At 38.2% G+C, this 288,358-nt stretch overlaps 3 protein-coding genes across 10 annotated transcripts in view; 2 read left to right on the top strand and 1 right to left on the bottom strand.

The window, feature by feature from the left end:
* Positions 1-10,338: 10,338 nt before the first annotated feature.
* PDGFC (platelet derived growth factor C) lies at positions 10,339-132,385 on the bottom strand. Its single transcript, XM_059844441.1, has 6 exons — positions 131,860-132,385; positions 62,337-62,532; positions 44,082-44,262; positions 18,276-18,483; positions 12,654-12,871; positions 10,339-11,989 (listed from the first exon to the last, which is right to left on the bottom strand). Exons 1-6 carry the CDS (start codon positions 131,975-131,977, stop codon positions 11,873-11,875), a joined length of 1,038 nt encoding a protein of 345 aa, XP_059700424.1. The 5' UTR covers positions 131,978-132,385; the 3' UTR covers positions 10,339-11,872.
* A 43,587-nt stretch (positions 132,386-175,972) lies between these two features.
* On the top strand, positions 175,973-223,274 carry GLRB (glycine receptor beta). Of its 3 annotated transcripts, XM_059844444.1 has the most exons (10): positions 176,071-176,178; positions 177,511-177,664; positions 188,496-188,602; positions 191,144-191,211; positions 197,754-197,983; positions 201,314-201,396; positions 204,081-204,221; positions 207,509-207,661; positions 209,894-210,186; positions 220,597-223,274. In XM_059844444.1, exons 2-10 carry the CDS (start codon positions 177,543-177,545, stop codon positions 220,891-220,893), a joined length of 1,494 nt encoding a protein of 497 aa, XP_059700427.1. In that variant the 5' UTR covers positions 176,071-176,178; positions 177,511-177,542; the 3' UTR covers positions 220,894-223,274. The 3 variants fall into 3 exon arrangements, with proteins under 3 accessions (XP_059700426.1, XP_059700427.1, XP_059700425.1); XM_059844443.1 differs by lacking the exons at positions 176,071-176,178; positions 207,509-207,661 and adding an exon at positions 175,973-176,059; XM_059844442.1 differs by lacking the exon at positions 207,509-207,661.
* Positions 223,275-240,252: 16,978 nt separating this feature from the next.
* The window catches only part of GRIA2 (glutamate ionotropic receptor AMPA type subunit 2), an 88,664-nt gene continuing 40,558 nt past the window's right edge, over positions 240,253-288,358 (top strand). For 2 of the 6 annotated variants that reach the window (XM_059844449.1, XM_059844450.1), the window contains exons 1-4: positions 240,254-240,608; positions 240,947-241,087; positions 280,931-281,170; positions 285,320-285,516. In XM_059844449.1, the coding sequence (XP_059700432.1) occupies positions 240,521-240,608; positions 240,947-241,087; positions 280,931-281,170; positions 285,320-285,516 (666 nt within the window). In that variant the 5' untranslated portion in view covers positions 240,254-240,520. Of the gene's footprint in view, positions 240,609-240,946; positions 241,088-280,930; positions 281,171-285,319; positions 285,517-288,358 lie in introns of all 6 variants that reach the window. The other 4 variants (XR_009486222.1, XM_059844445.1, XM_059844447.1 and 1 more) reach the window with 3 other exon arrangements.

Genomic DNA, 288,358 nt, shown 5'->3' on the forward strand with positions numbered 1-288,358 from the left:
TCTCTGTGACAAATATTCAAACTCATAGCCTTACAGCATTTGTGCATATTTATTCATTTGTGAAGGAGATACACAGGTATATGGTGGGATCTGCTGTACACAACCTGTGTGTTTAGGTATTTACATGCACTCCTGCTTCAAAAAGGCCCTCCTGCTCCATACACTGTGCAGACATTAGACCATGCAGAAAACAGGGCAGACTGTTTGATGGGCCTCCATCCACTTCTTAAAAGGAAGAAAATATGATGGTTTCAATTTCTGCCTATTAGGGGAAATGCCCAATATAAAGAGACAGAAAAAGCATTAAAAAAAATGGAGAAGGGAGGTCTCTAGTCCAGCTCTCCCCAGCTGAAGGAGTGCATGGTAATGGGACAAAAATTTCACTTTGCTTCAGAGGTGTCATGCACCAAAGGTGAGGAGGCATATGGGTCAGGCAGCTCTGTAAAATACACAGCCCTTCCCTCAGATATTCCCCAAGAGCCTTTGTGCCTGTCCAGAAGGAAAGAGGGTCTATTTGTGTTTGTTATTGGGCAAATGAATCCATAGCCAGATGTCTGATACAACTAACTTGACAGTCATTAAACTGACAGGCAACATATTTTGAAATAGTTTTGAGCACTCAGTTTCTTTTGAAAGGACTAAACATGTTAGGGGGGAAAAAAATATACATCAAAAAGTTTTCTAACTTTAGGTAGAAAGCTGAATATCCCACTGCAAGTAACAAAATATTTTTAAAGATCTCTTGTAGAGTGAATGCCTCATGTTATTTTCCCATGCTTCCCACATGAAGCAATTTATTTCACCCACGTGAAACACAAGAAAATATATTTCACAGGACGTACCTCTGGTAAACAATTTTGCTGGAGCTCCGGTAAAAAGAAAAGTTTGAAACAGCAGAAAATTAAACATAATGCCTCCAATTACTGAAAATACTGTACCTACAGTAAAAAAGAAATAAAGCACAATAGACTGAGAGAACACCAAGGAACTTCATACAGCAAACAGAAGACTCAGCTTTCAAAGTAAAGGTATTCTTGATTGCACAGTGGGAGGAAATTTCTAAGAGATGTATCCAAGCTCATTTTTTAAATTGATTTCCCACTTTCTAGATGAGTCTCAAAGTACTCATGTCACTTAAATAGAAATTGCAGCAGCTCATTCCAGATCTAAAGGTTTAGGATTTGCTGAATTAAATGGTAATAGACTGAAGCCAAAGATTACATGCCCCAGTAATTAGGAAATAGCCAACATATTTAAACAGTTCTTTTTTTCTGTTTAGAACTAAATATTAGCCAGTTGCTCAGCCACAGTAAACCTAAATCATAGACCTGATCCTAATTTTTTATGCATATTGAATGCTTTAATCAAATTCTCAGCCTCTTGAAGTCTTCCTCAGCCATGTGCAACCATAACCCAGCTCTTTCCATTACAGTTTTTAATGGCTTTTCAGCAAACAGCAGAAAACCTCTCCAAATCCCTGCTCCTCCTTGCAATGCTTCCCTCTAGGCTTTCCAGAAAATAGGCAAAGCACAACATGAAATAGGAACAACTGAGCATTTGGCTCACCACTGGGAGCTGCAGCTCAAACCAATGATATGATCTTATGGCAGAATGGCAAAGAGAGCAAAGCATCCAATGAGAAGAAGAAAAGGATGGGAAAACATTCTGACAAAAGCTTTGTCTCTTACAACTTGACAAAGTAATGACAATGAGACAGAACCTTGGGAGATGAGCTTCCTTCTACAGCCTGAGAGAAGCCACACCTCACAACACATCCCAAGAAACATCACCCAGAGCAGCACATTTGGTAGCCGGGTGTGAAGGAATGGCAGATCTCCTCCAGTACAGCATGCCTCTGCCTAGATGCTTTCTGCCCCTGATGGCACACCCTTGCAAAGCCAGTCAGGAGTGCTCTTGCCTTTGTGGCCTTGGAGAAGACATTTTCATAGGCACCAGTGACATCCCTTCAGCCTGCTAGAGTCAGGGTGCCCATTAACAGGTCTCTGTCATGCTTGGTTTTGGCATCCTACACTTCCAGGCAGACTCAGAGCAGTGGAAAACACAACTCACCTTCCTGCAATGGAGATAAGATTCACAGCCTATCCCTTCAGAGCTCCTCAAACAATGAACAGCGCCAGTTCCCAAACACAACCAGTTTCCTTTGTAAACACCATCCTTTGCCTTGTGCTTAGTTTCTTCAGCCTTCCTACACCCCAGTCTCTTTTCAAAGATTAGTTTCTGATGCCATTTTTCTTTGCTTGAAGGGGAGATTTTCAAAGGCAGTAATGAAGTCAAATCCTACAGCCCATTGGCTCCCAAGAGATGCCAACCTTATATTTGTCTGTAAGGAGTTCCTCTGACTCTCCCATTTTTCATCTGTAGAGATACCGAGCGGTTTTTAGGGTTTTTTTTTGGCATGGACTAACTGCTCTTCTCCACTTACTAATTCTATTGCTTATCCACACTGATGCTGATCTCAAACATCCAAAAAAGACTGCTTCTACTTTCTGAGGCCCATTAGCACAGCTTGTAGGCAGGAAGAATACGCACAGGCTCAGGCAGTCCTGATGCACTGCTTGAAATGCAGAAGGATGTGCACAAAAAGAATATATGAAAGCAAATAAAGTTAAATATTAGATTACAAGATATCTATATTAATCTTGTTACATTTTCCTATGAGAGGGAATAAAATTTAAGTCTTAAGAGATAAACCAATCCTAGCTCAGGCATCAGAGTCCCCTTTCTGCCAACAGTTATTGGTGTCTCAAGCCATCTTCTTGAAACTTAAAAATAAATCTGTACCTGACTTATTCTCTTCCATTTAAATAAGATTGCTGTCATGACCTCACTGTCCCAAAGGTCACAAAGAAGTTTTCACTCCAGCTGGCAGTCAGAGTGACCTCCAAAGATTCTGCAAGGGCCACCAAAATTCTAAAATCCATTAAGATTCCTTAAAAATGTTGTGAACTGTGCTACCATATTTAAGGCAACAATTTTAACCCACCACACAAAGTGCTTTTACATGGTTGGTTGTGGCTAGTATAGCAGTGATATATTAATTCAGGTACTCTTACAGAGTAAATTATTTATATAGAGAACCTTGTTCACTGTTTTCACACTGGAAAGAATGCTGCCTTCACTGATCTAAATGCCACTTTGAGCATGGACACGGGGAACTGCAGCACTGCTTAAAAGCTCTATTGTTTTTTTCACATTCCCATTGGGCAAAAAGAATTTTTAAGTATTAGGATAGTTTAACTAACTCTTGATATTTTTTCCCCTTCCAGGAAGGCTAGGATGATGTCATTTGCTTTTACATATTCTACCAAAGTAAATAAAGGACAATTCAACTTTGAAGAAGTGCATCCTTTCCACTGTTGACTCCCAGGGGTACTGGTCCCCAGCCCTGCATCCTGTGGGTATTTACATAGTGGCCTATCTGTGAGTTGATGGTTATCATCATCCTGTGTGGCACCATTCCTGGCATTGCTGCCCCTGGACAACATGCCATAAAATTGCTCTGATGTCATTTCCCAAATGACTAGGAGCTCACATTCTCTATTTGCTCCTGTGAGGTACCTTTTGTCAGGGCAAAGTACTGCTAGCAAGTACAAGGGGAAAATGTTTATGTTCTTATGTGCTACATAAAGCAAAACTAAAACACAGAGAAACTGTCAAGTAAGAAATTTGGTAAGAGTTCAAAGGCTATTGCTTATATAAGAAACTTGATCTTACTTGAAAAATAAAGGTGTGATTTCACACAGGATATTGGCCTAGATATAGGCCATTTCCTATCACATAATGTACTATTATTTCACATCCTTATCTTCAGTTTTTATCCTGAAAGCAATGATTAACAAAGCAGATATAAACCCTTAGAAGCTTTTTCTGGGAGAAAATGAAGAATTTATCAGATCATAAACATTACAAGGCAATTTGATGCCTAGGTATATCCTTTACAGTATAAGAAAATACTTGACTCTCGGCTTATTAATTCTTTGTTCTATGATGAGTTGAATATCTCAGAGTTAGGATGAAGATTTAATGTTTCTGGAAATTACATGTGTGCTACTCACAGAAAGGCTAATGTTGGAAGGGACCCCTGGAAATCATGTGGTTCCAGTTCTTTGCTCAAACTGGGCTACCTACAGCCCCTTGGCCACATACAAATCCAGGTGGCTTTTGAATATCTACAAGCAGAGAGACTCCAAAATGTCCTAGTGAAAACTCTCCCAGTGCTGTGTTACCCTCACAGTGAGAAAGTCTTTCCTGATGTCTAGAGGGAAACTCCTGCTTTTCAGTTTGTGTCCATTGCCTCTGGTCCTGTCAATAACTGGGCAACGCTGAAGAGAACCTGGCTCCATCCCTTTGCACTTTCAGTAATTTGTACAAATTGATGAGAACCCCCTCAAGCCTTTTCCTTCTTAGGCTGCATATTCACACCTCTCTGAGCCTTTTTTCATACAGAAAGTTCTCCCGTCCCTTATCATCTTAGTAGACTTCTGCTGCACTCTCCCCAGTACGTCCATGTCCCTCTTGTCCTGGGGAGCCCAGAACTGGACACAGCACTCCAGGTGTGCCCTCAGCAGTGCTGAGTAGAGAGGAAGGTTTGGCTCCCTCGCCCTGCTGGCAACACTCTTCCTAATGCAGCCCAGGACACCATTAGCCTTCTTTGCCACAAGTGCACGTTGCTGGCTCACGTTCAACTTGGTGTCCACCAGGAAGGACCTTCACATCCTTTTGTTCAAAGCAGCTTTCCAGCTGGGTGGCTCCTGGCATATATTATATATTGGTGCCTAGGGCTGCTCCTCTCCAGATGCAGGACTTTGAACTTCACTTTGCTGAACTTCATGAGGTTCCTGTAGTCCCTTTCTGCAGCCTGTCAGAGACCCTCTGCACAGCAGCACAACCCTCTGGTGCATCAGTCACTCTTCCCAGTTAGGAGTCATCTACAAATTTGCTGATAGTGCACTCACTCTGCCCCAACATCCAGAGCATCAATGAAGATGCTGAACAGGACTGGACCCACTACTGACCCTGGGGGCACACATACTGCTCTCCCACTGGAGTTTCTTCTGGCCTGACCACTTGTCCAGTTTTCAATCCACCTCGCTGCCAGCTCATCCAGCCCACACTTCATTAGCTTCTCTAACATAGCTGCCTAATTTAGTTTCATTGATTGAATGGAATAAATCCTTATTTTTACAAGTAGGAAAAAAGCTACATTACTTTGGCATGAACATGCAACACTGATAAACTACTGGAAATGTACATTTGCCACAGTGGCTGAAAGGAATTGCTCAAAGTCACAGATTGTGGTTGGTTTAGGCCATAATTTTGTCTCTTTTGTTTGAGATGTTAACACATCGTCTCTGTTAACCAATGTCTGTGCTTTAAAGGTTGCCTCCAATATTTCTTGAATTATTGCTAGCAGTAGTCAAAATTTCAGCACCAAAAATTGCTAATATTTTAATTTGCCAGAAAGTGATGGAAAAAAAAAAGAATATTCCAAATGTATTAGAAAAGATTGCTCAACCTGAGTGATGCCTTGGGTACAATGAAATGTACAGTAGAACTATATATACTAACAATGCTTTGCAAAAGAACATTTAGTTACCTTTTTCTATCCTTCCTATAATTAATTAGTCTGTATGACACTTTAATTGAACACTTCACAGTGCATGCAAGAAGTGTGTTGCATCTCCTGTGTAAAAGAGTTACTTCAAGATCCCACTGCCTTTTTGGTAGTGAAATAGCTAATCTGCTCCTTTTGAACCTGTTCAGCCCAGGAAATCAAGTTTAAGACACTCATGATAACCATTTCCTGTGAGGCAGAACCGGTGCTGAATTTCAGCACGCTGTGATCACATAATGCAAAAGACACGTTCATTTATTTAAATGGGCTGTGTTTTACAGCTCCTCCTGAGGATGTTATGGGCTGTAATTCAAACTCTGGCTAAAGGAGACCTAAACTGATGATCTATGGAATTTGGAAAACATAGCATGCTTTCAAGTATGCTTTCATCAATGATCACCATGAGCAGAGACAAGAACACTGAACTAGATGACCACCTGGTCTAAGGCAACAAAGGCCTTTCACTTCTTTTCCTATTCATAAGAAAATGAATTCAATCCTAATCCTGCATAACCAACAACCAGTTTTCTAAGTGGAAGGCGCCCTTTTACCGAAGACCACATGCAAACCATATCCCACATACATGTACAGACTGCTTCCCAAAGAGCCAGATGCCATAAAGTTGTCAGGAAAGGATGCCCTCTCATCTGCTCCCCAGCCAGGAGGAGGCTGTTTCTGAGCATACCTAAAATTTGTGCTTAAGCTCCAAGATTTAACTACACAGCATAACACAGAGTAAGATTGTTGTTATAGTTAGTTGCTTAAGGCTATGGATGAAAAAGATTTTATAGCACACATGTGCTTTGTCTTTCAGCACTTACCTTCAACATGAGACATGAAAAGTAACTCAATTGAGTCACAGGTAAACACTTATTTTTGAGTATTTTCATGGTGGGGCATATCCTTTCTGGAGAACAGTGGTGGAATTTTGTTAATTTGAATTCCATACACCCGTCAGCTAGTCTGCTGTGGCTTTTCAATTATGTGAAGGCACCAAAAAAGCCAATTCCTGCCTGACACCTCCTCTCGGCAAGTATACCAAAAGTCTGCTTAGCCTTCAAGCATAAAGATGCTACACGACACCCAGGTCACTGATTTCTCCTCACTGAAAACTGTATTAGTCACAATAAAAGAGATGCCACCCTGAAGGCTGAAAGGATCAGGGGGTCCAGCCTTTTAAAACCTGAGGAAATAGAGACTTATGTGTTTACTATTTTTGAGGGTAATCACTCAATTTATGACAAAATAATACATAATTAAAAAACTATTGAGGGTGAAAAGCAGCCTCTATTCCAAAATGGTGGAAAACCCCTAAAAGAGTGAAATCAAAGTTCAAAACATTTTCTTTTTCTCAGTCTCTAAATGAAGCCTTTTAACAAGGTAGTGAAGTTCATTTTACTACCTTTTGAGTCTTAAAGTTGCTAATTGTTCTGATCACTGTGTGATGCTGTTTTTCAAATAATCCTAAACATTATGGCCCTCACTCTTAAATGAGCTTCAGTTTCATGTCTGAGACAAGACCCACCCAACAGATGTATGAAGCAGGACGAAGACAGATAAATGAGCTTTCTTCCCAATCTTGCTAATTTAATGGGAGTCTGCACAGTGAAAGGAAAGCAAGTTTACTGAGATGTGGTTTATCACCCACCCTAAACAGGAGAGACACCAGATCCAAGCTGGCTTGGATCTGTCTTCATTGAAGCAGAATCTGAAGAACGCAACAAGGGCTTGAGTCATACTGGCACTTCTGTCTTTACTTCATTAGGCAAAAAAAAGCTGCCCGGATCAGCTATATGGAAATCCATTCCAGATTCAGAACTCCTTAAGACTTGTAGAGAAAGCAATGTTTTGTTCAGAAAACAGGCTTGTGTATGAAGTATTCCTGTTGATGCACCTAACAGAGCTGCCTCAGCTGCAAGGGCCAGACTTTGCCTCTGTACTTGATGAAGATAGACCAGCTCAATGAAAGCTGACACAGAGCAAAATTCAGAGCAGGAATATAGCTAATGTACTATCACCACTGCAAAAAAAGCTGTCATCTTTCTCCTATGACTGAGCTGTAAACTTATCCTTATTACTACAGTCTGGAAGAATTCCAGTGAGGCAACAGACAAACTGTTTTTTCCGAAAAGTTTGTCCAATTTATGCTGAATTAAGCAGCCATTTTTTTACAATGTGATTTTGGCAGATAAACAAAACCCCCTGTTCTTTGGCTTAAAAGGTGCATGAAAGGACTTTCAAAGGCAAATTGATAAAGCATCCCACGCAAAAAGTGATAAAAAGAGCAATCTTGCTGAAAGAAATTTAAATAGCATATCACAGAGTCAGAAAAGTTGGTCTACTTAGCTTCAGCACCTGGTTTGAACAAAAATCCTGCAACCATGATTCTTTAGCATTTCTGCATGAGGTTTGGTGAGAAAGCCTTCAACAGTGGCACTATTATTGTATCTTCAGAAGTCAAACAGCAATGTTTACAATGTAAATGCCAATGTAAATGTTTATAATTTTTATTTTCACAAGTTGAGTAATCAAAATGAGACTATTTAAGCAGCTGGCAACTGAATTGAAAATTTTTAAGAGTTTCAACACAGTTCTTTGTTAGAAAGGAATGCTTTATTGCATTAGCTGATGCACTAGCTAATAAAACCAAATCTTTGTGTTTCTATCTTTTTTTCTCCACACACTCTTTTCTATCATCCACATTTTTTTTCTCCTCTTCTGCTGAAAAGGAGCTGTAAGCCTGTTCAACCAGGCAGACACAGAGCAGAAACACTAAAAGTCTTTGAAGAGCCAAGAGATCTGCAGTTAACGCCCTTGGTGAGTAAAGATTTGGTGCTTCTCCACGACTCCCATGCTGGCCACAGCTGACAGGAGGGTTCTAGGAATGTGACTATCTACAGAATCCATAAAAACAAGGCTCAACATCAGTCATCAGCTCCCCCACCTATTCCTCTGGGGGGAACAATTACTTTTGACTGAAGACATTTATTGGGCATAGGATAAAACCTACAAAATCCAGACTGTGCTATTTGGATTTCGTCTGTTTACAGGAGCTACTTTATTCTACTTGGTTGTTTCCACTGTTTAGACTCATTAGAAACAGCCATTATTGCCAAACCCTGATGCTTACATTGATGCAGTTCAGGAATTCAGAGCTTAAAATACACGGCAACATTTGAAAAAAATCTCCACAAAAATGTAACATCAAACTTGCAACTTCTGTTCCAAATTAGAAAAGGCTTACTACCCACTTATGTCAATCTATTTCCACACATCCTTGGCATTCAGCTGCCATTACCTGTAGCTTTGAAAGGCACCGTTAGCTGCTTGTTAGCAATTCATTGTTAGTATCTTCATTTAGTTTTTACCACACCTTTTGCTCAGAAGTCACCCACGGCCAGGAGCATCTGCTCTGCCTGGCAGGACCCGGGATGCAGCACCAAGCAGGAGAACTGCACCCTGCACTGCTCCCCTCAGTTGGTGCCTTTCCCACATCCCCTCCTGAAGGAAAAATGAGTCTCTCCAGACTCTCTCAGCTAGGGAGGAGGTGGAGTGCCAGATCTCCTGAATGTCTGAGGAGAGGTGGAAAAGCGAAGTCCTGGCAGAAGTAGTGAGAAGACAAAGCCTGAGCATGGAGACGAAGGGGGAGGCACAGAGCACAATGATGGGTGGCAAACAGAAATGGTGTGAAGGCAATACAAGGAGCAAAGGGGTATGGAGCTCAAATACAGGTCCAAAGCAAGCAGTTGGGGAGGAAAATGGTTCAAGGAACTGGCAAGGAAGAAAGTAAGCCAGAAGGGGGGCCATAGGAAAAAAACTACTTGTGACATTTGGAAAACATTACTCTCCATATCCCACATGGTTCCAGAAACTCCCCATTACTCTGCTGCCACCAAATACCTACTCCAAAATTCATGACCAGCCTTTTTCTCCTAGCAAGTCTACAGAGAGGATGAGACCTCCTGCATTTCCTACAGTAGAAACTTCTGCAATTGAATTACATTTTTTGATTCTTCTGCTGAATCATTCTGCTGATGCCAGAGGCTATGTTTTCTGTCTTTACCTTGACTTGCTGTTCAAAAACTCTTTAATAAAAAAAAAAAAAAAACAAAAAAACCCAAAAAAGTGGACAATATTAATGCAAAAACATCCCCAACATCCCTGCAAAACACTTCTGGTCAAAGACTCAAAACTCAAGTAAACCAGGTTTCTTTGTGACCATAATTCTGAATTCTGATACAGGGTTAATATTCAGACTGGAAAATTATATGTCACATTTACACCAGAAATTTTTCTTACTGAGTAGGTGTTTGAGGGTGGGGACAAAATTAGAAGCCACCTGAACATTTTCCAAAACTGGTATCAGAACGTCATACTAACTTGTAAAAAACCCAAATTTTCATCAGAATTCATTTTCACTATGGAAACAATAACAGAAGATGTTATTTCAATCTGATGGCTTCACATCCACACAATTTTGAACATTTTGAATGTTTGTACAAATAGCATCACATTAATTCTTTTCCTTTTTCTTCTTGTGTATTTACAGTAACACAGAATTAATAAAACAAGTGGAAGTCTTGGCAACAGAAGACTTTTGTTTTCAGAGCTGACTTTCAAAATGGTAAAGAGAAAATCACCATCCTAACTTTTCCCATTATATTGTATACTGACAGGTACAAATATGCAACCACACTGAAACATTTATTCTCCCAAAATTAGCATTATTACTTTATTTTGTGATTCATTACAATCTGAAAATCCAATAGTCAAAAAAAAAAAATAAACTAGGCATAATGTTAAAGCATTTTACAAGCAAAATACTTTACTGTTTCCATTTCAATTTGCATGGGGTGGGATAAGTGTATGGGTTAAAGAATAAAACATACAGAAGAACGATACCGTAGAGTTCATCAAACTGCTCTGCAGTGTTACCTTCCTGTGAGTGAACAGTACTCAAGCAGCTGCTTCTGTCAATGGAAAACCATACACTTCACCATCGACAAGGCTGCCTTCCCATGACCATGATGCATCATGAAGGCTGCAAGCCACTGGTTTCTTTTCTTACATTGTAGGTCATTCTCCTTTAAAGAAATTAAAGAGTTAAACAAGCCAGAATGCATACATCTATGCTCATTTCTTTTCTACCTGAACAAAGGACAGTATGGAGAGAGGGAATTTTTAAAGTCAACTTTTGAAACTGGTTATAGTAACCTCTGTCTCTCATATTTTTAGTCTCATGGAGCTAGCAAGCTTAGAGCTTCATCCACACATCTCTGTCTACTATTACTGTGCATTCAGTAAAAAAACTGTACTTTTCACTTTGTAGAAACAAACTGCAAGGAGATCATGCTTCTTTCCCACCGTAGTCACATCACTGTTCCTCCAACTGTATAAGTCTGGCTTTAAAGTCTCACAAAACTAAAAAATAGTTGATCTAGGTTGTAATAAAAAAAAAGAATATTAAATACCTTTGGTAAAAATAGATATATTTAACAAGTTTAGAAAAGCAAATAGTTATATCGTCAAAAGGAGAGTATAAAAATGTACACGATAAAAAATAACAAACACACAAAAAAAAAATCATCAGCCATAGTAGTAAGAATAAAGGCACTGATCTTTTCAGTGTTTGCTTCCTTAGCTCACATTATTGTCCAGTCTTCCTTCTAAAAGGCAGGAGCTTTACTAGAGCATATGGAAAAATCCAGTCCTTCCTACCAGCATTAGACAAATTAAATTTAATTCAGAAAAAGACAGTCTGTTTTAACCCAAGTTTATACAACAGAGACGCTTTGATTTAGAGTACGTAGGAGTAGCTGAACACAGAAAGATTTCAGGTGTTTTCAACCAGAGGCCAGATGTACTCGAGCTGTAGAAACGAGACAGCCAGCAGGATCAAGTCTCCATGATGTCAGCCTTCTAAATCTATTTTTTTACTCCTAAATTATAAATCCATGTATTGCCAAGAAAATTGTGGGGAACAACAACAATACATATATTTTAAATCCCTCATTGATGCCTTTCTCCCATCCTTTCACTGGGCCTCCAAACAGAGCTGTCACACAACATATAATCCCAGTTTGGCTTCTCTTTTTAGAGCTCACTTTAAATCTTCGAGACGGAAGATCCCCAAAGCAAACAACTGAGATTACAGAAGGAGATAATGCACAAGCCCCATAATAGAATCAGCCATTGATTGAATGTGCTTTGAAAGAAAACAGCACAATTATATCATGTTTATCCTTCAGTATTCCTTTTGCACACACAGTCACACTCCTCATGGTGTTCCAAGGGTACATCTGTCAATGATTTATGCAATCCCCGGACACCAATCCTCGGCTTCAGCTGAAGAACCTGAAGGAGAAGAAGCCAAACGTCAAGAAAACAGCAAGTGCTTCATCACACACCTAAACTGTGAGCTAAATTGCACTGGAAACCCACTGAATGACAGGAAGCACATTAAAACTGAATTTCTTCGTTAATTCCACCCACTCATTACTATTTTTGCTTTTACCTCAAGCCACTTACAAAATTGATTAAATCATGTTGAACATGATTAAATCATGTTGCTTTACCAAAAAAGAGTTTTGCAATTTCAGATTTCCACCTAATTTTATTTAAGAGCAAACAGTAGAGTTAATCCAATTAGAAAATTCTATAATAAATAATTTTAGCTATATATTTATAGCAATGGAAATGAACAAATATTTGTTTTGTCATCAAGTCAATCTCTACCACTAGAGAAAGAAGAATGAAAGGCATGGTTGTGATGTCTCTGAACTGTACCAGTAAATACCTCAGAAATTATTTAACAGTTACACAGAAAAGTATATTAATAAGAAAGATTTTACCTTTTTCAATGCAATACCTAATTAAAATGTTAAAATATTATTTACTAAAAGTGCAATAAATAAAATATTAAAATATTGATATTGGTGCATTCATTTATTAAAAATAAACACCCTGACTGGCTTTCAGTGTTTCCAAACGTGCAGATGTTTATAAAAATAGTGCATACCTCGTGGTATTTTTTGGTGACTTTTGTTGGCACACACTGGCACTCGTTGCAGCTCTGCTGACAACAGGCACAGTTTCCACCACAGCGTTTCACCAGCAGACACAGCGGCCAGAAGATGGTGTCCGTTCTCTTCAGCTCCTCGCGCAGCGACACCGAGAAGTTGCGCGGGGTGCAACTGTACAGCCGCGCCTCCTCCTTCAGGAGGTTCAGATCCACCACTGCAAAGAGACAGAGAAAACAGCGCTCGCCCCATCTGCAATCCAAGCTCCTTTGTGGCAGATCAGCAGTGCAGAACCCCTGGGGAAGGTTCACTTTTGTGCAGGTTCAGCACTGCAGTTCCAGGAGCACCATGAAACTCAAATGGAATGATCGCTGCACAGTGATATTCACCAATTATTTTATAACTCTGGCAAAGTTGGTTCCATTTAAAGCAAGATTTGGCTGCTATGCTCCAGTACATGTTTTATCAAATCAACCCTAATGGAAGTCACTTTGTTCACATTTATACTCTGAGCTCCAGTGTTGCTGTTCTATGGTCATTTTGGATTTGGAGAAACACACACAGAGCAATTAAGAATCCTGCAAAATTTCAAAGACCTTTTTAGTTCACTTTCAATAAAGCATTCAAACTTCTTCCTTGTTACAGTTTCAACTATTGCTTCTTTGCTAGGGCATTGTAATTATAAGAAAGAAGTAAACCATTCATATCTAAGCAGAAGTCACTTATAGGGACTAAGAACTTCAAGAAGTTGTCATCATCAGGGAATTCTGCACATAAATAACTGCACAAGATTGTACATCTATATAACTATTAGTAGGTTCCATTTTCTCATCCCTCTCCATAGCAGCAGATATAAGAATTTCTGTTGTTCCACTAGGTTTCATTTTCTTTTGATGTGTCTTAAATAAAAGTTCCTCCTTGTAAGCAACTAACTTGAAGTGCAAGTTAAACTTATTAATATTTGGCACCAGTTTCCCTATAAACTGGTTCCACTGTATCATACTAAAGTTTCACTATGCCAGTGATTGAACAGCACATTCATGAAAATATGTGAAAGAGAAAAAGCTCCTTTATGTTCATCTTAGCTGCATAGTCAAGAGCTAACAAGCCTTGAAATGAGCAGTTAAAATTGGGAAAAAAATAATAAAACTGGGGGGAAAAAAAGTGAGAAGCAATGGAAATTGAATTTATTTCAGAAAAGTCAGACTATAATGATCATGATCTAGGATCTTTTGTCTGAATTGTTTTTCTCCACACCCACCATTAAGGAACAGAAGTGATGTCTAATTCACAGGTACACTACTTTCTCTAGCAAAAAAACCAAAAGATAAAGAGAAAATGAAAACCCTATGATAACATGGGTATTGAGATAAGTGAAACAGAGGCCTCAAATAAAGTGACAAAGACATTTAACCAACTGGTTTTAAGCTAAATCAAGAGAAAATTGGGGGGGGAAAGAACCCCAGCGCCTTAATATAGCTTAAAAAATACTTTAATGTCATCTATTAATAAATAGAAATAAAAACAATAAAGCTAAAAAAAGTTTCTGATCTGAATCACCCTCTTGAGAAATATCTTTTTTTCCCTCTCTACTATGTAAAGAGCCTCAAGAGATCATCAAGAAGAACTTCAGCCTACCAAGGCAAGATAATTCCTCCTAATTCTATTTAAACACATGAGACATAAAAAAATTTGGAGGCTGAATTTCTTTAGCAGAAATGCTCACTGGTACTCTCCAAGGAGCAGATCTTTGGGAAGGAATTTCAATCCATGTTCCTTCAAACATTTCTTTTGCAGGCATATCCATATACTGGCATCCCTAAGTAAGGATTTATTGTTGTGAAAGGTCAGTTAAACACACCGAAGCCTTTTCTTTGCTTGCACTCACAGTGAATGCCAAGCTGGGGAACTTCATTCCATCACTATCAGGTTAACATAGGCTCCTAAATAAACAAATGGAATTTTAAGAGGGAGGAGTGTGTAATAACTCCAATAAAGTTACTGATAGGACACCAGCCTGCCTCCCACACTGCAAGAGCATTCCTTGGAGAAAGTTGAGGAGAGAGCAGAGGAAAAGAGAGACAAAACTTCCGGGGGAGAGATTCACAGTGAGAAACCAGGAATTATTTAAGCCCTTCTGATCAGCTAATAGCTCTAGGCTGAGTCACTTAAAAGGTGGATGTGTCTACCTCCATTAATCATGGACTGTGGACAGGAATGGAGTATTTCTTTCTTCCATAATGTTTTCAAACATATAATAAGTGAGCTGTCTGAATGAGGATAAAATGCCCAAAGCACACTGTGAGAAGTGCTAGTTCTGCTAATACTTTCTCCTGGAAGATTGTTTCTGCAGAGACTGATGTTCTTGGTGCAGTAAATTTGAAGGAGCTGATCTTATGTGCTGCTCAGCCCTTCACCATGGGATATTGAAAGTGAAAGTAGGCACTAACACCACTTCCAGCAGACCCTTGGAACAGTGGGAGAGAGATTCTTGTGAGGTGATGTCCTTCTGCATTGCCTCCTGCCTTCTGGCAGCAGCAGAGGAATGCATCAATTTCCATACCTACAGCTAGCTGTACTTATAGAGAAAAGGGCAAAACGCTAAAATAAACAGCATGCTACTCACTTTGTCACTAAAAAGAAATTAATTTGAACTCAACCCCTCAGACCTGCAGACATTAATTTCAAAAGGGTTCTGTTGGAGAAAACACAATCAGCTCTTAGCAGATATCTTTCGGTGTGCTGTCCTGTTACAACAGGCTTCAGGAGAGATGAACAAATGTCATGTTTGATTTCCATACTTTAAAATCTACCAGGGTATAGTGCTATGATACCTCACAATGAACCCTTGCCCTATCTTATGTAATTCAATTTCATGAAAAGGTCTGTGGCAAATTTTTCTAGTGCTTATATAATCACTTCTTTGAAGTGTGTGAATGAAGCTGTTATTTTTTCAAAGAGTAGCTGTCTGTTCAAAATTTATTTTAACACACTGTGGACACGAAACTAGATGAGAGAATGTATATATTCCCTTAAAAGTGTTTACTTAACCACAATAAAAGGTTATGTGGATTTCCCAAGTGCACCGAGTAACAGTACCTGTTATAATGTGAACATTTAAACACTCCTTCAACTTGGCTTCCACTCATGAATCATGTTTGACACAACAGTCAAGGTTCTTTTGCCTAGCACTAGCTCAGGAGGAGTGAAAGGCTCTGCAGCAGCACATAAATGGGAAACACTAAAATAAAAATAAGTGAAGGATAAAAAATCTAGATGCAGGTAGGCCTACAGTAAAGTGTATTTCAAGAGTGTGCCCACACTGGCATACGCAACTGAACTAATCCATGTTCACAGCAGCCTGAAATTAATTGTGTTATGCAACTGGTAATGCAGTTTTCTCACATCTTCTGGATGTGTGTCAAGTACCACAGGGAAACTTCTTTCCCAAAACATTTTTCCAGCTGGATACTGCTCTCAAAGTCAATGAAACAAATTAAATTCCAGTTGGGGCACTTGCGTGTGGGCAGAGATAGCAGCAGAATGGTTTTCATTCCTAAGCACTTTGGAGATGTTCCTGGGAATGTAAGTTTCTTTCTGGCTTCTACAATAGGAGCTGTTACAAAATCTCAAGGAAGAAGTGGGGTATAAATAAAAAAAAAAAAAGGTGACATAACTGTATAAAACCCTCAACTGCTAAGAACTATGGCTTTGACTGGGACTATTTTTTCTCCTACTTAAGGAGATTTCTGAATATGACCTAAAGATCACACATAGATTTCAGTGGGAAGTGATGGGCTAGTTTTTGTTGCACAGCAAAATATATTTTATTTTTAAGCATGTTTAATAGTATCAAAGAAGCTAGGACTATATTTCGACATCAAAGCCTCTGTACTTGGTTGTTCTTCTTTCCTGACTAGAAGATTTTGGAAACATTTTATCCAGAGAAAACACCAGAGAATTTAGGAATTTAGGTTGCCTAAATATAGGTTTTTCATACAAATTTTTATCTAGGACTAGAGGATATTTCCCTACATAAAGTAAGATACACTTTTAATAACTTGTTTATGAAAACAGGACAGTAATTTAGCTTTTACACTGAAACACTGTAAAAATGTAACTAATCTAATAATGAATCAAAGAGTTTGAATAAAACAAAAAATGTTGGGATATGACCTTCTCACAAACATATCTTAAAAAGGTTTTGAAATACAGCAAACATGCTGCTACAGAGAATATCATGGAAAAAAAATAAAAAAGAAGAAAAAGGTTTTGCTTCTCCCATCTATTGAATAGTTCTATGTCATTTCAACTGGACATATTTTCCACCTCAGGCTATTATATTACAGACTCAGTAATGCAGTCTGAGGGTGGTCTCTAAGACAAATGTGGCAATACCATGATATGTTTATTCAGTGAAAAAATCTATTTCAGCATCTAATTAGAAGTCTTTAAAAGATTTACTCTGATAGTTTCCTTCTAAGATATGTCTTGCAGGGAGTTTCTTTTGTCAATATAGATGTTATCCAACACCTGCATTTTGTTTTTCTCCACTTACTGTGTGCTTATGGCATGCATTTGGCAAATACTAAATCTCTTTAATTAAGGAAGTGTTAAATGACTATCTGAGAGCTTTTAAAGATGTTTCCTCCTCTTTGGCTCACAATTAAGCTGCTCTATGCACAGCTGTAGCAATATGGATAGGGTACAAAGGCTGATTTCTGGGCTCTGATCTAAGAATTAACTGCCAAACCCTTAAATTTGAGCTATGCAAGGTTCTACTTCCTCCCTTTTCTTGCTGATCAGATGATAACCTTCTAGTTTACATCCACCAACAGGGAAGTCTGTTCAGTTATGCTCATATGTTTTCATTTTCATGCTGTATGGTGGGCAAGGAAGGTGGTATTGCCTTCACGCTATCCATGTTTACCCATAAACATGAAATAGTGGGTAGCATCTGGATGGGAAGTGGCAGGAAATTCAGGAGTGTCAGATGTAGAAGGAAGAAAATAAGTTGCTGATCAATAGATCTATACATTTTCAAAACACAGTCTACTTTACTTCTGATGAATTTGACAACTGCATGATCAACCCAGACATGGACACATGGTACTTCCTAAGGTGTCATCAAAGAGAAACATTTAGGTATTGCTCTCAATCCATTTCATGTAGAGACTGGAAAAATTTTAAGGAAATAAACAATCATTCACATGATACAGTAAGTGTAAGATATTACCTACCTCAAATTAAAATAAAGTCTTTGCCCTCCAAAAAAAAGAAAATCCACAAATTTTGAATATATTACCCTGTCAAGATGCCCTGCTGCTTTAGAGAAACAAAGATCTCCTAGGTTCTCTATAGGAAGCTACTGTGTTTGCTTATTTTTTGTTTTTAATTCCCCATTGCTCCCCTATCCTGCCAAATTCCTTTATGTTTTGAGTTTAGCTATTGTCCTTTTTCAGATAATACAATGGTGAGGACAGTGAACAACAATGGAACCTGCCCTCTTTCTAACGTATTCCTTTCTTCGAACCAAAACTCAAGGTGAAGAACGCTCCTCGTTCTTTGTCAAGAAATCATACCTGTAGCAAGCTGCAAGGCCAGACAGAAGAGTAAATTACCTCTTGACTTCCTCCCATGAATGTATGCTTTCCCAAGAAGTTGCCACGTTGGCCTGTACAAATCTTCCAAATCCAGCTGCCACCGGTCTGGTTCGAGATAGCGGATAAGGTCTTCTACGGTGCTAAACCCAGCAACGGCGTTGTTTAACACATCCAAGGGCAAGGCTGATGGGGGCAGCAGTGATGGGCTGGGTGCTTCTGTGTGGTGCTGCAATCAAACCCAAGAGAAGAGCACCAGTCAGAGGGTTAATGGATCTGCTCTGACAAAGTGAGGTACTTCACCGAGTTACATAGCTGGGAAAGTTTATAAGTGGACAGCTTGTTTCCAAAGTACAGTTTATCTAATAAGACAAATGATAAGAGTCAAAAAGTACCTAATTACTCTTTAGCAATTATTGTAAACAAACTTCCACTGCAGAGTTTGCCTACTTCTTATATTTCCAGCCTTGCAGCTAGCATGCCACTACACCTGTCCTTTGAACATGTTCACTGAGTGATGAATGGGACTTTAGAAAGAGAAAAAAGGGTGATTTAAAAATATGGCCCCATTTACAGGCATTTCCCAAACTCCTCTAGAAATCTGAAACATTTCACATTCTGCCTCTCCTCAGAAACTTAGCCACAATCTTTGTCTCCTAGTCCTTCAATGCAAATATTAACATACCCCAGGTACAAAGACAACAAATATTCTTGCTCTCATCTATAAATAAAAAAGGAAGCACCAGTCGTGTTTCATACAGTGTTAAGAATTATGTTTCTGGTTAAACAATAATGAACAGTGTAATAACAACATCTGGCATAACTAAAATTATTTCTCCCTTACAAAGAGAAAAAAAGTTCCAAATGAAATCAAAAGTATTTAAACGTTGAAATTGAGTCCTGACAAAGTACTTTACCCCAGCAAAAATCTCACTGACGAGCTCAGTGGACAGGAACTCTTAGTCACAGATAATTCAAGCAAAGTGAGGCATCTGTTTTTGTTCACTCTACAATCTGTTTTAAAATTATGCATTGATTTTTATTTTCAAAACAATAAAAAATGGCAGGAAGGCAAGCCTTAGTAGGAAGCCGCTTCTGAAGCACCTGAAGTTTAGACTTTAGGCTTTTCAGTATGCAGACATTACTACAGACATTATGTCCACAGCAATGCACCAGAGCAATTCATCTGGATCATGTAACAAAGATGAAGAAAAATTTGAACACGCTGCCGATTTAGGGGAAGGAGGGGACAAGAATATGTGTTTATATAGATATCTATATTTAAAATTCCTCATACCACTTACTGTTAAAATGGCACTGTCAGTACTGTAATGTGAACTGTGTATATACTATAATTTTTTCCACCTATAATGTCAGACCAGTAATAGGGTAGTCATTTACCTTTTCAAAATGATCAGGGAAATTGATGAGAAATGCAACAGTTATGCTGGAAAAGAAGATTTAGTGCAATACTCAGCAGAAGTTTTCTAAAATATATACTCCTGTGGTAGCTGCATGCCATACCAATAATAATATTTTATTTTCTGTCCTCTAGATTCTATTAAATATGCAGTTTTGGTTTCAGCTAAATGTGTGGTTGAAAGAGCAGCAAATGGGAGTAACCACCATGGCCTTCCTATTTTTTGCTTGAAGGCTTTCTCTAAACTTCAAGAAATGCAGCCACTAAAAGGATTTGTGCTGCTTTTTAACTGGAAGTCTTGCAAAAATGATACAAAACATAGATTAAGTGTTCTGCTACTGTTAAATTTACAATATTTTCATCTTTCTAATCATTCCCATTAGAGTTGGTGAAACTATTGTTTCCCATCCTGGATGAATGTGGTTTTCAAAATATTAAAATATTTCTTCTTCTCTTTGCTCTGTTGACTGCATTAGAAATAGTAACATGTTGATCCATCTACTCCACTATGAAAATAAAGCAACAGATTCTGGTCCATAATTTAAGTAGCTGCTCTGAGCAAAATATGTTACTTAGCAAGGTTCAGAAGAGTGCTGTGACACTCCAATTCAGATAGTCAAAAATATAAACATTCCAAAATGTTTCTTCCTGTTTTTCTCCACAATGCTCTAACAGCCACATTTCCTGGTTTGAAGGTGCAGGGTTTTATTAACATGAAAAACAAAATCAATGGCAGAACTAATAACTGAAGTAAAAAAAAAAAAATTCTTCTATTTTTTTTTCAGCTAAAGAATTTACTTCAGTGTCTTACTTCTGCTAGGATTTTTGTTGCCAGAGTAACAGGTGAATTCCTGAAGAAAATGTATTGATCTAGAATCTATTTCCATATTTACAACTTACAACGTCCACACTAAACAATATATACACAGAAAGTAATCCATCAGTTTATGGCATTCTGGATTCAATAGGCATTTGCCTGAGTTAAAATGTTGTGAGGATATGGTGAACCACTGCACTTAATGGTAACACAATTAAAATTGCCATCACTTTCTAGTCATTCTCACAGCAGCCCAAAACAGAAGGAAAAAGTATTTGAAACAGCAAAATCATACAGCTTTCAATGTTTTAGAATAAAGTCATTAGGATCTCAGGATTAAGAATGTTTTTTCCAATAATCTTTAATGTAAGCCAATTTATATGACAGTTAAAATGTACCAAAGATTAAAGATGATTGATATCACAGAGCTATAAATGCTGTATATTGAATTCATGACAAAATAACCTTTATGAAATCTCAATTCAATAAACTGTTCAAGACAAATGGAACTTCTAATTATACTTTGTTTTCACTTGGTAGTGGATACTAATTATTTTATAATTTAAATCTTTTGGACAGAACATCCAGGGCAGCATAACTGGTTCCAGTGACTAAAACTACATCTTGGAATTCTATACAATTTGTAATTTCACTTGACTTTCTCAAAGTTTGCCATCTATAGGCAGAGCTTACACAAGCAATAAGGTTTTACTCGCAGAGCGGAAAGCAGAAATTACTCGATGCAAGAAATTAAAACTTGACTTCATGGATGGTACACACCTTTTAGAACAAGCAAATGTGGAACTCCAGTGTAACGCTGAAAAGTAACATCATAGCTGCAACTCAGAAATGCTGAAATGCTTCCTACCTAAAGGTTTCAGTCACTTTATAGTAAGTCTACCACTCCTGTTGCAATTTAACCTGTATTTCTCTAGGCAGTCCTACCTGGATGCCTCACTCCACCTGCATGGCTGACACTCACTGGTGATGTGCCATGACACCAGCAGTCAGAGGGTGTCAGAGAGAGCACTGCCATTTCACAGCAGAATGGGGCTGGGAAAGCCTCCCAGGAGGACCACTGATGATCTCTAGCTGTTTTGCTGCTCAACATTGACGGAAATAATGATCTGATAATGAAGCAACCATCTGTCAAGTGGACATTTATTCTATAGATGGCATCACCTAATTTACTCCACAGAAATTTCTCATGTCTCCCCTAACAGGTCACCTAAAAAATAATCAACATTTGATTTAACATATATTTATTTATCTGACAGGGCAGATACAACCCAAGACTGCAGACACTTCTGCTGTCCAAATATAGCAGGTATCCAAAATATCTTTCCTGATGGAAACCATTTTCTGGGAAGTGATGTTCTCCACACTCTGCTATAATAAATACTAATTGACAGTAAACACTTATTCAGTCGTAGCAACACATTCTCAACTTATGCCAATGTTGTAGGTTTGAGATCACCTTTCTTTTTTTTTTTTCCCTGAGCATGAATAATTTCTGTTAAGATAGATTTGACAAATGCATCAAGTTCTCTATGTGATTCCCCTAGTAAGAAAAAAAAAAAAACCACAGTGTGGTTTGTTTCTATTTTTCTGCCCAGGAAACAATTTCAAATTACTTTAATAAGCATAAATATGCCTAGAACCAAGATAGAGACAAACAGTTGCTTATTTACTCTTAGTTAAAATGATTCAGGATGAAAACCAGAGCATAGAACATTGAACTTCTGCTGGCCTGTACAACAGCCAAGAATGACAATTGGTGTTGGATCAAACAGAATTTTCTTCAGGTTTGTTTATATTGTATTTCTGTACATGCACTTAGCTCTAGCAAAACAAATACCACACAGAAATCCCCTCAGCTGTTTACAAACACACAAGACAGGCCACCAGACCTGTTTAGGCAACAGTTTAAGAGACAGGTTTGGGAAACAGGATGGAAATAATACAGACTAATGTCACAAGACCATCCAGCCCAGAACATCACACATAACAGTGCCCCAGAAAAAAATTTAGGGACTAAAATGCATCTTATGGTGCTCACAATGTTAGTTGTGCCCTATTAAATTAATCAAAATTCCTCTATCTAGTCTCTTTCTCAAAGGGAAAAGAGTAGGACACTACTGTAAGTAGAATAAGTAGTCAACCATCACTGAAGCAGCAGATTTGAACAAAAACTTCAACAAACAAATTTAAAATTATTTAGTTGAAGTTAAAGCCTGAAGTATTATTTAGTATGCAGCCTAACTTGAAGACTTATGATTAATTTCTTGTTCTGACACATATTTCTTGTGTTATCCTGAGCACAGTATTTAGGCCAAGCCTTCGTAAAGCATCTGGAGGTAGTCTCTCCTTGCTATGCCAGCATGACTGTGTATGTGACTGAATAATAAACAAGAGGCAAACTTCTGAAAAAGAAGAATATACCTGCAACAGCAAAACCACCACAACTGAAAGCACAGCAGCTGCCAACACAAATACAGTTTTAGATTCACTCTGGCACCAGGAATTTCATTTATCAAATCTGTAAAATGAACATAAAGGCAATTCCTTGATCTCACAAATTCTGTGAGAGAATGAATACAACCAATTTTTGTTAGATACTCATTATTGGTTTACCTGAAGAATACAGAAGTGTGTTAGACAGACACCAGGCATAAATTTGGATGTGAGACTGGATATTATAACCTTTCTTTGCACTGTACCTGCTCCAAGGATAAACAATCCAGAACAACACAGCACTGACCTACAATCTACACAAGGTCAGCTCTTAATAGCTCTATTATGACCTAAGAAAAGCCTTTATTTTGCTCCTGGTTCTTAGGATTAAACTACTAACACCCTAAAGGTACTAACGCTGCCCTCTTCCAGTTAAAGGGGAGGCAAAAAATAGCAATGTTAGGTTGCTGCTGCCAGGAGAAAGGAATTTCATCTTTAATAATGCAAGCACTAAGTTAGGATTGGAAAAACAAAAACAAGTGAGTCAAATACTTGGCATGACAGGACACTTACAAGTACTGAATACTATGTCTAAAATAATTACCTCCCCACAAAAGAAATCCCCACTTTTTCTTTTTGCTTTCTTGTCTTGAAGAAAATATTGTCAAGCAGTTTCTGAGTTATGACCCGTTCATCAGTTGGCACAGTTCAGAGAAACTAATAAACATCAGAGTAGTAGGGACTCTCTAAAAGCCTCACAGGAACCCTATAGTAGAAGGGACTCTATAAAAGCCTTTCAGGAACCTAGTCTCCCCTGAAAGCCCACTAGGAGCAGTAATTTGAAAGAAATAACATATTTCTCTTCATGAAATATCCTTAGAGTTTGGTGAGTTGTTGTTTTTTTTTTTTTTTAATTATTATAAAGGAGCAGTAATTTGAAAGAAATAACATATTTCTCTTCATGAAATATCCTTAGAGTTTGTTGAGTTGTTGTTTTTTTTTTTTTTTAATTATTATACAGGAACACTCCAAGTCCTGCTCAGATTTAAAGATGTGCTTTTGAAACCTATAGTACATGCACATTCTTGTAAGACGAACTTAAGAGCCTGTTTTCTTCCTTTATAATCACAGGTAACCCTCCTACTAGCATCATTAGAAGCTCTGAGAGAAAGCAGATATCCAACTCTTTCGAGTTTGCCCTGAGGACACAAATTTCTCCACATAACAATAGCTCTTTGTTTTCTCCCAGAAGTACATGCAGTAATAGGTGTGAAGAGCCTCTAGAAATCCTGACCTGCCTGAAAAAGCACACACTTTTACTTGCTTGCACCTATGCAGTACAAAAGAAAAAGCACTTGTGAAAGACTCTCATTTATAAAGCCACTTTCTCTGTGCAACATTAACGTGCACTGCTAAGCAAGTGTTAGTCCTACTCAAGTTGCAAGGCAGGAGGAAGTGAGATAATCTGTAGCTGGGCCTGTGTGCAAACACCCAAGTAGAGGAATAAAGCTCCAGGATCCTCTTATGCCTTATGCAAACAAATGAAAAAAAATAAAAAAAAGAAAAAAAATTAAAATAAAAAAGAAAGAAGCCACAGAGGCAAATAATCAATTTAGGCTGCCAAATAAGGCACAGGGAATAAGGTGAGGATGTTTACTGCACGTGGCAGAGGTGGAAGTCAGGAAGGCTGCCACAGCTCCCATCCACTGCAGCACCTTTTACTGCTTTGGATGAAGTCACTGTCACAGCAGCAAGGATGGCTGCATGAGAGGCACATCACCCTGGGGCTGCTGAGCAGGTAGGTCTGGTGAAACAAGCTCCAGTGGCACTGAGTTAAACATCCTTTTCTTTCAGCTGGCCTCCTTGCAGGGATGCAACCTCTGCCAGTCAAGTGACACACAGCTAAGGGGGTACCAGCCCTCCTCAATTTATTGCTTCTGCAAATGACAACCAGACTGCAGGATGACAGCACCCCACCCCTATTTCCTGGGCCTCCTGCTCTCTGCCTTTCACAGGCTCCCTAAATTTTCTGTTCCTACAGAGTGCTACAACCTCTTATCAAAAGCTTGTTCAGGCTCTCTTCATGTGCATGCAGGGTTTTCCTTTCATCTCACTGAGGACCTCATTTGTTGAGTATCCAGGCATGCCTTTGCACCAACCTATATCTTCAAGCCAGAGATGCTTTCCAAACTCTACATCCATATTTTTGGTACTGCAGTGTGAGGATTGCTTTCCCAATAGTGTGTAACCTCCACTCCCCATAACCACCAACAGGAGAAACATCACAGACACCACAAGGGAAAATGAACACATTTGCTCCTTTCTGGTTTTGCTTGTCACAGGTGGGAATAAAAGAATAAAGATGTGCAAAAGCAGCATTGGATAACAGTCTTATAGCTTAACTAACAACGTTACATTTCCTCAGGCTAAACTTTTGAGATAAAATGTTTTTTGAAAATGTTTAAATATTCCCCTAAATAGAGTTTCTGTGCAGTTCACAGAGAAGGCTTGGAATTCTAATTGTGCTGCAAACAACTGCAAGATGCTCCGGAGGAAGCTAGCAGCATGGAAATAGCCCAGGATGTCACTAATCATCAGTGTTCCTCTGGCAAACTGCAGCTTTTTGCCTGAAGTCTATGCACACTGACACCTTTTGAAATAGACAGTACAGGTGTGAGAGACACTCTCTGAAGGCAGAGCTGACACATTTAGAACTAGCTCATTAACTCTCAGAGCATGCCATCAATTGCAATAATCTCTGGAACCTATTTTCAAAAAACCTTTAGGGATTGGTTAGTTATCAGAAATATCTATAATCATGTATGTGTACATAAATGGTTGTGTTTATATATGCATAAAATACAGTTTGATTTTTTTCTGTGATCACATGTATCAGTAATAAATCACACTAATTCATTTTAAAGGCAAAAAGCAGAAAACTGATGCTTAGCCCTGTATTGTATGGGAGAAGGTATTGTCAATACACTTCATCATGACAGTTTGAGAGGTTTATATTCCTAGGAAATATATACACAAATACAACTATACTTCTGGGATGCAGTTGCATGTAATTGATTTTTCTCAGTGCATCTAGTAAGTCTCATTGAAGCAGCACGTGCTACTTCATGAGTACTTCATAGGCACTACAAAATTACCTGCCTCTCCTTCACTGGAAGTACTTGTTTTTTTTACAAAATGACCCTGTGATTCTTGTTCACTGATTTATTCTTTCAGCTAATTAAGGAGAGAAGACTTGTATAAACAGCTCTGCTTGAAAGCTGTGTTGCCAGCATCTTTGGCAACTGCAGAGATTTCAAGCCATGAAGCATACAACCCCTGCAAGCCCCAGAATCCAGAAAGCTGGCAGACTGAGCCAGATACTGGCAATGGAAGTCAAGTCCTGATGCCTTTTTTTCTACCTTTCTGATTGGTTTTTAATTGCATTTGCCTGCATTAGGAATTTGTGGACATAGTAGTGAACAGGATTCTAGAATAGAATACTCAAAGAAATGTGAGACATCTCCCAACTTGGACACATTTTGACTCTGTAGGCAAAGACCCAGCCTTCCTATTCTGAAAGCAGGACCTGATGAAGTTGAAATTCACTGAGTTGAACAGGAAGCATTTAAAAGCAAACAGCCTGTGATAATCATATGGAACAAGTTATGGCATAGATTATCTCCAAGACAAGAAACTTCAAAGTCAAATCAGCATGTCAGTTTGAATCTTGAGCTGCATCCTGAAATAATTTGTCTTTTTTTATCATTTTCAATTTACTGTAGATATACAAACTAATTTAGGCTTATTATCCCAGAGTCAGGGTTCCTATTAAGCATACTTGTGGCAGAGTAACATTCAAACCATAACTACTTCCAAAATCTTAATTTTTAGTGAGCACTCTCTGCTTTTTTATACATTTCTCTCTTTTAAATGAGACTTTAAAACTTAGAGTGAGCTTAAAATTTAGAGTGAGATTTCCCCATACCATACAACTATATATATGTGCCATAAGAAAAAGTCTACCTTTTTGTATCCTAGTAACAACTGCTAAATGTTTTGATTTCTGAACCTCAGAGTAATTTTCATTTTAACATTTTCAAACCAAATTTATGAAATGCATTCAAAACTATCAGGCTGTTCCTGTCTCAGGCATGAGCACATGGAAGGACTATAACTGCAACTTTAAAAAGCTATAACCAAGTAGATAATGTTATGTCTTGTGCAATTGAAATGTACAATAACAATATTTAGTCCAATTCAGACCATGGGCAATACCAACATTCATATACACATTTTAAAGGGTATGAAGTGTGTTTGTGTGTTTATAAAGTACCTGCTGAAAATGACTGAAAGTAAACTACATATAGGCAAAATGAAGTACCAAAATAATTTACTGAAGTGTAGTTTCTCTCACCACAATCTCATAAAATCTTTCTTTGGAGAAAGATCCTGTCATGCGCTTGCAGCAAGGTGCTAAAACGAGCAAATCCCCCAAGCCTGAGAAATCATAACCCACATGTCTGATAGCATGTTCTTTTTTATATTCACAGGACTGTCCTAAACAAATGAGCAGCTGCAGTCAATCCTTACAATGTGTGGAACGTGAGGGAACGTGCAGGACAGGTGGCCAACTATTCACATCTCATGGGACTGCTGCTGATTGCTGCAGGTTAAGTTTTGCAAACACAAAATATTTTCCTAAGTAGTAACTCTGTCCTCCCTGTCTTAGTGCCTTCCTTTCAACTCTCCCTTATTAACTATTCATCACAGTGTTTACGGACATTTAAAGTTTATTCCCTGCTTAATCTAGCTCATTGTTAAGAGGTCATTGCTGTCTTGTACCCATTTGCAGGGCAGAACTCTCTATTGATTACTTGCTGACTTTTCAAAAAAAATGGGATATTTTCTCCTCATACTGCTCTCACTGAGGAGTTAAAGTAGAACTCTACAGGAACCCCTCAAAAACTACTTCAATATTTCATTGCCTGATGACTTTCTGAATATACCCACAATTACCTTTTTATGTTTCCACCCTACACTCTCAAGGCAGCTTCGTTTTTGTTTTGTGCTTGAACTGACCTTGTGATTAAAGCAGTAGGGTATTTAAAGACTGTTTTAAATAGTAGTGACATCACTTTGCACTGAACTATTCCTCCATGGGCATTCAAATGCATGATTTGACAGCTAAATAAGAAGTGCTTTTTCCAAATGTTGCTATAAATAAACCCTTTACCTTCATTTTATGAATATAAAGTTAAATGTAATTTTCTAGGTTGTCCTATTTTGATGAATGTTGTATTATTCCTGCAATTCCCTTCTAGAAAGGAAACCTTATCAAGATTTATATATCAAATTCTGGGAACAAGAAAGAGAATATCTCTTTTCAATATTCATAATGATATCCTTATATATTTTTTTACAGTTATATTTATTGTACAGAGGCCCTGGTTCCAAGATTTACCTGAACTTTAGCAGAACAGGATTCCACCACAGCTTAGCTTCTTTCCCTGACACTTGGATACTATGCAAGTCCAGTATACACACCTGAAGGCTGAATTGAGGAACACCTTTTACTTCAGTCAGGAGAACATGACAACCTAAATTTTGCTTATGATATGAAATTACCATCAAAAAGGAGGAATAACATTGTAGTTGAACTGGCAGTAAATAAAGTCCCCAAATGAATCAATGCAAAAAGAGATTCCTGCAATCAGGTGGCAGTGGGCATGCAGTCTAATGAATGTTTGCTCAGATCTTATAAATGTTTGCAAATGGGGTTACTGTGACTATTGGTCACTACATTTATAGACACACCTAAAATTCAAGCAGGAGAAAGTTGTGGCTGCTATATTTATAATTTACAGTAGCCATTTTTTAATTTTCTGTACACATAGCTCTAGTTTAGTTGACTGACAGTAGCTGATAAGGAATAAACAGCCAACATAAGTGCAGCTGTTCTGAATAGTATAAAGTTTTTGTACATTCTTCTATGACAGGGCATATGGCCAGCCATAGTTAGAGGACACCATGTCTGCAGCCCTTTTTTAAAAATTACTCATTTTACTCAAAACACATAAAACAGCTTAATCAAATTAAACAACAGTAAGTGTTTGGAGTCAGTGAATGAACTGCTCTTTAAGTTCCCTCTAGGAACTTCCCCACTGGAAATGGGTGGGTGTCCTTAAGAAAATGTTTACTTATCCCAGTATGTTCACAGGAGGTTCATCAAACATTAAACACCAGCAATGAGCATTTGTTACAACTGGAAAGTGTATTTGTGAAAGACAATGAAAATTACTTCTACAGAGAACACTACTTTAATTTCATCCTTCAGTATACATGTTAAATTGCATTCCACAACAGCTTTCTGTTCATTTCATATCACAATAAAATGAACACACCCAACATTCCTGTACAGCAGACATTGCAAATCAGAGCTTGTCCTGCCTTGAAGGTAAAAAGTCCTTGAACAAAGCATTACTTTGCAGGGAAAGAACCTCATTTCTGTCCATTCTTAGTGTACTCAAACCTTTCATGTTACCTCATTATACTCTGATATATATTACACAAGTAATGTGATTGCACAACAAATAAAGTAAAGATTAATGGGGATATTATGCCTAATAAGAGAAATTAAAGAAAAAGTATTTTGAAATCCCTTGTATTTAGGAGTAAAATATTAAAAGCATAAATACAAAATCATAAGTAAAGTCTGAAGCAGAATAAACAGTGTTACAGAGGAGACCTAAACCTGAATAAGAGACGATGGGATCCTGTTCTAAAAAATCAAATCTCATTCAGCTATTTTCAGAACATCATAAAAACAGATGTTGAGCTGCTAGAGAGGTCTCAGCTGGAATACAGTGTTCAGATTTATCTCCAGCACTTGTGAGATACAGGCAGAAACAGGATATTTACATGAAAGAGCAAGATGAAAACAAAAGAATGAGCCATGATAAAAGATTAAGTGATACAACTTTCTTTCATCTTGACAAGACCAAGCTGACAGGAGATAACAAACATGCAGAAGAGCATCAGATGATCAGCTGTTCCCTAGTCCATCAATGACAAGAATTATTTATGTTAAGTGTTTGAAAAAAGTTTTATACAATGTAAAAGTGTGCAACAGATGACACGGGGAATTGCTGAAATCTCCACCCCTGGACTTCAGGAACAGCGCTGGAATCTAGCAAGAACGAGCTTAGTGTTCCTGCTCCCCCTTAGAGCAGGACAATTGCCCAGAAAAGGTCCAGTCCCACTGAGCTCCCTTCCAGCCTTGCATCTCTGGGATGGTATTGCAAAGCTTCTACCTGGTGACCTTGATCTTTCTAGAAGATCTGTGAAATTATGCTGAGGGACATTCTGAATTTTAGAAACTAATTAATCCCAAAAAATTTTAAAATCTGTTTTGACTAACTATGCCAGAAGCTCTTCTGAATACATAGTCAAACACTTTTTTCCCTCAGTTACTCTGTCCATTTGTACATTTTAACCTTTGGATTTAGAAAACTAATGGTGCATATAAAAATAAATAACTGTATGCCAGTACACCTAAATATAGAATATATAGTAGAAAAATGCTTTTTTTTTTTTTTTTTTTTAGCTGAATGTCAATCCACAAACCTTTAACTAAGATGAGAATGAAGCTACTTCAATTTTGGACTTTAGCTACTATCTCTTGAAGAAAATTAGGGAGTCACAGGTTTTTTATTAAAAGTTGGTTCCTTGGGAGAAGCAGAAGTTCCTTTGGCAGGATCATTTACAATTTCTTTGAAACCTCAAAATAGTATGTAATATAACACACTTGAGAAGATGGCTTTAGTATCAGCTGTAAAATAAAAGTAGATGCATTTCTGCCATGCTCTACTTTTTCAAAGCTATTTAAAATTGATCCTTCAGAGATGGTTTGAAAGCAGAGTGCTTCATTCTATTTCTAATAGTCTCCCATGAAATTTGGTGCTGCTTACAGCATGAACAAATCCATTAAAATAGAATGAGGTTGAATTTTAAGGCACCACTATAAACAACTGCCTCCTTCTTGGTGTTATTAAAAATGAAATAAATCTTTGAAACAGTCTAATTACTTTACTATAATGAATAAATATACACTTTCCTTTGTACATGCAATTCCTTTATAGCCATTTCCTTGACAAAAAAAGGAAAGAAGGAAATACGACCTCTGCCAAGTAATAAGCTCATAGTATTAACAAATCAAATATTTTGGAGAGAAAACACCATTCTCCTGAAGACTGCTAGTTAATCAGCTGTCTTCCTTTAAGCCTGATGTCTTCAGTTATAACAATGTCACTGTCCACAGACGTGACCAAATTCTCTCTAATTAATCTGATGGTCAACTAGATCAAGCATCTTGATACAGATGGATAGACAGATAGACAGACATAATTATATCCATTATATTCAGTCCTCAACCAGAGCATTAATCTTCCTTTGCAGCATTTTAAACAAGTCTATTCAGGCACCGATTGTGGCCCCAGTCCTGCCACCAGACTGTTCCTAGCAGTGACACTGACTGAAAGGGATGTCCCCATGTGCACAGACCTTCATCTGGGTTCCTCCTTTCACCCTGCTCTGGTTTTGCATGTACACTCTGCTGCAAAGCTACCAAGTCAAAGCACCTGCACAGGAAAAGAAGTGCTGCACACCAACACTGCACTAACCACAAGCCATTCACAAACTGCTGCTATCTGCTGTGCCTTACTGTCACTTTTGAAAGAGGTGAAGGTTTTCTTCAATTTTGTATTTCAAAAGCATAATTTTAAAAGAGTTGCAAAGCCTGTTTAAAGAGGCACCTTTCATTCTATTCCCCTGATGTACCCTTTTTAACACTCATTTGAAAAATTATTATTTATGCTCTGAACCATACTTTTCTGCTTGTATATATGCTTAAAATATCCCTGTGTCTCTCATTTTTCCATTCACTGATTCAGCGATACTGTCAGTTTCTGATGATTTAATGTAGACTACATGGAGCTAATTACAGAACACAAGACATCAAAAACTGTGGTTTTCTAAACTTTAGTTAATTGTGGTTTCACAAGCTGCCATTCACTGCAATCTAGGAAGTGGTTAGATGTAGGGCTTATTATCAGCCTAAGTAAAAAGCCAAAGTGTGAGGCACTGGTTGCACCTGAATTTTCCAGCTCATGAGAAATAGGATTTTCTGTGAACTGCAGACATTGTGGGGTTCAACAGAGAGAAAACAAAGTGATTTGTTCCCTTAGCCTACTGGACTGAAAGATACTGGCTAACCAAAAGTTTATCTTTTGACCAAGTCAGAAAATCTACTTCACAGCCATATCAGTGAAAATGCTCTTTTGCACCCTCAACAAAGCACCATCTCAGAAACAAGCCAAATGAAAAGATAATTCAAGATGATTTTAAAAGGAATTATCTACAAGCAATGACCACTGAATATATATTCTGGTATAGTTTTTCCAGGGCACGATGGACACTGCAAGAAGAGGGCAAGAAAAAAAATAAATAAATAGGGGGGCAGGGAAGCAACTGCAAGGAAAACACCAGTCAAGAACAGTCATTGAAGGGCTCTGCATGGCAAATTCTGGTGGGATTTCTCCCACCTGCCCTACACAGTGAAGCCCCATAAGATCATCTATTTGTTTAAATAAGGATAAAAACACATTCTTAAGGTTATCAATACCAAAAATGAAACATAATTGAGATGTTCTGCATGAATTACACTTATGAAGCAACGTTCAACAAGTTGACTAAAGTGACTGTGGTGATTGCCATGCTTTGCTGAAGGAAGACTCAATCTTGTATTTGGAGAAAATATTTTTATGTTTTTGTAAATGTTTATACATTTGAGATACCTAATTGCCCAAAAGATAGTACTACCATGTTCTTAGCCTTCTTTCATTATTTACTATTTAATTTGAAGCTACTTTGCATCTTTCAGATTATCTGTGCAGTCCCAGTGGACAAACAATGATTTGAATGAACAAATTAGGATGTCTGAGCACTAACTCCTTGGGGAATGGGAGAGAAGACAAATTGTCATTTCAAGTACATCACCATAAACTTAATGTAAATTGCCTGAATTTAGATGAGCATAAATTCCCTTTCTAAGGCTATATTTCAGTTAAGAAGTCAGAAGAGGACATTTTGCTATTTAACAATTCAGGTTATATTCTCTTCTCAAACAATAGACTAGTATTAGATATGAGTTACCTCAGCAACTGTTATGTTGTCAGAGAATTCTGAGAAACTAGGATGCCTTAGTAAGCAACTAAAACATTGACAACTCTTTTATCTCCTGTAATTCAACTTCTCCCAAAGAAAATTAAACCAATTTTTTTGGGATAACCACTGACTGTAATCTCAGAATGAGAGCATCAATACTGTTTTTAACCTGACTAGCATAAAAGTTTAATTCCTCCAAGCAATCTTTACTTCATTACTGAATCTGGTCCATGGTGTATAAATCACTTAATTAGGAGATTAGAGGAATATATAGATGCTGGGAAGAACATTAATCTCAGTGTAATAAATACGCATAGGGAAACAGATATTGTCAATTAATTAATTAATATATTTTTTAAAAAATAAACACCCCACCAAAATCTATTTAGGATTGAATATTGTGATGGTGTGGCCGTTGTTTTTCAGACTCACAATACCTAATAGTTCCTGTTGAAGGCAACGGGAACTGCATATTTAAAAATCTGTCACCAACTACACTGTAAATAACAAAAAAACTAGAACTAAAACTTCCAAAGATTTCAAGCCTATAAATTGGAAAGTATATGATTCTTATTGAAATTTCAGTAGTGTTGCATATGAATAGAAATAACATTAAAATTGCATGGAATAATAAATTCAAGTTGGTGCTTTGTTAAAATAACTTTAAAATACATTTATTCACCTGATAAAGCCCACAGGAATACAATTTGTAAACACAATGACCTAACCATGACAATTTGGCTCTACAGCAATTGCCAGTTATCACCCCTTGGCTAACTTGACTATTGTTCTCACTTTCTCCTCTGAACCTCAATACTTGGCAGGAACAAGCTGCCATCCTTTTCCTGCAGAAAGAAAAATGGTGGAAATTGCCATCCTGCAAGAAGCCATGGCCCATGGCAGACTGTAACTGGGGACAGAACACTGAGCATGACAAAGTCAGAGCAGGGCATAAAAGGTCTAAACTGAAAAATTCCCATGCTGTACCCCATGCAAGATGTGTTGCTTCCTCGTTCTCCTGGGAGACTCTCTAATTGCTTCATTACTAATTCTCTAATTTCTAGATTAGAAGATTACCTTTTGTAAGTATTTAACTAAGGACAATGGAGAAGTCTTCCAAAAATTATTGTACTCTCATAATTTATTAGGGAATCAAATTCAGAGAAAAATTAAGAAGATAACAGTGTTGATAAATCACCTTTCTCTGGTTTCAGATTTTCATGATGACTGCCCCTTACTATTTTGTTACTCTTTTAAATATGAACCACAAAATTTAGGCCAGTTCTATCTATAAAGTATCCATTAGCATTTTCATATATCATTGGTTCAGTATATTGTGACTTTGTATGGCTTTTTAATGATGCTCCTTAGATGGGCACAAGTGTTTCGAAATTATCAACAACTTATTTGAAATGGCCTGCACAGAAAAACTGATCCTGTCCACACTTTGATACCTTTTAATTGATTAATTTTCTAAATTCCTTTGTGATTTCTAAGTTTCAGGTGATGAAATATCAAACTTTATAATGGAAATTTTAAGATGATTTTCCTCTTTAACAGCAAGTCTCTTTTCCAATTTAAAGAACTGAAAAACTTTCTGAAAATTTTTGGCTGTCTTTGTACTCTTGACCATTTATCTTTGATTTTTGGTGAAAAACTGAGATATATTCTGAGGTTTTTATACCAGCAAACAGTTTCAAAACACTCTTATGAACCTTAATTCCACATTAATTTGGCATTAAAGACATACTGCTGTTTTAAGCACCAAATTGAAAAGGGTTTTTTTTCCCCACATGAATGGTGCCTATGACTTTATTAAGCAGAAAGGCAATTAAATAAAGTAAATACAGTATTCTAAGATATATATATTGACAGAGTACAAACAGGAGCAGATCAATGACAGAACTTAGTTACACTAAAAGACAAGCATTTCAAGCCAAAAAGGCATTACACAGATGAGTTAAGAGCAGGAAGTATTTTATTATTAACTTTTGATTACCCAGAACATGTCACATTGAAAAGCCCAAAGACAAACATGCACACACAAAGCAGAAGAGTTCAGCAGATCAGAATGATTTTAGAAGATAAGCGAGGGCAACCCTATTAACAGCTTATATATTAAAAGCTTACATATATGTGGCTAACTTTCCTTCCAGTTAGAAAGTTAAAAATTATTTTTAATAAGAAATATAGATGATGACCCCTCAAGAAATATAATTGATGACTGAGAGGGTTTGATAATTTGGCTCGACTAAGTTATTTTACTCTCCATGGCTACTTAGTCATTTTGGTTCTGTCAGTCAGAAGGGAAATTCAGGGTTGGTTGCACAGTTAGCAAAAATTACTTTTCAAATATATTTTTAATTTAGGGGGTTTCAAGCTTCAAAGTCAGTGGCCTTTTCAACACTCACATGCAGGCACAGTAAGAAAAATAGTGAAAATAAAACACTTAAAAATTCAAATTCAGGAATTGCATTTACTATGTCAACTATTCACTAAAATAAGAAGATACTGATTTCTAACAAAATTTCCTTAGCACTGCATCTGTCTTTTTGAAGATGGTCATGATTTCTAAAGGGTGCTTGTCATACTATTGGGAGAATATTTAGAATAAGAGATGTCTACTGACAAACTGTAGCTAAGTGCTACCAAAAGACACCAGAGCTAGACACTGAACAATAAATCACCATAATGATTTAATTATTGACACTACACTGAAAATCCCCATCCTCCTGACACACTCAGATGAGACCAAGAAGTGCTGTAAGGCACATCTGGGTGGAGTTATTAGAGAGTTCCCCAAAAAACCCTTTTGCAGCTGAAAGGGAAAGGTTATTAGAATCCACCAACCTCCACAGTGCCTGTAGGATTATACACACAATTTCTTGGGCAGACTGTGGCATCTGCTTTTACACCTCCACCTTTCAAGTGCCTTTAAACCTGGTCTTTCATGCATTAAAACATGCCCTTCAACACGAAACCCAGCATTCTATTTCTCCTCATAAATGACCTTTACTTTTTTTTTCCCCTGTGATTTATTGCTCAGCTCAAAAGCAGAGTGAAATTAATAGTCAGGCCTCTGGAAATGTTTTTGGTCTCATAAACTGCCTTCCATTTCCACATGCTAGGTTCTTTAAATTTTGTTTTGTTTTTAAACAATTACAGTTCTTCAACAACATCAGCCAGCTAGGAGCAAACATGGAAGCAGCCTTCCTGAATTCCTTGTCTACTACCCTAGCCTGAGATAATTGCAAGAACAGATGTGACAGCTTTGTGATTTCCTAGACTTTCCCATGAAAACAAAACTGAAAGCTTTTCAACAACAATCCTGGCTTCTTCAGCCAAACCTTTCATCATCATCATTAAAAAGGTTTTGAGCACTTATAGAAGCTAACAAATGACAGCTCATAATCCCCATCTGTAACACCAGAAGCCAGGTACTGCAAGGAAAAGACAGGTGCAAATTTTGGTATTCCCATAGTGCTTATTAACTACCCCTTCTCAGAAAGAAAAGGATTTGTCTTAACACCACTACCAATATCCCACATTAATCTTCCCACAAGCAAACTCTTACCCTGAAGCTACTACACAGTGTTATTACTCTGTCAAGAATTTTCCTCCTGAATTTAAAGAGGTGCCTCTACCAACCTGTGGACCTAGATTGTGCTGTAAACCATCTACAGAAGCTCCTCCATAGCTGAGTTTATCTCAAATGTCTACAGCCTCTCCCTTCAGAGCTCTAGCATGTGAAAATTAAATGAAATAAAATTAATTGAGAAGTTGCAATCTTCTATGTCAACTTCTTTCATTTCAATTCTGCTTTTGCCTTTTCCTACTAGAATCACAGTAAGAAAATTTAGCATAGTACACACATATCTAGTTACTGCCTGTTTTGCTGGGCTGAGGCGATGGATAGGATTGTGGCATGACTAAGACACCAACAATGAACAGGGACAGAACAGGAATGCACCTAAAAGGCATAACTGGAAACTATGGTGGTGCCTGAAACCTAGTATCAAATGTACATCTGCCTACCTTTTTTTCAGTTAGCAAACATGTCAGACACAATGTCTCAGTGTGATTTGAAAGAAAAAAAAAATCAAGACTGTGCCAGTTACACAGGGGATTACTTTGAGAATAGGATAGAATCAGTTTGCTTTGCAATTTGTAGAGAAGCCATCAGCATGCTTTCTCAAAAATGTTGGTCCTGAAAATTGGAGAAGGGATAGTCAACTAGATGATTCTGTAGTACTTGGAGTATAAAAAATAGGGATTGCTAAAAAAACTTTGTGGAAGAGAAAGGTGGTGTTGGGAGTTTTTTATGGTTTTTGTTTGGGTTTTTTTGTGGGACTTCTTGTGTGCGGACATTCTGTTGCCTTTTTTTGTTCAGAGTTTTAGGAGGAAGGATGGTTTGGGTTTTTTAAACAAGTGAAAAGTACCTTAAAAATATTTAGCAAAGGATTAAATAAAAAATTACAAATTATTGAGACACTGCATTCTTTAGGATAGATATGATCAATTAGATTGAACAAATAAACTTCAATCATGACTACAAAATAATCTTGCAAAACTAAAGGAACATTTGAACATCATTGTGAAATATTTCTGTTGAAGTAGCATCCAAAGCTCCAATTACATGATATCATTGAGTTTACAGCTGAAGAGTGACATTTATATACATATATACAGATTGCTCTTAAGTTACAGGCTTGCTTGAAGTTTTTTTTTTAGTTTGAGGACCCTCAAGGAAAACTTCTAAATTTTTGAAAACAGCAGAGCACACAACATTAAAATTTACACTAGAACACTACAAATAAGTAAATTATAGACCACATAAAACTCATTTCCAAGCTAAATATGCATACATAAACTTCTATGCTGAAATGCTATGAGCCACTAATAAAGTTTTCAAATACTAAAAAAGAGTCCCTGACAATATAAATATTCATTACTAAATGGCAATTTAATAAAAGCCTTTGGGTCACTTACAGAGAATGAAGAAAAGAGACTGTCTTATGTATTTGAAATACTTTTCCAATACATTTGCTAAACTTTTTCACTTTTTAGGGTATTTAATTGTTTCCACTGAATCATTCTATGGTCTGCTTTCTTCTGGGAGGAGAGGGTTAATATGTGATCAAAGACATTATTTGGGACAAGGAGCAATAAAGGTTGCCTGCTTATCCTTGACAGATGCATTACCCCATCTCTTGTAATAATTTCTGCTTGAAACAAGTTGACAGAGAGTGATCTAACTTGGACATAAATGCTCTAGACAACTAAAAGGAGAGTAGTTTTCACAAACTCTTGTCCATGTCACTTGTTGAGATTGCCCCTCATACTTTCTTTCAAAAAATGCCCCCAAACTCAAAAATTAAAGAGTTTTAACTTTTATATTAATGTTCCATTAAAAAACCACTTTGATATTTGCTGAACACTCCTGAATTTTTCAGGAAGAAAACTTGTACAAAAAAAAAAAACCATGACATTTGTTGTAATGCAATTGCATTTAATTTTGAAATTACTGCTAGTTATTTAGAAATAAGAAAATTAGGTGATTTTTCGTCTCTTGCCTCAGTGATACAGGATGTGATATTCAATAAACTTCCCATATCAATGAACTTAAATCCTAGTCAAATATATGATAAATTTGTAAAAAAGTTTAATCCAAGGAAACTATATTACTTTTTTCCCACAAACAATGAAATAATTTGTGATTCTTTTCAGCCTCAGCCACTGTGAGACTAACATCACAGAAAGATATGAAACAAATGGTTTATATTATATGTACTACATGAGAAACTGCATTCAGATTTTGGCCAAAGGGAAAGGAACCTTGTCCTTCAAAGTACAAAAACTTGCTATCAGATAATATACTCATTCCTTTAGAGAACTAAATGTCAACTCCAGAATGGTTCAAAATGTCATTCTTCCTTTTAGAGTCTCACAAAATCCTCACTGACACCACAGGTTGTGAAGGTTAAGGATAAACTTCTCTGGACTTCTGTGCAGGTCCATAATCTTGCTAGATTCCTGTCTAACCTTATCTCTCTGCAAGTCTGCTTCACACACACAGATCTTTAAACTTTTTATGATGTCTGTGGGACAGAATGAAATATGGTCACAGGAAAAAAAGGCATTATGATTTAATTAGACAGTATACTTCAGAGGTTCTTTTGCCTCCAAGTTTTTTTTCCCCCATCACTCATTTTAGTCCCATGGATAATAGCCACTCTCAGATTGTACTTTTTTCTGTTTTTTTTTTTTTTTTTGTTAACTGAAACATTTCACTCCTGTCTATGTATTTTGGGGTAATATTTATTGTCTCATCTCAGAAATTGTCTCATCTAAGACGTTAAGCAAAAATTTAACGCAAAGTGGAATCTCCAAGAAAGAATTCCTTCCAAAACATCTTTGATTTACAATGATTTTTTTTTGCCACAAAAAAGAAAATTAATACATACAATTTGAACACAGAAGCATCTTTAGTAGCCTGTTCAATTATCTAGATTAAGGTTTCACTGTACCTTATCAGTGGAAACTCTGAACACAGAGGTTTATTTTAGAGTCCTCCCCACCACATGAAGCGTTTTCACATTTCTTTTTCACTTCATGTAGAATTGCAAATTGCTACACAACACTCATCCACTCCCCCCATTCTTCCTACTACCTTGGCTTAAACAGCCCTGAAATAATTTTATTTCTAAAACCTTTTGACCACTTCTAAAGAGAGTGTAGAAAAAACCTTGTTTAGGAGATCAGTAGTGTTTTTTATGATGTTTCTGGACGGATTTCCAGTTATTGCAGGCACAGTTAAGCATCTCTTGGGCTTCAGCACAAACACACAAGAAACACACCTGATTGCTGTGAAATCTGTAGACTTGTGATAGAAGTGCAATCAGGGTACAAGCTTTCCTCTCTGTTCTAGTTTTATGCACTTTTTCAATTAGTATTTTAATTTTATTTGCCTGTTTCAATCAACAAGCTAAATTAAAAAGGTTCCACAAAAAATAGTAATATGCTCAATCTTTAAAGAGCAAAGCTTAGCCAACTTGGATGAAATAAAGTAAGTATAATTACACAGTTCTAAAAAGAGTATCTTTTTAACTTTCATTACTGCTAAAAGCAAGAGCAATACTAACAAAATACCTGCATCAAAAGGGGAAAAAAGAAAAGGAATCCAAACCAGACCACTCTCTTGGAGTGACACCCACGTAGCCAAACAGGTACTGCACCAAAATCCCAAACCACCCAAAGTCACTTTTAAATCAAGTCAGGCTTTAGACAGCTTCTTGAAGTTTCATCTTTACTTGCATAAAAGAGGGTTAAGTCTGTTCTTTTCAAAGATCTTTGGCATGATCTTTGATGACAAATGACATGTTACCATATGCCAAAAAAGAAGGGGAATACAGTCACCCCCAGCTTCAACTTTAACTGGAGCTGCTTTGTTCTGAGTGCCCTGAATAATTAATAACTACTTTGGCAATCAGTCATGCATTCCTTAATGGCACCTCAGGCATCAAGTATCCCATGCACCCGCTCCCCAACTAACAATGGACTTTATTACATCAAGTTTTCTCTGCCAAACTTGTAACTGACATCGTTTAAACTAAACAAGTCACTGGGAAGACTGAGGCCCAAATGTATATTATAAGAGTTTGTAAGATTTCCCTCAGTTTCATGTGGCTACTCTAAGGGGCAAGTGAGAAGAAGAGGAAAAGAAATGAAATATGGATTGTTTTTGCAATAACGTTCTAGGAGGGTTTAGTGGCACAGTGCTGCCAAAATCATGACTTTTAATAAATGGAGAGCTGGTCAAAACTGAGAACCATCACTAGGCAGCCCTTACTGAATAAAGCAGCTCACCAGTAAGCACAGAGTAAGTGACAGGGCAAAGCATGAAAGAGTGACTGAGAATAACAGCTGTGCTGAAAGGAGCACAGTAAATTTGGAATAACACAAACTATGTTTGCTTAATAGGAATGAATTTTTTCAACACTTGCTTCCACTTCACGGTATCACAGACAAAATTAACTTGTAACTATAAAATAGAGGAAAGAAAGTGGGAGTAAGACCAGAATTACAGAAATTTCCAGATGCAGCCAGGGTACTCAATTTAAAATGGAAATTCAAATTATTAAGATCTAATCAGTTATAATCTGGAGACAAGAGTCATATTTTTCCAGGGGAACATTCTGCATGTATACAGTACATGCAATGCTTTTATGCAGTGTCTTCCAATCCCATATCAAACCTTTCTAGAGAATGATGTTGGATCCACTGACATTGGAATGGCTGCGAGTCCTTTCTTTAGAGTGACTAAAGCCTAGAAATAAAGTAATCAGATCAATAAGCATTCTCCTACAACTTATCCTGTGAGAAGTTGGTTTGAAATATAATATACAAAGTAAAAAAAAAAAAAAAACTAAAAAAAATTATATATATATATATATATATACACACACACACACATATATATATATACACACACACACACACACACACACATATATATATATACACACAATAAATTACAGCAGATCTAAACAAAGCCATTTCTCTTGCTCTTTAAAAGACCTGAAAATGTGTTCAGTGCCCCTCTCTGTGTGTGGCCTTCAAATACAGAAACAAGCTTGCACTGTTTTATTTCAGTTTTGCTTCATTTCTCCCCAAACAATCTCTCACTTCTAGTCTACCAGGCATCTCCCCCTTCCCACTACTTGTCAAAAAAAAAAAAAAAAAAAAAAAAAAAGAAAAAAAAATTAACTGTTTAGGACCAATTCATTGAAATGAATCTCTTAGTGAGCTGCAAGAATCATTTAAAATTTAGGCTCATTCCAATGGCTGACCTCTTTTTTGTGGGGATGTGGGAGGAGGGCTGTAAATTTTATTTTATCTTGAAAAGCTGGATAAGTTTATATTTGTAAAGCAAGCTACTTTTTTTTTTCAGCATTGGTTTTCAATTGCTTTAGGTACAAGAAGAAGGATTAATCTTGGAACTAAACAGTATCTATTTAATTTACAATCTGCTGTCTGAAATGTGTAATTGTATTCTGCATGCCTGAAATGTGCAATTGCATTTTGCATGCTGCAAAAAAACATATTTTTTGTTGAAAAAGATCACAGCTCTTTTAGTGGCAGATTTAGAAAATAACTGATAAGAAGCAGCTAGACTGCACATTTTGGGACTCATTCCAAATTCTTATGACAGCAAGTGGGCCGCTCTTGCCCCTTGCATGTGTTAGGTGTAACTATTTTGAACATTAAACTATTTTTTTGTGAGTGCAGGTAATTTAAATTTCTAACTAGTTTTCCCCATAAAATATGAAGGAATAAACTCATTCCATTTGTACAGCATGACAGAAAAATCATTATACATAAATTATTTTTTCAGGTGCCTTTGTTTAATCAGTTCCACAGAAATGGGATCACACATGAGTTGGATAGATCCATAGCAGGTAGGGTCTAATACTAGAGCTGTGACAACGGAATTTGGCACCAGCCCCACAAACAGATGTATTTTTTGCCATTTTCTAAAAGTAAACACACTTATTACATTCTGCCCTCGGGTGCACTGATGTTTAAACCTGGCCTTACTTCAAGTTAGGAGACTGACATTTGATTTAATTTTAAAGTTTACCACTATTGGGTCATAACATTCTACTAAAAAAAGTTATTCTAACTCATAAAAGAGTGAAATATGCAGATCAAACCTTTAGTCCCTTCAGAAGTAGTTCCTCCTCAGGCATAAGTAGTTAAAAATATTTATAGGAAAACAACACACACACACACATATGTATATCTATATATCTATATCTATATATATATATATACATATATATATATACAAACACCTCACCCCCACTACACTACTCTGACACCACCAGTATGCTAAATATATTCTTCTCAATAACTCAAATTTTGCCAATGAGGAGAAGGAGCAAAAACAGCAGAAAAATAAAGCCAGCCAAGTGCATTCTGAGTGAAGCACATTTCAGTGGGGTTACAATGTGGATTCTTTTGATCAATTTTTTTTTTTGAGCTTGGAAATATTTTTCACCATCCAAATACCACAAACCACGAGACTACTTAGGAGATTGAAAGTGAATTATGAGGAATTTAACAAAAAATAGTCCTTAGTCTCTTTAAATATGGAATACCTATTTTAAAAAAAGCTCCTGTTTTCCTCTCTTTTAATGTTTCAGGACATTATCTAACCCTTAAAATTCTGTAAACATTTTTTTGCTATCACAGGTCTTTCATTTCATGAAAATAGTAGCAGAAAAGTGTTGACATTGAAATTTGTCACTTTTTCGACAATGACTAGTTTAATATCTGTGACTTACAAGCTTTAAGCGACATTCAAGAGAAGTCCAAAGTACAAGGAAAATGCAGTGAAAAATGAATATTATGGATTGTCTGCTTTGTCTCTATAATAAAACTAGCTAGAACCAAAAGAACTCTTCTGTTTGGGAATTAGGTATAATCATCAGGTTGAGGATGTCTAATAGCAGCTGACTAATAAGAACATTAATCTCCTCAGTTTCTTTTTTGTAACTTCCCTATCCTCTTTCAACATCATACTGCTGATTCATAAATTGATCTGTCTTCTTCTCAAAGCTGGAATTTTCTTTTTTTTCCACATTACAGTATTAGGAATGCAAACATTTTACTGAATTTTCCACACAAACAACCGAGCCCACAACTTCCTAGTCCAAAGCCATCCAAAAAGAACCACAGGAACACCCAGTTAAAAACAGAAACAAAATGTACAATTCAGGAAGACAGATTGCACACTGCTATTATTATTAAGAAATAAACAGTAATTAATCTTACCCTATTAAAATATTCTTTTGAGCTACCACTTCAAAGATTTTGTATCCTGAAATGTTTCGATCTGAAACATGTTACTTACTGGCATAAGAAGTGTATAATGGATGCAGAATCCAGGTTCAGAAGGAAAATATTCATCAGACACAAATCTTATTCTGATCTGGTTTCCTTTGGAGATTTGTCTGCTTGGCACAGTACTGGAACCACACCAGCGTCCTAAAACAGTGCCATCACTAGGCTCTTCAACTTCTACAAAGTCATACCTGAACGGAAAAGAAATTGAAATGTTTATTTACTGACAAAAATACTATAAACTTCCTGATTTAACCAATAAACTGACTCTGCAATTTTTTATTTTTTTAATCGCTAAAAGTATGCAGCCAGCTTTTTTAAACTTAGCTCCCAAGTTGCTACTGACTTACATACATAATAAAATCATGCAGTGAGGTTAAGAAAATAAAAGCAGAGTTAGCATTTTGAAGAGACCCAAGTGTATGGTTTTGCTTCTTGTACAGAAAGCAATTACCACATGTGTGACAGGGCAGAATAAAATCAGAGAAGAAAAAGGCTGTAATTGCCTGAGTGGCACAGTAATTCGTGCTGCAATGTCACCAGCAGTACACTGCATGCCACCAGGGAAAGTTCAGGGGTTTTTTGGTACTGGAAACCTGCTTTTCTGGAATATCAGCGGTGAATAACTTCCTAAAGGTTAGTTAAGGCTTAGAGAAACTTGGAAGGAGTTGATGCATATCCCAAGAAGACATTTGTTGAGCAAAGACATAGACCTCGCTGCATGTGAGAAGGAACCTGGTATTGTGGAAATATTGACAAGAAACATATGGGTAGGGAACATTGGGAGAATGAAACAGATTAATTTTGATTTAGTTTCATTGCTTTCAACATGTGGGCTGGGTATCCCTGGGGATCGGTGAGCAACTTCAACCAGATCCAAGGAAGGTAACTAAGACATGCCAGTCAACCATCAATGAGCTTCAGTGTGCCATACAAAGGTCCTCATTTTCACTGGAAACGTTTAGTGCATTCCCAAGTCATAAAACCATGGAAAGCCACTGCTCTAGAAGGTACATCTGGTTTCAGGGCTTTGACCTGCTTCATGTCAGCTCCCCAGCCGCCCACTGACAGAAGGAACACGGAGCATTCCAGCTGCATTTTCCCTGCTCCAGCTTGAATCCCCTGGTGGCAGCACAGCCCGGTGGGTAGGGAAGGTGAGCGTGTGCTGGTTAAAGCAGGGCAAGCACTCGGCTGTTTTCAGCTCCAGCTTCCCCAGCCAAGCCCTTACTTTTAAACCACAATCTGCATCCTGTGCATGAGCATAACAAACCTCTGAGAAAGTTTTGAGGTTTCTGATATTTTTATGTCCTCTTGCAAGTGCAGTCATATATTAAATACATCTCACATAAATCTAAATTCGTAAATAGCAGAGTCCTTTTCAAGGGTACAAACTGTCCTGCCTCTGATGATAGCAAAGGCTCATATTTTAAAAAACATGCACACAAACGCACTCTACCAAATATGCCAAACTATATTTAATGAGAAAATTATTACCTCATAAACATTTTCTACTAAAGCTTTTTCTGGATTTTTTTTTTCAGTAAATCTAATCTTTATAATGATTCCCAGTTCCCTAGTTAGACAGCAGGCAATAAATTCTTGTGTTGCATGTTTGTGCAAGACTGACTTGCACATTTATTATCTCCATTTAAAGGACCACTATTTTTTCCACTTAATTAAAAATGAATGCAATGAATATGCTCATTAACTGTGTTCAAAATCCATTACTGCCATGTACCACAGTTTTAAATCTTTGTTGAACTTATGATACTAATTACTTTATCATTATCTTTTTCCCCCAAACACAAACTAATTCCTTTAACAGATCCACCAGTGTTTCTACTTTATGATCAAGTATACAACTTATTACAAAGGCAACGTGTACATTAATTGTACTAAGGCCTCAGGGCTCAACACATTCATCAAATTTATTTGGAGTGCTGAACTTTTTTTCTTTTCAAGATCAGCTTTTGAAATTTCTAAAGAAAACCTTTTTATTTTTCAGTGAAGAATATGAAATAATTATCTACCTTTCTGATTTTTAAAGAATAAAATAAGCTAATATTTACATTTATTGACTTAGGTTTAAGATTTTGAGGGGAGTCAGGGGGCTTAGTGCCTCTACCTAACTTTCAGTACTTTTTATTGCACTCTTTGGTCTTCTGGTACACCTAAAGTAAAAGAGAAACTAAAATTCCACAGTTTAAATCCTAGACCCTTCAAATAAAAGCTAATTAATTCCATTAGTAGAGAGGTAAACGTGAGGGAAATAAGTATCCTGAAAAACCAAATAAAATTCAGCTTGGATAATGACATTTTTAGCCAGTAACATTATTCCTGTCAGTTATCTAGGCTAAATGTGCTACAAGAGTCTGCCAAAAAGCCTTCTGTGAGACTAAAATTCCTCTCATCATACATCTGGACTGATGTCTGAACCTTCTGTAAAAATAACAAAACAAAGCTGTTCAGATGCTTTAGCATTTACATTATTGTGCTAGGTAACTTTGCAGCTGATGTCACAGGGCTAAGGAGCAGCAGGGACAATAGCACAACCATGAAAAATTATTTCCCTATCAAGAGAAGCTTGTATTTAAACACAAGAGAACTAGGATAAATAACCAAGAACTGAGATGCCATTTTACAGCTGGGAAGGAGTAAGGAATTATTAAAATGCATGTTGAACTTACCAATGCAGAAACCTTTTCTTTGCAGAGTGCAAAGGAGCAAACACAAGCCTCTTTGAAAATGACTAAAGAAATGCTCTGGTGCTGTACCTGTAATGTTTTTAAAATATTACTAAGTAAAATTTATGCCAAAAAGGCAGTCCAATCTCCTTTCTGGGGACTAAAGATGCTCTGGCCTTTAGGCATGATGCTCACAATGCCTTCTGTTATACCTGTTGCTGAAGATCTACTCCCCTCCCCTAAGGCCTGGGAACATGGATTGAATCAACAACCTGAGCAAAGACAATTTACTGGAAAGGAGCAAGGAAGTAACATAAGCAGCTCAAAGCTTCAACAGCTTTCACACCAGGAAATGTATTTTCCAAGAGTATATGTTTTCCTCTCCTTTCTTGATGTTTTTCTGTGGCTTATACTGTCATTTCCTAAACATATTCTGAAAGGTTGTTTATCTTGGCTTGAAGTTTTTTGACCTTTCTATGGCTTCTCTCTGCCTCCAGAATTCCACAAATATATCAAAAAATGTAGGAAGCAAAAATCCACCAGGCAAAACCATTTGTCATATCAGTGGTGTTGGACCTTTCCATCTGTATAGAGGTGCATGCTAGACAAAACTCTAGAAAGCCCATTAACACAGTTTGTGACAGGTGAAATTTATTTTTCCTTCCCCTTTTGATAAAAACAAGTTTCTTTTTCTTTAGTTAAGAAACAAGAAGTTGTTAACAATCCCTGTTGAATTTTTTTAGAGCATTTTGTGGGGCAATGTAATATTTCTATTCCAGCTTGTTTTAAAGCACATAGAATTCTGAGGTTTTCCTGGCTGGCATAGCACACCCACCTGCAGACCCAAAACATCCAAGGTCCTCTGGCAGCTCACCAGACAAACAGTTGTAAAATAGCCCTGAAATGGTTTGGACCACTTCAATTTTGGAAACACTGGAAATTACTAAAAACTGTCATCATGAAAACATACCTTGATATTTTTACTAATAAGAATTTCTACACCATCATTCTAAAGAAAACTTTACTTCCCTCTTTCACCTCTATTTGAAATAACCTTAATTTCTGCTATAGCAATATTTATATTTCCTATGAAACAAAAGTCTTTGTTTCCATCACTTGACATAACTGTGCTTTTGTACAGACAGAGTGTGAGGTACTGGTGATACCTTACAGTCTTCACTTCTTAGATCACTTTCAAATCACATCTGTAAGTAATAATATTGCTCTTTATAAAATAAACATATTTGCCTATAGAGGAAACCAAGGCCAAACGTTTAGCTCAACAACTTTTTTTTTCAAAGCTTGGCAGATTCACGTTTATCTGAGTGGAAAAGGGAACACTGAAGCATGACAGAGGCACTCAAATCCATGGTACCTAACAGCAGCTTTGTTATTCCCTGCAGGCCAATATACAGCAAAGATGTGTGATAAGACAACAGAAATGCAGAGTTTATGACAAAGGGCAGAGGGAAAATAGGAGGACCTCAAGAAGGAAGAAAAGGACAGAGTGGAATGCTAGATTACAGTAAAAAATTTATTCCAGGTAAGCAACAAGCCTACAGACATAGCAATACAGTTGTAAAAAGAAAAGCATACTCCATCATTCATTCAACAGGTGAAGAATTTTCTTTTTTTTAATACCAATACTATCCCTCTCACTGAGACAAAATTAAGTTTTCCTCAAAGACAAAGGCACAGACCCAAAAGATACATCACGTGAGATTAAAACCAAATGATACAAAACTTAAGTCATCAATAATAATGAAACTGCAGGTATTTGTGCACTACTTTTCAGATTATGTAACATGAAATTTTAACTCAGGTATTATATTTTATTTTACAATGTGACCAGGTCAGGCAGCACAACCACCTATTGCTCAAGTTTGCAAGCTTCAGAGGAGCTAATTAATTCCACTGCCTTTCAAATGCATTAATTTACACCATACTTGTCTGCATTTGCTGCCAGACAGAAATATCTACATTAATGTCAAACTGGCCTGTTCAGTCCAGTCCCCCATTCAGCACAGCAGATACAAGATTCCTGGAATTGAAAACCAGTAGCAGTGCACATCAGTAAAAGTTACCTATGAATAATGTCACTTGCCAGATAGGCAGCAGAGACAAGAACTCAGAAAGCAGATTTCCTGCAGGGACAGAAGGGAGACTGCACCCTGACTTAAATGGTGGCTCTGTGACAGCACCAGAAAACTCCACACAGGGAAAAAGCTCAGTAAAGATTATTCTGCTCAGCATCATCGGAAATATTTAACTGGGGCTGCTTCAAGTGACACTAAAGTCAGGATACTGGAGCAAAACATTTTTCAAAAACTAGCCAATAGAAAATGTTAATTATTTTAAGTATTCCCCCTGTATTTTGTTTTTCCAATATGAATTTCCAAACAAAGTTACCCAGAGCCATTTGACTACAGCTCCTGAGGCTCACAACATGGGTAATTTACCCCCAAGACTCACCCTCTTTAGGAGGACTTGGCAGTATCTTCTCCTGCAAGAGGAAACTCCTTTGGCTATCATTACAGATCATCCAACAATTAAGAAAAGGTTCTATAATTTCTGTCATGAAATCATCATGCTTGATGTTTTAACATATAAACAGAGAAAAGATGATGGAACACCAGTGATTTGATGAGAAATAAATTTCCATAGTAGTTTCTGTATTTGCTGATCTTATACACACTGTGTCATAACAGCCACTGGAAAGAAACAACAAACCCAGATATAATCCAAATAAATAACTGATGAGGTCAGTTTTTGTACTCAGAAAATGATGTTTAATTATATACAAACATCACTTCTAGCAGTAGACAACACTTCCAGGCAACGAATGAGCATAAAACCCCAAGTATCCTGGCATGTCTACATGTTCCATGAAATAAAGATACTCAGGTATAAACAGAGAACATTTCTAACTGCCATTCCCCAAATATGGATTGTAGTTTCTCTGCCAGCCTACTTTGAATACATCTATTTTAGAATACGCAGTACTGCACATTAGGAACTGCCTTATGGAAACACAGATTCATTCACAAATGTTACATGGTTGCCATGGTTCTCCCCGTTTAATCTTTTCTCACACTGATTAATAACAGCCTGAGGCTTCTAACACAACCACACAGCTCTCTCTGTATTTCTACCTTGCTATTTAGAATACATGAAAAAAAAAAATTAATTCTTAGATATAATTTCTCTTCCCTTTCATTCATTGCAAGCCACTTTGATCATAAATATACACTTAACCACACTACAAGTGGAAAGGAAAAGCAAGACAGAGTTAAAACCCCCAAATTTTACTCTTCAAACATCCAAATCCTTTTTATTAAAAGGATGCACTGATTGTTTGATTTGGAGAAATTACCTGCTGCATTTCCACAATCCAGTCTACCAGAAAATATATTTTCCATTTTCTGTGGATCAGTACCATGTGAAGGTGAGAAATACGCATTTTGCAAAGCAGCTTTTGTTCCTTGGTGAATGCATTTTGGCACTGCATGCAAAAATAAAAAGCTCAAAGAAATGTGTCTCTTCCTCGAAACCCCCATTTATATCAAAAGTTCCCTTCAGTGCCAATTAATAAACTGTGTATTGCTGAAAACATTTCCCCAATGACTAGGACATTGGCATACAACTGTATCTAGCAAATAAATCCTCATGACTGATATTTAGGTGCAGTGATAAACACTTATGTTTCTCAACCATAAGCACATGAATACCCCATAGCCTCTGAAAGTGACATCTGCCTTGTGGGGACAAAGGCACAAGAATGAGAAATTGCAAACTAGATACGTTGGTAAATGTACTTCTAGCTCTGAAACAAAACCAATTCTAGCTTGTTCAAACAGCAAGCTTTCAACTATTTAAGCACATATTAAACTACTGATACAGATTAAGCACATAAACAAGTAATTTCAGGAATGCAGAAGCACAGAATTCAGCCTCTGCTACAAACTAATTTACACCCATACAACCTCTATGCATACAGCATTTCAAGCACTTGAATAAATACCTTCTAGAAAGAGACACTATAATCCTGCAGATCAGAACTGGAGGTAAGGAAAGAAGATGGTTTCCCAAACTCTTTCTTTTAAAACACCAATCGTCAAATTTCTTAGAAGCTACTTATACTTATCTTCATTGCATTACAGAATGACAGCATTCCCAATGCCAGTTTGAAATATGTTTGGCTTTTTTAAATACAGATTAAATTTGGTCCAAAAATGGCCTTTTTTGAGTATAACAGAAATACAAACAAAAAAAATGCATGACATTTCATACAATCACTATTACTATATATCAAAGAAGAATTTGGGAAAAAGGTTAAGCTTGGAAAAAATGTACACACACAAATAAGCTTGCAAATGATGCTCAAGTCGATGTACCTACTTTGGCCTTTATCTTTAAATACAAAGAATTAAGTTCTGTGTAGATGAAGATTCCAAGGATTTCCAACACTCACAGTTAATATGCTACACTTACTTTTTTCCTATCTGACTACAGATTATCCTGTAGTCTTATAAAATACAGTAAATAAAAGAGATTTTCCACAAAATTAGAAGTTATTTGGAAAGGTTATTTTTCAAGGACTAAAAATGAGTAACATTTACAAGAAACCCTTTCCTGTACCATTTCACCTCCAACTGTCTACTTTGTGCTATTCACTGGACCTCCTTAGTATTCTGCACCAGTTATGAACTAAATAATAACACACGCAACTAAAAAGGGTAATTGGACAAAGCATTTTACTGTTTTGTACAGCAGTACTTCTATTATTGGCTTTGTCTTCTGCTGTTACAATAAAACATTGTGTGGAAATGAACAACAAAGTTCAGGGTCCTGCTGCACTGGATACTACACTCCCCAAAGCATTTTTGCCTTCATAAAGATGCAGCTGCTGTCTCTCCTCACAGAGTGAATCAGCTTCATAAGTATCCTGCACTGTACAGTACTTCACATTCCAGATTTTGGAGAACTAAATGCTTTACTAATTTTTTCCCAAGACTCCTCTGTAAAGTCTGGTATATTTTATCTTGGGAATTACAGCAATCATAATAAATCACATGTTCCTATTGTACAGATCAACATTTTGTAGGAAAAAAAAAAACTCCTATGGACCTTAGAGTTCACATTTACAGCCAAGGCTGTAAAGCATTATTTCTAAGCCACTATAATATTTCTTCCTCTACCCACACTGTTCACAGTGGTCAATGCATCTGTTCCAGCTTCTGTGAATCCACCAACACATATCATACCATTGTTTTGCAAGCAGCATTAGAAATATTTATTCTAGTATCCCAAAGAGTAATTTCTTCTTTATGCACTCTCCAAGATATTCCAGGATATAAATCCTGGAATGCAGCAATGTCTCCAGTCAATGATGTGCAAACTACTGGCTAAGCAATATTCAAAAGTATAGTTTTTGATGAAAAAAAAACCATAAGGAGCATAAGGGGCATTTTTATCAATGCCAAGACTCTGCCAGGGCAGTGCAGGCTGCTTCCCTTCCCCTCAAGCATCCTCTGATATTAGAGCACCAATACATGCCTGGGTAAGCTCCTCACATTCCCTTCCCCTTCTCCTGCCTACTTCAGGGGAGGCTGGGGCTCTATCTATGCTCATTTAAATGAAAACACCTTTGTTTTCTTTAGCTCACAATAACATATGGCCTCTTGGCAGCTACACCTGCACACAGGATTTACCAATCCAGGACAGAGCAGTTGTCACAAAGTCTGATATTCTGCTTCAGGACAGGCCAGCAATTGCTACTCAAACAGAAGGTGAAAAAACCCTGTAATGTAACAGACCAGTCTGCATGAGCCAGAAAAAAAATGTATTCCCAATCCTAGCAGGAGATCACTTTTCACCTAAGGAGTGTAAGAAGTTTCCTCTCACTTCAGTTTTACTAGTTAGAAATTGATGGTCATAAAATTATGCAAATCTATTTTCAGTCCAGCCACAGTATATGAATCAAAGGCTAGTCTGAAGAGATGTGTCTTAATAATTGGTGCTACACTGCTGGTCTCTCTCTTCACATGCTACTTTCAGAAAATGAGATGATCTAGTAATTTTACCTTATAAAACCCCTATGATGCTCCCACATGACCACCTAATAGTTTTTACAATAATGCATCTTTCTTTCTGCAGTTTCTGATGCACATGCATCTTCTCAGATGTCCTGATGATCAGACTGATGCATTACAATTTACTTCTTTATCCTAATGGAGCAGCATTGAGTGCAAGACTGGATTGTAACTAACTTTTCTGGCTGAAAATATTTGCTGGTAATGCTGTCAGACTACAATTGCATGTGAGAAACATCCTTTGTTAAAATGTCGATGGTACACTTAAAGAAGCAAGGACAGTGTTTAGGAAGAGTGCAAGTGGAGAAAGGTAAAAGGAAAAGCTGCACAACAGGTGAAGAAACACACTGTCCATCTAGGAACAGGACAGTTGGAGTGTCTGTTATTCCTCTTTAATCCTGCTTTTGTACCTGATGGTAAATCCAACATTTTAACTGTACTCAGACTTTCAGCAATCAGAAAACATCAGGAAGGGAGTGTATGCTATGCTTAAACTGACATATTTAGACACTACACGGGGTAACTTTAGATTATGTTGCTGGTCCTGACTGCAGCTTGCAGAGTCTAAACTGTCATCAGGGGCTAAACTGAGTCTCACCAGAAACTACAGGTGGCTACAGGGTCTGTCTGTGTCCCTGAGCTGAGGTGGTGGTGGCTCACAGTATGTTTTTCTGCCCCTGAAAGCAGAGATTTACTTCTATATTCTAATAAGTGGTAGGGTGAGAGCAGGAGAACTCCATCAACAACTGCTGCCAGAACACCTCAGAAAGAAGCAAGACCCATCAGTTCCACATTCACACTCAAAGAAAATAACTTTGGTCTCCACCATTAGAAACACTGCCAACGTAAAACAATTTTAGAAGCAATAAATTAGCATTAGGACTGTTAACAAAAATATTTTGATAGTGGGGACACAGTTTACTTTATTCAAACAGCTTGCTTGAGATTGAGAGGACCAGGAAGAAATTTTAAGAAGACTAATTTTTTTTTAAAGTTAATGACTAGTCTCTGGTGTGAAAAAGGAGCAAGGGATTATGACAACTGCCCACTTATCAGCAATCATTCTCCTACACACTCATCCAGGCTGTGAAAACAGGCATCAAATTACTTCCAAAATAATATCTATTATAGTGTCCTCTAGCAACAGTGGATACTAAAAATGAATGCTGCATTTGCAGAAATTGAGGGAAAAGTGGGTGGGCACGAATGCAGTCTCTAGGTTTGTGCAGTGCCCTTCTGATCACATCACCTGTGCTCTGCTGTCCTCCCACTTCACCCAGAGAAGCATCTCCTTCCCTTTTCCTTTCTTAGGTTTCATTCTGATTTGCTTAGAGAATATAGTTTGCAGCTTTAAGCCCTTTCTGTACAATAGAAGAGTTTACTCTTCTTGAAGCCTTGGAAATGTGTGCTCCAGAGTAGCCTCAGTTATAATCACACTGAGCTTAGCTTTCCTGGTTTGTTTTTATCCTCTTTTATTGCCTGTGATATCTGCTTTGTCACACTTACAAATCTCTTATCATGAGATTGGTATTAAGCAGGTTTTAAGAAAGCAGTAGAGAACCCAAAATAAAGGATGTACTTCTGGATACAGTACACACCTCTGCCACACTGGGAACAGTGGACAGCAGCTAAACCAAAAGGATGGGACCAGCTAAAAGATGACTTAATGTTTGAATTACATGGAATGCTTTTTTCTGGAATCATGCAATATCCAAAAGGAAGATATTTCTTAAAAAAAATCCAAATAAACCAAACGACCAAAACCCAACAACAAAACAAAAAAAAACCCACTACAATTTTGATCAATGAAATCAGAATAGAGAAGAAACAGATCTAGATATTTATTTTTATGCAAAGAATCCACTCATTTTTTCTTTAAAACACTAAGAAAGCAGGAAGCAAAAGTTTGTTGGATTCTTCATTAGAATTCTATTCATTAAATTGAAATAATATTGTTACATTGCAACTCACATGAGAGAAGTCACTTTTGTAGAATAAAACTATTTTCTTTATATATAAAAGAAGAAATTTTAGATAATCAGAGGACTCTGCTCCTAAATCAATATAACTTCTTACAAATTTTGATCCCCATCCTCCACTCTTATCCATTTGGCACCCAAACTTCTCTCGCACTGGCACTACTTTTTAGTAGTCTTGAAAATGGATCAAACAATTAAAAATCAAAACCATAAAAAACCACTCCACAAACATCAGAAAAAATTACTCCATCAGCCTATTGACACAAGTTTTATGTAATTTTCTACACACTGTTCCTAAATGCTACCTTTCTGCCACTGATAAAACATCAATGATGCTACAAAGGATTTCAGATTAAATTAGGTACTTCATACTAATTCTCTGCCATCAGTATTTCAATTAAACCAAGGCACTTGAAGGCTAGAACTCATCCCAACCATTTAAATTATATTTCCCCCTTTAAGACTTTGAATAAAAATGATTAACAAGTTATTTATGTGTTGGGGAAAAAAAATAAATATTTTGTGTTGAGGAATGAGAGTTCATATGCTTTTTATAACCCTGTATATTAATGAATCATTCCTTTCCAAATGGATCTGAGTCCCAGAACAGAACTATAATAAATTTTAACTCAGTTATTTTTGCAGAAGTTACAGCCAATTATGAAACACTTCAGTATGACTGATATGCAGAGTCACCTAAACAGAGCCCAGCCCACCCATGTGTCAAATCTCACAGAATTACAGAATATTCTGAGTTGGAAGAGACTCACAAAGATCATCGAGTCCAACTCCTGGCCCTGCACAGGACCATCCCCAAGAGTCACACCGTGTGCCCAAGAGCATTGTCCAAACCCCTCTTGAACTCTGCCAGGGTGGTGCTGTGACCACTTCCCTGGGGAGCTGTTCCAGTGCCTGATCACCCTCTGGGTGAAGAACCTCTTTCTAATACCCAGCCTAGACCTCCCCTGACAGAGCTTCAGGCCATTCCCTCGGGTCCCATGGTTGGTCACCACAGACAGAGATCAGTATCTGCACCTCTTCTGCTCACAAGGAAGTTGTGACTGCAATGAGGTCTCCTTTCCTCCAGGCTGAACAGACCAAGTGACCTCAGCTGCTCCTCACACAGCTTCCCCTCCAGAGCCTTCCCCATCCTTGTGGCCCTCCTCTGAACGCTCACTAACAGCTTCATTTTTTTTGTTGTTGTTGTTTTTTAATTTTTATATTGTGGCACCCAAAACTGCACACAATGTTCAAGGTGAGGCAGCCCCAGAGCAGAGCAGAGTGGGACAATCCCCTCCCTTGCCCAGCTGGTGATGCTCTGCCTGATGCCTCCCAGGAACACTTTGCCCTCCTGGCTGCCAGAGCACTGCTGACTCATATTCAACTTGCCATTGACCAAGATCCCCAGCTCCCTTTCCATGGCACTGCTCTCCAGCCTCTCAATCCCCAGTCTGTCTGTAACCCAGAGCTGCCCCACCTCAGGTGCAGAATCCAGCACTTGCCCAAGTTGAACATCATATCATTGGAGATTGTCTCATTAAAAAAAAACAGGAGGTTAAAATTGAACAGACTGAAATTCTAAGGCAACAGTGATAAGAAAAGAGTTTTAAGGATTAGTCTTCACTATAACTTTAATCTCTGCTTTCAGGATTCTCTGGGTTTTGGTACTCAATGTTTTGAGGGTTCAACTGGGAACAGTTTGAAGCCTTAAATTTTTCGGGGATTCTTTTCTGAATTCTCAAATAGAGGTGGCAGCAGCAACCCCTTCATCTTCAGAAACATGTGAGGAAGCAGTAAAAATCCCAGCAGCCCAGCTACTTAGCAACATGAGTCACCAGGAATATTGTCTGCACCAATTCCACTTTAAATACAGAGTTCACTTAAAGCTCCTTATCCAGTTATTCAAAGCCCACTTGAACTTTGTACTTACTCAGGAGATAACTTCACCCTCTGTAACCACAGTCAATAAGAAGAATTTAACACTGATAGTAAATTCAGCCCATCAATTGTGTCCAGAAACAATTTTCTTGGGATCTAGACCTTGATAAGGAACTTCTTGCCCTCAAAAGCCCCAGAAGTAATAATTTATGTGAAGAGCTCTTTTCTCTCACAAATCTATGCTTCATATTGGTGTAGTCTTCACACATATACCAAGATTGACTGTTCAATGCACCAAGGTAAAACAAGAAAAGCAAACTTTTTCTTCCCCCTAGGGGGCAGGATGTGGGATGGAATCTCTTCTGAAGAGAAGAAAATGATGCTGACATTATCTTTTCATGCATGCACTCTCTTGATGCTGTAAGATGCTTCCATATAAAGGAGAAAAACAGAAGCAAAATTCCTGTTGTCTTTTTTAGGGAAGCATTAGAGTCACTGTTACGCATCCATATTTTACTCCATATATTAGACTTTGTAACAATAACAAGAAACAAAGTTCCACATGGTGCAAGTAACTCATTGAGTCCTATATTACACAGAAAGGTCTCTTTGGAAAATTACATAAAAAAATGTTTAGTCTTTGTGTTTACTGTAAATTATCACTGCCTAGCATTCATTTGAAACAAATTATGCAAAATAAAAAAAAGACTGCTAAGCAAACATTTTCCTTCTTCACAGCCACAGATGAAAGAGAGTGGCTCTTTAATACACCTTTTTCAGTGTTGTCAGACTAAGTAAAATCTTCTAATTCTTTAATTTTTATAAACAATTTTCTGACAATGCATTCATTAGGAACACATATGACTGGTGAAGCAGTCTGGATTACAGCTTCTACCCCAGAATCTTGATGTTCCATGAATGGAAGGCAACAGCTCAGTCACAACAGATCCAACAGATCTGCAGTGAAGGAAAGTAGCCTAAGGAGACACGGAAAGGAGAGGTAGTGAATTTAATGCATGTGGCACTGAATAATAAAGCATCATCCTAAAAATCCTCAGAGGAAGAATATTCCCAGGATTAAAAAAATAAGTATTGAATTTGACAGGAAGAGGAAAACCAAGTCACATAGATTTCATCCTATGTTAGCACTGATGGCTGCCTCCAGCTTAACTAATTTTCTTCAGGAAAAAGTTCCACAAATTACACATATCAAGCAGACAAGCCTTCAAATCTCCTTCAAAACATTATAGGTTAATACTTTACTTATACATGTAAATGAACAGACTCACATCTGCAGCTGCTAAAAGCCTCTCTCCCCCCTAAACAAAAAAAGCTATAGTTGATAATTTAAATTATTAGAGGGCTAAAGAGAGTTGGAAATTAGTGTAACCATCCTAAAAGATGTTGCTAAAATGGCATTTATTATTCTACTATCAGTTAGTTCCTCAGCCTTTTACTCGAGTATTTTATCCTTATCACCTTATCTACAGTAATTGCACTTTGGATTTGTGACACATTTCTGTGTTTTATTATATATAATAAAATTCAGACTGTAATCATCAGATGATTAGAAAGAACAGCTGCAACCACTACTCAGATGAACAAGTAGAGCCACTTCATGCACAGGGAGAGAGCAAGTTTGATACAAGCTCCTCATGGAAGAAAGATTCTTTCCTCTCCCTTTCCTATTTTTGCTTTGCACTGTAATGCTCCAACCAACTCACATCATCAGGCTTTCCTTCAAGGTCAAGTGTAATATCTATGCTCTTGCTGGAAGAAAGCTAAATCTTCCTGTCAGAGGAGTTAATCATAAAGCTGTTATCACTTCATGTTCTTATTGACAGAAAGTAACAAATCTGAACAACAAGCAACAGCTGAGCAAAAGTCAGATTTTGGTCAAGAAGAGTTATGGCAGCTCCCTGGCAATAGGAGCTGTCTGGCACAGGAGTCTAATGGCTTTATGATTAAAACAGGATTGAGGGGCTAGCATCATGAAAATAATGACCTGTCACATCAGCTCCCATACCAACAGCAGAAGAACTGCATTTTCATTTCATCAGAAAGGGCAGGCGCACGCAATCCAAATTCGCAATGCCTCTGCTAGAAATTCACTGCCACTTTCATCATGTAAGCAGTACTGCACAAAACACCCAAGAGTTACATCCTTCTCCTTTTTGTTTGGTTGGTTTGAAGAGGGATTTTTTTGCTTGTAACATTTTTCTTTTGCAAGTCACAACTGAAATCAAACACAGTGTATGAAACTGAAATTACCATAATATTGCAGAGATTTAAATATCCCAACTGTCAACCAAATGACCTACACCTCTTCTAGACACATGTATGGATCTAGTTTCCAAAATAAGTGGAGTTTGTGTTGACTTTGGAAAGGACACAGTGGGATTCTTAACATTTTCTACACAGGAAGGATGAAGTACAGATGAAGTAGAACTATTGTAAAAAAACCCAAAAAACATTGACTATCTTTGAAGGAATGAAAACATGATGTGCATGAATTTCAAGTACATCACCATTGTAAAACCAGGATAAAAATCACCTGGTTAAATACAGGCAAAATACCAGAATTTTATTCTAAAAACCCTGTAATTTAAATTTACACAGCAATCATTCTTAAGACTGTTGAGAATTAGCAGAATGTGCATGTTAATACAGGTGAGGTTGAGTCAGAAGGGCTGGCCTTAACATAGAATTTTTTATAATGCAAATCTGCTGCATTAGGAAATACTGTAAGTTGAATGGCCAATAAAAACTGAGTGGGGAAAAAAAGCCATGCAGGATCACTTTGATTTGCATTTGGGAAGATATTTGAAGTAGAGCCTAGACTGGTACCTGCAAAATATCTGTAAAATGTGATATTTGCTGTGGATGGAAAGACTTCACTGAACAGCCTGAAATGTCAGAACTGACTTTGAAGAAATCCAAGGTCAGATACAGGAAAAAACTGCCATAGCTTCAGGATACATCTATGACATGCTTTAGTCACCACTACTACTCTGTTTCTGTTAAAGAACTATGTTAAACAAAAAACACTTTTACAACTGTATATATCTGAATTTCATTTTCCTCCAAATTATGAGCAATATTTGAATTACTATGAGATGTAAAAACTGCTAATTATCTTAAGCTGATATATTCCAGAATATTCTCTCATTGGCCCTGTGACCTGACACCACAGGGCACCACAGTCTGCAGAGATGATGGAGAAAGTTCTGGCATTACCCACAATGAGCCGTTTAGGAAACAGGTAGAGAGACTGAAAACTGTGGCAATGACCACAGCAGGTAACTCTTGAGGTTGTCTCATACACTACAGAAGGGAGAAAATGATACCCTGATGCACACTGTACACTGCATAGAAAGTCTAATGTTTCCTGGCTGCAGTTTTTACTTAGTTTCAGTCATATGTCAGAGCTAAAGGTATGGAATAATAACAGATTAAACTTCATGATGTTTCATTCTGTCCTTTGCCATATAAACTTGCTTTTGGAGAAGCGGTTGAGCACTCTACATCAACAGCATTGATTTGTGTGTTTCAAGATGACAGAAGCACAATACAGTAATATATTCCGTGGGATGCAGTCAATTAAGAAAAAACCCTAGTTTTTCTCCTGAAAGTATTGGAAGAAGTATAAATAATTTATTAGGAACTCTAAGGGTAAGAAATGCAAGACACAACTCATAAAAGGATATTACTCAGGTAACTGGTAACTTACTTGACCTGTGAAAAATTATTTTACATATTTTATCTGTCTCTTAGTTATTTCCTCAACTTGTTAGTTATTTATACTCCCTTTACATCAAACAAGGTGCAATTTCACTTCCTTTACTGAACTTGCTATTGAAATTAAAGTTCAGAGAAATCTGAGAGTATAATCAAAAATATAAATCTGTTCCAGAGAGAAATATAACTCTCTTTTTAATTTTCCAAGCCAAAAAGCCCAGTGTTTTTTCAGTAGGACACATATCAGGAATTGCAGTGATACAACTTCCTGGTATCCCTGCACAAATAAGGGCATGATAAGATTCTAACTGAGTGGAGATTATGAGTGACTTGTTACTGTTCCTTTATTCATCAGTCCTTTCATATTTAGCACATTGTTTACTTAAAATAAATCTACTCACAATTAAAATACTATTCTAGTTATAATATTATAAAATATTTTAACTTATCTTACTCCTCTTTTTGTAAGTGGATGAATGAGTCACCCTACCTGGATTTTCTTTCACTTGCCACTTCACTCTGCCATAGGCAAAGAAAAGAAAAAGCAAGCTAAGTTTTTACTTGAGGAAAAGACTTGTTGTGCAAAGGGAGTGCACTCATTCAAGCAAATCTATGTTTATAGTTGTTAGTATAGTACTGATATGGCCTTGGTAATTACTTCTTTAGAATTATGAGAAAAAGATATTTATCTGTTATAAACACCTTCTCCCAAACTAAGGATAAGTGCAAAAATAACCTCTAACAAATTCTAATTTGTTAATAAAAGTTTATACAAGATGTAAAACCAATGGAAAAACAGTTAATTAGAAAAACTGAAAAACGGTTAATTAGAAAAACTGTAAACAAGAATCAAGGTAAATGCGTGTATGATGTACACAAAAATAAAAAACAAACGAGAAAAACAAACAAAAAAAAACCCCAAAAAATTACTTTGTAACAAAAATCTTGTGTGAAGTACTTCTCCAGGAAGGCATCCAAGGAGAAAATGCCATTTAAATGACATATTTTATTTAATTTACTGAAGATTCCAGACAATGTACCACTATTCACACATCAAGACTTTTTATGATGTGTTGCTGAGATGACAGACAGATAGAGGATACAAGAGTTTAGGGTCTCTCCTCTTTCACCCTCCCACAGGAAATGTCAGTCCTACTGCCTCACAAAACATCCAAAATTTTACCAACCACATGGCTTGGTTCAGAACTACATCTGTGCTGAAGCCTGTTATGTCACAACTGTTTCTCTCCCAAATTACAAAGCCTTCAGCTGAGAATCCTGGAAGGAAACAGAGATTGCACAAGTCCTGCAGAAACCTTTGCCAGTGACTGAGAATGCAGATGCTTACTGAAGTCAGGGAAAAACCAGTACCACTGAAGAATGTCAATTAGCACAGTACTTTAAGTGCTGTTCTTCACAGATAACTTGACAACTTAAGGCCATTAAAATATTGTAGAGTACTCTGTGGAGGTGTCTTAAACAGCAGTGTAGTATTTTTGTCATGACCTGAATTCTGCTTCAGGTAACTTACTCACCAAAATTTACTCTGTAAAAATTAGATGGTCATCATTCTAACATTCTGCCAATAGTATTTTCCCAGATATCAAAACTTTTGAGAGGGAGATTAAATACATCACATTTTTGTATTGTAATATATCTATGGCCTAGATACTGAAAGGAGAAGTAAAAATGGGAGCACCCCAGAGCTTCCAAGCCAAAACCTCCCCCAGCACTAAAAAGAAAATCATAAACCAATACTTTAAAATGTGCATTTCATACATAAATTAACATGCAAGTATTGATTTTTGTAAAGCTCAAGCAATACTTTTTTTTTTTTGTTCATCTCCAATCACCTCCTTTCAGAATTTCCTAAGTGAAAGGGAAAGCAACTTACTTGCAAATGTCATCTTCTGGGTCCTCAAGCCCAAATCTTTCATCAAAAGTAAGCTGTATCCATACGTTTTCATCAAGTGCTACCAATCTCCACACTAGCACAGTGTTGCGTGGGTATGTGTGTGGAAACTTGGGGCTGTGAATGCTCCCATTAGTAGTCACAGTAATTATCTTCTCATGGTGAGGGTCCTGCACACCTACAGGAAGGACAGAGAACAGAGGCATCAATACTCATTCCTTCTCCTTTGCCCTAAGTGTCTGTACAGTATGCACAGATAAAGGCGCTTTTGTCTTGTTTGCTTTTCTTCATCTGGCAAGAATTTCTGCTTGAAAAGTCCTTATAATAACAATAAGACAAGAGTTTTTCTAAAACCTGTATATTGTCAGATTGGTATTTCACTCAGTAAATTATAGGAATTCTCAGAGGTAGATATTAATAAATTTTGCAACAAAATAAGGTCGTAGTTTTATACTGGAGATTTTATATTACTTTCTTTTCAGCTATTCATTAGGGTTCTTTCAGTTAGATATTTTACCTTATTTTTCTGACTTTTCTTTATAAACAGCATTCTGATGAACTTCATTTGAATATATAAAAGACATACATACTTCAGTCTACTATGAAAATACACACTGCAATTGTATACCTCAAATAGCCATATATAAAGGTCGACAGCTAAATGAATGCAGTGCAAGAAAAGAAGGCTACAGACACTGCACTGCTATTTTAAAAGAATCAATCTATACTTAAATATAATTTAAAGTCTGACAAACTTTTGCCTTCTATTCTTCTGGACTTGTGCCTTCTACTTTTGGTATGAAAATGGTAAATTTTCTTTTAAGTAGAAGGGCTGCTTATATCGAGCTAATGGAGTGTGGTCTTGCCAGCATCCACACACACTTGCAAAGGACTGTCTGCAGTAAGAGAGGACAGCATGCAGTAATAAGAAAAAAAGGCATGAAACCAGAATTCCTAATTTAGATACTTCATTGGGTTTTTGTTAGCTGAGCCACAAACATTCTTCTATAATGTACAGTCTGTCAGCTGAGAGCTGCTTGCTAAACACAGGAGCCAACAATAATAAAAATTACTTTCCCAGAGATTAGTGCACCAGAGTGCTATTTCCAAAGCATTCAAAGGACCACCATTTCAGATAAACATGTCAAAGTGTGGTATCTGATCACACTATACTTGGTGGTACTTTTTGTCCTTAAAAACACAAGCAGAATTAAAAACCATGGTATATTTCACAACATATTAAAAAGTGTTTTCTTTTGCATCATCAGGGCACTGATAATAACAACACTGCAAGTAAGGACTGTAAATAGTCCGGGCATGTTATGAATGAGAAGTCAATAAAGAAGGGGAAAGGAATGAAGACATATCTATTATTTAGTGAACTGCATCTCCACTACCTTCAAGCTCCCCCATTTTTAATGGAAAAATATCTATTTGCTTTACACACAGCAGTGTTACATGAACATATCAAATTTCAACACACACCACTTGCTCCATTTCAAATATTTGCTTTCGCACAGTGGAATTTCTTCTCTTACAAAATAATTATTTTGTATGACTACAAAGGCAAGTAATTGCTGTTACTGGAGAATGAAGCTTGTTATTTTTCTTCAGATAAGCTGCAATATTCCTTTTTATCTGTTCTACAAAATTTGTACCAGTGAACCTCAAAACTCTAGCTTTTCTCTACTGAGTTCATGCATGGTCTGAAAATTGCTTTTGAGCAGACAGTGAAAAGCACAACTACCTATGCATGGCTAAAATGAGACTATGGTTTTTGATCTTTGTAGAATGACTTTGCAATTCCCGGCTTTATTTTAGGTATAAATCAGTCCAAGTTACACTAAAAAGGCAGTAACAGGCTCACTCAGATTTACAGCAGTCAGCTGTAGAGCTCTAAATCTATATAAATCTAAACTGCTGTTGTGGGCTGTGTGACTTTCTAGGAGCAACCATCCTCCCCATGCTCATCCTGATGTCCCTCCACTGTCCAAAAAAAAAAAAAGAAAAAAAATTGAAAAAAAATTATTACAGTACAGACAGCATTGAAAAACTCTGAAGCATCAGTTTAGGTGAGGACTGAGGTAGACAAGGCACCATGTCAGCCAGAAGACAACTGGGAAAATGGGGAGACACAAGGACCAGAACAATGCATTTGCATCTTCAGTAAAAAGCTTCAGCAGACAATGAGCAACTGAGATTGTCTTCAGGAGAAAGTCCTGGAAATGAGTCAAACTAGACAGGAAAAATCCCTGAGCTGACCTAGAGATACGACACGGTTGCACTTATTAGGAAAGGACGGCACACACTTAACACAGCCTGAAGCTGAAGAATGAGTCGCCGCAGTCGTCTTTGATGTGGTACAAGATGCTATCACCAGATTTATACATCCATCAGGGCAGAAAGTCTGCCCCTGAAAATTACAAGATTCCAGGCATTCTGAAAGCACAGCAGTGCCTAACCCTTCCACCCGTGTAGTAATGCAGATGAAAAACCACAGTATCACCAAACAGATCAGTAGATGCCACTGGAAACTGAAATTAAACCCACCGACTAGACAAGCTCATTCCTGCCTACTTCAAAGTAAGTCTCTTCCCCCATGGGCACAACACATTTCACAAAGATCAGCACTGACACTTTTTAAATATAGCAAATACCTCTTTCTTAGTACATTGTAATCTCTACATTTTAGCAAGGGTCGTGGTTAAAACTCAGACAAATTGCATGCAGTTCAGGAGACAGAAGAGGAACTGCAGAAGAAGAGTGGAGCACCAGCACCAACAATGACCTCAGCACTGATTCATGTAAAAGATCACACAGTACTGGAAAAATTAGTTTTTAAATCCTTTTGTTAAAACTACACTTTTTCCACAACAGAACAACTAATCACAGTTGCTAATCAATAGTACTGCTAATCACGCAGTCTTAATATATAATATTTGGTTAATTTCACCTCATAGCCCTAAATTACAAAAGACAACTTTTAGGCCTTCAGAAAGAACATTAGCTCATGTGTGGCTACCACTGCTTAAAAAAATTAAAGCCAAATCCAAACATAAAAAAGTCTGAACTCCAAATACTTGCCAATGACCATTAGAAATTTTTCAGATATACAGAAATGTTGCAGTTTGTGAATTTTCTGTTTTAAAACTGAGAAACAAAAGGTACCACTAACTATTTGGTCACTACCATAGAACTTGAGAGGGAAACAGGGTTTTTTAATTAATTGAAAAGACTTCCGGACAGCATTCCCATATAATTTTTACAACACACCCATATGTACAGAAACTGAGACTTTGTAAAAGAAATTCTTTAAAATGTAACATAACATGCTATTTCTTCCTCTTTCACCAGAATTTCAAGGAGCACTAAGCCTGCTTTCAAAAGCAGTAACTCAAGCCATGCAGGGGTACCTCTTTCTGTCCTGTCTTTGATTTAGTTGCCTCCAGGCACTTCTTAGCTATTATTTGAATACAACAGTCAAAAGAAATTTAACTCTTTTTGCCAGGCACAAAGAAAAAAAAAAACAGGAAAATCATCTGTTATTGGCAGAAAATTGAGGACAAATACCTCTGTTCTATATTGTTTGCACATAAAAAGGCTATCAGGGCAAAGTCATACAAGTGCTGCTATGCATAGACGTCTGGAGACCCCCAGTCTGGCATTTCTAGACAATGCCCATAGCCCCTCACATATGGAAACTCCACAGGGCCTTGGGATAACTTGTTCCATTACTGCACTGCCTCTCTAGGTAAGGTGTTTTTTCCAAATATTAAATTTGATCCTCTTAAGCTGCAATTTTTTAGTCACAATTCTTTTATTGGTTTTGTGGGGTTTTTTTGAGTTGGTGTTTTTTTTTTTGGTGGGAGGGGGGGTGGTTGATGGGTTTTTGGAGTTTGGGGTTCTTTTTTGTTGCCTTTTTTGTTGTTGAGGTTTTTTTTAAAAAAAAAATCCAAATTTCAATTAATTTTTCTTAATTTTTTTGTTTAGGGTTTTTTGTTATTGCTGGTTTTGGTGAGGGTTTTTATGGTTTTTTTTCAGGATTTGCTCTGGTGTTACCCGGAAGAGTTTAACTTGTCCATCCCTTGCAGCTGCTCTTCAGGCAACTGGAGGCTGGCTATGGCTGCCTCACAACCTTCTCTTCCTCAGACCAAACAAGCCCAAACTCCTCCCTGTCCATCACTACCTGCCACCAGCCAGCTGAGCCTTCAAGCCTGGCTGAATGTACAACCTAACTAAGCAAGCTGTCTACTCATCCCAAACTTTTGCCTCAAGTGGGACAAGAAATGTTTTTGAAGCTCACAGGGTTTGCTTTCATCATCAACTTTTCCAGCTGATGATGACTAAGAAAAAGCAAATGTAATACTGACTTGCTGTATCTCCCTTCCAAGAGAGCTTCCCTAAGCAGTGTGGTCTACAGCTTTTCTGGGATACATTTCCTGAGATGGATCTTCTGTGAATTCTCCATTTTCAGTTGCTTCTATGATACAGCTACCTATTTTAAGTCTTGACATGACTCTTCAAGTATTAGCAAGAAATTAGAAAGAGAGATGAACACTACCCACAGCACACACACACATGCATGATCTGTCAACATCACAGCACGATAAATGTAACTTCTAACTAAAAATCTGATAATTTGCACAGTTACATGCTACCCCAAATTAGAAAATTTAAGAAACACAATTTATAAAGTATCATATGGATATAAAGTAACAAAGTAGGAACATGTAGGATAAATATTATGTTTTGTTTACATTGCTCCTCCCTCTGACATATACTTAACTCACACACCTAGAAAGACCTGAAAACATTCTTGTTCACACAACTCAAGATGAATGTATAGAAGAACTCTATTTGGTTTTTTTAAAATCCTACAATTTAACCTATTCCTTTTTTCTTCAGTTACTATTTTGAGTTCAAACTCATACTGTTACCTTAGACACTGACTAGCATACACTATTTGACTGCTGGCTAAAGCCCTCTCTGCCTTTCACATTATGTTAAAGACTGAACACAGATGAAGTGAGCAGAGAAGAAAAAGTTCTCTAATTGATCTTCAGGAGCCCTCAGTTTTGGCAGCTGGCCCAACAGGGAAGGAAAAAGGAAGAAAAAGAAAGGGAGGACAGAGGGTTGGAGGGGGGAAGACATCAATGGGTGACACAGCATGGAACTGCAGTAACAGATTTAATAAAGTTTCCACACACCTGTGTGATTTAATGTCCTGCAGAAGATGATAATGACTAATCAGAAAGTAAAAAACCTTTTTTTATTCCAAATTGCATCAAGAAACAGAAATTAACTTATACTTTTACTTTACCAGCTCATACTTTATAACCTTCAAGTACTCTGCCAGCACTTTGCCTAGTAGTCTGGCTTCTGCTCAAAGAAGAGAATGGGAATTAAACAGGGGTGGTTTTTGGTGGGGTTTTTTTGGTAGTTTTTTTCGGTTGGTTGGCTGGTTTTTGTTGCGGGTTTTTCTTTTTTCCTGCACAGTAAATCTTCTTGCATTAAAAGTAACCTATTTTGAGATCTGTTTTCAGACCAAATTCTTTTGGAAGGCAGTCTTGGTCCTGAACTTCTCAATATCTTTTAAAACTAGATAAATACTACATTTTAGCCAAGATAAAGAATTCCTACTGCTAAATGTTAGATAAGATAACTTTTTGCTGTTATCACATGCTCAAAGATGCAATTATTTTAGAGTGTTTCAATAAGCATTTATTCCAATGTCCACAGGTAAAGTCTTGGCTACACTGGCATCAATATTAAAGCCCCTGCTGACTTGACTATGAAAGGAATTCCATCTATGCTAAATACATAAACCTGTTCAAATTATTTTATAGTGGACTGATAATAATATGATCTGCCTAAAAATAGGATTATTATGAATTGCATATTCATAAGACAAATACATACACTGGTCATTCAAAAATTAACAAAGTAGTCTGTAATACAAAAATCAGCAGTTAAAATCACTATAAACATCCTTCTTTTCTCTTATGGATAAAATAAATAACAAGCTCATCCTTTTTGATTTTTTTTTTTCTTTTTTTTTTTCTTGTCTCAGTGGGTTTTTTCCTTAGTAAAATTATTGTACAGTAAATAACCATCAGAGAACATACAGTCTCCAGTCAAGGGTTTCTCCCTGTCTCTGCCCTCTAGCTCGAGTGACTGGAGTCACCTTAGACAGAAGAGGCATCACTTAAGGAAAGAAAATTCTGGCCTCTTCCTAAAACCAATGCTATTAATATATTTATCAAAATAATCCACAATTATGATTTTTTTTTCTGGAGGTGCAAAGCTATAAAGAGGAAAGACTATCAAATGTCCAGCAGAAAGCATTTTAGAAGTTTTAAAGGCACTATATTATAGTTACTTCCATTCCTTTTCTTTTTTCTTTGTTTTTACTTTAAATGATTTACAATTCATTTACATTTGTGGTCTCTGAATGTCAAAGCAATACTTGAAAGTGTGATGACAAAAACAAAGCCACAACAAAATAAATGGAGAAAAGGTGGAAAAGAGAGAGAGGAGAGGAAAAGGGAAACAAGGTAAAAACCATCAGAGTAGATCACTCTCCCTACCATGACAAGGACTGGCAGACAGTAAACAGCTCTATGATCCTATTTTCTCTTGAAGGAGGAAGCATTTTATCTAATCTCCACTCAAAAGCCCCTCTCTGAAAAATTATTTCAATTGAAAACTGTTGAAGCTGAAGCAAACTATAACAGTATGTAGTGACAGACCATTTTCCAGCTTCATCTCATGGAAGGCTAGAACATCAGGTTCAGTCTCCTTTAATAATGAACAGGTAAAGTGGGTGATCCTGAGTGGTAGCAAACTCAGGAAGGGAAAGGCTTTTGAAAGCTACTCACTCAGGTTTTAGCAAAAATGGTGTGGGATAGAAGGAACTGCAAGTCTCCTTGGGAAAGTACAACTTGCTCTACATGAAAAATCTCAGTAGAAGAGACCTGCAGGAACATTTAATGCTGAGAGGGACAAGGAAGCAAACACTAACAGCTAACCAGGAAAAGGTTTGCCCAGCTGGAGATATTTATATCTACTAAGAGATAACAAAGTTATTTATTTACTTTATGAAGAAGTGGGAAAAAAAGTATTTTTAAAGTCTTACATGTTTGGGGGGTTTGGGTGAAGAAATATTAGTACTTTCAAATCTGTAATCTTTCCAATTCTGTTACTAAAAATAATTGTTTCTTTTTTCCTATGGGAACTGATTTAGAAAAGTTTTGAAAAACATAATTCTGACATGTAAACATCAACAGGAAGTACAACTATAAATAGTATCTACAGCAACAACAGAAACACAAGTGAATGTAAAAATAATCACATATAAATTCAAGCCCAGTGCTTCCAATTTGTTTTCAATTTTTTTACAACAGTGCTTAGAAGCTACATCCAAAATTAGCTTTGTTAGTACTGGAGACCACACACATGCCCACACAGTATCAGTCAGCCTGTCTTGAAAAGCTGCACATACCAGCCGAGATAGGAAGGGACAGGGAAACAGAGCAGTATTTCCCTCATTTCCCAGACTGTGCATGGCACAGAGTGGTTACAAGTGCAAGAAGATAACTTCAACAAAACCGTGAAATGAACCTGGATTTCCTTTCATCTCTGTTAAAAACATTTGTTTCAATGCCATATATGAAAAGCTACTTGTAGCTCATTTCCTAATACTAGCTATGGCTCATCATGTGCTTTTAAATTCATGTGATTCACATCCTTTATAGAAAAAATTCTTTAAAATCCAAACCATTTGAAACTTGCACTTCTTGATTTTGAGTCAGACTTTACTGAAAAGCAAGGCTTAATTTTATTATGCCCTTTTCTTTATAGTGCCTCCAGTTTATATTGTGCAGCACTTGTTAAGAGAAGATACCAGTAAACATTTGGGAAAAAGATTACCCATGGTCCATGTGGAATTCAGTCTGAATAAATAGACTCTATGGATACGGAATGTGTTAAACAGCTCTCTCTCATTTTAGGTATTATTCAGAATGAAAAAAATAATCCCAGACTGATCATGTTTCAAGAAGTGGAAAGAAGAAAGAAAGCAAAAAAAAGATAAAACTACCACCCTAATCTTTAGAAACACCAGCCCTGAAATGCTTTGGTTTGCTGTTTGCATTGTTTTGCTATTTGTATGGATTTTATTTTTTAATTCTTTACACAGTAGAGTATGTTATAAATATAGCAATTCAAACTGAAGGTCATCAGTAATAGTCTAAGTTCTGAAACAAAAAAAAAAAAAAAAAAAAAATGGGCTGCCCAAGACCATATTGAAAAGCACTACTGCAAATGCTTGTAGTCAGAAAATTACAGTCATGAAGTCCTGTAAGAGGGGACAAAAAAGGAAACCAGAGATTGAAGAGTTTGTGCACGACAACTGAAGGCAGGAATGCAGCACACGTGGGGCTAGTTTTACCTACACAGCAAGAGCAACTATAAGAATGAAGCCCATGATGGCATTCAGTTCACTATCAAAAATGCAGAGGATCCTAAGCAAAACTCTTAGTACAGAAGTGACATTGCTACTGGAAACTCCAAAAACCAGCTGAAAGTTGTCCCAGGCTTACCTCACATACACACAATATATCTCCAGCATATTCTTGTGTTAAAAAGGCAAGAGGAACAAAGAAAACATTATAAAGAAATCATTTGGCATCCCTTTATGTATTTTCTGAACCAGACTACACTATACTTCCAAATCCAGAGACACAAAAATGTTCCATCTTCAATGTCCATTTTAGCAAAAAAATATTTCATCTGGTGTTAGCCGGTTAAAACAAAGCTTTTGGAAAATTACAATGTCTTCACCTTATTAAAATTTGATTCCTAGAAGATGATTTTACAGGGAGCAGTTATGTATTATCAATACAGATCTGCAGAGATGAATGCAATGCAACTGTTATTGAACTGGAAGACCTTCAGGCAGACAGAACCCAGTAAAAATCAAAACTGAAATATTCTATTTCTAATGTCTTTGAATGGAAGTTTAAATCACGCAACACTTAACAGTACTTGCACGTGTAGAAGAAATTTAGAAAGGAAGCACAAATCCAGGTACAGCAGACAGTCTGTTGATCTGCATGGACAAAATGAGAAAGCTCTGTAGAGTATAGAAATACCATATGGAGAACTAATACTTTTTACAACTCTGTTATCATGCATCTCTGATCCTGCTGGCTACTGAACTCATGCATACATGAAAACCAGAGCCTGTTTTTACAGACAGGCCAAAATGACAAGAATCTGATATTTAGACAAATTGATGAGAGTTTTTTTAGGACAGAGAGATTTTCTAGCTTCAGGAAGAGAACTCTTGCCATTCTCTCTAAAGAAGCAAAACACTTTCCATTTTCAGGTAATTGCAAGTGGTGTGAGCCTCACTGGTCATTCAGTCCTTATTCTTCAGGGAAGCCAGATGAACAATAACATCACATTTGCAAACAATTTATCCTTATTTTCCTGTGACCTTTGTACTTTTCTAAAGACCATAAAGGCATAATGGAGCATCCATAAGAGACCTGTATCACATAGGCTAGTGGGTATAAAATACCATAGGCACATGGTATTTTATGTAAAAACACTTCAAAAAGACCCTTTTGATAATCTAGTATAGCAGGTGTCTTTAAGGAGGACTGACAGCTGGGCCCAAGCACCCATCAGTCACAATTTAGGCCATGAAAAGGTTATATGCAGTGCTGCAGTCTTCAGAAACATAGTGATACACTGATTTAGTCTTTACTCCCCAGAGCTGGCAATGTTCACCTTATTTCCCATGTTAACTTTTGATTTTATTTGTTCACAAATAATTTGGGATTTTTTTCACACAATAAGACTTTCTGTACAGACAGCCTCTGACTCCCTGGAAAGCACTGCATTTGACCTGAGGCCGTGGAACAGGCTTCCAAAATTGATTGATAGCACTGGGATTACAGGTGTGTAGTTGGTTAGAAGTGTGTAATATCACAGGGTGGAAACTATCGTCTCAAGTGCCTTCAATCCTGACCTCAACAGAGGTAGAAAAAGGAAACTGAAAACAGGCAGAAACCCATCTGTCCACTAATAAGTAAGACCTGCTTTCCTGATAATTTATCCTAGGTGAACTAGGTTAGGATACTTGATGAAACTAGGTTAGGATACTTGATGAAAACCACTTTCCAGTCTCCTCACTCACATTTGGAAGGGGTTTTGGATGCCAGTTTGTATTGCCATTTGAACTCCATGGGGAGAAAGGTAGAACTATTTATTTCGCAGGAACAGAACTGCACTTTTCAGGAGCAATTTGGACAAGTTGAATTCAAAGTCCACATCACATCACATGAGTCTGAAGACAAGAAGGAAATGAAATGCCAGAACTCTGTTTACCAAAGAGAAGGTAAATGGAAATTTTCCTATAGTTACACCTGGAGTCACTACAGAATGATTCAAGTGTTAATCCCCATGCTGTAATTGTAACAGTTATTTATATTTTAAAACAGAAGAAAACTGTAGTCATTTCAATTAAATGAAATTGTGCCTTATATTAAGGCACTGCATTTTTCCAGGGCATAGCAGCAAGTCACTATATGAAAGAGAACACCTTTTGTAAAGATTCACATCTCAATGCACATTTCATTAACAATTTTATGCCTAAGAATTCCAATGCATCCCCAACAGAAGGTATTTATCAACAGCTTCAACACTAATAGGTGAAGCTAGCAATTCAATTGCAAAACAAACAAGATAGGAATATCAAGCCCTCAAGCTTATGCCTTCACGTAAATGAGAAAGAACAAAACAATTAATACACACTTAATCTAATCCAGCACTGCAATTAAGGGGATGCCTGAATCACTTGGTGATAAATGCTCTGCAATAACTAAATATATATATATTACACATCATGGCTGAAGAAGAAAGTAAATATTTCTCATATCTAATCAGTTTCCCTCTGCAGAATTTTAGCAATATCAGTGTCTACAAGCTTTGATGGTCCATAATGTTGTTTACTCAGTCCACCACAGCATTGCATGAAAAAGAATTCCCTGCATGGAGAATGCTTAAGATGAATCTGAAGATTCTTAATTAATAGCTTACTGAAATTTTCAGCCATGCTTATACTTTTTCTTATTTCTAGGCACCTTAGTAGAAGTCTATTTTATTAAAAACTTGCACAATTAAATAGTACGTGGAAAGGTCCAAAGTGCTATGGCAGATGTTTTGTTTGAAATTGAAATCTTGAAGTTAAGACTATAATATGCCACAGGTAAAGTGTTATCTGCACATCAAAGCATCACTGCTATAAAGAAAAATGAAGCGCCAGATGCCAAATGTTGACTACCTCCACTATGAAGCTGAAAAAGAACCAAAGACTACTGAATGAAAATCAGCTGAGAATGTTTAGGATTTGGGGGAGGTGAGGGTGGCCTTGTTTCAGTTCCTCCTGGTTGTTTTAGAGTTTTTTTGAAACAGCATATTAACATATTTTTAATTTTTCAGGTCTTCGGTAAAAGCAGAAAAGTTACGTTATCACACTACAGATCTGACTTGATGACTGCTGATTTCTTTCTTTTAAGACTCCTTCCTCACTGACTCAATTTGAGGGAAGTAATTGATTTATCTCTGGCTGGTTGCACTTTAAATTACACAATTTGGTTTTTTACTCTCCAAATAAAGAAGTTTGCTTCTGATAATATTATTCCCTCAGATTCTTTTAAAACATGGGCATCATATACAGTTTCCTTTAGGATGCTCAAAAAAGCAAGGGTTAGGAATTATTTCTTTTAATCCAGAGATGTCTTAAGTTGACCTCACCCTAGGTTTAGGTCTTCAGAAGAAGCACAAAGAGGAGGATTGGTATTTCATGGTATCACCTATTTGCATAGAACTGAATGCAACCGAAACAGTTGATTTCACAGGAAGTCTAGGAGATTCTCTGCAATGAAAAAAGTTTTCAAAATAACTTTTTTAAGTTGAGGTGTTACTGTTCAAAGAACAGTGCAGGACCATGAGCACTAAAACACCCACTTTAAAACATGTCTTTTCTTTTAAATCTAACAAATACAGACTTGCTAACAGATATACATTCCTTCATAGGGTACTAACTTTATTCTGGTTTCAAATTCATAATTTTGTATATTTTAAAGAGAATTAAAGCTCGCTCTATTAAAAGTAATAAGACCAATTCTTTTTAGATTATCAGCAGGATACACCCAATACAAAGAACTGATGGTTTTAATGATTATTTTTAAGAAATACCTATGTACAGAACTTTCACTTAAACTATTTAAACATTTTATATGAAGAGCAGGATGACTTAAGAGTTGCATTGTTGCAAAGACAAACCACACGCATCCATATACAGGCATTTACTGAATAACTGGTGAAAAAATATAAATTCTTCCACCATTTATTACTATTTGTTACTTCACAGTTCAGCAAAAGTAGTTCTGTGATGTCTTTTTAGATTTAATGCTGTTGTTTAAAAAAAAGTTTTCTTGGATGGGGATCTCATCTTAATCTTTTAATTTTTTATGGTATGTCTAATTACTGCTAAGTGCACTTCTGGAAGTAACATCAAATCTACTTGTAAGACCCAGGGAGTTCATAGCACAAGGGAAAGTGAGAAAATAATTAAAAGGAGTAAAAACAAAATAAGTCATCATCTCATTTTGAAATAGGCCAAATCTGATGAAGGCTAAAGTGATCACATACTCTCAGCTCATGGGAATGCACATTTGCCTCTGGAAGATTCTTGTTGTATCAAATTGGAAGAGGAGAGCAGAAACTGTTTCTGCTATCTTTGAAGCTGCAGGCCTAAAACTAATAAAGATGAAAGTCTTTGTGCCCACTTCAGAAGGGGTGGATGTGAAATATATCAAATATCAGAGGCATACATGAAGTCAACAGTGCTAACAGCTTTATTAAAACAAGTCCATACCACTAGAATCATTACTAGCAGAAAAAAACATTAAGGGTAGAAATTAAAAATGTGCCAGATTCAGACTAGCACAGTTCCAGGGATTTTTCAAATTACAATCCAAGGTTGTCCTCGGATCAGAACTAACCAGTCTTGGTGTGGAAAGGTCAAAACTATGCTCCAGTCCAGCAGAGACTTTGAGAGATGTTAAACAGACTTTAAGAACAGGGAAAAAAATCTCACCACCCAAGTGATTCAGGAGGACAGAAAGTGCCCCCTTCTCCTCCCAGAAGCTGGATTTCCCATTTGCTCCATTACTCTACCCCAGTTTCCTGCAGCTGTGAGGATCCCCACAGAGGGGCCCTTCCATGGGGCGCAGGAGGCGATGCCAGTCCCGGGACAGCCCCGCTCCTGCTGCTTCCTCTGCCATCCTCACTGCAGTCAAGCCTGGCACCAGCTGCACTCCAGGGCAATTGTGGCTTTAAGGCAGTTCACAGGTCTTAGCAACACCACCTCTGCACACCATCAGAGAGCCACTGATATCTTACAGCCACTGGTCAACACCTTCCTTTCCACACTCTGGCAGAGAGCAATGCCTCTAAGTTGGCTGGCTGGAGCTAACAGAAGCCCTCCTTGATACAGGTATTCATTCTCAGAGTTTCAGCTGTTCTGGGTACAGTTCTCCACACCATAATCATCTCATCTACTAAAAGAATGGTCTCTTCTATCTGTGAGAGAACAGCTAGAAGAATGAAGATGCATTAGGGCATTCCGGACATTTGCAGGACTGATAAGGTTTCCTTTAGGAGACTTCCCACAAGGACTGGGAAGTTTCCACAAGGGTCTGCATTTGCACTTTGTCCACTGTTGCTTATTACCCTCCCTACTTCTAGAGACTGGTCTAGGAAAATGTTAGGCAAAAGTTCAATTGAAACAAAGTAACCTTTGCAAAGTAAAAATAGAATAGATTAATAAGGGCTCTAGAAGCACAGTTTCTTTCTTTATTTTGGCAATTCTTCCTATACATCTCCCTCCAACCCCCAACAGCTGGAAGACTGGGTTTTCTTTCTGTTTTCAGGTATATCCCGCAGACAACAGTAAACCCACTCTATCCATTTGCAAAATCACTTGCTTTCCTTGTGGCTGCTGTTAAAATTCGAGCTGATAACAAAACCATCCTCCTTCTCAAGGAGACAGACAGCATTCCCCAGCACACACCCCTCAAGCACTAACGCCTGGTGCAGAATGGGATTACTAGGGATCAGAAGTTGGCAAATCTGGGTATCTACTCACAGCTAAGCCCAAAGCCATTCACAAAGACAACTTTCTGGGTCTCACTGAAGGCATTTAGTTATAGCTGTTCTCGTCTTCAATTCTAATAATTCCCTTCACAGAACAACATTTTTGTTAGTGCTACTAAAAAAGAGTGCCACATAAATTTTGAACAAAGTCAATACTTATCAGCAATTCCCAATTAAATATCCCAAGGAATTCTTTAATTCACCCCCTAAAGCTTTTACAGTTACTGTATGAAGAGGAAAGCAAAAGCCATTTCCTTTTGTGTTATAAATTTCTATTTAATTATATTTATTATACTTCTGGTTACAAGCCAAAATAATTGTGCATCATTGTGAAAAGGCAGGAGTTAAAATAACAATTATAAATTAACAAAGGCAACTAATGATAAATACTTACTGTGCCTGTCTACTCATGGAGATAAATCCTGAAAGATGGTGAGAACCCCATCCCTTTTTCCAGCAGGGCATGTAATTATCTTTTCACCCAGCTCATATTACCAACCAGTCTGGGCTGGAAGACCAGTCTTATATTGCTAACATAATAAAATCTTACACCTTTAGCACAATGGAATTTATCTTAAGTCAAAGCAAAAAAACCCAAAACCTGAAAACATTTACTGACCCCCAAAGCTAAAGAAAACAGCTTATTTTCCTTAATGGTGCACTAAACAGTTCACCATTAATGTCTAGATTTTATTACTACCTTAACAAGAGAACTTTATCATTGTCATTTTTTTTCTATCATTATTGGGGAGTCAAAGCAGGTAGAAGTTTCCCTTTTTTTTCCTTTAAATTCAGAGTACTGTAACACTATTAATATCTAAATGTTTAAATTAGTCATAGTCATTTGATGACACAGTCTACTGGAATCCTTCACTTCTTCTCTTTCCCTCTTTTATTCCATGTACATTACAGCTGGTAACGTGGATGAAATCCAGATGTTATGTAAAACAGCTGCAAATATGTGCTTCTATTTAAGCCTCCAGTACTTTTACTCATATACAGAAAATGCTTATACACTCAATGTCTGTGAGATCAGTTCCCTGGAAAAAAAATTAAGTCAGCTGCTATGCCTTGTTAACTGAAGTCAAAAAGAACCCTCAGCCAAACTCAGTTCTTAAAGCTGAATACCAGCTGGCTTATCAACTTATTCATTCAATGACAAAACATACTGTTTTGTGTATAATTTTTGTGCTTATTTTCCCCCCTACAAACTCTCTATTCATCCCATTTTATTTTTTTATTTTCACCCACATGTACAAAACAGCACCATATAAAAGCTGATTACCTGTTCTCTTCCAAGGCTTGGCAAAGATTTATCTGAATCTGCAGTCCTAGTTCATTAAGGCAAATGAAGGCTCTTATTTTTCTCCCATTATGTTGCTTTAACACAGAATCATATTGTTTCTATTCATAACACACTTTCTAGGTAAATTAAGTGAGGGATTAAATATTGATTAATCACAGCAGAAAAATCAGACAAAAAACCCACCAATAAAACTCCAGTTCTAATATTTGCATCGAATAACACCATATTAAGGACAGTTTAGAAAAAAATAAAAAAAGGAAAGAAAGGACATTGATGAATTTTATTTTAGTCTCACATAAATATCAGATTTGTGAAATTCAATGTGAAATTATCAAATATCAGTATTTGTATACTCACAAATATATCAGCAACAAAAGAAGGGCTATGGAGAATCTCCATTTTTATGGGTTCATAGGGAAACATAATGAGAAAGGATAAAGAAACTTTAATTGTTAGTTATCATGCCAGACTGTTTCCCAAGACTGGCTTCTTTAACAAGGAAAGGAGAGAAAGCAACCAAGAAACATTTTCTGCCATTTACTATGCAGAACCCAATAAAATACTTGGGCCAAAGTAAGACATATTACTTTTATTTATCCATGTATACACACACAAAAACAGCCTATACACAATTCTAAATATTCGCATTTGTGAGGAGGCCTGTGGATATTTTCTCTGTAAGCACACAGCTCTGTCTAAAGAGCTCAGAAAGGATCACCTACCTGCCTGTGGCACACTTGGCCCCCAGATGAAATTCTGAGTGAGGTATCATGCAGGGACTCTGAATAGCAAAGCAGCTAGCTGCCCAACTCTATATCACAAACCCCCAGTTTTTAATGCACAGTGGTCATGCAGAATTTTAGCATAAATGTGCAGCTAAGCATAGCCAGACACAGCTGAATAATAAAGAGGGGAGCATGAATGCAAGGAACAGTGAACCAGTTGCCCTGTGTGAGGCTACAGAGAAGTTCTGAATCCCAGAACTGGTCTAAGTTTAAGGAACAAACTGTCCAGACCTTTTCTACAGTCCTGCAGTATCCTTCTCCTGTATGAGTGACCAAGATCAGACAGCACATTTAAGAAGACTTTGATAGGTCACCATCTCCTGACTAATGGGGAGCTAAGACAAAAGAAACTCTTCCAGTCAATAAAGACAAACAATGTGTGTCACAACAGAGAGAGCAGTGTAACAGCATTACCCTGACAGTGAAACAGCCAGGGCAGCAAACACCTACAAACACCTTTCCCATTTCCACACATTGCCATGCAGTAGTTCTGTGCACAAAAACCTCACATGTTATCTCTCTCAAGTTATTTCTTTTTATTTTCCTTTGTCAAATCATAATTTTACTGCATTTGTTTGGGTTTGGAACAGTAGATTGCAAAGGTTTTCCAATCAGAAAACTATTTAATAGATAATGAGGGTTCTCAATTTTTCCACTACAGCAGCAAAACTGGGCACTGCTTAACAAGTACTGACTGACAACATGGTTGGTTACAGACAGGATTATTATTATTATTATTATTATTATTATTATTATTATTATTATTATTATTATTATTATTATATTTTACACTGAAATGTAGGTGAGATTATCAAAATGGCCACATGCTTAGTTTGTGGAGTAATGGCTTACTGACTACTGTATTCAGAAAATAAATGTAGAAGTGTGAAAATGTAACACAAAATTCCTAAAATTCTGAATTCGTGATTGTTCACCAGTTTGAACTGGGAAAAAACATCTTGCAACTTAATTCCATATTATCCTACACTTTTTGGTTCTTGGTTTTTTAGTACAAAACACCATTTTTACAAGACATAATTCAGTATCAAATGCAGTCAGTCACTGACAGTAGTGGTAAAACTTTTCAATACATGAATTTTTAATAAAAGGCCTTTCTTCTCCCTGAATTATACTCTTTCATATCCCATTACTCATACTTTCCACTTCCATTTCCAAAAGCAGGAGTTTAAATTTCTTACTTAACAAAGATGAAACTTTACTCTTTCTCCTTATTTCAGTGTTTATGATTTACATCTCCTTTCAATTTTAAAAAAGGTTGAAGTGAATTGGATGGGGAAAAAATTCAGTCAGAAAAAAGAAGTCCCTGCTTTCTCTTATGGGGAAAAAAAAATTTAGAAAATGTTTTCACCAAGCTCTTTTTATTCTTCCTTTCCCATCAAATGAATAAGAAAATAAGTACAAATATTTTAATCAGTAATAAACGACTTTTACAAGTTGAAATATTTCTGGTTTGTAAGGCCACAGTTTTAAAATTTAAGCTTAAAACTAATTTTGTATTTTCCACTTACATGTGCAAATTATGTTTCATACATGGGAAGAAACCTTGGAAAATACGGATATTCTAATTTATGAAAAGAAGTTAAAGGGTTTTTAAAATTAAACCAAATTACACAGACAGCATGAGAGTTCTACTACCCTACTTTTTGCAGATTAACTCTATTTTCCAAAATAAGACCTCCCTCAAGTAGCTTTCCATTGTTTTAGCAGATTCATTTAAGCTACTTTCATCTCTCTTAAAAGATAAAAATCTAGTCAACAGCAGAATATAGATCAAAAAGCCTTTGCCTTCAAAGGCAAACAACTTCAAATTATGGCTCATAAAACAATAACACTCCAAGTTTATTCACTGGGTCTTTGTTTCAAAAGGTTTTTTTAGGTATTCTTCCTACAAGTTTATCTTCTTTTCTCCTTCTACATGACTACCCTTGTCACTAGGATGTCTAAAAATGCAGTGAAACCAAAGTATTTCTGGGACTTGGAAATATCACGATGGAGAATTACTAAACACATGAAAGTGTACAGGTGTCTAATATTTTCTAATTTAAATAAGCACTCTCTGGGTGCTTCTGCAGCCACCAAGAAGGTGCTGGGAGTGCTTTTTGATCAGATACCAAGATGAAACATTTCCATACCAGCTGCCTCCCTCCAGAAGGACATGTGTGCAGTTAGGAAGCAGGCAAGCTAAACAAACTATTTTTGCAGCTTATTCTTGCAGCTGTCTTCATTCTCTTAATACAGCTGTGCAAGCCATGAAAAGTCTACGTCATAATTAACTACTATGTTTTCACTTTTCATCTCCTCTATAAAAGGCATATAATCAGTCACTTTTATGCTGAAGCTCCTAATATACATCAGTATAATTACTGCTATAGTACTTAAACAAAACTTAACAAGTGATATTTAGTCAGAATCATGGTGGCACTTACAGTGTTAACTAATGGCTGCTGCTAGTGACAAATTACTCTCAGTAGATACTTTATACAGTAAATGTCATTTCTCTCTTGGCTGCATTACTATCAGATAATGAGATTGCTTGTGCTTTTTCAGTTTTGTTTTTTATTTCAATTACTCCCGGGAGAAAAACTCCTAAAATTTCAAGATTAATTTTAGGATACTCACGTCCTGTACTGCTTTGGTGCTGTCCCTATACTCTAACAAGGATAACTTGGCAGGATTGTAACATACTGCTGTTACCTAATTTTCTGTCAGACTATAGGTAAAAATTAATAATTTTTTATATAGCTGTATTATATAAATACACTTTTTAAAAAAGTCTGTTTAAAATATCTGAGAGCTTTTCCAGTCTAAATATTTATTCTCACTACTACTTTTGAGGTCTCCAGTTTCTGTTTTTCACTCTCACAACTTTCACCAAGGTCTCAGTGATGCACAGTCAGCTTCTGCCATCTCCCTGGGGATTACTCTCAGACAAACACATTCTTCATAATGATTAAATCCAGTGGGATGGGCTCCTCAGGAACATCAGACGGTCTGAATTAGCAACATCTTCAAAGAAAAAAGGTCTTCAGAGTAAAACTTCTCTTTCAGACTACATCTACCCAAAGCCCAGCATAAGTCTAACAAAATTAAATAGTTCTGTGTTCACAAATGGCAAGAGCCAGCCTTTGTCTCACAGAACCCAAGCTGCAGTCAGGAACATTATTATGAGCACACTTGCCATCTGTACTCAAATGTTAATGGCACAACTGGATTGACTGTATATGGACAGAAATGGTCTCAGAAAGATTTGGATTACAAAACAGATAAAATATAACAGATGTGCCCATCAGCAGGCAGGCTGGCATTCGCTCTGCAGCAGCTGAAGCTTCCAAGAGTAAGCATACTGGAGTAATTCATCTCTATCAAGATTTCAAGTCACAAAAAGCACATGTTCAAAAGTACCCTAAATATATAAGAGAAGAAAAAAAAAAAAAGAAGGAAAAAAGATGACTTGTTCCTTGAACCATGGATTGATTATAAACAAACTCTAGCTCCAATCCCTGTGGTGCTGTTCTGCTCTGGATCCAGCCTCAGCCAACCCATTCTGCAATTCCTGAGTGTGCCTCAGCCCCCTGGTGAGCTGTGGCAGTCCCCTGCCCACAGGGACTGGGGCACACCAGAAATGGGGTGAGAGGAGCAAACACCCCGGTGCAAACCTGCAGCAAGTGCTCTGGCACTGCCCACTGGACTCAGGCAGGTTCCAGCACTGCAGTGCCCGCAGTCCCAGGGCATCCATGCTGAGCAGCAGACTGGAGAGCAAAGCAGAGTGCTTGGAGCAGTTCTCCCCCATGGCAAGGGCACTGTCTAGAGCTGGCTAAGGGGGCACCGATTGCACTGCTACACAGCCAGCTTTGGGCTCCTGCTTCAGCTGAAGGTCAGCACCACACATTTCCAGCAGCATCAAAGGGCCACCTTCCTCATGGGAAACTGGAGATGTCTGAAAATCCTGGGAAAATCTCTTGGGGCTAGGAACCGATCCGTTTCCTAAATCCCATGCAAGTTTAAGGGAAAGGGAAGGGAACAGCCACCATCTCTTTCTGTAATCTTGCTGCTAAATTACCAAAGCCAGTGACAGATTTACACCAAAATTTTTTTGACAGTGTGTTCAGATGGTGTTCCACTTTCAAAGACCATAATTTATTGTGTATGTCACCATGTTCAAGGGGGGAAAAATTTAAAAATCCATCTTTTAATACTTGCCAAGATTCTACCAGACTGGCAGGCACATCTGACAGTTTTATCCTACTTTACTACTTTTGGGAAAAAAATGCAACACATAGAAATACTGTTTCCAAACTGAAAGACAGAATTTTGGAAGAATCCCAACTTTTTTCCACTCTAGTGATCTGAAAATGACATAATGACCTGATGAAGTCAACTGCCAAATACTTCTGAGGCAGACTTCAGGAGCTCCAGATGGCATTATTCAGAAGTTCTTATAGCACTCATCCTACCGGCTGGCTCAACAGCATTAAAAATTTGTTATTTTCCATATGAAATCCTTCTTCTGACCACGGTAATATTTCCACAACAAAAAGCATACCTGCTTAGAGATGATATAAGGCAGATTGGATTTTGTCTAATATATCTCCAGCCTTCAAATAAAATTAATATGTTGTTAGATGGCATTATTATTTAGCATTGAAATTAATATTGTATCAATGTTTAAATTCTAAACAAGAACACAATTGAAAATCAGTTGTTGAAGATTATATGCATTCCAATCTTGTCTTGCTAGTTCCAACTATGGAAAATTCAAGTTCTCAGATGATTCAGGTTAGTGCCAGCATTGCTTTTAGTTTTTTATAAGAACACTTTATTATATCTCTACAAAGGATTCTCCAAAGGTTATCAGAAGTACTGTCTGGAGAGGACCTGAATGTCAGAGTCTAAAGTCAGAATTTAAGTACTGTAGAAATTGGCATTAAAAGCAGCAAAGGTCTCAGTGTCTCAGTTTTCAAGACATAACCAAGCTGGTGTTAATGAGGCACTTTCAAAATTTTTCTTCTCTCTTCTCAATACCAAATGAAATATCAGCATAATTCACTTTGCTGGAAGTGAAACTGGGCTGGCAAAAGACTGGCGAGGTAAAGGAGCTTTAACACGTAATTTTACGTGGTTTTCTTGTGAGCTCTGCTCATTTACTTAGGAAAAAAAGCTAAAGACTAAGTGCTAATAATGCTGTTGGCTACTACAACTCCATCCCAAGGACTGATGTCTTGCTGGACATTATCTTTGAGAATCAATACATAAATGCACAGAATAAGAATGCAGGTGATTTACAAAAGTAATGATTTTGCAGTTATTTTTAAATGAACCTGTTATGCAAAATGAAAGGCTAATGACAATACTCTGTCTGTGAAATAGTTCACCTCCTATTCCTCTTTCTCTTCCCCCTTCCACTTGAGTGAAAACTTTAGTTTGACCTTCCAGCAATTCTCCTCTCATGGCTACAAAATCTGCTGATCTCATTTCAACATTCTTCTCTTTGCTCAGATCTTGAATGGCCATTTGTGAAACAGCACAGATCAACAGTACAGATGAGAATTAGCAAGCTAGCTGAACAACATGAAAATATCTCCTAGCTTATGGTCCCCAGGAGGCCACACGTGAACACGACTGCCACTCCCCAGAGGGACCAGTGGGACACGAGGCAGATTGCACTTCCATCAGCAGCCCAACATCAGACCCTTCAGAGGAAAATCAGAGGTGTAACCACTCCACTACAAGACAACGATGACAAGGAGACCAAAACACCAACAGAGAGATGTTCGAGCAAAAATATTCCTAGAAATATTTCACCTTTTTATATGAAATACCCAACAAAGAAAGGTACTGAAATACATGAATACTGAAGGCATGCATCCGCTGGGAAAGACTGGTATTTAGTAAGGGATCCTCATTTGCAGGTCTTATTTCTCTGAAGTCAGCATAAGCAAAATGTAGTGCAAGTTTTTGTTCTTTGAAGATTATTCTGTGCTTTTAATTTTGATCATTCTGAAATAAGAAAACATTGTTGCAATGCCTTGGTATGTTAATGGTGACCTTAATAAGGTATTTATGTGAACTGTAAATTTACAAAATCTTTCAAAACAAACAAACAAAAACCCACATCAATGAGACATATTTCTCCCTGTAAAACAGCTTATTATTTACAACCTCAATTTTGAAAACACTTATTCATGTGCTCAATGTTAAAGACTGCAGTTAGTACCACAAAGGTCAGTGAAAACATGCAAGTAAATTTAGATCTTCACAAAAAAGCAGGCATATAAATGAATAAAGTGGTTTGAATGGAAATTTTTGTTTTGATAGAATTTATGTAGAAACCTTTAATTTTTATTATTTTTAGATGACATTTATAAGAGTGAGTTAGGTCAGATGTGGTTTCCCTAAAGACTAATAACTAGCAAAATCCAGAAAATGAAGGGTGGGTATTTGGGGGGTTTGAGAGGGATATTTTGTTACTTGTTTGGGTTTTTTTCAAGTTTGTTTTTTAATTTTAAGACAACCATGTGGTCCCTCAAGAAACAGTGCTGAAACTACCACTGCTGGTCCATTACTCAATTTTTTTAAGTAGACCAGGGCCGGCAGACCACTGATAAGGCGGTGGCTGTGCAAGGAAGGTCCTGGGCATCAAAAATAACAAGTGGGCATCCTTGCAGCAACAAGGGCTAAACACCCACCTGGCTGCAACTGAGGGTGGGACTGCTCAAAGTGCTCCTGTGTTTGCAGCAGATGATGCAGGAGGAAAGACTGAAGTACCTGGGTTTGTTAAGTTTTGAGAAAAGAAAGGAAAGGATGCATCTCAGAGCAGTCATCCACGATCTAAATGAGGGTCGTGGAGGTGTAACTTGGGACACAAGTAACAGGACAAAAGCCAGTGGTGGCCAGCTGCAGGAAGACAAGGTCTGGCTGAACATGGGAACAATAAGGATTCTCAGAAAGCTGTCAAGCATTGGAACAGGTAGCCAGTGAAGGCTGTAAATCTTCATCCTTAGAGACTTTGAAAATTCAGCTGCATAAGGCCCTGAGCTACCCCATCTAACTTCTCCTTGCTGCAAGAAGGAGGCTGGACAAGGTGACCTGCAGAGTTCCCCAGCTAAAACTTCAGAATAACTGGCATGGAACAGCTTCATTAAGCTTCAGTAAAGCTGGAACACAGTCAAATTGCAAGACCAAAGACTACAAATGAACTTGTTAAATCTACTACATAGTGATTTCTTTAAACTCCAAATACCCCAAAGAACCTCAAGCATGAGTTCACATCTGAAGTCTTTTCTTGGTCTACATTCTGCAGCACATCTTACCTGCATGCAGACACAGGCAGGCTCCAGGCACAGGGACAAAGACTGCAACAGCTGATAGTCAAGTGAACTTCAAGTCACACCAAGTATTTCTCATGTACTCCCTTAACTACCTGGAACACTATGGGTAACCCAGAACACAAAAAGAACCTTCAGAAATCTTATTTTTGCATGTGTGCAGAACTACCAAGAAAGATATGCTTAACATAATCTTGAACTATGTTAAAGATCTTAACATAGAGCTTATAGAGCTTGATATTATTCCTGAGAACTTAAAAATGGTTTCAACTTCAAATGATATAACTGCTTCACACAACATAATATGACAAAAGGCAGAACTACCGCTTGATAAGTTTTATGCTATCCTAAAACACCAAGATAACATCACTACAAAAAGAAAATATTTATTTTTAACAGGTGAGTCCAAACCCCTACTGAATCCCAAAAGTCAAGGTACAAAAAAGACCATGCTCCATGGGTACCAATTATCCTATGAATTTGCAATTGCTGCATATTAACAAAAAACACATGCCTATGAATTAATGTATACACTAGCAACTATACAATGCAATTTCCTTCCAGGAAGATAGGCTCCAACTTCTCACTCTACAGGTAGATTAAAGAGAAGAGAACACAAAGCATTTTCTGATGTATACAACAACATTACATACATTTAAAAAAAAAAAAAATTGTAAAAATCTCACACAATTTGTGCCCATACTAAAACCAATCTGCTGGAATTATTATGTGTTCATAAGAGAAATTTTAAATCTTTAATAGAATTGCAGTTATCATAAACCTCATGTCCAGTTTTGGAAAAAAAAATATTCCACAACTTCATTTGGGGAAAAGCAATAATTAAAAAAAATTAAGGGCCACTTTCTTTCAAAAATTCAAATCAAATTCTTTTTCCCTCTCTATTTTAGAACTCTACACAATGATAATTTTTTTTTCATGTTTTGGAACTAAATCAGGGATAAGAAGGTTCTTTTGCTAAATATATACACACACACAAACGTATACATATATATACACATATTAATATATATTATACATATATATACATTATGGATATACATGCATTATATATATACATTTTATATATATATACACGTAAACATATATACATATATATACACATATATACACATATATATGTATATATACACACATATATACACACATATATATGTGTATATATACATATATATGTTTATATACACATATATACATATATATGTATATATACATATATATACATATATATGTATATATATAAATATATATGTATATATACACATATATACACATACACATATATATACACACATATATATGTGTATATATACATATATGTGTATATATACACATATATACATATATATACATATACATGTATATATACATATACATATATATACACATATACACACATATGTACACTTATATACATATATATACACATATATATACATATATATACACATATATATACACACACATATATATATATACATACACACACATATACACACACACACACACACACACACATATCTGTCCACTTAATAAGAAAAGCAGGCACTTCTTATGTTAAAGACAGTGGAATGACTTTCCCTGAATTAATATTATTTTGCTTAATTGCTGGTGTCTTTAATTTAGCACAAACAGGATTTACAATAGGACCAAATACTGAAAAAGGTAGAAAGAGATGTAATAGAAAAAAAACTTCTAAAACTCCAAGTAGAACACACTTCTTCCAATTTATATATTAATATTTCATGCAGCAACATGGAGGAATGTCTTGCAAGATAATAAGTAAAGTTTTCTGTAATAGTAAAGAAATAGACAAAACAAGTATTATTGAAAAAGCAACAGCTTTCACATCTGCTTCAGAAACTGAACTAGGTAGCAAAAAACTTAAACACAGAGAAGTAAAAGAAGAGTAAGGATATGTTTCCCATGGAATTTCTCCTTTTAAAGATCTAGAATACATTTCTGGAATTTCACACAAAGGCTTTGCCATGCACATTAAATATAAAAGTGAACAGAAGCCTCATGATTAAACCTCACAGAATTTTTAATTAAACAAAATTCTGTGATTCCGAATTATGACCTGTTCTGTCAACCAACACACCCATCAGTGTAAAAGTTACCTTGAAAATGTGCAAACAATATACAACCCTTTCTCTGAAAATTATAGATTTACTGCAAGTTGCAAGAAATAAGTGTTCCTTGCGCCAGCAATGTCCTATAGCATGTTGCTTAAAAATGAAAAAGGCACATTCATGAAACATTTACAGCAAGGACAAAGAGGAAAAGCTCCACATCATATGGAATTCATAAATCAATGTGCTTTAGAAATGTTTCAGTGAAACAAAGGAACAAATGAAAAATATTGGTTGCACCAATTACCTGTCAAAAAACTTTTAACTACACAAAAATAATAAAACATTCCCTAAATACTGGTTGTCTAAATGGGGATACAGTAAGACTTCAGAAGAGATAAATATCCCTCACTTGGCCTCACCTACCACTGGTCCAACTCCACCCAAAAGAACAACTGATTTTAATTTTAACATGTAATGTGATCTAATTATCTTTTTCTTTACTTTTAAGCTATTGATTTTTGTACTCACTCAATAAATGGCTTTTGCACTTAACTGGGCCTGAGTATAAAAATGGATGATTTCTCTGCATCCAAAAGCATCTAAGAGGAGACAGAATAGCTCAATTTCTCTCTGTCCTCCTTAGGCATGCCACTTCTTGAGCTGAAATCACACAGGTGGAATCTTAACTTGCATAAGCTGTCATCATTCTATGCTGCAATTTTTGTTGAAAATTTGGAAAGTGACATTACAGGGCAGATAATAACTTATTTCATATGGCCTCTAGCAATGACCAAAGTGTCTGTGCAATTTAGTAGATTCTAAGTGAATAATCCACAAAACTCAACTGTTGAATCAGTGTCTTGAACTTACCTTCTCTGTCTCATTCCATTTATCTTATTCCCTCCAATCACTGATACAGTATCTAATTTTACACCTACCACCACAAATATTTACTGCCATAAATTGCCACAACGTGATAAACTGTAAAGTAATTGTACACTGCCACACACTTTATGACTCTCTAGGCAATGTTAGGAAAGTTCAATAAATGAGTGATCACGAGACTATCAAAGGCACTGAAAACACATAGAACTGGGTTGGAGAAAGATGAAAATGGCTAGAATAGTATTGAGTAACAAAGATTCTCTTTGTTAATTCTGAGGATTTTGTGTTGATGGTGGCTGGGGAAGTCCTTGAGACTGGCCATATTAAATTAAATCCTGTGCAATCCCAACCAGAAATTCCATCTTTCCTCGGACTCGTCTCTTTTCCTACACTATGCCCAGCTAGTTGGCAGTAAAGTAGATTTATAGAATAAACACAAACTGCTATTATTTCTTCCTGACTCTTGTTTTCTTCTGATTATCTTCTGAAAGCTTTGTAATAGAGCCAAAGGTAATTTATAACCAAATTTAAATGAAGTGAATAACAAGCAACTGCAAAGTATTAGATTTCTTTACAGGGTAGCACTCCAAAGAGCAGACAAAACAAGCTGGCCTAGGGAGGCAGCAATAGTAAATTATGCTTCATTAAACACATGAAGGCTTTAATTCTGTTCAATAAGCTTTTGTTAAATTTCTGCTTCCTTGAAATTAAAATGGCCATAAAAAAGGAAAAGTGAGGTAACTTTAAAGGATTTGTAGCAGGAAGGCATCTGTTGTCCCACAGACATTCAGTGCATTCATACTCTGTTAGTTAAAGGGCTAAGAGTGATGGAAGTGCCAATTTTGCAGCACTACAAACTATAGAGCTCTTCAAGCTGGCCTTCAGTGGGATGGTCAGGGGAGGTTAATGATTCTTCCTTTGAGCATGCTTCCCCAAAACTCAAGCTGTGATCATTGCTCCTGGCATCAGAACAGCAAAAAAACCCAAAACCATTTCCACCAAATTTTATGCTATGAATGACTGAAGAAATGAACCTGCCAACACATCCATACAGTAGCCTACAAAAAAAAATTACCATTCTTCACTTTTTAAGGCATATGTATTGCAAACACAGGAACTTGCAGAATCACTGCTACAGTGCTTCAGCCATTCTCACTCAAGGTAAACATGAAATTTCAGGGACATTTACTCCTGCACTCACCCTTTACAGTATCACCATTTGCTATTCCACAGCCAGATTTGTTACATTAATATATATTTTCAGTAGCCTCACATTCCTTCCCAATGAGGCACAAAAAACATTCACTTATATTTCATGTGCAACCAGACTGATAAATAAAGAGTGGAGAAAAAAAACCACACATACAAAAAAAAAAAAAAAAAAAAAAGGCAAAATAACAGCACAACACCACAAATGCAAAGAATGGGGTTTTTTTTCTCTTAAGGGCCACAACAGGTCAGTCACTTGTAAGCTAAAAGTGACACAAATTTTGCAGAGCAGGGCAAGGCAAACTCCACAGGAACACCAAACTGTCAGGTAAGCACATTGCAAGGCTTGTGTCCTTCAAGAATTTCCATTTCCTTAGGATAAGACTGGCATGCAAAATGGACAGGCTTCTGTCATAGCACAAGGTTCAGAGAAAAAGGTGAGTGAGGAGAGGTCCAATCACTGGGCAGCTGCAGGTAGCAGGCTCAAAAAAACAACGAATGCAATTCTTTACAAAAATGCATGGCAGACCTGTAAACATCTTTACCACAGAGTCCTGTGGGGGCTGAAAATATACACAGAGTAAAGTAAACTGAAGGCTGGACATGCTACCAGAATAGAAGTTCACTATGCACAGAAACTCTCTGATTCATGAGCTACAGCCTGGGAAAGAATTCATGCACAGTTTATGTTTATTCTCTTTCATATTTACCAATCTGTTTACCTTTAGCCACTTCTCAGACAGGGCATACAGAGGTCTCTGAACATGCCTATGCTCATGTTCAACAAAAACAAGAGCAAGTTATGCATGTATTTGTAGATTTTTCTTTTGATTTCTTCCAATATTTCATATTTCCATAATAAAAAAAATTTATCCTGTGTGACAAACTAATGTAATGGATAAGAGTGACATTGATTTTTACACTGTTAATTACTTTAGATCGAATTGTATTTAAAGAGTATCTTGTCCTTATTCCGTAAAATTTAGCACAATAACATGGGAAGATTCAAAAAAATAAAAATTACTGGGTTAACAAAAAAAGTCTTCTAAACTGCATCACTATTAGACAAAGTTATTTAACCATGTTGCAGTTCCTCCACAAACATCAGTCTAGTCAAGAATTACCAAAATATCTCCTTTGCCCAACCTGTGCATTATTTTTTTTTTTTTAAACCCATAGAATCATAGATAAGTTTGAGTTAGAAGAGACCTCCGAAATCATTCAGTTCCAACCCCTCTGCCATGGGCAGAGACACCTTCAACCAGACCAGGTTGCTGAGAGCCCCATCCAGCCTGGCCTTGAGCACTGACAGGGATGGGGCAGCCACAGCTACCCTGAGGAACCTGTTTCAGTGCCTCACCACTCACAGCAAAGAATTTCTTCCTTATATCTAATCTAAACCTACTCTCAGTTTGAAGCCATTCCCCCCTGCCCTATCACTACACACCCTTGTGAAAAGTCCCTCTCCAGTGTTCTTGTAGGTTCCCTTCAGGCACTGAGAGGCTGCAATAAGGTCACCCTGGAGCCTCCTCTTCTGCAGGCTGAACAGCCCCAGCTCTCTCTGTCTCCACAGAGGAGAGGTGCCCTGGTCCTCTGATCATCTTGGTGATCCTTTGGACTCACACTGACAGAGCCATTTCCTTCCCGTGCTGAGGACTCCAGAGCAGGATGGGAAATGAATGATAAATGCAATAAAGTAACTTAAATATTTAAAACACAAAAAATCCTATGTTGCTCTCAATAATAAAACAAAGAATTTGTGATACTCAGCGGCTTAGCCTACTAAACACATATAACCAGATACTCTTCAACACTCCAAAAGAGTATTTTGAAAGAAATATCTTTCAAAAGAAGCTTTCTAATATGAACATTGCATGTTTTAATAGCTGAGGAGGGCTCATCTCTCATACTTTGATGAATACTCCTAATAGTAAGAAACCATGGTAAAATGGGAGAGTTGGAACCACTTCTTTCAGACTTCTCTCTTTCAGGAAGAAATAAAGTACCTTGCATTTAAGGCTGCCTCACATGCCAAAGAAAGCATCCAATTATTGCTAAATTTTATATAGAATAAATTTTTTAGAAGGTCAAAAAACCAGGTTTTTTCTTGGGTGAGAAAGGAGATCAGGAACAGTAAAGAAATGACTGCTTGGTCCTGTTTTTACCCAGGCAGGCCAGACAGTGTGCCTTTTCCTTTCCAGCTTGATGAAGATAACCAAGTACATATTTTTTTGCTGCCTATTGTGAAAAAAACACATTACTTAACCACAAAATCACATTCAGTGTTGACAAGATATTGAGATACAATTTACAAACAAAATGCAATACACATGACTGGCTTTCTTCACTGACATTTAGCTGCCATATATGAAAAGGGCCTAAAAACAAACTTGAGAAATTGTAGGCTAAGAAACATTTGTTTAAAGAACCACTTTATATATAGCCTATTAATTTTAGGCAGATGTCCCCAAATCAATATTTATAGTATTTTGAACCAAGAGTTGTTTAAAATAAATTATTTTATTCAAAACCTATTAAAAATAAATTCCACAAGCTTGCAACCTCTGCAGTTTTATTACTGCAGCACCAAGCACTGAAAGCAGTGTGAGGAATGCAGGTGTTGAAGAAGAGTGCAGATGGAAATACAGCCCTTCAGAGAGTTTGCCTCAAATCTATTTCAAGCTTTGAAGATAAGAGTATTTCATTTGTCCTCCAAATGGGGGAAGGGGGACCACAAACAATCTTAACTCTTCTCTTTCAACAAGTGTTTGACTAATAGGGGTAGTGGTCTCCTGTGCAAACAATATTTCAGCCTGGGTTCAAAGTATTCTCAGGAATACACGGGCTCCTTTTCTAAAGGACAGACTAGGTCTGCTCTGTAGCTAAGCACACAGAGCCCTGTATCACTTCTCAGAAGGGCAATCTAGCCCATGCAGAAAAATCCTGGTCCTGACACTCCTGGATAAAGCTGTACAGGGCAGAAGAGAAGCCCTTGTAAGTCTACTGAAGTGCACCATAGATTCACATCACTTTAAAACAAAACAAAGACCCCCAAAACTTTTCTGCCATCCAACTACACTTAACTCTGCCAACATGCATGGGGAGTTGTATTTTCTCAGTTTTAATTTTCTCCTTAAAAGGAGATTTTGCCTCAAAGGACATTATCTCCATGTCCCCAAGAAGTCAGAGAACCCAGAGAAAAATGTCATTTTGGATGTTAATCTATTATTTTACTTTCTAATTTAAACAGTTGTAAGAAGCACCAAGTTCAAATTTGGTTTTTGTGCATCAGATGCTATTTAAAATAAACATCTTCCTTACATCCAGTGAGGATTGCCATGTCATTTTCAAATGTGCCAGGCCTGTGCACACTGACCACAAACAGCCATTCTTAGCCTAAACTACTGAAGTCCTCCTTTCCAGTGTAGAAATGACTACATCACCACATTCTTTGAACAGCAAGCTCACCCATCTCAGATACTTCTAATTAGAGGACAAAACTAAGCTGCTGTCTAAATGCAACAAGGAAGGCCAGAGCTGGGGATCATAATTCTGGTCTCAAGGGCATTCCAGTCATGTCCACTGCCTTTAGCCAGGACCCACAACTCTCACATCCTCCAGCTAAGTCAGTGACACAATTTTAGAAAGCTCTGTCTCCTCTGTCTGCAAGGCACCATTCTGCAGAAAAACCGTTCTCATCAGCTCTAAGACAAGCCATAGGAAGCCAAGTCACTAGACCTCTTCTCTGCAATTTTACTTGTAATCCCCAATTATCTGTAAATTCCTGAGAGAATCCCTGCAGAAGGAATTCTCAAGAAGTGTGATTTGTTCTACCCACCACATACACACATATAATTCAGAAAACACTGAATGGCAAGCATTGTGTTTCCATCCATGCACCCTTTATCCTCAGCTACAGCAAAATATGGGTGGAACTTGAGAAAAAAAAGAAATTGTCCACAAAAAAAGCAATTAGCATCAAACCCTGCATCTTACTTTAGATGATTTGCAACCTACCTGAAAGGCAGAATTTCTCAGAAACATTTGTTAGTGGGTATATGCTAAAACACCGAGCTCATGCCCTATCAGCACAATTTGTGATATACAGCTGCCAAAAAACATGGCCTAATTGCCACTGGATCACTCACCACATAGCAGACAATGTATCACATATAAAGAAAATAAGAATTTATATCCCAGAGCTCTCCAAAATAAGAAATAAAGAGCATGCCTGCAAAACATTTAGGTCTGAACAAAAAAAAATATGCTTGAAAAAGACTTGAGTGTATGAGTCAGGCACTTGAAACATGGTTGTTACAGACAAGTGAAAGAACAGAAACACAGTCTCACCAGAAGATTCAGAGTTGGATTATCCATTTTGAACTATGTGCCATCACAAAGTTCTCAATTCACTGCCTTTTAAGCTGCTTGTTTTTACACTGTCTTCTTGATCTGCTTATAGCCCAGAATCATTTGTTAGCAGTCACATTGTTTATCAACATTATTTCATCTGCATTCTTAGAAATGCTCCACAAAAGATGCAAATTTGCAAGAGAAAGGTGTATTACTCATTTGTATTAAAAGAAAAAGTTGTCAAGAATTAGAATCACAAATATGTTAAGAGAGAGAGTAAAAATTTTACTTACAATTTTTGTTTAAAAGTCCTATCTTTATCTTTCAAAATATTTTTTTAAATTCTACATATTCTAAAATAGAAGGAGCCATTCACAATAACCCAGGTTTTGCCCAAACTGCACACTTCTAAATGGAAAAGGTAAGAAGCAAGGTAAATTTCCTGAACTGGGTTTCATTATAATTAAACACGGTGAGAAGTGGTGAAAAAAATATTGAAAAGACAGATTGATTTATAGGTATTAAAGCCTGAGAGGAGACCAAAGGTTGTTCTTTGAAGTTTTAGGGAGGCAGGTATCATTTCAACATTGACTTCAATAACTCCTGCTTTGCAATTAAAGTCATATTTCTCACAAGTCAGTCTTAGCGTATCTAAGCGTTTTACTGATAAAAGGTAGGATAACCTGAAATCGTTCAAATTAAATTTGAATGGCCCACTGAACCCTTAATGATGTCTAATCCCTTCCTTTTTGAGATGGTGGATGTATTTCCAAAAGGCTGTTGAAAGAACAATCTTCAAATAAGCCTGAGAAGCTTCTTAAGCCTCAAAGAGATTCAGAACAGGACAGTAAGCAGATCCAACGTACAACCAGGAAAAACTGCACTGAATAAACCTTCCTGAAGCTGGCATAAAACACAATAAAATATATCATGAATATTAAACAGTGTGGTTTACATACATGTTTCAAATAATTATTTCACCAAATTTCCCACCTGCAACATCTTTATAATTACTAATTATTACTATCAGAATCTGAACATCTGGGAAAAAGTATTAAAAATTATTTTTGATTGCAAACCTTTGGAATACTTTTCCTGACTTTGCTGACTATTATGTCAAATAGTCACCAAACCCTCCTAGTTCAAGTCACAATTATCTTGGCATTTGTTATTAACCAGCTTGTTTAGAAAACTTCACACTTTAAAAATAGAAAACCATTAATTTGTAGATGGATTTGAATCCAAGTTTTTGCTTGTATATGGAACATAAGCAATAAGCTAAACACAGTTTTAAAGGCCAAAATTTTCTCCACCAGGGAACAGCTCATAAGACTAAAAAGCACGTAACTAAATTAATCCAACATATGTGTTTTGCTACTTAGAAATGTTACATGGTAGCATCCAAGAAAATCCTGTTTCAATGTTCTTGGAGAGGCATTTAAAGGCAGAATTGCTCAAAAGAGGAAAATACTGCTATTCCCTCTGCATATTTGGGTGCAGAAATAATAAACACAAGAGAATATACTCCAATATTCCAAAATACCAGGAAGTCAACTATTCCTGAAAAGAAAAAGAAAAAGAAAAGGAAAAAGAAAAAGAAACAAACAAATATTGATGGTCATCATTACAGGCATGGACCTTGCAACGAAGTTTCTAGAAAGGAATCTTCATTAGGATACTGACACAAATCCCTTTACTGAAAGCTTCAGCTTACTCAGCAGACACTAAGATAATCACCTTACACTTCAGGTAATTAAATTCTAATTCACACCTACCTACCTTAGCTTTTTAGGCTCACTATATTACTTAATTCACTCTTTTTTAAAGGATTTTGCTTTTAATAGCTGTATATAATGTTTTACATGCAGTAAACCACATATGTAATTTTTTTTTTCTTTTGCTATGAGAAAAATGGCTAATCCTAGTCAGATTTTAAACATGCAGTAATTTATCCTATGACTTTTGAAAATGTGTTTGTGCAAATCAGCTTAGTTACTGCTGAACTCTCACAAGATAAATATATTATTGGCATTTCAAACATTGCTGAAATCATTTTACAGGCTAGAAAATGGGATTGTCAGTAGCCACTTTCTCTAGGGGAACATACTGGCATAATTTTAGCATAATTACATTCAATAAGCAGTTCAAATACGCCTCACATTTGGTTCAGTGCCATGTGAAGAAAGGTTGGATGCACATCAGTACATTCTCCTTGCTGCCAGCTTGCCTAGAAAAGACAAGGTCCAGCCTGCTCAGATCATGCCCAGTCCCAGCAATATCAGCTGGTGACTACTGAAATTGCAGCAACCACTACAACAGGTAAATCTCACATTACTTTTGTGAAAATTTGATGGCTTACCGTGAAACAGGGATGAATACCAAAAGCAGCAGCACAGTATAGGCATGTTCTAACTAACTGTGTTTTAACATTCAGAGTGACATGAGCTTAAAGCAAAAAAATAATTGCAATTCTTTCATTGTACCCTAGGGACCGAGGCCTCAACAGACATGATTTTTACTACTAGGAAAGCTGTTGATTCTTCAGATATTGAGCATATTGCTGCTGATTTTCTTTTTTTTGTTATTCTTTTTAATATTTGGTCATTTTATATTCTACAGAATCTTTTACTAGACTCTAAAAGGGATGGTTAAACAGATGCTCAGCTTCCAGTACTACTTACACTGTACATGCAAAACCCATTCTGAATTGTGTTTAAAAAACATGATCTAGTTCAGATTTCCCTCCCTCTAGGAAGAAAATGCTTAAAACATCCACCTTAGAAGAGATTCTGCCATGGTGCTGTTCAAAGAACACGGAGTGATTGTGTATGGGTTTGCATGCATGAAGACCATCTCCCACTCTGCATTTCAAAATGTTACACCAATGTAGAATGCTAGGTAATTTCAACACTTAGTGGGGATCTCAAGGAAATAACATAAATCAGTGATCTCTCAGATGACATTCCCCCATCCTTCTATTAGATCCTCAAATAATTTGCAGCATCTTCACCAGAAACAACAGTTGACAAAAAGGGAAAGCTGACATAAAGCCATGGAATTTACAACGGGAATAAATTCTCTCTGTTAAGTCACGTTACAATCTTCATTTTAAATCACTCTTGAAAAAAATGGCATTCACAATTTTCACCATGAGCTTACTATTTTTTAAAATTATTTTAAAAGAACTTTAATAAATCAGGACTTTCTTAACTTTCAAAGAATAAGAGGCAACCCTGAGAAAATGGATAATTTTCCTGTTTTAAATATATGTTTGTATAAGCTTTTCTTAAGAGAGCTGTTTGCAACTCCCTTAATTCTCCTCCTACTGCAACTCCCCAGGAACTTCCAACAGTCAAACCCTGCAATGCAGATCAAAGGGGTTAAACCAAGGCTTACACTGGAGAACTGAAGTGAGAATTGTCTGTCGTACCTCTCGCTGCCTCAGGACCAATTCTGAGCAGCACCCATGGGAGAAGAAAACAGTGTTATAGGAACAAATGTGCATGTAGGGATGCTTAAAGCTTTCACAGAGCTGCTGCTGTGCAATCTAAAAAAAAACCATGCAGTTATTTAGCAGTCTTGTGAGTGAAGATGCAGGTTCCACTTCAACGCATCACTCGACAACCTCAGCTCTTCCCAGGTGCATTCAGCAAACTAGCAAGACAATTTGTCACTTTTCAAAATGCTGTACACTGACAGCATGAACTGCATTTGTTTAAGAGGTCTCAAGTTCTCTAGGCCTTTTTAAATAGCTATGGGTAATTCTGCAGACTTAGAAGGTGAAGTGCCAACTATTAATATATCATTATATTTTGAGATAAAGACAACAGAACTCTGCAAGTTCAGATGGCAGAACAACAGCTGCCCTCCTATTTCTTTTCAGGCAAAATGGAAACAAGGAGAAAAAGCAGGAGAATAAAAGCATGGGTGGTTTGCAAATTTCTCCAGTAAATAGATTTTCCACTTCACTCAGAAAACTACCACATAATTTTATGTATTTTTTCAATCTGCATTCTATTCCTCATAATAATGTCTCTTTTTTTTCCTTTCTTTCTTTCTTCCTGTCTGTCTAGCTACCATTTCTTCTCACACCCACCTAAATAAATTTCCTTTTTCCCCAGAACTGAAGCAATTTCAATTGTTGTAAGGTTTATTACATTTGCCTTAGGTATTGCTTAGCTAAAATACACATATTCTGCTCATAATTCACTATAAATAACTCTGCAACTTTCCTTTGAGCTTTATCCAAGTCATAACAGCATCTAGCTCCAAAACCAATCTCATTGGAGTCCCATACTTTAGACAAGGGAAGTTACAACTGCCCAGCATCTCTGCAAGTCGAAAAAGCCTTTCTTTGCTACCACATGGCTTCACAGTCCTCTCTGACACCACTCTTTTTCACTAGTTCTTCCTTGGATTAAATTTCTGTGCTCCAGTGCTATCAAAGTGATCTATTCATCCTCTATATTTATTTCTTGGTTCTTGGTTGTCAGGTACACATTTTTCTTTATCTATGAAAAAATATTCTGAGAAATTCTTTGCTTTTGATTCTCCTGTAAGTATTGCTTTTGTGGTCTTCACAGCTTGCAGCACACATTTTCCACCTCTTTTTCTGATAACAATACCAGGAAACCATAATGCAATCTTAACACTGTACTTCAGCCTTACCCTTCTCAGATCTAAGTGAAGTCAGCACTTCTGAATTTGAACTGCCTCCTAATTCAATACTGCATGTAGTAAACTCAGCAGCAAACATCTACTCTATTTCATTATCTGCCTATTCACCTCCTTCATACTTTTCATCTCCCTCTGGTCTGCTAAAGGAATTTCAGAGATCAAAAAACCAAAAATAAACAAAAAAAAAAAATCTTGTGCCTTTAAAGATAGAGTTGGATTGATTTATCAAAAAGATCATGCAACTTAAAAAGAACAAGCTGAGGCATCAAATTCCTTACTTCTATAAAAATAAGCTACTTTTCAACCACTAAAACTTACAATGGCAGAATACTCAACACAGAGACACAGAACATCCAGTCACAGAGAAGGTGAGGAGCTGTCTGACTAAAAATACTTTTGCAACTGCTCTATACCACAATGAGAGTCAAGGATCCATCCTAAAAGTCATCATGGGTAAGCCTCAAAACAGCTTAAATTTAAGGTAGAGGCTGTGAGAATTTATGTGGATACTGCACATTTAAAACTCAAGAATCAACAACAGACACAAGAAGGTAGTATATTTTTTTTCTCTTTTGCCCAATTTGTATTCTCTCTTCCAATCCACTATCTAAAACGAATTGAAACTTCTAAGGAGTATGAATTTATGGAGATGTTTGACTTATCCTTCCATTATAGACCCACTGCAAAATAAAGCAAAAATCACACAGCATGGCATTAGGGCTGAGCACTACTTCAATGCTCACAGTTTAAAACTCTGTATTTAAAACAACTGGATGTGACACTTAGTGCTATGGTCTAGTTGACAAGGTAGTGACCAGTCTAGGGTAGGACTTACCCTTAGAGGTATTTTTCCAACCTATATGATTCTGTGATTGCTTCTTGCACAAAAGAAGCCTACACAGAACTTCTTGTTACACATATTGTATGAACACATAGCAACAACATGACACCCTTAATAAGAATTACTGCTTTGAAAGAAAAGTCATCCTATGGAAAAATAACTTTCCTTAAGGAAGACTTTAGATAAAAATATACCTCCAAATATATATATATATATTTTTTATATGTGTGTGTATATAAACATATATATGTGTGTATGAGAATATATGTATATAATGTATATGTATATAATATGGACATAATATCTCTCAAATCCTTCTTTTGCATATAAATGCTTCAGCAAAATGTGTTGCCCTAGTTTTGCCCTAGTAAACTAGATGATTAATTTAGATTGGATGAACCTTGGAGTCTTTCAAGACTAAAAACCAACATGAATGTAACTCTGAGGTAACATTTTGCCATAATCCAATTTTGGGACCTGGAAGATACAATCTTTAATACCTCAGAAATTTGCTCAAGTCTCCCCTTTCTCACTTCAACTGCAGTAAAGTACTACTTCATTGTCAACTGTCCTACTGTTGTTACTGTTGTAATCTCTAAACTGCAGACCTAACCCACGGAAAGAAAAATAATTGTTAACAGAGTAGAGAAAAGCCAAATCACACAATCCCCTCACAGTGTAGTCATATTCACAGGGTTTCCAAAAGAAAAGAAAAAAGTTGTTAAAATAATGTCAGCACTGGAAAAAAGCAGCTAACCTCACAAGAAATATCACTGCTACATCAGGGGTCTTTCCCAGGACCCCATGCTCCCGGAGATGTCAAAAAAATGCAGATTAATTCAAATGTTTTCAAAAAACATCTGTGTCTCAAACAGCAGCCATTAAAGGAAAGAAGCTTAAATTTGCAATGTCACACAATGCAAACTACACAAGGACATTTCCCCCTCACACCAGGTATATCTAGGAAAGATACAGATACATCAGAATAGCAGGTGGCCTGCATTAGGGAAACTTTAACAGACACATTGCAGTACCAAAAAGCCACATCATCTTACTGCTGAGAATATCTGGTTTGTACTTGATGTTCTTAGGAAATCATACACTATATTCTGCTTTAGAAATCTGTGTTCTACAGAAAACCTCTGTATCTGCTGCAAAAGAGAGTAAATAACATTGTTTAAAAACATAAATATAATATTAATGAGGTGACTGATGTACATGTCAAATCAGAGTTCTTAATTGGTATTTAATTGCTGAAGAAAGATCTAAACAGAAGAGAAAAGCAGGCTTAATTGTATTTGTAATATGAAGACACTGAAATATTAAACAATGCCTAAAATGCCTTTTTAGCACAGCAGTCCATTTCATCTTCTCAAAATGAGCCCTGAAAATCGGCTGCTTTGCAGTATAGCAACATATCTGCTTTTTCCAGAATAAATATTTTGACCTACAGTAACCACAGGTTAAGTTGAATGACACAGAATTATTTCAATCAATTGCAATTTTATCCAAGTCATCCCAGTTTCTCCAGTATTTTGCCTTTCCCAAGAAGGTGCATTTATCATCTTCTGCATCTGTGCCTCCTTATCTGCCATTTCTTTCATTTTGCCATTCCTCCACAGAAAAGGAACTGAAATCTCTTTTCTCATGCTCCCGATTAGTTCTTACATTGCTTTCCATATCAGTTTCCCACATATTCCCTGTCTACATCCTTTCATACAGGAAGTCACAGGGACCAAACTCAACCACCACAGCACCACTTGCTAACACATTTTTATCTAGGAAAATTTCTGTGAATTCAGCCTGAATAATTTTAAGAACTTTGGGATTCAGAACCAAATCTCTGGTAAGCAACCTCATAAATTCTCCAAGTGACTATGCTACTGTACACCAACACTGCCCAGTGTGTTCCTCAAGAAAGGTAATTTATGGGGTGAAGGGGTGGAGACAAAGATATCCTCCACATCCTGTGCTGTTGGCTGTTGGAAAAGAGTACTGAGCAGCTGGAACAAGGCTGGATGAAAATACAGTGTTATGAAGAAAGAGAACACGATATTCTGCATCTTAACACTGAACCTGTGAGCTGGCTATTGAGGAGCACCACAGACACACCTCACTGCAGCAGAGTGAGAGAATCCTCTGTTTGCAGGAGGAGAGCACAGAGCTGGAGCTTGGCTGAAATGTTTATCCACAGAACTCCAGATTTCTGCAGAGATTAAATCCATTACTTGAGAGCACTCAACCACTGCATCTCCACGGGGGGCCTGGTGCTAAGATGTGCGTGGTGGGTCTCTGCTGTGGAAACAGCTGATTCCTGGGGTCAAAGAAGTCACCTCCAACACACTGAACCAGGGAACTGAGCACCACTACCTATCTAAGACTACTCAACACGTGCACAGATTAAATGCCAACTTTATCCTTTCAGCTTTGAAAAAATCCCTGAGGATTTTTAAGGGGAAAATGTTTTCAAGAAACATATTCTTTGTCTCTGTTTCCTGAGGCATACACAAGCAGGGACTCCCTGGTCAGAGCAATGTTCTGAGGTCCAAAGAAGTATAATGAGGATCACTGCTTCACTGGAGTCAAGGAGAAGATTTCCAGTGACTTCAGCAGGCAACAAGGTGTATTTTCTATGTCCACAACCATTGTACAAAGCTTGTTTATTTATTTATTTGGTTTTTAAACTACTAGTCTGAAGTTACTTGTAGCTCCAAAAAAAAAAAAAAAAAAAACCAACCCCAAACAAAACCCCCACAACTAATCAAAAACTGGGTCTTCTGTAGGTGTATGGTAGGAAAGAAAATGTTTCACATCCAGTGAAGCAGAGTTTCTCAGGCCAACACATTCACGTGCTACTACATTTTCCAGTAAAAGAATTAACTCCAATTTCACATGAACATGTGAACTAATACATGAAATGCAGCCTAAAATCAAGAGAGGTATATGTTTCAATAGTCAGAAGTTTACCATTAATACAATAGTCAAGTATACAGATTAAAGATCTTTTTATCATTAGTGGAAGATATAGTACAGGCACTGTTACACTGAGTGACACTGAATTTATCACATTTATTAATTTCAGAAGAAAGCAAAATCATTACATAAAATAGTAAAGAAAAACAAAGCACTGCCACCATGTCCTTGCAACAAGCCTGAAACTCTGTCCAGGTTTAACTCTAATATGGCCAAAACAAAAAAAAAAGAAGCTTTAAAGAAAGATACTCATGCCACATTTTATTCTGCAAAGGTGACAAGGATGCTGTTTGTTCACTGCAAGTTACTGAGACAGCAAGGCTAAGCCAGGTGTCCCAGGCACTGCTTCTGGCCTTTTTCTTGGGAAGTTTTCTGAAAGGGCTGCTGAGGAGCTAGAGCAGCTACAAAAGCACCTGGTCAAAAAAGACAAATACCCATTATTACACCTGTAGTACTTAGCAGATTTTATGTCACAGACACTAATTAGGGGACTGATACTTCTCAGGGCATCCAATAGAGCCTGAAAATTAACAAGTCCATTGTGATGATCATCTGACAAAGAAGCAGGTAATCTGAGCTCATTAGGATGATTTTCATGAGTTAAAGCATCCTCACAGAACCCACGGGTAATGCAACTGCAGTCATTAGACAGAGGGGAAGAACTGATCCCTGCAGCTATTGGCAAGGAAATCAGCTTTATATACAATACCTGGCACAGACCTGCAACTCTATTTTTGCTTCCTGTAGCTCATGAGACTACTTGTGTCAGGTCAGACACAGCCAGAGAGCTACAGGATTCATCCAGGTAAATGCTGGAAATGCTGCTTTGTGACTGCAGCAACATCACCCAAGCACAGTCGAGGGGAAGAAGAAAAAAAAAAAAAAAAAAAAAAAAAAAAAAAAAAAAAAAAAAAAAAAAAAAAGCCCTACCCTTTTATTTCCTGGGAAAGAGCCATCTCTATGTTTTCCACACCATATCAGTATGGGATCTAAATCCTAAGTAATGGAGTACATAATGCGACAATGGCACTTTAGTGAAAGCTGAGATTAATACTGACATATAAAAATTTAAAACCAGTTCAAAATATTCTTAACAAACCTTTCACTATTCTGCTGGATTTTGTGGGTTTGGTGTCCTTTTTTCCCTTAAAAAAAAAAAAAAAAAGACTCAGTAAGCCTTCTCTTATATTAGCTTTTAGGAAAAATGTTTATGGGATTCAATGTTTGCCGTCCAGTGTGAAGTTTTGAATAGCACAATATTAAGATGATAAATGTGTGACTAATTCATGGATTATTTAAGTAGCATGCACAATATTACATGGACACTGCTCAGATTTCTAGAGCTAAAGATTTGCCCGTGTTCCTTCAGTAAATTCCTGCTTTTACAGGGATAGAGATTAGTATTTTGTAACCAATCTGGAATGGAATGGTTTACAATATTTAATTTCAAAAGGATTGCTAGTTTTGCATTTACCTACATACAGAACCAAAGATTCAGCCACAGGCATAAATATAAGCATCCCAAAAATTGTAACACCTTGTACATAACCTGTCACTTCACCACATTTATTTCTAAAAACTAAGCTTGATTCTAGAGAAGTTCAAAGGTTTCCCTTCAAGATCATCATCTGAACACCAAGTTTTTCCGTTACAGCATTTCACATAAAAATATTTCATATACATATGCCCAAATGCATATTTCATATGCTTTTAAAATATATATATATATATACACACACACGTTTATAAACACATGTCCTAAAGGAAAAAAAAAAAAAACAAACAGGCCTTCTGTTATTATATTTTTGCCCAAAACCTAAGTTGTATTCATAGTAACAAACTAAAAATAGCTTTTTTTTTTTTTTTTCAGATCAATTGAAACACACACACCGGAGCGTTTGACTTGATTTTTGATTGGGTGTTAGCTTAAAAACAATCTGTATCTCTCAAGGCCCAGCAGAGTCGGGCAACTGCAACAGCGGTTCTTGATGGGCCAAGAATCAAAACAAGCAGCTGTGCATGAAACAAAGTAGCAAGATCTGCTACTGTTGCCAGTTTCATGGACTTTCAGGGTCTGCAACTACTATTTTTGATTTTTCTTTCATCCACCCTATTCCACACTGCAAGACCGCTCCATAAGCACAGTTTCTTAATTTCCAATTATTTTTAGCACATATGAAGAACAGTTTTCAGAATGTGTCTATTTAAAAAAATACATACTTCACTGACAGCAAAAAGTAGAAAAACAAAAAATCAGATTTTAAACTCATGGGCCACAGAATACACATATTAAAAATTTGTCCCATGCATTCACTTTGAACAGTTGTTTTAATTAGTAACATGCTTAACATATCTCCACAAGTAACTTTTTTTTTTCCCTTTCAAGCCAGAAAAGCTATGGGCTGGAAACAGAACTCCATCAGCCACTGATCACATGATCCTGAGGACTGTTCAACAACCTTTACCCCCAAAAATAATATGTAAAGTAAACTATCCCCATTATTAAGGGGTAAACAGGAAAGATTGATGAACCAATTTGCCAGATACCTTAGAAATATATGACTCATGGGAAAATTTTTGCTGCTGACTGATCTGGTATCCCATGTGTAGCCCAGAATGTTTTACAAGTTTCATATAATTTATTGCTCTCTTGCATAAATCCTGTGTAAGGGTTTCTAAGCAAGATCAGTCCTAAATGTAAAAACCAGCATTATTCAGGCAGTCTCTTTATATTGGTCAAGCAACTACTTTTACAGCCTGACAGGACCACCTGTGTGAGCTTAAGGAATAAAAGTTGCACTAAAAAAGGGGAAAATAAAAATAGGAAGCGTGAAGGGACAGAACAGACACAAAAGGGAAGATGAGAGTTCTAAGATTTATTTTGTAGATGCAAAAGCATTGTGCAATTTGTAAACAGCTCTACTTATTTAGTGGTTTCTCACCAAAGCAAAGGATAGTGTTTCAGGACTCCAGCCACACTTCAAAGCTTACTAACTCAGAAAAGGTAACAGGAACACCAACCATAACAATTCAGTTGTATTCACCTCCCTGCAGAGAAAAAGAAACTCACCCCATTCTTCACATCACACCTTTTAAGATATGCAGGTGTTCTGAACTGTTTCTTCACTTCCCACCCGACCTGGTAGGGTAGACATGACCTGACAGAGCACAGCAGACAAGACATCTTCTAGATTCACAGATCTAGAACACAATCACCATTTACCAGCTTAGCAATTAGATGTGAAGTCTGATCCTATAAGCTCTTAGCCAGACATTCACTGGGACTGACTCCATAGGCTTTGAGTGATCCCACTAGTTGTGTAAAGCTGTCTTCAAGGGATCAGAGGCTGGTTCTGCCAAGAGATGCATGCCCAACAGGGTCTCCTTCCTCTTTTATTACAGAGGAGATCAAAGAGTGAACAGAACAGGGCTGCACTGTTTCACACACAGGGGGACAACGTTCACCTCTCTCTCATGCCAACACAGTATTTTAATGCTGACAGCATGTCTTAGATGATAAATTAAAAAGCTTTTAAATTCTACACCTATCTCTCTGGTTTAACTTCTCCTCAATTTAAAGCAAAATAACTCTCCTTTTATGGTATGATACAATGGGTTTCTGTAATAGATGGCTTCCATAAGAATTCAGATATAATGGCCTTCATCAAGCTGATTATGTGAAAATTCATTTGTTTTCCATATACTTGTCAAGCAATTAGAATTTTGTGGACATTGAAAATCTACATATTTATCCATGCTACAGTTCTTAACAGGACCACCATAGTAACAGTCTGCTTTTCTTACAAAACAGACCAAACAAGATAACAGTGTTGGTACAAACTTGTATGCTGAAAAAAAAAAAAAAGACCCATGTAAAATATCTCAGAAGTCAGTGATATTTACATCAAAAAAACCTCAACAACATGAAAGCAACAACTGGAAATTGAAGCTACCCATCACCTTTATGAGAAGTTGCAAAACCCTCTTATTTATAGATACACTGAGCTTTCAAAATTTGTAGCAACTAAATTCAGTTTTCAGTTGGGATAATACTGTGACAGTCAACCCCAACCATGAGTTCAGCTGAACTGGGTGCATTTCTAACACCACATTAACTACAAAATTAGAATCTCAAAAGCCACAATTCAGAACTGCCTCAGTTAACTTTCCTCCCACTTAGGCAGGCCAAGAATGGGGTTTTTTTTTAGAATAAAAACAGGGCACCAGAAAAGCCACCAAGTCGCAACTTTCAAAGTATTTGTTTTATAGGTCTATCCACCAGCTGCTATGAATACTGAAGTTGATAAGGTATAATACTGTTTATTCACATTTAAATTTGTGAGTTTACAAGACTCACACTCAGTATTACGTTATGTTCATGCAACAGAAAAATAAGACTACATTTGTTGCTTTATCTCCACTAGATCTCTAAACAAGAGGGCTTCATTATTTTGCATTCAAATCTACAATGCCTATTTTGAAAAGTATCAATAAAGCCTAACAAGTACAGAACGATTATTTCACACTCTCACAGTGTCATCCAACTGTGATAAATACTCCATTTCATAGATTTGTTTTGCTTACTTTCTAGAAACCAAAGCTGTATCAAATTCTCTTGCAAATTCAAGGAGTTCTTGAAACTTGAAATACCTGACCCTCTGAAGATATTAAAAATACTTCAAGGATTAAGCTTTAATTATATTTATTACCTGTTATGCAGGTAAAATTCTCTAAGTTTTGTATTTTAGCTTTCCTCTAAATAAAGCGTAAAAGGTCAGCTGCAAAACAGATTTCTGGAAATCTCACAGTCAATGGGCCTCAAGTTACACTTCACTGTAGGCTTTATGCAAACAAGAAGGGGGAGAAAAAAGAGGCTAGAGGGGAAGGGAATAATGGTGAAATGAGGCCTAGAAGCTGAAGTGACTGACGATCTCTGAATAAGTACATTATTTCTATTTTCTTAAGTTTGTATTTAGCAAATGGAATAAAATGAAAACAAACACATCTCACCAACAGCAATACTTGCTATCTTCTGCTAGTGAAATGTGGATTATCAAAGACTAATGTTTAAAATACTATAAACCTATCAAAGTGAGCATTTCCATAATCTCCTTGAAAACTGAGATCTTAAAACCATATTTCACAGATCTGTGATTTTTTTTCCTCAGTACAGACTACTCTTTCCACAGATTAGCATTCATTTATAGAACAACTTAAATTAAAAGTGTAAATTTTACTCTTACCAAAAATAATGCCAGACAAATGCACGTGCTTTGTTTTCTGGGGTGACAGGGTTCATTTGTTTTGTTTGCTGATTGGCTTGGGGTTTTCAAAAAACAAGAAGCTACTATCAATTTTTAGAGGAACAATATAAAAATCATACAATCAAAGTATGAAAATGTGAAAGGAAAGGTACCAGGAAAAATAAAAAAATCTCACGAGCACTGTCATACCTAAACATGCGGCACATGGTCTGGTTTCCAAACAATTCTGAAAATCTGTATTAGGCTCCTGGAAAGAAAAACTTCATTCAAACAACAAACCACACACTCATCCCAGTTCAAATCAGTATGTGTACCATGAAAAGACTTAAAGCAGACTCAAGGAAAAAACCCACCATAGCGGGAAGAAGACAAGCTTTTTGGGAGTTTTGATTTGAAAGAAGCCCCTCTTCTCTCGTCAGTGTTCCACTCAAAGCTGATCTACTCAGATCTGCAAGTCGAAAATTCCTCCTGAAGATCTTAAGGTATTTAAGGACTATTTAAGTCATAGTTTAATTCTACTCAGAGATGTGTTGAAATTCATGAAATTACAGACTCCTAGAAGGATCCTGAAATGCCATGCTACAGCTTTTCTCCATGAAAAACTGACAAAAGATTTGAAATCCCCATGATAAAGTCCTTTATCTGCCTCACCATGTGCTAAGCTTGAGGAAAGAACATGAGATTTTTTTTCTGCATTGCCATTGTAGTTTTCTAAGAGCACATGTATTTAAACATGAATAAAGTACAGACTAATACTTAATTAAAAGCCATGAGGGAAGTTCAGTAAAAAAACGTCATCTGCATGTGGAGACAGCTCATATGATTAAAAAGCATCAGTTCAGCTTACCAGGAGCAGAATATTTGAGTATTTCTGGACATACACTGGATGTATGGGTAGTCAGCAACAACTAACAAGAAGAGTATCAAGACACATTAGCTTTTCTCTGCTCTCCTATCTCAGCAGCAAAGGTAGTAATTTTGTGATGGCATAGAGGGTAAACACAAATGACAATAATTACCTAGGCCAGAACTGCTGGATAAAAATCCTGGTAAACCTTGAGATTGAAGTAAACCTTCCAGCCAATGTCAAATTCCTTAAAATACAACAAAAACTTACCTTTCCTCTTGCCTATTCTGTGAACTGCACTCACTTTATCAACAGAAGACAGAGAAAATGCCACCATCAATTACTTCAGCTTTGAATTATGTCAGCTCCAAAATATTCTTCTGTTTCATTACAATTTTAATAAATGAGCAACCTTAGTCCTGAACTTGAGCAGTAACTGAGGATACCATTACAAATATAAAATTGGCAATAAAATCAACTTTAGCTGAGTCGAACTTAGTAATACCACACTCAGTGTCACATTCCCTGCCTCATCAGTTTAAAAACAGGACTTCCATTTTCCTGTCCAAAACCTTTAAAATCCTATTTTCATACCATTTTTCTGCATCCCATTAAAAGCCCCACACACAGTAAGAAAAAGCCCACCCACACCACAAAAATCCAAACCAATCACCATCTGGTGGGAATGCAGAAGAGGTTGACTCTGAACAGACAAAACTGAAAGGAGCTGTGAAAGCAGAGGATGCAACAGCTCCACAGTTTTGACCTTTAGAAGGACCCAGCTTTTCAGCAAACATGAATTCTTTTGTATTGGAGGTGAAATGGCAAATACTTCCTGTTATTAAGGAAGGTTTTGGATTACCTTCTCCTCACTCAAATACAAGACTTCTGATAGCTAAGCACAATGACAATAAAAAGACTGTTAAGACTATCCTGAAGCTGTGCTTAAAAGCAGATCACATTTCTATTGGGAAGAACAATAACGCTACATACATGGCCATCACAAAAATTGCATTAAGCTTTTTTGATGGCACAAACAATTTCAAGGCTCTGACAGCTAGGAATTATTCCTCTCCTAATTTCAGATATAAAACCAACAACCATTGAACATGAAAACTAATGACCTTTAAAGAAAAAAAAAAAGCTGCTTTAAAGGTGAAGATATCTGAAAATAAAGACTGAACTTTAACCCTTTGGTGCCATCACAACCCCAGCTCCCACAAATATCCCAGGCTGACAATCATAGCTTTCCTGTCAGCTTAGTTTGGAAAGAGCCGCCAGAATTTTTAACAAGGCTTTGAATCACAGAGAGGTTTTGTCTTCGGTAATTTTCATTGATGATTCCACAACTGCAGAGTTTTGTTCCTTTACTCCCTCCATACCATGTTTTCAGCTTCAGTGGTAATAGAGGATGCCATCTGGTTTGTTATCATTCAAAGCCAGTGGTAGCCTTTAAGCAACCAAACAAATTTTTGTGTAGTTCAGAGCAAAAACTGATGTTACATGCACAGAGCCCATTTAAAAAGCACAGATAAGATGCATAACAACATGGCTCTTCAGTTTCATATGAAATTTGATACTTTACATGGGCAGTCAGGTTCAAATTACTATTTTGTAGCCAAATTTGAGTACGCAGTTATAATGCACAGGCTGTTACATCAAAACACCTTACTTGATCATACCTTTACAGTTGAACTATCACTACTCATGGAGCAGAAGAAATAAATCTGAATCTATAAGATCCTCCTCACCCTGACCCCAATCTAGCAATGCACCCAAGCAGCAGCTGATCTTTCAGCACAGAGTCCCTCTGAAGAGTTTCCTGATCAGGATCAAAGTACTCACAGCATATCAAAACAGGAGAATCACCTCCTGTCCAGTAAGTCATGCATGAGATTCGCACCAGAAACATGAATCAGCTCCATGATACTGAGTATGGCTAACTGAGGAAAAAGTTTAATGTGCAATCACAGGAAAGAGAGGTCAATAAGACCTTTGAGTAGTCACCTAGGTCATGCCTTCAGCAATGACATCACTAACCAACAGCAACTACAAAATCACACAGAGGAGAAAATAACCCATACCATATAATGATACCAATAACAACAGGCAGCTAGAAATGGGAAAACAGCACAAAAGGTAATTAAACTGATACAAGGAAGCAGGAGAAACAAAAACTAAAGAAGACAGGAAAATAAAAAGATGGTGTCCTGGTTTCTAGAGTAATACTTCAGAGAAGACATAGTTTAGTCTGACATCAAAAGGCAGCTTTTACTCAAAAATTTGTGGATTAGTTATTTGTAACTCCAGCTAATTGCACATGGCATGCCCTGTGAATCGAGAGATAATTAAACACATTAAGTGACAACAATTGAATTCTAAGAATACACTTGATCCCCTTGAGGCCCAATTTTCTCTGTTTTAATCCTGCTCACTTATTTCCACTTAAATAATAGCTTTGCTTGCCTCTGGCTGAGCAAAGTTCAGGATTACACCACTAATTAACTAGTGGCACTGGGATTTCTAGGCCTACACAAAGGAGCGAAGACTTCAGTTGAGCAAGTGCCCTAGAAACTCTGCTATGCCACTGATTTTTACTTCTTAGGAACAGGAATTACTTTCTTGGTTCGTCTGTGGTAGGGTTACATATTTTCAAAGATTATATAGCACCAGTCAATGCAAGAACACAACCTTGGAGAAAAAGCTCCCTATATTATGAAAGCCTCTGCAAGGTAATCTTGATTATCTGAATTCCTACTTGTATGGACTGACTCTGAGAACTTACACACAGCTCACTTGCAAATTTTTAAGCCAAATTCTTTATGGATGTCTCCACTGACTGCAAATGTAGACCTCTATGAACTTAACTGCACCAATTCTGCCTTTGCAGAATGGTATGACCAAAGGGAGCCTAAGTGAAAGGGAACTGGCTATTACATGCAATTCATCTTTTCTGAGTAGGAAAAAAACCCTGAGCTTCCCAAAGACTTTATCTTGATTTGAAGCTGAATATTTAAAACCCCCAAAACCACTGTAATTGAAAATACTCTCTTAGCACATATGACACATATGTCATTACAGTGTTCAGCTTGTTGTCATTAAAATGTTCAGCTCGTTGTCATTTTACTTTGACCTCATTGAACAGTCCTGAAATCAAAAACACTTCTATGGCAACTCTCACATCTCACTGTACAAAGATACATGTGGTACAATGCATCTTTGGGAAACTGAGTGGGAACTTTGAAACCTACCCCTTTCAGTATTCAAAAGTGATTATTACTCTTCCTGTAGACATTCTTCTTTTCCAGAAGGTATTAAAGGGTTTTTTTCTGATTAATCTGAAGACAGCAAGTAACCACTTTTAAGAAAATCTATTTAAAACTTTTTAGTATAAAAGCTAGAGTAGAGTACGGTGTGCATCATGGTATAAGAACTAAAAACTGTTCCAACAGCTAAAAAAACCTCTAGCTCTTGTAGATTATTTCAAGTGTTTCCAACAGTCCTATAGCCTCAGACTATTGGCAGTTTCCAAAACAGCTGATGGAAAATTAAAACCCCACCTGGACATGTTTTGTAGGGCACATTACAGGTTCCCTAAAACACTTTAACATTTCACATTAAAGAAAGAATATATTTATTATGCTCTCTGCAGCTAAATTGCTACACAAGTAAATTATTTTATTTGTGCCTTCTTGAGACAATGATACTTTTTGACAGTGACATTTAAGTGTTCTGCATTCATCTTACAGAGCTGGAGATCACTCAAATTGAATCAAAATTTCTTTGATAGGTGAAATAGGCCTGCAAGAAACTACTATTTCTGAAATATTTCCATTTCATCAAGGTAAATTTTTGTTGGTTTGTGAGGTCTTTTTCCTAAGAATATTATCACTAGATACTATTGTTCCATTATGATCAACTGATGCTGAGTATCTAGAAAGAGTTTAAGATATTTTAAAATAAGACATTATCAACCAAATCTCTTGATAAATAGACATTTTGAAAAGAGGACACACAGTCATGAGAGCTTGATTTAAGTGCTATGTTTATAAGTAAACCTGAATGAGGCAAATTATGTTAGCCAAAAAAAAAATCAATTGCAAAACCCATCAATTTATCTTACAGTATTTTACTACTGGAAGGCAGGAAAAAAAAATGCTTTTTTTGCCTTTAACCCCCCAAAACTTCTTTATTTAAGCTGAAGCTTACAAAGTATCAGCAGTAAGTTTCTGAACTGCATACTTGGAAATGTGTAGTTCTCTGGGCAGCTCACAGACAGAGGGAAACACCCCTTCCTGACCATAAAAGGTCCGAGTGCATGTTCTCAAGCGGAAAATGTGTGGGATCTTATTTACAAACGTATAAATACATGCCATTCCTTTGCGCTCACAGGCACAGTTGAAAGTGAGCCAGAAAAGGAAGTACTAGCAACTTGATCTGAGATTTCTATTACATTTTGTCTGGCACGGCACCACTTCAGCCTGTATTTTCATAAATGTCTAATTATTGCAGTGAATAAGGTCAGAAAATATTGCCCAAATATGAATTGTGGTTTTCAGCCTGTGCTCTCAACATCTATTTCTCCTCATTCCACCCCCAATACCTTTACACCCTCCTAAGGCAGAGACAGGAGACCTGGGGAAAAGGCTCAAGAGACCAGTACTGGATCCAGCAGCAACCAAGAAATTAATCTCACAGCAAGCAGCTTATCCCTTGGGAAGGGTTTCCAGCAGACAAGAGCCCCTGGCAAGCAGCGTGGCACTGGCACAGTCCTCAGGGACGCCAGGCCCTGCTCTTAGCACTGCCTACCAAGAACCTGGCTTGGTTCACTACAAGCTCGACTTCACAGGGTCATCCAAATTTCAGCAGAGCATGCATTAGGCTGTTCATGATTGCAGAATTGATTCATTCTCCCAAAATCCGTTAGAGAGAAAAAAACCAAAACAATTGCCAGGCTCTCTCTAAATATAAAAGGCAATCTTGAAAGCTATTCTCCTAAATTATGTCAAAATAAATTACAAATAATTTTCCAGGGTAAATTTAAAGGTGACTTGCAATTTGACAATTTCAACAAAATAGTGCCATGTCATCTTCTAGAACTGCAGATTTTAAAAATACTACTAGGAAAAAAGTACCTAGCTCTTATCTTGTCATCTCTACCTGATGAGGTTAGGGAGGATTATCATTTGAGTAGGTGTTATTTATTCCATGCATAATAACTGGAACTTCAGAGCCCAGAACAAACCAGAAGTGCACAAGTTCTCTAACAATTTACTTTCCTAAGAATATTTTTTATTTTTGTTGTGGTCAAAACCCCCATTTTTCTAAATGCAGAATGGCATCCAAATGCTGACTCAAGCAAAAATTGAAAGATAGTTAGCTGAAGCATCTGGTATTCAAAAATATGTTTTTCTTCATGTAAGAAACCCTAGAAAATATTCTGTTTAAAGAGGAAGGGGGAGTGGAAATCAGTCACTATTCACACATAAGGTAGACAAAGGTGGGGCTACCTCATGAGAGAAACTCAATAGTAAACAAGTAAAATTCAAGTCTAAAATAGGGCAAGGAACAGGATGGGAGACCAGCAACTCCTTTGCAACATCTTAATATCACTGGCCATACTGAAGAACCAGCTTACCCCCAGGGGCAGGGTCTCCATCAAACTAGGATCTGAAATAATCAGCAAGGACAAAAAAACCCCAAACCCTTAAGTCTCTGCTCTTCTTAGGCAGAGGCATAATGGAGGAATAGATTCTGACCAGGAAGATTTACAAATGAAAAAAATGTCTCTGGGAAGAAAACCAAGGCCAAAACAAACAGAACACCACTTGACACCACAACCTAACACTAGGAAAGAACACTTGAGAAAGTTTACTTTCCATTTTTACAGTCAGAACCTGATTTACAGCATCTTTTACCCATACTAACAATGATATACTTGAAGTGGAACATTGAAATGTCTTGATCCTGTGAAATTTATAACTTTGACTCACTGCAGTCTCTATCCCTTCCAGGTCTGAGCGCAACAAAAAGCAATTTCTGAGCATCTTTCCCATATGCAGAGCTGCTGTCTGTCCTACTGGGACAGGACTACACATCTGAGAGGAAAACCTGAATATTAGGAACTTGAAGCAAAAGCATGGAAAACTAGAGAAAACACAATTACTGTGTAAATCCAGGGTCTTCTCATATCTTGAACACTGCTTCCCAGTATTTTTTGATGCTTGAAATACCAGAGGATACATGCTTTATGTGCATTTTTGCACATACACCTGTGCATATTTGCCACAGGCAAACACATAAACACTCTGCAGGAGAACAAGGCTTGGAGAAGCTACTAGCTGAGGTTCCACAATAGCTGATCAAATCTAAAAATCCTAGGCAAAACCAAAGAGCAAGATGATACTGAATAAAATGATCCAACAGTGAGCTTGAAACAGCCAAAATAAGATATTTATCAGTTATGTGGTTAAGCTTCCTCACTAGAAACTGTAAATAGAAAAAGTTTTCAGGACGTCAGAAATCCCTTGGGCTACAAAACACCCAAATTCTGCCTGCAGCTTATAAAAATTTCTGACTCCTACAACACGGGAAGGCAGGAGAATAGTCCAGGGAATCATTGTTACATTCCTCACTGGGTATTGTCAAGCAAAACACACTGAGCCAACTACTCCTTTAATTTGGCCTGGAATGGCTGCTATTACCTTCTAGAACTTTCTCAGGGAATTGCCTTGGCACACTGGTTTCATTATTAGTGCTTTCTTTTAATCTACAGTCTTGAGATCACAGCATTATACCTAACCTTATCTCTTCCTTTTGGCCTCATTACCATTTAATGATATTCAAAATTCACATAATATTCCATATCTTTAATTACCTTGCCTACCTTTAATAAAATTGTTTCATCTCAAATACAAAGCACTTCTTTTTGAGTACAATCAACAGTAATTTTTCTTGAATTCTCCTCAGCCTAATGTTAATTATATAAGCAGCCTACCACTAAGTTTTACTTCTTTAAAAATACCCGTATTTACAAGGTAAACTGATAATTGTTATTTATTTTTTTCTTGGTAAATAGGAGTCATGTCTGAGTGAACTTTGCAATTTTTCTGCCCATAATTCTGTTCCATTTCTCTTCTCTTCCTCAAAGATTTTAGTTCTGTTTTCAAGCCCTGGTTCCTACAGTCTCCCCAAGTTAAAAATGAAATTTAACAAATCTACTATTTAGCCACATCTTCCATGTAAATATCTCAAAAAATGCTAAAAGAGATCCAAAGTTGTATAAAGCTGGGCAACAGAACAGCAACTACATTCTTAACAGATGGAAATGGTAGATAAGAACCTCAAAGTAGTTAATAAAAGGTTGCTCTAATTACAGACATTACAGAGTAGAGCAAGAAAACTTAGTGTTTACAAAGGAATTTATGGGGACCAAAAGCAACTCTCCAGTTTCATTTTGGTCAAAAGAGCATGCTAACCTGCAGCAAGTGATAGGGGATGTCAGTCACAGACTCAACCCTCCAGCATGAATGGGGAGAGAGAAAGGCAAAAACATAACAAAACAAGAAACAAAACCCTCCCAAACAATTAAAGAAGAGACTTCACATCCCCTCCAGCACCAACACAGATGGAAGACCAGCACAGTCTTCAAACCCTCCTCATCTAACACCATATTTCTTTGAAAGCCTACTCAGGCAGTAGCTAAACCTAATTTTAACTAAGATACAAGAACAGAACCCCAGCCTTGTGTTTTCAACTGCTAACTGCTCATGCTTTGGTACTACATGAATGATGCCATGATACCAAGAAATACAACAGAAGTGTTACACACGGAGACATCAAATGAATGTCATGAAATGAAGTCCCTGGCAACATTTTTGCCTCAAGGCAGTAATAAAAAGGTCTTCACGATCCTGGAAGATTTCTGTAAGTGCTTCAACATAGTTGTTGACACTACCTAAAGCCTAATACACAGCTACAGCTTGAAAAATTATATTTAAATTGCATATGAATACAACTGTTGGAGGTGGCATCTTCACCATTAGATGATCTCTCTACAGAGAGATCAAGATGGTAAAATTCTAAAGTGAATTATGAGAAAGCCATGAAAAGAAAGTAGAATTATTCCTAACCTCAGAAATTAACAACATAGAAATATTTTACTTTACCTTAAAAAGACAAGTAACTATCTGAAGCTATTCAGAGTTATTTTCAGGACACAAACCTTTTGAATGTAATATTGCTTATTTGAACTGGTATTTGTAAATAGAGGTTTGAGGAAGTAGGGAACATATTGCACCTAGAACCAATGTACCAGTTACTCTATTAATAAAGGAATAAAATTCAGAGAAGCTGAATTACATGCAGAAGGCTTCAGTTGTGGAGCTGAAGGAAATTCAAGAGCAGGAAGAATTTTAAGAACAAGGGTATCCACCTTAAAAATAAAACACAAATGTAATTGTCAGAGATTGAAACTAGTTTCTTTGAAGTAGATCTTGTTTGCTTACAGACATTCTTGAAATCTGTAGAGCATTACTACTTTTGTCTTGCTACTGTCACTACATTTTATACACAGAAGTTAAGGAACTGCAAAAGAGAGCATCCTAGCAGCATCTCTTCCTCTACTGAAGAGAAAGCATTAATTCACATTGCCTGGCTAAAAACCATCAATATCTTTCATGGAAAAGATCTAGAGAAAAATTATTTACCAGATATGGTATTTTAGTGGGTGCCCTTTTTTTTAAACCATCTTTCTTACGGTGCTTCTCCTCTGTTTGCTACCAAAGGCAGCAGTAACATAAACATCTTGGGCCTTTGAGCAGATAATCCCATTGGGTTTATGGGGCATTCTTTGTTATCCAGTCATCTTGAACAGAAGGACTGATGAGTTTTGTTTTGTTCAGTCTTCAGGAACTGCACCCCAGAGAACTCCAGTCGGATGCAAGCTCTTTCCCTCTAGCCCTTTCAAACTGTGACAAAGCAGATGCCAGCTGAGCACTCAAAGCCTGATGCCCACCACTATAACTCTTATTTCTGCTAAAGGTTGTTCCAGAGGCTCCAAGGCTGTTCACAGGCAGAGAAATTACCAAAGCTCCTCTTCCTCCTGTTTTCCCCATCCATATACAAATACACATCTAACCATTTCTGATCAAAATGTTTTTGGCAGGTGCAAGATGCTGGCCTTTCTCATCAAAAAGCAACTCTCTCACTGTCTGGTTTGCAAATGTTTTCCTTAGGGCTCAGTTTTTTTTAAGAAAACTTCCAAAACACACACATCCACACACACCACAAAAAAAAAAAAAAAAAAAAAAAAAATCCAGAAGAAAAGAAGAAAGGAAGCCTTGAATGCAATTTTTTTTATCCTTGGAAACATTTCAGGCATTATGAAATAATTTGTTTGAAAAGTGTCAGGAATAACAAAAAAAAAAAAACCAAATGTTGCAGTGAATCTATATTGACACCAAGGTACCAGTGAGTAGTTTGTTACATCCTATGCTCTGGTTTTAAGGATCAAGTTCCCAGTGGCAGCATAAGCACATGCCAGAAAAGTAAATATATTGATAATTTTCAGAGAGACCTATCATTTCCTAATTGCCATGAGGCTTCATTTTTTAAATGCTCTGGTCTTGATTTTTAGTAGTATTATAATTTCCTCTTGTTTAAAATAATAACAAGTATTGGTACACAGCCATCCCTGAAAGCCACACTTACTGGCCACACAGAAGACAAGCAATTTGAAAGGCCATATCTGATCTCTTAATTTTGGTGCACCAGAAAAAAACCACAGGAAAACAGAGATTGCTCATGTTATGAATCCAACATTGATAAAACCCTAAGCATCTGCCACTTTATCTTTAGTTCATCAGACATATAAATGCTTACATGACACTGAAAAATGTTTTAGCATGAAAAAATTATAACAGCTGAAGGAATGTTTCTTTCTTCACTCCCTGGGATATGAGCCCTGATTATCTACATCTTTAAACCACCAACACCACACACACCCTATGTTTTGAGGAACAGCCCACCAAAAAGAGCTGTCAGTAATGCTGAGGGCAAACCAAGCCAGTATATTGCAGTGTTTATGAACTGATCACTGTCTTTGCTGTTTACAGCTTCATGTCCTGTACCAGTGAAAAATCTTCCAAACTCCCCTTTTAAATACCTCTCTACCTGATGGAAAAATCAGGTGATAACAATCTGCAAGTATCAAATAAGTTCCTCATGCACAACAGGATGAAAAAAATACTTAACCCCATTTAGTAATCATCAAAGAAGAGCTTCTGTGCTGGAGACCTTTTGTTCATTCTTCTACTACAGAAAGGAAAAAAAGATACAGAGAAAAACAATTTCCATGCAGTGTTGTCACAGCATCTTGGTTTCTTCTCTTGTTAACTTTCAACACAGACTTTCACATTTCTGTCTCTACCTCTCAATATATACCACTTCCTTATGCTTTAAGGCATTCCATGTTGTTCAGCTATTCTGCAGACTGCAAGAAAGAGCACTTCTCCCTTGCCATGGAGGCAGAAGCATGGGGGGGGGGGTTGTTACAGTTTTAATAAAATTTTTAACAAGAGAACAGATATTCATATCTGTCCATTAGTATTTTCCTGTAAATGGAGTAGAGATCTGTTGTTCAGCATACAGCTTGGATTAGCTTACTGAGTATAAGAAAGCCATAAAAGAAAATAAAACTCAAAATAGGAAAGCATGATTAGCTTTTATCTTTCTAATACTATTTTAAACAAATAAACTTTATTACACTTCAACCATTATTAGTTGGGATTTTTTTCAGATAAGAAGTAATTGAGATGCAGTTAATGATTTTTATAGCTGGACAGGCACAGCCACCATAGCAAACATGAACACAATTGCTGAGTTTTATTTCACTTTTAGTGGACATAATCAAAAACCTGAAAAAGAAGTCATCAAGATGTTTCTCTTTGCCAGGCTTTAATTTAATGACTAGGTCTTGATCTTGCAAATGTGCATCATGTAACTTTTTCATTCTAACTAGATCAAATCACTTCCCAACCTCAATGGAATTCCTCATTCAAGGTCAAGCCCTTTTGTGTATCTTAGGGAACAACTCCACAATACATCTTTGCATCTTTTACATCTATCCAATCCAAAGCACTGTCAGTGGGGAAGTTCAGGGATTAGAGCGAGTCAGCTGGTAACCCACTATTTATAAAAAAAGTACACATACTCAGCACACATAATAAATTGCCAGGAGATATAATAGCATACTTTATAGCAATTAGCAACTTTAGAACTGCTTTTATGTTAAGGATTTGACTAAAGCAGGGACAGAAATTAATATTTTTGATAACAGCTTGCTTTTATTTAAGTATGTTACAAGATATCTTTTAGAGTAGACTTTGAGCTTCAAAGTAATGAATATTCAGCAAAACAATAGAAAGGAAAATGTAACTGAGAAAAACCAGCTACCTTTCAAAATAATTCTATTTTAGTTGACTCTGAAGTCTTAAATCAGCCAAGGGATTGCAGTAGAGACAGCAATTAAAATAGTTTTTAATAAAGTAGTTATTAATAAATACATGATCATGCACTTGAAAATTAAAAAAAAAAAAAAAACACCACTAAAAATGCCAAACAAAAAACCTCCTACCTATTACAAAGTTGTTTTTGAAGATCCTAGAGTAGGGCTAGGGAATCAGGGCTGAGAAACCAACAGCTCCTATATTCTGTACTCAGTAGCAACATCTGGGTACACACAAATTCCAAAACCAGATGCTGTGAACCCTCTGCAGCCACACATTATCCCTCTGTGGAGCAGAGAGCTCAATGTGCAGCTTGGCTGTGGCTGATGATACACATGTACAACAGCCACTCTTGCCTGGAACAAAATTATTTTAACAACAGTTGACATGCAGAAGAGCAGAGAATATTCCATTCTTCCCAAACCCAAGAAAATGAAAAACAAATGTCAATATTGTCATGTTACCCAGCATTAGTTGATCTCCATGTAAACATAAAAGATTACTATTTAAACTCTACAATTTATTGAATGTTTTAGGACCTATTAACACACTTATAGCCCACCTTATATTCATTCAAAATACTTTTAGCTCCAATATTCACCATTGCTTGCCCACGCCAACTTAAAACAAGAGGTTCTCAGAGTCTTGCTTTCTTCCAAACAACAGAATTTTCATTTGATTTCTTTTAACTATGTTAAAAGCAATAATAATTTGGAAACATTTTGCTGCTACTTCACTGGGTATTACCACTACACCAACCTCCACATGCATCTTGACAAATGAGGCCCATCAGAGTTTTGTAAGATCCTTGCTGATAAGGCAGGCACACGCTTTAGGAACATGTTTATCTTCCTACTTGACAACTATACAAAACCACCTTTTTTCCCACAAGCAGTATGAAAATTTTGCAGATCAGGTCGGTATTGAAGCAACAGAGCTGTCTTCACTGCCATGCTCTGCCGGGGTGCGGCATTCTTGAGGTGTTAGACAATCTCAGTAGTCTCTCTTCAAATGAAATTTACTGAACTCAAACTTTATGCCAGTACTACACACACACACCAGTTCTTGCAGGTACTGAGAATGGGTATAGAATAAAGATTCCCAAGGAAGAAAAAAAAGGCTGTTCTCAGCATCTTATGCCAGTCTTTACAAAGGCTCTTAGGCAGGTAGGTAAGGATTGCTGAAAGACTCAACTGTCACTAATTCAACCTCCATTCAAAAGGAACTCAAGGCTGCCTTAGCACTACAGGCAAGTACTTTGGGACTTCTCATATATACTCATACAGCAAGTACTGTGAGAAATATAGTAAGTGCTTAGCAGAAATTTTTAGAGTATTTAAAGTTTCAGACTCCAGTCTGCCTATAAAAAATGCAGTGCACCTTGGGCCTGGGATTTTTGAATGACACAAAGAAAGCAAGGCCATCAAGAATCTTTAGCCATATTTTAAAACAATAGGCAAGGTCACATCCATTTGTTTCATCTCCTGTTACAGAGATCATGTTTGTTTTGGAGCCATTAGTTGTTAGCTGTCAGTTAAGAGGTTTTACCTCCCTTTCAGATCCATTATAGTTTCACAAGCAACAGAAATGGTGGTAGGTATGAACCTCCCTGTGTAACAACAGACCAACTAAGTAATAAGACATGGAAGCCTTGAAACATTAAGACAGACCACTTACCCAAAATTTATTTTTGAAACATAAATTGTCAATAATACATATAAACCTTTTACACTTGTCTGATGCAACATTCATTCGAATCACTTTCTGAAGGACTTCTTCAAATGCTGCATAATCACACATACACATTTTCCAGGTAAGAACTGTTAGTTTCACAGGCACATTATCAAGCAGAAAAGACGTGCATCAACAGTTCATTATTTAGCACTCTACATACACATAGGGAGCTTGACCCATGTACAGTTAATTACTACTCACTCCAGACTTGTGCTTCGCAAAGTTATTTTCTTTCTGAAATGATCTGCAGATTTTAGTGTATGATGAGTTATGAAGTTGCTTTGGGAGTCAGAGAGCAAGCACATCTCACAAGAAGGGAAGCACCCCATAGTAGCTAGCACCAATATCCCTCTCCCAAATGTGAGAATTCTCCATCCTTAGGCTTGTATTTTCAACAAAGCAAATAAATGACCCACAGAATGCATCTCAACATGCAGAAGTCTTATTTGTTACTCCTCTCCAAGAAGTGATGAAGTGAGTCAGGAGGGCCTTGTGAGGTGACACACCATGGACAAGACATTCAGTGCTTCAATGAGACACGACACACATTTCTGTGACTGACACAGCTTAGCTTGGATCCCAGTCACTGCTGTTCTGGGCAAACCCTTTTATACTGACAGAGCAGGGAGCCAAAATGGTTGCTTTGTAATTAGCTCAGGCATGTTTGAATCCAGAAGGGAAACTCTTTTAGTTGATTTTCCCTGGGAATACTACAAAGTTCCACTACGGCTTCACAGTGTAACCATGAAGATTAAGAAAGGCTCCCCATTCACCTAGAAAAATAACAAATCACTGTACTGAATTGTTCTCCTACATCTTGGCTTTACTCTGAATGCACTGAAATCTTTGAAAACACTTTTTCTGAAAATTTGTCATCTGTAGTGTCAAAGGCATTCCTGGCAGAGAAGGAAAATCTTGTTGAGGGCAAAATTCAGTCAAGATGACTGTAAAAACTTAATCCACACCTTTGAATTTGGACTGCATATCCATCACTTAAACATCTTGTAAATGACCCAATTTGTTTACACGGCCCTGTAGCTTTTTATGACTTTTCTATAAAAAGTTATTACATCCATTCCTTTTATTTTGTTTTAGAGCATTTGAATGAGCCCCAGAACCACAAGCAAGTGAAACAGATTCTCTGCAGATGGAAGTGGCCTCATATAACTCTCCACTACCGGTGGAGTAGTCAGAACAACACTTCCAGTTTGGAAACGCCATACCTTCACACACAGCAAAAGAATTTCCTGTGCCATATGTCTTCTCTAATGTTTAACTGTTGAATAAAATGAGTGCTGGTTTCCTTGTCAATCCAAGGAGGAACTCAGAGCCCCTAGGATTAAAGCCTTGGATTGTCTGGAACAAGGGTGAGCACAGTTGGATGGTTACACAGAGAATTATACTGGGGGAGAAAAAGAAACAAAATAGAAAATAATAATAATAAAACTTAGATATTCTAGCTGTTGTCATACAATAGCTCATCCAATGAAGCCCCCTAGGTAACTAAAAGACTGGACAACTGAGTTTTGTGAAGACTAAAGATAACAATTGATAAAAGTGGTACTGTACATTAATTCAGAAATAAGTACTTCTTCCAGCAAAGTCACTTGCCCACTTCATTTACTTTTAAACAAAAATGCTGAAAAAGAGGATAGAGAAATTAGGAGCTACAGATTGACAGGGAAGGTGTGCCAAGAGCATCTCCAAAAATCATTTTCCCAGTGTTAACTACTCTTCAAACATGACACTCACTCTCTAGTATTTTACACACTCAGAAACTTACAACTTTGCTGATATGTGCCAAACTGAACCATGGTTTGAAGATGTAGAATACTGAAACTACAAAAAGGGCACCACTCCTTTACCTTTTACTGCCTGAACCTCGTTTGAAGCCCATTTATCAACTTACAGGACACATTCCCTAATTAATTGCAGCATCTAACTCATTGCCCCCCCACCTTCTTACATGATTAATTGCCAATTCATAATAAGAATACTACAGCAGCAGCAGTGTAAAAATGAATTAACTGTACAGAAAACACAAGCAGCACTGTTTCCTCTTTACAAGACATTCTTTGATTTTTCTGGGACAGTGAAAAGCCACATAGGGGGGATAAGGAATCCAGCACCCAAAATTATCACTGGCTCTGCCAGACATTTGCTGGAACTAGGAAGACGTCTCCTGCTTTCCCCTTTAGTAGTACTGTTGTATCACAGGGAACATATTAGGATAGGTACCCAACCAACAGCACTGTTCATCTAGAAAAACCAAGCCCTAAAAAATTAAAACCAAAGATTTTTAATTCCAGCCATAATGCATGACCAAAGGAAAGCCCTGGCCTGCCTGCCTTTACTGAGGTTAACTCAGGATCAGTGGTACCCTCCACTTCATGTGGAGAAATCAGCACAACAGTGATCAAACTAAGCCATGCCTGCATGCTCTTTTAATGCAGTTAATAACCAGTTTTAACTAATTCCATGAGAAATTTCAGTGTTTTGCTCTTTCAGGGAGGTAGGAACAGAGGTGACCTTCAGTCTAGAAGAATCTCCTTAAAATACCCATGTTTATAACGATATCTTGAATGAATTTACCACAAAATGGCAAGTTTGATGAATAATTTATGAGGATTAGTTCACTAATAGGCACATTGCTTCAGAAAAAAAAGGTGTTATTGATTATTCTCTTGCAACTCTCATTTTCAGTAGTATACAACGGGGAATAACCTTCGAAAATTTTCTTATTTTGTTTCTCTTTCTGCCTATACTTTTATTAAACGGAGTTAAATTCATATCCTCTTTCCCCAGCTCCAAACACCTGCATATAAAAATGGCAGAAAGAAAAATAAAATTCCAAAAACAAAAGCAGCAACCATCACTGTGAAGATCCTCACTGCAGAGTTAACCTGCATCGTCTTAAATTAGCCCAGAGAGAGAATGAGAATAACAATCCAGTGGCTCAAAGAGACTTAGCTAAACAGCTGAGGAGTTCTTTCAATGTCAGCTGCAGCCAGCTCACATAAGGCTCTGGTCAGCAAAGGTGAAAGCACATTGCCATGGCTTGGGGCTGGCACACACTCACAGCACTCGTGGCAAGAAGCCAAGCAGGCTCCGAGCCCAGGGCAAACGTGAGGTCATGCCTATGCAGGGAGAACACCAAAGCCCAAAACTGAGGGCATGCTCAGCAAAGATGGAATAGCTGGAAGAAAACCCATTAAGATCAGAAAAAAAACAGCACTTGCAAACCCTAATGCAGAAGGCTTGCAGGAGATCAAGGAATTAGCTGGGCTTTCTCCTTTGTTTATACTGGTTTTTTAATAGTTCTTATACTCTCTGTGTGTAAGACTTTCTCCCAGAGCATCCAGAGTCCTGCCTTTTGTCACCCAGCCAAACAACTGCTGTGGAAACGGAATAAGTTATGGAAATGCAGTGAGTTGTTATTGTACACATGCTTAGTAAAGACGAGGTACCTTCACACATAAGAAGACTGCTTAGCATGCTGTAGAATTATGAAATTAAACACAAATGGCCCAAAGTAACACTGAAGATTTCTTTGAAAAATCTCAGTAGAATGATGCCAAGAAGAGGTGATCAAATGAACCCTAAGGCTAAGTCGTCTATGGATGGAGCCTGGAACAAATTTTCCAGGCATTGCCACCTTAAAATCCCATCCTACAGTGCAAGAAAACCCCTTCAAAACACCACTTGATATTTTAGCTTCACAATAGCACGTTATGAATTTTCACTTACCTACTTAAATAAAAGCATTTCACCTTTAAACAGAAGCTGAAAAAGTTCTTCCCAAAAGGGAATGACGGGGCTGAGAAAGTCTTAACATGCAATTCATTTCTCAGAAACTCTGAAACAACAAAGCACTCACATAGACACTTAAGTGCTACTAAAATAACTATGTTTCTGTGTGTAAGCTCCATTTCCTTTCTGTTCCAGTAACTTTTTCTAAGTCACACTGGTTTCTGCTACAAGACTACATCTGTACAGGCCAATTCTTAAGATGCTTACACACCAAGAAGTGTATTTCCCATGGCAGGCACTTTGGGGCTAAAAAGCAAGGTATGGCTCTCTGGTAAAGCCAAGAACTATCTCTAAAGCAATTAAGAGGCTCATTTCCCAATAAGGGAAGTGGGCTTGCTCAGCACATCCTCTTTCTAGTAACCAGGAACTGCCAGACATAGCAAAAACCAAAAGCAGCAACCACCCAACAGAGACAGAAACCCCCAAAACCACTGCTATAATTCACAACCACTGCTGATTGATGTAAACCAGCACTTTGCTATTACATGTTGACTATCTAATAAGTAAGACTCAAAGGGTCTGGAAAAAGCTCTGAGATATAAAAGACATTATGTTTATGGGAAGACAAAGTTGAACATAAGCTCTTTGGCAATATAGCTGTCCCTGACTCAAGGTATGCCTCAGGTTTCTTCTTCATTCTAAAACTCTGACTGACAAACAAACTAAAAACCCCTCCAAACAACATGACAAAGCTTTGAAGTCCAATCTACAAACTTAAGAACCAGTTAATGCAAAAATAAGATTTGACACTAAATTCCATTCAAGACTCCATTTTATACTAAATTCCATTCCAACCCTAAAGAAATACATGGACAGGTTGGAATGACTACGTATTTCAGACAAGGAGTAAAAAGTCTGTGCTTTTAAAACCCGTATTTTACCTAACAGAAGAAACAGAGAAGCAACAGGCCTGAGGAGAAGTCCCAAGCATCACTCTGCTGAATGGCAAACAAAATGCCAGAAGTCAACTACAAACACAAAAAAAAACACTTTAAAAACTTTTAAAAACTTTCTTCCTCTGCAATTTGTTGTTGTGTTGAACAGCTTCTCTAATTTGCCACAATCTTCTGCTTAAAGTCACAAGAGGATGTGCTGTAACTCACTACTTTCCAGGAAAACAGTTTTAGAACATTTCAAAACAAGCCTTGGACTAGGCAGAAATAGATTTGACCTGAAAAAAATTGCATTGCTATCAAGCTTCCCTTTAGATGACACAGCTTATCTATTATTCTTCCTTATCTTCTCAAAACTATGACAATTTCTGCTAGCCAGCAGAAGTCAACAGGCTGTGCTGGCACTCTTCAACATGAGCCAGTGGAAATGGCATCACACCATGATAAAGTATCTCCAGTTATAGGCGAGAATTTTGCAGTCAAATTTTATTTCAAGTAAAAGGACTGCTTTTTCAGTCTGTAAGGATTCAATGTGCTGCATCACTTGGACATCCACACATTTCCCTGATGTTCAGCCCAAGGTAAAGGAATTTATCAGAAACCCTTTGTTGTGACGCTGTCTCGCTCCTTGAATTAACTGGGAGCTCTCTTTGGACATACACAAAGCAGGGAATCCTCTGTGTCCTTCAGAGTAGGCGTGGCAGGCCACACACACGTGGAGGTGATGAGAGAATCCTCCTCTGGCACTTCAGCTACTCAGTTCCAGCTGCATCCACCAACTTTTCCCAAGGATGGCCTGAAATATGGAAGTTTCAAACTCTGTCTCAAGGACACACTTTTGGGTTTGGCTTTTTTCAGCTACCTAAATCTTTTCCATTTCAGAAGATCTAAGAAACAGATTATGAAGTGTCCAGTTAGTGAAAATTTTTATAAGGGGTTTCCATTCATGTGAAGGAAGAAGAAAACCAACCTAATTCCTTTTGAGATCTGTGAAAAGACAGATCATGACTGACACATAACCTGTGCTGCAGAACTGCAGAAATCAAGTGCTTGAGTTTTCTAAGATGCACTTCAGCAGCTCTCTTTACTGCAGTTCATTCATTCTTGAAACTGACTGCAGGAAAATCCATCCTGGTAAGTTTCTAACTGACCTCAGGTTCTTGGCCTTCTGAAGTCATTCAGTACGACACTTGAAATGCACACACCACATAAACTGTACACATCTTTACTTATGGCATCCAACAGTAGTTTTTACATTGTTTTCTATAGATGCACTCATATTTCTCATAGAAAACGTAACAGCTGATAGCTTAGCAAAATTACTTCAAACATTTATTGCATCTTGTTCTAAGGCAGCCAGGAAAACAGGTCTTAGATTCTCCTGCCATCTCATGTTGTAATCAAATCCAGATTAAGCTAATAATATCACATAAGCAGGTGCACTCAAGACTAACAGAGTTAAGTCACTAGAATTAAGTCATTCACAGTACTCAACCTACCAATAACCCCTTCAGACATTTCTGAAGCAACAGAAACACCAAGAAATACTATGTCAAAAACATGAGTCAAAAGTAGATAGAAATGAAGAAAGTAGAAGTTAACCATCCAATTAATCAAATTCAATATAAGACATTCGGTTCTGTGATTTAAAAGAAACTGAGCAAATTTTCTTGACTCTTTGCTTCAATATGGAAAAATTGTAGTAAATACCTCAAAGAGCCATAAAAGAAATGATAAAGCCACCTAAGTATGAAAAACCCTTCAAAGCATAATGTGACAAAGAATTGTAGAAATGAAATCCACCCAGATAAACGGGAGTCCTCACTACATGCACCATTTACTACTACTGTACTTTCCAGAAAACTGTTGCATAAACTTCTTTGATCCTCCAGATGATTACTTACTCAGTGTAATAAAATAAAAACTATAAATATAAATAGGATTTTTTCACAGAAATCACATAAAACCCCTTGCTGTCAAGCAGAGTTACAAATAAAACCTGTTAAAAGAAAATCTCACTGTAACAGAGGGCAGGCAAATAAAAACATGGAGGCAGTTTTTAGTGGTTTCAAATGGAGCTACACTGGCCCCACAGCAACCAACACACTGAATTTCCAGGAGGTACCAGCAAAACACTGTGTTCTAAAATATTTAATTTACAATTGCAAAAAAATATTTACACTAGAAAATTGCCACCCAAAATCATATTCACTATGCAGCAAACCCAAGAGAGCTTCTAATGTAAACCATTAGTAAATGAGTCAAATTACAATTTTGAAGTTAATATAAATAAATAAATACTAGTTATTCCTTAAGCACATGCTTTATCCTTTGAAACACAAGCAGTCCCACTGAATTAATAACTGGTCACAGGCATCTTCAGCATCACCTTGAAGCACTAGCTATAGCACCCTTGTGTGCAGCTGAGCAACACTGTAATCCATTCTACTGCAAAACTTCTTGGCCACTTAGCAGTTTTATAAGTTGAGGACAGAATTTTTATTTGTAGACTGCGTGAGTTAAAAAATCTCCCTTTCTCCTGACCAGAGATTATTTGGCACATGAACAGCAATATCTCATTCTCATACTCCAGGGAGTTTTAACCTGCCTCTAGCTAAAAGCTATACAATCTTTAGATTGCAGCAGAGTGTAAAAATCACTCTAATTAAATCAAGTAAGAACTGGTTGGACTAGTGTTACTGATCCCCCAAATAATTAAAATTAGCTAAGAAAAGTCAGAGGTTGGTACTTAGCTATACCTAAACTTGTGCTTAGTTTTTTAAGTAAGTTTTGCAAATCATCAACTATAAAGCAAACTTAAAGTAAGCTACAAGAGGAATCTGGACAGTTCTGAGTATAAACTATCACATAATACAGTTTCAGGGCACTTTTTTTTTAATAAAATTTCTCCTGGCTTTGCAGTTGTTCTAAGATGTAGTGAGCATATCTTAGAGCATGCCAAATTTCACTGCAAACCAGTTGAAGCCTGACCTAAGGCAGCTGCATTTTTGATATCTGTGAACAGAATCTAGTTTGCACTGTCACATATACTTACACCTATTTACAGCAGTTTTGCTTCCGTGCTGTATGATCTACCTTTCACACTGTTGTGCTCCCATTGTTGCACCCTGGAGGCCTTTCAGGGCCCAGCTGCATTATCCTGGAATCCTGGAACAAACCTTTTAGAGGAGACTGACAGCATAGCAGGTTTCTTTCCAGTCCTGACAAAGTTAAAGCAAAGCAATGACAACACTCGGTGTGTTGATAAGCTCCATATGCACACCATGCAAATTTAAGAGAAGGCAGCATAACAGGACAAGACATTGGTATATAATTGCCAAGCCCATTTTGTCACAAACTGGTGCCCTAAAGCCTCTAAACACCAGGTAGGATAGGAAGGGGTAGAAAGTGAGTGATTTCTCACACAGAGCAGATAATTTCCTGTACTGTGCACAGTCTGATTGGTTTCCTGTCAGAATAGCCTGGTCTCTAAGTCTTTTGATCACTTTCCTCTGGCCCTTCACAGTTGCTCTGATTAGAGATTGATCCCCATGCTGCTCTTTGATCAGCAGCTCCGGCAGCCTGCAGGTGCCATATATCATCACATTAACAGGCCACAGCAGTATTAATCTCCCCCTTTTAAATTTGTTAGTGCACTGCATATTCTACCCACTCAAAGAACACTCGCAGAGGTCTCTGAAACTTTGCTTTCTATTTGAAGATATAACATAGAATACTTTTATCTAGGGAGTCCCAAGTTCAAAGTTGAGAGAATTGAGTTAGCCACGAATCTGCGTTTCTGCTTTATTTCATTACAGTTCAGAGAGTTTTGAGAGCTCTCAGCTTGGCCTTTTGTGTTGGTTTGTGCCCAGGGAAGCTTGTTCTAGCTGACATGTTAAGTACTAAATTTTTCAAACACAGGCACCCCCCCCCCCCCCCCGGCCCGTACATTAAACACCAGGGCTTCCACGAATGTATGCAAACAGCCTTAATTTTAGATATTCACTTACTGTAGTAAGTGTGGTTTCATGCAGTATATAACGTTACAGTTTGTAAAGTATTCTTTTAAAATGACTTCATAATAGCAGATCAAGAGGAAAGGCGCTTAAAAATCTGAATAATGTAAATCATATGGAGTTCAGAGGCTAAGCAAATTACACACCCCGAAGCTGCCCTTGCTGTATGAAAGGAGTCTTTCTCCAGCTCTGCGCAGCCCCAGCCCAGGGGAACTTGCATTTGAGAGTTTTCTAAACATTTCAGGTACACTTGAAAGTTGAAAGTAATTCTCATTTCCTATGCAGGATTAGCTCGTTTCCAGCCCGTACAAAACACCACTCATTCACGCACAGACACAAAAACCTAGCCCCCGAGAGCGAAGCATTTAGGGTACAAAGGTGCGCGGGTCGTTGTTGGGTTTAGGTTGCTGGTTTTCAGTTTGTTTGGTTTTTTAGCAGGGCAAGGAGGAGGACGGGAAGGGGGCACGTTTTGCACCTCAAGCACCGCAGAAGAGGGAGCCGCCGGGCTCCCCCCGCGGCCGCCGAGCCGCTGCCCTTTTACCCGGAGCCGGCGGGCAGAGCCGCGCTGCTCCCTCGCCCACCGGCCCGGGGCCGCGCTCCCGCCCCGCGGCGGGAGGAGAGGAGCCGGGAGGAGAGGGGAGCTCTGCTCCGCTCCGCTCCGCTCCGCTCCGCGCCGGCCGGGCGCCCGCCCCCGCCCTGCCCCGGGCTGCGCAGCGGCGGGCGCTGCGGCTCCTTACCGTTCTGCTCCTTGGCGCCGGAGAAAGAGAACTTGCTGCTGAGATCGGACTCGGCGACGGCCCCCTGCCTCCGGCCGGCCAGGGCAGATGTCAGCAGGAGCAGCCCGAGGAGGAGCATTGGGCCGGCGGGGCGAGGGGCTCCGGCACAGCAGGCACTGGCGGCGCGGCACCGAGGCCCGGGCGTCTCTCAGCAGCGCCCGGCGCGGGCTGCGCCGCTGGGGAGAAGGCAGCACTGAGCCTGCTCTGGCAGCGGAGAATTGCAGGGTAGTTTCCACATAATCCCATCCAAAACTTTTTCCTATAGCCCTTTTCTGCGTCTCCAGGTTTTGTTTTCCTTTGGCTTTTTTTTTTCCCTCTCTCTCTCTTAAAAAAAAAAAAAAAAAAAAAAAAAGGATCAAAGGAAAATCTGGACCCAGACCAACTTCCCAAGGACTAAACAATCCGTGGCCGTGGCGGGCGGGGGTCGGAGGAACCGGGGCTGGTGCGGGGCCGCCGCGGAGGAGCGCGCACCTGTCAGCCGGCAGCGGGGGCGGGCGGGGGGCGGGCAGCCCGGCTCTCGAACCAGCGCTCCCCTCGCCCGCTGCTCGGCGGCCGCGCTGCCAGCCCGGGCCGTGCCGTGCCTGCCGCCTCCCCCCTCCCTCCCACGCCCGCCGTCCCATCACGGCGAGGGCGGCACCTGGCGCGGCCGTTTACGCCCCGGGAAGTTGTCGGTGGGAAGAAGGAGGCTGGCGGGCGGCCCCCGCCGCTGCCCCCTCTGCAGCGGCCAAGTGGCGGCGCAACAGGTGCTGGGAAGGGAACCGGGGGGGGCTCCCCCAGCCCCGTGTGCCCCACGAAGGGGGCTCCCTCCGCCGTCCCCCGAGGAGGACCCGAGGTTCACCGCGGTCCGGAGTCAGTTTGTGTGTTTGGTAATTAGGGCGAGATGCTGACTTAACAGTATTTGTTTACTGGCTTGTTATTGTGGTAATTGGGTTTGTGCTCGAAAACTTGGTCCTTGGTTAAACATTTTGTCTAAACGATGCCCTTGGTAGTGGGAACTAAAACACTGAGAGGAGGTTTTAAAAAGTCTCTGAATACTTTTTTTTTTTTTTTTGCTTGTTTGGGTTTGTTTGTTTGGGGTTTTTTGTACTAGAAGTTGTTTTGGTTACCCTGAACTGGGACATCTAGCAGTTACATAAGCAGATGGAAACATAGGTTCTTTGTAACTGTTCCTGGCTTGTTGCAATGCCTTGTGGTAGTTGGTGAAATAAAGCAGATAGGATTGGGTTCCTTTTTGCTGTTTTACCAGAAACCAGAAGTGAGATTACATCAGGGAGTATTCCCCTATTTATGCTGGTGAGGACTAAAAGGACTGATGATGTTCAGCACCCATATAGATCTTTGCTAGAGATGGCATTTCTAGTTTGCTACAGGACTGGAACTGTGGCTGTGTGGTGGATCTGGGTAACAACACCAAATGCTAACTGGATACCAGGAGGGCAAAAGAAGCAATTAAGACAAATATCTTTGTCTTGATTGGGAAGTTTTGGGAGGGTTTCTTAAATTTTTTACTTCAGCCCCCATCGTTCTAAGGTTGTTTTGGGGATGAATGGGGGACCTATACAGCCATATATATTTTTGGGGGGCCTATATAACCATGATGTCCAAGACATACAAGAGAGAAACTGAGTCTGCATTGCCAGAATCTCAAGCACACACTACATTAATTTCTTATCCTTTGACCCAGCTCTTTCCATTATATAACTGAGCTGATTCTTTGCCTCAGCCAAAGTAACCCTTGAGACAGTGATAAACAACCCCTCTGTTCCTAATAAGTGACATATTTCCAGTAGCAACTGAAAGCTGTCCAGCCGAGCTGGTCTGTCTTCTGAAAAGCAGACTTGGAGCATACCGTAAATAGCAACCCTTCACTTACAGAGCGTGAAGACAGAAATTCACTGCACAAAGCAGACCATGTAGTTACTTTTATTATTATTATCCTTATAATGTTTTTGGCTTCACTGTTGTTATTTTAAAATGGAAATAAAAATAACTTGTCCAACTTTCTAGGGCTCCTACCCTGATGATTACAGGCAGTGTTTTGGGGGTTTTTGAAATTAAATAAATGAAGTATTACACTGTAGCTTAACCTTCATTACCTGAGGATTTTGTGGGATTCTTTGTATTTTGGAGTACTGATGGCAAGTTCACTCTGAAAAACATGGACCTAATGTCTTATGTTGTGTACATGAAAAATAAACTATCCATTGAAAAATCTAGGCTGCTTTAGACTAGGGTTTCATCTGGAGGTGCTGGAGCATGCCCAGAGAAGGGCAGTGGAGCTGGTGAAGGATCTGGCACACAACTCTTACGAGGAATGGCTGAGAGATGTAGGGTTGTTTAGCCTGGGGAAAAGGAGGCTCGGGGGAAACACTCTATTGCTCTCTTCAGCTGCCTGAAAAGGAGGCCATAAAGAGGTAGGGGTTGGTCTCTTCTCCCAAGTAATAAGCAACAGGACAAGGTGAAGCAGCATCAAGTTAGGTCAGGGGAGGTTTTGATTGGATATTAGGGAAAACCTCTTCACAGAAAGGGTTGTGAAGATTGGAACAAGCTGCCTGGGGAAGTGGTGATCATGATTCCTGAGGTGCTTAAAAGATATGTAGATATGTCATGTAGGAGCATGGTTTAGTGGTGGACTTGGCAGGGCTGGATTTATAGTTGTACTTGGTCATTTTGGTCTTTTCCAACCTAAATGATTCCACAATTCTCTGGTCCTGGCTCAGACTTTTCAAAGGAAAATGCAAGAAGCCACATAGTGGATGAATATGGAATAACACTGCCTAGGGTGGAAGCTTGCGTTCTAAACCTCCTGTAATTAAAGGTCAGGGTATATTTTTGATCACTGAGGCTTTACTTCTCTAAAAAACGCTTTTGTTGGAAATTCCACCCAAAATATCATGTGAGATAATCTCTATCCTTAAATGTGTCCCATCTTCTCTGAAATTCATGCTAAGCATTTATCACCAGCTATGTTTATTTTTAATGTTATTACTCTCCGGTCTCATCAGGTATATCTATATGCTTGGGTTTTGAATATAAATAATTTATGTTTGCCTCCTTTAACCTCTTCATCCTCTGTGTAACAGCTGTATTACATCCTTTCCCAGTGTGGCATTTTTACTATGGATTTCACATGAACACCTCTATAGTTCTAAGGCTTCTCAAGTGCCATCTGTTTTTGTTGTCTTTTATTAGGGGTGGGACAAACAGAGCATGACATTCCAAGTGAAGGCCTAATCTAACATTATATGGTGAATGAAAATAGAATGTTTCATTGTATATAGTATCTGTTGTTCATACCTTTAACTTTTTATATGATCTGCTCATGTAATAGCCCATGGAAGTATTGGCATTAAAAAGGTAAATGTCTAGGTAATTATGACAAACTAATGTATATGTAGTTCAGATAATTCCTGCCAGTGCATATTGCATTGCCCATATTGAATTTCCCTGGGGACCACAATGCCAATGCAGCTAAGAGTTCTGGTGACTCAATGCCCAGTAAAAATTTCCCTGGATATCATTTTTTTCTACATACATTATAAATATTATTAACTACGTAGACCTTTATGTTCATAATTTTTCTCCATGATTAGAATTGCACTTCAGTTTTTGTCTTTTTTATCAGTCACCTCACCATAACTCATCTCAAAATTATTTAGTCAACACTGTAGTCTTTCAAAGACTTTTATCCCCAAATGTTTTGTATTGTACTCTATAAGGTTTGCCTCAAGTATTTTTAAACTTAAATATTGCGACAGATGTTTCTCTGTAAATTGGGATATTTAAATTGTCTGAGATGCCAACTTTGCTCTGTAGAATAGCCTCACTGATTTGACATATTTTCAGATTGTTTTATGACTCTGTTTTTTATGATCCTCATTGTGAACTATCTTTGAAGGAGTATTTCTTTTACTTGAATAAAATTTGAACTATCTGGATTATCCCACAGGAATTTGTTGTGTTGAGACTTAGCCACCATAGAAGGCAAGAGAAATTTGGCCTTTTAGGATATCAGACTTACTGTGATGCTGTATAGCCTTCCTGAACTATAAATATCCTTGAAATGAAAAGGCATTCTCTGTGATTATTATTAACTGAGTTACTGTTAAAATATACAGTCATCACACAATCTTCAAAACCTTCACTTACATCAGCAAATAGATTTCCCCACACCAAAGTCAAAATAGTATAGTCACAGTGCCAACAGATGTGGACAGTCACAGACACGTGCTCCACACCTTGTCCCTCCACCCCTTTGCAATAAGAAAGGTTCCCCATTATTTTGGAAGTGGCTGGAACTGGCAAGGTGCATAGATGTTCACTGACTGCCCTTTATGGTTTGAGCTGATGCCAAGAGATACGGACTGATTTCAGGGAGCTCTAAATCTCCCAAGTAAGTTCTGTGAGGAAGTGCACTATTTCCTGTTCCTAATATGCTGTTTCAGACTTTTTTCCCCTCCCAAAGGTTTGCAATGACAATAAGCATTTCTCTCGTGAGAAGGAGTAGGATGAGAAAAACAGTGTTTGGGGGGAAAATAGCAGAAGGCTGAGATACAAACCCATTTTTAGGCATGATGAACCAAGGGAAAACATTTCTGGAGATGTGTAACTCTGGAAATGCAGTAACTTCTATCAAATCCATGTCTCACAAGAGTCAGAGCTAGACATTTACGTACCTTTGCAAGACCCACTGCTGGAAAAAGAAGATGGATTGATTTTCTTTTCTCTCCAAAGCTTGTTTCACTTCTTAATAAAAATAAGGGAAAAAAATTCATTAATACATATGCACTTTTATATTGCCTTATATTCTAAATGTACATGTATAATCCTTGCAAGTTCATACTAAAGGCAAAACAGTATTTTGCAAAACTTAGAATATAATTTAGAACTAATAAATATCTGCTCATCTAGACCAGTATCCACTTTTGTGCAAACTGCTCCTGATTTCAGTGTAGTTACACATAAATTACTTATTGGTATAAAAGGCCTGAGCTTTAAATGCTTATGTTCATATTATATAATTATTTTTAATTTAGTTATTAAATATTATGTTTTGTTAAAATCTTTTTATGGATGAGTGATAACTATGTAAACAGAAATTGCATTACAAACATTGATTGCCTTTTAGAAAAGCAATAATAAAATGTTCTACTCTCATGATCACTGAGCAATTGGAAAAAAGGCATTTGTACAAATAAACATGACTCTTCTAATCTTACTCATGAGGTGCAAAGGCTGTGCATGGAATTGAATCATACCTGTGTTAGAAAGTACTGCTGTAAATAAGGTAATGATAAATTTTATTGTTTTAGTCTTATTTGTTCCTACTGAATTTGTAAATGAGCTGAAGATTTGTTGTCCTATTTCCATGCTGCATTTGAAAATATAATAAAGAAAAATGTGAAGTCCAAAGAGGCTTCAATTCTATTGATGTTGTGTGGTGGGGACTGCTCAGACATGAACAGAGGAGAAGGAACTCCAAGCACAGTTTGGTCACTTGAATCACACCCCTAAAAAAAAGTGCCATTTCTATTTTGCAAATCCTAAAATGAGACTTGGGTCTTAAAAATACACCTACAAATAAGCCTTTGAAAACAGATTTCTAAGCACATCAGTGTGGTTCTGCTCAATGATGTGTAGCCTAATCATTTTTCAAAATGTCTCAAAATTTGGGATCAAAGTCCTTACTGTACTTTTGTGTGGTTTCCACTTATAAGCATTGTTTTAGAGCAGTCACATATAAGAATTCCAATGATTCAGTCAGTTGCATACACATATATAATCCAAGTTACAATGCAACTTTATGTGGGCTGTGGGAGCTACACCAGGAGACAAGGAAGGAGGCCCACTAGAGGTCTCCCAAACTGTGTAAAAGAGCACTACCCACTTCTGGTACCTGCTAGCTCATTTGGGTCTTGATGGGCTTCCAAAGTCAGCATGTAACATGTGGGACGTGGAGGTCACTTTTGCCTTCTAACATGTTTGCCAAACTTCAGCATGGACTAAACCCAGCCTGAAAGCATTAGGCCCATGCCAGTCTGAAAGTCAGTGTTTCCCCATGGGATATGCAGGAGTGTTCTAGGTGAGAAGGTATCTCTCTCAAAGCATTCACTTTCTTCTGTATGCTTTCAGAGTAGAAGCTCTTGTCATTTTACACCCCTGTTCAGATACACCTCAGTATTCAAATGGTGTGTGCTCTTAGGTTTTTGAACAAATGTTCTTGAACAAAGGAGTTGAGTAAGTGCCCAGACAAGAGGCTTGCTCAGGTACTCGTGAATGTTTGACTATTTATGACTATGTGTGGGATGACTTTGGTTATTTATGTCAGAAGTAAGCTTTCTTGCTCCTTTGCAATCAGATGGCATCACTTATTGATCACTAACATCTTTGGTTCTATCAACATGCATGGAATCCTGTCATGATCAATACTGAAGATGGCATGTCTCTTCAGAGCTGTGTCAGCTGTTGAATTCTGCATAACTATTGGTCTTCCTGCCTGTCTTCCTTTCACTGAGCACTGCAAGATACAGATATGCAATCAGAATAAAAATTCTGGTTAGTATTTCTAACCATTACTAACCACTGCTATTTGAAAAAATAGTGCGTGTCATGTAGTTATAAAGTCACACCACTATTTCCAGATTCAGTAAAATTAAGAGTAACTATTATTCAAAACACATACAAATTATTTCAAACACTGATAAAACCCACTTTCAGCATTACAAGGTTCTTTTTTTAATACTGAAATAATTCTAAGCTATTTATATATAAATATTCAATGGCTTTGAAACTGCTCTTCAGAGAAATGAAACTCAGCTGAGAGTATTTGTGGCACAGCAGCATAATTTTGCTACCAATATTTGCAATTTATCTAGAACTTAACACTCGGAATCCAGATTGTCTATCAAATACTTATGCTAAGATCTGTCACATTTATTTGCATGGAAATTTATATCTATTGAGTTTGAAGCAGAAAAATAACATGTCTTGATTTACTCTATGTTGCAGGAATTTTATAATATTTAGAATAGTATAGATACAAAGAATTTTGGTTGTTGAACATCTTAAATTGAACCAGATTTTTGTATAACTGTTGCACTTCAGTTTAAGTCTTCTGGTACTTCAGTCCAGACAGAGCAGGAGTAATGCTGAGGCAATTCATTTAGGTACTAAGTCAGCTGAAGAGAACAGGAATCGTATTGACAACATCAGCTTCCAAACAGCATTGTTTAAAAGCTGTACTGAGGTTACAGTTTCATTGGTTAATGAGATCCATCTAAGAAGATATGGAAAACAAGTCCATAGGTTAGAGAACATCAGGAATCTAATAGGAGTAGAGGAGTAAAGGTGAACTGAAGAGTGGGAACAAGCACTCAGGAATGATGAGGCACTGGAGCAAAATTTCTGCTACATATGGAGTGTCTGTCTTCCCTAACCCTGATTTTCCACTTTACATTTCCTCTCATTTGTACTTTCCCTGTCTCTTCCCTGGTCTTCCTCTCTTTCACCTCCTCCCTTTCATCCTTCTCAATTAATTAGTTACTACTTCTACTGCACTCATTATTTAATTAAAGTCTTGTCCTCCTAATCTTATCTCTCCACTCTTAAGTCCTATCTTTCCTAATCCACCTCCTTTCTTTCATAACTGGTCCACTGATACTCCCTAGCACTCAGATTTGTTTCCTCTTTGTAGTTTGCCCTGTTTTATTTCCTGTCAATCTCCAGGCCAGATTTGCTTACCACAGCAAATATTTTTATCCCGATTTTCATCTCACAGAAGGACTTTTCCACAGCTTTACTCAGGCCTTCACTGCATTGATTCATTCGGCCTGGGCTAGTGGAGTGAATCAGTTGGTGCTGCAGACCCAGCACCCACACCACAGGTATGTTGGAGAAGATCTTTCAATATGCTTCCATAAGAAAGTTCTAATTCTGCAAGACACATATGAGATGATAATCAGTGGTAAGATATGTCTCAGAAGGTGTCTTTCTTCTCAAAACTAAACTCCAGTGTAAATTACTGCTATTATGTCTTTCCCAACTCTCATGACACCTTTCTGAGGTCCCTCTTATTTTAACATACAGCACATACATCTCCTTATTGATGGACTATCTCTGCCTCTGAACAGCTTCCCTCTTCCACGCTGCACAGAGTCAACTGGAGAGAACAAGTTCTAACGATTCACCAGAATCTAGGCTTGGCATCATCCACAGAAGCACACCAGAGTGTTATTTAGGCCATCTGGAGCTTTTCCAGAGAAGAGAGGAAGAGCTTCCAAAGAACTGGTAAGATCCAAAGATTGGTAATATTTAAGAATGCACAGATGAGATGCAAAGTTTAATTTTTCAACTTTCTTAAAATTTATTAATTTATGTTAAATAAAAACAAAACATCAGGCCCATGTTCAAAGTAGTTGATATCACTTCCTAAAACATTAACTCGTCAGAAATTTTTAAAAAAGCTTTGACACGGGGGACATACAAAATCACAGAGTTTCTCATCAGTTGCTTCATTCACAGAACTATCTAAGCTATTTTGGCAGAAATAAAGTTCAAAATGGAACATGAAGGCTTTAATCTTATGTATTTTTCCAAGGTCAGAAAGAGTAAGAGTCTTTTAAAATATCAGGTCACTTTTGTAAAAAGCAACAGTCTTTCTATTTTCAGATTTTTTAAAAATTATCTCATTTAACCCCTTCATTCAATAATATGTTTTAACAGCAGACATAGATTCTACAATTTTTTTTTCATAAGATAAAATGTTATTGATAAGGGCTGAGTAGTTTAATTCTACCAGATTTTTTTCTACCCCTTCCTACATATAGGTAGAATTTCTGCATATTATAAATATATTAGAATAATCAGAGAGACTGAAGAGCAGTTAAATTATTACTTAGCTACACTGCAAAAGAACACAGAGTAAAGCCTACTTCAGTTTTATTTTTTCAAATCATACATAGTTTTTTTGTATCTGGAAATCCAGGTAATTCTGCAGCAACTGGACTGCCAGCTGGACAAGAGTATGAAGAATATACAAATGATGCATTATTCATACCAATATATTCTCATTGTTATTTTCTTGCCAATTCACTGAATGGAAATACAGTACAAAGGAAAATAATTTTAAAGCTTTTTCCAGTAATTTTTCAAAGCTATCCCATGACGATTCACTGGAGTTCATGTCATCCAGTTAAGAATGCACAATATTCCAGAGTATTGCCAACATTTTTTTTTATTGATCACACGCTAGCATCAGTCTCTCATTTCCATAGCACCATAAAAAATGAGAATTTCAGCTTCACAGCCATATGGATCACACACCATCCCATAAAATATGTTTAGGTTGACAGTAGGTCTTTGAACCATGTATTTCATATGATGTTTCTAATACTGTTGTATGTTGTGCCCTGTCACAATCCATTTTGAAAAGAATACCTCTCCATTAATGTTGAAATTTATATAAAATGCTCTCTTCTCCTTAGACTGTGTGCCTAGTTAGGTATTTAGAGCGGATTTGTGGACGTAAACAGTGATATTGTCATTCTCTAGTGCTCCTTCAGCACACTGGTTACTGTCAATAGCCCAAAATTTAACAGTGACTAAAGGAGATAGAAGAGCTGAAGCTGCTGAGGTTTTCAGCATCTTTTTGGGTGGAACTTAGTACCTCCCAGGATCATGCCTTCCTTCAGAAAGCACATCAGCAATGCCCAGAATGAATAGTATGAATATGGTTGGACCTGAAGAAGCTCTTAATCAATGCAAAATATGAATGTTATTACAAGGACATATTTTGAAAGAGTAAAAGATTTTGAGATGATAGTTCTTAATTTACACAAGGGCTCCTGATCTAAATGGATTTGTAGGACCAGATTCCTAGTCCTCACCCACTACACTATTGGACAAGAGCCTAAAAACTCTTCTGCACGAGGAGTCCTGTCACACACACAGAGAGAGTAAGCCTGTTCACGCCTGAATAAAGCAAATACGACTTGATCCTTTGTAGCTCAACACATTTCTGCTCAATCCTGTGAACCACTGAACTGAGTAATGTTAATTCCATTATATTCATTAAAAAATCAAAAGCAAAACTAAGAAAGAGTGCTCAGTCCCTCATGTAATTGGAAATTAATGAGAAAGATAGTTCAATAGTGGGTTCCCTGCATTCAATTCAGCTGTCCTGTTTACAGCCTGATGAATGGATTTTGATCTTTTTTTGATGCAGGAAATAATGAAAGCTCTATTTTCAGTGCCACACCTGGTCATAACCATCTAAGTCATACTAAAGCAAAATGATCACTGAGAGCTGGTAGAGCTAGAGAAGCTGAGTTATCACCTCTTTGATTGTCCAGTTTGTGTTCCCCTCCTCAGTTTTCAGGAATCTGGCATATCTATCATTTCCCACCCATTCCATTGTTAATTGCTTGTGTACTTATTGCTACCTACAAAAATATTTTGTCACATCAAATTAGTTGTTATGGTTGTATATTTCAAGCAGAAAATTTTTGTGTGCAGTAAGTTTTAACAAGTGATTACAGTAATAGCTTTCTTGTGCCTGTTGAATATCTTATGAAAGAAGAAGGAATTTTATTTGGCAAAGACAGCAGATGATGTCCAATAGGCTGTCCTTTTTTTCTTCTGTTGTAATACAGCAGGATTCTGCTTATGGACAGATAAATCAATTGTGGTTTTGTAGTGGAGGCCAGTTATTATTTTAAGGGCATTATAAATATGGGCAGTTTTATTCTTCCAGCAATTTCCTGGAAAGCTGTCTGTGAGGATCATTCCATCAAACTGGGACTACTCTAAAGATGATCATTCAGTCACCATGCCACTTCATCCCACAAACTATGGGCAGACAAATATCCTTGTACTCGCAAATACCGAGCTACCCTAAATGTACTTTTAACATCTGCAGTTTTAGTTAAGACTAATATATGGCTGTAGGTAACCAAGAGAAATTAATGCTAATTGAATAGATGAGAGGAATGTTATTCATTGCACAGCCTAATCCAAAACTGCTAATGCACTTATCAGATGGAAGTCAGATTGGTCGTATCAGTTAATTCTTATATTAATATTGTGGCATTAAGAATAGCTGCTACATGTTGAGACAGTGGAAAACTCTAAATGCTTTTTACATTCCTGTTCCATTTCTTTTTCCAAGGTTGTTAGCTTTGATTTGTAGTTCTTTATCTTATACTGAGTGAATTTTTTTCATGCAGGACCAAGTGCATTAATAGCTTAGGGCAATATTATGAGTTATTTTAGGTAAATCTGCCCATAGAACAATGTTTACAGCTGCTAAATAATACCATTTTGGTTCTCAAGGTTATTAAATCAGGTTCTAACTTGTAAAACACTATAAAAGGAAAATAAACAATGTAATAAATGATATAATATTTTGGAAATTAATGAGTTTAAGAATCTGTCAAGTATCTAGTGTATAAAATAAACATTCATGCCTCACTTTGCAGATGTGAACTTGTTCATTTTAATGTATAGCAGAGTACAACATCCAGAAGGGAAAAAGAAAAAAAGCCCAAAGCCTTCCAGCAACACATTCCCTTTTCTGTAGTCACTCATCACTCATCTCTGGTATATCAGGGACAGAAAGCAAAGGGAGTAGAGTATAAGAATCACCAAGTGACATCTGACATTTATTCAATTGGAACTGCTGAAACAGCTACAAAAAAATGAAAGCAGAATGGAAAATTTCACTACAGAGAAATCACTATGGGGATTAAGTAAGGTCTAACCAATTTGCATGCAAAGTCATGCTAGCATGATCGTGCTACTTTTTGAATGTCAGCTTGTGTATTTTTGCAGTGCTGCATTCTGCCTTCAGGAGGTATCAGTCCTCCCAAATAGCTAGAGCTTTTTCATCTGGCCCAGCTCAACTTAAATCCAGCCTAATCTTGTTCCTCCCCATGACAGGTTTGTCTGTATCCTCAGTTTGACAGCACCATTGTGGGGCAGTCTGCAGACCCCCCTGGTATGTGGCAGCGCTGTGTGGGCAAGTTACAGCTTATCTGCAACCAACTTAATCAGTAAAACATTTTGAAGCATTAAGATATTATCTAAAATCCTGGGGAAAATAGACTTGGGCCAACTCAGCACTTTGCTTGAGATGGAAACCATTCCTGCACTGAGACCATTGTGCTCATAGGATGTACCTCGTAATTTGTGTAGCTGACTTTCTTGGCTCTTATTTAGGCTTTTCTACATGATGCTCTGTTAACAGGATTTTAGTATCATACATTTTGTATGTTTGATTATAAGTTTACTTTACCATCACCTAAGTTATGCTTTAGAGTAGTTGTATTCCAGCCTACTAAATTCTTCTGATATTCATACCAGCTGAAAAATAAATGCTTCTGCAGATTTGGAAAAGTCTGTGTTAGTACAGCACAAAAAGTGAAGACTTTCTATTCCCAAAGTAACTGAGGAGACTGGTAAGCAGAAGCTACTAAAAATAACCATCTAAATATTACTGACTGGTGCCCAACCCAAGAAACTTGTCTCAAGGGAATTTCAATATTTTTGTTAATTTTGCTTAAGCCTGGACTAATAGAGGAGATTTATAAAACTGGAAAAAGCAAGTGGTTATGGTTCTACCTTGATTGGAGTGGGGTATAAAATAATCATTGCCACATCATGGCCTGTGGCAAATTAAAGTCTGAAGTTATCTGTAAATCTTGAGTTCCTTAAAAAGGGCATGAATGTGAAGTTAGAATGATCCAAGTCAGAAGAAATGTGTTAGCTTGACTTTGATAAATTAATAGAGAACTGAAGGTAATTATATTTTTATCCATTAACTGAAATCATTCAGCACTGTTTATGGCAGAAAGGATTTGATGCCTTTTTATTTTTTAGTAAGAATACACACTTTGTTGCTAAAAGTAATAGTGTTGATAGTGTCGATTTAAAATGCCTCATAGAAATTTGAGTGTATGATGTGGTACAACATAACATCTTGATTAAAAGACTGGAATGCAAAATCAACAAGGAATGGAAGGAAGAGCTGTTTGGAGCCCTAGGGGCTGAAGGCAAGAACAGTATCTCAGAATAAGTTCTCATTATTCTGAATCTTCATGATTCAGCTCAGAAAAGCAACGCTACATGATGTCATTTAAAATCTCAGCCAGGACACAGGACCCAAACTGACCAAAGGGATATTCCAGACCAAATGGTATCATGCTCAGTATATCAAGCTGGGGAAGATGAAGGAGGGGAAGATTTGGAGTGATGACATTAATCTTCCCAAGTCACTGTCACATGTGATGTGGCCCTGCTCTCCTGGACACAGCTGAACATGTGCCTGTGGGAAGCAGTGAATTAATTCCTAGTTTTGCTCTGCTTGTGTCCATGACTTTTTCTTTCCCTATTAAACTGTCTCTATATCTCAACCCATGAGTTCTCTCGCTTTTGTTCTTCCAATTCTCTCCCCAGTCCCACTGGTGGGAGAGTGAGCAAGGGGCTGTGGGGGATTTGGTGGCTGGCTGGCATTAAACCACGATAGGTGGTAAAGACCATCAGAGGACAGAACATTTAAATAAGGTGTTGGGTGAGGTTCTGTTATGAACCTTCTAAAAATAGTGCTTTCTTTGATTACCAGGTCATTTAAAGTTACATCACAATGTGACCATGGAGATCAGACATCATGTACTTATTAAAGCTGACATCTGAAGGCTTTTCCAAAAATGAATTCTCCCTTTGCAGAGAGAATTTCTCAATCACCTTAATCTTCTGCGGTATTTGAGGATAAAAAGACTCTCCAATTACTGGAAAATTTCCAAAAGGATGTCTGGAAAATTGTGAAATAAAGACCTATATGTGATTCATGAATTGGCCATTCATTTATGAGATTATCCTATCATACATTCTAGCTGGACTGAAAGAAACAGACACTGCATTATTCATCTTTCAGGTTCTATGTCCTCATATATTAGATCCTTTCCTGGTACATCAGGAGGTGTTCTTCTACCATGTGAATCACCCATAGAGGATGTGCCTGCCCCACAGGCCATCCCTCCACTGCTGGCTTAGTGGTTTGAGTACTTAGGAAACAGAAAATCTAGGTTTAATGACCTTTTCAACCTGATCGTGGCCTAATCACACCTATCCCTATGAGAGGCTTTGAAGAAGAGATGTTCTCTAAGTGACCTAGAAAGGTGATGTTTGTGTTCAGTGGCAAACCCCAGCTTCACTGGATGACAGAAAGAAAGCATTGGTCCCTAAGTCCAGCTAATATTGCTTAGTGTGGGCAAGGGAGTACTGAACCCTTACTTGAATATTTCTTATTAGAGTTTAGTGGAAACTATGAACACCAAACTAGGATTTTCCAACTCTGTTTTCTCTTTTCAGTACTGTAACAAGTAGATAATAGAATCATGGTTGTTGTTTGGGTTTTTTTCTCTCTCTTCTAGTCTTGTATCCTTTGCACAGTAATATTTATTCAACAGGAAAGGCTTTAGATATTTCTGTTGTTTTTTACTGGAAAGGACTCGCATTTTGTGTATAGAATGGGAATTCCAGGAAACTGTTGTATGTACTCTGCTCTTTCCAGTTTTGCGTAAGAAACATTTAATCTCCTGAATGTTCTGGAAGCCTGGGAATCTTCCCAGTCCACATTGATTCTGAACAAAAACAGAGCACCTAAAGAAATTCAAGGGCTCATAAAAGGAGACAACAGCAAGTTTAGGCGCTGCTAGTGTCTATGTTAAAGCTACATGGTTTTGTTTTCTTTAGTTGTAGTAGCAGGTAGAGTCACAAGTTGTGGTATTTGACAGAGGCAGAGAAAAGTGCTTCATTAATCATTCAAGCTAATGAGTATTTAATTAGCATAATTATTTTTATAAAACTGGATAAGTAACTGCATTGTTTCTCAAACGGGGAAGCTGATAGATAAGGAAAATAAGGACCTGTTTTAATATAAGTGTTCTCTGCTCCTAGCTCAAATCAGAAGGACAAATGTATTTTTTCCCTGCCTTTTCTGGTCAGGCTTTTAGTGAATATTAAATAATTAAATTATACAGTGAACTTTGCCAAGAGGCACAGAAATTAATACCTAGAAGACACTTCCTGCACCATTGACAGCTCCCATACCTGATGGCTTAGTTTTAGAATTGTTTTCCTAGAACTTTGCCTACAGTATTCCAAATGAGATTTCCACTTGCTTTAATACTTCTTCATCACTACTTGAAATACTAAATATAGTTGGAAACCACTAGTTCTCAATGCCAGTAATGTATTCCAATCTTTTCTACATTGGAAATCCTAACAGGCCTAATTCTTACAGTTTCTTCTATAGCAGAAATTCTTGTTAGCATCTTTTTCTCTGAGTTTAAATTAATATTATTTTCCATTTCACTATTTTTTTTTGCTAAACCTCATAATCATTCCTGATGTATAATAAGCTATTCTCCCCTTTCTTCATGATTCTCCTCATCTTCAGCATCAAAAAAATTTGCCAGCACAAGTCATTAAGGAGACAAACATCACTTAAGGGAAATACAAATTAAAAACCTAAATGGAACACATCTCCAAAGTTAGTTTAAGACAGTGTACAACAAATAATTATGTCTTTAACTTTTTGCTCTCATCAGAATATATTCCAATTGTGGGAGGGATTTTTATGGTTACAACCATATCTTGGAATCTTGAAATAAGGTAAATATAATTGATATCCATGCTGCTGTATGCTTCTGTTTGGGGGAAAAAAGCCAAACGGAAACACAACAGCTTATACCAGTTTATTACTATTTTATTATTATTATTATTATTATTATTATTAATAATAATAATAATAATAATAATAATAATAATAATAATAAATCCCACTTGTAACTCCAAATACAGAAGAAGAAAAAATTATTTGTTCTTAATAGGAAGCAAAACTGGGTTAGAAAAAAGTCTGGAAAAGTAGTGTCATAACTACTGCATGATACAGTCATTCTTAAAAAACCAAGCCAATAATGAACTCATCTGCCAAACTAAGTGAGCATAAGCTCACTGCTTATGCTACTGAAAAGTTGTTTCAGGGAAAACTGAAAGAAGATGAGGGAAAAATTCTGAGAGACCACTTCATTTTTTTCTTTTTTCTTTTTTGTTTTTTTTAAGAAAGGCACAAATGGGATTTTGGTACTTAACTTACATTTAAGATGGGTTGATATTTTCTCACCCAAACTAATCAATTTTTCCTAACTTATTTATGATGAAACTATGTTCACTTTACTTAAGTAGATAGAGTTGAGTTCCTATAGGGCTTTCCAGGCAGGCAGATTGGCAGTAGCAATAGCTATCCTTGATGTTTTCACTAGGGGTTTGGGTTCTCACGGCCCAGAGATCTGAAGCAGATCTGGCCAGGCTGCAGAGCCAGATCTATTAACATCTTAGCTCGAAGAGGGAACTGGAAAGCTGTGTCTCACCAATGCAGGCAGGTTACATTGCAAACCTGTGCCAGCTTGGGTTCTCCTGCAGTTTTTATCTGCAGCAGGTCAGAAGCAGCTCAGCATTAGGGTTCAGCCTCTCTGCCTGGTGTGGAACTGAGGGGTAGGTGGACACCTTAGGAGAAAGAGGCTCTGTTACCTCTGCATGTGAGCAGCCATTCTGGAAGCTCAATCCTACATGTGGGCTCAGTCAGGGAACAAAAAGTGGAGGGAGTGCGGCTGGCTCGCCACACATGGTGTTCACTCAAACACTGCAAATGCAGTTTTCAGTAGGGAACTTTCCTGGAATTTCTGGTTGCAGGTCCCTGGAATGACATTAAAGTTACAAAATATTGGAATTTCCCAGTTTTACTCGCAGTATGAGTCAAAAGCAGATTCCAGTTTCAAATTGCGGTTTGAAAGAAACCGCTTTTGCAGGAATTGTTAGTAAGAGATAACTTTCCACCCCACAGCCCCAAGAATGTCAGTAAATAAAAATGCTACACAGAGACCTGGAGCTTAAAGTTTAGTGGGAGTTAGGGCCTCACATTGGCATCTACATGGTGTATTTTGACCAAGCTCAGCCTTGAAATTGCATTGCCTCATGTAAGATCAATCTCCATTTCTTCTTTCCTGGTCTCACCTCTTGATGTTTTCAATGCTTCTTATTTCTCTAAACTAAAAGAGGTTTGGTTTGGTTTGGTTTGGTTTGGTTTGGTTTGGTTTGGTTTGGTCAGGCTAATGTGAAATCCAACTAATAACCCCACAGAATATGTAATTTAAGCTTATTTGACAACATTGTGAGGTAATGTGTTGGAGGATGTTACCTGCATTTCTACACCTGTTCTCATCACACAACCTCACACTTATTTCAGAATGACTAAAAGCAAAAGATAAATGCATAGATAAATAGATAGACAGATACATACATACATACATATGTCGAAAAATTAATTTGCTTAATAATGCTTATGTCTCCCTGCTGTAAAAAGCTTTTTTTTCGCCTTTTTTCCCTCTGATTAAACATATCTATGTTTCCATTTCCTTTTGAACTGAGATCCAAGTAAGTACCAGAGCTGCAAATAGAATACATAAATCCTACACATTGTTTCTGTGGTGCTGTAGCCAGAAAAAAAAATCAGTAATTGATTAAACAGAAATAGCATATGTTGGTAACCACATCACCTAAACTCTGAAATCTAAACAATAAGGTTAGAAGGATATACTTTAAATAAAATACTTTAAAAATATTTTCTGTGTTCCTCTCTCTCATTGAGACCTTCCCTAAGTTCTTTTAAAGATTGCAGACAGGAGACAATAATTGGATTTCCAGACCTGTCTTTATGACTTGAACTATAAAGAGAGGTCCAGAATGAATGGTATAAGTTTTTGCCAGAATGGATTCATAACTTATATGAACTGACTCTGGTTTTGCTCATCTAGGAAAAGGGCCCTATCACATGTATGCATTTAGAGGAAGTCTGCTGCTCAGTCTTTAGAGATGTAACAAGCAAATTACTAGTTTTAATTGCATACTGATCTGCAACATTTATATAGATGCTCTTTCTAAAAACAAAAGCAAAAAAAAAAAACAACCAAAAAACACCAAATAAAAACCAGAAAAGGAGAAAGAGAATCAAACAAGAATTAATAGTTTTTTAAAATTGTGTAAATTTTTTGTTGTTGTTTTTTACATTATGTCTTTATAAGCTAGAAATTTTATCTCCAAAATCATACTCAGTCTGAAATTCTGGCACATTATTTTTATAGCAGAAATCTGTCTTGTTCATTTCCCATCAGAGATTTCTTGAGTTATTCCTAAGAACTAGGAATTCATTTTGGACAGAAAACACCAGCTCCATTACAAAAACAAAAACAAAAAACAAAAAAAAAAAATTAAATTTAAAAGGATGAAGAAGCATTTTTTTAATGTATACAAAATAAATTACTTCCTTAGATTTCCAGTAGACTTGACTGATACATATAAGTGATTTTTAACAATGCATTGCTGACTGTTATAGTTTCCTTCCTGCATTGAGAACAAAGCATCTTTTCAGACTGAGCTTGTATTCCTAGCTCAGGGAGTTTCCCTGTACCCTCAAGGGGAATGGCTCTGACATTTCCATGATTCTGTAGAGCTGGACACCTGAATGGACTCCAAAATATGTCAGTGAAGTGCTATGTCAGTGGCTTCACATTCAAACTCTTGGCTAATATGGGAATTTCCCAATTCACCCTCCCATCAGATCCTACAAGGGCTGAAGCTGAGTGGTGTTTTTGGTTCAGCCATCATCATTAGAGCATGAAGCAGAAATACCTCCCTGTTTAAAGTGTTAATAAATATGATTATGCTGTTAAACTAATTCTATACATGCAATAGTTGTCAGAGGAAAATCTAATCTACTCTCTTAAATTGGTCTGTTATACTAACCAGATTAACATGCAGACAGAGAAGAAAATGTATGTTTTAATTCTGATTGCACTGGGGGATACATCTTCCTAGCATATGGTGCCAACTTTATATGAGTGGAAATAACCTCTGAAATTATGGATGGGCATAATATTGTTTTCAAATCTTTTTTTTTTTACTCATTCTTTATACCTTGTTTCATACCCATCCCTAAATTAGAAATATATTTTTTAACCCTGGAAAGATTTAGGAAAAACACACTCTAATTGTGGCAGTGAAATGTGGCAGAAATGCTGGACAAATAAAGAAAGTTTTTCAGAGGTTTCTAGCCCACATCAGTTTGATGGTCTTTGACTAATTCAAGTAAACTTCAAACAAACCCCCTTCTTCAAATTAAATGTAAACTTCAAACCTCCTTAGAACTGCCTAGAAAAAATAGAATGGAAATTAATACTACATGAACTTCTGTGTGATGGTATAACTTGCACTGACCAATCTCTAGGGAAAGGACTTTTAATCTTCTTTGATCCAAATCAAACATAACTACATTGAGGGAATAGCACTCACAAAAACTTGAAGTTAGCATGGTAGGTTAAAAATATCTTCAGACTTCCTTCCTTTTTCCACCCACAGCTATGAACCTGTTTATAGTGTCCTTAAATCCTTTCTGAATCTCTGCTAATTTTGCCAAAAGTACTGATTATGAAGCAATATTAAACACTCTTTATATCTAAGAAGCTGTTACATATGAACACAATTATATGCTGACCCCTTGGTGAAAGAATATGGTCATATACAAAATGTAAGATGGTATCAAAACTTAAAAAACAATGCACTAAAAAAACCAGAGGGGGCAGTAATTTTTTTTTTCTTTCTTGAAAATTACTAGAAAATGCATTTTCTTTTCTTTGGAATGTGTCTGAATTATGTCTGCAAATGAATTGTGCTCGGAAAGATAAATTTGGCTGGGATATGACAATCTACAGATAGTTTACCTAATTTAAACATAAATTTATAAACTATTTTGATTATGCCTTTCATCCTCTCTTAATCTAGTTTCATGTTTAATCTCTTTCCTATTTTCCAACTTCACCACCTCGAGAGCCACTTTGTATCACAGAATAATTTAGACTACCCAGAATGAATGCTTCTGGGGACATTTGCAGCCAGGTCCACCAACAGAAACAAACTCTGCTGACCATAAGGGGTTTGGTATCAGATCTTAGCTCCAGTGGCCTGGTTTTAGTTGTTCAAAAAGAAGACTCTTTTCCAAAAAGAAATTAATGAAAAAGAAGGATGCTTATGACTCAGCAGATATTAACATCCCCTGTAGGAATTCCTGGCTAAGGAAAACAAACTGTTCAGTCTTTGTCATGCCCTTGAACTGAAAGAAAAAAGGAGAGGGACATGTATCAGTATGAAGCCTTGAATTTCTAATACCAGGCCTGAGCTGAAATTCTCTAAGCAGGAACAGGTTTTTTTATATGAGACAATGATTATGACTCTTCAGCTTCCATACTGGCATTTTTTCTTCTCTATTTAAAACAATTTCTTTCTTTCTGCAGTGTTTTATTGCAGTCTGTCAGGTATTTTTAATTCAAATCCTCAAAGGGTCTTGAATCTGCAACAGAAGACTGTAAAACTACAGAAAATGAATTCCCATACTAATTAAAACTTCTGCAGAGAATATTTTACCTTATTATAGAATAAGGCTTGCTATTCAGTCTATCACTGTTAAAAGAAAGCCCTGGTCTTTCCCTGATTCATTGCTTGCTATTCAAACCAGGACTGTTCTTTTTGGAATTAACTGAATTTTTTGTCCTCCTTTGCTTCTTGTGTATTCAGAGATCACCCTTGAACAAATCTCCCCAAGGAAGAGGCCTGTGTGACAGCAACCTGAAAGTGACCCCTGGAATGAAATGACATTTAAAATTAAATTATGTATTTGTTTACAGAAATGTTGACTGACTAAACGCCTTAGGACTGCCAAGGTTCTCCTGTGTTGCTAAAATGATTTTAGAAAAATTGTGGTTTTGTAACATTTGCTTGTTCCTGTTCATTCATGTCCAGTCTGGTCTACCTGGAAGTCCCTCCATGACCTCCTGCAGCCAGTGCTGCCCCTCTGACTTTGTCAGCTCCTTTATCTGTCAAGGATGCCCTGGCTCACGACAAACACTCAAGGCAGCTATCACACCACAGGAAGGAGCATGGCTGCTGGTGACAGACATGGCACCAGAGGAATCTGTGTGGTCCTTGGCAACTGTCACTTCCAGCCAGGAAAACAATTTTTTATTCCTTCATCTCACAACTCCCAGCTTTCAGGGCAGGAATTTCATTATACTTTTGATAGGTGGAAAAGCTACAGACAAATGCCTGTGGCAGGTAGACAGGAAGGTTCCTGTAGGCTTCAAAGCAGAAGAAACAAAAAAACCACCTTAAGGTTTCAAGAAAAACAAAAATTTTTCAAAGAGTATTTTACAAAGCAGCACCTATTCTAGCTCACTCAGCACTGTCAGGGTTGATGACTCTGCAGCCATCCCTGCTGTCAGGAGAGAAGTGAGAAGTCAGAAAGAGCCACTAGCTATGTCTATTGTGAAACACCAGGAATAAATAGCTTTGTATGTTGAAACCACAATGTCAAATATTGTTTAAATGAAAATTTAGAAAAAGTGAGTGGAAGACTTGCTCCTCTTAAGTAATATAGTAATCCAATTAAGGTCTTCTAAGCATATCTATCAGTTTGTAACTGTTAAACCTAGTGGGAATCAGAACAGGACATGTACTTTAATAGAACTGCACACATCAGACTTCAGTTTGGTTTGAAAGCTGCTCATAGGGTCTAGCCTTACAGTTACTTGAATTAATCTTTTCTGTCCTTACAAACATCCCATCCTAACTTTTCTCTCATCAAAATAAAAGGCAGCAAACGTGAGTAGTGAAACAAAAAGGGGAAAAAAACCCACCCAAACACAAGAGCAATTGGGAACATTTGGTTGAAAGTGAGTATTTCTGCACTTGCTCATTTATGGCTTTGAGCAGGGGGCCAAGAGCAGGACTGATGCTTTTTCACATCAGCATTCTCACAGACAGCCTCTGGAGCAGAAGGAAGTTCTGCATCATACTCTCTCAGCTTTCCATGAAGCCCACTAGAGGCTCTCGTACAACCCCTCCAAAAACCTCCTAAAATAGAAAAAGACAAAACAAAAGATACTTGGTCTTTATTAGACCTTCAGTACAGTATGATGGTGCATTTTCTATCCCATTCCTATACAGCATGGTGGAGAACTCTTCCATGACTGAAAGTCTGTAAGCCTCTGCTAAAAGAAAATGTTCTTGTAGATATTTTGGGTAACAAGCACTTCTAATGACAAGTTTTATTTTATATACTTTTTCTTTTTTAAATTCAGATTTTAGTTGGTTGAGTTTATAGTCTTGAAATCTTGAAATCAGAACATGTGAGTTGCCAGTTTTCATTAAAAAATGGGAAAACTTCTAAAAGTAACTTGCATATTTTAACCTAAAATTAATTTCTCTGTCTTGTTCCATATAGACACTGTACTCATAAGACCTAGGTCTGAAATTATAGATATAATTTTTATCACCTGCCTTAAAGCACATAAGATAGGCTGTAGCCAGACCAGCTGTCCAAGTTTCTATGTAAAGAAAAATATAACGGCAACCTTTTTAAGATGGGAGCCCAGCTTTCTCATTTAATCCTTAACAGTCCTCTGGACAATTCTTTGTTAATTTCTCTCTCTCCTTGAAATCTGAATCACTAACTATTACTAGGAGTGAGGTGGGGATGTGTTTCTTCCAGACTCATAGGACAGCCTAATACTGACATGTATGTGAACTGGTTCATGTAAGTAGTCCCACCAAAATCCCTACTGAGGACAGGAATATGCTAACAGCAGTAAATGCAGAGCAAAGGTATTTCCACAAAATACCTTCCCTTTCTGATTTGAATGCACTTACTAAAAATGCGCTTCATGCTTTTACATAGAGAATCCCTGATACAAGTTTAAATACTCACAATTGTAAATATATGACTCAGTTAGAGAAGGAATAACCATGACCAAAACTTTCATGAAGAAATAACATTTTCAGTCTGAAATCTTACTCCTACTTTATACCTTTGAGTTTCTCTGAAGCCTGTACTTAAAGTTAAAAAAAAAGAAAAAGGAAATGCACTGCAACACCTTTTCTTCCAATACAGAAAAACAAATATTCAAATATCTGAATATTCTTTCAAGTTGATAGTCTAAAGAGGTAGTTTCCAACAAGCTTTCTTGTCTGCTTATTTTCCTTTATTGCTCGAAGGTGGTAAACTTAGAGCAACATTTAGTAATATTTACAATTGTTTAGTCTGACTTCTAATGAAGAAATTCAGTCTTCAGGAAGTTAATTTAAACCAATGGGGTTTTTTTTTGTTTTGTTTTGTTTGCTTTTTCCATAAAGCTTCCGAACAGTCTTGTTGACCAGGAAATTTCTGAAGGGTTGGGTAAGGTTATGAAGTCAATAGCCTAAAGAGGAAACTGCAGCTGGCAGTTTTGGGTATATTGAGCAATTGCATTTTCAAGAAATCCTTGTTTGTTTTTAGCTTTTATGGTAACCATTCATGAGGCTTCATGTGGCTGGTGTTTGTTGTATAAGGGAAAAACCTGCCAGAGAGATTTTTATTTTTGATGCTCTCTTCTTTTGCGACTGGAAAGTAAACAATAATTACATTTGTAAACACAACAATGCAGGAGTTCAATAAGGAAAGTGCAGAGTAGGGAAAATGCAGAGTAGGGAAAGTGCAGAATGCATGGATATTAGGAATATATGCAATTTAAGAAAGTAGTTATGGGAATTCGGCAAATACTTTTCATTTTTCTCACATCCTTCTCTTTTCATGATATTCCTTTGGGACTTGTTCACAAAGAACTCCAGGCAAAACTTCCTTGAAGCCCCTCTGGGACTTTCTCTGAATTTTGGTTCAGACTAAAACTGGGGAACAAGGGAACAAGGGGCTGGAGAGCAGCTCTGCAGAAAGGGAGCTGGGGGTCCTGGTCGATGGCAAGTTGAACTCAAGATATTATGGCCTGGCAGCCAGGAGGGCCAACCCTTTCCTGGGGGGCATCAGGCACAGCATGGCCAGCTGGGCAAGGGAGGGGATTGTCCTGCTCTGCTCTGCATTGGGACAGCCTCACCTCAAGTTCTAGGGACAGTTGTGGGTGCCACAACATAAAAAAGATATAAAACTATTGGAGTGTCCAAGGTAGTGCAATAAAGATGGTGTAGGGCCTTGAGGAGATGCCATATGAGGAGTGCCTGAGGTCACTTGGTCTGCTCAGCCTGGAGGAGACAGGGGAGAGCTCACTGCAGTCTGCAGCTTCCTTGTGAGGAGCACAGGAGGGGCAGGCACTGATCTCTGCTCTGTGGTGACCAGTGGCAGGATGCGAGGGAATGGCCTGAAGCTGTGTCAGGGCACGTTTAGGCTGGATACCAGGAAAAGGTTCTTCACCCAAACGGTGGTTGGGCTCTGGAACAGCTCCCCGGGGAAGTGGTCACAGCACCTGGGTGACCACAGGCAGAATTCAAGAAGCATTTGGACAACGCTCTCAGGCTTGTGGTGTGATTCTTGGGGCCGTGCTGTCCAGAGGCAGAAGTTAACTTCAGTGATCCTTGTGGTTCCTTTTCCAACTCAGCATATTCTATGATACTGTGCTCAAGACCAGACTGCTCTACAGACACTGCTGTTTATCAAAGTTACAAGTCAGCTAGGCTCCAACAAAAATCTGAGATCGTACTTTTATCTACCAGTTTAAATTAATAAAAATTCATAGATTATGGGAAGGATTATCTCTAAAATGCATGTGTGAGAAGTGACCTTGGTATTTATTTAAAAAATAACTAATTGTAATAGAATTTAAGCATCAAATAGTTATTTTTCTTCTTTTTTTTCTTTTTTTTTTTTTTTTAGTGTGATCTACACTGGAGATCTAAAGATCATCTGGAAAATAGATATAAAAAGACACTTTGAATACCCATATCAACAGAAGCCATTTTTCAGAATTCTTAAGCTTTTGAATAAAGAAAAGAATCTAGTGATGTTAAATAAAAAAAACATATCATAAGGTACATGTCACAATGCAATCTTTAAAAAAATCAAAGATATCTAGCCAAAAAGTTACCTCCTATCTTAGAAAGCACTGGAACACATTAGTGTTTCCATACAGATAAGTTCTGTCACTGGTGGGGCCTTGCATCATTCATCACTTTCTTTTTTTTTTTCCGTTGAAAGCAAGAAGTAAGGAAGGTTAATTATGAGGAAAGAATAAGTGTAATGCTCCAAATAAGAAGAGGTGGAGCATATGTTGATAAAATCTGTACTGTGTATTAAATATGTGAAGCCAAACTGAGGCCTGGCAGCAAGCGAAATGTTTTAGCTTTGAGCAAAAGAAAGAGGTTAAAAATACATTTAGTGAGTAAAAAAAAATCAACCCAACAAAAAGCCCACTGCTAAAAAGTGTATTAAGTTAAATGCAATAAATTGTCACTGGAAGCTCATTAAACATAACTCCTGTATGGGAGAAAACCCATCAGCCAACATGACAGGACACAAAATAGCTCTTTCTGCCTAAGTAGGATCTATCTCTAATTGGGGTCTAGTTTCTCTTGAATTCCATTCAAGATAGAATATTTTGTAAGTTGAGCAGGTAAACTCTCATTTTGAAGGTCAGTGATATATCACCATCATGACAACTGCCTGAGAATGCCTCCCTCAGCCTGCAGTCCTGTAGATAGGTATTCTGGAAAGTATTTCTAAACTGTGTTTCTGTCAAAGCTTTTTCTCATTTTCTTCCTGGAAAAGGTATGTATTCTGTACTCCTTAAGGTTTATCTAACTAGTGATTAATGCCCAAGGGGGAAAAACTAATCCTATAATTGATTTCATATTGATCACACTGATGTTTGTGTTGCTTATTTATCATAGCCTTTGAAACAGAACTAAAAAAAAAAATAATCCAGGAACTTTGTCAAATATGCTCTGACCCTGTAAGTCTCTACCAAGCATTCCAGCAGAGCAGCTTGCACAGTCACATTTTCCAAACTATGAAAATGTGGCTGTGTTTGTATCTTTGAAATGATGCACTTGTGTCCACTGGAGCCTGGAAGTTTGGAACTGAAGCTAAGCGGAAGAGGGGGACTGCACACTGGCCAAGGCAGTGCCAGGTGTCACCAGTGAAAGGCTTTGTGAGCAGGCACGGATTTCTTTAACAATATCTGTTCTTCTAAAAGGATGGCTGAGGTTGGAAAAGGTTGTATACTCTTTCTTGTTGCTCTACTAATAAGACTCCAATGGACATCAACAGGAATTATGTCTTGGCTCAAAAGCAAGGAACAGAATCATAATGGAAAAATTAGGGGGGTTAATTTTATTTAATTTTGTTCCTGCTTGGAAAAGGGACGTTATAATATTTTTTTGAGAACACTTTAACAGATAAATGCAGGTAGAATCTGTTGGTGGTCATATGTCCTTAAGGATGGAAAGAAGTATGCGCTTGTGCTCATTGCCAAGCGAAAGGATTGCAAGATTAATCAGTGCCTACCTGCCTGCCTGCCTTGGAGGCCTCCTCTTCTCTGTCTGTTTATCTGCCACACCAGTTTGCATTTTAGCTGTGATTTCAAACATATTCTTATTCCTGTAGATGGTGGTTTCTTTAAACTTTTGACCATTCCTCTTTGTATAAGCTACACATTGTGCAAGACACAGGCAAAAAGGATCTCTTTTTCTTCATATATGGTAAAGACTTGACAAAACAGAGTACATAAGTGCCATTATTTTTCCTGTGAGGCATTAGAGGTTTTTATGGCAATCATACTACTTTTCAAAGAGAAGGTCAGAGAATGAAGGAGAAGTATTGAAACTACATCTTATCTGTCTGCAGTGAATGATTTAATCTCATAAAGTTTATAAAGCAGGGAAAGTTATTATTAAACTTTCCAGGTCTAAAACATGAGAGCTAAACATTTCCTAACTATAAGAAGTGATTTTGGCAGAGAATAGAGCAGAAAGGAAATGTTTCCAGGGGCTGCACTGTCTTTTCCTATTTTTTGAGGTAGCCATAGTGAGGTCATTGGCAACCATGTTCTCAGCCACACAGGGTTTTCTGCCATTTTTTATGTGTGAGGAATTGTTTAGAAAACTGCCATTATTTGAAAACTAAGCAGACTGTCATTCTTGCTTTTAAAGCTCTCTGCTGTTTAAGCCATTGTCATAATCCACCTGTATGTCAAATTCAGGGATTGTGTTATAATATCTTCACATACATAGAGGTGCCAGAGACTGTGCAAAAATCTCTCTACTTTGCCAAAGCAAATAAATGAAGAAAGTCTCCAAGAACAGGAGGTGATTGGAACAGATGTGATAGCTTTACTTTACATTTGCCTGCCTCATACATAGGTGCCACTTAAGAAATACTGTTGGAGTGTTGTTATACTCAGCCAACAGTCAGAAATATTAAAGGCTTTTAGTAGTGGACAGCCACACTTAAGTCATGTCAACCCTAACACTGCTGCAAATTATTCAAGATGCTGAAATTTGGATAATTTACAAATCCCCTTATGAGCCGAGGCATTCAGATCAAGTGTTACATCACTTGAAAAGGGAATTGAATTTTTATCCTTGTAATCTTGTGCTTCTACCTTTTTCACCCTAATAAAGTGGGAGGTTTTTTTTTCCTATTGCAAAATGCAAAAGAGAAGGAAAGAAAAAAGAAGTTGCCAACTGGCTGATTTCCAGTTTGCATGGGTATAACTGAATACAAAATCAGACCAGTATTTGGCTTTATTTAGAAACATGGGCCCTTTTCCAGATCCCATTAAGACTGATGAAAAATGCACTTCATTGATTTTGCTGACAGTGGATTGAGTCCATTAAGAAAAATTAGTTTGGTGTCAAGGATAGTGACAGTTTCTGTGTAAAACAGAAAGAATGTAATCATTTGTAGACCAAAGGAATATATTTTCACAACTTTGATATGAATTCCAAACAAAATTTTTGAAATTTAATTCAAAATTAAGCTAGTGCCTGTGCACAGCTGGGTTTTTCTTTCAGATAAACACTGCTGGAGGAGTTTAATGTGTCTCCTGATTATCTATCAAGAAGACAAATATTCATAAAGACTGTCTTCCCAACATATCATTCAGAGTGGCTGCAAAACTTTAAAGAGAAAACCATTAGCTGTGGTACACTTCATTGAACCATTTAGGCTGGGAAGGATCTCTGAGGTTATTGAATCCAACCATTAACACAGCACTCCCAAGTTCACCGCTGAACATCCATGCATCTCTTCAACACCCTCCAGGGAACCATTCCCTGGGCAGCTTCACAACCCTTCCTGTGAAGAAAATTTCCTAATTTCCAATCTAAACCTCCCCTGGCACAACCTGAGGCAGTTTCTTCTTGTCTTGTTGCTTGTTATTTGAGAGAAGAGAGCTGGCTACAGCCTCCTTTCAGGTGGTTGTAGAGGGTGATAAGGTCACCCCTGAACCTCCTCCCCTCTGGACTAAACATCCCCAGCTCCCTCAGTTGCTCCTTACAAGACTTGTACTCCAGACCCTTCACCAGCTCCATTGTCCCTCTCTAGACCTGCTCCAGCACCTCCAAGTCCTTCCTGTAGTGAACAGCTGAAAACTGGGCACAGGACTTGAAGTGTGCCCTCACCAGTGCCAAGGGGAACAGTCACTTCCCTGGTCCTGCTGGCCACACTACTGCTGATTGAAGCCAGGATGCCATTGGCCTTCTTGGCCACTCTGGGCCCCAGACTGGCCAGCTCTCCAGTCACTCTGCTCCCAGTCTGTAGCCCTGCACAGAGTCATTGGGAAGCCAGAACTTGGCCCTGTTGAATCTTGTAAAATTGGCCTTGGCCCATGATCCAGCTTGTCCATATCCCTTTACATATCCTTCCCACCTTCCAGCAGATGAACACTCCCACCCAACTTGGTGGTGTCATCTTTGAACTCACTGAAAGTGCACTCAATCTCCTTGTCCAGGTCATCCACAATGACATTACACAGGGCTGGCCCAGTACTGAGCCCTGGGGAGCACCATCAGTGACCAGCTTCCAGATAGATGGAACTCCATTCACCACCACTCTCTGGATCTGGCCACCCAGCCAGTTTTTTACCCAAAGAACAGTGCACCCATCCAAGCTGTAAACAGACAGATTCTCCAGGAGAATGCAGTGGGAAACATCTAAGGCTTTACTGAATTCCAGGTAAACAACATTCAGGGCCTTTCTTTTATGTATCACTTTGCCAGAGAAGGAGATCAGGCTGGTCAAGCAAGACCTGCCTTTCATAAATCCATGCTGGCTGGATGCTTATAGGTTACTCTTATCCCACAGTCTTGGGAGAAACAGATAAAGAGCTGGTATACTGACACTAAATGGCTAATGTGAAGTTAACTCGAAATGACTGTTTTGCTCTGGGGGAAGAATTGCTGCACATTTGTTATTTCAAGTACCAGAGGGGTTGAATATGCCTCACACTTACAACTGGAGTCTTGCAGGATGTGCCAGAGTGTGTGACTGCCGTGCTGGAAAATGGTTTCTCCCCTGGTGGAACCAAGGTTGAAGCCACTTATCAGAGTGCCCTTGGCTCCCCTCACCTGTAACATTACCTCTTCATGAATGTGCAGTGCGTGCCTGTGGTCAGATGTTTGCACAAATTTAATTTTTCTTAAAAAAACATACCCAGTCCTAGGACCATACAGAAATACAAGACATCTGCACCACTTAGTAATGTCAGTGCAACACCTTTGTGTGCCTTAAAATAGGATTTTCAGTTCAGCCACCAGACAGGAACTACATGTCTAAAGAATGTCTCCAATTTGCAGCAGCCTAACAGAGAAGCCCAAATCACAGCCGAGTTGATGCCCATGGATGGAGATCTGTACTTTGTCAGAATCAAGGAAATGCCCGAGTTTCTTAAGGAGAGCAAGAATCTATGGACAGATATATTATGGGGAAGGTAAGATTTTAATGTTTTTTTTCTCCAGCAACACAACATTCTCATGACACACGGACAATAATCGTTTTGAAGACTTAGTGCTCACAAAGGCAGTGAAAACAAGGTTAGTCTCATGGAAGTCCTGAGGAGATTTTAGCAAAGAAAATGCTAATAGGAACTTCACTGCTAACTCATCTCAGAAGACAAACAAACAAACAGGTTTGGGGAGCCTCTCTTCCCACTCATGCAGACAGATTCATTTATCAAGTCAAGGGAAAAGAGTCATGTATAGGGGCTCCATTTATATTCCAGGGTCTTATCTAGGAAGACTGATTTTTTTTTTTCCCTTGCCCCTTTCCCCTTTGTTTCCTTTTTTGCTTTTTTCTCCTTTTTTTTTTTTTTTTTCCTTTTATGGGCTCCCCTCTTCCTCCCCCTGCATCCCATAATTACTTTTTTGTTGGTTTGGTTTTTTATAGTTTTTTCCCTTTTTTCTTTACTGTCGAAATCAGATCCCAGGCAGAGTTTGAGTTCATTCAGGAAATGACAAAAGCTGACCTCACTTCTGAGCTGAAATCACTGCTGGGATATATGAGGATTGCAACTCTTTCCCAAGGCAAAGTCAAACAGCTTAGCTTTGTGTGGCTTTCCCCTTTGACAGAGGAAGAAAGCAGTGCTCTCAGAGCTGGGAATCATCACTGGCTAAACATCAGTGGCCAGCAACACTGTCTCCCAGCAGATCTGGATGGGAGATCCCTGGGTGGACAGAGTTGGGTCTGCTTTGGATGTCCTTCCACACAATTGCCGTGTGGTCAGAGCAGGCAAGGTTGTGGGCCATGCTTGGGTGTTTCATCAATTAAGTTGCACATGCAACTCTTTTTTGGACTGAATCATCAGTAAACATCAGTGCCTAATTTTACAAAAAAGATAAATGTTTTAAATTAAGATATTTTTATGTGGCCCTTTCTGGCTAAGCTAATAAAAGGTTTTGGTTATATTTCCTTACAGTTTAATGTTTTCATTTGTTTATTTTCCACCACTTTAATAACAAAACTGTTGCTCTGAACTTGTACTGTAAATATCTGACTGGCAACAAGGTTATTTTGAAAGACAAGAAAAACAATTTAAAAATCCTTTCATCTGCACTGACAAAGATATTCCATAACTAGAGCACAAAATCCTGGTTCACATATACCAAAAGGGATTTTTTTTATTAACTGTGTCTGAGCAAGGGCTATCCATACTTGTGAACAAGCTGTCAGGTCTCTTTTTTTGTTTGGTTTGTTCAAAAAGTTCACTGGAGCATTTCAGAGATAATGATAATATGTTGCATAGAGTGATATCAGATATTTATGGCTTTTTCACTCTCAGTAAATCACAGTGAGCATCTCAAGATTTTGATGTTTTGCTGTGATCCGTATCTCTGCAAAGTTCCTAGATAAGGTACTTATTAAAGGGAACTGTTCAGTAATTTTGAAATATTTAATAAACAGCAGAGTTATGCATTGTTAAGTAGCCTTATATCCATTTTATGCAAAGCGTCCAGTAGTTGAAGTAGATTTAATAAAAGGAGGAAAAGGGAAGTCACTTCATTTTTGGAGTGACTAACATAGCTACTGAGCTGAATTCCAGAGAATTGGTATTAATCAGATTTTTAGTATTTTTGAAATAAGCCACATATTTAAAGACAGGAAACAAGACATTGCTGGAACTTCGAACCGGGTGCTGGTTCATTTCCATTCAACCATCATGAGAAGAGAGCAAAAAAAGAATGTGAAATTCTAGAAAGGAAAAGGGCATACCATATTTGTTTCATCAAATTGTATACACCTAAAAGATGAGGTGCTAAGAAGCATGCAGTATGGGCTTGTCAAAACACGCTGTGGCAACCCTTCGCTGGCAGTGCCCTAGCCTGCACTGGAAGTGAATAAAGCAGGGTGAAAGCATTTGACTTTAGTAAGGTTGGGCTGTGTTGTGTGCCTCAGCATAAACAACCAAGGAAATGTGGTCAGTTTTGAACCTTATTAGTGCTAAACCAATGTCCTTATCATCAGGTCCTACCTCAGCAGAACACCCCAATGTGTTCCCTCTCTCCTAGGCAGGGTTTCTAAAGCCCAGTGCTGTTTGGTCACCATTCAATTGGAGACCTTCCTAGCTTGTGACTGCCAGCCTAAACATCTAACTTAAGCAGTGTAACTCATCTCCTTTATGCCAGTTGTCTAAAACTCTTTTATCTAGAGGTCCTTAATTCCAATCAAGGCTTCACTGATGAGCCCACCCAGGCAGTTTGGAACTGAGTCCCCCATGCTGGCAATGGGTGAGAGTGCCCTGACATCTCCCACATGCTCTGTGTTAGTGTTCAGGCCCTCAAGCAAGACTCAGAGAGTGGGACTGGATAGGCTGACAGTAGTCATTAAGATTAGATTAGAGTGGGTGCTGAGAGGCTGGACTGGGAAACTCCATAATAGGAATTGAGAGGGGAATATAGTGACTGAAGCAGAGAGTAAAGCAAGGACAGCTTGTGTGGTAGACTAGGTCCAAGCAATCTGAGGTCAGACAGCTTGGGATGTGTGCCTGAGATCTGTAGATGGAAAGGCTGGAAACTGCTCTGGACAGCAAGCTGCTGTGTTTGCATCACACCATACTGCCACATGCCACTGCAGCATGGTAAAACATTCAGAAGGAGGCTGAGCAGCAGCAAAATGTCTCTTGTAATCTATTTTTTCCTGAGTTTCATATCTGAGGAGTGCAACTGCAACAGTGATCATATTTATTCCTTGTGTGATTTTGAAACCATCTGCCCCGGATGCATTTTATTTATACTATCACTTTTCCACCAGAAAACATCACCCTCAGCATCTAGGCCATTAAATAACCAGTAAATAATGTCAATAATTCAGAGCCTCCAGATTGTCACTGACTGTAAGGAGCTTGATGAGATGAGCCACCACAAAAGAGGCCTCCCTGGATATTAGAGAATGTTGATGGGACTTATAAATGTTGCAAAACCCATCAGAGATACACTTCTGCTATCCTTGCTGCTACCAGCTATATACAGTGACTATAGTGGCTGTCCCTAAAGCCACTGTCCAGTTTGCTGACATCTTTACTGGTTCATAATGTTGGTACATGATACTACCCTGTCTCAGCTTTTGGTTCACATGTCAGTCATAAAGAGATTGACCAGGTCCTTTGTTAGTGTGGTCTCAGCAGAATCTGTGGCCTTTTGCTGGTCAGCTGCACTTCCAGCAGCAAGGGACTCTAATAAAATAGAAAACAGCTTCTGGAGGCTCTCTCTAAGACGTGCTCAGGGCAGATTCAGAGTCACATTCTCCTCGTCACTGGACTGGAAAGCAGAATAGTTACTGTCTGGTTTGTCTTCACTGGAAGTCTGTATGTTTGCATCCAGATGCTGGCACGCTAACCTAAGATCTTTCTTCAAAAACTTAATGGTCAGACCACAGGAGAAGCAGGGAAGGATCAGAATGAAGATTGAAAACCACTTCTGCTTGTGAATCTGAGCTGGGTCTGGGTTATGAAACAACAAAAATGGGGAAAAAATAGAAAAACTGGGGCAAATACTTACGCGCATGTACTGCAAATCAGAAGCAAACAATGTCATAAAGCCCTGGTGTTTCTAGCTCTTATTTACCCAGTTTTTCTGCCCTATGGGGATTTATTTCTTGGAGCAGAGCCATAATGCTGGACTGGACAGTTGCAGCAGCCAGTCTCAGATTATTTCTCTGCAGTCTGACAGTTCCTCTGTGCACCCAAGCTTTCCCACATTCTTCTTTTCCTAACTTGGAGCAGCAGGGCAGCAGCGCCCCTTGCTCTAATTTACTGAGGTCTGTGTACTTGCAAAATGGTATTCAGAAATCCCCTGAGTAGAAAATGGTTGGGATTTGTAAAGATATTTGGGTAAAAAGTAACATCTACCTGTCCTGTTCATACTCTTCCCTAGGCATCTGCCTGTGGCCTCTGGTGCAGACAAAATGTTGTTTTATGGGGTCCAGTGGCCTGAAGTAGCATGGCTGCTTTTATGAAGTCATTTAATAATCTTCATCAAATATTTAATGACTGCATGGTTTTCATATGAACACTACTGAATCCATACTGCATACAGAATAACTGACTGGTACTTGGACAAAATAGATCAATCTGGGCAGACAAACCCCAATCCTAATCTTCTAAGTGTTCAAAATTGAATTTTTCCATTGAGTTTGGCATTTAAAATCACTGCAGGATCTATGCTTTTAGCTATGTTCAAGAAAATTGCTAACACAAAATACAAACCTTTAATCAAAAAAAGCAATTCAACACACACTTAAGGATGTGAATTATTACAAAAAGGTAATGGCTCTGCTGACTGGCCTGAGTTGATATTAAAGTGAACCTATATATAGGCAGAAATATAACAATCAGATGTAATCTGAAAATGAGAATGTATTTTTTCTAGCATAAAATTTATTCTCTTCAGCAACACTGATGTCAGGTCCATTGGCATGGATAAGTCTCTCCTAGTTCAAGACAGGAAGGATGTCTTAGACAAGGCTAAGGATGCCTTCAGAGCTCAGTATGTTCTTTAATATTGAATGACCACCCATCCTCTAGCACATATGTTTACAGCTAGATATAAAAAAATTAGCACAAGAACTTTCACCACAGTTTCTTGAAGTTTCAGTGCTAGATTTATTTTTAATGTTGCTGTAAGGGATGTAATTTACCCTGTACATTTCATGCATAATGTGTAAAATACTTGTTTCCATAACAAGATGTCATTTTTAGGATGAATGGGCTTTTTACTGGGATTTCTGGGTAGCATATTTTAGGAGGTTTCTATTTTGTAAATTATTAGTTGCTGTTATAATTTCTGAGAAACCATGTAGTGTAATAACTAGGCACCAAGTATATAATTATAATTACTCTGAAGTGTGTTTTTCAAACTAAAAGGACATGGCCTTTCTTGCATGGTTAATTGTATTCAAGCCTCTGAGAAGTATGCTCAGTCAAGAGGGTTCATATAACAGTTATTGTTCCAACCCCTAATTTTGTCCAGCATTCCTATTCTTGAAAAATATCTCCTTAAATAGCGGGGCCCATACCTGCATTGGTGCCTCAGGCTGTGCTTCTTTTTGAGTTCATTCATTCTCCAAGACTTCCACTGCTGTATAGGTCATAATTCTACTGCATTTCACAGTACTCATTTCACTCCTTACCCAAACAATCAGCATTTAGTCATTGCTAGTTCTCCTGGTTTTCTGAAAAGAAAAAAAAAATGTAGCAGGGCTTTAATTTTGGGGTAAATTTAACAATGGCTTTTGGTATCTCCTAAGGCAGATCCTTTGACAGGCACGGATCCTTCACAGTGGTGTGAAAACACAGATGTTCTCTCAATTATTATGATGGCGACCCTTTTCTGAATTGCTGAATCTGAATGAAGGGACAGATTTTAAAGTTCAGACTGATATATATCTGCACAAATATAGAGAATATAAATTTTTTAGACTAAGAACCAAACTAAGACCTTAGAGTAAGATTCAGCCAAAATAGCTCTCTTAAAGGCAGAAAGGATCTGTTTTCTTTAGGTAAAAATTTTAGGGCTCAGGTCCAGTTTGGAATTGGAGCCTGAGAAAGGTGCAATTCATTTTAACACCATGCCAGTGTGCTAAAAGTGTTCCAAAGACTGCAACTGAGCATCTTGTGGGTAGTAAGAAATTTTCCCTGTGGGCCTTGGGCACCATATGTCTAGCAGGTAGCTGACAGCTGTTCAGACTGAGTGCAAATCAAGAAGGATTTAAGTAAAGAGCAACTACTACAGTAAGCACATCAGCAGTGTGATTTAGGTTCGGTACATGTGTTATGGTGGGCAAAAAGGAAATTTGAATGTGATGCTGCATGCTGTCCTCACTTTTGTCCTCAGGAACACCTAGATACCCTTCCAAAACAGTCAGCCAGGAGGAATACTGAATCATGCTTAAAACTCTTATTAGATGGAATTGCCTTGACTTGTCCAACAAGGCATCTGTCTCTTTATTATGTAAGTAGAGGAAATAAAGACAGGTACTTAATTCTGTGTAACTTCACTTTGCATGCAATAAGTGCCTTTAGAAAGAGTCTATATGGCAGAAAGTATAGTTGTTACTGAATGACATCTCAACAATCACTGTCTTCCTGATTCTTTTCAAGGTTAAGCTATATTCTTTATCAATTTGTATAGATATAGCTGTGGCACAGTTATTCGTGAGACATGCACTTCATGCCTGTAGTTTGCTGATAACAATTACTAACCATGCATTAACTCTTCATAAGTCATTTACATCTACCATTTATGCATGAACAAACACTGCCTTTAAGAAACTTGAAGCTGGCAGGCTAATCCTTTTCACCACTGACTTGTATCTCAAATCCTCAATGGCAATATAATCCAGAAAAGAATCCAAATGGCACTAAACATATTCAGTCAATTATTTACACCATTTTATTGAAACTTAGGGGTTAAATGAGAGCATATGAGTTAAATTTGGATACAGACAAATAGGTATCTTTTGATTTAATTATAATTTTTTTCTCACAAAAGTGCTGTGACAATATTTCTCAACTTTCTAAAATATTGCCTTATAGGAAAAAAATGAGCCTCTATAATTTTAAGAGACATTTAGTTGGGTTTTTTAAACACTATGATAGCTATATGATTGTGTTCAAAACTCTTTTTTGAAGGTATTACCACTGTGACAGTTATAATGTCCAACACTGTGAGTGTTGTAATGTGCAACAAGAGCTTAAAGTCTTAAAACATTTAATTTTAGGGGAGAAGGTCAGGTAGGAAAAGGATAGGAAAGGGTAAGGGTAAAGAAGAATACAGAAGACCCAACTGTTGAGTCACAAGGTTCAGAGTAGACTCTTGTACTAAACTGAGCCTGACCTTAACCAACAGTTTATGCCTGAAAGCTCAACAGCCATTAACCTTAACAACACTTACATTTAATAGCACTTAATCCATAACTTAGGGTTGACAACTTAGCAGAGGATTCGTATAGAATTTGCTATAGCACAACAGTAACTCACATACAGGCCTAACTCACTTTCAAACCTAAAGTACTTAAGAACCTAAGAGAGCAACATTCCTACTAATTTGCTATAGCATATCCACATTTGCTCAGACAGACATAAAGAGTCTGTACAATGTACCTGTAAAAAATTACTCTTGAGTTCAGTGAAGTGCTCACTTCAGATGCCTTTGCATCTTTTCAACAGGCATGGGGTTGAGCCTTGAGGAGTCGGGGTATCAGCCCAGAACCATCATCATCATGCAGTGATCCTCTGAGCAGAGCAAACTCGAGAGTTCACTGGCTCTGAGATATGTCCCAGGCAGAGGGAGGTTGCTCATTGCCGTTGCTGTGGTCTGGGAGAGCTCAGAGGGTCTCACTTTGGGCTGCTGTTTTTAGAACCACAAGAGAGGTGGCTTTAGTCATGGTAATCCTCCATCTTGGTCACAATTCAGGTCAGAAACTTCCTTTGAAAATTTGATAATGAAAATTTGATAACGAAAATTTGAGAATGAAAACATTATTTCACTTGGTTGTTGCTCAGACAGAAAAATGAGTTTCTGAGGCTGTTTGCTGAAGTCCAGGTCATTAGACAGTACTAGTTGCTGGGAGCAGACAGTGCTCCTGACAAGCCCCAGGTGCATCTTCTTAAGGCCTGGGAATCTCAGGATTGGAGTGTGGCAGGGGCTGGGAGAGTGGTGTGTGCACCACTGCATGGGGCAAAAAATCATGAAGTCATACAAACAGCCTGACAGTGGTTTGCACATGGAAATCTGTCAGTAAGGCATAGCTACCCAGTAAATGTAAGCAATAAAATGCACAAGGCTGCAAGGAACATATGTTTCCAGCATCTTGTATGATCTCGATTTTCTATAAATCCATGACAGCAATTAGACATGGCTGCTTCCTGTATTCATAATATTCATATGTAGTATTCATAATATGAATATGTTTCCATATTCATATTATGAATATGGTCATGTCTATTATGATCAATGTATGCAATTGCTGTTTTGACAAGCTCTTTATCTATCAGATACATAAAGCCTCACATGTACATATATATATATATATATATATATATATACACACAGGTTTTAAGAGGCATTTAATAATTTTCTCATTTAACTTTAATAAATGAGATACTTTATTGTGTGTGCAGCTCTCTCAAAAGTCTTAATTTTAGAGCCTTCACCAAGGCATAATATTCTGAATTTTCCAGTCAGATTTGCCACATCGACCCTGTAAGGATCATCTGTCATACTCAGTATCTGTAAAGGAGAGAGAGATGAGGGAACTGGAACATTAAGGAGGACAGACTATAATTTTCTTCATCTGATGGTTCATCTGTTCGCTATTTTTTTTTTCTGATGGATTTGCTACTTCAAATTTCTGTATTTCAAAATGAAAGGAAAATCATTAGTCTTCATTTCAAAGAAATAAAATCAGGTTACTTCCACAGTTCTGGTCATTTGTGCCAGATGGGAGAAACCTTGTATACCAAATGCCTATTATGTCTGTATTTCTTACAAAGATCTGAGGCTGTGTACCCATTGCAACAGTAGAGAAGGAAAGAAAAAGAAAGAGCTTTCATCATCCTTTGGAAATCAGTCTTTCTTAGGTGTTCTGTAAATCTCTAAATCTTCTGATGGTCATCACAGCCATCAAGATGTGAAAGGTGATTAAAGTAAACCATTTATAATCACAAAGTTTGGAGAACATTAAATCCTTTCTAAAACTGTGTTTTTCAATTGTGTCAATTAAATCAACTCAATTTATAAGATTTAAAACTCAATTTATAAGATAAACAACTTCAGTGAGCATTGAAACTAATGAAATATGATTTTCATTTGATTTGGATCTTCTGTCTGCCTGGAATTTTAGCTGAATTAGTCTGAAAACCAAGACATGGGTCCTTGTGTTAAGAGAAATTTAAAAATATGTATTTGCTTTCCTGAAAAAGGCTTGACATTAAAAGTTTGTTTCTCAGTCACAATTCATCCTCTAGTAAAGTAGATTCTTTATGAATTACATAGGTTTGTGGCTGAAGAACCTGTATCATTTTTCCTAGATGTTTTTTCTGATTTCTAGTGACCACTCAGGCCAGTCTGCTTGCTCTCTTACTTTTCTTCCTTCTGCAGGAGCATTAGCTTGATTTGATTTTAATTCAGGTGCCTTTACAGAACACACAGGACAACTCTCTGAGTCCTTGGCCTTTTTTTTTTTTAAGTTATTGTTATTATTTTAAATGCGGTATAAATCACTTCAAAAAATCAAAAGTTTGAAACAAGCTGTTTGAAATATATACACATACAGTGTTATTGCATAAAATTCAATACCATAATGAGACTAAAAAGAGCAATAAACCCAAAGAAATTCTATCTTCTACAGCTGCAAAGTGTCTTTTGTGTGATCAAACAGCAGAGCTGGACCTTCAGATGTCCATGTTCTACTATTGCAAACTAAAGAAACAACTAATGTCTCTGGGCTGATCACTAGGAAACGTCTTGTTATATTTTGCATTTGGTTTACACAAGAATTTTCTAGTGAATATTGTCTAAAACGTAGTATTTACGGGAATTATTCCTGAATTAGACAATTTAACATGGTTAGATATTCCCAGCTCTTGACAAGGCAGCAATTGCAAGCAGAGGAAAGATAGTTAAGTCTACCACTTCACTTTGAAATACAATGAATATTGAGACAGACATGTGCCTTCCCCTATACATTCATTTACCAGTAAAACTTGTGTTTTATTCACTTCTTTCCAATAGGCTCTCTGAAATACAAATCTAAATGACCAAAACCAATCAGTAGAAGCTGGACCATTACTCATGATCACCTGGTTGGGTGTATAAGGCTTTCTCATGAGGCTGTTTTCTCCATTTCTTCCCGTTTGGGCATTGCAGCTTGGCTGGCACTGCAATAGGACATCTGAAAGGTGTGTGGGCTGTCCTCCAGAGCCTTGCATGCATGACAGCTCTGGCTTCCTCTTGCAATGTGCAGTGAAGGTCTGGAGTGATTATTCTGTCCCTGCTGGCCTGCCAAGAATGTAATGCCAGGCAGGAAAGCAGTTGTCTGTGAACTTGGGCTGCTTTTATAGGGCGAGAGGCAGAAGAAGAGGCCTTTTCTTACAGAATCCTCCCTGCATTGCCCTGATCAGGATGCTCTTTCCAATGCCTGTACCTGATGGATTGAGATGGAGCCTGCTGCCCAAAGCAAGCCTTCTTCCTTGCTCCCTTCTGAATTAGATTTGCCCCAGTCCTAGTTTTCTTGAGTCTGTAGCAAGTGCTCTAAGATGACAGCATTAGGAGGAACGTAACTTAAGAAAAACTGAAACAGTAGTCAAACATCTGGGTCATGAGAAGTGATGTAGTGCCAGTTTGGGTAGAGATCTGCTTAAAAGGCAAATGAACAGAAGAGGCAAGGAAGGAGGGAACAAGTGAAAAGTGAAATTAAATGTTTCTGAAGATAAATGGAAGCAGCTCTGTGTCCTCAGAAATGGGGAGTAAAAGAAATTATAAGGAAATGCAGGCAGCAATTAAGAAAAAAATTCATGTGCCTGGGGGCAGTTGAAACCTGGCAGGGCAAGTCAGAGGGATGAGCACTCTGTGGGTCATGTTCTCCAAGCTTCTGAAAAGCATCCTGTGGGCTGGGAAGGGATGGAAGGGAAGAGATTGCCCTCAGCAGTGGGATGGAGGCTCCAGGACCTGCTCCATGGTGCCACCATGTCTGGCTGGCAATGGATGGGGCCATGGTGGGGCAAGGGCAGCCAGGCCACGACAACTGGCAGAGGCAGATCAGGCTCACAGCAAGCCAGGACAAAAAGCTGGTGCCCCTGCTGAGGCAAGTGGTTTTCCAGCCAAAACTTTGGTTGTTGCCAAATGTGGAAAACATTTACACAAAACTCTTTTGCTCAAGGAGACTAGAGAAACGAATTCTCTCCTTTTTCTTTAAAAAATTTATTTTCTCCATGCATTCCCCCGCCAGGAAACATGCTTATGGAAGGTTGAGGCTGACCTGCTTTTCATTCCCCTTTCTTCCTGGGAGAACTTATCTCAGGATGAACAGCCTCTGTGGGACTTGGTCAGGTTGGGTTGAAACAGGAACTGTTCTGGTTTGGGCTGCAATACATACTTCTGGTTTTTTTTAATGGCGTTTCTTGATACTAGAAAACAACCAACACTGCAGCCCAGCATGTGCTATGGTTGATTGCTGCAGGAGTGATTCCTTTGCTGAAGCTCACATGGAATGTTTTGAACTGAGGGGTTTTTATGGCTTTGGGGTATTAACCACCACAGAACAGGTCCTGGGATCTTCCCTACCAGCGGGGCTGGGGCTCTGCACCTTCTGGAACATGCCAGCTTCTCCTGTGTGTCCCAGTGCATGGGGCTAAGCCCCAGCCAGGCTTGCTATAGTCGGAGGAAGAGGTGGAGTTTCCTAACAGAAAATAGTTCTGAATTTAATCATCAGCCTTCTCCACTGTCATCTGCTTCTTGCTGCCATGTTCCCCTCTTCTGGTGTGAGGGTGAGGGATGGATATGGGACTGGGAGCCGGAGTAGGGGCTTGTGGGGTCTCAGCTCTGCATGGACAGCTCTGCCCCAGAGCCAGCCCAGGCACATGGCTTAACTGCAGCCTGCCTGGCTGAGGAGATGGAGATTGTGAAGGGTGAAAGATTGTAAATTGTCATCCCAGCTGAAAGCAGAACAAGGAATGAGCTGGCATTCTCTTTTGTGTGCCTAATGTTGTGGTGGGCACAGGGAAGCTGCCAAAGCAATTGCTCCTGTCCTCAAGGCACTCCCCAGTTGCAGGTGACTTATGACCTGGAAGTGGTGCTGAGCCTAGCACATGTGGAAAAGGACAGCAAAACTGAGATGGAGGAGAGGAGGTTTCCTTGGGGTGTGAGCTGGCAGGTGCCATGGGCTGGCAGAGGCTGGGCAGCTGCCCAGAGTCTGCTGCCCACGGCTGGTCCCTGCCGTGCCCCAGCATCAGGTGTTACAACATGTGCTGCTTCAAAGAAGCTGCCATAGAAAAATGCTTTTGCTAAGCTCTTCCCAGGTAAAAGAAACTGTCTTTGAACAAAGTCATGGAAGAAAGTTTACTGACAAGTGTGGCATAGAGCCATATAGAGCCTTATCTGCCCCTTGGGGAAGTTTTTGTTTTGGAGAGGCAACACTTCCAGAGGAAAAGATGAACTGTGGCAATTGCTGAGACTTTCAGGTTCAATAGGTTCCTGCTATTTTATTTGGTGGGTTTGTACCTAGAAAACAAAGACTTTGCCTGTGAGTTGAGCTGTTCTGGGACTTACAGGCATTCTAATGTGGACACAGCAGCACATACAGCAACATCATAGGAGTCCAGGACAGAGTCTAACCTTCCCATACTCAGCAGCCAAAAAACCCCAAAAAATTAGGTGGAGTGCCCATTGTGATCCTCCTGGTACTGCTGTCTTTGTCTCCAGACAGCTGGAGTCACACCTTAGCATTTGTGGGCTGTGAGCTCATTGGAAACAGCTCAAAACCAGCTGCTTCTTTGCATCTCTCTGTGACAGCTCAGGAACATGAGGAGAGGGAATGAACAAAGAAGAACTGCTCCCTGCAGTAAGGCCAGCTTGGTTTTCTTGCTCTCCAAGAGCAGCAGGAAGCTGCTGCCATTGGGAGAACCCTTTGTCTTTCCTGGGAACCCTGGATGTGAGATCAGGACATTGGCTTCCAAGGCTGGTTCCCTGGGGATGCAGCTGCCATCCTTCCCCTCATCTGCCTCTGTGGCACATGCACTTCCTGGTCTTTCATCCCACCACCCTGAAAAATTTCAGACTGTGGTAAAAGGTGTCTGGGGAAGCCCAAGCAATTTGGAAGGGAGGGCAAGCTCCTAGTAGGAAAATGCTGGAGATGATGGAGAAGTGCTGCTGCATGCACAAAATGTACATACAAATGTCTGCAATTTTAAAAATCTCTCTTAAACAAGTCAGACCTCAGTACAAGCTGATGGCAGCACATCTTGTCCTTTCCTTGCTAGCTTTCCATGTGTGTTGTGTGAAGGCTCTCACACAGGCTCATACTGTGACATGCCAAGTTGGAGCACATGGCAACTCAGCCATATCCTACTGTCACCTGCATCCAGAGGCCAGACAGGAATGATTTCCACCCTTATGGCTATATCTAAACAGGAGAGCATCAGCAGTGCTAAGATCATCTTTCTGGCTTCTTGTGGAGCAATAAAAGAGCAAAGGAGGTGGTCCTCATCCCAGGGAGCTGGGCCTATGCCCCAGCCCTACATCAGCCTGGATCTCGTTGTTGCATCACTGCTGTTGCCAAGATAAGGTTGTGCGGAGTGGAAGGTGGGCTGGCAAGCTCTCCCTGCACACCCTGGTGTTCTAGGCTGCCTCCTGCCCCTTCCCCAAGCCTGGCAAGGGACTGCTGGAAGAAGAACAGATCCTTGCCTTTATACAACCTCTTTTCAGTTGTAGAGAGCAGTAAAGTCATGTCTGAGCCTTCTTTTCTCCAGGCTAAGCATGCCCACCTCTCAGCTGCTCTCCATAGGACTTACTATCCAGACCCTCCACCAGAGTCTGGTCTTCGGTCCATAGTTCTCTGGACTCTCTACAGCACTTCAATGTCTTTTCTGTAGTGAGGTGCCCAAAACTGAACACAGGATTTGAGGTGCAGCCTCATCAGTGACGACTACTGTGGGATGATCACTGCCCTGGTCCTGCTGGCCACACTATTGCAGATCCAGGCCAGGGTGCCACTGGCCTTCTTGGTCACCTGGGCACACACTGGCTCATGTTTAGCTGCTGTTGATCAGCAGCCCCAGAGTCCTTTGGGCAGCTTTGCAGTCACTGTCCCCCAGCCTGTAGCCCTGCAAGGGCAGGATGCTGCACTTGGCCTTGTTGAACCTCATACAGTTGGCCTCGGCCCATTGATGCACCATTCCACTAATTGTGCAAGCCTGCACTCCCTCTTCCTCTCATCCTATTCAGTCCCCCTCCGCTAATACTCTTTTATTCCTGCCAACTCTGTTAGATATCTCACAACGCCACCATTGAATGCATTCTCCTCCCGCCAGAGACCAGAGGACGCTTCGCTCCGCCACCCCCTTCTCCACCTCCCACCGTCCCCCCGGTGCCCGTGTCCAGAGGCGGCAGGGCCGGGGGTCCAGGCCGCCCGCCCCGCTGCCCCTCCCGGCGCGCAGTGCCCGAGTGTGGGCGGGCTCCGGGACGTGCTCGCTGGGGAGCGCCGCGACGCCGCACATGCTCACTGGCCGCGGAGGCACCGCCGGAGGTAGGGGCTCTCTCCGCCGCCGGAGGAGCCGCGCTGTCGCTGCGGCCGGGCCGCGGCATGGCCCGCCCGCTCCCGGGCCGCCGCCGCCGCTGAGCGCGGGGGGATCGCAGCGTCCTGCGGTGAGCGCGGGGCGCGGGCGGCGCGGCCGTGGCGGCGGCGGGGCCGCGTGTGCGGGCGGGCCCGCGCCCCCGTGGGGCGGGCGGGGGATCGAGGGTCCGGCCCGAGGGCCCCGTTCCGCCGGGCGGCACGGCCGAGCCCGTCAGCACCTCGGCCAGCGCCGGTGGGGCGGCGGCGGGCGGCGCTGGGGCACGGCCCGGGGGTGCTGCCGGGGCCGCGAGGGGAGCCCCGCTCGTCTCGTCCTCCCGCTCCCCGCGGAGCGCCGGCAGCGCTCGGCAGCGCGGAGGGGAGGCCGCTCCCTTCCCGGTGCCGGGGCCGGTGGGAGGCCTCGGGCCGGGAGGCCAGGCGAGGGGCCGGTGGCGGCAGGGGCAGATCCGCGACCTTTCCCGGCCGGGCCGGGGGGGTGGCGATGCTGCGGCTCCCGGGGAAGGGGCAGCCGAAGCATCCCGGTAACTCCCGGAGGTGGGGGAAAAGAGGGAGAGGCACAGCTCTCTGAAAACAGTGCGGGGGAAAAAACAAATAAATAAAAGTGGAAAATGCAGCAGGTTCTGAGGCGTCTGCGAGATTTCTGTTGGCCCAGGGAAATGCTTGGGAATTATCTGTAGGATGGCAAACAAATGGAAAATGCCTTGGGTGCCGCAGTGCTGTGGCCAGGGGCAGGTGGGGCTGCCTCTGGCCAGACACAGACTCATCTCCTGGCCTTTGGGGTACGTGCTTTTGCCCCAGAGAAGTTTAAATATTACGCTGAGCACGATGCAATAAAGCATAGTATTATGGGTTGTGTTTAGTCATCTTTGCAAGGCCCTGTCAGTGCTGGCTCTGCAGTGGAAATGCTTCATGCAAAATTATTGTGTTTAAATTCTGTACATAAAATTGTATTTATAACCTCTTCTCATACCCAGCGTTGAAATGATTGCTATTTTATCTGTGCAAGGTCACAGAGAGCTTGCAGTTCCTCACCTTGCTTCATGACTGGTTGACATTGTATTTAATGCAGTTGATACATTTCTGGTGAGGAACCCCTTTACAAGCTTCTGAATATTTTCGGTTAGGCAGTCTTTGAAAGACATCACATTTCTTAAACACACTGAAGCAAACCTGCATTTAAAAATTTCCTTACTGTCAGTTTCAACTTTGGGAAGCTGCTCGACTCTCTGGAAATTGCCTAAGTCAGTTTCATGTCAGGGATACATGTGATCAGATTCTCTCTCCCAGGACAACCAAGGACAACAAAAAACCCAACTGCCATGAAATATTTGTTTACTTTTTGCAGGTATGTATTTCCTTTTGCCATATCCAGCCCTACTAACATAAACTGCTTTCTTTTACCACAGACTGAATATTTCTCTGAAGCATAACCTTCAAGATGAAGTTCTTACTAGCGATTTTATGTTTCATCTCATTCTCCTTATGGGTTGAAGAAGTCTATTCCAAAGAGAAGTCGTCAAAGAAAGGAAAAGGGAAAAAGAAGCAATATCTATGTCCATCGTATGTTCCTGCTTTCTTTTATGCTTTTGTATGATGGTGATCCTGCCCTGTTTTTAACAGTGGAAATGATGTGGCAATTGAAGTAGAAAGTGGTGCTTTCTGCTGAAAGGATGGGGTCTGTGGTAGGAGTGGGTTTGACCAGCATCGTTCTCTTTTTGTGTTCCTTCTGCAGCAAGTCTGTTTTAGCGCAAAGGAAAATCTCAGCCACAGTAATTGTTCCTTTTCTTGTGGGGGATTTCAACCCAGTGCCTTGCTATTTATGAGTTCACAATAGCGTGGCCCCATAGAGCTATGCTGTCTAGCATCATGTTGCAGGTGTCTTGGAGAAAGCAAGGAGGGTTCAAAACTGTCATGATGAAACTCAGCTTCTGGTCAGCTAGTTCTGTAAGAGAAGCTTGTCCTACACATATTCTTGTTGCATGTTGAATAGAACTGAGGTCTTCAGCATCTTTCATCAATCATGTATAATTCTATAACTTTTATAGAGGTGTCTGTATTGATTGTTGCTATAAAGTATGCCCTTATGGAATAGTCTCCCTGTAAAAAAACAGAAATTATAATCTGTGATTGCCCAGTTGAATAGAGGATGTGTTCTGGACACCTATGATTAATTGATGTTAAAAATACTCCCTCTTTCTAATGCCTACCACACTTTACACCGTGATCCATAGGACAATATTTTATTTGCGAGTGCTATTTTTATCATCTTCTTGGCCAGCCTTACTCATTTTTTAGTGTTACGTTGTAAATATCTGAGGAAAAGATTGATGGACTATGATAAGTTGCCAGTAAGTGTAGAAAATTACTATGACTGAAATATTAAAATTGTTTAGATAAAGTTAAAATGTATTTCTTATTTGACCATAAAAGAAGAGGTACCGAATGTTAGACTGGTTATTTAACATTAATCAACTTTTTCCAAAGAAAAAACAAAGTAAAAGTGGAATAATCAGACAGAAGCATTGTTCAAGTAATGTTTTTTAAAGTTTCTTTTCAAATATTGACAGTGACGTTTATTTATAACCTCGAATTTTAGAATGTTTCTACATATGGTGCATGTCTTCCTTCTCTTTTTTTTATATCAAGCCTAAAAAATTACATTTGTCATTAGATTTGAATACAATGAGATATGTCTCAAATGTGATCATGACTCATCTGAAACTACCCCTACCCGTGCTTTCCCTTTTAAAAGTGAAGTTGAGTTCTGGATGAGGCTTTTGGTCTGAGCTACTGTGAGAGTTTATAGCAAGGAGAGAAAAGTCAGGGTTCCCAGCACAGGCATCAGAACAGAAGCCCTTGGAAAGTGAGTTAGGCAGCTGGGAACTGAATCCAGGTCTTCCATGGTCTTGTTTAAATAGCCAGCATTTCCCCCTGTTCTTGACTTAGTCTTAGCAGAATTCAAAACAGCAATGTCATTTTATCTTTGTGAGTAGATTTTTCTTGTTTCTTTTTATTTTAAGCCTTGTATTTCTTGGTACCATTAAATATGATGTCATTTGCCACCAATACACTTGAAAAAACATTGAATACATGCTATCATTTTCAAAGTGATACTTTTCCAGTTGAATCTGTCTGCAAAAATATTGGTGAATCCATCGTGCAGTGCTGCTGGCAAGACTTGCCATAGCAATGAGTCCTGTTTGATCTCCTGAATAATGACCAAGTTGTCTATATCTCATTTGGCTGAAGTTCACAGCTTGAGAGACAACCACTTGTAATAGTGGGGTTGCTGTTTCTGTGGCTGGCATCTAGAAGACCTGTCATGTGAATGAGCAATGAAAATCAACTCTGTCTGGCAGAAAAATTGCCCCGTACTCTCTTAACTCAGGCTGCTGTTGGCAAACTTCCAATCATCAGTATTTTTTAGATGATCTTTCACAAAACTCCTTGATTTGGTGGCACTCTGTGTTGTAAAAGAGGTTGCCTACTAGTAGTAATTTTTTCTTTGTGAAAAAAGCAATCTTTCCTCAGAATCTAACCAAAACACAATGCAGTGGAGAGGGAATCAAGTGACACTATAAGGGTTGACTAAAACTACTCAAGGAAGTGTCTAAATGAAAAATTTCCTAGTAATCATGAAATATTTTAGAAGAATGCATCTTATTTTTTAACAAAAAAAATTTTTGTATAATTTATAATATTGAATGATACAAATTCCTAATGTAAATGTACCTTTATAAATTAAACTCTTAATCCACCTTTAATTTGCATTGGTTACTGGTGCAATAAAATTTAAAGCCTAATTGTAACACATTATTGCCTTTTACCTCCTTGCAGCATGTGAAAAGCTAAATTTTAATTCTTCAAGAGAACAAAAAACTGCATTAGTAGTTGTATATGGAGCAGTCTTCTCTTGCAAACTTTATAATGAAATTCAAATCTATGCAAATCATTATTTACATTAAACTTGTATTGAATCTCATATTACTGCCTGAGTATCTTAATTTGATCTTACGAAATGGATGGCTACAAGACTGGCTTGGGACTTTATCATGAATTTGTTTGGATAAAAATTAAGCATACTTTAACTTTTCCTTTTATGGCTCTCCAGAATACAAGCCTTTTGCCAAATGTGCCCCTCTGGCATAAAATTAACTACTCTTAGGATAAGATGAAAAAAAGCTGATTAGAAACCTCATAAAAAGTTCATTATTGTCTCATAAACAGATGTTTGCTTCCTTAAATCAGGAAAATTCAATTTTCTGTCTTAGAGCAAACCCTGGTGATTATTCATGATGCTGTACTTCTCAGTGCATTGTGTGACAGTGGCTTGATTTGACATCTTATTTTCATTTATTCATGAAACTTTTTTTCCCAGGTTTCTATTGAAGGCTTTCTTGAAGCTGATGCTTAATCATTTGGTTCTTACTTTGATTTAATGCTTTCTCAGAACAGGTGTATATTTCACATCCTACATTTGCATCATTTTCCTTCTTACCTCAGGCTTTCCAAATGAAACATAGAATAATTATACTTCTGTCTGATTCCTGAATCTTTGTTGATTAACAAAGAAAATGACATTTTGGGCCTAAAGTGTTGTAATAGAGAGTTTTACACCATAAATCTGAGAAACTGGCTTCCACAGATACAAACTGCAATGAAATACAAAGCTTTAGTAACAAAACTTTTGCCTTTTGTTTCCATGGCAAATCTTAAAAAAAAAATTGGGCCCACCCCTTCAGGGAAAAAAAAAAAAAAAGTGTATTACTGTTTACAAAGCTTACTTTGAAATTTCACATACTTAATACAGATGATTTTATACAGCTGCAGATGGATTAAATCAGTTGATCTCTTTCCAACTCACAGACTGCCCATACTTGCATGACCTTTGTTACTTAGTTCTTATTAACTTCTTCATAATTCGTCATAATATCTTGCTTCTCTTAAACATGTGGGACAGTTAGCTGTGACTTCGAGCACTGCTGAAAAATATTTTTCCTTTTGTGTACACCATAATAAACACTTCAGTTGTTTTATGGTGTTTGAGCTGCTGCTGTTATCCCCACAATCCTTAGCAGCCTGGAAGGTCTCTACTCAAAACTACACACAAGATCTCTAGACAAATTAAATCATAAGGAAAGGGAGGTTTGGTTATTACAGTGTTAGGGAAGGAATAGATAAGTAAGAGTGTCACATAGCAGCTAACAAAACCAGTAATGACTGTGGTCATCATCACAGCTATAGTTTTAAGATGACTCAGCTGTTCACTTGCACAGCTTTCACTTCTGAAGATCTCTCAGTGTCCCTAATGCCACAGCAATGCTGAGAGCAAAACCTCAATCGCTCAGTCTCATCCTTTGGTCTGAATAGCAGGACTGTGCTTTGAAAACAGCATCCCTCTTCACCTTTATGCATTTGTCCACATGGAGATTTATATCCTTGTAGATGATTTACTAAATACTGTATAATATCTACAGAGATCTTTTTATATGCACAAAGCAGGACTACAAATCATATTTGGCTTGTATTGAATAAAGCATATCAGCTACTTCAGAAACTGTGAAATGACCCTCTAAGCCCTCCAGAAAACATGGCTTGTGCCATCTGCCAGGGCAGAAGCTTAGAAAGGTCACAGATGCGAAGGTTCAATAAACAGCTTCTTTTAAAAAACAACAACAAAAGACTGTGGAACTAGGGAAAAAAGGCTTTGGTCTGTTTAAAGCAGAGTTGTAGGAAACTCTGTCCTCAAATTTCTCTTGGTTAACTTTAAGCTTCTGACATGCTCTTCCTATTAAGACTAAAGTAAAAGTTCAAAATATATTTTATGTTCTCTCCATGAACTGTAACTTTTTTATCAAGTGTTTGGTTGTACATCATCTCTCTATTTGTAGTAGGTGATCAACCCCAAAATGTAATTGGTGGGAAAGTGGCATCATGTCTCTCTTCATTCCCATCATCTAGAAGGCACTGTTGATGGTCTGTGAACATTTTCATTTGTGAGTGTGGCGGAAGGGTTTATACACTTTGTGGGAGGAGGTGGAATGAAGTTAAAAGGAAAGCTTGAAATTGGTTGTGGAAGAAGATACATCTGACAGTCATTCCAATGATAAGTACTTTGCAGAGCCCAGGTCTTGTTCCTATAAAAATTCTTCTGCCCTGTAGTAACAGGAGTTGGTCAATGCTTTTATTATTCTATATCATGTAACTCTTATGGAAAGCTGCGATCCCAGACAGATAGGGCCACATTCCAGAAGGTTTGCAAATTTGTTTTCAAAATGGTCAAATGTGGTAGGCAGTAAAAGATAAAGCTGTATAAGCAAAACCCGGGCTGTCTTGTAAAGCAGTAGTTAAGCATGATAGACAGGTTCTTGTTCAGTAGCTTTCCCTCTCGGTGAGCAACGTTTGCTCCGTTCTCAACACCGGAGTGGCAAGACACCAAAATTGTGTGGAAAAGTTACAGAATTTGTATTTCAAATACAACCTCCAGACCAAGAAAAAACTTGGATCTGTGGGTTGATCATCTTTATCTAAGCCCAAGCAAAACCATGGGTCTAAATTCTGTTGTCAAGGTAAATGATATAGAATGTATCTCAGCTTACATTTTCCTCTTATATGTCCCCTTATACCACCATGCAGGTGGTTAGATTTTACCAAGCTCCTTCTATTGTCTCCATACTTACAGCATTTGGAAAGAAAATATTGGGGTCTGGAACCGATGTAGATAAATTAATTCCAAAATTTTGCTTAAACGTGTGGATGCTTATCCTGTTTTACATCTGTGTGCTATATCAAGACACCACAAGACACCCATTATGCACAAGGGTCACAGGTGGTGACTTTGGTGGGATGCAGAGTTGCCTAAGTTAGGAGCAAGCAAGCTAACTTTAGCAAAAAACCACATTGCTGAGAGCAGTACTAGTTCAGGCTGGGTGAAATACCATGCTAAGCTGGTTCTGTTGGTTTGGGGGCTGTCAGCTCTGTGGCAGGTAGATGAACCTGCTTGCTTTTCTCAAGTTTAGTGAATAGTAAGGCACTTCAGATTCCCATATAAACACTCCTTAAGGTGTCTAACCCTGGGAATGTTGAATTGTGAAACCAGAACTGGATTTAAGAGGTTTAAGACAAGCACTGAAGTAGTGACACTAACAGCCTTTGGCACTACCTAACTGCAGGAGGGTTGTCTGCATGTCCACATTAGGAGACTCTTTCTTCTATCTACAACGTGAGATGAAAGACAAGCTGTTTCACCCCCTCAACTCACAGTTCACAATTCAGGGTGCCTAATCTGGGTTTCTGTTTCAAAATTAGCTATGAAGGAACCTTTCTCTTTTTTCCACTGCACTGCCCTACCTCCAAATTTTGGTACTGAACTTACCTATCTCATTTTAGGTGTTTAACTATCAACTGCATTCATGAAGGCAAGTAAATGGTGGCTCAAGAGTTCCATAGTTTTAATGTAATTAGTGATACCACTTTTAATTGGAGTAATTGTAATTAATCATTTTAGGAATAGACATGTCACCTTGCACAGTTTGAAAATGTAGCTATTAACCATACTAGAGATAAGAGAGATCACTCAAAAGAGTTATATAGTATGTCAATGATATGTATTAACTTGGTTTTGTGCTTAGAGTTATTGCACTCAAAAAATCAAATGCCTGTAAATCAAAACACTGATAGTTTATATCAAGAAAATTGTACTTAAAATATTTGGTGGGATAATAGATATTATGTTTTCCATACTTATTTTTACCTTTCTCACATGTACACAGCCATATTATATGACTAAAATGTCAGTTTCCATCAACAGTTTCCTTCATGCATTTTTATCCCTCAGTAATTTAGAACTATGAAAAAGCTTTCCTTCCTGTTTGTGTAGAATATTGTTTTTATTCTTTCCTCCTATAGCACTGCATGTGGAAAGGACTCCTTGTAACTTCAGTGAGCTCTGAGAGAATAAATGTCATGATGACCTATAGAGATATAATGTCTTCTGACACATTTGCCTAACACAAATGAAAAGCTATATAAATTTCAAACCAAGTATAATACATGCTTCCTTTTGTCATATATATCTGCTCATCTAAAATTCTGGATTTTGATTAGTGAATTATGAAAATAATTACCTGTTTCCATCAATTTAAGATGTTGATCATGATCTTCAGAGGCAGTGATAAAATGTGTAGAGCTTCAGTGGAAGAGGAGATGAACACCTTACTGTATGTCCTGTGAAATACAGTATGTAAAGAAATTCTCACAGATTAAAATAAATGTATTAAAATTAAAATGCATGCTGCAACTGGTGTAAATTGAAGTAACCAGCTTTTTACAAGTGGGAAAATTGGAGGCTGAATTAGAAAAAATGGTAAATAACTTCTCAGTTGGTGTGTTGTTATGTGGGACTCAGCCTTTAGCGCACTGAAGCAAGATTCTTCTAGAAAGACAAAACTCAGCTCAAATCCTTTTTGTCTTATGTAATATACAGATATGCTTCTCATTAATTCATTCCATAATGGCTAATTAAGCAGGGGTGGTTGTGGCTGTAGGTAAATGTCTCACATTAATAGTTCCAAAAGCACCTAACACATCCCATTAACTCTCTCATTAGGTCTTTTTGCTCATCTGTCACTCTGAAAGTGTGGTTAACTTCTTAACTCACCCCAAGGAACACATCTGATGTATTGATTTGCAGGTGAAATGTAGGCATTTTGGTCAGCCAGGCTCTCAGAAGGAAATCCAGTTATTGTGGTGAAGTTTCCTTATGTGCTGTTGTTCAATGATGGTAGTTTAATGACCGCATGCTGTAAAAGAACCACAGTGAAAATATGACTGATACTCAGCAGAACTTTTTTTTCCCAGTAGCTATTTCACTGACTTCATTCAAAGTGACCTTTAAAAGTAGCAATTACTGAATCTCAGTGCTTGTCCTCTTAACTCAAAGCAGCCAGTGTCGTTGTATTTCACTTGGTTCTTAGATTAGCAAGGACAAATGCACTTACACACTTGTGTAAGTGCAAAACACAACCCAACGACTTGTGGAAGATGGGATTGTGGTGTTCTTTACCAGCAAGCTATGCTGTCATTGTTCTTCCCATCACTGTCTTCCCAGTGCAATAAGTCTCCTTTGCCCAATTTTTGGATGGCTTTTGAACAAACAACCTGAACAGATATTTGTATTAATTTACTTCTGCAGTGCAACTCAGATCTCACAAAGCTACCACTTTATTCCTCTTACTCAAAGAGACAAATAAACCGTTCAGCCGTATTTGGCATTCTTTTGCTGTTTGTTGCTCACTCATTTAATTTCCCAAACCTTTTTCTCTTTTCCTCATTGCTTTTTATGAGCATCTGTATTTCATTTATATGCCCATGTTATCCTGTGTAGTTCAGATTACTGTTTTCACTATTTAATGAACTTTTTTTGTATAAACCATGACAAAAATAAAAAAAAAGTATTTAAGTTTGTTCATTAGTTGTTGCTTTGATTTGTCTTCATATTGCATTGTACTGGACATACATAATTTAGAAAGAAATCTTGTTTTCAGTATTAAGGAGATTATTTATAAATGTAGTTTTTGTAGACATCTGATGTAGATGTTTTAGATGTTAACATGTGAAGCTTGCAAAGAAGCAGTGGCATGAACCTTTCTGTATCAGATAAAATGCAGCATACAGAGTGTTTGCCTGCCTTTTTAATGGCTAAATGAACATTCTTTTCTGAATTGCTCTTTTTAGAAAATGGAAAATAATCTTTATCTTTTGTATTCCTTTTGTCCAGCTAGTGGTAAGAGCAAAAAAAGCAGACAAAGCTGGTTTATGATATTTCTGTAGCAACCTCTTCATTGGTAAAGGTTATCACTGAAAAACAAACACATCTCAAAATTACAGAATTGGAATGGAATGGAATGGAATGGAATGGAATGGAATGGAATAGAATAGAATAGAATAGAATAGAATAGAATAGAATAGAATAGAATAGAATAGAATAGAATAGAACATTTCAGCTGGAAGGGACCTACAATGATCATCTAGTCCAGCTGCCTGATCAAATGAGGAAATAAACTAATTCTTTTGCATAATGATCCAATTCTAAGTAAAATATAAAAACTTATCGACTCAGCCCTGGGAGGACTGTTTGAAAGAGAATTTTTCAATTAATAAGAAAAGAGTTAGAACACATATTCCGTTTTTAATTGCTCTAATATTAAATTAGCATAGGCTTATTGTATACAGAACATGCAGATCTGTATACATAACAGGAAGTTAATATATGTTGCTAAAAGTAAATGCTTCCTTGTTTTATTTGAAGACCAATTATCTCTGGAGAAGTTCTGCTGGAACAATTAGTTCACCTATGTGGTTTTTACAAGATCACAGAGGTTATAGTGTGCTTAGGGTGGGGAATTATATACTGCAGCCACTTAATGCTGCTCCACAGGTCTTTTCTCTTCCTGTATGTTACAGTTTAGGATACCCTCCTGGATACATATTTCTTGGTAGGTACATCTCTGTAGTTTTTGGAATGAATACTTATCCTGCTCATTACTTTTTAGTAGTCAAAATTTCAAGGAGAATTTAGTGCCTTTTTATTGCCATAATTTTTTCCTCATTTATAACATCAAGCAAATACAAGAAAAGCTAAGCTAAGCTGGCTAACTAAGCAGATATGCAGCTTTAGGTTTCAGAAATATCCTGAATGCAACGAAGAAAACAGAAATCTGATTATTTTTTTCCTGAACAATAAAATTCTCAATGGGTATCAAGGAGACTATGATATAATAAAATGCATTTATGTTTTCATAATTGTTGACATGTTTTTAATAATAGGAAACTCCTTCATAGTTTTATTTATAAACGTTTTAGTTGTGAAATGTTAACTGAGAAGATTGAATCTCTTTGGGAAGGCATAGTGAGTGCTACCAAGTCAGCAAATCTGATTCCCTTTGCCCTTATGGTTTGAGTTAAACCAGTTTTTAAAAGTAAGGTGATTAATAAAGGCTCTTCAAGGGCTAGGCTCTGGTCTCATCTCCAGTTTTCAATCAAATGCCAATGTCATGCTATGCTGACATTAATTAATTAATTAATTAATCAATAAAGAAAATGCTGAACAGGAGCTACCATAATTGGACATTTTAATATCAGGAGGTCTAATAGATTCATGTGGTTTTTTGTTGGTTTTTTTTTTTTTTTAACTGGTCAAAAGCCCTCTATAGAGTAAATGTTTTCTTCAGAAAATGTTTGAATAAGACAGAAATCCCAGAGGACATGAAGGAAACTGAAGGATGAGAAGAAAAAAAACTTAACTGAGTTGTACAGAATAACCTGTAGGTCTGTCAAACTGACATTGGTGTAGGAGACAATAATGAAAAAAAGAAATTACAGGGTGAAGAAGGCAACAGCAGCTGATGCTGATTGTGGAAAACATTAAGGAAATGAACTTGATAATTTTTTAAATACATTTGTCCATTAGTTTGCAAGAGGTGATAATGTTGACGCATATGAATTATACTCATGTAGGGTGTTTCTCTTATCTTTACATGGCATCCTGGTTACTGAATTGTAATGACAGAAAGCTAGCAAAGTAATCATAAAAGGGATGGAAAAGTGATTATGATACAGAATTCAAAACTGGAAACAGTCACTGAACAGGTTCTGGAAACATACAAATTTATTTACATACCATTATGAGCCTGCTTGGTGTTCAAGAACCTGGGGAGGGCACTGACGCACCCATATTGCTTTTTGTTACACTCAATTTCATGTACTCTTGTAGCTACATTTACAGGTTCTTTTTGATTGCAGCAATGGTTTTCACACCCAGCACAATAACAGCAAGGTAATGAAGATGTTTAAATTCCCTCTGCAAAACCGGAGAGTCCAAGGCCTTGTTTTCTGTAGTAAAGCTTTTATTAGCACTTGACAAAGAGATTATGCTGTCCTCCAGCTCTGGGTGGAATAGCTGGCATGTGAGAGCAGGAGACTGCCAAAAACCTCTGCATGGTTTGGCACCTACAAAGTGGGTGTCAATTTACTAAGGTTCCTAATCTGACAGTCACTAAATATAGTCCAGGTGGCTGCGTTCTACTGATGAAGAAATCATGTCCCTCTGCATATTTTTGTTAGGAGAGAAGAGAACAATTAGTGATTTGCAGTTTATTTGCTTCCAAGTTTACAGCTAAGAGTATGTCAGAGAGCATTTGTGTTTATTACACGAGTTTCTTGAAAAATACTGAAACTTCTCAAGCAAAGAAAAAGTGTACAGTATGGCACCTGAAAATAATGGACATTTTTTACTTGTGAAATAGCATTTATAGCATTACTTTAAAATCACTTCAGTTTAAGCATGCAATTGTTTCTGTCTTGATAGTACCTAATGAACTTTTTTTTACAGGCAGCAATCAGCTGAAGACCTTGCAAGAGTACCTGCTAATTCTACCAGCAATATCTTGAACAGACTATTGCTCAGCTATGATCCCAGGATAAGGCCTAATTTCAAAGGTTTGTCAGATATATTTCAGCCTTTTTTTTTTTTAATCTTTGGATTTTAACTTTTACTCTTTTCACACAGACAAAAAATACGTAGATATAATACTCACAAGCTAAATTTCTGGTTTTTTTTTTTTTTTTTTTAATGGAAGCCTCCCTAGATAGTGTGAAACTGCAGAAGATATTTATCATTTTGAGCTTTCATAATAGTATGTGATTCATTTTCATAATAGTATGTGATGCTTTATTACTATTGGTCTTATTTTATAAAAGACTTTTTAAGTGCAGAAATAGAATTTGTAGAATAAGTTTAAAAATATATATTTTTATCTTTACATTTCAGTTAGATTCTGCTTTGCAGCATTTTAAACCAGCAGATTTCTCTATAGACATCCTTTAAGATGCCTATAAAAAGTTGGGGTCAGCAGTATCACTATTAGAAAACTGTGCAATTATTAAATCCTTTAAAGATATTTTAGTTATAAAGCTTACACACTTCAGGAATCCATATAGGTAATGCACTGAAACACATTTTCTGCTATTAAAACATCTCCCTGGTAGTCAGATGTTGCAGAATTTTCTGTGTAGAGAGTGTGAATCCTTACACGAGATGAAAAAGTTGAAATATATATACTCTCTGCAAAACCTCTAAGAATGCACACAAGTTAGGCTGTAAATTAGACTTTTCAGAAATTAGATTATTTACCTTCTGTAAATAATATGCTACTAAAAAGCTGTAGACAATTTTATTGCATATAGGCAATGCAGTTTACATAAACCAGCTCTTTCATTTTAAAACTCCTCATATAATTACATGAGCTTTGAGAGATATTTTAACACGAATATCACTAGTATGAAAAATTTGGAAATCTTAAATGTTTATTGTGCTTTTGAAGAGGCTATTTTCAGTTCTATTTAACAGTTTTATAAACATATTAAACTCAGTTCTCAGTAAGTGTACTGCTTCTTATTCTCTGTAGAACCATATTTATATGTTTTCAGCACCAAGTCTTGTCACAAAGAATTAATGTCCAGCCTCTTCTCTACCTGTTCTTCAGCATAATCAGCTTGTAATCATAAAGCATGGTGCAGATTTCTTTATCTTTTTGATGACCCTTCTGGCAGTCTGGTAAGAATCAAGACAGAAGGGAAAGGGAGGGCATGTAATGTTAACTCAGAGGGAGGTGGAAGAAAAAGAACATTTTCTGACAAGTAGTTTGCCCATGTTAAAATGTTCCTCACACATGAGTGATTTTCTTGGATGGCACATCCTATTCAAATCTGGAAGAGAGAGTACACTCTTGGCTACTAGTGATGTGATGGGTGCTCTGTCGCATGCATCATGCATTAAAAGAAGTATTGGGCTAATTGCATAACCAAAAGCATCACACTTTAATAGTCTGATTTAAAACCCAAACCAAACAAATTGGTTTAACTGAAGAAGTGAAATTTTATCTTCATAAATTTCTGGTGACCAAGAGAATGAGTTTGAATTTATGTACTAAATGTACATAAAAATATTTTATGCAGACAAATATGCTATTGGAAGAAACATATATTACTTAGCACTATATTTGCTTAGTCTGTCAAAACAGTATTCATATATTCTTATATCTCTTTTGTTGCTGAAAGTAGGAAGAAACCCACTGAGTATTTGTAACAGTAAATGATATATCTGCATCTAGTGGACGTCCTGACACTCACACCATGGAAGTACTAAATAAAAGTAATGGTCCATAATTAGTTCTCTAAATTATCAGGCCACTTCTCCTTGCTCTGTGATAACTCTCTGTTAACACCAGATTAAATGACTGCCAATCAATTGCCGCAGGGTGACAGAGGGCAGATGTAGCAGCTGTCATACCATCCCTCTTCAACTACAGGAATCCTGGCTGTGGAAAAGAGAAAAAAATCCAGGCCATCTTAATATCTTTACAGCTGCTGACTTCTAGAAATTTTTCTTGGCTAATTGGTAACCAGTTTCAGCTCTTTCACACCAAGGCTGTATAGCTGTGAAAGATGCATGCAATAATTTTACCTGCCTGTATTCATATGTTACAGGCAGGTAAATGCTTATGTACTTTACTTGCACAAAGAGGTATCCTCTTAAAGCATAAGGAAATATCTCATCATAAATCATAAACAGGTAATTTTGGATGATAGTGTCATTATGACCTTGACAGTTAAAAGTGTCTGCTGCTAGAAATATGGATTGCCTCTATCCATTACACTGTGTGCAAAAGTAATACTGGCTTATTCATTCTGAGATAACACAAAATCACAGAATTCAAGCACTATTAATTTTGATGTATGGTTAGTGGAATTCTGTAAGATTAGCTCTCTGGACTAAGGATTTTTATTTTTCCCTTTTTTCTTATAGCTAGGTTAAAAAGAGGTTTAGTGATTTCTATTGACTTTGATAACTGTATATATACTGACTTAAAAAGATAAAGTTACATTGTGACATTGTGGTACCAGTATAAAGGAGCTTTAAATGAAGGATAATGTACCTTTACTGGATGGTGTAGCTCACTAGAATTCTTTTTTTTTAAGGAATTCCAGTTGATGTCGCAGTTAACATCTTCATTAACAGCTTTGGGTCAATTCAAGAGACAACTATGGTAAGAGTGAAATTAAATTCATTAGTACACATGGAGATTTTCTTACTAAATTAAACTTCAGACTGAGGATTATGAACTATAAAATAGAAATATTTTTTGTGGTTGCAGACACTGAGAATTAAGTTTATGGGGTTAGTGATTGTCTGACTGTGCTTTATGCCGTAGACCTAAACTTATTAATGTATTGCACTCCATATGTGTCCACAGATTATTGTAGCTTTAGAATCTGATATACATGAAAGGAAATCCATAGTTTCTAAGATGCAAGAGCTGGACTAATTTCCATAAGTTATTAAGTTCATTGGAAAAACCCATTTGACAGTATGAACTGAAAATCTTCCTGAGAATTATTACATAGGTTGCTTGGTGTGTTATTCAAAAAGCCCCAAACCACTAAGACTGTATATGAGAGAAAAAGACCAGACATGCATAAGGATGAAATGTATACATTATTTTATGTGGATCTGAAGATGTAAATAAATCATGATGGAATACAAGGAGCAGTAGTAAAGGAATAGACTATCAATGACCATAGCCTACTGCTGTTTATTTACTGCGTGGGAAAGATAAACTGGGGAATGAAGTTTATAAAAATGTGTTTCCAGTTCAGCCAGAAAATCTCAACATGTCAATAACAGGATGAAATAATCCTCATTGCAATTTTGACTTCTTTTGTTTCTTTGGGAAATAAAATCAATTTCAAAATATGAATTGGTTCAGCAAAGCATTTTCTGATATTTTTGGACTTGCGGATCTTTTTTTGTCATGGAGTGTCCAATATTTGCTATCAAAAATATTGCCAAAAAATGCATTTAGTTATTGAAGATGTTCTGACCTGATCAGGTTTTCCTTTTGTGTAAAAAAGAGGATAGTGCTCCGTGTTGTGCCAGTACACGGAAGCCTCAGCCAAGACATGCATTGAGTGGGAGTTCTGAGGCATTCCCTGATCCATTTGGTGACCTGCTGCATCTAAGGCATTGAGGCAGTTCCCAAAATCAAGTTGCTTTTTTTTGAACCTGTGACTAAGGCAGCATTCTGACACATAATGGCAGAGAAGCAGTAAACCACAATATAATAAGCAATATAATATAATGAGCAATATAATATAATAAAATAAAATAAATAAGCAATAAAACACATTTTTGTTATTGCTGGAAGTAAGTGCCCTCTTAAAATTCAGAACAAGCTTACATGTCACCCTAATGAAATTTCAATAGGACTTCAGAGCCACTCCAAGTTGAATATAAATGGTGGCTGGAACAGTTTTGAGCAGCTTGGCCAGAAATTTCTGTTCCTTTAGCTAGCAGAGATTTATGTTTGATTGAGAATGATAGTAAGTCAACTAATGGCATTAGCAGGAAGTGACATTAAAACAAAAAAATGTAAGTTTGCCCAAAGACCACAAGATTTATTTCTGAAAACAAAAAGAGCACTCGAATTTAAAGAGGGGCAGGGAGGAAGAGCAGGAAAGTAGGACTGAGATAAGTGTCTTAAGATATCCAGTATATTGGGCCAGATGGCCCTTTCAAGTTTCTGAAATTAGTTGCATGCTTTAAAAAATGACTTTTAAAGAGGCTTTTTTACAAATCACCCAGATTCAGATAGTAACAAAACATGAATGTGAGAGATTTGCTTCCCCCAGGCCCTCCAAAAAAAAAGGAAGTATGCTCTCTACAGCCATGTATGTATGCCTGTCTGTGCCTTCCTGATATGGTCACTCACAAATTTACTAGGATCTGCTGTATGATAAGTCATGCTCTCCTCCGTAATTCAGAATATTAGACACCATCCTTACTTTATTTTATGCTTTCATTTAGATTTCTGTGTCTAGCTGATCACCACGATAGCTAAGCATGTTTATGTCAAATTTGGGTTACTTCTTGATTGCCTTAGTCTAATACGGGAAGCACTGACAAAATTAACAGTCAATCTGTTCTTCCATGTATTATTTAGGAAAATAATAACTCTTTCTGCTGCAGTGGGCATTGGATATTCAGGAATCACTATTCTCTTGAGGATAGGTTTGTACTTGTCTTCAAATGGTCTGTGTAATACACTGGACAGTAGAAATGAATCACTTAGACTAGGAAAAGACTTGTACTTCTGGAATCACAGGAAAAATATTTCCTGGAGGTGAGGCACAAAGTCTGTGAAGGATCAGAGGGGTCTCTTGTGCTCAGAAAGGAGACATTTGCAGAAGTACCAGAACTGCTGAAAAGGTTCCTTGGTGTTGGAGAAGAGAGGGGCTAGCTGCATCTCTGCTATCTCTGGTGTTGGTGAGAATCATGAGGAGTATTGATTTATAGACTATCTCTAAAATTACCAGAAGCTACTAAACTGGTTGGAGTGATATCAAAATTTTTGAAATAATATATTTCTAAGTTTTTCAGACAATGAATTATTGTAATGATGCTTCGCTCTCTAGCCACTGCTGGCTGTAGTAATTGAACTCATAAATTTTTGCAAAATCTATGTTGGGGTAAAGCCATACTAAATCAATGATTCCTTCTTTTGTGTGATGGAAGTGTGGGGGAAAATGACAATGGTTACCAGATGACTGGAAGACAGGTTATGGTAGAAGGCCCAACAAACAATTGTGTAGAGTGACAGTGAGAGAAGGCCCTGCTTGCTGTCCTTCTGGTCCTGTGATAATTACATTCTTAGCTGTGCAGTTGGCTCATCCTCAACAAAGAGTTGGGATTAGCTCCTTCTGAGGTAGAGTCCACTTAGATTTAAGAAAGGAGGGAATTTATTTATAGAAAATCATTGAAGTTACTTTGTTTCAAATCAAGACAGTACCCATTTTATGGGTCCTATGCCCAGAATCCAACATCACTTTAATCAAGCCTTTGTGAAGAATCTGAAGAGCAAATGCTTGCTCTGTGTTTAGAAAGGATAGTGTTCATGTTGTGTTTCCAATATTGAAGAGAACTGCTGTGCTTCCACATGCTTATCAAGAAAGTCTCCAGGAAAAAACTAAACAAAAGAACTAGTGAACTACAGAGAGAATCAGAATTTGTACAGATAAAAAGGAGAAGAGCTTACAGCAGAGCTGCTGCCTTCCAGTAAGCTCCCTTTATCTTGAATTTGTAACTTGTTTCCTTCTGTATCATTAGACCATTTGTCAAGGATCTCATGTTACCTCTGCTTCTGAGTTTGCACACATTTTTTGAGACTGCAGAACTGTGGTATAATAGGGTGGTTATGTCATATTTAGAAACTGTTTTAAACTGGATGACCAGTCAAGGATTCCTAGGGATAGAGAGTTTCTGGTGTAAATACCCATAGGGCTATAATTTTTTTTTTTTCTGTGATGATGATCTGACTTTCTGTCTACAGAATCTATGTTCAAGGTTTTTGCTTGAAGTGTGACCTTTCTTCACTGACTCAAGCAACAAAACACCAATTCTTCCTTTTCCTTTACTTTAAAATCTTACAGAAAGGTCTTTTTAATATTCATGACTTTAAAAAACATTCAGTTTCCTTATTTAATCTTAAAAATGACTTTTTTACTTCATTAAAAGCAAACACTATTATCTTGCCTTTCTTTGTATGAGTGCATTTGTTAGTCTTTCATGATCTTCTATGTGCTCTGTTTTGCAGAGAGATGCATAGGCTAGGCTTGCTTTCTGGCCTGAGGTGGTTTTCTGGCCACATGCACACTATTAAGTAGACTTCTGAAATATTTCCTAGAATGCCTGCCGACCTCCCTGAAAACGACTTGCCTTCTGTTGGAGTTACACAGGAAAACAAAGCCCTGTAGAATACTTCTGTGTTTCCTTCTACCTGACAGTTCCTCCTAGCTCTGATGCTGATGAATGTCTCTTCCATCCTCTTCCCCTAGTTTCAGCCTTTTTAGTTGCTATTTGACTCTCCTTTACTATAAAATGCCAATCACTCTGCAAATTCAAGAAAACGTTTGTAAAATGTACACCAGGAAGACCATGTGCTCCATGCAGATTGCTTCTTCAGTCCCTGTTCAACCTAATTCTAATACACTTACTGAATTTTAAAATTCATTGTGCAAATTTGAGAGGACTGGTTACAGACTTCTTTCAAGATAAATTTATACCAGATCATAGTCTTTACTGCTGCCAGATGCTGTAAGGGTGCATGCTCTTCTAAGAAGCAGCCCTTTTGCACATTGTTGTCTGGCTAGCCACAGTTATATATTGTGACATCTCTTTGCTCCTTTTTAAATTCTCTGTATTGCCTCAAGTATGTGGTGGCCTTCCTCTCCAAGTATCCCTGTCAAATTCTCTACTTTGGGCCTGAACCTCCCCACTTTAGATTATTGGGATTTTTCTTTTTCTGAGTTAAATGGGAACAGACTCAAGTTCTTAGAATGTCAAGACATCTGATTGTTTGGTGTTTAAGTTCATTTGTAATAGAGCAAGGAAGGAAATGAAATAGCATCCACCTGATCTTACTTCCAATTCTTATTTTGCCAGTGCATTCTGCTTTTCAGTGATGTAAGCATCTCCTTCTACTGAATGGGTAAGCTGAAGGCAAGTGTTGCACAGTGCTTATCATTTGCCTATGGCTTTGAAAAGGCATCTTATTTTGTTTGAAATTAGGGTAATGCACTTGTTTATGGGGAAGTTGAATTCAGTGTAACCAACAGTGTAATGCTTGTGAGCATGAATGGTATGCAGTATTTATCTCATATGGTTTAGAGTAATTTTTTTCACTGAGACAAGAAGTGCATATGGAATGGGAACTTCAGCAAGAAGCAAGTAAAAGAAATTTTCAATTATATACATATAATTGAAAATATGCTTTCTGAGATAATGACCTGAATTCCCTCCAATTATGAAGCTTCTTTATGAGAGCCTTCCAGTACAAATTCACTTCATATTAACCATTTTTTGCTTCTTCTTTACTTTGGCAAGACAACATAGGTCTTTGTATAAACAAGACTCAGACTATGTATATTTTTTCCAAAACTAACTGCCAACAAGTAATAAGTACTTAGTTTTGATGTTTTGCTTTTCCTTACAATGCACTAAGGAAAAATATTACACAGTATAGTGTAATAAAGAAATACTTGGGCTAATGTGACTGGTGGGCTGAACATGCGAAAGTGGGCACTGCATTTAACTAGACAGAGCAAATCAACAGAATAAATTATGCTGCATGAGGTCCTAGCCAAGTGGACTCCTTCTGGTTGAAGTTAGGATGACTGTCTCAACATGGCACCTGCTTTGGACTGTAAATGTAGTTAGTACAGCAGAAGATAATTCAGTTGTATCAGCAAAAAAAATGTGTAAGAGTCATTGACATGGAGAATAAAAACTTTTTAAAATTTGTTTGCATGCAGAATCCATTGACAAACCAAAAATATGTTGAGAATCTTCACTCCCATATTTCTAGCATTTTGGTATAATTGTAGAGCAGTAGCCATGTTTTCACTGTCTGAAAGACACAGCCCTTATCTCAGGAGGCTTTGTATCTAATAGACAGTTATGAAAAAACAAAGCACACAATAGAAGGCAGCTGTGAAGACCGGAGATAGAAATAATTTTACATGCAGAATTTTCACTCATTTGTTTGGGTTTAACTTTTTTCCAACTTTATTCTTGGTATGTGATCTGCCTAGTTTACATATACATCAAAAAGAGGCGCTGGCTTAAATGGAAATGTAAAAAATAAAAAGACTTAAGAGATAAGGCTGAAAAATCCTAGCTGACATTCTAGGTCAGATTCTTCCTTCAGATGCACACAGCTTTCACTAAGCACAGAACACGTGCAGGGTATCATTTTGCCCTGAGACACATGCTACTCCAGTTCCCAAAAGCAAAATTAGGTTCTCATTGGGCACGGCTCCAGTACTGTCCTTCCTTCAGCCAAATTCCTCTGATTTCAGAAGGAGATTTCCTCTGTAGAGCCTTGATTTTGTCTCTTTGAGACTGATTCTGTTTCTCCTTTCATACCTGCCACCTGAGTACTTATGTTGCAAGCTAGCATCAGTTTTCCCTTTACCAAGATTGTCCCAGATCACTGGTAGAAGGTCTGAGGCCATATTCTGTGTGTGTAGTATAGAATCTATTACCTACCTGGTCTGTTTCCTCCTTTTATAGTGTGATATTTTGCCATCAGTGTGCCACAACCAAATGGAGAGTAAACTGGAATTGGCACTCACAGGATATCCTGAAAGATGTGATATCATGCCTGCTGCCTGCAGCCATTTAGTGTAGTCAAGCTATGGCCTCTCTCTGCCCTGCTGCATGCTTTTCTCTATGCCTGGGTAACAGGAGCTTTTACTGAGGGAATGCAAAAATGACTCTGGAGTGGCAATTTGATCCTTTGTTTAAGGAAAGTTGCTGTATTCAAAACCATGAGTGAGATGTAATCTGTTTGTACTAAAGTCTGTTAAACATAATGCTTTGTAATGTAATTTGAATAGTGATTACTGTCTTTTTGATAGAAAAATCAGGGCATAATTTTTTTTCTCTTGCAAGTCTAATGGAATTGTTTTATTTCTCTGTGGGGTTTTTGCTAGATTTTTGGCTAGTCTAATATTAGTTTATTCTTCCAATCAGGATTATAGAGTCAACATCTTTCTAAGACAGAAGTGGAATGACCCCAGACTCAAACTGCCCAATGACTGGAGAGGTTCAGATACATTGACAGTGGACCCAACTATGTTTAAGTGTCTTTGGAAGCCAGACTTATTCTTTGCAAATGAAAAAAATGCCAACTTCCATGATGTCACACAAGAAAATATCCTTCTTTTTATATTTCGGGATGGAGACGTCCTAGTCAGCATGAGGTATTTTATTTATATGATTCCACTGGTTTTTTTAAGTGATTTTATATGAAGTATATATTCTGTATTAGCCTTAGTAATGTAATACAATTTATTACTAACATTTCAATTTACATGAGACAGTTTCTAAACAATGCTCCAATAACTTATGTGTAAAGAAATCAGATGATAGCACTGCAAGTGTGAGAAATTTGAAGTGTATATACTTGTTAAGCTAACACACTGAACTAACTAAATTTAAACCCTTTGGATAATTTCTTAGATTCCTAGAAGCATAGTGGAGTGGATAATATATCTGAAATACAAGTTTCAATAAAACAGTATAATTTGCACAATACTTAAATTTTTACAGCAGCTAAAGTAAACAATGATTACTTGCTAAAGATATCGAGAAAACAGAAATTATAAAATTTGTGAATATGTATGTTTTGTAAAACTACTGCAAAAAAAATCCTGATTAAGTTCTATGTCTTGCTGGATATAATTTTTTTCAGAAGCCTCGAAATTGCTGTTCAATTGAATTGCAATTAACATATACTTTTTTGGTAGTTTGACTTGATTTATCAAAGGTTTACACGGTGCCACAAAAATAGTCATCCACTTAAACCAGCAAATTAGTTGATTAAATAGGAGGTCATAGTGAATTACAGCTATGGAGGGTTTGTAGTTTATAGCTGGTAGAGATTAGGCTGAATTTTCTAACAGGAAGTGAATTTTCTTCTGGTGTGTGCTGTAACATATTGCCCTGATAGAGACAAAAATGATTATCTGAATATTCTGCAACATTACCTTTAAGAGGGAACCACTTGAGAAGCTAGGTTTACCTGAGCTATTTCTTCCTGGGGTAGAAATGGATAGAAAAAAGGAGAAACTATATGAAAGAGTTTGGATTCTTTTTTTCCCATTTCAAAACAGGGTGAGGAAAATCATTCTCAAGACTATTGCTGTCAGTGATCAGAAAAGAAAATACATTGGGCAATCAAAGCATTACATTTGGATTGCTCTGAAGGTCTTGGTTTTGATTTCAGCTGCTTCTGTAGTTTTGAAGTGTGTAGAAATTAATATTTGAAAGTAGAAAATAACTTCCAGCTATGAAAGAAGTTTCCCTTTTGAAAAAGTAAATGTTAAATGAAACATTGAAATATTCTTCAAATATTTTTGCTGGGTTGCAGGTATTTGTAAATGATCTCAATAAGAATGGTTGATGATTAGTGAATATTGAGTGAATACTAATGGAAGTGTTTCTGATGGAAAACCTATTCTCTGAAAAGTGCAAAAAAGAAAACTCGGTTCAATAACATTAGAAATTATTGCCATCTTCTAAAAATACTCTGTTTATTTTAATAGCACACTTTGTTCTTACATGATATGTGTGCAGGTAAGATGAATTATTTTAGGGACAGTGGTTTGATGACATTTTAAAAATATATAATTTCTATGTCTTGTGTTTCTAGTTTACAGAAGTATTATCATGTATAAATGAAAGACTCTCCAGTTATCAAAATACTTTATGACAAAATGTGTATGAGACAAAGCTCTTGCACAAATAGTTAAGAATTATGAAACTGAAAACAGGAATAAACAGCTACTGCTCAATCAGGGGAAGTAAAACAGTTGACTCCCCCCCCCCCCAAAAAACCCAATCTATTCGGTGTTCTGTGCTTTTCAACATAAATCATCTGAAAAACTGAATTTGCAAGTTCATTTGATGATACCAAAATATGCAGAACAGTAAAGATAAGAGACAACAGTAAGAACCACAAATCAATCTAATGACTATGCAACAAAGTATGGGATAAAATTCAATGTAAACAACTGGCAATTATGCACGAGGGGAAAAAGATTAGTTTAACTTCACATAAAGCCTGATTGATCTATAGTTGGTTATTTCCAGCCAAAAAAAATTAGCTTAGAGTAGTAATGGATAGTTCTTTGAAAATGTCAGCTAATAGTTCAGAATTATTTGAGAAAGTGAATTGAATTCTTGGTAGAATTAGGGATTAAAGTTATGCCAGTGCATAAAAGTGTGCTATACTTACATCTTGAATGCAATTCTGGTCTTCCAGCTGTAGGACGGGAAGCAGGGACAGTCAAAGGTGTGGAACAGCTGAGCAAGGCTGAACTTTTCACACTGGAAAAAGCAAAATAATTGAGGTGGGGCCATAGAGGTCTCTAAATCACAAATGGCACAGAGAGAATGGGTGGACATTGATTTTTTGCCTTCTTTTACAGTGAAAGAACTATGAGACAGACTGGGTTATAGGTAAAAAGGCATAATTAGAGTGTGTGCAGCTTAGCTGTGGCATTCTTTGCTGCAAGATGCTGGGCATATTAAACTTTATATGGTGTCAAGGTTTAACCCCAGCTGGAAACTAAGTACCATTCTCTCATTTCTTCCTGGCCTCAGTGGGATGGGAAGGAGAAGCAGGAAAATAAAGGTCATAGAAGTTGGGGGTCGAGAACGCCTTAAAAATTGCAGCAAAGTAGAACAAAATAAAAGTGTTAATGCTAATACTAATTGTAATGAAAGGGAGAGGGGGAAAGTGACATAAAACCAAGAGAAACTAGTTATGCGAAAGAGAATTGCTCACTACCTGCTGACAGCTGCTCATCCCTTCCCTGCTGCCTCTCATCTCCTTGTATACCTTCTCACTGGCAGAGTATGGAAAACTGAAATGTCCTTGATTTAGGGTAAGCACTACTCAGCAACCACCAAAACCATCAGTGTGTTATCCATGTTATACTGAATCCAGAACACAGCACTGTGCCAGCTACTAGGGAAAAAACAAAAAAAACTGTCCCAGGTGAAACCAGGACACCTAGATTCCAGAAAGCAGCTGAAAGCAAAACAAGTTCTTGGAGACAAAAAAATCTGTTGATGTCCCTCAAATACTGAAAGAATCCCTTCTGGTTTGGAAAGTCCTTGAGGTGCAACTTTTGGATGCTGCTGGATATCTGGCGAAATAACACTTCCAGATTGCTGTAGTGTCATATTCTTCTTTATAAGTCTGTCACTGGCCAATGCTGGAGACAGGACTCTGTTCTGTATGGACATTTGGTTTGCTTATTCTATGATCTATATGTATTTTGTCTTGTATTAGTAGTTCTTTAATTTGTGAGTTTCTATATGTTTAAAACCCTCTATAAAATTTCATTGTCTTATTTTATGCTAGAGAGATCTCCATTGCAAACTGCTAATTATAACTTCTAAACTTTGTTTCTGCTCTTTTAGAAGACGAAAATCAAAAACCTGTGATTTTTTTCTTTGTCATGGCCATCTACTGCTTCCCTGATAACTCACACAGTTTTTTAATACCATTTCTGTATTTTCAGATTGTCTATTACACTGTCATGCCCTTTGGACTTGACCTTGTTTCCTATGGATACACAGCGCTGCAAGATGCAGTTGGAAAGCTGTATGTAAATCACTCTGTCCCTAAAAACGGTTCTCTTCTAGGCATGCATGAGAATCTAACAAAAATTATTAATTCTGTTTACTTCATCTCAACACTTTTAATGAATCATGAAATTGATACTCACTGGTTCCTACAAATGTAGGATTTTCCTATTTAAGATGTTTCTTACTGTTATGGCACTGTGCACTCTTAGTTTTAGCTTTTGCTATCAACCAGAATGATATCTGAGGCCTTTTATTAAAGGCATTTACAATAAATTGAGATACATGGAAACATATCATTTGGAAAAAAGAATGGTTTTGCCAGGTGGTTTTAACTTCCACAACCTGTGCTGCTTTGTAGGTTTTGGGGTCCCAATTTATCCCCTTGCATTGATGATACATTGTATCATCATTGTACCAACATTGGTATTGTTTGGAACTCCTTTGATACAGTACCAAAGGAAAAGTATTTGATGCCAAAGCAGTGAGACCATTTAGTATCAAACCTTTTGAAAGTGGTTTCAGGATGTGTTGTGGATGTAGTCAGGCATCTATTCCTGGTCCCCAGGTGATTTAATCTTACAACAGGGCAGACAGGACACATCTCTGAAGGGCTTCATGCCATGCTGGAAGTTACAGACAAAGTGTTTCCGAAATCCATCTTCCTTTCCGTGCCCCAAATATGCAGGTGTCTGCTCAACAACAGCTTTTTCCAACAGTTTAATCCTTGGTGATCCCACTTTCATGGTAATTCTCTTTTCCTAAATAAGGATGAGCATGAAGCAGAGAGAAGGAAGGTGACCTGTTCCAGTCTGCTCCTGCTGTAACATATAAACTCATTCAGCTCTAACTCCAGCAGGTCTGGTGGGAAAGGTGACAGGCTAGGGAAAAGAGTCACAGATGAAGAAAAAATGAGGTTAACCAAAGCTGGGCAAGGTATCACAATATGGACAAGGCTAATAATAGTACGGTTTTAAAATTTTGGTTTTGATTGCCAGCACTTATCTTTAGAATTTTAGTATGTCCATAGTTATTTTTTTCATCACTACTATGTATGTACATTAGCTGAAGTTATGGAAAACGTTATGGAAAATGTTGGGTTTTCCATAATGTCCAGTTATGGACATTATGGAAGACCCAAGTCAATTTGGGGTTAACCTGGAATTAGTAATACTAAGAGAAGTTCACTTAAGATTTCTCATCCCAGCAAGTCCACTTACATTACAAGTGTTGAAAGGTGTAGTCATGCAAGGAGAAACTACTTGTTAAATAAACAATGCTAAGATGATATACTCAAACGCAATGAATTTGCCTCTTGGAAAAGACTATGCACTAGGCTTTCTTCTACCTTTTAATTCAGTTATCAAAAGTAAGAAGGGTACCCATGACTTCCTATCTGTCCTTCCAGTTCTTTCCCTGCTAGCCATTGGTAGTTTTATTATTAGATTATTTTCAAATCAATGTTTTGTTTTTGCTTGCTAAATTTAGAAATCAAAAAAGGCCATCTTGTTACTAAGATGTTCTCATATCCACAGTTATAATCCCTAGTTCTACATATTCTCTAAAGACACAATTTTCCTTCTCCAGTTATTGTTATCATAAAGGATCTTGGCAGTTTTGTGATATGCTGTGTGTTGGAACGGGGTGAAAAGGATTTTATGAATGAAACGTTAACACAATTTTTTATAGTGTATTATATTATGAAGTTTTGAAACATTGTGATTTTTATTAAATTATTGTGAATCATAAAGAAATCATTTATGAACAGTTTCACTTTTTTAATCACCGCTGGTTTTCAAAAATTAAAAAGAATAATCTAATGCCTCCAGAAAAAGAATGGCTCTTTAAACATTTTTCTCAGGCTTTGAACTGCAAAATGATGCATTCCAACTCCATCTTTTTTATGTTTCCTCATCTGTTTTTCTATCTAACACACATTATCTCTGTTTGAATTCAGTTAATCTTTAATGAACAGACGGTAGCAAAAAAATGGCTTGTAAATCATGATTCTGATTATGCATATTTAATCAATATTGCTTTATTCTTGAATATTGGGAGTCTAACTTGCACTGCCTCTCGCTTGGTGCTGGTGTATATATTATGATTTGGGCACTCAAAGGTTTGCTGAGGTCTGTCTGTCCTCAGTGGGTCAGGAAGGCACTCAGCTGATTTCTGTAGGACTGCACATCTGCTCTAATTCCTGGGCAAGTATTTCCTGAATGGCAGTGCTGCCATGAATCAGGGCTTTTAGTCTGAGAAAATAAGCAGTGTGGTTGTTTTACACAAACACCATGATTCATCACGGTAATTGAGTTGTTAAATTCTTTTGAAGTTATTCAGACTCATTAAAATTTGTCTTTTTCATATTTTGCTGAAGTAGAGAATGAGTATGGAGGCTTGAAAGCTGTGGAAAATACAGCTTTGCTCTCTTTGTTTGAAAAGTACACCCTGTAACAAATACTTCTTAGTCATCCTAATATTGCTGATAATGTAATGTTTCACCCACTAAGCCCCAACTTCGGCCCACATAAAAATGTAGCTGTGGATTATTTAATTCTTCTATTTATTTATTTATTTGAACAGGAAATAAAAAGAAAAAGACTGAAAGATACACAATACATATATGCTAGGTTTTCTTGCAGAGTTTACTGTGATTGAGCTAGATATTTAAACAATGACTATTATTATTATTTTGTCTTGCAGTTGGTTACACAACTGATGACTTACGGTTTATCTGGCAGTCTGGAGATCCTGTACAGCTAGAGAAAATTGCTCTGCCTCAGTTTGATATTAAAAAGGAGGATATTGAATATGGTAACTGTACCAAGTATTACAAAGGCACAGGTAGGTAATATAAATTATTTCCTTGGTAAAAAACTCTAAGCTTCCTTCAATGGTTAATATTCAAGCCCACATCTTACATTTCCTGGGATAAAATAGATTACATTTCCTGGAATAAAACAGATTACTCTTAACTAATGAGTGGTTCATATGTGGTAAACTTACCACTAATGAGTGATAAGTTTAATATGTGATCATTACAAACTAGTTCAAATATAGAAATGTCCAAGTTGAAGAAGACATTTAATGTTTGTCTTGGCTTTACTTACAGATATCATGATCTTATTATCACTGTGTTATTTCTATGGTTCTAATACCTGTTTATGCTAGTGAATGTCAAAATTTTCTGAAAGATTGTATGTGCAGAATTATGACAGTTGCAGCAAAGTGGGTAAATTTTGATTTTCTGGTTAGACTTTTGTGCCATACGTGGATAGTACTAGAATGTAATTCCAAATGCTTCATCCTGTGGATTCTTCCTTTCTCGAAATGTTCTGGAAATTCTGTCATTTTTGAAAGCTGCTTGCAATCCTCAGCCCTCTATTTATTTATTCCTATGATCATTTTTTTAATATTGGCACAAATTTTTCCAATGGTTTCTGTACTCTGGTTTTAACGATTTACGTTTTTCACTTTGATTGATTCCTGCCTAAGATTATATCCAAACTATTCACACTGTGACAAACACAAGACTTTCTACAAGAGCAGCTGTATTTTAGTCAGTGCTTTTACATCATGGGAGTAAATCTTCTATTAAAACTCAATTAGGGAGTCTGTGGGGCTGCAGCTTCTGAGGACCCTCTGCAAGTTTCTTCTTGGATATTCAGCTGAAGTGGAGGCTCTGTAACTTGCAGTTGCTGCTGTGATAGATTCCAAGCCTGGAGAGATCTCAAGAAACCTTAGCAGACCTCAGAGTTAAGAATTTAATTTGAAAAGATAATGAAAATAAAAGTGGGCTTTGTTTTTTAACTGCAAAATGAGTGAGATCTCATCCTAAGAACATAATTCATCCACTCTTCATAGGTGATTTATAATTCCTAAATAATAAGAAAAGTTTTTCTTCAGAAAAGTTCTGATTTTTTGAAAGCATATCCAGCACCTAGCAGTGATGGCATTCAGGAAATGTTAAAACCTTACTTAACAGTGAGAAAAATATTTGGTTCCTATTTAAAAACTGAAATTACTGAAAAAAATTATCTATAAAATAGTGAAAAACTAAGGGAATGGATCTTTCATTTCCCAAACGAAATTCATAAACATGGGTAAATTGTAAAATGTATAATCTATTGTGATTATTTTGAGGTATGCCCTAAATCTGAAATTAAACATCTAAAAAAACTTTAGATAGTAACCCTATTTTAGGAACCCTAAGGTTTTAGGAACCCTAAAGAAAAATATTTAAGAATTATACACAAAGAAAATAACTGGTGTTCTCTCAAGTTTCAGCAGCTTATGACCACAAATGACATGGTGCAAAATGTTCAGTAAAATATTCAAATTCTATGTGTATGCTTTGAACATTAAAGAAAGAACATGAGAGAACCATTTTAAAAAGTTTTCACAACTCTTTTACTGCAAATCCATTCTGTAAAGAACCTTCATTTAATCTCATAACCAAAACCAGAATCAATATTTCACTAATGTGAGTCGAATATTTAGTATGCTGAAATATTTTAAAAGGCTGTTTTTAATGCTCCATTTTTTTATTTACTTGACAATTCTTAATGTGAAGGTATTTTTTAATAGGTGATATCACACACAGAGCTAAATAATTTTGTCAGATAATCAAGAGAAGTTTTGCATCAAGGAGCAGATTTTCAAAATTATGGCTTATGTAGGAGTTCCCTGAGAATTGCAAAAACCCTTAATCTTTACTGCCTATTTCTGTCAATGGATGTTTTATCATACCTACCTAAGTTGAAAGAGGGTCAGCAAGTCTGGGCTGCTTTTGTAGCAATACTTTGAATATTTATATTTGCAAATTTCCCGTCATTCTTTAATTTTATGACAGATCAAATAGGTCCTTTTGAGCTGCATGGTGAAGGCAATAGATACCATATTCTGTCTGATGAAATATTATTCAAATGAAGGCATGCAGAATGCATTTCCTACATAACACAAACAAATAATGATTTTGAAGGTCATCTCCCATTTGAAAACAAAACCTAAAATTGTCTGGAATCCATTCATAAATTATAGAGGGAAAATTTTTTAGCCAAGCGATCACTGAAGATGATAGAATGAGTTATAAAATACAGTATAGTGTCTTCTACACAAGGATGTTTGTCCTTAATGTTTTCTACTTTTGTTGTTGTGTTTTTATACCCAAAAAGCACTTTTACAATGTATCATTGTACAGCACTTAATTGATACAATATGGGAGGTAAATGGAGAACTTTTTGACATATTCTATCTTCTAAATAAGTATCTCACCACCTGGATCAATAAGTACAGTCTGCTTTGAATGTTGAAGTTGTTGTAATATAACATAGGAATGCCTTTTTCTTGTGGTAGAATAGTTTTTGAAGTTTCCAGGCTTTTTCCAACACTGTTGTGTTATTATTAACATAAAAATTCCAGTTCTTCTAATTGAATGAAAATATGGACAGAAATTATTTTGTGGTTGTCAGACTTCTTGATGCATTTGTTATCTCCAGCAAAACATCTAGTAACTGCAACTTTGTTTTGTGTTGAATTCATCTTAAACATCATCTGAAGTTGGTATGCTTTAGATGTTGATTTTAAAAGATTTGATACATTGTTCCTTGTTTACAAAATTTGCAGCTTTTCTACAGTCTTTTTAAAATGTCTATACCAATTTTAGAAGTCATTTGTACCAACTTTAAGTGCTGAGGAAATCTCTGGTTAGTCACATTCATTCACCGCATTCCATTCTAAACCTGCTGGACTAATATTTCTTAACTCATCTTTTGCAGAAATTAATGCTAAGTAGGATTTTCAGATGAGCTTAAGCTAGTAGGACTGCTAGACTCCATTGGTGTTGTCTGAACTGCATCTTGAAGCCAGCATCAAGCTGGGAGTCACTTCAGCCTCCTGCTGCTTTGAAAAGAGGAAGGGTTCCTTACAGAGCACAATGTACCATACCCTAACCACACTTAGTGCTTAAGTAAATTCATGTCTTGACTTTTTTTTCAAATTAAAGTCTTTGCCTTTATAAAGAAAATCAGAGCATTGAACTTTTGCTTTTAAGCAGAAAAAGACCTGGAATCTATGGATCAGAAGTTCACCTGCAAAGCACATTGAACATTAATGCATTTATTTCTTTGAAGGTTATTACACTTGTGTAGAAGTAATCTTCACTTTAAGAAGACAAGTTGGATTTTACATGATGGGTGTTTATGCTCCTACACTGCTAATTGTTGTTCTATCCTGGCTGTCATTTTGGATCAATCCTGATGCAAGTGCTGCAAGAGTCCCACTGGGTAACCTGAATTTTCACGTACTGTCACGATCCTCTGTAACACCATTGAGCCATTCTCAGTTGCTTTGGCTACATGACACTGGACCCTGAAAGCAACTTCACTTCCATCTTCCACTCATCATTTCCACTGAACTCTGCTCATTCCAAGTCCTGTAAACTTCACCTTGGCATTAAGACTTCACTTGATTGTAGTTCCAGCATTTGGGTGACAAGTACACAGTTTCCACTCCTCTCAACCTGGACAAGTCTGATCTGTCTCTGCACGGGTGGTGCTGCAAACACAGGAAATATGCATGTTACAGGAATTTCAACATTTGGATAATGAGTAAGAAAGCAGGATAATAAGGGAGGCTTTTAATAGCTACCTATTGGAGAAGTCTTTTTGAAGATTAATAGAAATGATATTTGGAAAAGAGCTAGCATTTCTCTTACCTGACTGGCTTTATTTCATTAGAGACTCATTTCATGAGAGTACTTCAAGCTCATGCAATCATTCTGCTCAGCCCAACATAGTAGGTACGCCCTTCATTTATTATGAAATAGCAGGACACACTTAATAGTAACAATATTATCCTGGCTAATAGGGTTGTACACAGGACTACAGCTCTGGCATGGCCTGCTGACCCCAAGAGCTGAGTGACATGCAGAGCTGTTTGACGTGCATGCACTGTTTGTATGTGAATGCTTTGGGTACAGTAGATGGAAAGTAAGCCAGAGTGTACACTGAGGATTCAGTTCAGTATTTGCTGTATCATTCTGTTCTGAGATAACACATCTGGTCATTCTTCATTATCTCTATGGACAAAAAAAATTTCCAGCTTTGCAGTGGTACATTGATGCTACACATTTCTAAATAAAGCATCATAAAATTTTGTGGTTTAAAATCACATGACTGTAAACGTTTCTTTATGCTTCAGTGTTCTAAGAGCTAGTGAATTGTCCATTTGAGATTAATGCTAAATAAAGTACCATATCAATCTTAGTGAAATCCAAATGGGAACAGTAGCTAAAGAATGTGTTGTTTGTGATCAAGTAGAAATGAATATTTTCATAGGCCAATGCAGATAGTTTAATTTTAATTTACATTTTCACATCCTCAGTTTCTTAAAATGGATCTGAAGGAAATAATCTCTCTGTGAATGGAAAAAGATTTCATTCACTATAAGAAACATAGCTGAGACTCCTTTTGGCCAACATTTTTTATAGACATCAATTCTATTTCATTAGCCTCCCACTCATAAATAAAGATTGTTATCATTAGCAGTCACAAAACCAAAATGAGACATTCTGAACTTGGAGATTGAACTAAGTTTTCCCTACATGACAGCCATTTCTAAAGTTAGCTTTTTCCAAATGTAACTGTTCATGCTACTATTTTCACAGGAGCCTGTCAGAAATCTCTCTTTGGCATCAAGCTTGTATTTGTCTCTTGTGATATGAATCCTGTGTTGATGGTGACATTTGGAAACCTTATTAGGGGAAATGCTTGGTGAAATCCATGATGAGTGTGACCTTCTAACAGCCTTTGCACATGTGGGCTTTCTTCATGATAAGGGCTTCATGAAATGCCCTTTATCTCGAAAGCTTCTTGATCCTGGAAGCTCAAATAGGGAATGGCTGTGACCCTCAGTAACCTCCACGTTTTCATCTTCTCAGTGAATTGGGAACAAAGGCTTTTTGATTTGCTCATACAGCTTTTCTTGTCAGCAAAAACTTCCCTTTTACCTAAGGTCTGAATATCACACTTGTGAACAGCTCATTCAGAGAATTGCTCCTGCTATAGCACAGTTCAGATTTCTGGGACAATGCTATTCTAACTTAAAGGACTCATATTTTTGGTTTAAGTATCATATATTTCTCTTCCACCTTCCCAGAATTAGATGCACATTGTAAGATAAGTCCTCAGAAAGCCCATTTCCCAGCTGTGTGATGTGTGATGGGACAGGTAAACCATAACAACCAGTTTAGCCTCACTTATTTGTTTCTCTGTTTATAAAATGAAGGTAATCATTATTAGTAATTCATCATTAACTGCAATGTCCTACCTAAGTGTTTAACTTGTTCATTAGCTGAAAGCATGAGTACTTTGTACACCTGCTGCACCAACCACATTGTGAAGTCGCATTCACTGTTGTAAAACATCATTCACTATTGTCTGTTTCAGAGGAAGAGCAAAGCCAGTGTCATTAAAGGGAAGTTTTCTTATTCAATATATTGTTTTCTCTTTTTGTAGGTATTTTCTCAGTGCTCAGCTTGGCATCTGAATGTACCACTCTTGCAGCTGAACTCCCCAAAGTGTCTTACGTGAAGGCCTTAGATGTCTGGCTGATTGTTTGCCTTCTCTTTGGGTTTGCATCCCTGGTGGAATATGCTGTGGTTCAGGTAATGCTAAACAATCCAAAGAGAATTGAAGCTGAAAAAGCAAAGATTGCCAAGGCAGAGCAAGCAGAAGGGAAGAGTGGGAATGCTGCCAAGAAGAACACTGTGAATGGCACAGGGACTCCTGTTCACATCAGCACTTTACAGGTAGGAGCTACAAAGCTTTGTATGCAAAATCAGCATTCTTCTCTATTAACCCAATTCCAGGAATATAACATTTGTAATAATTTTGAATAGTGCTTAGTCTTGGAAGGGGTCAAGACAGTAAAAACATGCTGGTAACTAATGGCCAGCCACCTGACCAATTGGTCCCTAGTGATTTGGGGTCAGAAGTTCTAAGTGAAAAATTTATCTTTTAATATTGTAGCAGCATAGCTTCTGCTTAGCTTCAGGTAAATAAAGTAGCAAGCAGCTTTACAGTTGCTCTTTTACTCATAATAAATAGCAGCTGTCAAACTGTAACTATTCAGAGGTCGGAACTCTCAGACAGTATTTGCTGAGAGCATGCTCAAATAACACCCAGCTCATTGCTTTCCCTGGGATGGCCACAGCTGCACTGCATTGCATGCCTATGAAGCCAGGAATCCAGAAGTCGAGGCATTTGTAGACAAAAGACCTGTCTGTCTGTCTGTCGAACAGCTCCTGCATTTCTTTCGTTGCCAGATGGAGTTTATGTGTAAATCAGTCAGATTTCACTATATGGTTAAAAATGACGTGTACATCTTCACTCAGGCCGAAGTTTTCCATCATGTTGCTAAATTCCTGATATTTTAGAAGTCCCTGTTTGTGCTCGAAGAGTTTTCAGACATCCCGGTCCAACTGCCTTCAGTCCTAAGTGGTATTTACTTGACATTTATTCTACAGAAGAAAATATGTTATTCTGCAACATGTGTAATATGAATTTGGCTTGTCCTTTTCAATGACTCAGCAATTCTGTTGTATAAAATAAAGCTACTAGGCTAGATCCAGGTGGTAATATTGGTACACATTGACTTCAATATTTCTTTTAGGAAGGAGTAGTTTATGCAAGAATGGCTGAAATCCTGTCTTAGTATCAAGCTAGGATTGTCCCAACTTGATTAACTAATTGCCCCCAGTCCAGAAGAGCTGCAGGTAGCTTCACTGTTCTGCAATACCTGCAGCTCAGTGCACTTAACTACCATAATTGTCATCTGGTAGAAGAATCTTTGGGAAATGTTTTGGTAGGCAACTAGTCTCAGCTTAGAGTAACCCCATGACTGCTTTCACTTGTGTCATGAGTAATTCCCCAAGCCTAGGCAACATGAGAAAGCAAATGGCTCTGCTGTGGTTTTGCTTTCCCTGAACTGAATGGGATCATTTTGTGTTCAGAAATCTGCAGGTCCCAAATTCATCTGTTTCTTCTGACAGAATAGTTGCAAAAATCCAGCAAAGCAGCATATAATATATTTTTCCTATTTCCAGTACTTAAAAAGTGTTAAGTGTTCAGCTTGATAAATTACAAGTTTAACAAAAATTTACAGTTTTTCAGTAGTGTTAACAAAACCAATTGCTAAATTACTGATTCTCTTTGCTATGCATATCCTCTAGGGTACATGCCATTGTCATATCCAAGTGGAAAAGTTACCTATTATCACCTATGTTGTGCTTTCATATTTTAATTTTTTTTCAAGAAGGCACTGGTATACAGTGTGTTTTAAGACTTAGAAGGGGAATCATTATCCACAGAAGTTCAGCAATGTTTCCCATGAGTGGTGTCTAGCAGTAGGCTGAAGGGTTTTAGAATTCAGAATTCAGTCTGCCCTTCTCTCGTAGCATCTCCCCTCCATGATTTCAAGATCATGATCTTGAAATGCCAGCCTCAGCTTCTCATGTTTGACCTGCACTTTTCAGGGTCTTCCCAGTCTTCCCAATTTGTTATGAGAGACCTTTAACATTCCAGTAGCTACTGATGATCTTTATACAGAGATTTACAGAAAATATTATTTTACAAGCCATAGTGGAAATAGGTATTCCTTGCTGTAAAAGTTGGTCATGTGGCTGAGTAGCTCATGGCTAATGATCCAGCTTGAATTAATCCACCTGCTTTGAAACACAACCTACCAGAGGAAACAAATCCTGCGCTGGTAATTTCTGGGAAGATGACCAGGCTGAGATAGAAAAAGGTCCCAGACCAATGAATCATTTGACATCAGGACGTGGTAGGACAGTGATGCTAGATTTAATATATTTGAAAGCTATAAATCTGCCTAGCTGAAAACTCCCTCTCTGGACCTACTGGTGCGTAGGAGTACTTTGAAAGTTCTTGGCCCTGGAAAAGCATGTACTAAAGTCCTAAATCAGAACAGGTGTAAATCTTTTGGTAGCTCTGACTTCTAATCCAAAAGTAGGCCTGCCTCACAAAATTTGGATTGCTCCCATACAGACCTAGTAATGATCAAGTAGAGAATGCATTTGTCATACGGAAAATATGCAAGGGAGAGAAACATTAAAGAAGCAGGTAATGGAAAAAAACTGTATGTTGAAAGGCATAAAGAATACAAAACAAAAAGAGGCCAGAGTGCTGTCCCAGAACTTCAGGAGCTGTTTCTCATCAGGGTCATGTAGGATTGTGTGAGAGGCAAGGGCAAATACTCTGCTAAATGTCTGGAAAGACTTAGGTGACTTTAGGAGAAAAGGATGACTTATAACTGCACTCCTGTAATAAGTATATATCCTACAGAAATGTTTAAGGATGTTCTTTTTCCACATAGGAAGTGATATTCAGGCAAAAGTGACTGAGGGTGTAGCTGGAAATGTCAGCATAGCTAAGCTTGAAACAGTGGATAGATCAGATGGGACTTGAAGGCAAAAGCAACAGAAAAGATATGGAAGCAGAAAACTCCAAGTGGGGAAAAACAGAGAGAATGAATAATTCAATTTATAAGTGTTTCTCCTGTTTAAATTAAGCTCTTACATATTAAGAAACATTAACTGAATAGTGCTGATACAAATCTGTTAGTTGTTTAGAGGGTAATCAAATTTAAAAAGTGAAGTTACTTTACTTCACTTTAAAATGGTCCTGATCCTCATGCCAAGGCAGTTTTTGTTCCCTGAGCAGCAAGTTGTACACTTCCTGCTTTTGCAGTGCTGCAGCAGTGATGTCTGCAGGAGATCTGGGGAAAGGGCCTGCACGTGGGGTACAGGGGAGCCACTGGCTTGAGAAGATTCTTGGTTATGAGAAGGATCAGAAGGAAGCAAGTGGGGCAATCAGGCATCCCTGGTTCCAGTCTTCGTGGAACAACTTGTTTTCATGTGCTTGCTCCATTTGTGAAAGTTAAAATGGCATCTGGTTTGGAGACTTGGCATATTTTATTTTAGTAAAAAGCAACCGTAACAAAACCTCATGATAATCCCTAAAAATACAAGCAGCTATTGTTCCATTTTTATGGACTAAAGGGATAAGATTTTCAGTGTGTCATAAATATTAAAAGCTTAATCTAATTCATAATTGCAGTTTAGGAGAAGAGATCCCCTATAACAGAACCTGCAAGGGTCCTTTGAAAGCTTCCAGCAGAAAGCACTTTTGTCACTGTAGTGAGTGGTCATGATCAATAATGTCCAGCAGTGACAGCAAAGATGGCAGAGTGAAAAGAGTGCTCACAATTTGCCAATCACCCAAAGATGGAGAAAAGCTTCCATGGATGTATAGCTACTTCACCAGATCCTGGGAAATGGCTGATATAAAAGCTGCATGCTGCTAGCATACGCCAACCCCTCAAGTCCAAGCTTTATGAGTCATGCTCCCTCCAACAAAAACCCTTGAAATGTCAGTGCCATTTTAAAGCCAGAGGTTTATCAATATGACTGTCTGATTAAAGTCAAGTGGTCTGTCTGTCAAGATCACCCAGAATCTGTAGGGAAAAGAAGAGAATATAAGCAGTTCTGATGTGTTTTTCTAGGAGAAGCAGTGGCTATGCACTTAGAGGCAAAAAGCCATGAGAAAATACAGCTTGGCTCCGTCAGCTCATAGAGGCTACAAGTAGATGCTGTTCTAAGCAGAGGAGAAAATTATGCAATCTAGTGATAACTGCTTGCACTGGCTTTTTATTGGGAATCCTCAGCAGGAGTTTGCATGTGTTTCCTAGCAATGAAACATCATACAGTGAGAAAAACAAGCAAAAAGGGAAATGTTTTGAAGATGAATCATTTTTTTTTCTTTCATTGCTGACGTGATTACAGTGAGAGATTGCACTGTTAACTATAACAGCACCCCTCAATTTGAAAAGTCACATTTTCATCAAGCCATTTTTAGAAGCTGTCCCCCACAGATAATGTGCTAATGACTGGAGAGAACATTTGCTAAAAGAATGGTTCTGGCAGATGATGAATAGCCCTATGCAAGTGGTGGTAATAGCTCTATTGCCAGTTATTTTTAAAAAGTGGTGCTATTGCTTGCTTTATCTTGTCAGAGCCACATCTAGGCTCTGAAACCAGAGATGAGTTATGTTAATCTCTACTGAGTTGCAATGTACTTGACCACTGGTGGTGACCTGTGATGCCCTAGTCTTCCCAGGTTTTCTCCCCTCACATGGAACTCCAGACTCAATTTTTTTATTGTAGAACCGCCAAAAACCCAGCTTACATTTTACCTTGTACACAAAACCACAGGCTGCAGCCTATTTTAATAGTTCCTGACAGAATTTCAGGTACAGAGTAGGTACTTTCTGCTCCAGTGACTCCTGTATTCATCCTTGGAGATAATTCAAACACGACTGTAGAAAGGCCCCAGGCAGTCTGCTTTGAGCAGGGGGTTGGACTAGATGATCTCCAGAGGTCCCTGCCAACCTCAGCTGTGCTGTAATACTGTGATATTTTATGCATTAATATTTTTTGTCCTGTACTTTGCAAGGAATATTTGGAATGGGATAGCATACTCCTGGTGAGCTGCGCCAGAAAATATACCTAGTGTGAATACAGACAAATGCTAAACAATCACTACTTTATTGATGATCTGCATCTATCATTATGGCAAGAACAAGAGAAGAGCACAAAAAAGTGCAAGAGAGATGAATAGCAGAGCTTGTTAAAAAACTCCTCCTTCATCTTTTATGGAAGCCCCTTCCAGAGCTGGCAGCACTGGGGACAGATGTGCATGCCAACAGGAGGCTGGGAGCACAGCAGCAGAGGTGGTTTTGTGGCAAGGAGGATGTGCTGTGTTGGACAGGGAACACAGCATTCCAGTGGGGAAGCTCTTCAGCCTGAGGGACACGTGCTGGGCTTGAGAAGCTGCCAGTGCTATAGCATGTTAGAAGCCTTGCTAGGAGTTATGGACAATACATTTCTACTGTCAGAAATGATGGCTTTTATACTGCACTTCATCCTGATGGATAAAGAGGCTTTGATCACAGGATGAACAGTCAATTGAAAAGGTTCTCTATTCTATTTGCACAAAACCAATTGAATCGAGTCCCTGATATTTTTGGTGCAGTGAAAGTTCAGATTTCACAAATTTGACAACTGCCTAATCTGGATGGAAGAATTTAAACAAAAAGTGTAAATGGGGCTGGTGAGTTAATAATGTTCAAACCAGAAGTAAACCTACACTGATTTAAGAAAAACCCCAAGCCCTAACAAACGGCACAATCGAAAACAAACTCCCCAAAGATTTAAAACTAACTCAGCTTCAAGCATTTCTCTTTTCTCCTCACTGGCAAATGGGAGGCAATAGCAATTATTATAAGCTGAACTCAATAAAACAATTCTGTGAGTAAGAAAAGTGATATATGCTTAGCATAACTGAAGGCAATAGGAAGTTACTTTGCATATACAGCAAGAATACAATACTTAGTAAAATGAGTAATGATGCTATACTAGGTAGAGGTAGAGATGCTGTAAGTATCAAGAATTAACTGAAAAGAGAAAAGCGTTGAACAAATATTCTGCTCTATGTCTGGAGAAAAGCCATATATATTCAATGTGTGGATGAAATAGCTCTCATTCACATAGCTGATGAGAATGTTAAACAGTAACTATTAAAGTTAGACATTTTACAATCTAGATTTCAGCTTCAGTTGCATCTAGAATTTTTTTACAGGGCTGGTCTGTGAGTGGAACATTAATATTGATTTTTTAATAAATCCTTTAAATCTGGGAGGGTTTCAAAATACAGCAAAAAGCTAACTTTGTGCCAGTACTTTTAAAAGCTGGGTGGCAAACCATGAAGAATTATAAGCCTGCCATCAATCAGTGTAGAATATTGCATAGCTTACAGGGCTCTGACTAATAATTATTGTTTGTAAGTATTAATTATCTTTAATATTACTCATAATTCAGCCCCATGTTAGCTAATAAATGGGTCAGTGAAATTAAAGTTGTTCTATCTGTTTATTGTTTTAATCAAACTGAATATAACTTTTTTAAGTATTATCAATTAGGTTGACAGAGGTAATGATACAAAGGTAAGAAACTCTTTAAGAACATCTTTTTTGGTTTCATGTGTCAGCCTGGTTATATCATCTGAATTATGCAAAATCAAGGTTAGATTTGTTACCATCTCTGCGTACCAGCAGTTAATCAGACTAACTGTAGTCATACCTCGTGTCTGAACATTGAAGCCAAATAAATTCAGATTAGGAATAAGGTACATATGTTTCTGAGGAACAAGGTCATGGAAAAAATTCTCCATCCTGGATGTTTTTAAAGGAAAATCTAGTGTAACTAGTTTGGGCAGTAAATGTGGAAAGTGAGGAGAAGCACCAGATGCAGCAGAGGCAGAGTTGGGGAGTTAGTTGCTCCTCCCTGCAGTCTGCATGCATAGGCAGCACTTATTCTTTCATCTCTTTCCCTAAAGTCTTTGTGAGATTTTCTTCTCACATTATCCCCCTAATTCTGCAACCAAAGCCATTCTGCAGAGGCACACGTGCTGCAGCTCTGGAGCAGCAGCAGGTGCTGAGCTTGGCAGCAAGCACCAGTCAGCCTGAATTATTTAAAAGGTGAGAAAGGATCATCACAAGGGGCCTTATGGATTCTAGGAGGCATTTTTAGGAACTTCTGAGCTGTTCATTAAAAGACAGGTGTTCTGTCTATCCTACCAAACCTAGACAAGATGGTCCAGTCCTGGAAGAAACAGGGAACTAGGTCTGTGTTTTGGGCCAAGCCCCAAGAGCCATCACCTTCCTGTGGTCTCCTTGCCCCCTCCTCCCCCCCAAAATCCATGCCAGAGGGACAAGGAGTCGCTGCCCAGCTTCCTGGGAATGCAGGGTGTCCCTACACTATCCCAGAAACCTTCCCTTCCCAAACAGCTGCTCCCCATCCCCTGCTGGGGAAAAGCCATAAATCTGGTGGAAGGATCCTGTGGGTTGGGTCTGGCCCACAGGTCATGATGCAGGGGCAGGATAAGGCAAGTGACATCAAATATTTTCTGTGTCAGGATGAAGTCAAAAGGATATAACATTTAACATTTTACTTTTCTTTCTGTATCTTCAGTGTAGTACTCTAAAATCAAACCCTAGAATATTTTTTGTACAGAAAGGTTCCTGTAGCCTTTGGTAAGTATTTTGTGCAGTAAATCTGGAAAGTGAGGAGGAGCAGAGGTAATGTTAGGATTGGTGTTATGCTTCTAGCACAAACCAAGGCAAAATGAATAAAAAGCAGATAATCATATATACTTTGTATTGTCTAACACTGTTTAGGGAAAGCTGTAAGTCAGCTAGAGTGAATTTAGATTAAAACAACAGAAACATTGGAAAGTTTAAGGGATATATGAGAAAAAAATTAAAAATATGTTTATGCAGCAACTGAGTGCAGTAAATAGAAGAATGTCAGATTTGTAAAGCCAAGGAAAGAGATTAAATTATTTTCAAAAGTAATATGTACTTATTAAAGAAAAATTTGGGCCAGGTTGCTCATACAAGGAAAATTGTGTCACCCTGATAAATCAGTACTCCAGCTGACACTGAACTAAGCAGAGCTCTGTGTGAACATACTGTGAACAGTTCTCTGCTTATAAGGCAGAGGTGACCTAGAATCCACTCTCAGTCCTGAAAGGGAATGAGAACCGACTTGTAACAGCCTTTAGGGGAGCACTCTAGATACTGCAGTTGGAACAGGAATATTCTGTGCTATAAATGAGAGAATTTAGGCTACAATTAGTGCCACCGAATTTTTACAGTGTATTGCTGGTAGTATGAGGAATGGACTACAAGTTTTCAAATCCAAATGGAGGCCTATAATTTCATACAATATTCTATTTCTTGTAGTGGCCTTACTAAATCTTGCTAGGTTTGACCATGGAAAAAATTTAATATTCCTATGACTCTTCAGTTAACATGCACCCCAGTCCTGCAAGCTCATTTTTCATTGCACAAGGGTCTGCTTTATATCTTCATTACCTATGTCATTGGATATGATCTGATTGGAAGGAATGTCTCAGATTGATGAATAATAGCATCCTGTCACCCAGGGTCATATAATCATGTTTATCTGTGTCTTAGTCACCACCTTACTCAACAGTTTGCCCCTGCTACTCCAGTAATGAAAACTGTCTTAGGCTGTGAGGACTGGGAGACAGTTGCAAGAGATTTGTATATATAGTTTTGTCCTGCCATCAGGGAACACCTGTCTTGTTTTTCTTTTTCATAACCTGGAATTTTGATTTGGTGGTGGTTTAGGAATGGTATTCTCCAATTTAGTACTCCCACTAAAACCACGCACTGCTCCTTGCTCCAAGTGGAGGCACAAAAGGTAAAGATTGTGGTTTGAGGTAAGAAAAAGTAACAGAAAATGGTAATGAGATAAGAAAACGAGCAGTTAACAGCAATAATATTAACAACAAAAGATGTAAGAAAAGAAATGATTCACACAGAAAAATTCTCTGGCAACAGACAATACCGGATGGCTCCCTCTGCACGTTTGGTTGACCAGAAGAAAAATCTTTGTTCCAGAAGAGAATCTCTTTCCCCAGCCCTGGCGATGACATGAGGTGATATAGAATAACCTCTGTTCTCTGGCCATGCCTCCTCCTGGCTACTGCAAAAATTAACCCTCTCCTGGCTGGAACCAGGACAAACCTGCACCTCTGTTCAAAGCATCAATTTCAAAATGTACTACTTTCATGAGAAATGAACTCTGGAAAATTTGGGAAGGTGTATCCACTTTTTTTCAGATGGATTAGTGCCATGCTTCTTTTCCACCTTGCACTAGAATCAGCTTTCTCAATAATGGGAGTAAAAGCCCCAGTCAAAGTTTAAGTCTTTTCCTGACTGCCTCAGTTCTTTCCACACAGAATAAGTAGTCACTGTCATAGAAGAAGATAATAATATTCTTCAAAATATTTTTAATTCATCCATAAACCTGGTACTGTATTTTATGACACAATTATTATTATTATTATTTTAGTAGTTACAAAATATGACCATGCAAATATCCCAAACTATCAGCCAAAAACTGCAGAAAACCAGAGGTGGAGAGAGCTGAGGGTAAAATACCTGAGGGAATTGTGGAGGAGAGACAGGCTAATGGGTAAAAGGGAAAGGCAGCTTTTGGAATATCTGAGTTTTAGTGGACCAGTGCCTCCAGGAGGCCTTATTGAAACTTACATTTATGTCAGTTTCCCATGGGTATAGTCTGAAAACTAGCAGTTTTTCAAGTAATGCTAAGATTATATATGTGAACAAATTTAAAGTCTGTATTCTTCTTTCTTTTTTTTTTTTTCTCTCTGCTTTCCTGAGTGGTCCAACTGAAGTGAAAGTTTGGGAGAGGTTTACCCAAATCACAAAGCACAGTGCCTTGCAAGTAGTCTCCAAATAACTTCAAGCTCCCTGAACAGTGTGGGGTTGGTTCTCCTAGAGATGTGTTGAATCTGAAATAAAAACTTTATAAAATCCAAGGAAGGGAATATAGGAACCTTTTTACCCCACAGAAAAAAAGTATTGCTTGATCCTCAAAAGCACTAAAGGAGCTATGGGAAACACAGAAATTCTGTAGCTGGATTTAGATTTCCCAGGTAACACTTTTTCAGTGCTGAGAGCAGTGTTATGTCTGTGTTCCCTGTCTTTAGAGAGGCACTAAACTCCACAGGTAGAATGCAAGATGGTCACCCTAGGATGAGGTCTAGTATTCTGACCTGATAACTCTTTAGAACTAGAACAAAGTGAAATTAATTGCATCAAACATTGAATTTTAGGGCTAATTCTGACTATGGGTTTCAGAGCTTAGAAAAATGCAAGTAATGAATACTATCAGGTCTGCAGGTTCATCAGCACAGAATCAATATCCAAAAATACTCCCCACAAAAATGTCTCTCCCCTTCTATCATCTTAAAATGAAGGAGTCTAACTATAGCAGATTGCAGTGCATGATGCACCTTGTGCATGAAAAATTACACAATTATGAATGTTTGGATTAGTTGATATGATTGACTGATCATCCTTAAGTACTTTATAACATAACCATTCCACAAATTAGTCTGATGTAATGTATCCCTATCAACAAGTAATTTTCTGTATGTTTGTTTGCAGTGTTCTTTAGCAGCTGCATGAAGTTTGCTAATGAGTTGTGGTGAGTCGATCATGATTCCCCTCACTCTTTATTTCGTAGGTTGGTGAGACCAGATGCAAAAAAGTTTGCACTTCGAAATCTGATCTGAGATCCAATGATTTCAGCATCGTTGGAAGCTTGCCAAGGGATTTTGAATTATCAAATTATGACTGTTATGGGAAGCCCATTGAAGTCAACAATGGGCTCGGGAAATCTCAAGCCAAGAACAACAAGAAGCCTCCTCCTCCCAAGCCAGTCATTCCATCAGCAGCAAAGAGAATCGATCTTTATGCAAGAGCACTGTTTCCTTTTTGCTTCTTGTTCTTCAACGTCATATACTGGTCCATATATTTATGATAAACCTTTTATTTATTTTTTTCATATGTGTAAAATATAGCCCATTTCATTATCCCTTCCCAATCATGAAGGCCACTGTGTGAAATTATTTGCATTTGCAAAGCAATATGTTGCATCTTGATGCCGTGCGATTGTACTGAACATATGGCATCTGAAATTTGAATGAAAGCATGACACTGCAATGTCTGTGCTCTGACCAACTTTGTATATAAATGTACAGCATACATCCTGCTTTAGGAATATATATGAAGGACAATGCCTACCACATTATAAAGCTGAATAACGCTCTTCAGTTATTAGTAACATACAGAAATTTAAAGTGATTCTGACAATGAAACTGATGTGCACGTTGAGTATTATTAAAATCAATATTCTAGTATATGTAGTATTTAACAGCTTTTCTCCTGGTTTCCAGAGGAAAAAGAAACGCCCACCAAATATCTTGTTTGTGTATAATTTCAGCTGGCACTGTTGAAGAAAAAGCTAAGGTGTAATTATCATTATTATTTAGGCTTTGTGAGTGAAGGCAGCATCAAGTAAGCAGATCTTGTCTATGTGGAGAAATAAAGATCAGAGAACTACTAATTTTGTAAAATCAGCTCATTTAGGAAAAAATCCCCAACAACTGTGTCCATGAAGCAGGCGCAGTTAAGTGTGTTAGAATATGCTGGCAATAAAACATTGGGGCAAATTTTAACTGCTGTTTCTTTAGGCACAAACTAGATACAGTATATACAAAACAAACTGGCCACCTTCTAGACTAAAGGTACCAGGAGTTTTGGAGAGGCATCACAATATGCAGTTCAGTATCAGGTTTGTTATACATTTTTACATTAGTTTTTCCTCTGGCTCAGCTTCTGTAGCATCTGGAAAGCCTGCAGTATGTAAGTCACAATTTTTTTTGTTGTTGCATTGGACACATATTACTTGATTTGTTTTGTTTATCCCCTTGAAATCTTTCATTTTAAACAAACCAGTTGTCAAAACAAAATCCCCTTTTCACCAATGATGATACCTTTTCTTGTTTGCGTGCTAGCCAGCATGTAGCCCACAGTAGGAGTGAAAATGTGTCCTGAGGTCTAAGGGGTTGAGATTCTCACGAGCCCTGGTGTGCCTGTGTGGTAATTAATGGCTGCCCTCATCAACTCATTGATCTGGCTGGTACATTTTGGAGAATAAGGTTGTATTCATGAAATAGTTCTGATAGGAAACAGCTTTCCATTTTCCAGAGGAAATTCTATGGCATGGAGACTACCTTAACATGAGCTTCTTGGTGTGCATAGGGCAGGGGCTTGGGTCTCCTGTGGATGCCAGGGTACATCCCTTCATGAGGGCGAGTCATGAGAAGAAATGTGGCCAAAAGAAAGCTGCATGCAGGCAGGCATGTGAGTAGAGTGTGTTTGCTGAGAACTGGGACTTGGTCTCAGCCCATGAGAGCGTGCCTTACACGTCAGTGCTGGGGAGATGGGGCACCACAGCTAGTTACAAGCATGAAAATAAGACAATTCATAAAAGGAAATCTGGACTGTTGGCCTCTCATAGGATAGAAAGAGACTAGTTTAAATACATGAAGCCTTCCATGGTGTGGAAACAAACAATCCCACTTGTTGTGCTACATTTCTGGCATGTCCAGGATGTGCTGAGCTAATGCAGGCCACAAGGGGACTGTTGGATCTCTTGGGTGTTGCCCACAAGATGAATGTTGTCCACATGCAGCGATCCTGCGCAACCAAAATGTCAAAAGTGGGAATGTAAGAAGAGGAATGGCATGCCACACTGGCTCCACTGGACATCTGGTGAACCTGCACACCCAGAGCTTTTTGAAGCCACTGCCACGTTGTGATCAGCAGGCTGGCTGCAGTGACTCGTGTTTGGGTTGAGGAGATCTGCTCTTCACAGTATGGTCACGCACACCCCACCAGCTCCCTGGCCACTGTCTCATGGGGGTCTCAGGTTTTGGGGTTTTGTCTGATCCAAAGAAATGGAAGGCAAATCCCAGATGTTCTTGGGTTGTGTGGAATGGGGGATGAGGGAAATGATATCTTTAAGGTCTAGTTCAAAGTTTTAATATTTCTGTCAGTTGAAGGTAGTTGCAGAATTGTCAGAGACTCTAAGAAGCAATAAGGATAAATGAAGCAGAGGAAGGATGGGAGGGGGAACTTTTATACAGACAGAATGGTATATTTATAAACATAATTTATTCTCATACTTGTATTTTTTCTTACAGTACTGGAAGGCAAAAAATAATTACCTTGTGTTGGAAATTATATGAATTTTGGAAGATAACTTTCTTGTTAGAGCTCTTATTAAATGATTTATCTGTAATTAATGTCCACATTCTATCTGTAAAATCTCAATTATAGATTTTATTGTTAAATTAATCTTTGTTCCTTCTTGCTTTCCTGCTTACTTGATGGCTTTTGTGTTTTATCATAATCAATAATACACTGTAATTGCTTTCCAGCTCACACAAAGGGAAGCAAAAGGAATGCATATTGTTCAGATAAAGGTTTTTTGTTCATTACAGCACAAAAACTAAGGCCAGAAGCGAAGTTTAACAGCAAATTTGAAACTAAATTTAAAATTAAACCAAGCATCAGCTATAAAGTATTAATTTTCTTTTTACTTACCCTAGATAATATTGCAGTATTTGTATTACCTTAGAATATATTAGGTTGTCCTACTGAGCAGTAATAATTGATTTCTTTTCTTTTTCTTCTTTCTGCTAAAGGTCATCAAGAGTTTTGCACACCATCTCACATTGTGGTCCACCAGCACCCTCTAGTTGTAAAATTAAGCCTGTTGACTGATTTCCAGAATAGGGTGCAAATATAAAAGTGTATAAGCAAAATAGGATCCTAATTGCTAATTATAATATGAAAGAAAAAATAATTATTAAATTAAAAATAAATGGGCACAAAATCAATGTGCAGCTGTAGAAATTTTCCATGCAGTTAAAATTTTAAAGTATAGAAATGAAGACATTCAAGTAGTAGCAAAGGTGAGGTTCATGAAGTACAGCTTGGGAACTCGATTACTAGTCCGGATGTCTAAACGAACCACATGACAGCAAAATCTTTTGTGGGAGAGCCCATCTGTGTATCAGCTGACATTTACTTCAGGTTCTGCAGTTAACTGGTAGGAGAGTTAAAAATTTTTGTTCTACCTTTACGATAAACCTTGGTATTTTCTTGGTTCTTATGCATCGAGGGGTAGTATTCAAGTAGCTAATTCTGTTCTTTTGTAGTTCCATCAGCCTTTAGATATCTTCCTACATTTTTTCAGGATTTTAGAACACTTTCAAACACTGCATCAGTAATTTCCATGGAGATTATTTAATTCATTTCTCAACTGCATCCAAGGTAGGCAGTAAGTAAGGATGCAGCTTGAGAAATGTGTCAGCTGCTATGCGTTAGTTCCCTGTAGCACGCAGCTCATGTTTGACACTCAGTTTTAGGAGCAGCTCTTCAGTGTATTATGGCACCTCCTCTTTTCTTCCCTTAATTCTAGCTGAGATGGTGCATGTGAGCAGTTGGTCTTTTGAGGAAAGGAGTTTATTTTTGTAAGCGCAGTGTAGAGAAGATTGACCACTTGGAAACTCTGCCAAGCAGCTTTCATTCTTAAAAGTCTTCAGAATTATTTGGACTTGTTAACAGGGTAAAGGAAAACATCTTTGCTGCCTTATAACCCATTAAAGAGAAAGCAGCAACACTGCCTTCTGGGTTAGTGTCAATGAGCACGACCACAGTGATTGATCTGACTGTATAGTCTTGTAAAGGAAATGCAGTTGCAAGTAATCTTTATTTAAAAATATTTTACTCTGAAGAGAGACAATACCTTACTTAAGCAGTGTGTTATAGCTGTTAAGGGAATCTCTTAACAGACCTTATAATACAGTTATAATACAGACCATTGTCTCTGCTTCAATTAAAGCAGGTTATTCTTATGGTTACTGGGGGATTGCTAGGGGTGTTTATAGAATAGGTAGCATTGAGTTATTTATTTCCAAGGGAGTGCAACCTGAATATATGCAGTGTCAGGTGATTTTTCAGGCTATTGAGATACCATAGTGCTGCAGTGAGTACAAATGAGGTGTTTAGCAGATAAGGGAATGAGAGGACACTGTTACTTGGTGCTTTCATGTACTAATTCCAGGATTAGAGAAGGTAATGTGGAAAGAAATTCAGATCCAGATAAATTGAATAATGGTTTTGTTTGTGTCAACTGTTTAATTTGTGTCTAGAAATTTGCTTTGTATATAAATAAGTCACCTTCTATTTATTTATATTATAAGGAATTAATAAAAAAACTAGGAAAATTAAGCTCATCTGTGGTGCCCAAAAGATAAGGAAATAAATTATTTTCCTATGAAGCTCTACACCTAAGTAAGCAGTAGAATATAAAGAAAAACTTGAGGACATAAATTCCTCATCATTGTGGTTTTGTCTGTGCCATTGTATCAAATCAGTCACAGGCAATCTGAGCTGCTTGCGGCACTCCCTTGCATTTTGCCTTACTCAAGAAAGTTGCCCACCCCTGTACTCCCCCTGCACCTGTCCTCCTTCCATCACTGGGAATAGTGTTGGCATACATTTAAAATAAAGATGACCTGGCTATTTTGAAATCCTTCTGAAAGCCCTTCATTGCTGCAAGTATGTCTATGCTGCAGTCACTGAAATGTCTGCAGCTAGTGCAGGCTTATCCAAATTAGCCTTAAACTGGCTGTTTTGGGGCAGGCTGGAAACATCACCATGGTGACAGTGAGCTGTGGCTGGGAAGCCTACCTGCTGGCTAGGACAGGAAAAAATATCCTTGGAGTTCACCCCCACAAAGCTTTGTGGTGCCTTGCCTGCTGTGCTCAAGCAGTTGGATTAAAGTTAGCAGGTGTGGGTGTTTGCCAGCCCGTGCCTGTGAGCTGTAGGTGTGTGCTGGGTGACGCACGGTGTGCTAGCACAGAGAGATCCTTCCTACGGCTGCTGGGAAGGATGGCACCATAAAATATCCTCTCCACAGCTCTTGATCACCTACAGGATTTCTGACATTTTTGATTTCAGACACTGACAGGAGCATTTGGTGGCAGTGACAAAAAAATGCCAGTTTGCTTTTTTCCTGAACCAATGCACGTGTAAATGAGTGAGTTGGATTTGCCCACCTGAGCATGAACGAGGTTTCCTCCTGAGTCTAGGCCATAAGAGTATCCCTCTTATGAGCCATGCAGTCTAAAGTCCCTGCCTCTAACAGTGGGTATTAGATCACAACCTTCTGAATGAATAATGAGACTAAAAAACTAGTGGGACTAACAAGAATGAGACTGTCTTTTTGGCTTCCTGGTTGTCCATGCAGGTCAATGCTAATTTTGAGGGGCACTGATTGCTTTTCAGCATGGGATTTCTCAACATGTCAGGGCCTGTCAGGTTCTGGAGACCAATATCCAATGACTCCCTCCTAGCAGGGGGGTGTTTGAAGGGCCTTCAGGTTTGTTAGTCAACTCATCTTTTGAGTATTGAGATAAATCCAAAGCTGCCTGGCGCCATTAGCTGTCAAACAGAGGCAGCAAGTACATTAAGCACATGTCTTTTAGTGCAAAAAAATTAATGGCCTTTCATCTTATTGCATAAAAATATGGTTTACTGTGACAGAGACCAACCAATAAGGCAACAGGGAGTAACATCTTGTTACTAAGGATTTTTGTCCCATCAGGTGATTTCTTAGGCCACATAATGTGCTTTGGCAGGAAGAAATATGAGGATTGTGGAGTATAAGGGATAAGGTATAACTGTTTTCCACCTGATGAGTTCTTCGGGCTGTGGCAGTGGGAAGTGTGGGGTTTTTCATATATATCTGTGTCACTCTGTTTCTTTCTATGAATATTCACAGTGGGAGTTATTTTTTTACTTGAAGAAGCACATTCAAGAGGTTTTTGGGCCAAGGAACCCTCCTGAGTATAGCAGGTCAAGCTGTTGTACCGCTGCCCCCTGCAAAATCCTTTCAGCTCAGAGGAAACCTCTAGCAGCATAAACTGAAAAAAAAAAACCTCTGCTGAAACTGCAGCTGCTTCTGAGAGGAAAGTCTGTGTGTAGGCAGCCCCTGTGCTTCCACCTTCTTCTCCTGTAGCATACATCATGATAATCAATAGTACTGTTTAGCTTTTCTGTTCTGCAAAGCACTCCTTTTATCCAGCCTGAGTTATTTCCTTGGCAATAGGCTTTAGATATCCTACCTTTCATCTCTGTGCAGTCAGAGCAAAGACAGTGTGTGACTCTATCAGAGTTCATGAAGGCAAGCCAGTGCTGATGTTCAAGAACATGTAAGTGGTAATATATGAGAAGACCTGGGACCTACTTGTTTCTTTAATTTTATCATTATGTTTGTTATACCATTTCAGTTATGTCCCTATAACTCAAAATATTCTGATGTTTGGATAAAATTTCACTATATGCATTATATTTTGAGTTAAGTTTATTAATTTCCTGTGAAAAGAAGAATACAAAAAAAAAAAAAAAAAGTAGTCCATGTGACATTTTTTAAAATGTTGATTTCCTCTATTAACCTTAAAACTTGAATTTGACCCAGAGGCTAGGGAAATACTGTTTCTTAGTGTTTAATAAGCCTTACATTGTCAAAACAGATTTATCAGTGTCTCAGGCAGGCTCATTCTTCCAGATTAATTTGTTTGTTTCTTTGACTCTCAAAGGCCAGCTCACTGGAAAATATTAATTTGGAGACTGGCTATTTCAAAGGCATGATACTGACAGGAACTGACTGTAAAGAGTAGTGGTTCTGACCAGTACCACTCCAGCATCAGCTTCTGCTGCTGACAAAGCCTGTCTTGATACCTGCTCCTGCTTCTGACAAATCCTGTTTAGCCTCAGCCTACTGGAGGGCGTAAACATCTTTGTAGGCTTTTTAAAATATTTGTCTGATTGTGTCAGCTTCTGAGACAGCCCTGCTTCCATTCCCCTTCTGGATGTGCTTCAGGCCCAGGCTATCAGAAAAGCAATCTTTTTTCAAGCAAATACAAATGATATACAGCATCTACCATGAGATATCATCTACTTTGTGGAATTAAGCTTTAGACTTTATTTAGTAATTCTTCATATTTTCTAGTTGTTTCCCCAAGGTGAAAGCTTCTTAAATACATAATTCTTATATTAATAAAAACCAAATGTGCATAATGGCATGAAAGGGTCACACTGGCCTTGTTCATTTTCTCTGGACTTAGCAGCTCTTATCTTGCTGTGGTCTTTAAGCCAAGGAGATTTTGGAGGATGTGCTGCAGCTGAAGTCATTTTGGCTGCCCCACACAAGGCTGGACAAGGACAAAACCCCTCCCTCTATAGGACCTGCCCTGTATTCAAAGCTGCATTCAAAGCAAACCCACCAGAGGAAAATGCAGGATGTTTCCCAAGCCCTGTGCTGTTGCAATAACTTGTTCATTACATTCAAGGCTTGATGAGTTCTCTTGCAAGAGAGAAGCACTTTCTTGAGAAAAATAACAATGCTGGTGCCATAATAATATTCCCAGGCTCTGCAAATTCATGGGAGTATTCTACACCACTACTGCAGAATAGCAAATGTTACAAATTTTACCATGGGAGATTTTAAACAGCAAGTGCATATCCAAGCTGGCAGTACTTTATTATCTGTTACCCATAAGCATGGCTTTATTGCTTTATTTTTCCTATGCCTCCATATTCTTCCTATTTCAGGAACAACATTTTAAAATGGATATTTTTCTAAGTATACAAATTATTAAAATATATTGTGGTTTACCCTATTTTTTTCTCACAGCAACATAAGGAAGAGATAGTGTATTTTTCATTACAGCGCTCTTGCAGCAATTTTGCTAGTGTCTGTTAAGAAAGTTTTGATGAAATTAAATAGGTGGAAAAAAATTTCATGGAGTGTGCAAATGAAACAGCCAGGAATAAACCCAGGAATAAACCCATTTATGCAAGACTCACAGTGGGAGTCTGATGAGCTTTGACAATTGGAATAAATTATTTTGTCTGAAAGGAGATTCCAGTTGAAAAGATAGGACAGCATTTAATCTTTCAACAGTTTTCATTTCTCAGATGAAAATAAAAACCAAACCTTTATGAAACAGACGAGGTAGCCTTGTCCATATTGACCTCATACCTGCACACAGCCATCGTGCTCTCCTTTAATATGGTCTTTCTGCCAGTTCCTGCTGCAAGAGTTCAATCAATGGAATTATTTCTCCTCTGACCAAGCAGTAGCTGTTGGCTGAGTGCACACAGGCCCCGGCTGGGGCACAGCTCTGTGCACAGCCCAAGTCTGCACATCACACGTGGCACTCTGTAGCTAAACACAATACCCAGTAGGCAGAGGCAAGTGTTCCTTCCCCAGGTCTCCACTGCAAATGTGGCAAATTATTTCCTCTATTATCTTCCATTCTGCTGCACCAAGTCATAGAGGGCAATAAGGTGGCTTTCTGTTGTGCCAAGGGCCTTTTGTTTAGATAGGATGTGGTTGGGGCAAAAAATATTATCTTGCTATACGTTGTACAATGCCTTAAGGCACTACTGTAATGCAGACAAATAGTAATAAAAAATATTTCAGTCACTATTAATCATAGATTCAGTGGCATAAAATAGTGATATGCCTATTTGTCTTCTCCCAGTCTTAACATTTCTGGAAGTTGTCTGACTGATTTCAAGTGCCTGATCTTCCCCCTCATCTACATTGGCTTTCCACTGTAGTTCTTTCTGATTTATTTTCAGAAGAGAATCCACTGCATGCATGCATGCATTCTTTCCTTTAATATTACTTCCTTCTGATATCTAAAAAAGATTCTTAAAATAACCTCATAGTTCCTTACTTGGATCCAAATTCCCCAGAAGACTTTGCAAAGAAACAAAGGAAGAAGTTGTAGCTTTTGAAATGATATATTTATCCATTTATAATTTAATATGCATAAGCATCAATATCTATATTTAATATAATGGTGTTCCTAGGACTAAGCCTTCTTGAAAATGGTATGTCTGGATTTAATAAATTACCAGTATTTTCCCTTTCCATTATTAATATTATTTTGTTTGGCAAGCATTTGCAAAGTGCATCCATATCAAACCGTGTATTTTTACAGTTCCCTGTAAAATAAATCATCCCCTGCCACGGTACAGAGTGAGCTATGTGGGCCATGGGATATAAATCATGACAGAATCATAGAATATTCTGCATTGGAAGGGACCCACAAAGATCATTGAGTCCAACTCTGGTCTCTGAATGGGATACCCCAAGAGTACCATCCTGTGCCCTGAGAGCATTGTCCAAACCCTTCTTGAAGTCTGTCAGGCTGGTGCTGTGACTCCTTCCCTGGGGAGCTGTTCCAGTGCCCAGCCACCCTGTCCATGAAGAAACTTTTCTTGGGATCCAAACTTAACCTCCCCTGACTCAGGTTCAGGCCCTTCCATTGGGTCCTGTCACTGGTCACCAGACAAAGGAGATCAGTGCCTCCTCCTGCTCTTCCCCTCACAAGGACGTTGTAACTGCAATGAGGTTCCCTCTCACTTTCCTCTTTTCCAGGCTGAACAGACCAAGTGACCTCAGCCACTTCTCATATGGCTTCTCCTCAAAGCCCTTCACCATCCTCATGGCCCTCCTTTGGACCCTCTCTAATAATGGGGTTTTTTTATTGTGTGGTGCCCCAAACTGCCCCCAGCACTCGAGGTGAGGCTGTCCCAGAGTAGAGCAGGACAATCCCCTCCCTTGCCCAGCTGGTGATGCTGTGCCTGACACCCCCTAGGACAGGGTTGGCCCTCCTGGCTGCCAGGGCACAAGGACTTGTGTTCACCTTCACTGACCAGGATCCCCACGTCCCTCTTTACAGCGCTTTCCAGAATTTCGATCTACCTTTCATTGTCTACACACACAACCTGTGTTGCCCCATCCCAGGTGCAGAATCCAGCACTTGCCCTTAAGCTTCATACAACTGCTGACTGCCCATCTCTCTAATTTTTCAATGTGTCTCTGCAGGGTCTCTCTGTCCCCAAGGGAGTTACCAGCTCCTCCCAGTTTAGTGTCCTCAACAAAATTACTTAATACTTCTTCGAGTCCTGTGTCCAAGTTGTTAATTACCATGTTCAGGAGCACTGAGCTTAGGGTGGAGCCCTGCAGAACCCCACTAGTGACAAGTTGCCAGCCTGATGTCTCCCCGTTCACTGTAACTCTTTGTGCCTGACCCCTGAGCCAGTTGCTCACCCATCACATGATGTCTTTATCCAGCTGAATGTTGGATGTTTTGTCCAGAAGGATCCTGTGAGAGGCAATATCAAAACTTTTGTTAAATCCAAAAGATTACATCAGCTGGCGTCCCTTCATCAACTAGGGGATCATCACCTTCACCACAAGCAAGACTTCCCCATTATGAAGCCATTCTGGCTGTGCCCAATGACTGCCTTGTCCTACAGATGTTTTTCAATACTTCCCAAAATAATCTTTTCCAGGATTTTACTGGACACTGAAGTCACATACTGGAGTAACTCTTTCAATTACAAATTCAAAGCAAATGTTGTCACATAGAATGAACAGTAAGTTCTTTCCTTTAAAGAAAAAGTGTTGGTGTCCAGTTATTTTATTATCTCACCAGTGCTAGTAATGATCAATAGTAATTAATAGGTTTATTAAGTGAATTACTAGTAAATTAATTAATAAAAGGGATACAGTAAAATACGGATCTGTTTCTGCAGGTTTGTTGGCTAAGTCCTTGAGGTGGGAAGTTCCTCTCAGGCAATGCTATCTGCCATTTAAAGGATGTAATCCAAAAGCAGTCTGGATAGAATCTTCTGGGGACTGGTTCGTACACAGGAAGTTTAAAGTGTGTGCCACATGTCTGACCCATGGGTTTCTTACTGCTGGGTTGTCTTTCATGGTTGACATTCAAAAGGAAAAGCTTGCAGGAGCCCAAGAAGGGTGGTATTTACAATCCATTTCACTTCACTGTCATTTCATGGAGTATTACTGTAATTGATTATTCATATGTATCACACAATCATTTGTCAATAACACCAGATTGTCTGTTCATCTAATGAGCCACCGAATTGAGATGAGCTATAATTAATAAAATTATAAAATAATCAGATGATGAATGGAGAAAATTCCATTCTGAAGCATAACATTTTTTTCTACAGACTTTTATGTGCAGCGCTGCGAGAAGCAAGCAAAGAAGCAATATTGCAATCTGCTATCTTGTTCACCAGTAGTGCTTGGAGTGCTGGTGTGATCTGTGATCTTTCTTAACTGCCTCAAATAACTGAATGCTTCTTGCTGTGAAGAAAATCTGAACTATTGCTACCATTCTAGTATGAAAACATCAGTAAGAACTGGATGATTCTGGATACATGTTCGAGGAGATAAGTTTCTGATCTCTTTATGTTTCTCTAGCTTTTTCTAAAGGCCTTGTGTGTTTTGTGTTAGCTCATTTCATTGCCTTTGACGTTTATTTGCTACAGCTGACCAACCTCTAAAATTAAGGTCCTATTTTGTTAGTGCCACTAAAACCACAGGGAGCCCAGCAGAATAAAGGCAAATGTTTGTGAGGGTTCTCCTGCAGAAAGTGCCTTTCTGTGCTCTTATCTACGTCAGATACTATCAGCAAAGGCATTTTTATCATTTTAGTTACAGAATATGAATTCATTGGATCGCATAAGAAGACCTGCTTAATTTAACAGCAAGGCATTAATGCTTTTTTCACAGTAGCTGCAGCTGGTACTGACAGGTCAGGTACAGCCAGGATTTGGGAGAGAGAATGCATCCCTGTCATTGCCCCACATATTCCTAGCTGTGGCATAAATCATCTCTCTGCCCATGTTTTTCTTTGTCGCTTGTTTAGACTTATGCCAGTGACATTTCCAAGATCAAGGTTAGGTTCTTGCTGTTAACAACCATTTTTGAACTGCCCTTGAGACCCCACCAGCTCATCTCTTTCTTTTGGAGCCCTTCATACATTCATTGTGCTGTGTCTGTGTCCCTGTAGTGAAAGGAAGCCAGAAATTTGGAATTGCTCAGAGCCCGGCCACGTGTGCACATCACCTCTGTGAGTAGGTCTCATTAAGGGCAATGCAATTAGCAAGGAGCAAAGTCAGTCTCAGGTTAAATGGCAACTCCACAGACCACAATAATGACTAGCAGTTAATAGGTATAAGATAATAGTGCAACACCAATGAGGTTTCAGCAAAGACAAGCAAGGATTGTTTAGGTTGTCTTTGATGCCACAAATTCTGTAAGCAGAAATTTTCTTACTATAAGCTCGTCTATTAAACCCTATATTAAAAGCAATTGTGCAGTTAGCAGAATGTTGTTTTCTGCATATTTACTATGAATTCAATGTATCTCTAGTCCAAAGTGTGAAATTAAGTGCCTCATAAGAATGGTTTGGTTTTCTCTTACATTTCTGGTTTGCATTTTTTTCCCTATTGCAAAAGCTTGCCTCTAACACCACACGACCACAACTAATCTCTGGGAAGGTATGCCAGTGCAGAGGTGAAAGTAAAAATATCTGTGCTGTGAACTAGTTCTGGGACTGAACATCTGAAGTGGTTTTTCAGAACTAAAAATAAACTTTTGTTGAGCACAGCTCTTTATATTTCCATGCTAACTTGAGCAGGCTGTTCCTTGACACACACACACAAAAAAAAAAAAAAAAAGGATTTCAAACAGGTAAACGGTGAACCCAAAAGAAATTTCTATTGTGGAAAGATCATAATGATAAGGAAAGGAGAACTGATGCTTCAAATCACAGAAATCCTTTTAATCTTACATCCTATTTCTGATGTGTTTTTTAAAAGTATAGTGTAAAATGTCTGCAATGGGTTATTGGACAAAACAAAATTTTATCTTTTGGATATTTCCTGAACAAAGTAATTATTATCTTGCCTCATGCAATTCTATCTATTCCTCCAACTTAATTTATTTTTAATGTTGCTAAGTGCTTGTACTCCATAGTATAATTTCTGAAACAATTTGCCTCTTACCTATTTGTGTCATAAAAAAAAATTTTTTTTTGCTTGATGCTTTTTCTTTGATTGGTTTTTTAATGGAAAACATAATAGGGACCATTTGACTGATAGGTGTTTAAGATCTTACTCGCTATAACTTAAATTTTACTCTATTTTCCCAGTGACAGAAGCCATGATAAAATTATAAAACTATTAAATAAATAGAAAGCACTGCAATAACATAATCATTTTTAAACAAAATCCTTATCATGAACATCTTGCTTTTTAAAAGAAGGTTTGTGAAGCTTTTTCACTCTTAAAAGCAAAACTAAAAAAAGAAAAAAAGAAAAAAAAAAAAAAGAAAGAAAAAAAGAAAAAGAATAAGAAATGTGGCTGAGCACAATGTGCTTATAAATGAATCTATGCCCTAATTCTGAGTTATGTGGGGAGACATTAACACCTGCTGCACTGCCAGTTTGGCGTACAGCCATTGTGACTGTGACCTGTGGCAATGGGGCAAGTGGAACCTGATGCCTCCGTGCCTTCTGATGCTGCTGTAAGGTTCTAAAGGGAAACACCCTTTTGAAGAAGAAAAACGGAGCTTTCTCCCTTGGTGACTGCAGTGAATTTTGTTCTCCTTTACTGTGGAGGGAGCAGCAAAGCAGCCTCTTTCCTTCATGCATCTCCCCACAATGACATCTGGCCAAATTGTGTGTGCTCCACTGAGCAGCCTGGAATGTGGCTCCCCAGCTCCAAGGGGTGGAAGGAGGTGACACATTGCCCTTTCCCCCTCCCCTGCTTTGGCCCTGACTGCCTTGGTCCCCAGCCCAAAAGCAGGATTAGCACTGGCATAGTCATTGCAGCTTTCCTGCTTGTTCAAAAAGCTCTTGGCCTCAAAGTCTTGTGCAGAGGATGTGAGCAAGGTCATACAGAAACCATTCCTGACAAGAAGGAGAGATTCAATTCTGCAACGTGGAATGTTATGAGAAGCTGTCTTCCCTAGACTAAGGAGTTTAGCTGTTAGTTCTGCTGTGGTAGGAAGCATCTTTGAAAAGCTAATGCGAACACTGTCCTGAATCCTGTGTAAAGTCATAAAGCAAATTATAGTGTTAATTAGCATGGAAAACCACTGTGAGAACTTCCATTCTCTATGAGAGTTCAGCGTTCATGAGCTAATTTTACCTGTTGGGATACAAGAAGAAGTCAGGTCTCTGATGCTCATCAGCTTTGCAACAGGTTCAAATTAAGAAAAGGTCAGCTGATTTCTCCAGGTTTCTGGAGGTAAATGGAGTAAGTATATATGTTATGAACAGTTTTTTATGTATGAATGAAACATTAAACCAAGAAGATGTCTTCTCCATGCTGAGAATGATCATTACACAATCCATCTCCCATGGGCTGGTGTTTGTCCCGTGTCCTTCTTTGAAGTTTTATTTCTGCAAACTCACCACAATGACACAATCAACTTCCTACAATACTCATAAATTTAGGTGCAGAGCAATATGTGACCAAGAATGTACAGAAGTTTTACTGTCACTGGCACATATTAGCCTTGGGTTTCAATCTGTTTGTAATTTGTAGCTCCAGAGCTGCTTCTCAATATTATTGCTTGGGATTCTGAAGATGTAGGGTTACCCCAAGGTTCTGTGGTGGCTGAGGGAACAAACACCTAGTTTTAACAGAAAAAATGTTCAAGTCAGAAGTTATTAGAAATTAGAGATTAACACTGAAAGTGTACCCCAAATATGTCAATAGAGAGCAGACTATAACATTCTTGTCAGCTCGTATTTGCCTTTTAACATTTCAGCATGTTGTTTCTGAAGGCAGGTAAGTGAGATGGAGAGGTGATTTGACGAGTACTGGGGATTTGACAAGTACCATACCTCATCAGGAAACAGTCCACTGGTATATGAGATCTGATGTCTCCATCATCTCCAAAGGGCTTTTCATTCTGAATAACAAGGAGTACATTTCTCACCGGTGACAGAAAAGATGCAAGGCTAAAGAGGAATTTCAGTGATTAGGAGATGACCTGAAATATGGGTGTAGAGTTGATACTTCAAATATAGATGCTGGCATGAAAAAAAGGAATAAGAACATGATGACAATAAAAAAACAACCCTGAAGTCAAGGCTGGCATTGCTTGTGGAACAGATGGAGAATGTGGTAGATGAAAAAAGAGAGGATCAAGGCTGGCCATTACAGTCTAAAGCAACAGTCTAACATATTTGAATTAGCTGCGCTCCACAGAGGGAATGGGGAGTAAAATATGAGGGCAAACTCAAAATAACTGTAGAGAAAAGGAGATTTTGATGGCAATGCATTGGAAAACCAGATGGAAATCAGCCAGGAAAGGAGATGGCAAAAAGAAGGGAAGTAGCAGGTAGGCAGGGGAAAAATTAGGACAGGAATAAGAAATGTATCCCTTGGGTCTGAGACAAAGCCATGGAAGCTTTTTATACCACTGGAAGAAAAAGAAAGATATTTCCAGACAAGAATCAAGGATTTAGCATGCATAGTCAAATCTGAAAATGTTTCTTTTATGTTTTTCCAGAGGCTTAATAATGTAATTTGCTATAATCTCAGTAGAAAAAATTGAAATAATCTATAGCAGATTTTCTACACACAAAGTTTATTTATCACATACTTAAGTGATTTTATTGGCAAAATAAATATAAAATTTCCTGCAAATAGAAGGAACACAAGTAGCTTGAATAAAAAAAGTAAATCCCAAATTGCTATAAATTTCTCATAGCAGTTAGCTAACATGGTAACAAACTGCGCTGTCACAGCATAGCAAAGGGAAGTGAAAGCTATATGGTTATTACCAATTATTTTACATCAGTTGTGCCAGAAGGGTCATGATGTTGATTTTTCTATCATCAAAATCACGTACTAGAAGGTAGCCTAAGCTACTCTTTAGAAGGTGTCCTCCCTGGGTGTGGGTGCTGCTAATAGGAACAGAATGTGTTTGCTAATCAGAACAGGAGGCAGAACGAGCATGAAAGATCAGGACATACTTGTTATTTTTAAAAAGACTCTTGAGATCCAGGGTGAACATATGGGACTGCACTCTTTAAAATAGATTTGGAACCTTCATTTGTATTTCCTCTTTATTTACACTTACTGGTATTTGAAAAAGTTCTGCAGATTTCAAAAATCCAAAGAGAATAATCCTTATTGAAGGGAAGTATTTATTGATCAGCCCTGGAATCAAAGGATTCATATGTTGGTACAGCATTTTTGCATCATAATAAATCTGCATGTTTTAAGATTTTTTGATAATGAAGAAATAGAAAATAGTTGCGAATATAAACCCCAAAAAATTGACAGGATAAAAGTCCAGAAGGCCTGCCATAATCATTTAGTCTGAGCTCTTGACAAGGGCCTTCTCAGAATTTAACATTTTTCAGCTACGGTTTTTAGAAAAGAGCCTGGTTTTAACTGCGCATTTTGCAGGGCTGAGGATTTCATTACACTGCTCAGCATATGACTGCAAGGTCAATGATGCATTATTAAAACAGCAAACTAAAAGATAAATTTTATTTCTAATCTGAATTTGATCAATATCAGCATTGAACAGCTCAGTTCTTTTACTCCATCCCTCTCCTCAAGTTTTTATATTGTCTAAGTTACTGTCCTGAAGCATGTACTCCATGTCTTCAAGCCATTCCTGAAATAGTTTTTGGAAAGTATATGGACTGATTGCTAAATGTTTCTGGGCACAAGGCAAAAATTTTTAGTTCTTTTCAGTCTTTTCCAAGTTTTTTTCTGCATCTCGTATTCAACTGATGAAACATATGAACATTTAGTTGAACTGCAGCCACTGTCTCAACCAGGATTGTGCCAGGATGAATTGCAGAGGAAATGTATTCCTGATAAATTATACTTCTGATTAGCGCATATATCAGCTCTTTCCCTCACCATCTTCTACCTTACATTCAGAATATCCATTAGACAGTATTAAATTGCTAAAGCAAGTATAGCCATGATTCTTTGCAGTAATAGCAAACCTCTCTTGGAGTTCTATGGAATCAAGATTAAGCACTTTGGCTTTTCAGGAGTCTGACATCTTATTATTTGGTATCTGGACTTCTGTCATCTGCTATTGTTTTCATTGTTACTGCACTGCTATGTTGCTTTCAACAAGTGACGGATGCTTATTATTAAAAGTCTCCCCACTGATGCTTTGTTCACATTCTAAACTAATGCATTTTTATATGAGCTCCTTTCACAGATTCAGAAGAATGCATATAAGAATATAATCTTCTGTTTTTAAGAATACAATCTTTACTTGCGCCTTGCAAGATTCTTTTCCCTTGAGAAAAAAAGTATTGAACGTGATTCCCAGTAATGTAGTCTGATTTTCTCATGCACAGTGTTAATATCTATTCTTAGTACATGGTCATAAATTACTATCACCTATCAATTTCCTTTTCCTCCTTTGCCCAATTGCATTTTTTCAATTAGCACAGGATTGTTATAAAAAATAGAGAGTTGAAGAAGACTTTTTTATCATCGACATTTTTTACTATTACTAAAATCTGATTGAACTGTTTCCTTGGTGATTGACTCGCCCATGCTGTCCTTTTGTACTTACTCATATCAGTTGAAAGCTTTTATTTTTCCCTGTCACACTAACAGTGGAACATGGCCACATAGTCTGACTATTCTTTTCTACATGTTCTGATGTGGTGATACAAATTTGGAGTAATACATGCACATATATACATGCTCACAATTCTGAAATGGAAAAATATGCATTAGAAAATCAGCAACCATTATTTCATTTTTATGTTTTGCATCACCAAAATCCTTTTTATATTTTAGGTTATTATGCAGTTATAATGTATAATGGCAAATTTGATTTTTTTTTATTATAACATATTAAAATACAGAGATCTTTGAGATCTTTGCTTCATTTTAACCTAATTTTTTATACATAAGGGGATGCTTTAGATGTCAGTGAAAAAAAGAAAAACAAAACATAAAATTTATCTATACTTCTGTTAAAGATTGGCAGTTTTACACTAAAATATTTATTAAAAGTAAATGTCTGTACATCTCATTTTCCAGGATGCATGCCCTGGGTACGACCTGAATAGAAGCTTTCCCCTGACAGCGTCATCTGTTGATTCTCACGGTGATGCTGCCTGCCCCTTCCACAGAATTCAACAGCAGGTTTTACTAGGCAGTGCAAAATGTGGCTTCTGGGAGACACCAGGCTGGGGGGAGAAAGTGAGGAAGGGCTGTAGCAACTCTGCCATTCCACCCAGATAAGCCCATAGGGGCTTTATGCTCAGGTTGTTAAAGCTTGCTCTCTTTTTCAGGCTCATCTCATTTTGTGGGTGAGAGAGAGAAGATGAGACAAGAGCAGAAAAAAGCTTGCACAGGATTTCCTGGTGAAATGACTCAAATGAAATAAAACTCATCATGAATTAGTAATGAGTAAAGGGACTAAATTTACCAACTTCCTATATGTTCAGGATATGTGCTCGTACTGACATCTGAATACCTGAAGCTTTGACACCCTCCTCCTGGAAAGGAGAATTTTAAAAATAAGTAATAATAGTAATAAAAATAAAAATTAAGAAAAAGAGGAAAGGTAATTAATTGCAAGATCAGTATCCTTTCCTATGTAAATATTTACCAGCATTGTTAACTAAATATAAGTTAATAAAAAATATGCCAGAAAATTATTATTTAGTAGCAAATTCATTGTCATGGTCACAGTAATGCTACACTGCCTTTTCTTCTATAAAATGTGTGTGTATGTGTGTGTGTGGTGCAGAGCAACAGACTTTGTGCCAAACTGAGAAATGTAAATTTAGCTTGCAGTAAATAGCATGTCTAGCTAATACAGCTGGAACCCATTTTGGAAAGGGAAAAAAAAAAAAAAAGGGAAAAAAAATCCCCATTATGCATGAAAATGAAATACCAGAATGGCTTTGACTCTTCCTGCAAATCAACCTTTATGGTTTGGGTTTAGCAGCTGAAACAAACCAAAATTTAAAAAAAATAAAATAAATTAGCTTTTCAGGTGTCTCTGTGAGGTGGGGAAGGCCGGTGAAATGGAATAAATAAATAAATAAATAAATAAGGAAGTAAATAAATAAATAAATAAGTGGGACGATCTCCCCGAAGTGAGGCCGCTGTCCGCGGTGCTGGAGGCGGGCGGGCGGGCGCGCGGAGGGGCGGGGCGCGGCGCGCAGGGGGCGCGGCGGGCGCGCTCCCGCCGGGGCCGGTTCCGCGCAGGCGCCGCCGCCGCCGCCTCGCCGGGAGCGCCGCCCGCCCGTTGAGTGCGAGGAGCGCGGGCGAGCGCGTGCGAGGGCAGGGCAGGGCCGGGCCGGGCCGGGCGGCGGGAGCGCAGCGGGCACCGCCGGCACCCCCATCCCGCTCAGCGTCCCCATCCCGCTCAGCGTCCCCATCCCGCTCAGCGCCGGAGCCGTCAGCAGCAGCAGCAGCAGCTCCTCGGACAGCGGCTTCTCCCGCGCCCGCCGCGGGGCTCTTCTCGTTCCTTCCCTCCCGTGGCTCGCTTGCTCCCGCCGGCCGCTCGCCCGGAGCGCACGGGATCTAATTTGCTGACGAGCGCGCTCCGCGGAGGAGGAGGAGAAGGAAGAAGAAAGGGCTGTTTCCGTGGCTTTGTGGATGCTCTACTTTTCCTGGAAATGCAAAAGATTATGCATATTTCTGTCTTCCTGGCTCCTGTGTTGTGGGGACTGATCTGGGGGGTCAATTCTAACAGCATACAGATCGGTAGGTGCCCGCATTTGGGGGGACCCCGCTCTCCTCCCGGCGGATCTTCCGATCCCTCATCCCCGCCGCTGTCACTCGGGCATTCCTGTCATGTCGCCGCGCTCCCAGTCCCGCCGCGGTGCCCGCCGGCCGCCGGCGAGGTCCCCTCGCCTTTTCCCCGGCCACGGCGCCCGGCCCCCGCGCCCCCCGACACGGGACGGAGCCACGGCCGGGAGCGCTCCGGCAGCGGCGCCCTCCGGCACCCGCGCCCAGCCCAGCCCCGCGGCGGGCAGAGACCTGGCCCCGGCGCCGCTCCGCCGGTGCCCCCGCCCGCCTGACGCGTGTGTGTTTCCCTGCAGGGGGGCTGTTCCCGAGGGGCGCCGATCAGGAGTACAGCGCGTTTCGGGTAGGGATGGTTCAGTATTCCACCTCGGAGTTCAGGCTGACTCCCCACATCGACAACCTGGAGGTGGCCAACAGTTTCGCCGTCACCAACGCCTGTGAGTAGTGGGCGCTGCCAGCCTGCCGTGGCGGCGGGGGCGGGGCGGCTGCGAGCGGTGCGGCGGGGGTGTGTGTGGGTGCGTGTGTGCGGGGGTGTGCGGGGTACGTGTCTGTGTGTCTGTGCGCGGGGTACGAGTGTGTGCGGGGGTGTGTGCGGGGCGCGGTACGGGGGGGAGCCGCCCCGCCGCCGAGCCAGGTGCGGGAGCGCCCGGCCCCGTGCGATGGGGACGCGGGGGTCTCCGTGCGCCCCCGCAGCTCTCCGGGAGGTGTAAAATGGTTCCCGGCGGCTCCCCCCGCGCGTTATGTAAGGCTGCGCGGCCCCGGGGCTGCCCGCAGCGCTCCCCCGCCGCCCCGGGGCTGCCCGCGGGCTGCGGAGCACCTCGCTACTGGCGCGGGCAGAGCCGGGGCCCCCTCGGGCCAGCAGCGAGGGGTGCGGAGCGGGCAGCGGGGGGCGATCAGCCATTTTACACCGCGCTGCTGCGGGCTCCATCTCTCCATCTCTCCATCTCTCCATCTCGCCCCCCGCACGCAGCGCTCGTGGGCGGCCGCGCTCGCCGCCCGCTCTGCCTCTCCGGGAGCCCGCCGCCCCCGCGGTTCTTCTCCGGGGCCGTGCCCGGCTCCGCCCTCGGCTCGGCGGGGCCCGGCCGCACGCGTGCCGCGGGGCGCGGAGCACATGCGTTGCGCGGCAGGCCATGGGGAAGGCGGGGCGGGGCAGCGCGGCCGTGGTAGCGCGAAGAGAAGAGCCCCGGGCGGGCGGCGAGTCCCGCAGCGGTGCGCGCTTCTGCCGCCTGCCGCTCGGGCCGGCGGAGCCGTGTGACCCCGCGGAGCGGCGGGGCCGGCCCGGCGGAGCGTGCCCAGGCGTGCGGTCAGGCGCGCCTGGCACTGCCCGTGCCCGGGTGGGAGCGGGGAGCCGCGGCCGGCGTTCCCAGGGCGCTGAGGCGTGCCCGCCTTTGCCCCGCTGCCCTCCCTGCCGCCCGTGCCCGGTCCCGGCGAACCGGAGGTCCCTACAGCGGCGCGGGCTGCAGCGAGCAGTGAGCTCTGTCGGTGCCGTGCCGGCCGCTCCCGCCCAGCGCCGCGCTCGCCCCAGGCGTTCTCTCGTCCCTCCTGGAAAAAAGGCGTAAGGGACACTGAATCTGGAGGTTAGCTGTCAGCGGGAGCTGTTTCCCTCCATTGGAGACCTTATTTTAGTCCCCCGATTCAGCCACCCCGTGCGGTGGTGCTGAAGAGGGGCGGCTTGGCACAGACGCTGGGATAGGTGGTGCAAGAGCTCAACGCAAGGAGCTTTCAGTGGCATGTGGGAGGGTAGGAGAATATGGAATCCACAACTGAAGGCAAAAAAGGTCAGAGTATGTAATAAGCCACGGTAATGCTAAATTGTTAATCTTTGCAAACTGCTTAGATAGTTCTTCCTTTCTTAGATAATGGGGGTTTGTATCAACCAGAACCGCACGTGGTCAGTATTTGCAGATGATGTTACTTGGACTGTTGATGAAGTAAGTGTAGCAGTTACATGGCAGTCTGCAAAAATGTGACGATGTGTTTCTCAAATCTGTGAAGTTAACAAGACCCTGAAAACATGTTTTGCAAAACCCCAGATATTTCCTAGTAGCAGTAGAGACGAGCATAGTCATCTTGTCTTTGAGAAACTAAAGGTTACACATTTTTGTTCAAGATTATCAAGTGCTTTTGACCAGCATTTGTGTGCATACATTAGCCTTGTTCTTGTCTCTTGTGGAGAACTACAATACTCAGATACTATGTGTGGGCTGTAGACTGCAGTGGAGGACTTTGAGGCTTCCAAGAGAAGGGAGATGGATGCTATTCATGTCTTGGATTTTCCTTTGTCTGAACATTGTCCCATGCTTCAATTTTCAAGCAGTTTGAAGATCTCCAAATTAAGACATTAAAATGTACTTGTTTTTCCATCACCTCAGTTACCACCGATGTTGTAGTCAAGTTATCTTGTGCATTGGATTTAATTGACTAGTGAAGCATGTGCTAAAAATATGTACAGTATCCCCTCAATTACCTTCCCAGAAGGGTTTGACTGGAGAACAAGGAGTTCCGAAGACAGATATTTGGCTTACAAGAAGTAGAATTTAGGAGCTGATTGTAGAGCACTGCATGCAAAATGGTTGAGAAGAATCCATCTCTTTTTGACCCCTCTGTGCTTGTTCTCATTTGAAATAGTGAATGTTCTGCAGGTTGGTTTTGTTAGGATTTTTTTTTTTTTTTTGGGGGGGTGGGGTGTTGTTTTTTCTTTTACACCTACATTGTTTCATACTGCTCCTAACCAGCAGTATGAAACAATGTAGGTGTAAAAGAAGGTCACAGAAATGTAGGATCATATGAATCTGAAAATGCTTCAGTATTTACCTGGGTGTTTCACTCCAACAAGGCAATTGTCTTGCACAGAAATGTAGTGGCAGATCTATACCATAATAGAAATTATGACCTTTTTCTGCCCCAAACTGGCCACCCAAATATTTTGGCTCTTGATTTAAATCCCTGAGCCAGCTGTGTTTCAGGCTGCAGAAGCTCTGGCTGGTGTGGCAGAGGTGGGGTGCAGCCCTGCCCGCTGGTCCCGACCTGGCACTTGCAGGTGGCAGTTGGCAGCACCAGTGGTCCCCTGTGCCACCCTGCTGGGGCCCAGCCTGCTTCCCTCCCACCCTGGTAGCCTCAGGGAAACAGCACACTGCTCCATCTGCTTTAAAAACAAACAAGCAAACAAAAAGCCCACTGCAAAAATATGTAAAAGTCTTCAAACTAATTTTCGGTGCTTGCTCGGAGTTTGTTGATGGAGCAGATGGTTTTTAGATGAGCCAGTGTTGCTGGTACTACTTTGGAATTAGATTCCTAAACTTCAGAGAGGAGGAGATGGTCACATACTCCTGAGTAATGTTCCAAGCAGTGATACTACTCAGTCATTTAAAGGTGGGCAAAAAATGGGTGTAGGAGTGGACACTCTGTGAGTAGGTAGCCTTAACTCATGTAATGACTTGCACTTTGGTGGGAATTTCACTTCAGCACCAAGAGATCATGTCATGATGAACATTTTGCATGACAGCACACTGGGCCCCAATTCTACTGATTTTGACCAAGGTGGACAGGCCACTTTCATGTAACGTGGGAAAGGAACCCAACTCAATTATGTTCAGAAAGCAGCCATAAAAATAGTTTGTTGGACTGTTGCATCTCTGCAAAGCTGTTGTGGGAGTAGCTGTTGGAGTCTAATTGCAGTTTGACACTTAGTAAGTCAGCATCACTAGGAAGCCTGGTGGTTTAGATTGAGAGGTGGTGGGCTTTTTTTTCAGAGTAATGGCACAATTAAGAGCAGTGTTTACTGCCATGACTGCAGTTGTAGCTTTCAAGAGAAGTGGGCTGGGCTTAGCCCTGTGTGAGTTTTCTTGGTTCATTCTAACAGAACCTCCTCTGTTCTGTTTGTTTGGTTTAACAGCTGGAGCAAAGGTACAGCTTTGGAGGTGATTCACAGGGCAGAATGGAGCATATCCAAACCACTGGAACATATCCAGACCACTGGACTTCATTGTCCTTCAGCACAGTGTAACTGAGTCTAGTGTAATTGAAGGAGTGTTGACCATCAGTGATACCAGATTTTTAAAAAGCTTTTAATTCTGTCAGAACAAGACAGGAGGAAAGTGATGAAGGTGAAGTCCCTTCCTCTTGAATCTGCCTACCAACAACTTCAGGGGTAGTTGTATTGTGTTCTCACATTATTTTAGAATTGAGAGGATATTGGAGTCACTTAAAGAGAGGTTTCCTATGGAGTACTGTAAAACTGCCATAATGATAACAAGTTTTCTGTGTGGTAGTTTGAGCACAGAGGTTAGATATGTACAATCTTGGATGTTTAATCCTGCTGGCTCAAGAGTCAGTGTTGAGCTCTGCTGTTTTAAATCAAGTCTTACAGCTCTGCAGGGATCACTGCACCATGACATTGTGACAAGGGGATGCTGATTCATGCATAAACCTTAGATCCTTTCATTATATCTTCAACCAGCAGCTTTGAAAACCTATGAATATCTGGCATGTTGCAACTTGAGAGTCATGGCAAAGGTTTCCTCAACCATTTTGGGATATAATGCTATAGCTTTCATTCTTAAAGAAATAGCATTGAGCATAATGCTGACAAAATGCTTTAAGAATAAGCAAAAATAAATATCCTTTAATGGGAAGGATGGAAAAAATTTAGATATGTTTATTTGAATTAAAATTACTGTGGACCAAGCCTAAAGGTATTTTACAATAAATTATTAGAACTGATTTTAAGGAAAGGAGGAATTTATTAGCTGCTTGTGTTTCAGTTCATTTGTATTTTTGGTCCTTCTCATTTCCTTTTCACTATAAGACATTTCTCAGGCTCAGTGAGCAGATGTGAAATAGGTTTTGTGCCTCCTTGTAATTAAAACAGTGAGGATCAGATGAGTTTCTGCAGTAAAATGATACAATAAAACCAGGATGTAGCCTCCTGTGATTTTTCTTCTCTCAAAACATTTCTCCTCTGGAAATTGATCTCTGTAGCAAACTTTAAACATTCTTTCACTCCCGAGAGTTCTTCATAAAGAAACCTGGGGTATTTATTGTGTGTCAGAGCTGTCCCTGCTGTGCATCTTTGTGCCTGGCTCACAGACCATTTTCACACAGCCGTGGCCCAGAGTGTGGGCAGGTCCAAACCCAACATTTTTCTCTTGCCTGCTTGACTTTCCAAATTCATATTATGTGATTATGGAAATAATTTTGTCCATAATATCTGAAAAATTTTACCATGCAGTTTTGAATACAGCACAAATATATATTTTACTCCTACAAATCTGAAAGTGAGTTATGTTTAGTAGTAGTTTGTGAGTAGTTTGGCAATCAAGCCTTAAATATGCCAATCAAGCTGGCAAATAAACCAATGTTATCAATCTCTTCATGTGTTTATATGTAATTTTATTCATACATAATATGTGAAAATGTATTAATTTTTTTTCTGTTTATGCTAATGAAAGTTTTAATTTACACTGACTTCAACAGGTGTGATTGACTGCACATAGCTGGGGATTTACTTAACTCCTTGTGTACATAACACTTCCTTTACTATCCTGTATGTGTTATGCACCCAAACCGAGCACCACTGCACTGAGTGATGCTGTTACAGCTGGTTTCATCAGTTCTTTTCTTCAAGCTTCTCATGATTATACTTTTGAGAATTAAGGCATATTTAATGGATAAATAATTCGATAATTACTAGGAAAATATATAATACCTGGGAATGTATTAGTTTGAAAATACATTAAACAGATAAAGATTATTCTATTTTCATTATTTTGAAAATTCATATGGCATAATTTATCAGGCAACTTCTATGAAAACATGATTAAATTATTAAAAAACTGTTTTCTTAAGGAAAATATAATTTTAAATTATTAATTGAAATTAAAATCCTAAATACTGATAGGACTAATTTTCAGGAGGCTACAAAGAGGACTGAACCCAGTAAACATAAAAGTGTATATGTACATATATAGATAGATATGCATGTGTGTATACACACAGGTATATGTGAGGGTACACAAATATATAGTTAAAAGAGTGAGCAGCAGTTTGTTTTGGATGTCAGATAAATCAAAACCAGAACATTAGGTACACTCTACAATTCATTTTCTGAAGAGGATTATCTGAGACCACTTAATAGCAAGCTAATTTATCCCTTTAAATCATGTTCTTGTGCCTGTGAGCCAGGTGAATTAAAAATTTTGTATAGTGAAGGCTCATGCCCATATTCTGGAAACAATGTTACAACAGCTCAAGCCAAGGAATGTCACGTCAGACTGAAAATAACACTGAAAACATACCCAAGTAGGTGAAAAATGCAGTTGCATAACTCAAACTCTCTCTATATGTATATGTGAATGGGTTTTTTATCTGACAGCTAACTGAAATTTCTGTTTCTGAAATGAACAAGAGATATGTCCCATTATTTTTTAACTGATCATTACATTTATCAGAACATGAATACAGTGGCATCTGCTTTTAAAAGACTGTGGACAAGGGATTAATTCCTTTTGCCAAGTAAGTTTCTAAAAAGGTATAGGGCAGAGGTCTGTATGTTTTTATACAACATATAAAGGTTTGTGGACCATCATTGTTATTTTGTTTTGAAACCTTAATGTTTTCCTTTGGTAAGTTCATAAAAAGAATTTGCATTGACTACAAATGTATATAAAGTGTAACCTTATTAAACTGAAAAAAGAGCTTTTATTGAAATTAGTAAATAATTTCAATAATGAATTTTATATGGATGAGCAATAAGGAGTGAATAAATTCATCAGATGAACGTAGTGAAGGCATACTGTGAACCAGCTCAGCAGTAAGGAGTACAAGCAGGTTTTAAATAACCACATGTTGAACAAATTCGTACTGAACCTCCTAAAATCAATAACTGGTCTTAAAATACAGCTGTTGTCTTTAATTTGGGTGCACTTCCACAGTGGTATAGATGTCTTTTGAAGTAATGCTTTTTCTTCTTTATCTATCTGTATATAGGGCCATCTCAGCACAATTTTTACTTTCTAATGCAGTGCTGCTGTGCCTCCTTGCTTAACAATTATTAGACCACAGATCTTTGATTTTTTTTTTTTTTAATTTTTTAAATAGTTTTAAGAAAAGTTCTGAAGTCAGTCAGTTTATGGGGAGTTTACCCTTTTCCCCCACCAAAGTCCCCATTTGGGCAATGAATATACAGAGGTAACATTTCCATCCTGAACCTGACTTAATGTACAGATACCTGATGCATTTTCCAATGGCTAGTCACATTATGAAAGTGTGAAAACAAATTTAAAAGGCAGAGATATTCACAGTGATTCTACAGCAAGGTGTCCTTCAGCTCCAGCTATTGCTGTCTCCCACCACCTGCTCCCAAACCTGAGAAATTATTGGGATTTTTTTGAGGGTTTAAATGTTACGCACAGTTCAACTAAAGGTGACAGACTCAAGCTAAAGAAATGTCTTATTTCAACTCTAATCTACTGTTTTATTTGATATCAGAGGAAAAATATTCAGATCTGTATTAATTCTTGAATCAGTGTGGTTGATTTGTATATTTGGGATGCTGGCTCTGCAATGGAATTGCCAGTCACTTCAGTTAGTCCATGAACAACTTACTGGGCCTTGTTGCACGTGGAAATAGCATCTTCATTGCTTAACTACAGAAGAGAAGTGTGCTTGCATTTCACTGCTGACCAAAAAAAAAAAAAAAAAGTACTTTATTTTGCCATTTGTGTTTTAAAATGGGCATATTTTCCCCCAAGGATTCTTCCAGTGAACAAGAGTAGGGCAAAATTCTGTCAAATGTTCAAATGCCCTGACTCATAAATGCATAGTTGTACAACTGTTAGAAGAGTTTCAAAGCTCAATAAGGAACAGAGGCTTGTTTTATAAAACGTTCAAAATAGGTATTTGAACATGAGTTTACTATACTATATTACCTATTCAGTTTAATCTCAAGTTTAGTAATATTGGAAAAATACTGGAAAAAAATAGATTTCATTCTACATTTTTTCAAGCTGCTGTGGTTAAGGCTGTAATGCCACTGTAATTTCTCCTCAGTATAAAAGAGTTTAGAAGTTTGCAAACATGGCTTGGGCTAGAAAAAACGCCTGTTTATTACAAATGGTGTGAACTGATTCTCTTTCACACACTTTGAGGATAACAAACAACAGATTGTTTCTAAGCACATGGTGTGATAGAAAATTTAAATAGCAATCTGATAGGTAATGCAGTGATTTTTTTCATTGTCTGTATAGGGAAGACTGTTTTTGGGGCTCATGTCAGCAACAGGGCAAGAGAGCTCAGCAGAACAGCTTTGCACCTGCTTTGCAGGGTGGAGAAGGGAGTTGTTTTCTTTGCTTTTCTGCCTTTTATGAATGTATTTGGAAGTTATAGAACTCCAGTTTAATCCATAAAATTAAAATGCTAATATGCTTTACCATTCCATGTAATGTGGATCTAAATTATTTGAATGTGTTGTATTTCCTTGTATATGTGTAAACTATCTCAGAATGTCTGCAAATGTATGCTGATGAAATAGACTGTACAGCTCTGAACAAGCCAGATTAATTTGTTAATAATCTCATAAATCTTTGAAATTGAGGTTGTTGAGGGGTAGCTTGCTCAGAATGTTTCTTCCTGATACTAGTTATGAGGGGTTTTTCTGACAAAATGTCTTCCAAGCCAAAATGCTGATTTATATTTTTTTTTATTTTCCCCTCTATGAAAGTCACAAATTCCATTACGCCGTGCTATTACAGTCTCAGAGGGGGTTCTCTGTACAAATGTGAGTTCTGGCAAGCAGCAAAATGCTCCTGCGTGACTGTACCTTGGGCAGAGACCTACAGACACTTGGGAGTTTATTCCAGGTGTCATATTTGTAAAGCAGGGTGAACCATTGGCATGGTTAGTGCGTACCAAGCACATGCTTGAGTGAGCTACACCAATGCTACTTAGAGCAAGAGGAGAATTGATCCACGGTGCAATTACAGGGAGTGGGTAGCAGAATCGTAGAGGATATAACTTACTTATTGTACTTCTTTTGTTCATGTCAGGCAGAAGACCTGAATTTTAGACCTTTGTCTTTCATTTTCAAGTTGAATGCCCTTTGCACTTGTTTTGATGTCAGAATCCCTCGCCGTCTCTTCTTCATTTTTCCTGCCTCAATTAATTTTTGTTAAAAATCCTTATTAATCCTAAATTTTTCCTGATGCAGGAAGGAAAAAGTAACTGAGCTTTTGGAAGCAGGAAGACAATTTCTTGCCCTTTGTTGTTATGATGAAGCATAGGGGAAAAAGCCCTGTTAGGAAAATTCAGTTATAATACTTTAAACAATTACTCAACCAACAAATATTAATGGGCCAGACTTACATACAGCTTTAAACTTTTGAAGTCATTTTAACTGAATAGTTGGAAATTTAATCATATAATTTTATTTTATTGAAGGACTAGGTGGATTTAAGGGATCAAGGAGATGAGAATATGAGTCACTACATATTATATATTGCAGTATAAGTGGGGTTTTAATTTCACTCACAGCTTTACATCTGCTCCATCTGAAGGTGCTTTCATTTGGTGAGAGTGGAACATGCTGAAATTCTGCAGAGTCGTGACTGAAAAGTTATTCAGTGCTTTTACCCACTAATAGGATTTGTTGATGTATTCAGCAACCTGATCCAGTGATCTGGAGTCCAGACCAATTAGACCAGGCTATTTTCACCCAACCAAATAAATGCTCAAGCTTCTGCTAATGGCAGTAGAAACACAACCAAATCCAAAAAATTAAATTACTTACTTTTTTCTGTATAAATGTAGAAGATGGATTTGGTTCTTTTGTATATGAAAAGAGACAGGGATTAAACAATTCCTAAAAAGGGCAATAATGTTTGAGCACCTCTCTGACCTACACAATATTTTTTGCAAACAGAAAGTTTGCAAAACTTTCTGTTTGCAAAAAATGTTTTACAAACATGTGTTCATGTAAGACCCCTTGTTTATTTGTTTATTTGATTGGGGTTTCTTACTTGTTTATGCTTTCCTTAAGTTCTTTGTCAGGTTTCAGTCTGGAAATCTAATTTAGAAAGATTTTTAGACTGCTTCAACTTAGTTTAAGTATGTAAATAGAACTGCTAGCTAAAAATTGAAGAGTTTTGCCTATGCCTCTGCTTCTGTAGGTGATGGGAAAAAAACATGTTGCTTAATCCTCTTTTTTTTTTTTTTTGCTTCATTTGATCTTGGATATTATTATTTAATGAAATCTGTGCATAAACTTGAAATTTTAATTTTCTCTTAACTCTTTTTTTTTTATTTGTAGTGAAGTGTGTTTTACCTTGACTGTGTAAAACCAAGTAGCATATTTCTGCTGTAGAAATAAGCAAGCATCTATGGGCTGCAAATACTGATTTTGTTAGCAAGTGGAGCACTTAATATTTCTTTGAGCTTATCTCCTTACTTCTATTTCAATATGATAAAACCAGACTATATTCTTCAAGGTGTCCATTTGCGGAGGACACTTCTTAATTCACCTGCAGTTAAAATTCCTCAAGACCCAGCTTGTGATATTCATGCTGCCTTGTGTGACCTCAAGGGGCAGCTCCAGAAAAGGGGAATGTCAAATGTTCTGTGGCACATCTGGCAGCCTAGGAAGGTCCTTCAGGTACTCCAGTGTTTGAAATGGTGCTTGGAACATGTATTTTGTAACATCAGTAACCTCCTCAGTTTCATAAGGAAATAGCAAGTCTGTAAACACCCAAACAGCTTTTAGAAGCCCTGACATTTTTGTGAGTACTGTTGCAATTAGTTGGTTTTTGTAGAGGAAAGCGCAGATCATATTAAGTCATGACTTTGGCATTCCAGAGAAACACAGATTCTAGGATGGTATGTGCCTGTTCCACCACACTGAAGGACCTCCAGCATTATTCCATCTAGTTTTGTTCTTCTGGGTAGGCAAAAAAGATTACTTCAAGATTTTTGTTTGCCTTTCTGTATGGAAGTGTTTCCGGCTTCCTGCTGAACCCGTGAATACAGTGCTTCTGTCAGGGTTGTGACTTCAAGCATTACTTTTTATTTTCTGGTACACAGAATCCTGATTTCCTGTGCCAGTGTTTCTGGCTGTATCTTGTATCCCAGGAACTTGCAGTGTTCAATTTTTGCTGGAATTCATTGTTACATGACATCTTGAGGTGTGTATGTTGTGATACATAGGAGCAATTTTAAAAACTAAGTATCAACTGCCTTAAAAAACAAACCTGTTAGGAAAAATGTTCACTTGGCTTGCTCTTCTCTTCATATTGGTGATGAATTCAACAATGTAGATTTATTTAATTCTGAAGGTTTTTTATTTCTTCTTTTGTTCGTTTGGTGAGGTTTTTCCTTCTTCTGTCCTCATAGTGCTTAAAACAATTGTCCAAAACTATTGTTGCTACTACTGAATTATTAAAAAGACTGAAAATAATTGTGCTAATTATTTAACTGTGACACATTGGTGGTTTCATAGCAAGATATTTGTGCCTTTAAGTTTGCCTTATTTAGTAAATGTCCTTTGAAACTTCCCGAGGAAGCTAGCAATGTTCACATGGTTAATTTAGTCACAGCACTGCAGATTGCTTAGCAACTTCTGGTTTGTGCACTGCAGTTGAACTGTATTTGCTTTTGATCTAATTTTTTCCCCTTCAAGAAAAATTCTGCCTTATTTTTCTGTAGGGTTCTTTTTTCCTTCTTTCATTTTTTCCAACTAGCTAAATGTACCAAAAAAAGCTTTTTCAGGAGCCCTAGTCCGTCTCATTAAGGTTGTCTTCTGATTTCAGGGTTTGGTTTCAAGAACTCCTTGCTCAGTGACTGATTCTACTTAGGATACAGATCCATTGTGTGAGAGATGTAAATTGGATTTTTAATTTGTTTTTCTGAATGCTTGAAGTTGTAGTACTCAAGACATCTCATCTTGTTACAAATAAGTTTTTTAGCTGTGTATGAGAGTACCAAAGGAGAGACTGTAATTTGACAGGCCAGGAAGAGGTGTGCCTCACTAGCTGATATGCTGGAGGAGAGTTTTTACTGTTCAGATTTGTCCTATACATCCTTCCAGGCTTTTAAGACGGGGCAGATGTGTGCATTTCAATTTATCTTGCTTCTGGGATTTCTGTTAATTTCTCCTTCTGTAATTCTTTGAGGTTTTATATAATTTTGATGAGTCCTTACTAGCTGTGGTGAATCTCTAGTTCTCTTCCATACAGTGCCAGGACTGAGCAGTTCCCCAGGTGGTTTGGAAACTTTGGGAAATGTGTCATCCTACACATGTCAAAGTGGAAACATTCAAGGGTCCAGGTATAGCTCAAAGCTGGAAGCCTCTGTGTCACCCAGTCTCAGGGGTGTGAATCAGCTGCCTCTCAGTGAAACTGGCAATAGCACCTACTGGAACAGACATCAAGTCAGCCTAAGAGACACAAAGCTCCTGTTTAGAAGCTTCCAGTTGAAAGGGTCAGAGTTGAATCTGCTCCTCTCTCCTCTGTGGTGAGAGGAGCAGCTCTGAGGCAAAGGAGGTGGGATTACTGAGCTGCTTTCTGAGCTCTAATGGGTTGAAGCACTCTGGTTGTAATGGTGCTTTGGGTGCTGTGCTGATCTGCCACCTTGAAGTTGGAGCATTCCAAGGGTGGAAGAACCAGTGGGAGAGTCTAGGAGCTCAGAGGGTGGTAGAGAAGAGGAGCTGACTTTTTGCCTTACCTTTGGAACAAGTTTGGGCTTTACCCCCCAACAAGGTTAGGAGGGTATTTTCAAACCCATGAAAAGACAAGCAGTTGTACACTCAGGTCTCCTTTTCTCTGGGATGTACTAACCTTAGGGTTTCTCATTAGATTGAAGTGCTTCATCTGATTTTGTCCTAGTAGATCTGTAGTTTTGAACCTGATGTTGCAGCAGAAAATATGGGTTGTTGCCTCCCTTAGGAGGAATTAGAATGTAGTTGTTTTTTTTTAATTAGTTCTGTATTATGCTGGAGGTACACTTGGTAAGATCTGCTGGATATTTTAGGTGGCTGTTAAGGCTGTTTGTTTTTTAAGTTTCACTGGCTATGTTCAACATAGTACTTGCTATTCCCATGGGTCTAGTCACTTGTTTCTAGATTACATTCAAGGGAGGGAGTTGAATCTCTAGAGGTCTGCATAAGTTTAGTTCTGGCTATGTGAGTCAAAGTTTCTTCTTGTTTAGCTGTCAGGACAGCTACATTTATGGACACTTAAGATAACAGGCACTAGATTTAAAGATTAGAAACCTGTTGACAGGATGTTTTTTATGTTGGATGCTGAACTTTCAATATGCTTTTCATGATGTGTCAAACAGCCTGTTTTATCCAAAATATTTGCTGAAGGAACTTGTCAGAAAATGAGAAAGTGAATTATATTTTTGAATTTTATTTTCCTTTTGGACATCAGGTGAAATAAGATAACCTTGCTTTTTCCTATATAATTTTCATGCAGGGAATCCTTAATTCATATCATGGTTCATTTCTCTGAAAGAGGAAGTAGGAGAGAGCAGTGAAGTACTCGGATTTTTTTGCTCTCCCCTTTTCTGGAATACTGAGCACAAAGAATGGAAGTTTAATTTAGGGTAAAGTTTACAAGAAAAATACATTTCTATTGCCCTTTAGAGGCACATAATATGTGTTATATACTATGCCTATTTTTCATTTCCTGTAAAAACAGGAAGGAACATTTCAAGGAAAAGCATGCTTACAAACAAAACAGTCTTGTCAAGGTCTGAATTATTCATACATAGGATGAAAAGTGAGTGATTTAAACCTGCTAGTCTGAATAAGAGCATGAATCACTGTAGTGCTATGCTGTTAAATAGCAAACGAGGGTATCAAAAGATAAATGAACAGAGCAGCCTTGTTCTGGTGTGCCCATACCTTTTTACAGGCAATGAAATAACAAGGATCACAAAATATTATGCAGCCCTCTGGAATAGATTTACTAGATTTTTCTTCAAAATCTCTATTCAACTGATGTAACTTGCCCTGACAGCTACTACAGGGCTGAATCCTGAGAGGTCCAGTGTACCTGAGCCTGCCAGCAGTAGTTATCTGTGATTCACAGGCCTTGTGCTGGCCTTCCCCTGCATCTGACTGTGGTTCATCCCCTCTGCTGCTCACCCAGGTAAGTATGAAAAACAAAATACCTGGAAAATATTTGGCTTTTTAAGTTAAGAATGAACATTACAAAGAGTTCACTCTGGGCTGAATTAAACAGGGGGTTCCCTATGACTAAATTACTACAGCTGATGTCAGGTAGAGGCTGTAGTTCTAAATCTGTGGCAATCTCCACTGGCTCTCAGTGCACACACCCATTCTGCCTTCTGTCTGTCTGGATTTCCTTCCCACACAGAGTGGTGCTTCTGAAGGGACAGTCAGTGCTCTGCCACCCTCCCAAATGTCAAAAAGAACTCTTGTCCAGACCAGAGGTGCTCTCCAGGCTCATAGATCAGTTGAACACAGGTACTCAAAATTGAATAGAAAGCACGGTCCTTATGGAAAGCATACTATTTCCTTAGGCAGCAGTACTAGCAGCTAGGAATAATTCATTTGGAATACATCAACTGCTTGGCCTTAAGAAACTATGAATAGTAGAAAAATATAGGAATTCTGACAATTTTCCAGATGGAAATGCTGTTGAACCATTGCTTGTACAAATAATCTGCAAAGAAATATTCCTCTGCAGATTATTTGAAAACGTGATATAAGAGAAATGTTGTTGAACAGAACAGTCTAGACTGAAGGTCTGCACCCTTTCCTGTAACTAAAATTATTCCTCCTGAGGAATATTTTTGAATCTTTAGGCATATATCTTCCCTCATAGTGATTGTCATGGAGTTTTTCTTTTTTTGAGAAATGGTTGCTTTAAATCACATCTAGTTCTAATTCACAGTAAGCTGTAATTACATTTTTTTTAAAGGAATAATTTCAATTAAGTCATCAGCATTATGGCTGAGTTTTCTGATAAAATGGCAGGTAGCAGGTAATGATTCCTCTAAAATATCCCCTTGATGGTATTTCTTTCAAGCTTTTAAGTTTTTTTTCACAAACTTTTTAACACCAAGTGAAACAAAACAAGCCAAAATGTCTCTCTCCAGGAAATACATGAGTGTATACCATCCTGAGGTGACGATAATCTGCCACATTTAAGATTCAATCAACATATAGAGCAAAGAATAACTTTTTTGTTCACCCTCTCTGCATGGCTGAGAAAATGTGCACAAGAAGGATTTTTTTTTCAGTGACAATTGAAGCTCGTAATGTAGTGGTTTCGTTTTTTTTAATTTCTAATTTCATGTTTTGGAATTTGGGATGATAGTCATTTAACAGAAGCTTAACCTATAGCCATTTTGTGAGTGAAAATTACATTGTAATAGAGAAGAGAGAGAAGAGAGCTCTTTTTCTTGCTGCCGTGACCTTAGGCTTCCTTCTTGTAGGCAGAAGTTGCAAGCAGTTGAGTTAAAAGTAGGGAGATGTGTCAGTTTTAAAGAAATTTATAAATGTGATGTATATTGTGAAGGGATTGAGGAGATTTATTGTAACTCTTGATGTCGTGTTTTTGGAGTCCTTCAAAATATAAGGTTTTTTTAAAAGTGCAAGGAGAAACAAACAATTCAGCTTGAAAATTTGTGAAGTCATTTTTCAATAGCATATAAAAGAATATTTGTTACAAAGGAATAAGCCATGGTGATTATCTGCTTAGCATGAGCTATTCCAGCTTTAAATAAACTTTCTGAGTATTTATTTTGCAACTTGCAAGGGCTTTTCTCTGACTTCTGGTAATGCCCGATAACTTGCTGTCATCTGGTGGGCTTACCTCCTTAGTTACCAGCTGCAGCAGCACTCCAGCTTTGGATCTCTGCCCCTTAGCCACAGGCAATGCCCAGGTGTGGTTTAGGAAAAGTGGAGTCCAGGACCTGTTTGCAGTAGGAAATTGGATTTGGCCACCATGATTCTAAGGGAAGGGTGAGTGGCTGTTTGAATGGAAGTTTCCCAGCCAGAGGCAGTGGGGATGGGGAATGCATAGGGAATGCATCTTGTTTGCTGTGTCACTCTTGTATTCGCTATTTTGGGACATCAGGGACTTGCCTGGCATATTGTAGGTGACTTCCAATCTGCTTTATGTCCTGCTCCTGTGAGTTTCTGGATTGTCCAGATCCCCCCAGTAGAACAGATGATCTGTCAGAAGTCCATCACAGGCTGGAGTGAATGGGGCATGTGTTAGGAGTGCCTCAGTTTGAAATTCTTCTTTGCATAGGAGGACCAGAGAGGAAAGCCTTGTCAGTGTGACAGAATTAAGGACAGGCTTGAGTTCACACCAGTGTTCCAGATTTCCTGCCTTCCACTCCAGGAATTATGATACAGAGAGCTTCCAGAACTTTTTTGCCATTCTCCTTGTATGACTTAGCCTTTGCTCTGGAATATTTGATAATATGAACCAACATGCTCCTACATGCATGCTTTTGGTTCTGCAAAAGATGACTTCTTATGTGCAAAAGAATATACAAAACACAAAGCAGATATTACTGACTTGCTTTACATTTAGCTTAATGGAAGGAAATCTCCAGAGAAAGGTGTAATATTGCTTTCCTGGTAATACATTAAAATCTTTTACTCTGGTTGCAATGGTCTGTGGTTTCATGTTGCATTTATTCTCAGGTTTGCTAGTTTGTAAAAAAAAATTGGCTAAAATGAAGAAGAAAGAAAAATGCAGTTGCTGGGCTATCAAGAAAATTCCATGCACTTTTCTGACAAAATATTCTGAATGCACTGTGGTGTACCCTGCAGGGAAAGTGGGTGCAGTTTTTCCTATGCTTTTCTGGAATTCTTATTAATATTAACTTCTAGCAATGCATTAGAGTGGCATTACAAACCCCAGAGCCTGTTTCAGATGCTCATGCTGCCAAGTTCAATCCATGTGTAAGTTATAGACATGATAGTTTTTCTGGGAGAAAAATACATGGCTATTTTAAGAGCACTCTTGTGCTGTTTGCTTTGCTGTTTTTTTCACCTCACGAAACATTACCAGAAGTGAAATGTTTGATATAAGAAATTGATTGTTTTACTGGGTCTGATTTAGCCCTGAATGGAAACAGTGGTGTTTGCATTATTCTGTTCCAGTGGTGTGTAATTCTAGTTGGGGATTTGATATTTCCCCTCAAGAAGGAATGTAAATTGGGCTGAAGAGTGGCTTTTTGCTACCAAGCTACAGTTTGAGGGCTTTCTTGTATCAGTCCTTCATTTACAGTAGTGTTTGGTAGGTTTCAAAAGGCCTTGCAATACTTTGAAGACTGACCCTTTTTTCAAGGATCCACTAGGCTTTAAAAATGAACTGATGCTTGAAATGGACTTGTCTTCAAGCCCCAGTGATTCTTGAGGGATTATTTTGTGGTCTTATTTTCTGTGTGCTTTTTTGGGGATTATTTTTTTTTTCATTAAATTGTTCCTTTTAAATTATTTCCTGAAATATTTAGTTCACATTATGCTCAAGTTGAACAGAATATATATGCTCTGGAATAAATGGTTTAAATATTAATCCTTAGGGAAGACAATGGAAAGGGAAATGCCTCTGCCACTCAATTTGCAGCATGGCATGAAACAGTCAGTTACAAAGGTGAAGATCCTGGCTCCAAATGCAAGCTACTGTCAGATGTAAGTTGTTATAATCATGTCCTGTAAGTCCCACCACTGCAACCCATGCCATTGTAAGTCAGTGTACAGAAGGTTTGCAATCTGATTGTGAACCAGTGCTTTTTCTCAACTCCCGCTATTCATTTCAGATGATTTAATTTTCCTCAAGGGTATCATACTCCCATGCCAAAGGGAGTGTTGAAGATAGTGATAGAGATTAACAGTTTTTGTAATATTGCATTTAACCTGATGTCTTATCTGTCAGTAGTTCTGGGGGATTTGAACTCCATAGCCTTTTTATAATTTTTTTTTTTTTTTTTTGCATCTGATGCTATAATATGAGATTGCTAATCTGAGATGACTTTGTTCAGTGGTCCAAAAGCCTGTAAGCAGGCACTGAAAGTGATGGCTGTACCCTTGGTAACTGCTGTGATAAAGCCCCTCAGCAGCTAACTAAAAACTACCCTGTGCTGCAGAGCATCATCTGCATTTATTTGCATTAGCTTTATGTCTGGATTTCCCTGAATGTATTGCAGGGGTATTGTGTTAGGCACTGCACAGCTCTGTAGTAAGTGCCAGTTCTTGGCCCAAAAAGCCCAGAACTGAAGTATTTGAGGGAGACTGAAGAACTTTCTTGCTCTTTTTGCAGTGTGAAAGAGGGTTGGAGGGAGATTAAATTATTTACTCAAGGTCACAATGTTGTCTACAACAGAGCTGGAAATGAGTCTAGATTTCCTAAGGGCTGGTGAGAAAGTAAGAGTGCTGTTTGACAGAAAAAATAATTGTTTTGACATTAGTTTCCTTTGTAATGAGTGAGGGAAAACAATCAATCAGAAATTTCTTATGGGTAAGGAAAAAAGACAAAGTTGAAGACTGGGAGAAACATAATAAGATAAAATAGGCAGGAAAAAGAGAGAGAAGCATGTCAGAGCATTTTTATGAAAGAGGGAAGAAACAAAGTCATTTTTCCTCAGCTGGATTTAGGTCCTCGAACCAATGTATTGTTTTAAGTAAGCTCCAATTAGAGAACACTTGTCTTTTCTTTGTGCTTGTGATCTGGAATGCTATTTTAGGACTTGGTTTGCTGTTGTTTTTTTGGGGGTGTTTTTTGGCATGAGAGGAAAAGGGAAATGAGGAAAAGATAGACTACCTCATCTCTGAGGTAGTTACTGCATCTCTGCTTTTGGACAAGAATCATCTGTTCTGTTCTGTTCTGTTACTGCATTACACTGCTCTGTTCTGTTTGTTACTGCATTACACTGCTTTTGGACAAGAATCATTACATTCCAGAACTTGAATAATTAAAATTTAACTCTTATGTGTCCTCTGTGTTGCAGAAGAGTCTCATTAAAGCACAAAAAGTAGAAAAATCTGGGTTTTTTCAGGCGTATATGCTTTAAAGGAGGTGTAAATTCACATGCATATTTTAAGTATATTTATTATTTCCATTTTAATACTAAATTTCCGGCTGGTGATACTAAAAGGGCTTACATTTTAATGATACAGTTACTGTTTATTTTATGATTAATGGGAGTAGTTCTTTAGAATCGTTTCCTTGCTGACATCAGTAACTTTCACATTTTCCTGGTTGTACTGGTGGCTACACAGTAGTTATGAACATAAGGGAATAAGTTTGAGGGATATGTTACAAGTAACAAGATTCTGGTTCCATTTCTTATTATCTAAGAAGAACTCAGATGTTTTTGGAATTTTCATAGTCTTCTTCCATAGACCTCTGACCAGGTAGCATTAGTCTTTGATTGATCCAGTAAATTTTAGGCTACTAACCTTGACTAATGAGTGTAAAGGAGAAAATCACAAATCTTAGCTGGTTCCTGTGTCAGCAACTTGTCAGTAGTAGGAGATTTATGTTCTCAAGTTTGTTACTTCAGCTACCAGATTAGGCTCACCCCAAAAGAAGGAGAGAAGGTTGGCTCCCTAAATGGTGAAATAATTTTTCCTGCTATTTGTTACTGTTTTGTATCACTGGTGTTTATTGCAAAAGGCTTGATTAAATTATGTGCATCTGGTCTTGTGGGAAACAGAATATTCTTTAGGAAATAGCAAGTTGGCCTTTATCAAACTGAAATGGTCTTAAAGGACCAGAAACTTAAAATACAGTCATTCCTGCTAGCTCAAGTTGCATTTTTGAACTCAAAAAACCAAATGTTAAACTTCACCAATAATAATTCTGTCTTAGGGAAATTTAATTTTGCTTCTTCCATTTTAGAAAATGAAAAAGTTTCGCAGGGATCAGAGCAGTCTGTAAAACAAGAAGAGTGCAATAAAGAAGACCAGTCCTATCCTCTTAGTATTGCTATTTTAATTGAACTTGAATGAAGTGTGTTGAGTCTGTGTTCCTGGGTATCACATGACTAATAGGTATTTCAGCTGCTGTACTTCTCTCCTAAAGCTAAAAATATAATCCAAATAATTTTGACTCAATGGTCACAATTCACCCTGTGATGCTGACAGGTGAAAAAGGAGCAGAAGGTGCACCTGTGAATCGCTTTAATAATCTGTCTAAATCATCAGTCATTGATTTCCTCTAGGTCTAAACAGCTGCTCATATCTTACAGAATATTTGGTCATGTTTTTTTGGGATTCATTTAATCTTTCCCCCTTAGTTCAGCCTCTGCTCTAAATCCTTTTCTTACATTTGAAGTACCTCAGTAGCCTGGAAATGTGTTGTTTTTCTTTATCACATCATTATTTTCTTCAAAGGGTTTGAAGAAAATGAAGTCTCATTTATCCTGATTTTCTGCTAGTTTATTTTCAGATGCCAGCAGGTATTTTGTAATAGCAAGTACACATCTCTATAGCTGGCTTTTCTTTTTTATTTGGTCTGTCTAGAAAATAGAATGACTGAACATCTCAGACAGAAATTTCTCTCCAGAATATATTTCACTTTAAGGGCATATATTTGTATCTGTAAAATCATCTACCTAAAATCTTGGCACTGAAGAGAACTAGTGGTTTGCCAAGAAGGTGATCAGTAGAAACGTTGCAGAGCTGCTGTGTGCATATTAATGGAATGCCAGCCAGTGAAGCAGTGGATATTTCTGGGTTTTAGTATAATGTTGCTGCATTGGTGTCAATTTTCTCAATGTATCCATAAGTATGCTGCCCTAAGTCCTTCTAACATTTGATGCTGTTTCCTTACTGTCATTTTAATACCTTACTTTGATTTAAAGGTTGATACAGTTTTTATATTCTGAAAATCCCTGTTAGAAAAACACTATTCCAGGCTAGTCATCATTCTCCCTTTCCTTTTGCCTAGTTTGGAATTTTCAGACTCATTGCAAATTTCTGCTAATGTAAATAAGAACATTGACATTTCTAATACCTCTTGAGAGGGTTGATGCTCTCAGCTGCTCTCCTGTGTCATACTGCCTGTATCTGACCTAATGGCCTCTTTTTTGTGATCTGCATTTTGCTGTGATTTGGAAAAACTGGCATTCATTCACTGCCAACTCCCAACCTGTGTGCTGGGATTTAAAGGGCTTTGATGGGTTCCTTTCTGAGACTGCCATGCACCAAACTATAATTCACAATGACTTCCTCTTCCATAGGTCCTTTCAGTGCTTAAAACTCTTTCTTGGAATGTAGACAATATACCAGAAAGTACCAAATTCACTGCAAGCCCTGTCTCCCCAAAGGACCATTAAAAAAGATTGCTTTTCTCCTCTGACTGATCTGCCAGTACTTGGATGGAGCATTCAGGACCTTAAGTGAACCTGTTAGAAGGGATCTGATCACAGGCAGTGTGTCAGCCTTTCCTGAAAGCCTTGCTCCTTTGGATCCTAGTTCTATTCAGGTGCATTTAGGATGTTTTTTCAGTGAAGCCACTCAACTGTACCTCCATTCTTATAAATTGAGACTGAAATGTGCATGGTGAGGATGGATCCCCACTAAAGGTTATATGGATAATTATAATAATGGTGGCTGACTACTGCAGTTGCATTTGTAAATGAGTTGATTTTCCAAAGATAAGTATTCCAGGCCTTTGAATACAAAAAGAAGTATTTTTCTTTTGCAAGAATTACCCCTACGAGGACTTCTGTTCATTTTAATGATTTCTAAGGTGTTAGCCCCACTGCTGGTTTCAGTGCTGCTTAAGAATCTGAAATAGCAGATGGCACTCTCTTCTTTGTGCTCTCATTGCCCCCTCTCTGGTTTGGGGGCCCTAGTGAATCTGCCAGTGGGACTCATTTGGTATCAGCTGATAGTGCAGCCCCAGGTGCTTCCAAAAGCCAGTTGCCAAGGAGCATCATCACCATTCAAGGGACAAAGAACTGTAGGGCTGGGCAACTTCATGTGCTGAAACTGAGAGTTGTTGAGGTCGTGCCATATTAAACTGAGGCAGAAAATCAGTTTATAAAGGATTTCCAGCTGGGCACCTCTGAGAATAGCAGCCTGTCAGCAATGACACAGCATTCTTTCTAGCTGTAGTACAGAAAGAGAAAAGGGACACCTTCAATGGTTAAGCTCTTTGGCAGGGGAAAACAGCAAGGAATGTACAACAAAATACTTTAGCTGGATAAATTGCACTTTACCAGTGATGATTTTGCATTTTTGTTTCTTGTCTTTGCCTTTACTTTTCACATAAAATAATTTTTTTAATAATAACTATTTGTTTCATCTGTCTCCCTCTTTCCATCTACAGTTAACAATTTTGCCTTTCTTTTCTGGCTTCTCCTTTCTTATTTATAGAAAGTTGTATGAGGTCATTCAATTTTTTCATATAAATTCTCATTCTGTGGGGATAAGTATAAGGTACATCTAAAGGTATATAAAAAACCTACAAAACCAGAGGTTTGTACAGTCTGCTGTGAGAACATTAGGGCACAAGTTGTCTTTGATCTATGTTGTGCTGTATTGATTTAACTTTTAGTCCACTAATTAATATTATAACTGTTTGGCCTCTAGGACATAATCTTTGAAATCAGGCCTACTATTTCAGCTTTTTTTTTTTTTTTATTTATAGCAAAGGCTTTGTTTCTTAGGGAATATTGCAGTGCATCCACAGTAGAGTTATGCTGTCATAATCAAGTGTCATTAATTCTGGTACAGTTTGTGCTGGGAGTTGGGTTTTTTTCTCCCACAAAATACCTCTCTCTGAAATGTTACTGAGGCTTTCAGCATAACAGCCCACTCTGTAGGATGTGCTGCTGATACTGTGCAGTAGCTGCAGCTTAGCAACTGGTGATGATAATGTTAAATGACATTCCTTCTGCAGTGATGGAAACTCTGAGGCTGTCTACACAGACATTCTCAACAAAGGTTAGGGTGGCCTAGCTAAAGTCATACAGTTAATGTGCATTTTAAAACCTCCTCAGAAGGTGAATTAAACCTCCTTCATTCCTGTATGCTGGAGTCCAAAGAGAATTTCAGTGTGCTTTTTGTCATGTGCAGCTGTCATGGCTGAGCTCCTGAATGTGAGACTCACTCATTACTGATGAGAGTTGTCTAGTTAGGAGTGGGTCAAAGACAGAGAGTGACCTAGATGAGAAGATTTTGTAGTCTTAGTCAGCTCTACTGCTTGTGATTTGTGTATGAAACTTGGGAAGTTTTCTGAATGTAGTCAAGAAGCTGGCAATGTGGACAGCTTACAACTCAGCACTTGCTGCAGTGCCACCATCAAAAGGACTTAAAAAATTCAATAGGGCAAACAAAGAACTTGAAAGTAAAAGAAAATGAACCGTTATTCAATTCTTCAGATGTATAATTCTTTCATGGAGTATCACAGTCTGAGTTGTATCCCTGAAAAGGAATCTGAGACAGAGTGAGCTTTTTAATGGAGTAGATGTGATGAACATAGGTCAAGTTGCATTTTTTACCTAAAATATAATTAATGCTTGAGATACCCTTTGCTTAAGGTTCTTTGCTCATGCTTGCTCCAAATTTTGCTTTCATGGTTGTCATTTGAATTTTTCAAGGAAAGCTCTGAAGAGCTATGTTTATATAATTATGTTTATAGTAATTTATCTCCCATATTTGTGTGAAGCAGTTAAGCCTTTTGCTATCAACAGCGTTGCTTAACCTTTCGTGTGGTATCCCTGTTCAATGTTGTGCCTAAGTGTTGTTAATCTACTTCAGAATTGTCATGTGGAATTAAATAATTTTTCTTTTTGAAAGCTCATGTAATTTGACCTACTTACAGCAAATAATTCATTAATTTTAAGTGCCTAGCTAGCATACTTTATGCATATTCTAGCCTTTTAAGCTAGTAACAAAAGCACTCCAAAATATTTTCCATTTTTAAGCACACAAAATGCTTGTGTCCTTTGCAATTGGCAACTATGTAATGGATGATATGTCTGCAGTGTTTTAATGTACATATTTAGCCAAGTAATTGAAAACGAATAAAAAGTAGTCTCTTCAATTTGAAAATATTTTAAATTGCTTTTTGAATATACAGGACATATATTTATCTTACACATTGCATACAGATTTAATAGTCATGAAAACAAACCTGATTTTTATGATCAGATAGCACAGTTTTCCACAATAGTTCCTGGCGCGGTTTTCTGCTTACATGACTTTTAAGATACTTTTAGATACTGTATTAAGGAGAAAAGAAGGAGAGATTGTGCCTTACTTCTAATTTCCTTTCATTTTCTCTTTTTTTTTTTGCTTCCTTTTGATCTTTTTAGTGTCACCTTTCAAGATACTGTATGATTTATATTTGCAGTTTACTAAACTATATGTTTTGTTTATAATTCTTGCAATTTTTTTTAAACCCTGTAAATATGCATCTTTTTATGATTTGCTAGCTACATATAAAATCTTCATGCTGCTATAAAATGTTTTTTATTTGATTTGCATTTTTATTACCATTCAAATTAAAAGCAAACAGTTCCTATATCACTGTTTTTGTTATGGATTCAGTTCAGTAGCGTGGGCTAACAGTGCAAAAAGGTTCTGCTGAAGGGAAGGATCTGCATATAAATGATTTAAGGCACATGGTGAAGGTGTCTTGTAAAGGTTCAAAATTTCTCCACCATTCTGGCTGTCTGTCTTGACAGAAAGAGTTGATGAAGCATTTGACTAGCATTTATTTGACAGAAGGGAGGAGCAAAATGTACATTATTCCCCTCTGTTATTTATCATGGTCTAAACAAGTTTATTCTCACTGTTAACATAAAATACCTTAGTAGAGGCAAAGGCTGTAACAGTGCAGCTTTGTTCTGGATTCACTAAAACCAAAGCTGTCTGTGGGCAGAGCTGCCCTGCCTGGTGCTGTGAGCTCGCAGCTGCGTGGAGCCGCTGTTCCAGTGAGCTGGCTGGGGAGCTGCATTCTCAGTGGGATTTACCTGTGTCTGTAAGGGGGGCTCTTGGGGGGAGCTTGGAGCCCTGAGAGTGCCATGGGCACAGACACCCATGGTGCAGCTCTTGGCCCAGCAGTGGCACACTGGGGCAGGATGGATTATTCCCAGAGTTTCTGTGGCAGAAAGCTTTTCTCCCCCTGTGAAGAGTGAGCCTTCACTTTTTCCTGCACAGAGCCATTCTGTATGTTACAATGGTACCTTGAATTAATCAAGTGCTATTTGCACAATGGTGAGAGAGCTTGGATTATTAAGCTTCTTGTGTTTGATCTGTTTCCTTTTTCAGTAAATAGCAAAACTTCCAATGACTCCAATGAGAATAAGATTAGGCTGCTACTGTATTTCACATGTTTGCATAATAAAATTGTGATTCTTGCAAATATTTTCAATGGCAGTTTCAGATACTGAAACATCAGCTCTGCTCAGGGCAATTCTGAAATTGACTTTAGCTGTTTTTCATGTTTCTTAGAGGGTGAACTGAGGCACTTGTTGTTTTCAAGGCAAGGCATTTCACAGCATCCCCAGAAAAGAATGCTCAATCAAAAGTAAAAAAAAAAAAAAAAAAAAAAAACTGGGGTGAAAGGGTGAAAATTCCAGTACTGTTTTGTGCAATAAATTCAGCCAGGTGATCAACAATGTTTTTAGTGTGACTTAATATAGCAAGCAGCAAAAAAGTCTTAATAGGTTTCAGCCTTTTCTGATTTATGTAGGACTAAAGGGTGCCAAGCTGGCAATGTTTAAGTGCAGAAGCCTTCCTGTCTATTTGTGGTCCTTTAGGGATGAAGCCTAATAATAAGCTCAGAGGACTTCTTGAAACAGATTTCTTATAGTCAGGTGGAAAGCAGGGGAGAAAGACTGCATTAATGGTGAGGAGCAGAGGCAGAGCAGTTCTGAAATAAGAACCTTGGACTGGAGAGAACCAGCATGCTAAAATTTTCAGGTTTGCCTCACTGAAGTTGGGCCAGAGTAAATGAGATTTTGATTCTATGCTGATGGCTTTGTTTCAGAGGAAGTCAGGGAACCCATTTGCTGTTGGTCAGACACTAGACATTTTTCTTTTACATGTATCCTTGTTCTGTGGTTTATATAACTGTCAGTGAGTTTTAGTTTAGGTTTTGTCCTCCAGAGGGAAATGCTTTTAAACAGTACTGGATGTAGTTAAGTATTTTGGTGGTGTTATGCACAATTTCTGTTTGTTTATTGTGGTAAACCCTATGTAAATTTATACAACAGAAGTGACACTGAATATGGGATGAGGAGAGCTAAGTTCAGCTTTGTCTCATGGGTCATGAATTCAGGTGAAAGGATACACACCTGTGTTTTAGTGGTGCCTTGCCACCTAGGACGAGCCATCTGGTGAAGTAAGTGCTGTGGAACAAGCTGGGTGGCATTGCCTCAGCTGAGAGCTGGGCTTGCCCTTCACTTCACTGCTTTGTGTGCCATATGCTACAAAATGCTGTATTTTGTTGCATTACAATGCTGATCAGGTGTATTTATAGAAGCTATTTTAAAAGCCTGAAGCATTAGAATGCTGCATGAGCAAAAACTAATTATTCCAGGCAAACAGTGTGAGGTACTAGATTACCCTGAACAAAGTTACCATGATGGAGGTTACATTTCAGTTAAATGCAGTAAAGAAAGATAAAAAACGTTTTTAGTAATCATCATTTAAAGTAATCAAAGTGTTGTTTCTTGGTCAAATGATGGAAAAAATGCTAAACCAACAAGCATACAGCACGCCCCCTCCCCACCCCGACCGTATCACCCAAAATATGAAACAGCTACTGACTGTCAAGTAGGGGAAACACTGAAAAGCATATTCTTTGCTTCATTATTGGATGGATAAAAAAGTCTTAGCTGTTTCACTTGAACTTCAGCAATTGATCAAGCTGTTGTTTCTTAGCTATGAAAATTGTGGTCTGATTTTCCAAAATAATGGAGAGTGTTAGAGCTGTCACAGATTTTTTTTTTTTTTTTAACTGTAGGAGCTTAATTGTGTTTTATAACTCTGAAGTCTAATTATTCAAGACTGGACTCCTCTCCCTGCAGTGCACAGCAACCACCCCAGCTGGCTAGTGCTAGAATTTTAAGCAGCCACTTTAAGTATAGCAAATGGGTCTGCGAGACCTCCAGCATGATTTACTGAATTTTGCCAGTGCCTGGTGTTTACTTCATGAAGCAGACACCCAAATAATGACACTTGTTTGAAAGTCATGAGTTTTTAAAAATAACAGGAGAGAAGAGAGCTAATATTTCTTTGGGAAGTGGCACATTTAGCTTTCTTCCAGTGAATTAGGATATAAAACAAACCACCAAGCCAGATGCTAATAACAGGGCTATGCAAGATGTCAACATTGCTAAAGAGTTTTTAATTTTTTTATTTGTGGGAGCTGGTGCCACCTGAACGGATGTGACTGTGAAAAATCAAGTAGCTCTTGAGAACAGGAAGTTAAAGAGTTGAAGCTTAATACTTCTGTTCTTGGTGTAAACTCTCTTTTAGCAGGTTGTCAGTGAAAACCTGAAATACTAAAGGGACACTAAATTTATGCAGCCTACTGTAACCAGCTCTAGTGCTATCCCATCACATCAAATTTTATTTATGTTCAAATGGAAATACGCTTTTCATACCATGGGAAGACATGTCTGTCTGCACCTGAATAATTCAATTTGGATTAGGAGTAGAATATTTCAAGGAAGTTTCCTAATCAGCCCTGGCTCTGCTGCTTGTTTCTTATTCTGGAGTGGTTTAGGAGGCCAAGGAACACATTCTTTTTGAATTAACTGAACTGGAGGATGTGTTTCTAGAATTCCACTAATGCAATCAAACTGCTAGTGGGCATTTAGTAAACAGGGATAACCTAAAGTCAGCCCAAGGTAAAACCCCTGAAAGTAATATATTCAATCTTCAGTAGCAATTCTCCATTCTGCACATGTGCTCTGAGGGCAGTGCACTGCTTGCTACCAGACTCATAGTTCAAGGCCCAGGATGAAGGAACAGAGTGCAGTATGTGCTGAGTAGCTCTCCAGGTGGCTGGAGCATTCCAACCAGGTCCTTAGTCTGGTCTGCTGATGTGCACTGCAGGGTAATACTTGCTTTCTAGTGTCAGCAATCTATTTCTAGAGGGTTTGTTACCAGCTGCTTGAAGTTGATGGTTCTCCTTAAACCAACATTTTCTGGAAGGACTCTATATTAAATATTTTTTCTGATATTTGATACAAAGGAGAAGTGGATTTTCATTTCTGTGATGTCAATGTGCCTGGAAAAAGACAATTTTTTGGACTTATTATGTCTTTAGAAGCTCTTAATAAACAAGGTCAATTTGAGGTAACTATTTGCAGGGAAAGTTGAAAAGTTTATTTGCTTTACTAGAGGAGATTTACTAAATAGTGTTGGTAAATATTTTAATGATTATTTGTCTCAGGTAAATGATGGTAAAGTTTTAAAGCAAAAGAACATGTGGTGAAAAGCTCATTTTCCAAAAACAAATTACTGATCTTATATGCACATCCTAGAGTTCCCTGACATTAGGATAGGCTTTACTCTGCTAAAGGAAGAAGTGTGATTTGTAACTCTAAGGCCATAAAATCTCTTTTGCTTTGTGGGGGAGTTAGTTTTTTTTGGAGAGTTTTGTTGTTTTGGGATTTTTTTATTGTGGTGACTTGGGCTCACTACTGAAATGGCAGATAGGGAGGAGGAATGGGATATTTTTATAGAGCCAAATCTAGTAATCCTGTAAGCCTCTGCAAAACTTATACTTAGAACATACATAATTCATACATAAAGACAGAGAGAACTTACATAATATAGCGTGAGGTTTGCAATAGAGAACTTAGAGGCCCAGATGATGTGACTCTCTGACACTATTTCAGTGCTGAGTAGGAATGTTTTTTCATGCTGATTTAGATGTTGCACAAGTTTCCTCTAGAAATGATTTTACTTTTAGTCTGATGTAGCGTGTATGCATGTCTATACATAGCGTGCAGTACAATTGTAGGTGCTCAAATTAGCTCAGGTAATATAGGCAAAACATAGAGGATAAACAGTGTAAAACGTCATTAAACTAATTGGCCCCACTTCTGTGAGATCTGACACAGTCAGAAAAAATCTGGGAGTATAATCTCAGTCACAGTGAAGCATAAGGATGAATCATTGCTTTGTTAAAGTAACTGGTAATGATGAGCTGTATCACATCTTTGCAAGTTTCATTAAGGAGTTCATCAGGCAATCCTAAATAAATAAAAAAAAATTTTGGAACATTTAATGCATTTTGAAGTGCATCAAGTTATTGAAGATTAAAGCAATTGACAAAAGAGAGGCAAAGAACGTTCATACTATCTTTACAATGTGTGCTCATTTTACTTCATCATTTTTAAGCTCTCCTTTCTGCTTTATTATTCAATAAGTTCTTCTCTTAATTAAATAAGTCATATAATCAGGACAAACAGCTGTTCACTAGAGTGACCTAATTAAGAGGATCTTACTGCTTTTCTGATTTGTCCTCCTAATAATGTTTATTAAATGCCATTTGAATACTTCCCAAATAAATGATGTTTCTCTTACTTCTGCAGTCATTGAAAAATAGGGCATGCAGAGAGGAAGGTGTGTGATGTGACTACTGGACCATTTCTAAATACAAATAAAGCCTGACAAATTAGGTTACAGCTGATTATCCCAATGAGTATCATAAATCCACCAGATGTTGCAGAAGGTTAGACTATGGCTGGAAGTGCTGCTAAAATGTCCCCAAAAGAACCACATGAAGCCATCCTTTGCTGTAGGTCAGTGGTTTAGGCTGGAACAATGCTGAGGGGAAGCTGTTACAGGTGGCAGAGATCCATCATTATTCCTATGAGGAGTAGGAGCTGTTAGACCTGTGACAGCACAGGAAATTGTCTTTACTCCTCTTACTTTCATTCATGAGTTTGTGTGAGATATTCCTCTCAGCAGAGTTATGCCAAAAATTTTAGTTAGATAATTGACTTGCGAATCAGGTTCAGCTGTCTGGAGGGATGGGAGCTTAGGCTGGGTGTGACAGGCTGTAGTACAGCTGTGTGCTGCAGTGCTGGCCATGCTGCAGTGACAAGGCAGAGGCTGGCATGGGCAGGGTGAAGGAAATATGCTCCCAGCTGCATCATTTCAGACAGAGATATGTAAGCAATAAACAGGAGTAAACTGACTTTCTCAGAATAAGATGTGTGGCAGATCAGTAGTGGACAATTGGAAAATCACATTTTATTCCTTTAAAGATGTAATATGGAGCCTTCTTCAGAAGTAATAGATCACTTTCATATCTTCTGCTGTACTTTCTCTGCCTCATGAAATCCTCTTTATTCCTTACAGCAGTTTCCTTAAGATTTGTTCCAGATTTATTTATTTTTATCCTTATGAGGTAACCTCAGAGCCTTTTCTCATAGCTATTCCCATCCTTCTAACAGAGGAACTCTGCTGAAACCATGCTTCCTTTTGGATGGTGTTAGACAGTGTGTTCAGGAGTGATGGTTGGTCCTTCTAGCTCAATTAAAGAAAAACAAGTTGATAAACTGAATCCCAATCTGTCAACATTTTAAAAAGAAGTACTTTTGCCTACCAAGTTAATTTTATCTCTTTCCAAATCCTTTTGCAATTTTTCAAAGACAGTTTTACACAATGACATTTTCTTGGGAACTGGGATATGATTAGTTTAATGAAATGTAGAAATGGGATGCTTCCAGCAATGCTGATGAAGGGGAAGAGGAGATGATGAGTATTCTGTTGTATATAATATTTCTGGTTTGAAAATATGTGTGAAAATGGTTATGCTAAAAATGGAGAATTACATTTTTAGTTGGGATAAATTATATTTGCTCTGTTAAATTCAGTAGAGTTATGCTGATTGAACAAAGCAAGCCTGGCCCTGAAATAGATGACTTCTCCATGACTTGCACTGTGGCTCCAAAAAGCCAGTAGCCTTTTTTTAGGTTTGATTATCTGCTTCTACATCTAGGAGGTAATACTTTGTTGGACAGTCTAAATTCTCTATTTCTGCAAGGCTGTAATAGTTGGGAAAGGTAGAAGCACAGTCAGAAAGTAAGCCCGGCATATTTGCAAAGTGAGTTCTTAGATTTGAAGGAAATTGATTGACTTAAAGTTTGTGTCATGAAATGGAAACAGAATGGTTTTTATTTGGGATAGCAGAAGGAGAGAAAGAAGGGAGGCAGGGGAAAGAAATTTTGGAGACAAGATGAAGTTATATTTCTGTTATTTAATAGCATTCCCAGGTTTCTGTATTTGGGGTTCAGTAAACATTATATCTCCTTCAGCTGGAGATTTGGACAAATACCCTAGAATCCTAACATTAAAAATGTGTGTAATAATTTTCTGGAATATGAATTTTTTTTTCCTTTCATGAGGAAACTTGCATTTTAATTTCATTCCAGGAATCTTATTTGATTTGTAAGAACATAATAGTTTTAACATTATTCTTTCCAACGGAGTTTGTAATGATTTCCTTTGCATCATGGTAATTGTCCTAGCAATGAAAAAGATTTTCAAATGCTTTACAGTGCACAGCCAAACACTATGTAATTGAATGCAACTGTCATTGAAACAGACTGTTTTTCTGACCTGTTGTTTCATTGTGAACATGATGTTTATTTACCACCTTTGTTATTGCAGCATTAGCATATAGAGAAGCTGTGCCTATCATCATGTACTTTCCTAACAGATGGCTACTAACTTCTTGAAGGCTTTTTTGTGCTGGCCTAAAATATCCCATATTGGCACAAAGTTTCTTTCCTCAGTGTGAAGTATGATTGGCTGGTTGAAATAGATGAATTGTCCTCTCCGGCTTTTGAGCTTGTTTTCTACTGCAGCAAACCAGGTTTTGAGTCTAATTTTGCAAAATGATCAAAGCTGCTTTTGCTAATAACAAGGTGTGGAAAGTTCCATTCAGTTGCATAATCTCTGAACAAACAGTTCAGGTTGTAGCAATAACTGAAGATGGCATTTCTGCCAGGAAAGGTGCAAAAAAAATCCTTTGTATCTGCTCTGCCAGAATTGTCCTCTGTGGACATTCCAGCCTCGGGATTTAAATTCTTCCTATTTTAGTCTTTAAGGCTGTGAGAATTTCCCTGGTCAGCTCTGTGAAAAACTGAGCCCTCCTGTTCTGATACAGCCCGATGGCTTGTGAACTCGCTGTCTGTTGCTGAAAGTCATGTTTTGAGCATTAATGCTGAGTGTGGAGGTGAGGAGGATCATTCTAAAGTATTTACGAGCCCCACATCATTCTTTGTGTGGGAGCTCAATGATCACCTTTCCCAGTGAGGTCTGGTTTGTTTTGGGGTTCTCTCAGCCATGTGTATGAGCAATCTGCAAAGAGGAAAATACACGCTATGGCTATAATTTTGGGCAGCTTTTCTTAAAAGCTTGAAGTAAGATAAAACTCCACATTTATCAGGGCTGGAATTGAAATTTGCAGAGATAAAAAGGAAAGCATTTTCAGTGTAATTCAGTGTTTTGTTATCCAGAAGTATAGCTCATTTTTAGTTCTGATTGCCATTGATTTTTTTAATTGGCATTGATTGCCTCTCAGCTTTGGTAAAGGGTATCTTGGAATTTTAAAATGCCAGCCTTTATTTGGGTTCTGTGCCCTATGTTTTATTGAATGCTATCATGGAGCTTTGGCCTGTTGTCTCTCAGTTATTATATTCTTCTTTGAGCCTTTGGGAACTGTTTTCTTCCCAATTTCAGTTAGCCTACCATGGCCTTTAGAAAAAAAAGTGTTTCTATCTCAGGTTGTGCTGCTTGAAACATACTTTTTCATGGTTCTAAATATCCCTCTAGATGGACTTGGGTGATTCCTTATGCCTTATTCAATCTTCCTGAGGGGAAGCTTATGTCTAGGAGGTAATAATAGAATCTGAATGGGTAAAATAGACCATGCAGACTATATCTATAATATTAGCTGAAAAAAAATTATTTATTCTAGGAAAGTGCATACAATATGCTGTCTGCTGTGCTGCAGTTTTTGTTATAGCTTTGGAAGCAATCCATCCTGGTTTTTATTTTCACAATGATTTTCTGATACAGTTTCAATCTTATGTGAATTCTTTCTTTTCTCTGTGGTTCCTGTTTATTTTTTGTTCCATCTATTGTTCCTTTTCACTGTCTGCTTATTCAGAACGCGGTCTTTCAGAAGCTGAAATGATTGTGTAAACTGGGCATTCAGTTTCTGGCTACTTCTGACTCATCTCTCAACTTTTCAAACCAATGAGTGTTTCCTTTGTGTTTTGGTCTCTTTTGGAGAGGCAGCGCTTGACTCTTTCTTTATGCTTAGGCTATAGTTTCTTTCTCATAAAGAATGATTATTCCATTGTGTGTGATTATATTATTGCACCAAATACTTATTTCCCTATGCTAATATTAAAACAGTTTTTCTAACATTAATAATAAACCAAGGTATTACAATAAAATAATATATAAAGCCATATTAATACTGGGCAGCATTTGAAATCTGGGCACCAAATGGCAAATAGTTTATAATTTTAAATTTTCATCTTTGGACAGAAACCAAGTGTCAAAATTCTTATAAATAAAAATTCAGAAATATGTCAAGAGTAATGATACCAGTGTTTGGAAATTTGCCTGTCAGCAGGTGGTATTAGACATTTGTTTCAGTAAGTAATTAGCACTTTGCTGGTTTTCTTTTTCCAATTTGAATGTAAACAATTATTAGGTTCTTACTTTTCTTTTGGAGAATACTGAAGGAAGAAAATCTTGGCTTAGGAGAACTTAATCAGAAAGAGTTTCTAAGCATATGTATTTAAATCCAACTGTTTCTATGTGATTTAATGATTCAGGTCTTCAACTGAAGACAAAGAAACTGTCATTCCTTCACTGGAGTCTCTTCACTGTGTAAAGCTTAGCATATTTGTAATATGTTTGTATTTGTAACTTGCAAGTGTACTCTTCAGTTGGCAGCTCCTGAGCTTCGGGTTTAGGATGATATGCATCACAGAAATATGTTCTGGATGATGAGAGGCAAAGAGTGTCTAGTGCTGGATTTCTTTGTTTCTGAAGAACCAGTCATTACCACAGTGGTAAATATCCTGCTGGTTATCCTGCTTATAGAGTTCATTGACAAAACAAGGTAATGAAATGGAGAAAGTGGGAAAGAGAGAAAGTTATGAGTGGCAAAAAGGAGTTCTAAGCAGCAGATGTAGATAACAATGGAAGAGTTTAATAATGGAGCAAGCAGTTTTGGCCGCCCTCTGACAGGGCTCCTATTTCTCATTGCAGGCTTAAGCTTGACTTTGTTATTGAACAAATCTGGCCCCTAACTTTTGGAATAAAAGTCTAGGGCACCTTTCAGTGCTCTGGAAAACAAAGGCAAGCTAGGTTTGCGCCTGGCTATGTTTGTAGAACAAGAAGTCAAATATAAAATACTTAAACCTTAACCATAACAAAACCTTCTGGTAATTGTTCCTTCTCAAGAATCTTTATTTACCCTGTTTCTTGGAATTCACAGTTATTTGCCATTCTAGGAGAATCTCTTTAGAAAAGTGATCACAAAATGAGCTTACTATATTCTTCCCCTCTTGTTGCTAAGTAAGCCATAGACTATTTCTAAAAAGGACCCCATAAACCCAAAAAAACCCCAATTCATATAGGAGAACTTGAAAGAAATGAATCCTGGCTGTTGGTTAATGTCATTAATGAAACACATCTTTCATATTTCAATGGCTTATGAGTCCTAATCATCATGACTTTTTTTTTACTCTAATAATTGTGAACAGCTCGTGATTCACCGTTATAAAACTAATGTCTTCCAGCAATAGCAACATGACTGTAGATTTAGTTTGAAGTGGGAATCCTGCCAAAAACAATTGCAGTTTCTGCATTATCCACTGGGTCACCATTTTATTTGGAAATACCATCCCTTCTTTTCCCTTCTGCGCCTAAAAGACAAAAAACACCGGAAGAATTGCAAGAATTTGTCTTTTGACAAAGTTTAAATGCTTATTTGTAGCATGTTTTTATTACCTAGCATAGGTGCCTGCCCAGTTACCTTCAGTGGAATTTCACACAGAAAAGCACAACACAGAGGTTTTTCTGTGTGGCATTGTGGCACCGATCACTGCTGATGAAAATTTATTTTTACCTGGATTATAGTTGATCCTGATTTTTCTGGCTGACCCAGATGTGAGTTATGTCTGTACTTGAAGATTTGTGTTAGAGAGATTTTATCTCACATTAGGGGAGCCTTGGTTGAATTAAATGAGACATTGTATCTGCTTTGCAGGTTTCATAATAATTTTAAAAACATAAAATGTTTTTGCTTTTACCATGTTATTTGTTGGGATTGCTTACCCCTGTGTGTATGTAATTCAGCTTTTAAACTGCAGCTCCTCTAGGCACTTAGAACTGCAGTGACTTGACTTTCCCAGCTGGAGCTGGTGCTTTTTACTTGTCTTTCACCTTGTGCAGGAAAGGAGATCAAAATTCCAGTATTCCAGTTTTACCAACCTTGCCCAGAAGAAGACACGTGTATGTAAGGACTGATGATTTATCAGGTGCAGAGACTATTAAACAGAGAGTTGTTCACTGTGTTAATCCAAGAGTGCTGTGTCTGAGTAAGTTGTGATGAGAGGTGGTATGATTTGTGCCTTGTCAGGGAGGATGTTCAGTTTGAAAGGATAGCAGTTGTCTTCTGAAGAGAGTAGAGTGGGTGCATGTCTGTGTCACTGAAGGGGGACAGTGGAGCACAGGCTGTTGGTATTTACAGGTCTGTCCTGTGGATGGAAGGTGGAATAACACCTTTTACCCTGTCAAGGGTTAACCCTACCAGCTGCAAAGCACTCACAACCACTCACTCCTCTCCCCTCTGTCCCCAGCATACAGAGGAGAAGATAGGAAGAGAAAGAGTGAGAAAACTCATGGGCCAAGGTAAAGGTCTCCAGTGTCAGAAAGGTGAGGAGAGGATGGGTGATGATTCTGAAAAGGCATCACCTATGGTTTTCAAAATTTCAGGTTGTTGGCTGCTGTAGGGAACATTGTTCCATCTGTGCCTAAAATCTCTGACTGGTGATGGAAGAAAAGCAGTGTGACAGGAGAAATGCATCCCAGGTGTTGGCAGTAGTGACATAAAGCATTTTTATTTTTCAGTGGTCCTTTGATGAGACTGTTGCTGTCTCTGTCACCTTACATGCAGTATTAAAATGGTTTCATTCAGAAGGTCACAGTAGTGTACAAGTAGCAGTCTTTGCAAGAGCCTCATCCAGGAATCCAGAAGTAAACTGATGCTCTATTTTTATGTGCATTTTTGAAGGTGAGTTATGAGGCATTAATTCCTTTACTGTAGCAAGTTCAGGTGGTATTTAGCCTTCGCTGCACATGGGAAACAATTATTCATGAGTGTGTGGGGAGGTAGTGAGTTGGTTTTGCCTCAGCGAGAGCATAATGATGTGGAATAGAACAAGGAATTCCAGTAGCTTAAACAGTAAAGCTATTGAGAAAATTCACAGCCTTTTTCAGAAATCTTTGTCCAACATGACACAGCTGCCCAGAGACAGGGCTCCAGAGGGAGCATGCTGCCCCACAGGTGTTGGGCTGGAGCATGGAGCCTGCTCTTAGCAGTACTGACCAGTGCAGGGACCACTCCTGTGCGAGGTGTGCCTGGGCAGGGGAGCTCCTCTGTGCTCAGTGACAGAGTTCTGGGAGGTGAGCGGCTTCAGGAGCAGCAGGGAGAGAGAAAGAGGGACCAAAAGCTACCTGCTTTCCCTGGCACAGGGAAAATGGATTCTGGACAGGCAGAATGGATTTATGACACAGAGGATTGCCTTTCCTCTCTCTGCCTGGGTGAACACAGTGGCTTAAGGGATAGGGGGCAATGGTGATGGGTTCCTGCCTGGTGCAGTTGGTGTGTCTCCTCTGTGGCTGCCCCGACTTCCCATAACAGGTCTGAGACTCTGCAAAGGAAACTGAACAATAACAAGGACACTGCTTCATCCAGCATGGAGGTGTGGCTGAGGCTGGCCTATGCTCTGCATCAAAAGTGCTCCCATAAAGAAAAAAGATGGGTCATTTCCATAGGAGAGTCCCCTCTGAAGGGAACCCAAGGCACCTTATGCCAAGCAGCCCTGCCTCCTTGGGGCTTGGGTTTAAGACATGAAGAGAAACCTTCCTGCCCTGAATACTGCCTTTGATTCATTATCCTTGATTGCTTTTTTTTTAATCTGTAATGAAGTTACAACAAGAAGTCTGAGCAAGTCCTTGAAGACTGTCCCAAGTCCCTGAAGTCTTTCTGAGAGCAACCAAGAGACTTCAGGGACTTGGGACAACTGATTGAGGGATCAGGAGCACAAGTGGCATTTTCCTCTATCTTTCCAGGTGCAGAGAAAAAAATAAAACCAGCAAGCCAGCAGATGAATACCTGGCTCTAAGCCTGGTGTCATCAGTAGAATTTTGATTTTGGGGGTTTTTTTGGTCATGAGTCAGTTGACTTGACATCAAGTCTGCTAGGACTGTGGAAGTCCTGTTGTCTAGAAATTAGCAAAGGTGCCACCCATCTACAAGAGCTGGAAGGATAACCTTTCTGGTCAGCCAAACCTTGATGCTGGGGAGGGTCCTCTTGAATGCTGTCACAAGGCACATGTGGGTCAAACAGGTGATCAGGCTCAGCCAGCACAGATTTGTGAAAGGCATGTTCTGCTTGTCCAGCCTGATCTCCTTCAAGACAACCCTCTTGGTGGGTGGGGGAAAGACAGTGAATCTTGTCTACCTGGCTTTGGTAAAGCCTTTGACACCATTTTCAGTATTCTCCTGGAGAAACTGACTGCTTATGGCTTGGATGAGTGAAAAGCTGGCTGGATGGTCAGGCTCAGAGAGCAGTGAGGCATGGAGTTCCATCCAGCTGGCAGCCAGTCACAAGTGGTGTCTCCCAGGACACAGTGTTGAGGCCAGCCCTGTTTGATGTATTTATCAAACATCTGGACGAGAGGATCAAGTGCACCCTCGGTCAGTTTGCAGAGGACAACAAGCTGGGTGGGCATGTTGATCTGCTGGAGGGCTGGAAGGCTCCACAGAGGGATCTGGACAGGCTGGATTGATGGGCCAAGGCCAATTTTATGGGGTTCAACAAGGCCAAATACCAGGTCCTGCACTTGGCTCACAGCAACCTCATGTAGCACTACAGGCTAGGGGAAGAGCAGCTGGAAAGCTGCCCCATGGAAAATGACCTGGAGGTGCTGGTCAAGAGCAGCCAAACATGAGCCAGCTGTGCCCAGGTGGCCAAGACGGCCAGTGGCACCCTGGCCTGGGTCAGCAATGGTGTGGCCAGCAGGACCAGGGCAGGGATTGTCCTCTGTGCTCAGCACTGGCGAGGCTGCACCTCAAATCCTGTGTCCATTTCTGGGCCCCTCACTGCAGGAAGGACACTGAGGTGCTGGAGCTTGTCCAGGGAAGGGAAGTGGACCTGGGGAAGGGTCTGGAGCACAAGTCTTGTGAGGACCAATTGGAGAATCTGGGATTATTTATTGGAGAATCTGTGGAGCAAAGGAGACTCAGGGAAGACCTTATCACTCTCTACAACTGCTTGGAAGGCGGGTGTAGCAATGTGGATATTGGTCTGCTCTCAGATAACAAGCAACAGAAGAGGAAATGGCCTCAAGTTAGCATTGAGGATAAGTAGACTGGATATTAGGAAAAATTTCTTCATGAAAGGGGTGGGAGGCATTGGGACAATTGCCCAGAGAAGCTGTTGAGTAACTGTCATGGATGTCTTTAAAAGATGTTGAGATGTGGCACCTGGGGACATGGTTTAGTGACAGTCTTTGCAGTGCTGAGTTAATGGTTGGACTCTGATCTTAAAGGTCTTTCCACCCAAAATAATTCTATGATTTTGTGATGATTTGTAGTTAGAATGGAAAAGGTTTGACCGTCTTGTACTCTAGCCCTGTCAAACCTGCAACATCCTTTTATAAAGAGGTGTTACTCATCAAGTTTTTTAATCACTTGTATTTTCTCACCTGAGGCGAAATTCTGACCTAATTAAAGTTAATTGGTGAAAACTTAAAACTGGCAGACTCAGAATTTCACTCATCCTGTTTAGGTGCTTTTAATTGGAGTAGAGGAATAATTAGGGCAGGAGAGGTGAGAGGTAGCATAGATACATAGGCAAAGCCATGGAAAGAAGATAGCTATGAGTAGTAATAGGCATAAAGGGATAATATTTATTTTAAAAAAAGAAACACCATTTTAAAAATAAAGATACAATAACTTTGAAAAATAAAAATACATTATTAGTTCAAATCTAGGAAATTCTAAAAATAAACCAACTTATTTTCATCCTTATATGAGTTATATTCAAGGATTAGTGTACTAAATGGCTGGGCAAAATTAGCATCAATTACACTGTGATTTCTATCTATAAGCAGGTCAGGTGTCTCTAGAAGGATGTGTCTTGCTCAAGGTGACTCTGCAAACCAAAGAATGCATGAGTGATAAGTGTGAATTAATCAGAGATTAGTGTTTCCTTCTTGTACCCTGGCTTTAGAACTTAGGCACTGGCATGCCCTACAGACTCAAAGAAAATAATAGCCCAGAAGAACCAGCTCTTCTGCACAGGCTGTTGTGGTCAGTCACATTCATCAACCTGCTTGAATTGTCTCCAGATAAAAAGTGAATGATCAGCATGATATTTACACCTATGAGGTTATTCTTCTTGCAACATGACCGCAAGTGTCATCCAGAAGGACCAGCTTTTGCTGAGTCCTACAAAGCAGGAATTAAAATAATGCTTTGATACAGGAGGGTTTTAAAGCAAATGGGCTTCTTACTGCTCTTGATAGATTTGGGTTTCGTTTTGGCTTTGCGTTTCCACAAATGGAAAGTTATTTACAGTATTTTGTAGAAAGCTCAGTGAGTCTTGGCCTCAGAGGCAGTTTATTTTTAACATGATAAAACATTATCTGTTTTCATAATGCTGTGTGTGGTCATAATGTCTCATTTTTTAAATTGCAACTGCCATTGATGTCTGTCATTACTGTTCTTTACAACATAAATTGAATTTAAGAATAAGTTGGTGAGTTTTATTTCTGCATTTATCATCTAGGAGTGTGCACCACTGATACTTTCTTTTTTTGTTTTTTTTCTAGTGTATATTTTAAGTTACCGATTGATAATGCTAAGAAATTATCTCCATAGCAGAGTATTACTTTTTTTGCCTGATATTTATGTGATCAGATACTTTTCAGACATACATTTCTCATAAATATATACACTATAGAGTTTTCAATAATTTTTTAAAATAAATTCTCTTTCTTCTTTCTAGTCTGCTCCCAGTTTTCAAGAGGAGTCTTTGCTATTTTTGGATTCTATGACAAGAAGTCTGTAAATACCATAACATCATTCTGTGGGACTCTTCATGTCTCCTTCATAACTCCCAGCTTCCCAACAGATGGAACACATCCCTTTGTCATTCAGATGAGACCTGACCTCAAGGGAGCACTTCTTAGCTTGATTGAATACTATCAGTGGACCAAGTTTGCATATTTGTATGACAGTGACAGAGGTAAGGTGTGGTGCTTTTTACCTGTGCCCTGTTTGGTAGGTGTGTCATGTAGAAATCTGGAATTCATATTAAATAAGTAAATAATGGAAGAAATATTTACCTCCAACAAATGTAAGTGTAATTGAATCAAGTGTTTCTTGCATTTAGAAGTGAGCTTTTGGGACAGAGACAAAATTGTTTAAATGAGAATGAAATTATTATGGTATGCATTAATAGATTTGCAGCTGTTAAGCAGTGTGAGATTAACCACATGTTGTGAAACAGTTTCTATGTTTTTTGTTAAAGAAACATTTATTGTTTTGTTAAAAAAACAACTGAGAGAAAAAAAAATCTGAGCATGAGGGGTATGAGTATCTAAGGGCTATCTGCTACCACAGAGTCACTCCACGTATGCAAAATCCATAGCTGGGCACCAAGCAAGCAATAAATCTTGGATGCAGTCGCTCCCTACTTCTCTGGAGACTGCTTTTGGTATTGAGTTCCTCACCTGTGTTGAGCTTAGATATTATTGTTGATGTTGATAAACCCAAACCCATTGCTTAGGATCAACTAACTCCTCCATACAGCCTTCTCATGCCCTTTTGTGGCTGTACTAGTCATAATGTAACAGTTTATGACCTTGGAAATGTCACTGGCAAATTGTGGTATGTTAGTCAGTTTTCTGAGAAGAAGCTTTATCCAGAAAAGGTGGGGGTTTTGATTTCTTTTTCTGGAATTCCATTATTATATTTCTATTTTTAGTTTGTCCTCACCTAGTAGTCCTTGGCTAACTTTCTTCTATCTTACCTGTTCCTGTTCCCCTTAAAGAGGCTATTTTGTGGTTTTTCTGCATGTTCATTGGTCAGAGTTAAATAGTAAATGCATTTTAAATTGTAAGATGCTAATAGGGTTAAAGCATACTACACCATCTTTTGTTGAGTAATGGGGTGACTAAATTCCCTGCATTCTGATGCCATTTTATACATGATGTTCAGAAGCTGAAGGGGTCTCCTCCAGAGAGCTCTGTATCACTTTTGTGAGCATTCCAGTTAGAAGAACTAATCCTGGTGTGTAACCTCCAAAGGTAATGTCACATGGAACAATGAATGCTAAGCTTGTTTCTCTGGCAGTTCCTTTTCAAATTCACATAAGAATCAGAAACATTCACTGTCTTTTTAGAAAGGACAGATGTAAAACTACTTTCTCAGCCAGTACTCTGTCAATCATCTAGCGATGGGCAGAATGTGACCTGCATGTGATTTATATTTAGGAAATACTGAAAAACACCTAGTTCTTGTGAGCTACACTGCCTGCATCTGACCAAGAATAGCAGCATCAGATTGTTCTTTCTAGCCACCCTTAGGTTCTTGCTTTTTTATTTACCTCTTGGTTTTAATTGTGGCAAGGCACCCCAGTGATAACAAGCTCCAAGGCACGAAGCTCCTGCCCTTATGTGGAGTAAATTTCTGATCCTCAATGCTCCCCCCAGGTTGCATGAGGTCAGCCTGCAGAGTTGAGCATTTGCAGCCAGCTACATTGACATCACATCCCAGATACACCAGTCCACAGTTCCTTCAAGCACTTTTGCCTGTTAATGCAGTGACAATGATGTATATTTAAGGAATGATAAAGAATTGAAGATGTTTCCACCTCCAGAAAAAAAAAGGCAAAGAGCCTTACTTAACTTCATGGAAACTATAAAGGCTAATAAGAATTAGTTTGACTTATTCCTAAAGAATTGTTTATTGCTGGTGTTAGAACACTTCTGTGTTTAGGGAGTGACTGGCTGAAGTCCAGGGCAATTTGCTGTCGTTCCTGTCCATAAGGAGTGAGGCCATTCAGTCTATGTGTGCCCAAGCTATTACTGTCTTGATGCAGTAGTTATTCTCATGGAATGTGAGAATAGTGTCCTTTAGCATCTCAGATCCTCTCTGCCATTACTAACACTAAGTTTTGGAAAAGGTAGTAGCATTACTGTAAGATTCTAAGTTATTCGGGCCCTCTTCTATCTTCCTTTTCAAAGCTCACTGCTTTAAAAGTTTGTTTCATGATAACCAGAAGAGATTCAGGACATGAGTTTCCCAGGCAGAAGTGCTCATGCAGTTTAAAAAAATAGCAACTGAAGTTGCTGGAGTTTTCTCCTCTGCAGAGTCTCCCACTTTTGGTACTACTCTCACAAAAGTCTTGCTGCAAATGCTTTCTATTTGGTTGTTTGTTTTTGTTTGTGATTTTGCAACATGTTATTGCTATCAGAAAAAGTTAAGCTGTATAGGGATGACAAATCTGCCACCAAAAAAAAAAAAAAAAAAGCCAAGTAATCCAGGCAGCCATTTGATATTTCTGCAGAGAGTACCTCAAGGAAAGAGAGACCCTGGGAAAAACAGAAGATTAGAGGAGTAAAACGTAGGAACCCTTTGCAATGGGTGGTATTAGCATTAGTAGCCCTTAATAATTTGTGCCTAGTTGAGATTGTTTAACTCAGAGGAAATTTAGACAGGTTGGAGGACCTGAAATCTGCTACATGATATTTGAAACAATTATTCAGAATAAATGGCTTCAATTTGGCTGATTTGTCTTTTTGTAAAATTTTAATTCATCATTTCAAGCCCTATTTTGAGGTTTAAACATACTTTAGTGCTTTTCAGTGTTTTAATATGCTCCCTGCACCTCTCAGTTTGCTTACATTACTAATCTTTCCCTTTCAACACAAGTTTTCCAGATTCATCTTTAGGATTTGAAATAGTCTATATGTACCAATGGATTGTAGTTCTCTGTGATTTTAAAAGAAATATTCATTACATGACATGCAAAACTTAATATCAGTCTTTCTTAAAGAGACTTGGCAAACCAGAATTATATAAGATAATAATTCAATTTATGCTTTTGGAAGCCTGCCATTTTCTGCCTTTGCTGATGACCAGTCTTGTGTAGTGCTGTATGTCATTACCATTTTCACTGATGAAGATGAATTGCTAAACACTGACCAATCTTAATTTAATATTATACCTACAGACTGTGAGACTGATGAATTCTTTGTGCTCTCCTTCTATGCTTATGGGTATAACCACTGTTATTTCTCATGAAAGTTATACCTGAATCTCCCTTTACATACCACGTCAGAATATGTCTCAAATAAATGACTCCTGATGTTTGGTGGTTTCAGGAGAGAAGAATGTGCAAAAATGTCAATTCACTCATAAGAAAGTCTAATTATTTTCTTTCCTATAATAGTATTTGGTATCCCTAAAACTGCTCTCTAGAATCATGTAGAATTCTCTGATAGGAATTGAAACATGGTAAGTCTCATTCTTGTACTACTGGGAGTCATTAAAATTGTACTTTTTGTATAGCAGGAATTAATTTCCAGCAGTAATTTTTGTGTTTCTCCACTACATTAGCTCATCCCTAAAAAGTAAAATCTGTCAAGTAAAATCTTCACTGGTTTTACAGTATATTGTAGGCAGTTTGTACAGGTGTACAAGCATCACAGCTTTCTATCAGGAACCTGGCAAAGGACGAGATGGAAGGAAACTTCTCTACAGTGCTTGTGGGTGTTAGCATTGAGCCTGCTTATCTATAGGGAAAAATATATCTCAGCACATCTTTCATAGTCAGGGATGTCACTGTAGGCAACAGAAATAATAAATCCATTACCATCACTGCAGGGCCTGGTAATTGTGCCATAGGCTTCAGTGAGGTCTGGGTTAAAATACAGTACTGCTCAAGTGCTGGGAACCAAAGCTGTGCAATAGCTCTCCTTTAAGCAGCTGATCCTTTAATAAGGCTGATCCTTTTTTTAATAAGCAGCTGATCCTTTTGCTCTAATTGGATCACTCCTCTCCTAGAAGATCTCTTTCCCACTATGTGGAATTCCAGCAGTGGATCAGTGAAAACAACAAAATCCAATTCTGAAGAAAATTGGGCCAGACCCAAAGGTTGCACTTATGAGGCTTTACCTTGATGCCTTGCAGTGGTGCAAATGGAAGTTTCACTCAATAATAATTAATTTGGCCCACATTTATCTTAGTTTCTGATTTCTACCTACTTGTAACAAGTCAAACAAGTTACAGGAGGTCTTAAACAAGTGATCTCACAAATCACATTGTAGAGGCTTATTAATTCCTGAAGCTTTGTCAGTCATATCTTCTGTTCTCTCCTGTGCTTTGCTAGGCTTATCAACATTGCAAGCTGTGCTGGATTCTGCTGCTGAAAAGAAATGGCAAGTGACTGCTATCAATGTAGGAAATATTAACAATGAGAGAAAAGACGAAACTTACCGTTCACTGTTTCAAGATCTAGAGGTAAAAAAGGAAAGACGAGTGATTTTGGACTGCGAACGCGATAAAGTCAACGACATTGTCGATCAGGTTTGCCATTCTCCTTTCTTCAGGGACAGCAGTTAGCAGTATTCTATAAGTAAATGTAGTGAGTTCATTTGTTTTGATGGTGTTTTTGAGATTGTTATGAATCATTTGGCAGCGACAAGTTTGTATTGAGGACCGCATATGTGCCAGGGAGAAAGTGAACATACAAATCCTATTATCTCTGCCCAAAGGCAAGGTAATTCTATCTGGATGATCCTGTATAGTTTTCTCTCCTGGTTATTTGAAAGAAAAACAGGGAATTTACAAAATGCCTTGTTCAGACTGTTTTGCAGCCTAAGTAGTTTACTGTTTTATACATAGTTGATACACTATTATACCTGGTCCAATATAGGTAGTTATGTCTAAGGATTAGTTCTTTTTACATCTAGAAGGTATTTTTCTCCCTTTAATGCATTTTCTGAGAATCTTTTATGTCTTGGGAAGACTGCATCACAGCTTCTCTTCCTTGTTTAATGTCCTTTGAAATTCGTGTTTTGAAGCTCTTTGTCATTTGTACTTTCCTGGCTTGTCTCTTCATTTTGTGTCACTCCTAAAGTGTGCTAACCAAAATTGGATGCTGTAGCTAACGCCTCCCGAGCTTTAAAAAGAACAGCAAAATCTGTCTTCTCTCCACCCATGCAAATTATTTGCCAAAATGACTTTTTAATAAAATCTTCTTTTTAGCAACATTATCATGGTGCTCTGGTTTAAATTACTGCATTACTTTGAAATCTGCCATTCAGTCATAGAGTCTAGGAAGTTCTTACTGGCTCTTTACCTTCCTACTTTCCATGCATGCAGAGCACAATGGAAAATTGTAAGGATTGTTCCCTGTTGGCTTGAGCTTCATCATGTGAGACTGTGCAGCATCAGTAGGGATGTATCATCAGAGTATGGATGTATTTGTTTGAAGGTTTTTTGAAGGGCTTGTTATTTTGGTCTTTGTTTTGAAGGTCGTTATATTTTGAGGAGGCTCAGACAATGAGCAGTGTCCTTAATGGAGTACATTGTGTTTGTGTGTTTTGTTTGGAATTCATATCCACAAATCTTTTTCTGATTTTCAAGATAAATTTGAATTTGATCCTGTTCTCAAGAACATTTACTCTCTGAGAGTGTGATCTATCATCTGCAGTTTTTAAAAATCATATTTTCTGACTTATCAATGTCTAGAAATGTACAATGTAGAGCAATGTTTGACATAAGTAGTCCTTATAGGTCCTCTTCATTTAGTTCTGTGTGGATTTTCAAATGGTTCTTTACTTACCTTACATGACTTTTTGTCTTGTCCATTTCTCTTATGAGTTTCTAATGATGTCGTACAGAGCAATCACCTTTTTAGTCTCAGGATGTCACATCTTGCTGTTTCCTGATTATCAGACCAGAGAAAAGAAAGATACTGCTTTGACATATTTCAATCCTGACAAGACTATTTTTAGCAATTACCTTACTATCCTATACATTCTTTCTAAAATAAGTATGTAATATTCATTATAAATTCTGATATGAAACTTTGACTGACTGTACTTTTCTTTAGTTTCACCTTTTAGCCACTTTTTATAGACAAGAAATCTCTTTACCCTTCAGTTACCTCTCATTTTTACAGTCTTTGTTTCATAATAGACCTATTTTTGTCTTTGTCTGCTTCTTATTTTGATTGCATTTCTGGGATATTTTTCTTGCCCTAGTTGCACTTTGATGGATTCTGCCTTTTTTAGACCTTTAGAGTTTCTCAGCTTATCCCCACAGACTTGTGCTACTCCTCAGACATACAGCTGGCTAAGCTTCTGTTTCTGCTGGTTTGATTTGTAAGTCACTGAAGAATCCTAGATAACAACCAAATCAGCCTCACAGGTCAGTTAATGTAACTCTGGTTAGTTGCTCTACTCTAAATAGTTTACTGCTCTGCCCTGGAATATGTTCTCTTAAACTGTTTGCAGCTGTCCCAAATGGGTTTAGTCTTGGAATTCTCTTCACAAGATAGCCCAGTTGTTTCTGCACTTTGGTCTGGTCTTTAAGTCCATTATCCTTTCACTCAGTAACTTCCCTTCCTTACATTTAAAGGTAAAACCACTTTCTATTTCTAAAGTAGCCTAAAAGAAAGTCTAACTGATTCTCTAGTAATTTTCTCCATCTCTTAAAATCAAATGCTGAACAATGGATTTCTTGGTCTGTGAATATCCTTCAAATGTGTTCTGATTTTCTTTTCTAATAGCAGTGTACTTTAGGTCTTGCTTTGCTACCAGATTTTTCTTTTTGAAAAATTATTTTAATTCCTGCCCTGAAAAAAACCCTCAGAATTTTCCTTCATTTCATGAGGATGACTGAAGTAGAGACATCATATCAGTATCCCTTCTTCTGTGTATTTTTACTGCAAGAAATGCAACAGGCTTTCTGTTAACCAGCTTTTCCTTGAATCCCAAAGTACTATTTGCATTGCTCAATACAGAAAGAAACAATTTCTTCACTGCCTTCCTTGCTTTCTATTGAACAAATCTTTCATTTTAGTGCTTTGATTTATCCTGCAAATATTTTAAGCTGAGGTGACAGCCTCAGGTTTACCCAGTTACACTCTGTAGCCCTTGGATCTTTGTATAGGCACAAAATGTATTTGCCAAGTTGCTTCATCATTCTTGTTTTTTGTCTTGTGTTATAGTTTCTCTCCAGATTTCAATGATTCATGTAAGTTGAAAAATATTTCAGTTCCCCAGCTCTCCTCAGACTATTTTATATTCCTCTCCTCTGATCTGGCAGGTCTGTGTAACCACGCTCTTCATTATATGGCTTCTGTCTCTTCTCAGGCAGCTTCCTTAGCAGAATCTCATTTCACCCTGATAACACCCTTTGG

This window comes from Haemorhous mexicanus, chromosome 4, assembly GCF_027477595.1.
Source record: "Haemorhous mexicanus isolate bHaeMex1 chromosome 4, bHaeMex1.pri, whole genome shotgun sequence".
Lineage (NCBI taxonomy): Eukaryota > Metazoa > Chordata > Aves > Passeriformes > Fringillidae > Haemorhous > Haemorhous mexicanus.

Bases quoted from the DNA above. Each gene is read 5' to 3' on its own strand.
- PDGFC (XM_059844441.1), bottom strand. From the start codon at position 131,977: ATGCTCCTCCTCGGGCTGCTCCTGCTGACATCTGCCCTGGCCGGCCGG. The intron at 62,533-131,859 runs GTAAGGAGCCGC...TCCTTCCTGTAG, and splicing joins CGGCGCCAAGGAGCAGAACG to GTGTGCAGGACCCTCACCAT. The intron at 18,484-44,081 runs GTAAGTAACATG...GTTTGATTGCAG, and splicing joins ATTATACACTTCTTATGCCA to CACCACACAGAAGCACCCAG.
- GLRB (XM_059844444.1), top strand. From the start codon at position 177,543: ATGAAGTTCTTACTAGCGATTTTATGTTTCATCTCATTCTCCTTATGG. The intron at 188,603-191,143 runs GTTTGTCAGATA...TTTTTTTTTAAG, and splicing joins GATAAGGCCTAATTTCAAAG to GAATTCCAGTTGATGTCGCA. The intron at 201,397-204,080 runs GTATGTAAATCA...TTTGTCTTGCAG, and splicing joins CAAGATGCAGTTGGAAAGCT to TTGGTTACACAACTGATGAC.